We start from the raw sequence: 286,993 nt of genomic DNA, 5'->3' as shown, positions 1-286,993 counted from the left end.
CATATCACTCCCTCCCTCCTCCTCAGATGCCCTCCTGACCCCAGATACCTGGAAACACCTCTTCACCTTGGAACATTCAGCCTAAGCATCACTTCCTCTGTGCCTTTGCCGTGCTCCTCCAGGCAAAATTGACTGCTTCTTGTCTTGTCATTCACTGTCACCTTTCTCATCCCGCTTCTGTTCATGGTACTCTCTTTCCTTTGGGAAGATTCCCCCCCAACTCTCCATGTGGTGCTGATGACAGGCAAGGCTCATAGAGTGACCTCATGATCCTGGCCTAGAACCCCATATTCTAGCAATTGCAGTTGGTCCAACTATGTTACTTAACCCAAGCAGGGCCAATCACAGCCCATGAGCCTTTTGTGTTAAGATGCTGCATCTCTAAATGGTCCTGAACATACAGTCTCTAACTTTATATGCCCTTGTTTGTCTGTAGTCTGTCTCCTTCTACCACCCTGTAAATTCCTCAAGGCAGGGACTTTTCTTTGATTTAAATAATATGCGTGTATGAATTTGTGTGTATAAAAGTAGTATGTTCTCTTTGTAGGAAATTTGTAGGCAATTTCTCTATAGAAAATTTTAAAAACACACAAAAAGATTGTTAAACACTTGTAATCCTTCCTCTCCCAAACACACTTTAACACCAGTTTTACAATTCAGATACACACAAGACTCACACTTTAACACCATTTTTATAATGCAGATACACACAAAACTCACACTTTAACACCATTTTTATAATGCAGATACACACAAAACTCACCTTTTACACAATTAGGATATAATTGAACATACGATTTTATAACTCATTTTTTTCACTTAATTATATATTGTGGAAACTTTCCCATGTAATTAGCTATTTTTCCACGTGATTTTTATTGGCCATCTATTATTCTGTCAAGTGGATAAAATGTATCATGATCTATTCATCAAAAATCTATTAGAAATTTAGGTGGCTTCTACTTATTATTATAAAAAATGCTGTGTCTGATTTATGCCAGAGGTGACACTGCAAAGAATGGTATTTTCATTAAATGAGGCTGGTCAATGTGATATCCACATGGCGAGTGTATTAGTTACCTATTGCCATGTAACAATATTACCACAAACTTGCACTTTAACACAACACACACTTATTATCTTATTTTTTGCTTTTGTTTCTGGCTGTGCCACGTGGCACATGGGATCTTAGTTCCCTGACCAGGGATCGAACCCGTGCCCCATGCAGTGGAAGCTCAGAGTCTTAACCACTGGACTGCCAGGGAATTCCCAACACACATTTATTATCTTTTTAAAAAAATTAATTAATTTATTTATTTTGGCTGCATTGGGTCTTTGTTGCTGCGTGCGGGGTTTCTCTAGTTACAGAGAGCGGGGGCTACTCTTTGTTGTGGTGCAAAGGCTTCTCATTGCGGTGGCTTCTCTTGTTGCGAAGCATGGGCTCTAGGCACGCGGGCTTTAGTAGTTGTGGCTCACGGGCTTAGTTGCTCCTCGCTGTGTCGGATCTTCCTGCACTGGGGATTGAACCTGTGTCCCCTGCATTGGCAGGCAGATTCTTAACCATTGCGCCACCAGGGAAGTCCCCACACTTTTTTTTTTTTTTTTTTTTTTTAATTGGCTCTGTTGGGTCTTTGATGCCACGCGTGGGCTTTCTGTAGTTGCGGAGAGCGGGGGCTACTCTTCGTTGAGGTGTGCGGGCTTCTCATTGCAATGGCTTCTCTTGTTGCGGAGCACGGGCTCTAGGCACGCGGGCTTCGGTAGTTGTGGCATGCAGGCTATAGAGCGCAGGCTCAGTAGTTGTGTCCCATGGGGCTTAGTTGCTCCGCAGCATGTGGGATCTTCCCGGATCAGGAATCAAACCCATGTCCCCTGCACTGGCAGGAAGATTCTTATCCACTGCACCACCAGGGAAGCCCCCCCATACTTATTATCTTAAAGTTTCTGTAGACAGTAGTTTGGGCATGGCTTAACTAATCCCTCTGCTTCAGGGTCTCACAAAGTTGCAATCAGGATGTTGGCTAGGGCTGCAGTCTCATCAGAGGTTCAACTAGGGAAGGATCTACAAGCAAACTCATGTGGTTATAGGCAGAATTCGATTTCTTGCAGGCTGCCAAACTCAGGACCTGTTTTTTGCTGCTGAGAACCTGAGCCCGCCCTCACCTCCTTGCTGCATGGTTCTCTCTATGGAGTAGCCCACAAAATGACAGGTTGCTTCTTCAAAGCCAAGGAGGGAGAGAGAGAGAGAGAGAGAGAGAGAGAGAGAGAGACCTTTGAAGTTGAGTGTTACAATTTTAAGTAACATAATCACGTACACATAATCACATATATCTTATCACTTTTGCCATATTTTATTGGTTAGAAGCAAGTCACCAGTACCACGTACACTCATGAGGAGGGGATCACACAGAACATAAACACCAGGGTGGGAATCCTGGGACTGCTCTAGGCTCTGCCTCAGTGAGGGTCCCGAACTTTCTTGATGCATGGAACATTTAATGGCTTAGTCATTTTTTTCATGGCACCTCTAGGCCCAAATACAAATACCTAATAATTCTGTTTATTAAGTAGCTAGATCCAAACAACTTAGTATTTATATAATACACATAAATTAAAAGAAAAAATAACATTTTATTTTACTTTTAAGCAACCACAATATTTGCTAATGGACTTGTGCTCCTATTGGGCACTGCAGAGCTTATCATGTGTTAGAATCAGATTGAACACCATTACTCTCATCTCCTGATTTCACGTGATATTTATTTTATGTCACGGCAACTTTGAAAAATGCAGCTTTGCAAAAATATGATGTCATTGAAGGGAACATAGTACAATTTAATGATGAAACTGTGAACTACTTCAGGTTGATAGTTTATATGGTACCCAACAGATGTCACTGTGCTGCCTTCAAAAATGTAAAATATCCCATGACACCCCTGTGAATTCACTGTGGCACCCAAGGTACCACTGTGTACTTGGTACACAGTTTGAGAGCCATGGCCATATGGAAAAAATTTCCTTGACCTCTACTTCACACTATAAACAAAATGAATTTCAGATAAATTGTAGATCTAAATATAAAATAAAAACAGTAAAGTTTTAGAGGAGAACATTTTTCTGATCCTGGGGTAGGACACAGTTTCTTGAATAGGACTCAAAAAGTACTAACCATAAAAAAGATTGATAAATTTGGATATATTAGTATTATATTAAGAATTTCTTTTCACCAAAAGTGAGTGAAAAGGCACTTCATAAAGTGGAAGCAGATATCTGCATACATATATCCGACCAAGGGCTTATAGACGAGATGTTTAAAGAACTCCTGCAAACCAATAAGAAAAAGAAAGACTACTCAGTAGAAAAATGGGGAATAGACTTGAATAGACTTTTCAGAAAAGAGGATGTCCAGTGGCCAATAATCATATGAAGAAGTTTCAACCTTGTTAATCATTAGGGAAATGAAAATTGGAACCTCAATTCGATACCACTACCAGATGGCTACAGTTTTTTAAAAGGGGAACTATCAAGTGTTATCAAGGATCTGAAGAAACCCGAACTCTCTTACAAAACTGGTGGGAGTGTACATTGGTGGAATCATTTTGCTAAACTGTTTAGCAATATCTGCTAAAGTGTATCATATACTCTGACCCAACATTCTATGGCCCAGCAATGTCTCTCCTAAGCATATACCCCAAATAAATGCAGACATACATTAACTAAAAGAATGTTCACAACAGTATTATTTATAATAGTCTCAGTCTAGGAACTATCCATATGTCTATAAATTGCAGAATAGATAAATAATTTGTGGGACATTCCAGTAATGGAATATTATACAGAATGAGCAATCTATAACTACATGAACAATACAGTGAATCTGACAAACACAATGTTAAGCAAAAGAAGACAGGGCATCCCAACTACCCCAACCCCGCCACCCAACTGCAAATCACATACTGTGTTATTCCATTTATATAAAGTATAAACAGAGGCAAAATTAATCTATACTGTTAGAAGTCAGGCTAACATTTACCCTTGGTGGGAAGGGGACTTGTAACTAGAAGGGGGCAAAAGGGGGCTTCTGGAGTTCTGGTCTCATATTCTTTTTCTTGATTTGCATACGAATTATATAGGTGTATCTAGGTTGTGAAAATAGTTGAATTGTATATTTATGATATGTGCACTTAACACATGTATGTATGTTGTACTTCAACAAAAAGTTGAAAAAATAAGTAATTCTGTAATGAACATCCTTGTAACTATATCTTTTCAGACATTCCTGTTTTTTTTTTCTTTTGACTAAATTCCTAGAATTGAATGGTTTGAACATTTTTACATCTTTCAATGTATCTTGCCAACTTGTCAGGGACTGCTTTTATTTCCCTTTGTCTCCCAGTGCCTAGCACCATGTCACTGCCTACTAGATGTCTGTTGAATAGATGAACAGATGAACAAATGAAGACCTTCCTTCAGTCCTTGAATGAATCAAGCCCTTTGAAGCCTAAAAGCAGTTCCTGTTTGCTCTGCCCAGAAGTCTTTTCCCTCTGTTCTTCTTATTGCTGACTCTCAGCTTAAAATACACTCAACCGAGAGCCTTTCCCAACCATGCTAAGTAGTCCTCCTTTCTTATTCTCTTTCTTAGCTCCTTTTATTTACAAATCCCAGTGTGTAATTATTATATTTTATTTATTTGTGTAGTTGCTTGCTTATTGCCATTCTCCCACTGGACTCTAAGTACCACGAAGATAGGAATGACATGTGTCTTGTCCACTATTGTAATCCCAGCACCTTGCACAGTGCCTAGGATGGAGAAGGCCTTTATGTTAGTGAGACATTTTCAGCCACAAAGGACAGACTCCTAACTCAGACAAGCTTAAGAAAATTTTGGCTCAGTAATTGAGAAGTTCCGGGGGTAGGTTCACTTCAGACATGGTTGCATCCACAGGTTCAAATAATATTATTAACACCCCCACCCACCCTCTCTTTTTCTATCTTTTGCCACTATTTGGCTTAATTTTCAGACAGATTCTTTCCTGACGGGGTAGTAAAAGGACCACCCACAGCTCCAAATTTACTCTGCTCACCACCTCAGAAGAAAAGAAAGCAACTTTTTGGTAGGGTTGTCAAGAGTCTTGGGGAGGATGCTCATTGGTCCAGCTTAGAACCACATACCCATCAATGAGCCAAACACAGTGGGTCTGGGGATGGAGTTGTACATACCCAGGTCTCGGTTCCTTGACCATCTCTGAGAGGGTTAACGTTAAGTGTGGGGTGGCTGCAGAATCAGCCACATGATTTGCAGGTCCTTCTGCAAAATGAAATTGCAGTTTCCTTGGTCCAAGAATTATTAAGAATTTCAAGATAGCAAGAGCAAGGTATTAAGCCAAGTATGGGGACCTTTTGAGACAGGGGTCCTGTGCAGACTGCCTGAGTCATACTTCTGTGAAGCCAGCCCTGGGTGTCTGAATTAATCAGAGAGGATTAACCAGCTATGCTCATGCCCCTCCTCAGAAGTGGGCCTTATGTCTCTACCATGTTTTACAGGAATAGCAAAATCGAATGCCTATAACATAAATGAGTGATGTGGGCTAGGGGTGGTGGTGACCGTGGGAGAATGTAGGTTGACTATTGCCCAACCTTCTAACTTTTCAAGAGAAGCCAGGATCAAGACTCTAAAAAAAAAAAAAAAAAAAGCTAACTCCTGATTTTTTTTTTGTGGTTACAAAAAGTTTATTATCTTGTACACCCATACAAGTAATATGTACTCATTTATACCAAATTAACAACATGAACATATTGGTGGGTGACATGTGATCACACACAGGCACTGGGCAAAGTGCTTTATATACATTTTCTCGTGTATACTCACTGCACGTATCGATGGATGAGGAAACCAAGGCACAAAGAGATTGAATAACTTACCTAAGTTTGCACAACTTGGAGCTGAGATTTGGACTCAAGTCTGACACCAGAGCCTACGCTCTGAACTTCTACCCCATTTCGGCTGCCTGCATGCCAGCCAATCTGAACTCCTGCAGTTCCCTGATTGGTCCAGAGGCTGGCAGTTAGTGGGAACTCAGTAAAGGTTGGTTGCGTAAATTTTGTTTTAATGAAGAGGGATTCACACCACTATACTTTTATAAATACTGCTTTCTCTTCCTGAAACATTCTTCACTCACAACTATTTTGTCTACCTGGAAAATATCTACTAATTCTTCAAGATTTATCTTAGTCATTACATAGCATCATGAAAAGACTTTATAGAACAGTCCCCTTCCCGCATCCAGTGGACAGTCTTAATCATTTCCTTCACATTTTAAAATATCTTTTTAATGGCATGCTTCTTTATGTATCGACAACTTTTTTAATATAAAGAAATTTGCTCTGAAATAAAGTTTCAGGGGTACAACATAGTGTCACAATTTTAAAGGTTATACTCCATTTATAGTTATTATAAAATATTGGCTATATTCCCTGTGCTGTACAATATACCCTTGTAGCTTACTTATTTTATACATGGTAGTTTGTACCTCTTAATCCCCTACTCCTATCTTATCCCTCCCCTGCTTTCCACTCCCCACTGGTAACCACTAGTTTGTTCTCTATATCTGTGAGTCTGTTTCTGTTTTCTTATATTCACTAGTTTGTTTTGTTTTATAGATTCCACATATAAATTTTATTATACAGTATTTGTCTTTCTCTGTCTGACATATTTTACTGAGCATAATACCCTCTAAGTCCATCTATGCTGTTACAAATGGCAAAATTTCAGTCTTTTTCTGGACGAGTAGTATTCCATTGTACATATATATACCACATCTTCTTTACCCATTCATCTGTTGATGGACACTTAGGTTGTTTCCGTATCTTGGCTATTGTAAATAGTGCTGCTATGAACATTGGGGTGCATATATCTTTTAGAATAAATGTTTTTGTTTTCTTTGGGTATATACCCAAGAGTGGAATTGCTGGATCATATGGTAGTTCTATTTTTAGTTTTTTGAGGAACCTCCATACTGTTTTCCACAGTGGCTTCACCAATTTACATTCCCATCAACAGTATACAATGGTTCCCTTTCCTTCACATCCTCACCAACACTTGTTATTTGTGTTCTTTTTCATGATAGCTATTCTGACCAGTGAGAGGCGACAGCTTATTATGGTTTTGACTTGCATTTCTCTGATGATTAATGATGTTGAGCATCTTTTCATGTGCCTTTTGGCCATCTGTATATCCTCTTTGGGAAAATGTCTATTCAGGTCTTCTGCCCATTTTTAAATCAGGTTGTATTCTTGATGTTGTGTTATATGAGCTGTTTATATATTTTGGATATAAACCCCTTATCGGTCACGTCATTTGCAAATATTTTCTCCCATTCATTAGGTTGTCCTTTCATTTGTTGATGGTTTCCTTTCCTGTGCAAAAGTTTTTAAGTTTAATTATGTCCCATTTGTTTAGCTTTGCTTTTATTTTTTTTGCCTTAGGAGACAGATCCAAAAACATATTGCTATGATTTATGTCAGAGTGTTCTGCCTATTTTTAATGTTCTGATTTTTTAAATGTTGATAAAAATTATCCAAAAATTGGAAATGAGGGAAGAGGATTACTACAGTTTCTTTCAATGACATTCAAAAGCAGTGGCTCTCAAAATGTGCTCCTGTCAACAGCATCAGCATCACCTGAGAACAAAACATCAGAGCATATATATGTGTGTGTGTGTGTGTGTGTGTGTGTGTGTGTGTGTGTGTGTGTGAAATGAATGAAAGCAATGATACAAGGGAGGAATTAGGATTATTCTGTTATTTTAATGTACTCATACTACCTGTGAAGTGGTGGAGTGTTATTTGAAAGTAGACTTGGATTAGCTGTAAATGTGTGTTGTGAACTCTAGGGGGACCACTAAGAAAAGTAAAAAAAAAGTATAACTGATACGCTAAGAAAAGAGAGAAAATGGAATCATATATGGTGTTCAAGTAAAACCACAAAAGGCAGAAAAGAGTGGAAGACAAAAACAAAAATCACAAAAACAAAACAAAAAAAAACCCCAAAAGCAATGAACAAAGGCAACAGATAGAAAACAGTAGCAAATATGATAGGTATTAATCCAAGTATATCAATAACTACTTTGAATGTCAATGGTCTAAATGTACCAATTAAAAAAAAAGAGATCATCAGAGTGGATCAAAAAACAAGACCAATTACATGTGTACAAGAAACCCTATACGTATATACATATATATGTATGTATATATGTGTGTGTATATACATATATATGTGTATATATATGTATATAAATTAAATGGATGGAGAAAAATATACCATTCTAACACTATCCAAAAGAAATCAGGAGGGGCTTCCCTGGTGGTGCAGTGGTTGAGAGCCCGCCTGCCGATGCAGGGGACACGGGTTCGTGCCCCGGTCTGGGAGGATCCCACATGCCGCGGAGCGGCTGGGCCCGTGAGCCATGGCTGCTGAGCCTGCGCGTCCGGAGCCTGTGCTCCGCAACGGGAGAGGCCACAGCAGTGAGAGGCCCGCGTACTGCAAAAAAAAAAAAAAAAAAAAAAAAAAAAAAGAAATCAGGAGGAGCTATATTAATTTTAGATGGAGAAGACGTCAAAGCAAGGAAATTTCACGGATGAAGAAGCGGGGAGGTTGTGCATGTGTGGGGAAGTATAAGGAATTCTCTCTACCTTCTGTTAAATTTTGTGGCAAACCTAAATCTGCTCTAAAATAAATAAAGTTTGTTAAATAAAAAATATATTTCTTTTAGAGTCTAGTGAGAGCAAACAAATATCAATGCCTCTTTCCTGGCTATGGGGTCACTACCCTGATGGAAGTGCACCTGAGGATGGCCTGGATTCAGCCCAATTTCCAGAGTGACAAGCAGGTGATGAGGAAAAAAAGGCAGTTTGGCCAGGAATCTGAAGCTAGGATGCCCTACAAATTTGGGCATGGTAGATCCCACAGTCACCTCAGGCAACTTCACCTCTTCACTCAGTTTGCTCTTCTGTAATAATCCCAGAGTATACGTGGATACGTATGGATACGGACCACTATGGCTTCAGTGGCTCTGAAGTTCCCCACATTTCAGTTTGAATTCAGGCTTTGTCTCCAACTTAGCAGCTGCATGATTGTGCTTAAGTTACCCTTCCACCACCGCTTCCAGACTCAGCTGCATCATCTATAAAGTGGGAATATCAGTAGTACCCACCATAGAGGGTTATCCTGAGGATAAAATGAATAATGCACTGGGCACATTGTAAGCCTTGCGCAGTCAATTACAACTATTATTTATTAGGTTGAACCATATTACACTGACAAAGTTTGACTCTTTATGACCTATAAAATCAATAATTTCATATGGTTTGACCTAATATCTCTTATGGGACTGTTACGAGAACTACATGAGATAATATAGGCGTGGTGCTTAATTAAGCACCATTTGAGGTGCTTAATGGTGATGATGATGATGATAATGATGATGATGGTCCACAATCCTGGAGACATTACCTGGTGTTGGGAAATCAAGAGACCCAAGTCACACATCAAGAAACTTGATCACTGTCTGTAACTAGCCCTTTAATTTACTTGTCAGTTCTACCTCCTTCACTCTTTCCCCCACCTCCTCCTGCCCTAATTGTTATAGTGGAGATCTTATCTTAGAAATCTTTGTATTGATAGATTCTAGCAAAGGCCAGGCCTATAATAAATGCTGTTGGTTGAATGAGTGATTCCAAGAGCTTTATGGGTTTCCCATGGGTTAGGGAGATTTGCTTTTTCTGTGGGTAAAAACTCAAAATTAAAGACTAAAATCTTGAATATAACCAAGAGACTTGGGTAAAAGATCCTCTTTAGACTTTAATTCCTTCTGTCAAAATGGATCCAGTAATACTAACCTGCTACCTCAAGGAGTATTTGAAGAGCAAGAACATTGTTGGGGAGCTGCACATCTATTAGAATGGCTAAAATTAAAAGACTGACGGGATTGTGGCCGGGATGCAGAGCAGCTGGAACTCTGATACATTGCTGGTGGGAAAGCAAAATCATACAGCCACTTTGGAAAATATTTTTTGTAGTTTCTTATGAAGTTAAACATATATTTAACCACAAGACCTAGGAAGTCCATTCTGAATTATTTACCCTAGAGAAATGAAAATTTACATTCACATGAAACTTGAATATTTATAGTGACTTCATTCATAATCGTCAAAAACTGGAACCATCTAAATGCCCTTCAGCTGGTGAATGGGTAAACAACTAGGGTATAATCACACAATGGAATACTACTGAACAATAAAAAGGAAGAAGTATCGGGAGTTCCCTGGAGGTCCAGTGGTTAGGACTCAGCACTTTCACTGCCGGGGACAGTGGATACGGGTTCAATCCCTGGTCAGGGAACTAAGATCTCACAAGCCGCACGCGGCCAAAACAAAAAGGGAAAGAAGTATTGATACATGCAGCATCCTGGCTGAGTCTTAAATGCATTATGCTGAATGAAAGAAGCCAGACTCCAAAGGCTACATTCTGTATGGTTTCATTTATATGACATTCTAGAAAAGGCAGCACTATAGGGACATAAAACAGATAAGTGATTGCCAGGGGTTAGGAGTGACAGGAGACAGGAGGGTGATCTTGATTGTGGAAGTGGTTATTAGATTATATGCATTTGTCAAAACTAATAGCAATGTGTACTAAAAAAAATGGAGAATGTTAATGTATGTAAATCATACTCAAATAAACTGAACTTTAAAAAGAAAGAGCTAGTTGCTGGGAAAATGATTTACAAAGGAAAGCTATCACAGGGCCAACACTATTTTCACAGTAAGGGCCCATGAAGAAAATTCTCCCATGAGCAACTTGGAAGTCTGTGCTGAGCCAGAATGAAAGAATTATTATTAGTTATTTAATTTATAATTAATTTAATTAAACATTTATTGTGCCTTCCAGATGCAGGGGGTGGATGAGAGAAGAAAAAGGTCTAGCTCCTGTTCATGAGGGGCTCACAATGTCGTGAATGTGGGGTAAGAAAAAGACAGTTACAATATAATGTGATCATTATCTTTGATAATAATTAAGGAATCAGTATATAAGTAGACTCTTCACACATTACACAACTAAAAGCACAAGTTAAGCATTATGAATATGGTCCCCACCCCCATACTTATTAGCAGTAGAATGAGAATTATTACATTTAGCATGTGTTAACTGCTTACTAAGTGAGAGGTATTATTCTAAGCATCCGTTTAAGCCTCACAAAAACTCTATGATCTAGGAACTATCATTATTAGCATCTTTTATAGATGAGGCAACAAAGTCACAGAAAAGTTTATTTGCCTGTTGTCACACAGCTGGTAAAGGACAGAAAAGGGATTTAAACCTGGCAGGGTGGCCACCTCCTAACCATGATATTATACTGTAGCTAGAAGGAACAGTGACCTCGGTCACCTGGACTCCTGAAATTTGGAACTGGTTGCTCTAACTCTGCCTCAATTTCCCTAACATCAGAGGAGAGAATCAAGCTTGTGTAGAGAGGTCAAGTATGCAAAACTCTCTGCATAAGACACCAGGATAAACCATTATTCCTTTTGTGTTTCTTTCCTGTGTTTACCATTTGTCCACCCACCCCCATTACTAAAGTAACACGTAAGTAGAGAAGTATTGTAGAAAATGGAAGGGGCAAGACAAACAAACAAAAAATGATGAAGAAAAACCAAAAAAAAACAAACCAAACAAAAAACCTTCATCCATCCATAGTCTCACCATCCAGAGGTAACTGCCATTAACATTTTGGCACATTTCCTTCTAATGTTTTTTTTAGTCTTTTATTTACATAGCTGAGATCATACTTACATTTGTAATTTTGGACACTGATTTTTTCCCTTAACCTCAGAGCATAAACTCTTTGCAAACATTATTTTAAATAAATGGCCACATAATAATCCATCATATGAATATTCTATAATTTATTAACTGTTCCTTCACAGTTGGACATTTATGTTGTTTCTAATTTTTCACTATTATAAATAACACCACTATGAACATTGTAGTCCATAAATCTTTGTGTGCATTGCAGATTATTATTATTTTTTTAAAAATTATTTATTTATTTATGGCTGCGTTGGGTCCTCGTCGCGGTGCCTGGGCCTCTCATTGCCGTGGTCTCTCCTGCAGCGGATCACAGGCTCTAGGTGCACGAGCTTCAATAGTTGCGGGTCACGGGCTCCAGAGTGCAGGCGTAGTAGTTGTGGCACACGGGCTTAGGTGCTCCACTGCATGTGGGATCCCCCTGGACCAGGGCCTGAACCCACGTCCCCTACACTGGCAGGCGGATTCCCAACCACTGCGCCACCAGGGAAGCCCTGCAGATTATTTTTTTAGGCTAGTTTTCCAGAAATGTAATTAGTAGATTAAATGTCATGAATATTTTAAAGATTATGTAGAGATGTAGTATTCTTTATAAATAACAAATACATTCTTTACAAATAAATGGGAAGTCTTTTGGGGGTCAAAAGTTGTGTATATGTTTCTGTGTATAAGTGTGGAAGTGCATAGATGAGAGACAGAATTGGGAATCATTTTTTGGTCAGTGCGGAAACCACTGGACTTTTTCTCTTGTGAGCTACTTCCCAATTTTCAGGGGCACATGCTGATTAAATATTGTTCAGCTGAGTGCCAGCAATTGGGAGCAAATTTCAGATACGGAGCTTGGATGCCTTTTGCAAGTAGATTGTCCATAGAATGAGTTAGACTTGATACTTCAATATTTTTTAACTGGCACAGCACTTTCACCACCATTATCTCAACAGCTTCTCACAGCTCCTGAGTGAGATGGATTGGGGTAGCCATTACCATTCCCAGGCCATTGGGTCAGAAACTCAGGCCTAGAAAAGAGAAGTGACTTACCCAAAGTCACAGAGCTGGTTGGAGAGAGCTGGGACTAGAATTCTAGTCTCGTGGCTCTAGGGCTAGAGCCCCTGTTCTGTACTAAATTATGTCTTCCCTCCCACCCCAATTCATCTGCTGAAGCCCTAATCCCCAATGTGACTGTATTTGAAGATAGGGCCTATAAAGAGGTAATAAAGGTTAAATGAGGTTATAAGGGTGGAGCCCTGATCTGATAGGATTAGGGTCCTTAAAAGAAGAGGAAGACCAGGGTTTTCTCTCTCTGCATGCTCACACAGAGAAGAGGCCATGTGAGGACACAGCAAAAAGGCAGCTGTTTAGGAGCCAGGAAAAGAAGCCTTACCAGAAAACAACCCTGTCAACACCTTGATCTTGGACTTCCATCCTCCAGAGCTGAGGAAATACATTTCTGTTGTGTAAACCACCCAGTCTATGGTGTTCAGTTATGCAAAGCCCTAGAAGACTAATACAGATTTTGGTACCAAGAGGTGGGGTCCTGCTATAACAAATGCCTAAAAATGTAGAAGTGGCTTGGGGACTGGGTAATAGGTAGAAGCTGGATAAGCTTTTTTTTTTTTTTTTTAACATCTTTATTGGAATATAATTGCTTTACAATGGTGTGTTAGTTTCTGCTTTATAACAAAGTGAATCAGCTATACATACACATATATCCCCATATCCCCACCCTCTTGTGTCTCCCTCCCACCCTCCCTGTCCCACCCCTCTAGGTGGACACAAAGCATGGAGCTGATCTCCTTGTGCTATGTGGCTGCTTCCCATTAGCTATCTGTTTTACATTTGATAGTGTATATATGTCCATGCCACTCTCTCACTTCATCCCAGCTTACCCTTCCCCTTCCCCGTGTCCTCAAGTCCATTCTCTATGTCTGCATCTTTATTCCTGTCCTGCCCGTAGGTTCTTCAGAACCATTTTTATTTTTAGATTCCATATATATGTGTTAGCATACGGTATTTGTTTTTCTCTTTCTGACTTACTTCACTCTGTATGACAGACTCTAGGTCCATCCACCTCACTACAAATAACTCAATTTCTTTTCTTTTTATGGCTGAGTAATATTCCATTGTATATATGTGCCACATCTTCTTTATCCATTCATCTGTAGATGGACACTTAGGTTGCTTCCATGTCCTGGCTATTGTAAATAGTGAAGCTGGATAAGCTTTGAGGTCCATGCTACAAACAACCTAGATTGCCTTGAAGAGACTATTGGTAGAAATATGATGTTGAAGGCAATTCTGGTGAGGGTTCAGGAAAAAAGAGAAGCACTCTAAAGAAAGCGGCTGTCATTTTTGAGAAGACACATATTGTGAAGACAATGTTGGTAGAGCTGTGAATATTAAAGGTGATTTTGGTGAGGTCTCAGATGAAAAGGTAGAACATGTTACTGGAAACTAGAAGAAAGGTGATCCTTGTTATAAATTGACAAAGAATCTGGTTGAATTGTGTCCTAGTGTTTTGTGGAAAGTAGAAATTCCAAGTTTCGAACTTGGATATTTGGATGGGGAGATTCCTGAGCAAAATGTTAAAGGTGTGACCTGGTTTCTCCTTGTTGCTTATAGTAAAATACAAAAGGAGAGAGATAAATTGAAGGAATTCTAAGCGAAAAGGAACAAGAGCTTGAAGATTTGGAAACTTCTCAGCCCATCTACATTGCAAAAAATGAAAGCACATGTTCTAGAGAAGATGCTGAGGGTGTGGCTGGACAATCACCTGATAATGAGATGACTCAAACCGTTAATCAGCCATCTCTGCAGCTGCCAGAGATAGAGATGGGATTATGCTAGCAGAGACACTGCCAGTTCCAACGAAGCAGAACAGAGATAAGACAAAATAAAGGAAGGCTTTTGAACTGGGATTCTATAGGACAGGACAATAGAGCTATTTGGCTGTGAATGTGCTTTATCCTTTAAGAAAAGGGAAGAACGACCCTGAAGGTGATTCAGAGATCAGCAGGGCTGCCATTCCCACTGTATGCGTAGAGCATACAGGCCCAGAGGGCAAGGCTATTTCTTTCTTGGTTTCAGAGGGTAGGACCCCCTCTTGGTTTCAGGGAGCCAGGCTTCCCCTGCCCAGTGCCTCAGGAGCAGGACTGAAGCAAGAAGCCACAGGGTGGGGCTGCTGCCCAAAGCAGAGGGGGCAGTGCCACTGCCTAGGGATGTGGGGATGACACTACTGCCCCAGTGGGCTGGGAAGGCAGAACATCCAGCCAGAGGATTATTCTAGAGCTTGAAGATCTAATGGAATTTGGACTAGGTTTTGGACTTGCATGGGAAGTCACCCCTTTCTTCTTCCGGATTTCTCTCTTTTGGAATGAGAATGTCCCCCTAAACCTATATTTTGGAAGCATATAACTTGTCTGGTTTCACAGGTTCACAGATGGAGAGGAATTTTGTCTTAGAATGAATCATACCTTGAATCTCACCCATATCTGATTTAGATGAGACCTTGGGCTTGGAATTGATGCTGGCATGGGTTAAGTCTTCGGGGGCTGTTGGGGTGGGGTAATTGCACGCATCAGCTAAAACTTGGCACTTGCCATCTGCCTCTACAAGAAGGAAGTAAGTCACTAGCCACTGCAGTCGCTGACTTTCAACACCTCCTGAATGGAGTTCAGGGTGGAGATCAGGAATGAGGCACTCCGTGTTCTGGGAAAAACTGGCAGAACAGGCCTTTAGATAGTTAGATATCTTCAGGAGAAGATTTTATAAGCCCAAATTCTTGCATCTTCTCACGTCTAGAAAAGCACTAAAGTCATTAACAGTGACATCTGCTCCTCCTGACTAGCAAGCCTCTGCCAAAATGTGTGCTTGATGTATGTAACCCCTTCACTAAAGTCATATATAATTCTGACCTTCCCCCTTACTTCTTTGGAGCAGTTCCTCAGAACTACCTGAGATGCTGTCTCCCAGTCTATAGTCCTCATCTTGCCCGAAATAAACTTAACTCACAACTCTCGCATTGTGCATTTTTTTCAGTTGACACATGTGAGAAGGACATGAACTTTGGGGACCACAGGATAGAATGTTATGGACCGAACTGTGTCCCCACATTCATATGTTGAACCCCTAACCCCCAGTGACTGTATTTGGAGATCGAGCCTATAAAGAGGTAATAAAAATTAAATGAGATCATAAGAGTGGGGCTCTGTCTGATGGAATTAGTGTCCTTAAGAAGAGGAAGACAGCAGAGCTTGCTTTCTTCACACAAGCAGAGAAGAGGCCATGTGAGGCCACAGCAAGAATGCCTTCTACAAGCCAGGAAGAGAGGCCTTGTATGAAACCAACCAAGCCAACACCTTAATCTCAGAACTGTGAAAAAATAACTGTTGTTTGAGCCATCCAGTCTGTGTTTTTTGTTATGACAGCTTGAACAGAATAATACAGCCTCTAAATACATCAATGGCAAGAGCAGTGTCTTTTATGTATGTCCAGTGGTTTCAACAGACATACCTACTAATCTTCAGGAGTGCCTTTTCCTCCCCCCAAACACAGCATCTTGTTTAACTGTACCAACCTGGGTTTGAAGAAGGAGACTCAGTGAAAGGAATAGATGACAAGAGGTCTGAGGCTTTAGAAACAGGCTTTGCCAAAACTTGCTAAGGGATCTTAGGCAAGGCAGTTTTTTCTGATTATCAGTTTACCCATCTGTAAAATAAGGTGTGCTGTAACAGGCTCTGGAGTTATTCAGATGTGGACTTGAATCCAGACTCTGACTTTAGCTGTGTGACCTTGGGCAAATTACTTAGCCTCTCAGGTTTGGTTTTCTATCTCTAAACCAGGAAACTCTTAGTACTTACCCCAGGGGATCATTGGGCTAATGAAAAGAGATGATGTATAGAGAGTCCCCAGCACATATTAAAGGACAATAAAAGGTAGTTCTTTTCCTAGATTGATTAATTAAATAAGTTGACATGTAAAGTGCTGAAGACAGTGTCTGGCACTTAGGAAGCGCTCTATCAGTCTTAGTTATTATTTTCTTTTTCTAGCAAACAGTAAACCCTCAGTAAGTGACAGTCATTATTATTATTTTCAAGTCTCATCTCCCTCCGTTCCCTCCAAAGCCCTAAATCCTAACCATCCCAAATTCCAGTTTTTCCCCAGTACAGCCCATGGACTTTCCCGCCCTAGTCTGTTTGTCTCGCGTTTTCTGCCTGGTGCTCCATTTCGCCTCCTCCTGAACTCAGACGTCTTCTCCTCTGGGAATCCTCTCTTCACCACCCCATCCCTCCCAGTCAGAAGGAAAGGATCCCTGATTTGTGTCCTGCTAAGAAAACAATTCCATATAGCACTTAGTTCTCTGTGCCAGGTTAACTCTTTCAGAACCTGCGTCCAAGCGTGGCGGCCTCTAGAGGACGGTGCTGGGTGAGTAGCCTCTGAGTGTCACCCAAGGCGTCTAGCCCAGTGCGGGACAGAGGAAATGGGCCGCTGTCCCCAGAGGGGTCCAGCTTAATTCCTACAAACCCAAGCCCCCGACCCTCCTCAGGCCACGCCCACAGTGAATCCCTACCCTTCCTCCGGCTCGGACTTGCCCTCCCCTGATCGCCAGCACCTGAGCACCGCCGAACACCGCCCCCCGCCCCCACCTCGCCTGGCTCCCAGGGGTCGCGCTGGTTCCGCCCCGGTTCCGCCCCTGGCTCCTCCCGCCCCTCCTCCGCGGAGCCGGGGGCGGAGCGTCCCGGCCAATGGCTGGGAGCAGGGCTGGGAGCTGCGGGGCGACTGTGGGTTCCAGAAGCGCCGCGGCCTGGTTAGGGTGCTGGCATGGCCGCGTGCTGGTGAACGCAGAGTGCGCGAGGGGCCAGCTGCCACCATGCCCCGGGGCGTGGGCGCTGCCCAGCTCTGCCTGCTGGCGCTCGCCCTGCCGGGGTGGACCAGAAGTAAGTAGCGGGGCGGGGGACGGGGGGCTTTGGAGGTGGGTGGGTTGGGGGAGCTGGGCAGCTGGGAGTCGCCCCCCGCAACTCCTCGGGGCAGCGCCCCCGCCGGCCCCCAGGCCGGGAGCCCCGGCTTTGTTCCCACGTTGTGCGCCAGGGGAGGTGGTGGAGATGCGGGAGACCCGGAGCAGGCAGAAAACAGTCGGTCCCTCCCTGGCTTGCCTCCCTCTCTCTCCTTTTCCTCGGTTTTTCTGCTTTTGGCTTTTCTTTCCGCTGCTTTCCTAGTCTCTCCTCTTTTCTCCAGTCTTTGTGTGTGTGCCTATAAATATATTTTGGTAAAATTGGAGCCGTACCATAGGTACTGTTTTGTGTCTTGCATAAGCCACTTCACATTATGAGCATTTGCCACATCGTTACATTCTCCAAAAACATGGTTTTAATGACTATAAATTCCTTCAAGAAATCGCAGAAGTATAATTTTCAAAAAGTTAAAAACATGACTCTTATACAAATATAGGATGAAAGGTTGGCAAAGATTGATTTGATTCATTAATGAGGCAGTGAATAGAATGGTAAAGCTAGTTCAAAGCATTAGAGGAACAGGAGTGATACAAGCATTGGAGAAAGAATGTTGAAATCCTGTGCTGGGACAGATACACAAGTGGTCAGTGCTCCATGGGGCCAAACAACCATAATTCTTAGTTATCTTTCTACTATACTGAAGTCATTTGCATCTCTACCAGACTGAAAGCTACAGTTAACAGATAATTTCACAGAGTATAGCCTTTAATTAATAGGAAACAAAAAAGTCAAACAAAGGTACATTCCTCTAGATAATTCACTAATATGTGGGAAGGCCCATTAAACAATGCTCCAAATGTGACATTGAAAGGACATCCTGCTTGCTCTTTTTGCCTTATTTCCAAGGTTTGAATAGTTTTTCTTAAGATGTACTGTGTTCCTGTTATTGAGCCTAGCTTTCAATAATTTTTGCAATCATAAAGATCATTTCATTCCTTTGAATGTTCCATTGAATAGCATAATTCCTTTTTGTTGCAGAGAATCTAGATTGATCAGAGCCACTAGATCAGAAACTATGCCTGATTCCCCAGTGAATATCAAGCACCTAGCATAGTATTCGGCATACAGTTAAGCGCTCAGAAAATATGTAATGAGTAAATGAATGAATTGCTTCTCATTTTTACTAATATGATGAAACTAATTCTACTCTAATGAGGTTATTTTTTAGGTTCTATTTTGATTGAGAACACATCATATCAGTAATCTCAAAGGAAAGTTAATCACTCATAATTGGGCCAGTCTAACAGAACAACTATGGCCATCTTCTGTGTCACTCATTGTATGCTATGTGATTGATGTGGTTGGTTTAGAAAGAATAAATTTTGGAGTCCTCACTTCAACCCCAGGAGCCCTGTGGATTTGGCCTATTCTTACGGAGACTAATTTGCCTAGGTCTTGAGCAATTACCACTTTATTAAGATTGCCTGCGACCAATGTTTGAGGTCTGCCCTGCCTGGAACAAGTCTCCTCAAACAGATTTCAATTCACCTTTCTTGAAAAATAGGAATCCTCCTACCTAGCTCCCAGGGTTGTCTTGAGTACAGAGAACTGGGTGGTGAGAATCATTTGGAAAGTAGAAAGTGATATGAAAAAGCAAACTTGCCCTTAGGAAGCTCAGGTTAACGTGATGATGCTTTGCGGATTGGGAAGCACTTTCACAGTAACTCTCCCCAGTAATGCTGTGAGATGGGCAGGTGGGTATCATTGTCTTCATTTTACAGATGAGAAAACTGAAACTCAATGGAAATAATACCCAGGGGCTTGCCCTTCAGATATACCCAGAATCCAAACACTTCATTCCTCTTTACTGATGTCATTCTAGTCTGAGCCACCAGCAACTCTCACTAGGGCTCCTGCAAGTCTCCAGCCTTGCCTTCCTGCTTCTACTTGCACTCCTGCCTCCCTCCCCCACCTCCACCCTCTCCATCTCCACCCAGCGGCAGAAAGATCTTTTAAAAACCAAATACAGATCATATTGCTCTGTGTCTAAACCCTCCAGTGCCTTCCAAGTCTATTTATAATAAAATCCAGACACTTTCCATGCCCTCTGTGATATCAGACCCATGGCTGTCTTGCTGACCATATCTACCAATTTCCCCTCTCGTTTGCTACGTTCTAGCTACCCCTAACTTCTGCTTGTTCCTTAAACAGGCCAAGGCCATTTCTGCTCTTGCTGACCTGTCTCCCTGGGACACCCGTCCCCTAGATCTTTGCAACTTTCTGGTCCCTCAGGTCTCAATTAAATGCCATCCTTGCTGATCATCCTCTCTAAAATAGGTACCTCCTCTTCAGGGTCTCTTTATTTCATGACCCTCTGGTACCATTGGAGAATATTTGTGTTGTCTGCTTCCCATCTCTAGAAGATAAACTTTGTGAAGTATACACAGACCAACCACTATATTATCAGCACCTAGCAGAGTGCCTGACCCATAGTGAGTGCCAAGAGCCTGGAATCCATCAGGTCTCCTGACAACCCAATATGGGTCTTTCCGGTTGGCAGTGCATGCCTGGCTTAGCTAGGGTGCAGAGGTCTGGGATTCCAATGGTGTGCTTCCTGTGTTGGCAGGAGGAAGTGGGGAAGGCAGCCCCCAGCCACAGCATGAACTAATAATACCTCAGTGGAAGACTGCAGAAAGCCCCTTGAGGGAAAAGGTAAGACAAAGAATCTCATTTTCACAGGCAGAAGCTGACAACTCCGTTTTGTGAGGCTTGAGGTCACCTACTCAACTTTCCTGGAAGCCCAGTTATCACCACTAGTTCCGTTTCTGGCCCACTCTTTCTGCTCTGTGTTCCAGTTTTGGAAATCCCAGATGGGGCTTTCCTTCGTTGTGTGACAACCTACTAGAAACACTTCTAAATGCAAGTAGTTGAGGAAATGAAAATCCACGTTAATGCTGACATAAGCTAAGTGCGAATATGTGTCACAAAAGTCACCGACTCTCAGCTGGGATTGATTACATTTTGTCATTAGTTTTTGCTCTGCATAATATGTGTTTCACTTCATTTATTTATTTATTTATTGGCCACACTGTGAGGCATGCGGGATCTTAGTTCCCTGACCAGGGATCGAACCCGTGCCCCCTGCATTGGGAGTGCGGAGTCTTCACCACTGGACCGCCAGGGAAGTCCCTGCTTCACTTTATTGATGAGATAATATACTTGGAGAGAAAAATGATAACCCAAACTATTTTTAAAATAAGACGCAGGGTAGAGACCTTGTACTGAGGAATCTGTCTTCAAATCCAATAATCTTAAAATTCAGTAGGCTCCTTGGGCCATGACACCAGCAGAATGCACAGGCTTTATAAAGGGGATTGGGAATAAGACAGAAAACATTATCCTGTTCTTGCAGGAAGGATCTGTGCATCTAGGATAGTCTTTGGTTCTGGTTCTTATAGCTCCAGTGAGACAAGAAAGAACTGGAAAGGAAGATGTGATTGCTGCATGTCAGTAACCAGCTACTGGACCTTTCACTTTCTGAACTCAGTTTCCTCATTTATAAAATAGGGCTTAGATGGGATAAGAAGGAAGAGGGCTGGAGAGGAGGGGTAGTTAACAAGAGCCCTTTGGGTTCAAATGGTCAGTGATTTATTGGGCGACATATAAGAGCCAGATTACGGTAGCAGAGAGAGGAGAGAGCTGTGTCAGGAAAGATTTCAGACTTGTGGTCCTTGAGTCTGGAAAGGTAAATGGAGAGTAGAAATGCCCAGAATACATGAAGTTATGCCTAGAGTAATACAGACATGTCCAAAAATGCTCCAGTTTGGATTTAATAAGGGAATTTACAGCAAAAATACTAGGACAAATGAAAGCAAATAATGTTTTATCCTAAAGACAATAAATGTATGGCGTTCATTTCATCAAAAAGTAGGAGAGACTGAAAATAGCTTCAGGAAAAGTCTAGACAAATTAATGGATGGCCGTCCTAGAGAAGGTTATTTTTAAAAATTAAGATCTTGGATATTCCAACCTATCCATTATTGTCCGAGGAATGGATCTGATACTTTTATAGACGCCTCTCTGTTCCCTCCAGATGTGGGATGCTGGGCATCCTCAGGAAGGGCCTGAGAAACAAAGTGGAGCTCAGATCCTGTCTTTGTTCCCAGCCATTGTCTGCCCAGAATCTGGGTCATTGTATTTTGTAGGAATAGTTAGCACCGTGCCTGGCACCATAAATATTTGTTGAAGAACAAATGAATGAATGTCAAGAGAGGGAGAGGTAGGTCTCACTCAGGCATCTTATTCTCATTTTGTAATTACCTCATTCATCAAACGTTAGTTGAACACTATATGCTAAATATTGTACTATGTCTTAAGGGGGGTACAGATATATAGGACAGATTTCCAATACCCTGTGGAGCTGAAGATCTGTTTAATCTAGCTCAAAAGAGAAAGGCATTTAACCCTGCCCTGGGGAAGTATAAGCAGTGGGTCAGCTCCTACACTTCCTAGGAGGGGTGATGTTGCCCCTTCCTAGCACAGAGTAGAGTTGCAAGACAAAAACTCAGTGAATCTGGACAGGGAAGCTACATAAATCCTTACAGTGCTATTTCATTGTTTTGCTTGAAATGTCCCCTGGAAACATCATATCTTAAATATCAGTGTCTGAGCATCTTCCAGACTAGAGAAATATTTTTGGATTACCCACTTAAAAATAAATGTTCATACTCATGTTGCAGCTTGTGTCTCTTTGGGGGAGAAGTGAAAGTGCTTTGATCTGTGTCAACTTTCATTTTTTTGTGTGGACTCTTGGCCACCTACCTCTTGGATAAGGGATTGATACAGCTCTGTTGCTGTGCGCTTTTCCTCAAATGCCCACTTGGGACTGTGTCTCTGATGCTTAATGTGATTGGGCAGGGCCCTTGCTCCAGACCCCCCAGAGTGAAGTGGCAAAGGACCAGCGACCAGAAATAGGTATTGGTGGAGCTGAATCAGAAATAGGCATCAGAAACAGAGAAGTGAATTTCTTAGTGAAAGTTATTGGGTAAACATCCCCCTAGCTTCCTCTCCCCATGTTTTTGAAATGTCCCTTGTTAAGAGAAGTGAGTAGGATAAATTAGCAAAAAATAGCAAAGGACAGAGTTGCATAAGCATTCTAGATCACAATGTTCGGATCTCATCAGAGCCCTCAGTGGCACAAAAGTTTCAGGGATGCCCAGGACCCTAATGGGAAGTGGAGTTTGAAGTTGATAAGGAGAGAAACGTGCTTGGAAGAGGCAGGCGCCAACCAGAGGTGGCAAAGCAGGTGACCCACTTTCTCATACATGCCAGAACTAAGCTTTGAGGTCAACCTTAAAAGGGGTAGAAGCTTGGGCTTCCCTGCTGGGCAGTAGTTAAGAATCCGCCTTCCAGTGCGGCAGACACAGGTTCGAGCCCTGGTCCAGGAAGGTTCCACATGCTGTGGAGCAACTAAGCCTGTGCGCCACAACTACCAAGCCTACGCTCCAGAGCCCGCGAGCCACAACTACTGAGCCCTCACGCCACAGCTACTGAAGCCCGCGTGCCTAGAGCTCCACAACAAGAGAAGCCATTGCAGTGAGAAGCTCGTGCACTGCAACGAAGAGTAGCCCCCACTCACTGCAACTAGAGAAAGCCCGTGTGCAGCAGTGAAGACCCAACGCAGTCCAAAAAAAAAAATATATATATATATATATATATAAAGCCATTTTAAAGACATGGAAAAATGCACAAAATAGAATTAACTCATGTTCTCACTGCTGAGAAGTAACTATGGTAACCTTTTGGTTTATTTCTCTCTACTTTAGTCCCTTTACAAAAGTGTGAATGAATAAAACATACAATGTTATGTTTTAAACCTTTGTGCTTAATCATTATCATATGTACTTTCTTGATAATTTAAAAATTATTGAAAGTCATCATTTTTAGTGACTGTGTAATGTTTTGTCATGTGAATGGATTATCAGTTATTTAACCATTCTCCTATTTTTGGACATTTAGGTTCTATTTCATTAGTCATTATTGTAAGTAATGAGCATCCTTGTGTATAAAGCATTGCCTGTGTTTCCATTTGTTCCCTTCAGGTAGAATCTTCTATTTCTGAGTTAGAGGGCCTAAACATTTTTAAACTCTTGGTCCATACCGACAGATTATTTTCCGGTGAGCCAGTATTGATTGAAATTCTCACTGGTAGGGTGTGAGAGTGCCCATTCTATAGTATACTCCACTGCATTGTGATTTATGGTTTAAAAAAAATCTTTGTTGCTTTGGTTTTTTAAAAGATATCTTAAAAAAATCTTTTTGGGTGAGGGAAAGTTACCAGTGATGCTGAACATGTTTTTTATGCTTATTGGCCATTTGTATGATACTTTAAATGGTCTATTCTGGGTGTGTAGCTACTTCGGCCCTCAGCAAATTTTCTCCTGTGTGTAAAATGTATCTTTCAGACCTTTAAAACCTTAGTAGGAGGTTCTTCTAGTTGTCTCCTCTGAGATGATTGAGGGGTATCCAAACTGAGAGCCAATATAAAATAAAATACGAGACCATGATGAAGAGGCTTTCCCTGGTACTTTAGATAACAGCCAACATGTAACGGGCTTCCTGTATGCCAAGCACTGTAATAAATTCTTTACATTTACCATGTCACTTAGTCTTTACAAGATCCCCATAAAGTTGACTCTTACTCCTCTGTTTTATAAATGAGGAAACTGAGTTGTAGGGAGGTTCGGTAATGTGCCCAATTCACAACTATAGTGTCGGAGCCAGCACTTGAAGCCAGATCTAACTCCACTCAGAATTTGTCTTCCAAGATCGTGTTCTTCAGGGTTTGCCTTTACCAGGCCTGCATGCAGGCGCTTAAAACCACATTTCGGCTTGGAGTTTCTCTCCTTTGTCTTTGAGGAGAATGCAGATGGGGGAGGGGAATTGGGTCCTTCTGGGAGTGAAGATATTTCACGTTTGGGCTGGAAATGAGATTGAGCCTTTTTTGTCGATCCACTTCCTGTGGATCCAGGTCAGAGCCCTGTGCTAGATCGTGCGCCCCTTCCTGGTAGCCTCGTCCCCTGCTTTTAGGAACTGACATTCTTTTGTTGTTGCTTTTAGCATCCACTCAAAGCTGAGCTCAGGGTGATGGCTGAGGGGCGAGAACTGATCCTGGACCTGGAGAAGAATGAGTAAGTGGACTTCTCCTTTGTCTGAAATGAAACAACCCACTTGCATGTCAGTGCCGGACGCAGGTGCCGCTGTTTTGGAAGGAAACAGTTAGCGAAGTGACCCAAGCTCTCAAGCTAGGGTTCCTTTGTGGGGAGCATCTTACAGAGCCAGCATTTCCACAGTCTCTTGACTTGCTGTGAAATTAGTGGACTGTTTAACGTCTTCCTTGAATTTCCTCAGGCTGTATTTCTGGGGCCTCTTAGAATTCACTGCACGTGAGTGTGTGTGAGTGTGTGTATGTGGGAGACATGAAGGGAGGGATGGGCTGGAGGACTTTGGCAGCTGTCTTACTAGCTCCAGCACAGCGCACAGCAGGAAGTGAAGGAGATTAGAGGAAAACAGCAGAAAGGAGAGAGGCAAGGTGGAGTGTTCTGGGATTTGATGCTCACACCCTGGCTGCTCTGTCCATTCTGGGTCAGCTGCATCTGAGCTCCTGCCAATAAGGGCATATGATCAGCAGTATCCTGGCTTCATCGGGCTGGTTCCTCCATCTTCCTAACCTCACTCCTCTTGGGTGGCTGCCTGGCTCAGAAATATTTCCACATGGATTTGCCATCAAGTGCAGCTGTATCTTGATTCATGTTATCGAGCAGGTGAATAGACATAAGGCACGGCTGTGTCTTTTGCCCATTCTTTGGCCATTCCCAATCTGCTTTGGCCACTGGAGAGCTCTCCTTACTTGGCCGGGGTCCTCTGAGGGCTTCTGATATTTCCCCACCAACAGTCCCACTTACATTCTGCCGCACAGACCTTGCAGATAAGGCTGCGTGGCTCTCAGAACTGCCTGTCTCCTCTTGGCAGCCTCCGGAGTCCCTTGGAAGCAGATGAGTAATCACACGCATCCCTGCCAAGAAGGCGATGGATAGGGACCTTCCCATATCCAGGAGGATGGGAATGACTGCTAAGCTTGGGTGGAAGGCAAGAATATAAATTATTCCAAATTTGGGCTTTTTGGACACTCTCAGAGGAGGATGAGTGGTGTCGGAAGTGCAGTAAAAGTATGACTTAAGCAGCCTGTGCAGTAACGGGCTTCATCCGAGTCTTTCCTCTGCCTCCAGAATGTGGTGGCCTTCGGGAAGCCAGAAAGATGGGCATCTCAATCATTTTTGCTACTTTCCTCCTACGTTACTCCTGGAGTAAAACCAGCCCAAGAATGTGTTCCTTTTGTCCCATTTCCCTGGAATAGACCCAGCTGGCTGTGTCTGCAGAGGGTGCAGGCCCAGAAATCTGCCTGGGATTTCTCCTTGCATTGTCTTCCTTTGGTCTTGCAGGAAAGGCCCCCAGAGGGTCTGTTTTTAGTCTCTCTCAGGGGCCTTCTTCAGTTTCTCATGGCCCTAACCCTCTAGCTCTAGTCTGTTGTTCCCTATTGCCACCTCCGTCTAATCTGTCCTATTCTGCCACCAGCTGGGGCATTTGACCCCTCAGCTTCCTCTGGGCTGCCTACGTGATGGGGTTAGTGTCATGGGCAAATCCTTTGGAGTTGGACTGGCCAAGCAGGGATCCCAGGACTCATCCTTCCTTCGTATTTTGGACTCTTTGCAAGAGGTCATAGGAAGTTAGAGCGTGAAGATGCCATAGAAAACACTGAGTGCAGCAGTCTTATGCATGGAAGCAGAAACTTCAACTCAGGGAAGGATAGGCACTTGTCTAAGGCCACACAGCAAGTAAATGAGAGAGGTGAAATGAGGATCATTTGTGTTCTTGGATCTGGAGTCACAGAAACCCAGTTTCAACTCACTAGCCGAGTAACCTGGGGCATATTGCTGCGTCTTTTAGAATCTCAGTGTCCCCACTTATAAAATGAGACTAGTAACACCAGCCTCATATGGGTGGTTGTGAGGGCTGAGTACAGTGATGTACACAGAGTGCTTACAGAGAACACAGTAAGTAGTTGACTACTATTGTGATGTTTTACGGTCCCACACTGAGGTTCCAGGGGAGAGCCCGGAGATGGGGTTCTGTTGTCTGTTGCCTGGAGCTCTTTTGTTTCCCAAGGATCAGCAGTGGCCTGGATGTGATTCCTGGCGTCCTTGAATTGGCAGCAGGCAGGAGACTTGACAAAAGTGGAAGCAGCAGAGCCAAGCAATATGACCTCACCAGGTATCCCTGGGGATGGCTTCCTGCTATTTTCGTCTAAATTGGGCTTTTTGTTTTTGAACATGTGTTAGCAAGCGGAGCTCCAACTGCACATGACTTCCTAGTGTGTTTACTTCCCAAAAGCCCTCTCATTCATGGTGCGTGCAAGTCTGGATTCAAAACAGCTTGGGGGGTGGTGGTGCTGCTTTTCTGATTTTTCACATTTTATCAAAATTATAAAGTTTTTATAATCCCATGATATTTGAGGGGGAAACTAGGCCCTGTGCTAAGTGATCCTCAGGCTTTGGTTCTCAGCTTCCTCAGTTGGTTCATTTATCTTTTCCCTCTTGGATGCATCTGTAGCATTCCAGGCACCAGTGCAGGTACTGCAGATATAGTTGTGAATAAAACAGTTCTGCCTTCCTGGATCTTATATTTCGGTGGAGGGGAACAATAAATACACAAGTGAATGTGTAGTATGTCCAGTGACAACTGCTGTGGCAGAAACAAAAGGAACATAAGGGCTCTGGAGAGCAGGGGTTCAGGAGGGAGGTGCTGGGAACGGTGGCCAGAGCAGGCCTTGGTGGTGAATTGATATTTGAGTCCAGACCTGAAGGAGGCGAGGAAGTGAGCCACGTGGACAGCGGGGAGATGACAGTTCCAAGGAGCAAGAACAGCCGGGTTCAAAGGCCCTAATAGGTTATGGGGGTTTCCATTCCCTCCCCTTGCCCCCACGTACGTCTCCTCATATATTGGATTCTCAGGCCTCCTAGGAGCTGTGGACAAGGGCTTCTGGGACTCTGAGGGGAGGGAGAGGACATTTCTAATTTCTTTTTCATCATCCTGAAGTGTCTGGCCTTCTCTCGTCTAATCAAAGCCCATGTGTTAATGCATGGCCCAAAATAGCAGTGAGCAGGCCTCTAATGGAATTCACACATGGAGAGATAGCCAAGCATAGTGAGGATGGAGGAACATGGGGGTTAGGCCAGGAGAGAGGGGCACAGCAAATGGGCCTTCAGCTCAGGCAGCAGACACCCCAAGGTGCCTTAGTTCCATAGCACAGCAGCTGGCACCCTTTTTCTGCTGTGAAGCAACTCAGGATAAACGGATGAAATTCCCATGGGGGACACACACACTTTTCTCTGTTGAGTGCAGGTGGAATAGAGTGACATCGTAGGGCTAACCTCAATGCGGCTTTCATGTTGGAGGGTCCTGGTTCAGATCCTGACTCGCCATTTACTAACCGTACGTCCTCTTCAAGCCTCAGTTTCCCTATCTGGGGTATAATAAGAGTCCCACACCATAGAGCCGCTGGGAGGATGAAATGAGATGGTGCCCGTCAGGGGGTCAGCATAGTGCCTGGTTTGTACTCCATACCCAGTAAATGGCAGCCACTAGTTTTTTCTAGCTTGTGCTTTTTTAAATTGCAAAAGCAGTACGTGCTCATTGTAAAACATGTAGCAATACCAGAATATAATGAGTGAAAGAATGAAAGTCTCCCACCCACAAGGAGAGTCCCCTGTGAACAGTTGGTGAGCCTGCCATGGACCTTTTCTCTGCGTGTGAGAGCACGCACGTAGATACTCATCGGCACAATCACACAGAAGCACACCAGGCTGCTGTTTTTGTGCTGAGGGAGGAGCAGAAATGAGATTATACTCTACATGTTGCTCCACACGTGTTTTTATAGACTCACCTGTATGTGATGAAGGTAGTACTCTGCTCTGATATGTTCCCTAGTCTTACATTTACTCACACCTATCCATCATTTGCCACTGTTGGTACATAGCTGTCGTTAGGAGAACCTGACTTGTGATTAGGGCTGTGTGGTACAGTGGAGAGAGTACTGAGCTCAGAGACAGACAATGTGGAATTGGTCAACAAGCCAGTTGGCCCTCCTGGGCCTCAACTTTCTCATCTGTTGAATGAGGGTTTTGTCCCAGTTGGGTTCTAAAAGCCTTTCCTGTGCTACCTATTGAAAGGTTACCACATAAGTGGAAAATGGAAAAGAGGTCCCTGCCTCAGGGCATTTATTCTCCAGTTCTGTAGACATTCCTGGAAATAGGGGACAGTGGGATAAAGGCAAATACCCCCAAAACCACAGACCTTGAAGTTGGGGATGAACTGATAGCTCAGGACCCACCGTTTAGGCAACATAAGCACGAGAAGGGAAATTACAGGGAAGAAATTATAGGCTGCTATTTCCACAACCCACAATTTTGAGGTATAAATCCATAATATTTTTTTCTCCACGTAATTTCCCCCAGGCTCTGAGGACTGCCTCATCAATCCAGAAACCCTATTGGACAACAGTTTGTTTGCTGAAATCAAATGGAATCTTCCTTAGCTGTGGGCATCTGGGGAGTTGGTCGCCTCCAGGGAGATGTAGGCCCTGGCTCTCTCCCTTCTCCACTTTCTCCCAAGAGGAGGGCACACTGAACTGTTGAACCTGCTTGCAGGATGCTCACTGGCTCAATTACTACATTACAAGATCACCTTCAAAAGCAAATGAGCAGCTCAGCCAGTGGGCGCTGTGCCCAGAGGATCTCTGGCCATCTATATACTTCTCTCTGCTAGTCTCTGAAGCACATTCTGCAACTCTCATCTCTTCAGTAGACTTCCTTCCTTGAGTCCAAATGATGCCAGATTTAGGTTTTGGCTTGGGAAAAGGAGAGATGTCCTTTGGTCTCACCCCATTCATTGTGCTCCAGCTCAGCGAAAGAGAAATCCTGTTTGTATAAGTCTAGCTAATAAGAATGGATATTTGTTTTCTTTTGTGTGCATATCTACCTCCAGACCTCATGGGGAATAGTAATGGTCAAGGCAGAATTTAGGCATTTGGAGGTTTACTGATGATTGTACCTACCACTACTTCCGACTTTCATCTCACTTCATATCTCTAACTTCTTACCAGTCCCTCAGAGATATCTTAGGGGTGGAGACTGCTTTTGTTGTCTTGGAAATCAAGCAACAAAATTAATTGTCCTGGAAAATTAACATTCACTGCTAATGGAGTGATCTAGCTCCTGGGCTTTTTCCCCTTCATCCCTATTTGAGTTGTATAATACTGGAGGACCCAAGAAGGGGAGAAATAGGCAGAAGAGGAGTGTTTTCAGCCGTAGACGGGGTAGGTTACCACCGCTTGCTGCCGCACCTCTCTTCCAAGGAGGCCTGGTGGAATTGTGTAGCTGATCTGGAGCAAAACTCTGCATATCACCCAGGCTGTGGAGTTCTCCCCGGCTTCCTCCTGGGTGAGGAATAGATTTTAACATCTTATCTAGGATAAAGGACAGCTCTCTTAGCCCCTCTCTTGTCAGAGCTTCATTTGTCGTTGGCAGAATTCAATTTCCTGGATCAAAGAGAAGCTTAAGAAAGGCTTAGACATATCCCAGCGCTCTTGGTGAACCATGCTTCACTGAAGTGCATTTAAATGAGTCACAGACACATGGATTACATTTCACTTAAAATACACATGGCTTAAGAAATTAGAGGATATCGTTCTTTAACCAAGTATTTGGCAGAGCTAAAGTATTCAGAATGTTTCCTCCAAACTCTGCACACAGCTGGGCTCCCCATTCCCCGCAGCCGATGTTGTATAACCCGAGGAGACCGGTGCCGAGGAAACGGTTGGATGGATGGGTGGGGACATGAGAATTTGAAGAGAGCTCCCTGTGAGTGTCTGAAATTTTCTTCAAACATTTTTTTGAAGTATCAGGAACTGGAATTAACCCTGCTGCGTTGACTCTGAGGCAGCGAATGCCTAGGTGGATTTAAATTCTAAGTGCTGGGCTAGGCACCTTGCCCCAGAGAGACCTCATGGTCCTGTTTGAAATGCAGTTTCCAATTGTAGCTTTGTAGGTGGAGATGGATTTCGGTTATAATTCCCATATTGTCCAGAACCCCTGGAGTTGCAGACCAAATGGATTGCCAGCCAATCTGATGTGATTTTGTACAAGCCAAACTCTTAACCGCACCCCTGCATAAGCAGGGTCTCCAGTATTTCTAAATCATTGGAAACATGATATTGCTTTCTTAGGGTAGACTGTGTAAACTCAGTCCCAGTAACTAGAAGTGGTGATCTGAAGGGATGCAGCTGTACAGTAGCCGGAAGAGAGTATGAAGTAGCATCCACAATTGAAATAACCTAGATGTGTTGCCTCTTAAGGCTGTGAGCACATAAGCCCGAAATGCCTAATCCATAGGGTAGAACATGCTTGGGCTTTGGTGCCAGAGAGACCCAGATTCAGTTCCAGGCACTGACACTTTCTGGTTAGGTGGCCTTCGGCAAGTCACTTGCCTTCTGAATGTTGTTTATTCATTTGTGTTCACGATAACGCTCACTCCTTAGTGAGCATTTACTGAGAGCCAGGCACTGTGCAGAGGCACTTCACATGCCATCTTATTTAATCCGCATGGCAACTCTTTTTAGAAGATATTAGTATTCATATTTTATAAATGGGGAGACTCAAGTGTGAGGAATTTGAGTAATTCACTCAATGTCAGGCAGATCCAGGAGTCACACTCAGGTCTGTCTGTTTCTTACTATACTCTATGTCCTGCATAGAAAATAGGAAATAACTTCATTGCGGGATGAGGCAGGCTGAAAAATGTTCCCCACCCTCCCAGAGACCCACATTCTAATTCCTGGAACCTGAGACTATGCTGTCTTACGTGGCAGAAAAGAATCTTTGTAAGTGTGACTATATTAAGGATTTTGAGAAGGGGAGATCATTCTGGATTTTCTGGGTGGGCTGTAAATTCAATCACAAGTATATCTGTAAGAGGAAGGCAGAGGGAGATTTGCTGACAGACAGAAGAGGAGAAGGCAGTGTGACCACAGAGATGGGAGTAATGTAGCCACAAGCCGAGGAATACAGGCAGCCGCTGGAAGCTGGGAGAGGCCAGGAATGGAATCTCTTAGACTGAGTGCAGCCTTGCTAACACCTTAACTTCACTCTCTTGACCTCCAGAACCATGAAAGAATAGCTTTCTGTTGTTTTGAGCCACCTAGTTTGTGGTAATTTGTTACACATCAGGCACAGGAAACAAATACACCAGGTTTGTGAGCCTTAGCAATAATGTATTTAAAAATATATATTTATTTATTTACTTCTTTGGTTGGGCCGGGTCTTAGTGGCAGCAGGTGGGCCCCTTAGTTTTGGCTCACCAGCTCCTTAGTTGAGGCACAGGGGCTTCTTAGATGTGGCATGTGAACTCTTAGTTGTGGCATGCATGTGGGATCTAGTTCCCTGACCAGGGATCGAACCTAGGCTCCCTGCATTGGGAGCGTGGAGTCTTAACCACTGCACCACCAGGGAAGTCCCAGCGATAATGTATTACGCTGTGCGTAGTATCACTCGTGGCACGTAAATAAGCTGGTTTTCAGTACATGCTAAGTTTCATTAATGCAGAGTCAAGAACGGATGTTTTCTAAAGTGTCTTGGTGACGCAAAGCATTGCATGTGGCCCCTGTGACTGTCTTCAAGTAAGAGTAGCAAGAGAAAAACATATTGAGACATAGCATGTGTGGTTACCGTTCATCAGCGTTTCCTAAGTTCCAGCTCGTGTTGTCTGATGCACAGTCTGCCTTCAGGCGGCTTCTGGCTGAGGAATGATGGTCAGATAGGAAGAATGATATCGTCAACCGTAGTAATAGCTACAACATAGGAGATGCCTATGTAGCAGGCTCTGTTGTGCAATCTCTAATTGAATCATCCCAGCAACCCTGTGAGGTGTAGGTACCTGTGTTAGTCCTGTTTGGCAGATGGGGACCCTGAGGCATGGAGCCGTGTGACTTGTTCAAGGACATCTGGGTGGGAAGGGCACTCCAAGCCCGGGGTCTTAGCTGTGGCCTCATACTGCCTCTTGGATGCCCTGTCCTTACTTGGTATGCTCTTCTTCGATGAACACTGGTGTTACTTCTCTGTTACTCTGCCCTACTTCTTCCCTTTCCTCCTGCCTTCCCTAGGCCTAGGTTAGAATTTGGATTTCAGTGGACTGTAGTGCTGCAATCCAGGCACATAGGAGTCAGGCTGGCTCCTTGCACCTCCTGGAGGTGTAAGCTTTGGCAAGTTGCTTACCTATGCAAGTCTCAGTTTCCTCATCCACATCATGGGGCTCGTAATAGTGGCCACCTCATCAGGTGTCATGTGATATTCAGTAACACAGTTCTCTTAAAGGACACTGTGCCTGGTGCACTGTGAGAGCCCAATAAATAGTTGCTATTATTTGTATTTTGCAGGATGGGAAAAACATTTAAGAATGAAGTAAGAGGGAATTCCCCTGAGCTGGTTTCCAAATGTAATTAGGAAGATGACCTTAAAACCCATTGCCCCTGGGAGGAAACTCAATTCTGCTCCCCTGCCGTGCCCAGTTTGACCTAACTGTATCTCGAGAATACAGCTGTGCAGTGTTCTCCAGGCGGCCAAACTGTACCTCTTGTCTCTGCCTGCAGAATCAGTGCCTGGGCACTCCCTTGGCAAGGTTCTGAGCTGTCTGATAAGGAGGTTGGGATTTGTTCACCAGTTCCGGCTCTATCTCCTTTCAGGGACCCGCCGCCAGGGCTGCCTGTGTAGCCAGGAAGGATGTCCATGGTTTTCTTTTGTCTCAAGCTTATTTCTCCTGGCGGCCCTTCAGCAGGAGCACAGGGTAAAATGAATGGGAGGAAGCTGTCAGCTGCCCTGTTGGCCTTAGATGGACCCTTGTCAGAGCGAAGGGAAGCTGTGTACTTGGAGGAAGTCGAGAGTTGATTCTTGAGTTTGAGGAACCCTTGACCATCAGGCTGTTTACCTTAAGATAACAACGATAGCTGGCATCCAGTGAGTGAACATTTACCCTGAACATACTGTTTCATATGGATTTTTATTTTAACCCTGTATAAATTTCCATGTAAGTTTATCCAAATGGGGTTATACTATATCCTAAGTTTTATTACCTATTTTTTTTTTTCATTTGGAAATATAACATGGGCAATCATCAATTATTTTTAAAAATTTACAGAAGAACTTCTGGAGTGTTTGAAACTTTGATAATAAAATTCTAGCAAAAAATTACATAAGTAATAGAGTTTTAAAATAAATGAGATCATACTTTATGTACCATTCTATAATTTGCTTTTTTATTTTATCTCTTCAATATCTTTCCACATTAGCATAATTATAGACCTATTTCATTCTTCTTAATGATGACATAGGATTCCACTGAATGGATGAACCGGAATTTAAAAATTTGCCTATTAATAGACAGTTTTCTAATTTCTTGCTATTACAAATAATGCTGCAGTAATAGGTTTATACATAATCTTTGAGTACATTTGCAAGTATTTCTGTAGGATTAATACCTAGCAATAGAGTTGCAAGGTCATATAGCATATATGTCTAAAATGTTTTAAATTTTGACAAATTGTACCTCCCATTCCACAGATTCCTTCCCAAAGGCTGTACCATTTTACGTTCATACAGCACAGTATGGGAGTATATTTTGGATACATTTCCATGTAAATTTTTGAGATCATACGGCTATATGATGGTACATTGTATGCATATGCCATAATTAACTTTTAGAACTTCGTATAATGGAAAATTATCAAATGCACATAGAAGTAGAGAGAATGATATAATGAATCCCTTATACCCATCACTCAGATTCAGTAATAATCAAGATGCCATGATCAATTTAATCACCCCATATTGATGGGCATTCAAACTATTTTTTTTCTTTTCTTTTTTTTTTTCATTTTTACAAATAGTGCTGGAGTGGACACCTTCATGTTCTTTGAGAGGTACTTCTAGAGAATCACCTCCTAGATGTGAATCACTGGGTCACAGGGAATTTACACAGAACAGGTAGATAAAGGCACTTTGCCTTTGGCTTCTCTGTAAGTTAAATCCACCACCTGTGTTGAGAGAATTTGTTTCACACACTCTCACCAATGGGTTGGTTATTGAGCTTGGGCAGAATCTTTAAACCCAACTCTCCTGCTTTTTTTTTTTAACAGCTTTATTGAGATGTAACTTACATACCATACAGCTGATCCATTTATATAAATATGCCATTCAATGTTTTTTAGTATATTTACAGAGTTGTGCAACCATCATCATATTCTAATTTTTGAACATTTTCATCACCCCAAAAAGAAGCCATTAGCAGTGTTATGGATTGAATATGTCCCCCCCCCCCAAAATTCATATGTCAAAGTCCTAACCCCTTGTATTGATACCTCAGAGTGTCCTTATTTGGAGATAGTCATTGTGGATGTAGTTAGTTGGGATGAGGTCATCCTGGAGTAGGATTGCACCTAATCCAATATGACTGGTGTCCTTATAAATAGGGGAAATTTGGACACAGACATGCACAGAGGGAGAATGCCATATGAAGATTAGAGTTATGTGGCCACAAGCCAAGGAAATGCCAGAAGCTAGGAGAGAGGCCTGGAACAGATCCTTCCCTAGTACCTTCAAAGGGAGCATGGCCCTGCCAACACCTTAATCTTAGGCTTAACTTTTAGAACTGTGAGACAATAAATTCCTGTTTTTTAAACCTCTCAGTTTGTGGCACTTTGTTAAGGCAGCCTTAGCAAACTAATATGACTGGTTACCCACAACGTTCCCCCAACGCCATCAGCTCTAGGCAACCATTAATCTGCTATCTGTCACTATAGATTTGCTTATTCTGGGTATTTCATATAAATGGGATTATACAATATTGGTTTTTTGTGACTGGTTTCTTTCACTGTGTAATGTTTTTGAGATTTATCCAAGTTGTATAGCATGCATCTGTACCTCATTACTTTTTATTGCTTTATAATATTCCACTGTATAGATGTACCACATTGTGTTTATCTGTTCATCAGTTGATGGATCTCCTGCCTTATAAACCAGAGCTAACTTGACTCCACTCTACAAGTTTGATTTCAGCAGATTTTTTAAAAAATTGAAATATAGTTGATTTACAGTGTTGTATTAATTACTGCTGTACAGCAAAGTGGTTCAGTTATACATATATGCATTCTTTTTTTAATATTCCTTCCCATTGTGACTTATTATAGGATATTGAATATAGTTCTCTGTGCTATACAGTAGGACCTTGTTGTTTATCCATTCTATAAAAGCTTACATCTGCTAACCCCAACCTCCCACTCCATCCCTCCCCCGACCCCCCCCTCCCCTTGGCAGCCACCAGTCTGTTCTCTATGTCTGTGATTCTGTTTCTGTTTCATAGATAGGTTCATTTGTGTTATATTTTAGATTTCACATATAAGTGATATCATATGGCAGTTGTCTTTCTCTGTCTGACTTGCTTCACTTAGTATGATAATCTCTAGGTGCACCCATGTTGCTGCAAATGGCATTATTTTGTTCTTTTTTATGGCTGAGTAGTATTCCATTGTGTGTGTGTGTGTGTGTGTGTGTGTGTGTGTGTGTGTGTGTATGCCACATCTTTTTTTTAATGTTATTAACATTTACTGACATATAGTTCTTTTTAAATTTTTTTTTAATTTTTAATTTTTTTTACAGTAGGCCCTTGTTGGCTATCTATTTTAAAAATAGCAGTGTGTACCACATCTTCTTTATCCATTCATCTATCAGTGGACATTTAGGTTGTTTCCATGTCTTGGCTATTGTGAATAGCGCTACTATGAACATAGGGATGCATGTATCTTTCTGAATTATAGTTTTGTCTGGATATATGCCCAGGAGTGGAATTGCTGGATCATAGGATAATTCTATTTTTAGTTTTCTGAAGAACCTCCATACTGTTTTCCACAGTGGCTGCACCAACTTATATTCCTACCAACAGTGTAGGAGGGTTCCCTTTTTTCCACATTCTCTCCAGCATTTGTTATTTGTAGACTTTTTAATGATGGCCATTCTGACTGGTGTGAGGTGATACCTCCTTGTAGTTTTGATTTGCATTTCTCTAATAATTAGTGATGTTGAGCATCTTTTCATGTGCCTGTTGGCCATCTGTATGTCTTCTTAGGAGAAATGTCTGTTTAGGTCTTCTGTGCATTTTTGGATAGGGTTGTTTGGTTTTTTTGTTGTTGCGTTGTATGAGCTGTTTGTATATTTTGGAAATTAAGCCCTTGTCAGTTGCATCATTTGCAAATATTTTCTCCCATTTTGAAGGTTGTCTTTTCATTTTGTTTATGGTTTCCTTTGCTGTGCAAAAGCTTGTAAGTTTGATTAGGTCCCATTTGTTTATTTTTGCTTTTAATTTCTATTGCCTTGGGAGACTGACCTAAGAAAACATTGGTACAATTTATGACAGAGAATGTTTTGCCTATGTTCTCTTGTAGGAGTTTATAGTGTCAGGTCTTATGTTTAAGTCTTTAAGCCATTTTGAGTTTATTATTGTGTATGGTGAGAGGGTGTGTTATAACTTCATTGGTTTACATGTGGCTGTCCAAGTTTCCCAACACCACTTGCTGAAGAGACCGTCTTTTTCCCATTGTATATTCTTGCCTCCTTTGTCGAAGATTAATTAACCGTAGGTGTGTGGGTTTATTTCTGGGCTCTCTATTCTGTCCCATTGATCCATATGTCTGTTTTGTGCCAACACCATGCTATTTTGATTACTGTAGCTTTGTAGTGTTGATTTCAACAAATATTGATTGAGCACCTGTGTGTAAAGTCCTATGCTTGGTGCTGTAGGGAGCAGATGCAAAGACCATATCCTTGCCCTCTGGCCGTTTACTCTCTAAGGGAGAGAAAATGCTCAAACAGCATAATCCGAGGTTGGTTACAAATTTACTTAATACCGTTAAAAGTAAAGTGCTGAGGAGGCGATAAGGAAGGGGGAATTTCTCCCTGGGGGTTAGAGAAAACTTCCCTCAGGAGGGTACCTTGGAGCTCTGTCTTGTGGGAGCAAGGAGGGGAGGCTTCGGATGAGGGAGGGAAGAGAGATGAGTGGAAGAACGAGAAAGGAATTCAGACTGAGAAATTAATATATAAATATTTGGTCTGGATCTAGGGGAACCAAAACTGGAGTGCTAATAAGCTCTTAGGAATTCAGGATTCCAGCTAGCCAAATCATTGTAATTCAGAAGAGTGGTATGTGGCAGTGGGAAAGGGGTTTCTCTCCCTTCCACAGCTGGGCTACCTGAGGATTTGAGTGGCTTAGAGTTCAAATTTTTTTGTTCTCTTATTTTTGACTTTGAGTTGGGCTTTCTCTTGCCTCTGGTAAAACCATATTGTCAGAGAGGTAGATGGGGTATTTTTAGGAAAGAGGCTTGAGGTGCAACTTAAAGCTGAGCTGTGTTTTCTGCACCTCGGATGAGAAGAAGTTCTTCCCCAACCCCTCGCCGTCGAAGGGAAATTTGGGCTGAGCCCAGTGGGTGGAGGTGTACCTGGCGGATGGAGCCGTGGACTGCAAGGGGCTGAGCCCAAGGCAAAGATGGCTTCTTCATAACTCGGGGAGTTGGGAGAGTCTCCTGAGAAGCAGGGTCTGGTGGGCGGGACGGATCTACATTAGGACTTGGGAGATGTGCTGGAAGTCCCACCTTCCAGACCTCTGTTTTCACCTTCAAGGATGTGCCTAGGCTCTTCATGCAGACTCCCTGGAAGCTGGATTTCTGCTCTCCAACCTTGGTGCTTAGGACATGGGGCAGGATCATCCCCGGGGAAATGTCTACAGGAGGAGGCCAGTCCTGAGGCCTCTGGACTGGTTCTGTCCTGAGAATGAAGCCACGTTTACGTTTTGCCCAGGAGATACTCTGATTTTAAGAATGTAACTTTTACTCTTTCTCTATTTAGAACTCAGTGACATACACAGACCTTTGGCTGATACCTTGGATGCTAAATGAATAGGCTTTTGGGCTCCCTGGAGCAAGTTGCAGGTCTTGCTCAAACTCAACTGGGAGTAGGTATTGGGTCAGAGAACCCGTGGTTTTTCTGACGAGAGTCTCCAGTGTATTGAGTCTCCAGGGCTTGAGCTCTGGGTTACTCGTTGGGAATTCTTAACTTCCTTTCTCTCTTACCTTCTCTTCCTTCATTTAGCAAATATTGTGCGTGCCAGTTTGGTGGCTGGCATTGGGCTAGGTCCTGAGTATTCCTGGAAGAGTAACGGCAAGCAAACACAGCTTGCCATCATGAGGCTTAGAGCTTGGTGGAGGAGAGAGATAATCCAACCATTACTGAGCAGTCTGGGACAGGCTATGTTGGGGGAAGTAGAAGGTACCATGGGAGCATGGGGAAGGGGAACCTACCCTGGATTGAGGGCCTGCGAAGGCTTCTAGGAGGAAGCGAAGTAAAAGGAGAAGTAGGGTGGTGGTAGAGTTGTGGCTTATACGAGGGGGATGGGCTCCACGCAGGGCAAGTAGCAGGAACAAAGGCTCTAAGGCCTTTGTTGATGATGAAAAGATGTTCTTTGTGGTTAGAGCAGAGAGCAAGAGGGAGGAAGGAAACGGTGAGAGAAGAGGTTGTCCAGGTAGGCAGGGGCGAGTCCTCGAAGGGCCTTGTAGGCTCCTTAAAAGGATTGGGTGTGTATCTTGAGGACAATGGGGAGCCGATGAAGAAATTTTAAAAGCCAGATAGTGACAGCATCCAAAGTGCATGTGAGAAAAATTACTTAGACTACAGTGTGGAGGATGGATTGGAAAGGGCAAGACTGGCGATAGTAATAAGACCCATTCTAAAGCTTTATTTTAATCTGAGGGGGTAATTATGGTGATCTAATATAGGGAAGTGGTTGCAGATATGGAGAGAAGGGGACAGATTCCAGAGATACTTATAGGGTGGAATCATGGAGACTGGGAGATGGGTTGGATATGAGCTGAGGAAGGGGATGGATTCAAAGGCCAATCTGAGGTTCCGGGCTTGAGTAAGTAGCAGGACAGTGGTACAAGTCCCCGTGTTTGTCCTTAGTTTGTGGTGGGACCTCGGATAAGCCACTTCTCAGATCTTTAGTTTTCTCATTAGTTGAAGGTAATAATCTCCAGTCATCAGCTCTGGTGGTGGGGAATCCACTGATAAAATCTATGTGACAAGTAGCATCCTATAGTCTTTCCGTGACCCTAAAAGTCCTGGCAGAAGCGAAGTCTGTCCTTACCCTGGTTATCTCTGTAATTTGCACCCTTACATAGACTTCCCCCCTTATCTACAATTCTGAGCACTTGATTGATCTCCCAGGAACTGGTGAGGCCTCGCTGGGGGTCTCCCTTCGGGTTCTCAAACCAGCTTTTGTTGAAAACAATGATATCATTGAGTGGGTGGAGCTGGGCCAGGCTTTCCTGAGCCAGTTTAAGGAGAAATGGGTCTTTATGACTTCTGTACTTATGGCTCCCTTCCAGTCCTCTCCATGGCTCCCATGTGCCCCACTGCCCGCTTTTCCTCCTTCTTTTACCCCCGAGGTTACGGGTTTGCAGGAAACTGGCAGCCCCCACGTTTTCTCCTCTTGCATCAGTCTCCCTGGAGAGAGGTCTAGATGGGCCAAAGGGGCTATAATGACTGCATTATATCAGGCTTGGTTTCTTTTTCCAAGGCCGCCCCCCTGCCCCCCTTCCCAGGAAAGGAAGGACAAGTCGTGGAAAGGGATTCCTTTGGAGGAAGACTGGAGTGCTAGAGAAGGAGGAGATCTAAGTGTTGGGAAAGATGTCAGACCCCTTGTATTCTAGAAACTTGTGATCTCTTATCGATGCTGGCTTTGGGGCTTGGGTAAGAATGCGAAGGTTAAACTGGCCTTTCAGTTATGTGGTGATAGGAATATGGCTGTGGAAAAGGAGATCAGCAGTGTTGAGGATACTGAGTCCCTGATCCCTAGGCGGCCCTTTTTCTCTGTGCTCAACATACGCGCACACGCACACGCACACACACACACACACACACTCATACTCATGCACAGGCACCCCTCCTCCGAAGCTGTGTAGGCAGCTTGTTAGGGGAAATTGGAAGTTGATTGCAGCTGTGGTTTGCAGCAGTTCTAGGAAGGAAGGAAGATAGGTTGTAATATAGAGACTTGGTTTCTAGGGACCAAAGAGTAATACCTACCTTCTGTGTGGCCTGTGAGTGTTTGCAAAGTACTTTCACAGATGACTTTGGAAAGGAGGAAATAATTTTCTGTCTTCCTTTCTAAGTTCTCGGCTGGGTACCCTGTAACAAAAGAGAAACAAACAGAAGTTTATTAACATGTATACATGGGAGATACCCAGAGAAAAATGAGTGACACAGAATTGAGGCTTCTGTAGCATCTTTAACAAAGAACAATAAGTTTGTAGAGAAATGGTAGGAAAAAGGAAAGAGGTTTTAGGCTTCTAAAGGCCGTACACTGTGGGAAGGTAAATATTTGGGAAATGATAGATAAAGGCTAGTTTTTAAAGTTTGTTGTGTGGATTCCTCTGGTGCCATCTCCAGGCTGACGGGGTCTAAAGTTGTCTCTGGTGATTAATTTTTGTCCTTCCTGGTAGAGAGAGGAGGAGGGACACCTTTGAGAACTGATGACCCGCTTTTAGGCAAATAGGAGGGCAAGGAGCTTTTCTTGTATCTGCTTCTTCTCAGCTGCCTTCAGCTCAGAATGATCCTTATGCTAAAGTGGCATGTCTGGGGTGGCATAAGCTGCCGCCCTTCAGCCTCCTCTCATCTTCATGAACGAGATGCCATGCGCAGGGCAGGAAAGCTGTGCTTGCCTCCTTCACGTCCCCCAGCACAGTGCCTGGCACATGATTGGCCTCAATTAAATATTTGTGGAGTGGGTGTTCCGAAGAGGCACTGCAGCTTGGCCAAGAATCCAGAGCAAATACGTGATGAATTCAAGCCAGGAGGAACTTGGTCTTCCCGAGGCCACGTGCCCCACAGTTTGTACCATATTATGCTGCTTAAAAAGCGTTCATTGATGAGTTTGCATGAACATCCTTCCTCTCTGCCTTTTGGGAGTGTCTGGATGGCCTAAGTCTTGGCTTATCTACTGCTGATGCTGATGTTTAGGTAGCTTTCGTTCATTTAGACTGACGAGTTTAGAAGCCAAATATAATTCTGTGATGTTGGGAAGTTGCTTTTGCTCTTTTTCCAATTTTTCATCCATGAGAATGGAATGGGGGTAAGCACTGAACAGAGAGGGTGACATGTAAAGATCTTTTGTTGCAGTAGACTCTGCCATTTATTCAGCAGTCCCCCTCCCCTCCAGAAAAACTTTATGGGAAGCGTATGAGGCAACACATAGAGTGAGGGAAAAGTTGAAGGACTAGGGCTTGAAAAGGACAGGGTCTAGGAATTCATAGAGAGTCTCTTTGAAACCGAGCAGGACCCTGTGGGGCTCCCGGGCACGGAGGCCTTTTTGTTCCCCATTTCTTGTAGGCCAGACTCCAGCCTCCATGACCTTCCCTGAGTTCCAAAAGGCAGATTCGAACAGCTGCTAATCAAGGGAGGAGCAGCCCAGAAACTGCCTGAGGCGAGATTAAAGGGACCCGAGAAGCTCATCAAGATTAGGAGACCTGAGACCTGGGATTAAGGGAGTGCAGGCCTGTGTGTACACCCTGATCTTGTCAGCGACCCCACCCTTGAACCACTGTTATAAAACCCCTCATCAAATCCAGGTTGGGGACTTCTCTGGTGGCGCAGTGGTCAACAATCTGCCTGCCGATGCAGAGGACATGGGTTTGAGCCCTGGTCCGGGAAGATCCCACATGCCGTGGAGCAACTGAGCCCGTGTGCCACAACTACTGAGCCTGCGCTCTAGCGCCTGTGAGCCACAACTACTGAGCCCACGTGCCTAGAGCCCGTGCTCCGCAACAAGAGAAGCCACCGCAATGAGAAGCCTGCGCACCACAAGGAAGAGTAGCCCCCCACTAGCTGTAACTAGAGAAAGCCTGTGCGCAGCAACGAAGACCCAAAGCAGCCAAAAAAAAAAAAAAAAAAAAAAAAAAATCCATCCGGATTGGGATACATGGTTTGCAAGTGTAGGAGCCTGCTGTGGTCCCCTTTGCCTGGCACAGCAGTAACACTGTTCTTTCTACTTCACCCGAAACTCTGTCTCTGAGGTTCAATTCAGCATCAGTAAGCAGAGGCTGAGATTTCAACATCATCTTCAGGCACCACCAATGGTGTGTCTCAGCTCCAGCCATTTTTACCGGTGTCACTCATCTAGAAATTCAGTGAAATGAGACCTGATTGTCCTGACTTGTTATGACTGACTCCAGGTGGGCCCAGTCAGCATGCAGCAAGAGGGGAACATTTCTCTAAATGTAAATTTGGCACTGTTTTCCCAAGAAAGTGGCAGGGCTGCTGGGCAGTGCAGGACAACGTATGACCACTACGTTCTAGGAGGACTTTCCAAGTTCTAACCTTCCTGACTTGTGCATTCACTGTGATTTGTGCTTTAGGATGCTAAGAAACATTGGTCAAGGTTTATCAGAGTTACTGGGAGCCTAAAAGGGACCAAGAACCCACATTTAGGGCAGGTTGGTTTGTGGTCTTTGCTTTTTCTTTGTTTGCTTTTATTCATGGGATAGCCCACCTACTCCCCTTTTTCTAAGCATATTTTCATAAGTCCTGTGATCTTAGAGATTTCTTTTCTTCACTTTTCCTGTGTCTTATCCCCAAAGTTTATCTGTACAACTGAACCATTGCCTCTTGCATTGGCCCTTCCCTTCACGTTAATCTGATAACTGTGGTGATTTACCAGAAACTTGTTGCTATCGGAAATGGGTTTGGTTGCTCGTGGTAACTGGTTTCCACTTCTTTATTTTTCTCGGAAGTAGTAAACATAGTACCCCATTTCCCTGAACTGTTCTTATCCAATTCCAATAAGTGCCTGTAATGGGTACTTTACAGGACACTGCAAAACAAACCCGTAAACTCTTCTTGGGTGAGCCATTTGGAGGGCCTCTCGGGTCCCTGACAGTTAAGCATCTTGATCCCAAGAGGTCAGCCCTATTTGCACAGAGAGTTTACTCCATCTTCGTGGAGGCAGCCAAGAGCGAGGCCTGAAGAGGATTAAATAAAGACCCTGCTGGTCAAAGGAGTAAACAGTGCTCATCCAAACATCCTTTGGTCGACAACACAAAAGCAAAACACAGGACCAGGGCCTGGTCGGAAGGGTGCCAGGTCTCGTGGGGACTGGGAGAAGATGTAATGGGATGCGTTTGGTGACAAGGAGTGTTGATTTAATGCATTGTTTGGACACTTCCTTAATAGAAGATTAAAGACAACATGCTTCGACTTTATGCCAGGCTTGTGGGTGGCACCATCTTGCTTTGCGGCATTGCTTCTGGACCTGGGCCTCTAGCAGCGATGATGCTTGCTCAAGTGAGTCCTTGGAGTAGAAGGAGATCTCCTACTCTTTACATCAGGAGCAACCTTTAAAGTTCCCCCTTCCTTAAACTTTCTGTTCCCTCAAAAAGGAATGCCTCTGCCTGTGGGCCCCTTATTTGGCTTTAGGGCCATGCCTTTGGCATGTTGGTTTGTTTCCATTCCTTTGGAGTCAGAGGTGGAGTGAGCACTGCTTTGGAAATCTTGGTTCTGAGACAGCTTGAGCTGTCTCTTCTCCCCTTTTCTTTCTTGCTCTTTGAAAACAAAAGACAACAAAACACTACTTATTGAATTTGTTATTTTGTCCCAAATATGGGCAGGCACTAGCCATTACATTAGAATATCATTCTCTGCTTTTCAAAAGCTCTTCCCAATGTCTGCCTGTCCTGGGCATCACCATTTCCAACTGATAGAAAGGGAAACTGAGGTTGAATAGCTTGTGATGTGTATAGTATCACCTTGCTAGTTAAGAAATATGAATATTAAAATTTCTGAATATACCCAAAAGGAGAGAGACTAGTATTATGAACTCTCAGAAGCCCATTATCTTGGTTAACAATTACCGAGTTTTACCACATGTGCACATAGATAGTCCCGGAGAAAATGTTACCTGATATTTGTAGAAAGAAATACTTTATACTTTGCAAAGATTTCTTTCACATTTATTCATTTTATTTAGCAAATACTCATAGTCAGACACTCTCCTAACATTGTCTAGCAACCCTATGAAGTAGATTCTATTATTTCCCCCATTTTATAGATGAGAAAACTGAGGCACAGAGAGGCTAGCCGATTTGCCCAAGTTCACAGAACTCATAAACGTCCTAGCTAGTATTTGAATGTATTTTCTCATTTGATCCTCTCAGTGGGGCTGTGAGATCATAATTATCACCCTGTTCATTTTCAGTCTAGGAAAAAAAACAGAATTTATGTGGCTCAAGTGAAAACAGTTCTCATACAAATACAGATAGTGAGCGTTTGTCAAAGTTTTGTTTAATTAATGGGGAACCAACAAAATGATAAAACTGGTTTAAAAATTGGATAGATAAAGGAAACATATATATTTTTTCAATAGTGAGGAAGGAATGCTGAGATAACATTGCTAAATTACATACAAAACTGGTTAATATTCTATGGGCAATAAAATCATAACCTTGAGAGTTATCTTTTCTGCTAGATGGAAATCATTTGTATCTCTATTGTATCTTATTAGGGTTTTACAAGTTAACATCTGATTTTACAGAGTTTTACAAGAGCTGCCCTAATTAGTTGTAAATAGTCTTTCAAAGCTACATTTCCCCCCATGGAGTCCAAAGAACCTTAGAGCTCCCAGAGCCTGTGATTTGACGGTGCTCTTGTATGACATTGAAAGGCATTACGGTGATCTTTTGCCTCATTTGCAGGGTTTGAAATGACAGTCATGTAGAGAGTAATGCAGCTGGTGCTCGAACCAAACCTTTCTGAGCCCGGGACTTTCCCTCTAGGCTGTGCTGATATCATCTTTAGATTTTGACTGGGTGCTTAGGAGGCTAGAACTAAGAAAAAGAATTAAAAATGTTAAAATTGGTACAGCGGAGACTTCCCAGAGACTGAAAAAGTATCACCTGGAAAAACTATTAAAAATATAGATTTCTGAGTCCTTCTCTAGAGAATGTAATTCTCAGTGGGGCTGGGATGGGGCCTGGGATTTTATATTTTTTAACAGCATTTCCGGGTGTGGTGTTACTGGGCTGAGTCCCGTTATGACAGCATTGTAAGTATAAGTGAGAAATGAAAGAGCCTTATGTTATCACCTGCATGGATGGACAGGGTGAGGGTGAGGCTCCTCCAGAGAAGATAAGAGGGACCAGCAAGGCTGTACCTCCCAAGCATCACCAGTGTATAAGTGCCCCCAATACTCCTGAAAGAGCTAGATATGGAGCAAGACCTGGGAGAAGGAGGAGTCAGTAAACATAGCCGCTGGGATGAGCAGAGTGCTGTTTGTTTATGCTGAGCATATCTGGGTAGGGTTGTTTTTCAAGGTAGTTTGGAAATTTTGACTTTGTCTTCACCCATTTGCTTATCTGAAGCAGCATGCTGGATGGGGCGATTGGACTCCGGAAGATGTTTTGCAAATTTTAGTCCTGCTGCTTCTCTCTCCCTAGAGGGGGTTTTAGAGAAGCTTAGAGAAGCATTTGAAATTAGTCTGACAGTGCGTAGTCCTTAAAGGGACGGTTCTGGATTCGAAGGCTGTGAGCCTTAGGAAAGGTGGGTCAGGGCTGTTGGAGCTGCAGTGTGTTTTGGGGGGTGTGGCTGCGTGTACAGTTACCAGGCCACCAAGGGCAATTCTGTTGTCCCTCCCTGGAGAGTGAACTTATGTTTTATGTCCAATATTTGGGGGACAGCTTATTTTCCCAGCTGGGATGCAGAAGATACAAAGATTCAGAAGATTGCTCGAGGACTTTGGGGTCTGGGCAACCTGAGTTTCACCCAAAGGGAGCACTGCAGTGCCGGCTGCTATTAGCATTGGGATGATGTGTGATCTCTGCTTGCCTGTGGGCTTGTGAGCCTTGAGGGCACGGGTGGGAGGCACTTCTTCAGAAATTGCTTTTCCATCAAAGCCAGAAAAAGGAGGGGGCAGGGTGGGAAATCTTGGACAGTCCTTCTCTCTTCCTGGATGCACATCACTCACAACTCGTTTCCTGAAAATCCTAGCACACTCCAGTGGTGAGAGACAGCTTCCTGCAGATCTGCTGAGCCAGCCCCTTGTCAGAGAGGAGATGAGAACAAGATGTGGTTGGAGAAGGGGTGGCTGGGCTGAGCTGGGCTGCTCAGTGGCCCTGCAGCCCTGTCTCTGAGGGGATAGTGTCTTTGGTGCCGAGAGCAGCGCCAAGGCACCACCAGGGACTGGAGGCATAGATGGGCCTGGCTTGGGGCGATGGGGAGCGTGTGAAAGCAGTGTCTTGTGAATCGGTACAATTGCACAGATAGTGGTGATGGAACATGACCCTTCCTTTTGCTTTTAGAAGGAAGGATGACCCTCCTGGTCAACATCCGCAACCGCATTTGGGGAAAGGGTTGTTATTAAAAAAAAGAAACAACCCCCCCCCCAAAAAAAACGACCCCTGACGTCCTTACATGTCTATCCTCTTTATCTTGCCCTGTGCTTTGCTTACCCCTACGGCTCTTCTCTGCATGTATTCACATCTAAGACCCAGGAGCCTCCTTTTTGTGGCATCACATGTTCTCAAGGCTGCTGTCATCACCGTCAAATTGTGCTTTGGACTACTGCTGGCAGTGCTTGAGTTTTATGCTTCTACCTTCTAATAGAGACGGAGCAGAGAACTGCTTAAAAAGTATGGTCTGGCCCAACAGACTTGGCTTTGAAACCTGGCTCTGACACTGTGCCATGACAGCTTGGACAAGTTACAGTTCCGAGGTTGCAGTGTCCTCCTAGGCATGTTGTGAAGGTGAACTGCTTTCTCACTTAAAGGCATGTGAACTGTTTTGATGGCAACTTTTCAGGGTTTCTTAAGCTCAGAATGATCCAGGGTGTGGTGGAGGTAGAAGGGTGATGGAGGCTTGGGTAGTGAGACAAGTGGATATTTCTGAAGTTTGCCTGCTTTAAAAGTATGTTGAGAACTCGTGGTCTAGGGTGGTGGTTCTGCCCGAGACTCACTCAGAGAGTTATTACAACAACAGATGGTTGGGCTCCAACCACAGTTTCTGTGTGCAAGGATGTTTGCAGTGGGGCCTGGCAATCTGCATATATATATATATATATATATATATTTTTTTTTTTTACAATCTGCATTTTTAACTAGTTCCTAGGTGACGCTAATGCTGCTGGTCCTGAAAAGGGCAGTTAGGTGGAAGAGGGAGCAGACTGTTTCTTGTAGATTCAGCAGACAAGAATGAGGCCAGTGGGTGCAGGTTACAGAGAGAGGTAGTTTTTGGTTCAGTGTAAGAACTTTCTCTAACTATTTTATGTGGGTGCTCTCAGGAGCTCCCTGTCACTGGAGATGTCCAGTGCCGAATGGCCATCTGGCAGATTCCTACACAAGGTAGAAGATTCATTCATTCGTTCATTTATTCATTCATCCACTTTTTCCACAGAATAAACCTGCGTGGTACTAGGAGCTGGGGAGAAGCATTGAACAAGGCAGCCGTGCTCCCTGCTCTTAGGGAGTCCACAGTCTAGTGAGTTTGGCTTAATGATTCCTGAGGTCCCTCTCAGCACTGAGGCTCTGAGAGTCCTATGATGACAGTGGCAGAACTCCTGAATAAGAAGGTGCAGAAAGATGCTTGCCCTTCTGAGGATGTGTGGCCAAGAAACGACCAAGAATGTGGGCTCCTCTGAGGTTCAGTCTGGATTGCTCTCTTTGGAGCATCTTGGTGTCACTGGATGAATATTCCCCCCCCCACCACTAAGGCTCAGAAGAGGCTGGGAGTGTATTTTCCAGGAGTGCATTACTGTGGGAAAACTCACGTCTCCCTACTGTCATCCAGGATGGACTGTTAAATTCTGAACTCCTGACTCGCCGTCCATTATGCAGTCTGTGAAAGCAGACCAAGGAAATGGGCTGCAGGAATGAGCTCATTGTTTTTTCACCTCTCTCAAGTGATATACTGGGGAGTTAATGGCTGGGGGGAATTGAAAGGAAATAGGTAAATTCCACCAGTTTTTCTGGGTTCTTCCCATCATAATCCCTGTTGAAAGCAATAATGACAATCACTAACCTTTACTGAGCTCCACTCTGAGCCAGGACTGGTTTTAAGCTCTTTTCATGCATTATGTTATTTTACTCAGATGACAACCCTGTCAAGTAGAAGGGATTTTGCAGAAGAGGAAACAAAGGTTTGGAGAGGTAAAACAACTCGCTCATGGCCATAGAGACAGTACATGTCAGAACTGGCACTGAAACTTAGTCTCTCAGACTCCAGACCATGTTCTAAGCTCCTAGTATGCTCAACGACTCACTCATTCATTCATTCAGTAATTAGTTAACACATTCTTTCACTGAGTACATGTTAAACACCAGTATATACTGGTGAGCAAAACAGCTTGGCCTCTGTCCTCCTGGGGCTTACAGTTTATCTCGCTCAGACAAATGGGTGACTCTTCCCTTCGATCCCTGACTGGTTAGATGCTACGGAGGAAGAGAAAGGGAGACAGAATCTGGCAAGTTAGCTACTGACCCAAGCTTTCCATGTGAATTGGAGTTTCTCTACACAAGCTGGGATTTCTGTTTTGCTTTGTTTTTACATCTCCCTGTTGGATTTCTTTTCTTCTCGTCCAAGCCAGCACGTTGAAGGGCTTGACATAGTGCAAGAGACAACCCTTGTGGCATTTGCCTTCCGACTGCACTCTTTGGGTGGAGGGGAATCTGAGAGTCTGGGGTCCCGGAACTTAGAGCCGGAAGTGACTCCGAGAGACTCTGGAGATCCTCTTCAATGACCCTCTCTTGTGGGAAATGTCACCTCTTACAAAACCAGGGTGGTCCCTGCAGGTCCCTTTGGCTTTCTATGCTGGCCTCAGCTTGTATCTTCTTATTTAAAAAGCAGTTTCAAATTAGATTTTCTGTTTTCAGAATAAAAACATGATAATTATTCTTTAAGATCAACCAGTTTTTCAGAAATATTATACAGCTTACATTGTGAACATCTTCCGTAATTCCCTGAGATAACCACCATTAACGACGGGCGTGCCCTCCTCCAGCTGTTGTTGATGCATGCACTAGTGTGTACTGCTGTTACTTTTTCATTAAAAGGGATTTAAAAAGTACATACTTTCCTGAAATTTATTGTCTTTATCTAACTCCATTTTAGACATCTTTCCACATTAGTAGATATAGATCCACTTAATTCTTTTTTGTTAGATTTCAATTTTTACTGGTGCCTTCCATTACAAACTTTGCCCCCGACCACGATTTTCTTTAGATTCGTTCTGCTTTTAACGTGGCTGAGCTAGTTGAAGCGTCCATTTGGCTCTTTTGTCTTTTAACTTTCAGGGAAATTCTAAAAGCCTTATTTGAGCTCACCTTGCCTTTGGTGAGGGATTCATTTTTTTCTTTTCTTTTTCTTTTTTTTTTTTTTTTCTTTTTTGCGGTACGGGGGCCTCTCACTGCTGTGGCCTCTCCTGTTGCGGAGCACAGGCTCCGGACGCGCAGGCTCAGCGGCCATGGCTCACGGGCCCAGCCGCTCCATAGCACGTGGGATCTTCCCGGACCGGGGCAAGAACCAGTGTCCCCTGTATCGGCAGGTGGACTCTCAACTACTGCGCCACCAGGGAAGCCCTGGTGAGGGATTCTTAACCCCAGCTGCAAGAGGTCTGTGGCAAGAGAGAAACCAATGTCCAATTTTAGGAAAGAAAAAACAATATTGGAAGGGTAACACGTAAAACTACCAGGTCTCAGGGGATCTGAACCACTAGGTCTCAGAAAAGATGGGCAAAGGAAACTCCTGGAACCCATGCAGCAGGAACAGGAGCAGATGAATAGCTCCCATTTGTTAAGTTCTTGCAGCATTGCTCCATTGGCTTGGCTCGCGCCGAGGGCCACCCTTGGCCAAGGCCAGGTAGGATACCTTGACTGACAGTCTTACCAAAACATGCAACAGGGAATAGGGGTTCCCTTAAAGAAAAATTGGTGTGCTGATACCAAAAGTTGGTGGATACGTTGGAGAAATAATCAGTCAAGGTACACAATAGGGTCCATAGACCCTGGGAAATTTTGTGAATGTGTTTGCACATGTATTTTCCCAGGACCCAGAACGAGTTAAGATCTGAGATAACTGCTTTTGTGGTCAACTCTATCTGGTTGTGGCTGACTTAAGCGATGATCCCAATGAACACAAAGTTCATAACAAACTTCACTCTGTTTTTCTTTTTATTCCTTGAGCCGTTCCATAGGACTGCCTAGTTCCTTCTGTGTGGAGACGCTTGGGGTGGCTCTACCAAGTTTAGTTAGAATCACTGGCTGCTGTTCCCAGGACCGTGAAGTCCATCATCTAAGGAGACAAATGCCTGTTTTTATTCTTTTCAGGCACCTTTTTGCTCCAGCCTACACAGAAACCCAATATACTCCAAGTGGCAACCCTCGAACTACCACCCTGAAATCCGAGGTAAGTTCAGGTCAATATCTGTCAAGCAGATGCCCTATCCCAGACCCACCCCTAGGAAGTGAGGAGATGCTCAGTGGAGACAGTCCCTCCCCTGAAGAAATTGTTTCCCTGACTGAGACCCAGGGAGTGAGCAGGAGACACGAAATATGAATTTGTTGTTTCGTAAGCGTACCCTCCCGTTTGCTGGCTAAAATGGTGAAACAAACAATATTTTAAGCAAGTTGCATCTGATTAAAGTTGATATAAATCATCGTGAAGCATACATTTTCTTTGCTTTATGTTAATTACCCACATACTAACAAAAGTTTAAGTAAGAGAAATGATTTACTGGTAATCCTGTCATCTCACCCAGTCGGGTGTTTGTTTTTTTTTCATATGGACATGTAAGGTTTTGTACTCTGCCTTTTTTTTTTTAAGATGTTGGGGGTAGGAGTTTATTAATTATTTTTTATTATTTATTTTTGCTGTGTTGGGTCTTCGTTTCTGTGCGAGGGCTTTCTCTGGTTGTGGCAAGCGGGGGCCACTCTTCATCGCAGTGCGCGGGCCTCTCACTATCGCGGCCTCCCCCATTGCGGGGCACAGGCTCCAGTCACGCAGGCTCAGTAGTTGTGGCTCACAGGCTTAGTTGCTCCGCGGCATGTGTGATCCTCCCAGACCAGGGCTCGAACCCGTGTCCCCTGCATTAGCAGGCAGATTCTCAACCACTGCGCCACCAGGGAAGCCCTGTACTCTGCCTTTTTAATGTGGTTTTAGGATGTGAAGATTTTCTTATTTTGCTGCTATCTTCATATTGGGTATTTTTCCCCTCCAAGTTGAGTTTGGCTGTTTGCACAGAGATTTGTCATTTAAAAAATGGTGTTTCAGTTTTAGTCTTTTAGTTTGCTCCACCACACCATTTGGTCACTGGTGGACATTTAAGGTCATGAATCATACACATTTCATGGTTTGCTAGCTTTTCCTACAGGGCACCTTTTAGAATTTGTAGGATTAGAGTGGTGGTTCTCCACTAGGAGTGATTTTGGTTTAAATCATTTCTTTTCTTTAAATTTTTGTTAAATATGTTGGTAATGAACATAAAGCAAAGGAAATATGCTTCGTGATGATTTATACCAATTTTAATCAGGTGCAATTACCCTAAAATATTCTATTTGTCTCTTTGACTGTTTTAGCCAACAAAGGAGGGGACCCTTGGCAATTTGTAGGCACAGTTTGGGTTATCATGACTGGGAGGTGGATGCTACTGGCATCTGGTGGGTAGGGATGCTGCCAATTACCCTACAATGCACAGGCCAGTCCTCCACAGCAGAGAATTATCTGGCCTCAAATGTCAATAGTGCCCAAGCTGAGACATTCTGGACTTGAGTGACCCTTCTGAGACTCTGTGCCAAAGAGCAGGGGTGAAGGAGAAGGGAAGACAGACTCCAGCAGAAGGAGCAGTCTTTTGCCTTTGGGGCTGGATGTCATGGGCTTTTGTGGTGTGCGTATCTGGGGGGTGTGGTGTGTAGGCAGCACGATGGGCTCCTCCCACAGCTTCCCATGACCCTGAGGTTCCCACGTGATCCAGTCTCTACAGTAGCCCTGCCGGAATGCAAAAGCCTAGAAGACAATGACAGCCACTAACAGTTGTTAGCAGCACAGATGAGTTTATCAGATCACCCCTGAATGAGGAGAGGGACACAGGACAGTTAGGTTTCGATGGGTCTAAGAGGTCTGTAGTAACTCGGTAGCTGAGGGGTTATGTTGGACTGTTGGGTGTGAAGATCAGGGCTGCCTTCTTCACCAAGACCTTCCTGGGGTGGGGGGAGTGGCTGGTGCCCACGGGAGGCAAGTAGGCTCTGTCTTCTCATCTCTGGGAAGGCTGGCCAGCTGTGGCTCCACACCTTCTTCAAGGCCCCTTGGTTGAAACTTCTTCCTCCCTTGAGACTTCTGTTCTCTGTCTCCAGCTCGGTGGGGAAGGGACAGACATGCCTCAAAAGCCCCTCGCCATTATGACCTCACAAAGCACCCTCCTCTGGGCTTGGCTTCTGCACTTCTGTGCTGAAGAATGGGTCTCAGTGCTCTGAGTTTGCCATGAGCTCATGCTTCCTGCTACGAAAGCCCCCTCAGGGTGGCCCCCTCAGGCTGAGAAGCTGGGAAGGAATGCGATGACTTCATGGCTGTTGTGTACTTGTTCTTTGTGCTCTCAGGGTTAGGCAGAGATGTTGTGAGGGCCTTTGAGAAACAGAGGACAGTGAGAGAACTTCCCCTCCCTCCCAGAGAGCCCCTCCTTCCTGAAGGTCTCGTTGACTGAAGCACAGAAGCACATCTCGCCTGAAGCTTGGGATGCCTCTTTGTTTTCTTACATCCCCTGCTCCTGGGCTCTTGCAAAGCCCCCCACCCAGCCCCAGGGGGCTTCCAGTCAGCTTTCTTACTTGGGAGCTGAAGACTCCAAGAGAAATGGGAATGGAATAAACCACTTAGCCTCGCTTGACCCAAATGTTGCGGATCACACTCTCCTACCAAACTTGGCCAGGGGTAGTGGGATTTGTGGGAACCTTATCCAACCCATTGCTGGGCCTGTGGGCCCCAGCCCTGATCTAGGTCAGATCACTGGGGGAATGGTCTGTGAGTGTGTTCCAGTAGAACGAGTTGCAGAGTTTGGGGTCTGAAGCCAGGGTTTTAGTCTTGGCTTTAACTAGCTGTGTGACCTGAAAAACCCTTTTGACCACACTAGTGTTGAGTTTCCTCATCTGAAAATTGGATATACTAAGATCTGACTCTCAGGGCTGTGGAAGGGTAAGATGAATCACTGATTTTTATGGGAATTTATAAACATCTCTTCCAACGCCACATCTTACATATGAGGAAATTGAGGGGAGAAGAGAAAAAGGAACATGCCGAAGTCGAGATAACCAGTGAGAGGCAAGGCTTAGACTAGTACCTCAGTCTCCGTTGGTGCTGGAAGATAATAGAGCTTTGACAAACTAAGTTCCATGCACTTTGCTGGGTCTGCTTTTGCTAAGAGAGACAGAGCATGGAGTCTGAAGTCAGGCTGCTGGGGTTTGAATCTCCACTTTGCCGTGTGGCCCTGTGAATGACCTAAAACCTCTCCAACTTTTAGTTCCCCCTTTTAAAAAATGAGAATAAGAGTATCTACCTCATAAGGCTGTGGTCAGAATTAAAGGGGAAAAAATCATGTAAATTGTTTATCCAGGAGCAAGAGCTGGGTGGATGTTAGCTCTTACTGTTAATAACAGTAAATGGCAGGCATTATCATCACGTGCGGTGATGTGTGTGACAGCCCTTTGTAGAGTGTACTGCACTATACTCATGCCTAGAGCTGAGCAGAGGGTGGAACCAGAGAATGTAGCCGAATGGGTTAGCTGTCTCCTGGGTCACATGCTTGCCTGCTGGGGACCAAGGAACAACCACAATCAAGTGTGGTCCTGGTGATGGGTCACTCGGACTGTTGTTATGTAGGTGAATGCCAGAGATTCCCAATTGGCCCTGCTCAGGCCCAGGACGTTGGTGGGGAAAGAGAAAGCTTCTGTGTCTGCAACTACGCAGTTTACATCCTTCTTAAGCCCTTTTTAAGAACCTGGCTCTGCCCTGGAGACTTTACCTTCTTTCTCTTCGGACCAGCTTATCTCTTTTGACCTTTTGGGAAGAAGCTTGTAGGAATGTGTCCCTTGTTATCACCCGTTGGTGTGCTGGGAACAGTCCTGGTTTGTGTCCGTCTGTCTGGTTTAGCACTTTATCACTCTCAACGGGGTCCTGGTTTGCCTCATAAATGCTCTGGCTACCCTACTTATCAAACACTCTGCTGGCACCTCGAACTTTATTTCAAGCCCTTCTTCATGATTTGTAATTTATCTTTGTATGGCTTTTAAACTAATATTGGCTCTCACAAGACCCTAAGTCCTACGAAGGCTGGAGCTGTGTCTGTTGCTCGCTGTTGTGTCTCGGGGCCTAGTCCTGGGCCTAGCACAGAGTGGTTTGTAGCCATGAGGAATCCAGCCGGGTTCGGAAGACCAGATGGCCGTGAGATGCCCTGGCTAGAGAGCAGCAGCAGACCTGCAAGCGTCCATGGACACAGGTGCCAAATCAAGTCTGCTCCAGGCGGGTAGGGATTCAAGGGGAGCAGGGAGGATGGGGGATAGACCAGTGCCATCAACTTGGAGGTTTAAAACAACAGAAATGTGTTCTCTCGTAGTTCTGAAGGCTAGAAGCCCAAAATCAAGGTTATGCTCCCTCTGTCGTCTCTAGGGAAGGATCCTTCCTCGCCTCTTCCAGCTTCTAGTGGCTCCTGGCCACGCCTGGTGCTTCTTGGCTTCTAGTTTTGTCTAATCTCTGCCTCCGTCTGCACATGGCCTTTCTCTTTGTGTGTGTGTGTCTCTCTGTGTCCTCTCTTCTTTTTATAAGAATACTAGTTCAGTATTGCCTCATCTTAATTTAATTACATCTGCAAAGACCCTATTCCAAATAAGATCACATTCTGAGGTTCTGGGTAGACATGAATTTTGCGGGGGACAGTGTTCAGTCCTTACGGGGGGGTCAAAGATGTGAGTCTAGTGGGGAGGCAGGCTTTTGAGAAGCCAGTGTTTCCTGTGGCCAGCATCGTGTCATAGAAAGACATCTGAGGGACTTCCCTGGTGGTGCAGTGGTTAAGAATCTGCCTGCCAATGCAGGGGACAGGTTCGAGCCCTGCTCCGGGAAGATCCCACATGCCGCAGAGCAACTAAGCCCATGCACCACAACTACTGAGCCCGTGATCTAGAGCCTGCGAGCCACAACTACTGAGCCCACGTGCCACAACTACTGAAGCCCACGTGCCTAGAGCCTGTGCTCCACAACAAGAGAAACCAGCGCAATGAGAAGCCCGTGCAATGCAACGAAGAGTAGCCCTCGCTCGCTACAACTAGAGAAAGCCCGCGCGCAGCAACGAAGACCCAACGCAGCCAAAAATAAATAAATAAACTGTTTCTCTGAAAAAAAAAAAAGAGATCTGAAATCCTGGGTTCCGCAACTAGCAGTGAGACCTGCGACAAATCTCTTTGCTCCTCTGAGCCTTAGCTTCTTCATCTTTTCAGTGAGGATGATGGCATCCGCCCTGTCCCACCACCCAGGAACATTGCGAGGGTCAAACAAAACGGTGGCTTAGAAAGCTCTTTGCAGACTGTAAGCTTAGGGTAGGCATATAATCATCCCTGACTTTCACGAGACGCGAACATTGCCGTGCTTATCAGTATCCTGTGGTCTGACCACCCGCTTTCTCCACGCTAGGATCACTGCTTTTACCATGGGACAGTGAGGAAGGCAGAACAGTCCAGTGTCACGCTCAGCACCTGCCGGGGAATGAGGTAAGAGGCCCTGACAGTGCTGGGTGGGGCGCACCTGAGACTCTCCCCAGCAATGGAATTTTTTAAGCTAAGCGGGGCTGGCCTTGGGCAGGGACTTTGAGAAGCTGTCTATTGAGAATGTATGCAAGCCAGCTCTGAGAAGGGCTGAGCTTGGGAGGGACAAGGGAAGTAATCCTTTGATGATGGTGACGGTAAAAATAATAATGTTAATAATAGATAACCCACAGATTCACTGGGGATTGAGCATACTCTTTCCTGAGGAGCTTGAGGTTTTATTATTATTTAGGTATGGTGAAGCCCACAGAGCAGGAGACAACTGCCGTTGAAAAGACACTTTATTGTACTCAAGATCCCAGGAGGAGGGGCACGCCATGCTGGGGCTGGGGCACAGGGCAGCACAGGGGTCAGTCAGGAGGCAGACAGGGGAGAGGGAACGTGGGCAAGAGTCTTTATTGTGGTTTCTGTGGAAAGGAACAGGAAAGGCAGGGTAAGCAGGCTTAGGATTGGCTAGTTTGAATAATTTTGGTGGGATCTGGGGCATGGGGCTGTCCCTAGTTGTCTGGTACCTGGCCCTGGGGTGAACAGGCCCGGGGAGGTGGGCAGTCCAGAGAGTGAGAAGCCCATTGGAAAGGCATGCTGTGCTCACTGGTGAGTTACCATCTGTAGGAATTGGCTAACCCTGGGGGCAGGAGCAAGGTCCCAGTGTCAAAGCACCAGGATATAGGAAATAGAAGACATGGTTCATACACTTGAAATTGATGAATTTGAGCATTTATTCCCACTTCTCCTTTGTTCTTCTCTGGTAGAAGTGCTTATAGGCGGCAAAAAAGGAAATGGGCAGCTAGTGAAAAGAGCAGGAAGAGAAGGGAGAAGCAGGGATAATCTTCAAGACAGAAAATGAACTGAAAAGTTCCAACGAGGGGGCGTGTTGGAAAGAGAGTGACTTCATTCTCTGAGCCAGACGACCTGGCTTTGAGCAAGTAGCAGTTGACCAGAGGGGTGACCTTGGACCTTGATGGTCTCTTTTGTAAAATGTGGATAAGGGAAATATATATCTGTCGTGTTGTGAGGATTGCACGTGCTAATAGATATCTAACGTTTAGAACTGGCCAGTATATACAAGCACTCAGTCACCTCCCAGACCCGTGCTTCCTGGGCGGGGCCCGCAGCGGGGCACCATCAGTATCACCTGGGAGCTTGTTCGAACTGTAGTATCTTAGGTCCCACCCAGACCTACTGGATTGTAACCTGTATTTTTACCAAGATCCCCAGGTGATATGTGTGCACGTTATAGTTTATACCTGAGAATATGTGTTCCTTGAGAATGTGAATTCTATCTCAATATCTGTTTCTCTCCTCCAGCCTACCCTGGTGCTTTGCATATAGTAGGATCTATACATGTATGTTGGAGTAATAAAAATCATTTATTTAGACTCTTCCCACCCTCCCCTCCTTTTGGAAAAGAGATGATGATCTGAAAAACCTGCGTTCTAATTGCCTATACTAATTGCCTGGGTTTTAATTGCCTATACTATGTGGTACCTATACCCAGTGTGTTGATAACCTAGCTCTATGAAAACAAAAAGAAAAAAAAACCACTGATATGTAGCATCTGCCAGTATGCTGGTAAAAATATTCCCACCATGACCAATTCGAAGCTATCAACATGATGTTACTGAAGGCAGCATTGGGCAGATATGCACACGTTGGCCCTCATGAGCCAGTAGGAGGTGTTTCCACTGTGTACCCTTCCTCTCTCTTGATCGATTGAGCCAATGATTGTTTCTTTCATTCAGCAAATTAACAGTGGGTGTCTGCTCTATGCCCATGTCCTACACGGGTGGAGGGAAGACAGGCATATAAAAGTAATTTCCTGAGCCCTCAGTTTCTCATCTGTAAAGTGGGCATGGATGATAGGCATGGTAGAGAATGTTAAGTGCTGTGTTAACGCCACAGCATGCAGACAGGATTATTATCATCTTATAACAGTGAAACCATGCTAAGACTCACCCAGGCTCGCATGCCAACGTGAGGCCCATCATGCTGCCGATCCCACGTGTTTGTTTATAAATCGAGCCATGTCTCATCTGTAAGGCTTCATGGTGAGCTGGCCGGAGGGGATTAGGCAGGAAACAAGCTTTGGCTGGGAGGCCATAACAGAGACCCCAAATCCCCTGCTCAAGTGACCTGATTGAGCCTAGCCAACTGGCCTTCCAGTGGTGTTTACGGGCCCAGTCGTCTGCAGTCTGCAAGTGAACAGCATCTGTCCCAAGAAGGAGGAAAGGGAACATGCGGGTGTGACTTGCTTCTCTCTGCCTATTCCTCTGTCCTCTTGGTCTGGGGCAGTGGGAATTTGGCTTGGCCTCTTGTACATCGTTCCCACAGCTGTGCTGATAGGGGGGAACTGGGTGAGCCGTCCATGTGTTTCTATTTTGCACGCTTCCCTTTTATGGGGTCCACCCGCCTTATTTTCCCAGCCTTCTCACTACACACCTTAAGAAACCGAGGGTGTCTGTGGGCCCGACTGATTTAAGAGCTGGAGACGCCTGGCAGATGGCTCGATTCAGACTCTGGAGTAGGAGCAGCTGTAGCAGCAGCAGGCTTCAAACCCGCGGAACGCGGAACACTCCAGTCGCCCCCCACTAAGGCTCATAAAGCGATGCTGCAATGGAAAATCTCCATAGCGATTGTGCTTCTCTCCTGGAAACATGCTCTTTGTGATTGGAGAAAATAGGTAGGATTTATACCAAGTGGGCTCTTCTGGCTGATGATACAAATACAGAGGAATCCAGCTGAGTTTCTAGATTGTTGCTGGGCGTCCTCTTCTCTCCAAAGCAGTTCTTTAGGCTAATTTAATTGAAGAGGTAATACGGGATCATAGTAAAAATACATTCAAATAATACAAGAGCGTACAATGAAAGAGTACGCTTCCTGTTTCCCGAATCCCCCCTCCCCAGAGGCAGCCATTGTTACCAGTTTCTTGTGTATCCTTTTAGAAATCTTCCTTCCAAAAAGGAACAGGGGTATGTAATATAATGCTCTGTAATCTTGTTTAGGCCCCTGACCCCTTCGAGAATAGAGTGGCAGCTCTGGATATTTATAAGCTACACCAATGAAACGATGTGGCACACCATTTCCTAGGGGTGTTTAGTGTCCATACTCCCCAAGCCTGTCTCCTATGAAGGACTCATCTAAATGTCCTATACGATGTCTTGTGTGCACAAATGCTTTGCAAATTAACATAAAGTATAAATTTTAGGAGCAACGATTAGTTGTGAAGAAATCTAGACATTACTGGGTTGAGGTGTCCTTGACTGAACCTGTGGGATTTGGCAGACACTGGGCGTGCATGTACGTGTGTGTGTGTGTGCGCGTGCGCACATGTGTGTCCAACTCACTGTCTATCAGCAGGAGAGGTATTGATTGCAGTAAAAACATTTTTTAAACCTGATTGGTCACTTTGTTTGTAAAGAAAGTGCTTGAAGATTATCATTACGTAACTAATGAGTGTGCTAAACATCCAAATAATACTGGAGCATAAAACTAAAAGAAGTGAAAATTCTTTATCCTGTCCTGCCCTTTCAATCCATCTCATTCCCCATCTGTAATCTGTTGGGGAGTATACATAATTGAAATACAAAATTATGTGTATATATGATTTTTTAATCCAAGGGAGATTGGTTATAGAGTTATACATACCATTCTGTAATTTGTTTTTTTCTTTTTCCAGTTTAACATTATGTCATAGGCACACATAGATCTAGCTCATTCTTTTAATGGCTGTATAGTATCTTAAGTACTAATGTCTGGCAAGTTTAATTACATAGAAAGTCTTTCAAAGACATACAGTAGATCACCTGTAGTCATCTATTTGATGCATCACTCTTTTTTTTTTTTTTTTTTGTGGTATGCAGGCCTCTCACTGTTGTGGCCTCTCCCGTTGCGGAGCACAGGCTCCGGACGCGCAGGTTCAGCGGCCATGGCTCACGGGCCCGGCCGCTCCGCGGCATGTGGGATCTTCCCGGACCGGGGCACGAACCCGTGTCCCCTGCATCGGCAGGCGGACTCTCAACCACTGTGCCACCAGGGAAGCCCTGATGCATCACTCTTATAGCAGATCTGTCCTCAAAACCCTGGGGCCCATACTCACTGTGGTTATACCTTACCCCAGGTCCCTGGACTCAGACTTTGTGGGAGAGAGAGGGAGAGAGAGGATATGAAATTAAGAGTGTGCACAGGAGGATGTGTGTGAACGTTATGTGATGGCTTAGAAGGAGCTCACAATTTAGAGTCAAGCGACCTGAGTTTCAGATCTAGCTCCATACCTCCCGGCTGTGTGATCTCTGAGCTTTCCTCCCCGTTTCATTTCATTTCCTCCTTGTCTTTGCCTTGGCCAGCTCAGCTCTCTAGATGATGCCCACGGTGCAGGGGGCTGCTGAGTCCTGGGTGGGAGGCTGAGGGTCGTGTCATGGCTCCGCCCATGAGTAAGGAGCCTGGATGTCAGGAGACCTGGGATCTGCCCCCAGCTCTAACAGTAGGTCACTAGGTGACCTTGGGCAAGTTCCTACTTCTCTGGGCTTTGGTTCCTCTGATCTGAGAAAGCAGGGTAGACAAGACCATGGAAAGGACTCTTCAGTGTAGAAATGTCTGTGCTGCAGAGAGAGTGGGCAGAGTTTCCAGGAGGTGGGGCGCCTGGGACAGAAGGAGCCAGTCCATGCCTATCTGCCCTCTTGCCAAGGAGAGGCGTGGCCCTTTCCCATTTGAATACCTGGCCTTCGTTCTGCAGAACAGATAAGAAATGCTACCTCTGTGTCAAGCATAGAGTAAGCGCTCACAGGGCAGCATCAGGTTTTGTCAGGTGTAGATTCTGGGGCCAGGCAGTTCCTGGTATAAAACCTGACAGGTTGCTTCAGTTCCCTAGCATCAGTTTTCTCACCTGTAAAATGGGAGCAACAATAGTGACATCATTGGTGGATTTACATGAGGTGATGAGTGCAACTTCCTTGAGATCAGGGACTTTTTTTTGTTTTCCTATCACGCTGCATCCCCGGTGCCTAGAACTGTTCCTGTCACATGGTACGTGCTCAATACATATGTGCTGAATGGCTACTGAATAAGATGCCTTGTACCCTGCCTTGTGTATCATACATGCTCAATGACTATTAGCTATCCTTTTTAAATATTACCCTAATTATTAGTAAACATTGCCTCTTACTTCAGTCAACTGTCATAGCAGCCCTGTGAGAGGGGAAGCTTTGTTGAGTAACTTAGCCCAAAGCTAGCAGACAGCAGAGCCAGAATTTGAATCCAGGTGTGTCCCACTCCCGAGCCCATGCTCTCCACTTGTGGCTTGCCACCCCATCCCAGAGGGACCACATCACCCGTGTGACCACGTCACCTCTGTGCTGCCTTTGAAGCTCCCTGTAACTCCTTCTCACTTGCATGCAGATTTTGGGGGAAGGAAAGAAGTGTGACAGAGTGATTACCTCTTAGGGCAGCTCTGGATGGAGGCATGTAGGGTGTGTCCCCTTGGGTTCAGCTCTGAATGGACAAATTCCTAAGAAGCAGTTCTTGCCTAGTTCCTGGAAGGATGCATTTGAGCGAGTCTTGTAGTCATTCAGGGGTTAAACCTGCTGCCTGCCTGGCCTGCCCTGCCAGGGTTCCTCTGTACAATTTCATTTGTATCAAGCTCTCAACAATGAATAGCGTGTGAGGTCCTGGCCACCCAACCTCATGGGTCCCCCTCCCGCGCACCCCACCCCACCCCCAGCCCCCGCTAAGCTCTGCCAGTGCTTACATTTAGCAAATTAGATCAACTGAGACACTTAGAAGGAGAAATGGCTGGTGAGTTCAGGGGAGGGCAGCTAGCAGGGCTTGGGGTTGGTGACAGTGAAGGGCCCTGGGAAGTAGATTCTCACAAATCCCCCCACTTTCAAAGCTGGGCTTCGCTGTGACACGCTAGGGCTTGCGCCAGCCTGTTCTCCATCCCCTGGCAGTCGGGAAGGGGGCAACTGTGACACAGGCGTGTTACCAGCAGCCGCAGCAGGGGCAGGGGAGGGGAGCGGCTGCAGAGTCCTATTGCTGGAAGGACCTTCAATGTCCTTCTGAGCTTGTGTTTCTCCAGTTATAATCTGCCCACTCCCTGGAACAGAATTGCTTAGAGCTCTGTGAAAAGACAGGGCCCTGCCAGAGGCTGGGCTCCAGGTCAAGGTTCCTGAGTGTGGCTGTGCAGGACATTCCTATGGGACTTGTTCACTTGCTCAGGCCTACAGAACCTGCATCTCCTAGGTGGGGCCTGGACATCTCCATTTCTAATACACCCTGGAGAATATTCTAATGGATAGATCTGGGAGATGTGATCCTAAGATCTCTGACCCCTAGGTTTGGAACTCACTGATAGAGGCAGATAGCATAGAAGTTAAGGGCATGGGGTCCAGAGTCTGCCGGACCTTAAATCTTTGGCCCCAGAATACCCATGAGAGCTTGTTATTTAATCTCTCTGGAGCTCAGTTTCCTTATCTATCAAATGGGACCCATAATGGTGCTTTACAGCATTGATGTAAGAATGACAATTATAAGCACAGGGCCTGGCATATAGTTAACTCTCAAAAAATGGTGTCTAAAAATGAGAAGTGGACTGACTGCCTCTCCCAGCTGGGGTCTTACTTCAGACAGCCCAGTTGGGTAATGGCTGATCACGCCTCAGAGGAGAGTTGCTGATTCTTGTCACTTATAGCTACTCTACAGGGCTCTGGTGACAGAGGCAGTGTGAGGTCATGGTTAAGGTCTTGGGACCTAGAGCCAGACTACTTAGGTTTTTACTGCCTGTGTGACTTTGGTCAGTTGATTAACCTCGCTGAGCCTTAGTTTTCTCGTTTGTAAAATGAGGATAATATTTGTAAGGATCATAGAAGTTGATGTGAATAATAAAATACTCAGCACAGTGCCTGGTCCATAGTAAAGACTCAATAGTTTATAACCACCATGATTGTTGTTCACTGTGCACCAAACTTCTGTGTTGTCTCTGTCCTATTCGGCCTAGAGGCTTATTCAAGTGATGCCTGGTCAGCTACACTGGAACTTTCCACCCACTGGGTGTTATCTCCACAGCCACAACCCAGTGCACACAAAGCCATCGGCTGGTTTGTAGTGTTTGTAGCCATTGGGGGAAACTGAGGTGACGGGGAGGGGCCTTGGTCAGCCAAGATGAGAAGATAGCTTGAGAACAGGATGCCCACAGCAGCTCTGCCCTCTGCCCTTTCCCGTCCGGACTCAGGAGCGGATGTGACCCTTGCTGTTTGTTCCACTCTCACCCCCAGCTGCACAGGCAGCCCATTGGGCGTCCCGCTGGGGGGCTGGTCTGGGATTGCTGCGTCAGCCTGGATGAGGTAGCCGGGAAGTCGTCAGGCTCCCTGGCACAGGAATGAGGTCAACCAGGGATGGATTCCAGGAAGGACTGCTGCTGATCAGGGCCTGCCGCTGTCTCTCCTGAGAGCATCACAGGCTCTTCCCAAAGGGCAAAACCTGGGCGGGGATCCGGAGTTGTTAGGGGCAGGGATGGAAGCCGAGACAGCCGAAGAGAGGTCCTGCCAGTTTGGAGTGGCAAAGACTGACTTGGCTACACTTTACCTTTTGAAATTTCTGGATGGATAGAGCCTGAGGTTTCGGAGCACACGAAATGCTGTGGGGTCCCTGGGGTACATTGCTGGGACCTTCCTTCCCCAGGGCCCTGATAACATTCCCTTGCTCTAGTTTTCATCTCACGGTGTCAAGGATGGCAAATACCTGCTACGGGGGCCTCTGCTGTCCCTTCCATTGATTATTGGTGATAGCGATTGGTGATAAGCTGTGCACTCTTTCTCACCGAGTCCAGATAAAGCGCCCAGAAGCCTCATTGATGCAGCACCCCAGGCCGCAGCATCCAACATCAGTGTTAAGGGCGATGAAAGCTTTTTGCCTTTTCTGTTAACATACTGTAGTGATTTATTCCCATGTTCAGACTCTAAGCTCCGTGAGGGCAGGCATCTTGTCTGTCCTGTTCACTAGTCCGTCCTCAGCAACTAGCACGATGCCTGGCACATAGCAGCAGCTCAGGAAGTGTTTGTGGAATGAATGTCTGTCCTCCAATGGAATGTGAATTACACAAGGGCAGGGATTATGTCTAGATTACATCTAATACAGAGTAAGGGTTCAGTGAATGAAAAAATATAATGAATGAACACACATATTTATTCTGAGTTCAAGGCTAGTATCTGTAACCCAGAGAAAAGAGTAGTCACACATGCTTGGTTGTGGGTGTCACCTCACCGCAGAGCTGCCTTGCTGACACAGGGAAATTGGGGCTGGTAGGCATGCCATCAGTGATGTCTCTAGCTTTGGTTTCCAAGAGCAAGGACACTTGTCTTTCCATTTAATCATCCCAAGAGTCCTGTGAAGTTAGAAAATTATCATTTGCATTTACACTTGGGGAAACTGAGGCTTGGAGTGATTGAAGAGGTTTGTTGAAGAGCATTTGGCAATTTAATGTTGGAGCTAAGATTAGAACTTGGGTCTCCTCATCCTCAGGCCAGCATTCTTCCTCCAGTCACCAGACTGTCTTTTTCTCCGTCTATCAAGTTTTGACCTGTGATCTGTTGTATGCTATGTTTGGGTTTGGGAGGCTTTTTGGAATCCTAGTCCTGCCATCCTTTATGAGTATGAACTGTCCCTGGTCCAGCCCTTTTAGAACCTTCAAGCTTCTCTGTGATATGCTTTTGTACCCTGAAACCGTGCACCACATCTCACGTACATGTGCATTTCTCTGGAGAGGAAGTCTGAGTTTGCGTCAGATTCTCACCAAGGAGTGCACGACCCCATAATAAGATTAAGAAGCAATGATCAAAACCAACTGTGAAATTTTTTATAGGGGGAAACTGAGGCCTGAGCAAGGGACTTTTCCAGGACCATAATCTTTGACCAGAGATTCTATTTCTCCCGTCAACAGAGGACTGATTATGGTGAGCAGTAACCTCAGCTACATCATCGAGCCCCTCCCTGACAGCGAGGGCTACCACCTTATTTACAGATCCGAACATCTCAAGCTTCCCCCCAGGAACTGTGGGTTCGAGCACTCCAAGCCCACCGCCAGGGACTGGGTCCCTCAGTTTACAAACCAGACCAAGAAGCGACCTCGCAGGGTGAGTTTTTCTTAGCACAGGAGTTAGCCTGGGGATAGGCTTGTCCCTTCTGAGGACCCTTACCTTGGATCCAGGAGTATTTCTAAATTAAAGGGAGATGGCGAAGAAGGAGGAAATAGCTTTTTCCTCTTAGTCTAAGTCATTGTTGAGTGTGAGAAACCCTTGTTTTCGACAGAATAACAGCTTTGGGGGAAAACATTACTACCTTTAAAATAAGGTGCTGACTTCAGAAACTTTAAAATGTGAGAAAAAAATATACGCCTCCCTTTTTGGAATAGCCACTTAACCATGTGCACAAAATGCTTGTATTTATTTATACCGAAAATAGAGGTATGTGGTTTAAATGTCTTTTGGGAACTTGACTGTCAGCATGTTCCCTCACGGTATGTCAGCCTCTGTTCTGTCTGCACTAGGCAGCCAGCTCGTTATTTCTGGAGACTAAAGGACTGGACCCACTGTCCCAGAGCAGCCTCCCACGATAACCAAGATGGCGGGCGGAAGGTGTAGTGAGGGTGATGATGAAGCGACCATAGCTGGGGTTGTCTCTAGATCCCAGGTACAAATTTAGGAAGGAGGGCCGCTGCTTATTAACTGCACCATTTCTGAGCAGTTTTTTGAAATGAGGTCAAGTCCACCATTTCTATAGCTCTGATCTGCTTATGTCTCTTTCTTAGATGAAAAGGGAAGATTTACACTCCATGAAGTATGTGGAGCTTTACCTTGTGGCTGATTATGAAGAGGTAAGGGGGAGGCAATGGGTTTTAGCAGAAAAATTGCTCTCTTGATAGCTTCCATTCCAGCCTTCAAACTGCTTTGGGGAAATACTAAAGCATTCCTCTTTTTCCGGTTTGTCATGTGATTTTGACCTTAAATCTGACCAAGGGCTCTTTTTGCTATTTTAAACATAGTTGGGAAAAAAACAAGGAGAAGTCTCTTCCAGCTCAGTGCATTAATCAGAACATCAGGATAAAGGATGTTATTTGGGTTAACATTTCTTAGACTGGGTCTGAAGACCCTTAGGTTTTGGTGCTTATTCTTTGGGAGAATAGAGATAGACCTGCCCCTCACATCACAGGGTTTACAGTAGCAGCACAAAAACTCTCCAGTTCCAAGTGTGATGACTGCTATAGGATGGTTCATTGTAGAGGATTAGAGTGCAGATAATGAATTGGGAAAAGCTTCCCAAGGCAGTGGTGTTGAAGCTGACTCCTAAAGAATGGATTCAGGCCCTACGGCCCATATTTGCCTAAATTAGCCGTATTTTACCTCATTCTCACTTTATGTAGTGGCTCAACCACAGAACTGACATATCTTCTGGGCATGGAAGGTCAGATGAGCTGAGCACTCCCCACGTTCTCACACTGCACCTCGCCTGGGGCTCCCTTTCTGACAGAACTCATCACAGTTCCCATCTGTCACATACCATCCAAATGGGTTAGTGAGCGGCTCCCCCAGAGGAGCAATCCCACAGCACAGATCCTGGAGGCAGTGCAGGGAAGGGGGAAGAATACTAGACTTCGCGCTGGAAGAGCTGCCTTCCAGTGTTAGTGGCAGGAGGAGGTGGCCCTTGAGTGTCTGAAAGGACACGGAGTCGTTAACTGCGCAGAGACGCGGAGGTGAAGGGCTTTCCCAGGCCGAGGAAACATCTTTTTATATATATATATATATATATATATATATATATATATATTTCAATTTTATTTATTTATTTTTGGCTGCGTTGGGTCTTCGTTGCTGCGTGTGGGCTTTCTCTAGTTGCCATGAGTGGTGGCTACTCTTCGTTGTGGTGCGCGGGCTTCTCACTGCAGTGGCTTCTCTTGTTGCAGAGCACGGGCTCTAGAGTGCAGGCTTCAGTAGTTGTGGCGTGGGCTCAGTAGTTGTGGCCTGTGGGCTCTAGAGTGCAGGCTTCAGTAGTTGTGGTGCACGGGCTCAGTAGTTGTGGCTTGTGGGCCCTAGAGTGCAGGCTTCAGTAGTTGTGGCATGCAGGCTCAGTAGTTGTGGTTAGTGGGCTCTAGAGCACAGGCTCAGTCATTGTGGCACACGGGCTTAGTTGCTCCGTGGCATGTGGGTTCTTCCCGGACCAGGGCTCGAACCCGTGTGCCCTGCATTGGCAGGCGGATTCTTAACCACTGCGCCACCAGGGAAGCCCCGAGGAAACATCTTGTTCTGCTTTGAGAGGAGTTTTGCTTTTTAATTGGTGTCGGTATTGGTTTTTCCAGCAGCCTTTCTTTCTTTCTTTTTTTTTTTTCCTTTTGTTTTCCTTTCCAAAGACTGGTGTGTGTGTAGGATGGGGGAGTGGTGTGGGGAGCAAAATCCTAAGTGATTTAAAAGCCGCAGCTGCGCAGTCATGGGGGATGCTAATGGCGCTGGCCCCTGCCTAACAGAACTGCCATAGTGGGCGGGTTGCTGGAAGAGAGCTGAGCTTCCCCGGCTCTGGGACATCTTGAGATCCTCTAATACAGTGGTCTCGAACCTTTTTTTGTGTGTGCTGCAGAATCCTTTGTTCAGATGAAAGCTCCTGGGACCCCGATAGTTAAGCATATAGAAACACAGCTGCTCTAATGGAAAGGTGGGGTGATGCTCCCCCTCGGCCTTGCACTCTGACCAGAGGACTCCTGGTGTGGGGATTTAAAACCCACTGGGTGTGAGCCTGAAAGCTGGAGAAGCGGGGGTGGGGTGAGGATCGGACATCTTCAGTCTCCTGACCTCCAGGGTCACAGCAAACCCCCAGAAGGAAAAGTGTGCGCCCAAGGTGCCTCCAGAACTGTGCTGTGCATAGAGCCGTCTTCCTGTTCTAGAGGGAGGGTCTCCAGCAGCGCCCCATAGGTGCTGCCCACAGGCCATGATTCATGCAGCTCAGTGGATGGTGGATGGGGAATGTGCTCACTACTCAGGTCCTGGGCAGGGGTGGGTGGGGAAGTAATAGGCCAGGCCGGGCTCACAGGCTCACAGATCCCTGCCCCCCTCACCACCTCCTCCCCCACTCCCTCTCCAAGCGGCCTCTCATCCTCCGCGGGCAGAAATGTATGCCTGACAATTAATTAATCTGAGAGGACGGCAGACAGGGAAGAGGAGGGCGCCTTATCTGTGATTTATAACCTGGTGTTGAGACAGGCCAGGCTTCGCCTCTGATTTCTGGACTCAGCACAGGGAGCAGAGACGTGGATGGGGTTGCTGCCTGGAGAGAGGGTTTTCAGCAATAAAAATGACCATGCAGCTCCCTGGGCCTAGGTGGGAGCACCTGGGGGTGGTTCTCAGTTTATTCATTCCTTAGGTGAAATGGGAGATCCAGGTGGGGGAAGAGCAAGATGGGATTTGGAGGAGGAGACAGGGCAGCTGTGAGAACAGGTATGCCAAGGACTTTTCAAGATACAGACAGAATGTGGGGCAGCTGGGAAAGACCAGGTGATGCACCGTGTTTTAAGGCCTGTGTCAGCCCAGAAAGTGTAAGTGGGAGATGCTCTTTTCTTTACATCAGAGGTCTGTAAACTATAGCCCATGGTCAAATCCAGCCCACTCCGGGTTTTTATAAATAAAGTTTTACTGGAACGTATCCATGCCTACCGCTGCATGTGTTGTCCGTGGCTGCTTTTGAGCTACAATGGCAGAGTTGAGTAGTTGTGGTAGAGACTTTATGGCTGCAAAGCCTAAAATATTTACCGTCTGGCCATTTGCAGAAAGTTTGCTGACTCTTGCCTGAGGCTCTTCAGGATAGCATGGTACATTCCTTAAAACTATGGTGGTGGGTTTCCCTGGTGGCGCAGTGGTTGAGTGTCTGCCTGCCGATGCAGGGCACACGGGTTCGTGCCCTGGTCCGGGAGGATCCCACGTGCCGCGGAGCGACTGGTCCCGTGGGCCATGGCCGCTGAGCCTGCGCGTCCGGAGCCTGTGCTCCGCAGCCGGAGAGGCCACAACAGTGAGAGGCCCGCGTACCGCAAAAAAAAAAAAAAAACTATGGTGGTATTATCGGGCAGCTGTTTGAAGATAGGATTAATATATCTGAAAGACAATGAAGTCTGACTCTGATGTTCTAATAAATACGCCCTAAATGCTGCAGCACTTTCTGTGCCTGTGAGACGAGTTTAGAAATGGGATGACTGAGTAAAGAGAAACTTCAGGATTAACACCTTGGAAAGGTCTAAGTCCCAGGATCTTACAATGAATTTAACTCCGTAGAAAGCAATGGTGAAAGTGAGACGATTGCAGTTCTGATGAGTCACGGTTCCCAGGAGGCCCAGGAAGGTCCAGAAGCAGTGGGAGAATAGGAAACGGTGCGTTTCTCCCCCTATCGTGGCTGAGACACACCCCCATCTGGACAAATATCCCAGGGTGTTTTATTTGGCTGTTCTTTTCATTTCTTTCTTGTATATTCTTGTGGGATGCAGTGGAGGAAGGACGTGAAGGTTTGGACTGAAGTAACATATATCGTGTGTACACAAGGTAAATCAGTTAGGTACCCAGGTTCTGTGTAACAATGGCAGCATATAGGACGTACCCATCATTTTCAAATTTAGGTTTCAGTTGTAGCAAGTTTTATGTTTATGCTGTGAAGCTTTCCTTCATCATTGCAGCTGAAAGTGATCTACCCTTTTTTTTTTTTTTTGCGGTACGCGGGCCTCTCACTGTTGTGGCCTCTTCCGTTGCGGAGCACAGGCTCCGGACGCGCAGGCTCAGCGGCCATGGCTCACGGGCCCAGCTGCTCCGCGGCACGTGGGATCCTCCCGGACCGGGGCACGACCCCGTGTCCCCTTCATCAGCAGGCGGACTCTCAACCACTGCGCCACCAGGGAAGCCCGTGATCTACCCTTTTGAAGCAGGCGTGATTAAGTGAGGCTACCTACAGAAATGTGCCCCTCCTGCTGCCCACGGCAGATATTTCTGATGGAGCACAGCACTTTTTGCTGCCGAGCCCCTTGCAGTCTTAGAATTCTTCTCACTGTGGAAGGCATTGCTAGTTGATCTGAGTAGCGTGCCTAGATAAAGCCTATTTCCCAAGGTTTTATGATCCTCATCGCCAGCACTCATTTTGTGTCATTCACACAGCCTCCTGTTGCAGTTATTTCTGTGCAGGTTTTCTCAGCCCGTTTCTATTTCATACTCCTTAAATATAGTATCTGCATTGTTGTTATTTCTGGTCCGCTCTGTGTTTTAACTGAAGCTCCTTCAAGGCTAGGACCAGGACCACACACTTTGTATCCTACCCAGCACCAAGTGCAGTGCCTTGCACACTGCAGTTGTTCAGCAACAATTTGACCATGTTGACTGATCACGTGCACGGAGGCCTTGTGAGATCCCTGTGATGGCGGCTCCATGCTGGGGTGATGACCGAGGCAAGGATTGGATTGGTCCCTCTTCTAAGCCCCAGTGGAAGTTTGCAGGAGGCCTTGTAATTAGGAGGACAGGAGAACAAGGTTGACTTCACAGGCTGGAGGAAGACAATTCAGTTCACTGCACAACTGTTAACATGCCTACCGTGTGCCTGGAACTGAGCTAGTAGTTGGAGGTACCAAGATGGATGTGACCCACGTTCTGCCCTCCCAAGCTGACACTATGTGTCAGGGAGATAGTCGTCACAGAAGACGGAAGAAAATGAAAAGGAATTCAAAGACCAGTAATGGGGCACACGAGGGGTCCTGGGAAGGGTTCTGGGGTCTCACCTAGTTCTGCTTGCCCCATTTAGTTTCAGAAGAATCGACGAGACCAGGACGCCACCAAACACAAGCTCATGGAGATCGCCAATTACGTTGATAAGGTGAGACCAGGTGTGTCCTTGTGGGAAAGGTGCCAGCACCTTAGAGGAGCTGCAGGACAGGAGATCACACCTGACTTGCCTCTTGCTCGACTGGCCGCCCCACCAGCTTCTGGGAGGCAGTAGCGATGCAGCCGAAGCTCAGTGGTCACGACAAGACCGTCAACTGCATGGACCTAGCCAAGTAACTTGTCTTGTTTGGGTTGCTGTTTTGTTTTGTTTTTTAATTTACAAAATGAGGGGTTGATTTAAATCAAGAGCTTTGGATTGTTTTTGTTTTTCTGATGGAATCCTTTTTCCAATGTCTAATATAGAAGTCCGATGACAACAGGCTCCTCTAAGCTGAAGCAGGGGCGAGGACCCAGAGTGCTGTCCTCTGACCCCCTTCCCCTGCCTTAAAAGTTGAGGAGTGAGTGGTTTGGGGTCAATCTGTATAATCTCCGTCTGTAAAACAGTTCTAAAATCATTTGGTTTTGTCTCTTAGAAAAGCCATGCAGTTGGTTAACTTTCCTAGGTCAGGCTCTTTTAAACAAGCTCTTAGGAAATACCCAGATTCTTGAATTTTACTAGAATAGGCTGGTCTGGGACTTGGAAATACTTTGTTTATATGAAAGAGTGCAAAATGCAGAAGAGGTAACCTAGAATGACAGTGGCCTCTTGATAGGCGAGTGGTAAATAGTTTTAAAAAGTAGATTTTAATGTTTGGGATCACAGGTCTCTGAGAATCTGATCACATTTATTGTACAGTTTCAGGGCACTCACAAAACTTCTGAACCTTAACTCTGGGCCTGCTAGGGATTCCTGGATCCCAGGTCTCAAGGGGGAATATATATATATATTTTTTTAAAAAATATTAGAGGATAAGGAAGAGAACAAATATTTTTAGGGATTTACAAGCAAATTTGGTAGTGTACTGAAGTCATTGGATGGGCAGGTCTATGCCCTGTGTTTTTGCCATAGATGACTCTGGAAACGCTGGTCAGTGTTTGGTGCCTGGTGAAAGTCAAACACTGGCATTTCCTGGAAGGAAGGACTCCAGGGACACAGTCCAGTCCTCTCTCTAGCCTTCAGTTCACTCAGCAATAACATCTAAATGATCCCACAACCCAAACACTCAGCATCTGGGAAAACAAGAAAAGCTTGTTTCCCTGGGGGTAGACCATGTTATCCCCCATGTGACATCTATTGTTCTGGAGATGCTGCAGGTGGGAGACTTGGCTGGGTCTCCGCTATGTAGATTCTGCAGCTGGTCTGGGTGATCGAACCAGTGGTGCTGGTGAAAAGTGGAAGGAGAAGAGAGGCGTTAGCAAACCACATCCTTGCTGGAAGGCCCCCAGCCTTGCCAGCTGGTCTGCTCTGTGAAGCAGTCTCGGTTATCTCATCTGCAGCTGAGGTTAGTCACTCCCGGCTGGGGTTAGGGAAGGCAAACTCACTTCTCTGAGGCTTGCTGACCCACCTACTTGAACTGAACTATTATGGAACTAAAACTGGAATGCACTGCACTAATCAGCTGAATCATGAACCCAATCAAAAATGTTTTTCCTTAACTGTGAAAAAAGCCAAGTTTAAGTCCTCAAAAAGCTCCCTAGTGAAGCAAGTTCAACTTGAAATCCAAACCCTTTATTTTCTGTAATGATTGACCTAGCATAAAACAGGAAAATCAAAATTTCCATTGAAATCAACTGATACTCTGCTGAATCTGGAGCCCATTTACATCACAGTTTCTTGGGGGCAAGTTGATTCTCTGGATGTGTAAATATGGTAGCACTTCAGCAGTGTAGTGTCGTCATGATTAGACTCTGAGGTCTAGTAATCCGGGCCTTAACCCTGGCTCTGCCAGCTTCCTGCTGAGACTTTAGCAAGTTACTGAACTTCTCTAGGCCTCAGTGCTTAATACATAGAAAGCACTTGATAAGCATTGGTGCTATGATTGTTATAATTACCTTGGGGCAGTACCTGCCACTTTCGGATTAAGATGGCATCTCCTGCTCACATGACCTAGGTTTACCTGCAAATTTTTTTTTTTTAAGTTGCTGTCTCAGTATTCTCTAGGATAGGCCAGTCAAAGAATTCCTTGTACCTACGCCTTCCAGTACTTCGCTTTAAGGAAAACCCTCTTCTTGCTTGCTATGTGTGTGTGAGAGGAAATATACTGTGTCATGAAAGTTAGGCGTAGCTCTAGCCTTAAGGAGCCCAAGGATCAAGGCTCGTGTATAGAATTTCAGGATCTCTGGGTTGGACAAAATCCTGAAGATTATCTGGGACCTTTGCAACCTAAAGCTTGCAACCTGCTTATGGCATCCTTCACAAAACCCAAAAACCCCCAGTGATGGGGAAGGACATTTTCAAAGTAAGCACATCTATCTACCTGTATTTCATTTACACCCATTTACTTCCAAAATGAGTCGGAGACGTCTTCCAATAAATCCATTAATATATCCGCACAATGGACTACTAGTCAGCAATAAAAAGGAATGGCAGCCTGATACAGGCTACAAGATGGATGAATCTCAGAAACATGCTAAATGAAAGAAATAACAAAAGACTACATATTGTATAATTTCATTTATAGAATATGTCTGGAAAAGGCAAATCTGTGGAGACAGAAAGTGGATTAGTGATTGCCCAGGTCTGGGGGTGAAAATGGGCAATGATGGTAAGTGGACATAAGGGATCTTGGTGTGATGAAAATAGTCTAACATTGGATTATGGTGATCACTTTACAACTTGGTAAGTTTACTAAAAAATATTGAGCTGTACACCTAAAATGGGTGGATTCTGTGATATGTAAATTATACCTCAATAAAGTTGTTTTGAAAATGCATATACAAGAGAACTTTTTAGACATGTATAAAAATGATAAGGGCCGTAAAGGAATTGGGAGGGATAATTGTACCAGACACCTGGGCCAAAGGTCCTTATTATAGATGACAGTGTGGCTTAGCTCACTTTGAAAGCTTTTTTCCTGTTTGAAATGAAATGTCTTCCTGTCTTTTTTACCTATAGACTGAGCCCCGCTTTAGACTTATGTGCAAAAATGCTGATCCTTTCTCCACATGAGAACCCCGTGCATGTCTGAAAACAACTCTGTGTCCTATTTCAGTCTTCATTGCTCTAAGCTAAGTCACGCCAGCTCTGCCACCAGGGACAGAGCCTCTCTTAGGATGTCGTGCCTGTCTCAGGATGTCCCCCTTCTGAGAAGGTGAAGAGCAACACGTGTTCCCTCTTCCCCTTGGAGGCATGTATAGAAGGGAAATCTGGAATCTGTGCTCTGAGCGCTTGGGCTAGGAAGGGGCTCATAACCTCAAGTGGTGTTGACAGATGATGCTGTGACTCTCTTCTCTGTGTGTTTTCAGTTTTACCGATCCTTGAATATCCGGATTGCCCTCGTGGGCTTGGAAGTGTGGACTCATGGAAATATGTGTGAAGTTTCGGAGAACCCGTACTCTACCCTCTGGTCCTTTCTTAGCTGGAGGCGCAAGCTGCTCGCCTGGAAGAACCATGACAATGCACAGTTAATCACGTAAATAGCCTTTTCCGTATGTGTTGCCTTGGCCTTGGCTGCAAAGCCCCTGCCTGCAGTGCGTGTGCTGTTTGCCCTTTTCTCCCCAGTGCTGAAGGTTGGCAGGACTAAGCCATCCTTACTCTCCAGTCCAGGTAACGAAGTGTTCCTCAGGCGTGTGCTCCGTACCCAGTATATGCAGGAAAATATTAAAAAGCCTGAGTCATAGCAATCCCAAGAAGTGTTTACAGCCCAAATAAGACAATTAGCCTTAGACATATTTAGTTGAGTCTCTGAAACAGTTGGGTGTGTATTTGGGAAGTGAGTGACTGTTGGTCATGGCTGCTTTGAAATAGACTTTCTAAGGGGCTCACCTTGATCTTTGTGGCGCTTTGTTCTAGAACAGGTGTTAATCGCCCAAAGCAGGCACAGGAGAGGGGCCTCCTCTGCTTGTCGTTCACGTCATTCCCAGGGGCTCAGGGTCGACTGCGAGACAGTCAAGTGGCAGGTGGTGCAGGAATAGTGTGTTTGGGGGGAGGGAGACGCGGGGGGAGAGGGCGGATGTGTTGGAGTTTGTTCAATCCCCAGAGAGAAAAGAGCAGAAACTGATGGGGGTCGCGGTGGCCCGTGAGAGTCCCCCGTGGTGATTATCTAGTATTTATTAGTGTTGACTTCCAAAGGTATTCTCAGGAAGTTACAACAAAAGGCACATACATAATAAAACCAATTTCTTTTTCCTGTTTCCTAAATATCTCTGAAACAACAATCATTTAAACCTTTGTTTACTCTTTAAAAGAGACCGGGGAAATAGCCGTACCACAAACCCAAGTGCTTCCTTCATGATAGCACATTTACCTAGGAAGAGTCTTTGGTTACCAAAACTTTGGCCTGATCTTTGAAAGCCTGGAGTTCTGCTTTGGGCAAGACCTTGAATCCAATTTCCAGTAGGACTTCCTCGGAGCCCTGTGTGAGTTTATCAGATAACCAGTAGGGCGTCATAGAGCTTTGCATGTTTTTTTTGTTTGTTTGTTTGTTTTGTTTTTGCGGTACACGGGCCCTTCACCGTTGTGGCCTCTCCCGGCGCGCAGGCTCAGCGGCCGTGGCTCACGGGCCCAGCTGCTCCGCAGCAACGTGGGATCCTCCCGGACCAGGGCACGAACCCGTGTCCCCTGCATCGGCAGGCAGACTCTCAACCACTGCGCCACCAGGGAAGCCCTGCATGTATTTTTTTTGCAGAGTGTTTCTCTGAAGATAAGTGTGCCTTGAATTCAACAAGCATGTATTAAGCACCCACTACGTGTCTGATTCTTTGCTAAGTTCTAATGACCCCAAAATACATGAGATAGCCTTGACTCTCTAAGATATCATGGTCTAAGTAAGAAGACAAACACAGAGATACAAAAGCATGATGTAATGAACGTCTATGTAGATGCTTTAAATAAATTTCATGTTTGTGGTATGCACGAAAACACTGGTATTTTAGTCATTCCCTTGCCCCTGCCCTGGATGCGTACAGCTGAGAAAAGCGTGTATTAAACTGGGGGAATGTAGCTGGCTGTTGGCAGGTTAAGAGCACAGTTGCAAAACAAAGGCAGAAACAGTTCATCCTTGCACCCAGCTGCACTTTGTGAGGCTCCTGATGGGACACATCTGTTTCCTTGGCCCCAGAGTGATGCAGGAATGAAGCATCAGCCCCCACAGCTGCTGCCCTGACCCCCCCTCCCCATACACATACCACAGAGCCAGGGATATGGCAGGGCACCCTGGCAGCTGGCGGAAGTGGGCATGATTCACTTCAGCCTCAGAACCTGTGCCACCCTTCCCTCATCCCCACCCTCTGACCTTTTCCTCTGCAGCAGGAATGGGATGCAGCTTTGCAAGCCCTGCCCATTTCCTTCCAGGGAATGGGGCTACGGGCATATTGTGGGAAGAAGTGAACTTTTGCTCTCTCTTCTGTTTCTCTGGAGCAGTGAGAGAGTAGGTGAGAGGAAGTGAGAGGGGTGGTGACCTGGAAGTTGTCCAGCTGGCCTAGAGTAGTGGGATCTGTCCCCTTGGGAATGATCTGGGAATGTCAGCAGAGCCAGGGAATGCCGTGATGGCCACCCACTCCTGGGCACATGGAAACAGCCCTCTCGGTCCCCACTCCAGTCACCCTCTCTCCTTCCCTCTGCAGGGGCATGTCTTTCCACGGCACCACCATCGGCCTGGCCCCCCTCATGGCCATGTGCTCTGTGTACCAGTCTGGAGGGGTCAACATGGTGAGTCTCAGCCAATATATTGATGCTGCAGAAGGCGGAGGACTGCCCCACAAGACAGGAGGTCATCTTATAAAGAATAATTTTGTATTAATTGTTGCGGGAAAAAAGAGATTGAACATAAAGAAGGGCCGTTGTTTAAAATGAAGGCATTACGTTCTAAGAGGTGGAGGTACTCAGGGATGAATTTTCATTTATTGTAATTTATTCCCAATTTTCAAGCTCAGGAGACACCTTGAAGCAATTACGTTAATCATACATCACTAGATGTCTTATATGTTCCAGATCAGGGGTTGAGAAATTGTAAGATACAGAGATGAAATGTTTTTTTTTTTATCTGAAGTCTCGTGTTGTTCTGTATATCTTTATGGAGCAAGAGCCTGTCTCAGAGTCACAGGAAATTATTGCCCTCTTTTGAAGTGCTCTCTGACTTTGTGGGAGTGTTTGGACTACTCATGTCTGACCTGTGAAGTAGACAGCAAGGAGGCTGCTGTCCATTTATTTGTCCACCCCTCCATCCACCTGTATTTATTGACAGATGCAGCAGGGTAGTTAAGAGCACGGGCTTTAGTCACCGAGCCTGTACGCACAGCAATTGTACAATCAGTGGAGGACTGTGAGGCTTGGCTAAAGGAGAGGCAGGGCTGTAGTGGGGAGATGTCCTTGACCTGAACTGTCTCCCTGAGCAGGACCACTCTGAGAATGCCATTGGCGTGGCTGCCACGATGGCCCACGAGATGGGCCACAACTTCGGCATGAGCCATGATTCTGCGGATTGCTGCTCCGCCAGCGCGGCGGATGGTGGGTGCATCATGGCAGCCGCCACCGGGTGAGTCAAGCAGGAAGGTGAGGACGGGGAGGACGGCAGAGCACGAGAGGCCAGCATGGCCCCCGTGTTGCTCCCGGCCCAGGGAGCCTCTGTTATACTAACGGGGGCATTGAAGAAAAAGGGGGTTTTGACAACAAAAGCATTGGAAGAAGACCAAGAAAACAATCGTGTGGAAGGAGCACAGGTTTCTAGCAGGTGTGGTGTAACCTTAGATATACTTAGTTTCTGTCTTGGGGTTCTTTAGCTATAAAATTGGCATAACCACGTGTATCTTTTCCACTTCATGAATTTTTGCTGAGAACCCATTTATAACAGCCACAGTCCTTAATCCCTCCATGTGAACGAAGTGTGATCAGTGCTGTTATGCCTCGGGCCAGATTGAACGTGCTGAGGTGGCCTCCAGAACAAGGAAAGGGAAGGGGAGCATCCACACCCCCCCAGTGACTCCTCGGAATTTACAGGCTGTGTTTACCACAAGGAATAAGGACAAGGCAGCTCCATCTCCCTGTAGCTGTGAGGGGTCTTTAAACCAGAGCCTTTGAAGAGACTTCTGGAGTTGCTTAAAAGTCAGTGCCTGGACTCAGACAGAAGAACACTGGGTTCTTCTGGGACCCTAGTCACTCTTCAGAAGGCACCATGGTGGGAGCTTGTGTTCCTCCCACCCCAAACCATTAGGGTCTGCTTATGCTTCTTAGGGAATGGTGTGTCTCCAAGAGGAGATGCAGGGGCTTCCCTGGTGGCGCAGTGGTTAAGAATCCGTCTGCCAATGCGGGGGACACGGGTTTGAGCCCTGGTCCGGGAAGATCCCACATGCCACGGAGCAACTAAGTCCGTGCGCCACAACTACTGAAGCCCGTGCGCCTAGAGCCTGTGCTCTGCAACAAGAGAAGCCACCGCAGTGAGAAGCCTGCGTACTGCTACGAAGAGTAGCCCCCGCTTGCCGCAACTAGAGAAAGCCTGCACACAGCAGTGAAGATCCAACGCAGCCTAAATACATAAGTAGATTAGATAGATAGATAGGTAGATAGATAGATAGATAGATAGATAGATAGATAGATAGATAGGAGATGCAGCTTTCTTGGAGCTCCAGTGTCCATTGCTTTCTCCTCACTTCTCAGAGAAAGTGACACACAAAGGATGATGTTGACATGCAGGGGACAACTCCATGGGTCACGCTCAAATCCCTGTGAGCTCACCATTAAGTCCACCTCTTTCTCTCTCAATCTAAAAAGCATATCTGTAGACAAATGGTTGAGAGAGTTATATTTGTTTTTAAGCTGTTCACAAAATTTAGTAGTTTAACAGTTATTGTTAAACAATTGTTAAACAATAGTTTAACAATTATTAGTAACAAGTTCTTTGTGACATTCCTGACAACTGAAGAAAACCCTCCAGTGTTTAACCTTTAGTTGGTTTAGATTATTGGGATCAGGATAACTCTTCCCTTACAGACCCAAATTGTGGTACGGACCTGCCGCCAGAGAGTGTGCGGCTTTTGATTCTTTTTCCCAATAGCGGGATCCAGGACCTTTTATATTCTTGTGATTAAAGACCATGTGTTTGTGAGTTAGCTGGTTGAGTTTGGAGTGCTGCCTGCATCCTTAGAACAGAGATCAGATCACTGGCCCAACAAAGAAATTAAACCCTTGAACTTGGCCTTTTTTGGCCTGGTCTTCTGTTCTAAGAAAATCTCCATCTAATATCAGCTTCAGGAAGAGTTTGGGTTGGCTGGTATTTTATTCAGCTCTAAGGCTCAAGAGACCTATTGTGACACACTAGTTATCCTTTATTTATTGCAACTCCTTCATGAAAACGGCTGAAATTGTTGCTTCAAATTCTCAAGTAAATCCTCCATGGGGCGTGAGAAAAAAAAGCATTATGGGGTGGTTAATATTTCTTAATTCTTAGAATATTAATGTACAGGTGATGTTCTAGGGGGGCAGAATATATGTGCATATGGGACTATAGGGGTCTGAGTCCAGCTGGAATCAGCCTCATGGGCGGCAGGATTGATGCTGTTCTGGCTGCTTGATGCTCAGACTCCCAGCTAATTCCAACCTTGTTCTTCTCCCAGGCACCCCTTTCCCAGAGTGTTCAATAGATGCAACAGGAAGGAGCTGGACAGATATCTGCAGTCAGGCGGAGGGATGTGTCTCTCCAACATGCCGGACACCAGGACGCTGTATGGAGGCCAGAGATGTGGAAATGGGTACCTGGAAGATGGGGAAGAGTGTGACTGTGGAGAGGAGGAGGTAAGCTGTTGTGCTGGTGCTAGTGGGGGGGGAAGACTTTGCATTGGCTTCAAATCTCAAGGTTAAAGAGAATGCAAGCGAAAAATTAGTCATAGGCATTTCCTGCACACACGTGGCTATCAAAGACCCCGTCACAAATAAGATGTGGGGGGTAAGCCTTAAATATGGACCATGTCTATGGACTCTCCCGGTTTGAAGTTGACATTGTTTATGTTCAGATTGTGAGCATCAGGTCTACCCAGAAACCACAGTCTTTGCCAGTGAAGCCACAGGTGGCCTCCTTGGCCCTCCAGCTGCACTGAATTTATTCTGAGGCCATGCAGCCAGATATATGAACTTGAACCTGGGCCTTACAAGGATGCTTAAAGTAACAAGCTCATGCTGTTTGGCCTGGAGAAGAGATGATTGAAAGGAAGGGGATGTAGGAAGTACTGGCAAGTCTGAAAGGGGCTTCTAGGAGGAAGAAGGAGCAGAACTCTTGGTGTACAAGCTCTTTCCTTCCTTATAATCTTCAGAATGAGAGTGGTGGGCGTACAGCATAGCTCTCTCACTTTTAACAGATGCTCGCTGTTCTGCAGAAAGCAGAACTGAATAGTTTCATATCTGTTTTTTGAAGGATGAAAATATGTACGTTAACATGCAAAATAATTTGTGGGAGAATGCGTGAGTATTCTATGTATTCAGAATAAACTATGTGGGTGAGATTGAGGGTCTGTACATGTGGGATAAGACTCTTTGATTTTCTAATCCTCTCCATGGTTTGACTTTTTTTTAATGCCAGCACGTAACTTTCGTAATAAAACAAGGACTAGGTAAAGGCTCACCATCCACACCACGAGTTCAGAGAGATCAGCCCAGACCCTTCAGAAAGGAGAGAGTTGTATTATCACGGCGGGCCCGGTGGGGTTGAAGAGCAGACTGTGAGCGGGCTTGGCCAGTTGGCTTATATTCAGAGGAGCGTCTCATTCAACAAATATTTACTGAGTATGTGGTACTATGTCATGTGCCAGGGATAGGAAAATAGATAGGCAGAAAAAATAGACATGGTCCTTGTCCTTATGGAGGGTATAGTCCAGTGGGGGAAACACACATTGACCAAATAATTGCAAAAATGTATAAATACAACTGTGGTAAGTGCTAGGAAGGCCAATGGCATGATGCTAGGAGTATATGTAATGTGAGGGGAACTGCCCTACTCGGGTGGGAGTGTGACCTCTGACCCCATAGCCGAAGGCTGAGGGAGGCGTTAGCGAGGAGCGCAGGGAGTCCAAGGCACATTGCAGCTAGAGGAGGAACCGTGCCTTAGGGTGAGAAGAAACATGGTGTGCTAGAAGGGAAGGAACACAGGTCTACCTGCAGCCCAGGGTGGTAGGAGATTCATGGAAACAAAGTGCCCTTATTCCTTCTCTGAGGGGGAGACAGGTGGATGAGTATCTGTAGTCAGGCGGTGGCATGTGTCTCTCCAACAAGCCAGACCTGGACAGTGATGGTTATGATATGGTTAATAAGCACGAGGTGGGCCCCAGGCAGACATGGCTTGAATTCGGCTCCAACACTTGCCAGGTATGTGCCTTGAGCAGCCACTGGACTTGTCTGAGTTGCGGTTTCCCCTTTTGTGAAATGGGCATAATTGTGCCTCATAATCCTGCTGTGAGGGACCCATGGATGGGCCTGTGTCTATAGTAGGGGTGTGATAGGGACATTTGGAGTCACTGGGCATCTCATCATCTTTTTTTTTTTTTTTTCCTATTTTACTGGGGTACAGTTGATTTACGATGTTGTGTTAGTTTCAGGTGTACAGCAAAGTGAATCAGTTATATGTATACATATATCCAGTCTTTTTTAGATTCCTTTCCCATATAGGCTGTTACAGAGTATTGAGTAGAGTTCCCTGTGCTATACAGTAGGTTCTTATTAGTTATCTATTTTATATAGAGAGTAGTGTGTATATGTCAATCCCAATCTCCCTATTTATCCTACCCCTTACCTGCTGGTAACCATAAGTTTGTTTTCTACATCTGTAACTCTATTTCTGTTTTGTAGATAAAAGTCATCTTTTTTTAAAAATTAATTAATTAATTTTTTGGCTGCGTTGGGTCTTCATTGCAGCGTGCGGGCTTTCTCTAGTTGCAGCAAGTGGGCTCAGTCGTTGAGGTGCGTGGGCTTCTCATTGCGGTGTCTTCTCTTGTTGCAGAGCACAGGCTCTAGGCCCATAGGCATCAGTAGTTGCAGCATGCGGGCTCAGTAGTTGCAGCATGCAGGCCCTAGCATGTTTGGGCTTCAGTAGTTGCAGCGCATGGGCTCTGTTGTTGCGGCGCATGGGCTCTAGGGCACGTGGGCTTCAGTAGTTGTGGTGTGTGGGCTCAGTAGTTGTGGCTCACGGGCTCTAGAGCGCAGGCTCAGTAGTTGTGGTGCGTGGGCTTAGTTGCTCCATGGCATGTGGGGTCTTCCCAGACCAGGGCTTGAACCCACGTCCCCTGCATTGGCAGACGGATTCTTAACCACTGTGCCACCAGGGGAGTCCCGTCCTCTTTTTAAATCTCATTCTGTATGTCAGCAAATCAGGACCCGTAGGGCAGGAAGGAAGAGAGGATAGCATGGAACCCCTAGAGAAGGGTCCAGGCCAGTGAGGGTTGAGGAGGAGCAGCAGATGGCAAGAGAAGTCTGGGGAAGCAGGCCCGGGGGCTGACATAAATTGTTCAGGAGTTGTTCCAGCATGCCCTGACTCCTGATGGCCTCTTTTTATCAGATAGTAAGGTTTAGGAGTGTGGGGGGCACAGCAGTAGAAGACATGGTCTCTGGATGTTGTGTTGGGGATGAGAAAACCAAATCACAGAATTTCCATATAATGTAATACTATGCTAAAAACCATGTTTTAGAAGAATCCATGATTACAAGGAGAAATGGGCATATTATGTTAAAAGCAGTATGGGGCTTCCCTGGTGGCGCAGTGGTTGAGAGTCCGCCTGCCGATGCAGGGGACACGGGTTCGGGCCCCGGTCCGGGAAGATCCCAGGTGCCGCGGAGCGGCTGGGCCCGTGAGCCATGGCCGCTGAGCCTGCGCGTCTGGAGCCTGTGCTCTGCAACGGGAGAGGCCACAACAGTGAGAGGCCTGCTTACCAAAAAATAAAAAAATAAAATAAAAAATAAAAAAAGCAGTATGGATACTATGATTTTATAAAATGAGTATATGTCTGTGTGTATATAGGAAAGTGCTTAGAAAAATACAAAATGTAGTTGTGTCAAGTTGTGTGTTACTGATGATTATGCATATGTGTGTTTTTACGATGTATACGTATTACCTTAATGATAAAGCTATAAAGTGATTTTTTGGTGGAGACTTCCCAGGGGCCTGTGGGGCAGGGTAGGGGGTAAAGGCCCTCACCCTGCCTAGTCCCCTGTATCCCTGCCCTGCTGCCCCAGAGGCTCACGCCCCCTCCCACTGCCTCCCCAGGAATGTGATAACCCCTGCTGCAATGCCTCTAATTGCACCTTGAGAGAGGGGGCAGAGTGTGCCCATGGCTCCTGCTGTCACCGGTGTAAGGTAAGTGGCCCTTTCCTCCCTGCCCAGGGTTCTGACCTAACAGTCCAAGAGTCTGCTGGGGGGTAATGGCCAGGATTCAGCCTCTATCCTGGGGAAGTGGTGGCATCAAAGTTTCAGAAACATGGAGCTAGAAAGGGCCCTTGAACAAAGTTTACCTTTTTTCTATATTGGGCCTCACTGAGTTCAGATCGTCCCAGAGGGCTGTGTGTGCCTCCTGGAAGATGGGAGATTAAAAAAAGAAAAGTGTCCAGAAAGAGTAGGCTTGATTTTATTTGGAACTCATAATGGTCTTCATCACAGTTTTGATTAACATTAATGAATTGCTTATTAGGTGCCAGGCATGGTACAGAGAATTTTATATATGTCATCTCATTCAATCCTTATAAAAGCCCCATGAGATGTGTATTAATATCCTCAATTTAAGATGAGAAAACTGGGGCTCAGAAGGGATAAGTGGCTTCTCTGGGGTCACACAGCAGGAGGAGGCTGAACCAGGCTGACCTGACTCTGGAGCCCACTCTCTTAATATTGATGTGAAAGATCACATCATTTTTACCACTAATATTACTATAGGTCTACAGTCTCTTATCTATAATTCTGAAATTTAGGAAGTTCTGAAAACTCAAAAAAATTTTTTTAACTTATTGGTGGCAAAATTTGACCTGAATTGACATGAGTCTAATTATAGTCTTAAAAAAAATCATACTTAAAGTGAATATTATATTTCATTGCAGAAATATTAATGTGTGTGATTAAAAAGTATAATCCTAGGCCTTGCTGGTGGGTTATGTAACATACATATGTAATGTGTACGTGTGTGTGTGTATATATATATATACACACACACATACACACATATGTATGTACATCAGTGTAGTGTCTGCTTTCTAAAATCTGTAAAGTCTGAAGCCCATCTGATCCCAGGGTTTTGGATAGGATTGTGGACTGTGCTTCCACCTACCACTTGCTGAGGGCTCATGATGTTCTGCGTACTGTTCAAGTACTTTATTAGAACATTCCTTCTAGCATGACCTTCTAGCAATAACCACGAGAGGGTTATTACCCTCACGGGTGCATAAACATAAGGTCCTACTGCTGGTTAAGGAGCTGGGATTTGAACCCAGGCAGGCTGGCTCCATGGTGGGTCCTCTTCCCCTCCATCTTGCTCTCAGGTGGAGAGATGCATCCTGAGGCCACCCTTGAACTGAGACTGTCAGAAAGCTGCTCAGCTGGTCCATTCTTGCCTTCTGTCTTGGGAGGGCCTTGTGGGTGGCGTGGAGTCACCCGGGAGTGTGGAGGGGTGCTGTTCTCAGACGTAGCTCTCCTTGCCTGGCTCAGGGGAACTCCCACGCCATCTGGTTTGACTCTAGGATGCACCCGGCGTCCCCCAGGGAGGCTGTGCTAGCTGGGGTCAGGTCCTCAAGTCTCAGGCTGAGGCCTGAGAGTGAGTGTGGAGAGCGCCCATCTCCCAGTCCCAGGATATCAGCTTGGATCTTGAAAAGGAGTTCCTGGAGAGAAGTGTGTGGGAAAAGATGAGGCTTGGAGTCTGAGGCCTTCAATTCAAGCCCTCTGTGTGATTTGGGGCAGCCGATTACCCATCCAAGCCTAGGTTCTTTATCTGTAAGACGGGAAGAGTACTAATAACTCTGACCACCCTGGGAGGCTGGAAGACTCAAGTGGAAACTCAGTGTTTACCAGTTGCCCAAGGTGTGCTATTGATCAGGTTATTTCATCTGCAGAATGAGGCAAATAGCAGTATATGTAGCTCATGGATATTGTGAGGATCTCACGACTTGAATAGGTGTAACATACTTAGCCTGGCGCTTGGCTCAGTAACGGGGATGTATCATTGCCAGAGTGCTTTGTAAATTCAAAGATGTATGAATGAAAAAAAAAAAAGACGTATGAATGCTACTCTGTGTGTGTGTGTGTGTGTGTGTATCTCTACATATGTATTACTGGGCTTGGCTCTTCTGCCACTTACTAACCATGAGACTTTGGAGACATTATTTAACCTCTTTCGCCTCAGATTTCATAATCTGTGAAATAGGGATAATTATATTACATAGGACTATCATGAAAACTAAATGAAGTAATATTTGTACTGCACTTAAGTGGGAGCTCCATAAAGTAGCTGTGATTACTAAAGCACTTAGTAAACTGTAAATTGTTGCATAAATATTATTTTTTACCTACTTCTTAAGACTGCTATGCAGAGTTAGCATTTGTGAAAACACCTCGAAACCCTAAGTCACTATTCATATTAGATGAATGATGGTGATTTGAGCTAATGAGGTCATGTAAAAAGCACTCCGAAATAATGGTAATGGGAAATTCTGCTCCACGAGAGTGATGCTCATGAGCCCTTGCTGGGAGGGTTGAGGGCAGGTGGCAGATTGACCTTTTTTTCTGCTCTCGTTCCTCGGCTCAGCTGCTGGCCCCTGGCACACTGTGCCGTGAGCAGGCGCGGCAGTGTGACCTCCCGGAGTTCTGCACGGGCAAGTCCCCCCATTGCCCCACCAACTTCTACCAGATGGACGGCACCCCCTGCGAGGGTGGCCAGGCCTACTGCTACAATGGCATGTGCCTTACCTACCAGGAGCAGTGCCAGCAGCTGTGGGGTCCTGGTAAGGCTCTCCTGGGGGGAATGGCCCTCCTCCCACCCCACTGCTTCCTAGCCAGCCTCCCCCTTCAGGCACTCTGGGTAGCTTAGAATCCTTGGCTTTAAAACAACATTTCCAGATATTACCTTTTTTCAAACCCCTTGCCTCAGGGTAGACTTTCAGGGAGAGGCAGTAGGCAGTGTTCTTCCTTGTTCTTTGATGCTTTAAATTCTCAGAGTGGGTGAGTGGATAAGAATAATCCAACAGAAATGGCAGAGGATGGAGACAGAAAAGGAAATGCAAATGACCTTAAGCTATAAGCAAATTATAACAACTGAGGGATGGGATTTTTTTCATGTATCATATTGGCAAAGACTGAAGAATTAATATAATAAGGTAATAATACTGTAACAACAAGAACAATAATAATATAGTTGTGGAGGGTGTGGGAAAACAGGTAGGTACAAACCCAACGGAAAGCTGTTTGGAGATACCAGAATTTTAAGTGCACCTGTCACTGGGCTCATCCATACTGCTCCTTGGGGATGTATCCTACATTTGCACTTGCACGTTTATGTGAAGATAGATTTACAACGATATTCATTGCAACATTGTTAGTGATACCAATAACAACCTATAAATCCTTCAGTAGGGACCAATTAAAGTAATTCTGGTACCTCCACACTATACAGCTGAATAAAAGGAGGCAGCTCTGTATGTACTGAATTAAAAAAAAAATCTCTCGTGATAAATTAAGTGAAAAATGCAAGACGCAGACCAGTGAATAGACTATGCTGCCATTCTTTATTGGATAGATTATCTCTAGAAGATACACAAGAATTGTATCTAGACGGTAGAGATAAAATTACCTTTAGAAGATACACTGTTAATTAAGATTGCTTCACCAGGTTGTAGGAAAGTAGGAGCTGGAACGACTAGGTAGAAAAAACTGAAAGACATGCTTTATTCTTTAAAATGTTGTGCAGGTATTACCTTTAGTAAAAAACCTGAAGTGGGACAGGCCTTCTTCATTAGAGAGAAGGCTTAGCACACAAACCTCCCACAGATATAAAACCCCAATAAGGTATAAAGAACTGATGTAAAACCTTTTTCTATGAGTAGGTCTTGAGGAGGTGGGGGTCGAATAACTGATGGGGTAAAGAAAGAACAGGCTGAGAATTCCCTCCCCTAAAACTTTCTTAACCTTCTGATTTTGCCCTTTGGGGGCTTCTGGCTTCTGCTAACGTTGGCTAGTGTACTGATAAATGTTTCTTGCCCACCCAGGAGCCCGGCCCGCTCCAGATCTCTGCTTCGAGAAGGTTAATGTGGCAGGGGACACCTTTGGAAACTGTGGGAAGGACATGAATGGGAAACACAAGAAGTGCAACATGAGGTGATGACCATAGGGTAGACCCCATGAGATGAGGGTGACAGAGCAATTCCTGCTCCGTCCTCACTCCCGCCCTCTCAGCAGCTTGGCTGGCCCCAAACTGGGCCTTTACATAAATCTGTTCCAGGCCCTTTTGGCAATGTGCCATTCAGCCCCAAGGGAGTCCGAGGGAGGGCACAGATGGCAATGCTTCCTAGAAAGCTGGTCCAACCTCCTTCTGGGGCCTTCTTACAGTAGGGTGGGGCATCAGCCCTCTTGGGTCATTTCCACAGGGTACGAATTATACCCTCATCTGAACAGCCTGTTATTCACCCATTCATTCATTCATTTCAAACATCTATCCATCCACCCACCCACCCATCCACTATCTATTGTGGCTCTACCATGTGCCAGATACTGTGCTGAGTACATGGAACATAACAATACGGTGTAATAATGGAAGTGTTAGTGGGTTGAGGTGGTCTCCCAAAGGAAGTTATGCCTAAGCTGAGATTTGGAGAAATTATCCAGTTGAACAGGATGGGGAATGGCGCTGGTACCTGGGAGAGTGTACCAGGCAGAGAGATGAGTAGAGAAAAATCCTTGGTAGGAAGAACTGATAACAATTTGATATAGTTAAAGTATAATGTTGGGGTGCAGTGGGGAGGGGGCTTCTGAGAAATGAGCATAGCTAGTTAAGCAGGGACCAGATCATGAGAAGCCTCGAATGCATGGCTAGGGGAGTTTGGACTTTGGCTTGAGAGCAGTTTGGAAATTAGACTCTTATAGGGCAAGACTGGAGGCAGGGAGACAGATTCCTGGTGTCCAGGTGAGGAAGGATGGTGGTGTGAATTAGAGTAGGTATATAGGAGGGAGGGAGTATGGGAAGTCGGGGATGACACCAGGCTTCTGGCTGCAGCACTCGAGTGCATGGGGGTGCAAGGAGCATAAGGGGGCAGGTTGCTCAGGTCAGGCACTTGTCCTTGCAGTAAAGAGGACTTTCCAAGGCCAGCTCTCTGGCCTCGATCTGCTTGGGGATAAAGATCTAGCATCCTATCCTTGGTCTCAGTCCACATGGGGTCTTTCCTGCTGAGTCCCTACAGCACACTCATTGCCCTTTTGCCTCTCCCCCATCCAAGCCTGCTGTCCTGGTCAAGAAAGATTGAAGCTCTTTGGTGCCCCAGCTCTTCCCCTGCCTCTGATTCCATCTCCTTCCCTCCTTCTCTCTCGGGCCCAGAGATGCCAAGTGTGGGAAGATCCAGTGTCAGAGTTCTGAGGCCCGGCCCCTGGAGTCCAATGCAGTGCCCATCGACACCACCATCATCATGAACGGGAGGCAGATCCGATGTCGGGGCACCCACGTCTACCGAGGTCCCGAGGAGGAGGGTGACATGCTGGACCCAGGCCTGGTGATGACCGGGACCAAATGTGGCCATAACCACGTGAGTCCCTTTCTCCAGCCTCACTCAGTCGCTGGGTTGCAGTGACTAAAGTGTGAATCTGGAGCGAGGGTGCCTGGGCTCAAGTCCCGGCTTCCCCAACCTCTCTGGCCCTGTGGTTTGCTTCCTTTGTTAAATAAGCATGTTAGTAAGAGCAAGACCCACCTCATAGAATTGTTACAAGGGTTAAACGAGATAATCCCTGTAAACCATTTAGAAGGCTGGCTATTATCTCTTTTGTCCTTATCATTAATTATCTTATGAATTGAGAAGTGGACTAGACTAGGAGTCAGGGAAGCCTGGGGAAAATAATGGCCGCGTCTCAGAGTTTACTATGAGAATGATGTTGTAAAAAACATTTGAAGCACTTGGTATACTACCTGGCACAAAGCAGACAGCTGTCACCATGGTCATTATTTTTAAGTATAATATTTCAATTAGTGCATATTAATATACAGTTAAGTAATTAACATATCACCAACATATAGTAATATAGAGTGGAATAACACATATTTATTAAAAATATAATATTTGGTTTTTTCTCCCTAATCACACAAGTGATAGCAGAATTTAGTTAACTGCCATCCTGTCCTTGGCTCTTTAGGTTGTTTTTAATTTTTCACAGTAATACCCTGAAGTAGGCTGCCTTTTTGAGTCCTGTAAGTTCTGAGTGCAAAACCCCGGTCTCCTAATTGCCAACCAGTGTCCCTTCCGCTGTACTGAGTGGCTTCTTCCTCATTACAGATTTGCTTCGAGGGGCAGTGCAGGAACACCTCGTTCTTCGAAACAGAAGGCTGTGGGAAGAAGTGTCACGGCCACGGGGTATGCGTGCCTGGGGTTTTGGGGCTCCTCTGCCATGACTGAGGGGGCAGGCCCTATGGGAGGCCAGAGCTCTCCAGGGTGCTGACGCCTCTGCCCTGCCCTTGCTCCAGGTTTGCAACAACAATCAGAACTGCCATTGCTTCCGGGGCTGGGCCCCGCCCTTCTGCAACACACCGGGCCAAGGGGGCAGCATCGACAGCGGGCCCATGCCCCCCAAGAGTGAGTGCCTGGCCTGTGTGGGCCTCTGCCCACCTTTGTGAGGAGGGGTGGGTGCCATGGGGGCGGGTGGCATGATGCAGAGAGAGGACGAGTCAGCATCACTATCCTGATTTTGTAGATGAGAGAACAAGAGGCACCGAGTGGGAGGAGTGGCCCAGGCTAGCAGCCTGGTGTGGGGCTCAGCCTCAGTTGGTCTTCCTCTGTCCCTTCTATTGAGGGGCATGGTTCTGCTTAGAGAGAGATTCAGACAGACCACAGGTTACTGAATAATCACATTCTTTCTGGGGGGCGGTGGAGGCGACTACCCCTTCTCGGCCACTTAAAAATAATCACGAACCTAGGGCACGTTATAGTGGCTCAGATCTCCTTGGATGAACAAAGCTTCAAATGAGGAACCAGAAACTCAGAAAATGTTACAGTTTTTTTTAGTGGAAATCTAAGGGATTCTAGCTCTTTGGTTTCCAAGCTTTTAAAAAGTAATAGAGAACTTTTTTTTTTTTGTTAAGGAAGAAACCTCAACATGTAAAACATAAAAGTAGTGGGTCACTGGTCTATATATATTTTGTGCATTTAGATTTATCATTTGTGAGAACATTGAGGCAGTTTGGTGAAACCCAATGTGAAATTGTGGATTATGTGTGAAAGTTCTAATCTTACATCAATCTATGACTCTCAGTGTTTTGTGTTGGTTGCTTTGTGTCCAGGAACATCATGATTCAGGCTGAAAACTAGTGGTAAATAATAATAGAGCTGAAACTCCTTGCCTTAAAAGGCACTCTCTTCAATTAGGCAAAGTGGCCGGAGAAGCTTCATTATGAGATCTGTGCCAAGCAAGTTGACCTGGTTGTTTAAGCTAATAATAGTGGCTTCCCAGTGGGACATAATGTGTGTTTTTTTATTATAGTTTTTAAGTTAAAGTAAGTAATACAATGTAAATGAAGATCAAATATCTGAAGAGTGTCAGGAATACAGTATTTGAAATCCACAGCTAAAGCTCAGACCGCTTCTAAGTCTTTCACTTGGGTTCTATTTCTGGAAGGTGCTGGTCCTGTGGTAGCCGGTGTGTTTTCGGCCATCTTTGCGCTGGCGGTCCTCATGCTGATGTACCGCTGCTGTAAACAGAACAACAAACTGGGCTACCTCAAGCCCCTAGCCCTCCCTTCCAAGTTGAGGCAACAGTTCAGGTATGACGGGGTACCGTGAAGGATTTGGGGTCCACTTGGAGATCACAGAGCTTTCCATAAGCAGTACCTGGTGAAGAAGTTGGTGGTGGTGGGTCTAATTCGGGGAAGGCAAATGCCAGGTACACGCCGCTCTCTCCGCTGCTGCCATGCTCCTTGACCGTGGCAGACATTACTAGCTGATTTTTATTAATAAGTAAGCTTGGCTGAGCCTGGTCATCACTTCAGAATCCTTCTCAGCAGAATGCCCCCACCAATTCAAGTCGGAATAGAAATGAAACCTCTTTGCTAGCGTGTATCTATCTAATTGATTTGCTCCCCATTTTAAAGGGCAGGAAACTGAGGCAGGCAACAGAGAAAAACTGACTAGCTCGTCAATCACAGGGGTGGCTGGACATCAGCTCAAGACAGAGTAATTTTTTTTCCTAAGCAGTTCATTCCTTTGAATATTGAAGGTGTATAGTCTCTGAGTCCTCTATTAGATGACACTTTTTCCGGAGGGGATTTTAAATCCCAGGTCCTCCTGGCACGACGCCTGAGGGAGATTGGTTGATGGCTGGTGACATCCTCGTCTTCTTGGGGGAGAAAGGTCTTAAAAGGGTGAAGGAAAGGTGCTGAGGAACACTCTGCTTTGTATGAGGCCAATTGTCTTTCCTTGGGAGTTTTCCATTGGCCACCGTGTCCATGCCTAGGGAGCTGGGCTTCAGGAGGACCCATCCCACTTCCACCAGAGCAGACTTGGGATGACTGAGCTGCTCACTGCCATGCCTCGGTCAGAGGGATGTCAGGCACTGATCCTCAATGAACAACACCCCCTTTACTCTTCCTCTCTCCTTCCTTGTTACTAGTTGTCCCTTCAGGGTGTCTCAGAACAGTGGAACTGGCCACGCCAACCCAACGTTCAAGTTGCAGACACCCCAGGGCAAGCGAAAGGTAAGGGCTTTGCACCATGAACTTTGCCACTTTAACTTTGTCCCTCAGGACTCTGCTAGATTTTCCTAAGCGCCTCTGTGGGCCCACGGGATTGGTGATAAGACACTTTCTTGGCTTGAGAGATGGTCAGCTGGTTCTGCCATCCCCTAATGACTTTAAACGTTGCATCTGACCTCTGGGATCCTAGGCCTCTGTGCATGTCAGTGAGACACACAAGACCACCCCTGACTTTTTAAGTGCATTAAGGGTTCCTGTGTCTCAGGCATTCCTCGTCTTATGCATACAGGTGACCAACACCCCTGAAACCCTACGGAAGCCCTCCCAGCCTCCTCCCAGGCCCCCTGCGGACTATCTGCATGGTGGGTCCCCACCTGCGCCATTGCCAGCGCACCTCAGCAGGACTGCTAGGAACTCCCCAGGGGCCGGACCCCCAGTAGAGAGGAAAGAATCATCCAGGAGGCCTCCCCCAAGCCGGCCAGTGCCCCCCGCACCAAAGTGCATCCTCTCCCAGGTAAGTGGTTTCTCAGCAACCCTGGGCCGGAAGCATCACTTTTCAGGCCATCAGCCATGAGGAATGACAGAGGCTGGGAAGAGGGAGCTTGCTGACTCATGGGCTGGCTGCCTTTTCTGCATTCTGGTAGATACAGGGCACACAGAGCGTGAGGGTGATGAGCATGAGGAAATACACTACCGAGGACTTCCTTCCTGGTTGGCCTCTTCTGTGACAAGCCACTACCCACCTTCCACCCCAAATGTTAATGTTCAGTTAATGTTTCAGTTCCCCATGGTCTTTTTTCTCTCCTCTAGGCCTTTGCAAATGCTGTTTCTTCTGCCACATATACTTCCTTTTGCACGGCCAGCTCTTGTTCATCCTTAGGTCTCCTCTTAGATGCCACTTCCTCTAAGAAGCCTTCTCTGACCCCCAAGCCTGAGTTTGGTGCCTCTGTACTTCTCTCATCATAGTACTTATTCCACCAAATTGTGGCTCTTGGTATCTTGCACTAGTCGGGAAGTCTTACTGAGGGACATACGGTGGTGATGCCTCGCTCGTCTGGGAGGCTGGTCAAGGGGCCGGGCCTCTGGGAGGGCTGAGTAGGGGCTGGGCTATCCCCCCACCACTGGTGTTCTTTGGAAGCAGAGCTGCCTGCCCAGCAGTCTGTTCACCCGGTGTGTCTGATGGCTCCAGCTCTACCTTCTGGCAGAAGTTCCTGTAGCACAGACACAGATGTTTCCAGGACGGTGGCCAGGCGTGGTGCCTTCCAGAGCGGCCTGTGCTTTTTGGTGTGGAGCCCCTCAGGTGGGGTAGGGGACTTGCCCATTTTCCTCCTGGGACTGCTGTTCTTGGGCATGGTCCAGAGGGCTCCATGGGGCCCAGGCTGTCTCTGCCCCTAAGGACTGTGGTTGGCTCCGGGTCTTGGGGGGGTCCCTGGGACATGGCAGTGTCATGGTTTAGCAGAGCCGAGAGCATCAGTTTTGGTTCTCTGATGATGCGAAGCTGCTACTATCCCACTTTTCTCATCTGGGGCAGCGGGGGGATAGAAAATTCCATGCAGAAAGGGAAAGGAAAGACTGACAGGGAGAGAAGAGGGAAGGAGAAAGGGAAAAGAGCAAGAGGAGTAGAGGAGGGACGAGGAGACGGAGGGTGCGTTAGCCTCCTTGGGTGGCCAAAACAGCACAGACCGGGTGGTGTAAACAACAGGAAGTTATCTTCTGATGGTTCTGGAGGCTGGAAGTCCAGTAGGCTAGTTGCTTCTGAGGCCTGTCTCCTTGGCTTGCAGATGACTGCATTCTGCCGTGTCCTCATATGGTCCTTCCTTTGTGTACGTGCACCCTGATGTCTCTCTGTGTCTACATTTCCTCTTATAAGGACGCCAGTCAGACCGGATTAGGGCCCACTCTAACGGCCTCATTTCAACATAGTCACCTCTTTAAAGGCCCTGTCTCCAAATACAGTCACATTCTGAGGTACTGGGGGTTAGAGCGGAAACGTATGAATTTTGGCGGGGCACAGTTCAGCCCATAACAGAAGGAAAGAGGAGAGAAAGGGAGGAAGAGGGGAGAAAGCAGCCACGTGCAGACAGGGGTATGGGAAGAACAGAGGTGTAGGAGGAGGGAGCAGTCCATTGAAACCACTGGTCCTAAAAAACCCACACTGGAGGCCTGTTCAGTGGAGATGGTGTCAGCCTCACCCCAAGGTGCCGCGCAGTAGGTTGGGGGAGGGGTCTCCAGGGGCAGTGGACTCCAGCTGGGGGGACGGGAAGCCTGGAGGCTCCATGTCCTGCCCTGACTCCCACTTTCCCTGGTGGCTGCTGGCAGGAATCCAGAGCTCAGAGGGCCACCTGGCCGGTGGAAGTTATCCCAAAACACATGCCAAGCATGGCTTCTGCTGGGCCCGGGCCCAGATGGGGGTTTCTCAAGGGCAGGGAGTGGGAGGCAGCTTCTCTGAGCAGGCGGCGGGGATTAAATCGGGGCGCCGCCCCCTTCCTCAGAACCATTCCAAGAAGAGAGTTTCTGCTGCCCTCATTTTCGGTGTTGGGTAGCTGTGTCTCATGGAGTTGAAGGGGCTACCCCAAGGTGGCAGTTTGTAAGTGGAGTAGCCAGGACTTGCACCCAGGGCTGACTCCAAACCCTTCACCACCCTGTGGGTCAGGTCCTGGCTTAGGCCCTGGAGCCCAGAGCTGAGATACCACTTGCCCTGGGGGAATTCACGCTCTCCAGATCTCAGCTCCACCACCTCCTAGCTTGGTGACATGGACCACTCTGGAGAGGTGGAGGGTGAAGCTTCGTAACCTCTTCTATTCTGTCTACTAATGTGTATGAACTTCTACTCTGTACTAGGCAGTGGTTAGCAAAGCAGATGCCATCTCCACCTCACAGAGCTCACAGCTTGCTGGGGACGAGACTGGTATACATGTAGTGACAGTAGTGGTAAGTGCTATGAAGGAGAGGTTCAGCATTCTTACAAAGAGAGTTATGGGGGACTTGACTTAGCCTGGGAAATCTGGGAAGGCTTCCGTGAGGAGGTGACATTTGAGCTGAGACCTGCAGGGTGAGCAGGCTGTGAGGGGTGGGAGAGGTTCTTGGACCAGGGACCTGATGGTAGGGAAGCTTTGTGATGGAGAGAGCCCACAGATGGAAGGAACTTCAAGGCCCCTTTGCCTGGGGCCCATGGAGCTATGATGAAAGGCTGGAGAGCCAGGGGAAGCCAGACTGTGCCACAGGCACGGACTAGGAATTTGGTCTGCATTTGATGGGAACAGGGCAGTGGTGGAGCATGGGTGACATCTACAGGGATTTCCATCTACAGGGAAATTTCCCTACAGATTTGCCATCTACAGGGATCTCACTTTGGGCTACATTTAGGCAAGAGGGAGGCAGAGTGCCTGGGGGGGTGCCCAGAGATGCTTCTGAGACTATTAATCTTCCATTGTTTGACCTGGGTGAGGATTACATAGGTGTGTTCACTCTGATGATTCATCTGCTTGTATGACTCATTTCTTTTTATGTATATTATACTTTAATTAAAAAATTAGTTTTAAAGAATGAAAGGCTCACTGTAGCGGCATTGTGATCCGAGGGATGAGACTGGGTGCAGGGGTTACAAGTTTAAACAGCGTCCAGAGGAAAGGTGATGGTAGCTTGGAGCAGGGGGGGGGTGACAGCGGTGATGGGGTGAAGCTGATGAGGGATGTGTAGAAGAGAAAAGACAGGGGAACAGTTGCTGATGAGTGATGTGTAGAAGAGAAAAGACAGGGGAACAGTTGCTGATAAGGGTTGGGAGGGGATGACAACCCGCCCCCCACAAAAACCCCCCCACACACAACTGCCCAGTGTCTGGTTTGTGCAGCTTGACTGATGGAGGTGCCACCCGCTGAGGACAGGAGCAGTGGGCCAGAGCGGTTCAAGGACAGTTTCTGCCTCTAGAAAACAGTGCTGGGTGAGGCCCCTGGTAGAGCCGAGCTGGGTCAAAGCCGACGTGGCCAGTGCATGACCCTGCTCTGGGAGGCCCAGTGTTGCCATGCTGATGAGGCTTCTGCCCAGATGACCCGCCCTGCGTGTGCACTTGCACACACACAAATTGTTCGTTTGGCACAGAAAGCAGCCAAGGGAGCACAGCATTTCCCCACGGCATCCTGACATCTGCCCCCAGCTGTTGCTTCCCCCAGAAGGTCTCTGTCCTGGCCTCCAGCAGCCACTGATTTGACAGCTTTCTGGGCTGGAAGCGTGTGGGATCGCATTGTCCTTCCGGGAAGGGATGGCGCTGGACAACGGGGCGCTTTGGTCATGAGAATCTGCTGCTCTTTTTCATTTCTGCTCTCACTTTTCTGCTGGCTGAGAAGCTGCTTTCAGAAGATCTCTGATTTACTCCCATTCTCTCCTCATGCTTGCCTTTGAGCCATTTTTATGCTTGCTAGTGATCTTCTCAGGAAGGGGAGCGATCCAGGACAGTAGGCACTGGAACTCTCACCCGTGGAATCAGCTTCTCTCTTGCACCCCACCAGCTTGGGGATCTGTGGGTGGTGGCATGAGATCCATTCTTTGACCCTTAAAATTTTTTTTGGATCACAGAATAAATATAGTTATTTAAATTTTTTTGACGGGTGCAGAGTTTTATTATTTTTTCAGCTAATACGTGTTGAGTGCTTACTGTATAGTAGGCACTGTTCTAAAGCTTGAGCTGTGTCACTGAATCAAACAGAAAAGGACCCCTGCCCCTGTTTCTTATATAGTGGGGGATGGAGAGGCAGAAAATAAAAAATAAGTAAGTTGTATAGTATGGTGGAATGGGATAAGTGATATATACCAAAAAAGAAAAAGTAGATTAGGATAAACGGGTCTGGGAATGCTGACTGGGGGAGTGTTGCAATTTTTAAAAATTGAAGTATAGCTGGTTTACAGTGTTGTGTTAGATTCTGATGTGTAGGAAAATGATTCAGATATATATATATATATATATATATATATATATATATATTCTCTTTCACATTCTTTCTGTTATAGGTTATTACAAGATACTGAATGTAGTTCTCTGTGCTATAGAGTAGGTCCTTGTTGTTTATCTCTTTTATATATAGTAGTGTGTATCTATTAATTCCAAGCTCCTAATTTATCCCTCCTGCCTCTTCCCCTTTGGTAACCATAAGTTTGTTTTCTAAGTCTGTGAGTCTGTTTCTGTTTTGTAAATAAGTTCATTTGTATCATTTTTTAGATTCCACACATATAAGTGGGATCATGTGATAGTCGTCTTTCTCTGTCTGACTTACTTCACTTAGTGTAATAATCTCTAGGTCCATCCATGTTGCTGCAAATGGCACATTTGCTTGTATATATGTACCACACCTTCTTTATCCATTCATCTATCGATGGACACTTAGATTGCTTCCATGTCTTGGCTATTGTAAATAGTGCGACTATGAACATTGGGGTGCGTGTATCTTTTTGAATTAAGACATGACACCATAAAACTCTGGGTATATGCTCAGGAGTGGGATTGCTGGATCATACGGTAGCTCTATTTTTAGCTTTTTCAGGAACCTCCATACTGTTTTCCATAGTGGCTGCACCAATTTACATTCTCACCCACAGTATAGGAGGGTTCCCTCTTCTACACACCCTCTCCAGCATTTATTGTTTGCAGGCTTTTTGAAGATGGCCATACTGACCGGTGTGAGATGATACTTCATTGTAGTTTTGATTTGCGTTTCTCTAATAATTAGTGATGTTGAGCATCTTTTCATGTGCTTTTTGGCTGTCTGTATGTCTTCTTTGCAGAAATGTCTATTTAGGTCTTCTGCCCATTTTTTTGATTGGGTTGTTTGTTTTTTGATATTGAGCTGTTTGTTTGTATATTTGGGGAATTAAGCCCTTGTCAGTCACATTATTTGCAGATATTTTCTCCCATTTCATAGGTGTCTTTTCATTTTGTTTATGGTTTCGTTTGCTGTGCAATAGCTTGTAAGTTTGATTAGGCCCCATCTGTTTATTTTTACTTTTATTTCTTTTGCCTTAGGAGACTAACCTAAGAAAACATTGCTACGACTTATGTCAAAGCATGTTTTGCCTATGTTCTCTTTTAGGAGTGTTATGGTGTCATGTCTTACATTTAAGACTTTAAGACATTTCGAGTTTATTTTTGTGTATGGCGTGAGAGAGTGTTCTAAATATTGATTTACATGTGGCTGTCCAGCTTTCCAACACCACTTGCTGAAGAGACTGTCTTTTCTCCATTGTATATTTTGGCCTCCTTTGTTGAGATTAATTGACCATAGGTGTGTGGGTTTATTTCTGGGCTCTCTATTCTGTCCCATTGATCCATATGTCTGCTTTTGTGCCAATAACACACTGTTTGATAACTGTAGCTTTGTAGTATTGTCTGAAGTCTGGGAGGGTTATGCCTCCAGCTTTGTTCTTTTTCTTCAGGATCGTTTGGCAACTCTGGGTCTTTTGTGGTTCCATATAAATTTTATGATTATTTGCCCTAGTTCTGTGAAAAATGTCATGGGTAATTTGATAGGGGTTGCATTACATCTGTAGATTGCTCTGGTTAGTATGGCCATTTTAACAATATTAATTCTTCCAATCCAAGAGCATCTTTCCATTTCTTTGAATTATCTTCAGTTTCCTTTGCCAATGTTTTTTATAATTCTCAGCATATCAGTCTTTCACTTCCTTCATCAGATTTATTCCTAAGTATTTTTATTTTGGATACAATTTTTAAAGGGATTGTATTTTTACTTCTCTTTCTGATAATTTTATTATTAGTGTAAAGAAATGCAACAGATTTCTGTATGTTAATCTTGTATCCTGCTACCTTGCTGAATTCATTTATCAGTTTTAGTAGTTTTTTTTTTTTTGGCTGTGCTGCACAGAATGTGGGATCTTAGTTACCTGACCAGGGATCAAACCCACACCGCCTGCATTGGAAGCACGGAGTCTTAACCACTGGACTGCCAGGGAAGTCCCAGTTGTAGTAGTTTTTGTGTGAGTCTTTAGGGTTTTCTTTGTATAGTATGTCATCTGCATATAATGACAATTTTACCTCTTCCTTCCCAATTTCCTTTTATTTCTTTTTCTTGTCTGATTGCTTTGTCTAGGACTTCCAATACTATGTTGAATAGAAGTGATGAGAATGGGCATCCTTTTCTTGTTCCACATTTTAGCAGGAAGGCTTTCAGCTTTTCATTGTTGAGTATTATGTTGGCTGTGAGTTTGTCATAAATATCCTTTATTATGCTGAGATATGTTCCGTCTATACCCACTTTGGTGAGAGTTTTTATTATGAGTTGATGTTGAATTTTATCAAATGCTCTTTCTGCATCTGTTGAGGTGATCATGTGAGTTTTGTCTTTTGTTGATGTGGTGTTTCCCATTGACTGAGTTGCATATGTTGAACCATTCTCGTGACCCTAGGATGAATCCAACTTGGTCATGGTATATGGTCTTTTTTATACGTTGTTGGATTCAGTCTGCTAATATTTTGTTGAGGATTTTTGCATCTATATTCATCAAAGATATTGGTCTGTAGTTTTCTTTTTTGTTAGTGTCTTTGTCTAGTTTTAGTATCAGGGTGATGGTGGCTTCATAGCATGACTTAGGGAGTGTTCCCTCCACTTCAGTCTTTTGGAAGTGTTTGAGAAGGATTGGTGTAAGCTCTTCTTTGTATGTTTGGTAGAATTCCTCAGTGAAGCCATCCTGGAAGCCACTCCCTTTGGTTTGCAGGGAGTTTTGTTTTGTTTTGTTTTTTTAACAGATTCCACTTCACTTCTAGTGATCATTCTGTTCAAATTATCTGTTTCTTCTTGATTCAGTTACGGTGGGCTGTGTGTTTCTAGAAACTTGTCCATTTCTTCTAGGTTGTCCAATTCGTTGGCATGTAATGGTTCATAGTATTCTCTTATGATTTTTTATATTTCTGCAGTGTTAGTAGTTATTTCTTCTCTTTCATTTCTTATTTTATTTGGGTCCTCTTCCTTCTTCTTGGTGAGCCTGACCAGAGGTTTGTCGATTTTATTTATCCTTTCAGAAAACCAGCTCTTGGTTTTATTGATTATTTTTTTCTATTTTTTTAAATCTATTTTATTTATTTCCTCTCTGATCTTCCTTCTGCTGACTTTATGTTTTGTTTGTTCTGCTTTTTCTAATTCTTTTAGGTGGTAGGTTAGGTTGTTTATTTGAGATTTTCCTTGTTTTTTGAGGAAGGCCTGTATCGCTATGAACTTCTCTCTTAGGCTGCTTTTGCTGCATCCTGTTGATTGTGTATTGTTGTGTTTGGGGGTGTTATAGTTTTAAATAAGGTCATCAGGGAAGACCTTATTGAGAAGGGGGCAAAACATGAAGGTAATGTAAAAGCACAAAGGAAAGACTGTGCCACCCATAGACAAACAATACGGAAAATATGATTTCTTCTTTTTACAATTTTTATTTTTATTTGCACAAGTAATACACATATATGCTTTGTTTAAAAAACTGAATGTTCACTTGGACGACCCCTCTCCTTATGCACAGCCCACTCTGAACCTCTGACCTCTGTTATCAATTTGGTCTTCATCCTTCCTGACTTTCCTCTGTACCTCTGCATTTACATTGGTGGGGGGTAGTGGGGTGACTTATTTTCTCTAAACTATCCTGTATAGCTTGTACTGCAGCTTGCCATGACTCTTGACCATCTTTCCACCTCAGCACATTATCAATCTACTTCCTTCTTTTGAAATGCTGCTTTATATATCACTGTATAATTTTAGTAATTTGTTGATGGAAATTTTAGTTATTTATAGTTTATTTTAGCTGTCACATACAGTGCTGCAAGGAACATCCTTGCAATTTCATTTTTGTGCACCTGTGCAAATAGTTCTCAGAGGGAATGAAATTATGTATTAGGTCAGAGAATGATCATTTCTAATCTTAATAGATACTGCTAAATTGCTCTCCAAAAAGGCTTTTTCCTGAGCATGTAAACATGTATGTACACAATTTCTTTTTAAATGGGACCATTCTTTTTATTTTTTATTTTTATTTATTTATTTATTTATTTGCAGTACGCGGGCCTCTCACGGTTGTGGCCTCTCCCATTGCGGAGCACAGGCTCCGGAGGGACCATTCTTTTTAAATATTATATCCCTTTTCTCATCTGCTTTTGACCTGTAAAATATTGAGAACATTTTCTTTCGAACAGGCCCCTCTGGCCTTTGAGTGAGGCTTGTGGCTTTCTCCCCAGGATTTCTCCAGGCCTCGGCCGCCCCAGAAGGCACTCCCGGCTAACCCGGTGCCAGGCCGCAAGAGTCTCCCCAGGCCAGGTGGTGTCTCCATTCTGTGGCCCCCTGCCTCTAGACCTCAGCAGACCCGGCCCCTGGCTGTGCTTACCCCAAAGGTGAGTCTTCAGAAACACTCGAGGTGGAAGCTGGGGCAGAGGGATCCAGGGGACAAAAATAAGAGTTGAGAAAACAGACCAGTTCATGCTTCTTGATGTAGTGCTGAACTTCCAGAACAAAAGCAAAGGACAGAAGCTTAGCATTTCTTGGTGCCTGCATAACTGTCCCTTAAATTGGTGAGACCCTTGCACACCCCCTTTTTTGGTTTCATGTGAAAGGTGATGTTTAGGAGGCTGAGCTATGGTAGCTTCAAACCTGGGTCTGCAACTGATGAGCTGAGCTGAGCGGCCCTGAGCAAATCACTCTCTTGAGTCTCCGTTTCCTTATCTAGAAAGAGGTTTTACGAAGCAGAAATAGCCAACCCCATCGGGTTACTGTGAAGGTCAAGGCAGTTAATTTACATTAACCGCTGGCCTACGGTAGGCTGTGCACAAATGGCCCCTCTTAATACATCTTCCCTGGGACTTAGTCCTGGGACTTAGTCTTAGTCCTGGGAGTTGGGGCAGAGGGGAGCAGGTGAGGAAGCTGGCTCACTTCCCTGTGTTCCTACGAGGCCCTGGGAACTCTGCAGACTGAGCTGCAGCTTTGCTGGGAGGGAGGAGGGGAATGGCTTGTCAGCTGGGGGTTGGGGGCTGCCACCATGCCTCTTACTGCAGAGTTGATGGTCTGGACGAGCAGACATGTGGACAGACTTCTGCGGAAACCCTTCTTCTCAGGTGACAGTCTGCCACTCATGCCCACCTGTCACAAGCCAGAGGACAGCTCCCCGCTGATAGCACGGAGCTGATGTCTCTCTCCCTCTCTTTTTTCCCTGCAGTTTCCTGAATACAGGTCACAGAGGGCTGTGGGGATGGCTAGCTCGAAAATCTAGACCCGTCTGAAGGCGCTTCTCCCTTCCTGTGAGGACTCTGAACACCACAGAGGAGCCGTGGCCACGGAATCTGGAGGAAGCATGCCTGGCCACCTCTGAGCCCCCCCTCCCCCCCTCCCCTCCTCCTGGAACGACTGCATCTCTGAAAAATCTCCTCCTTGACTCAGTGCCACCTCGGCTTCCACAGAGGCCCAGAGTGCCTACCATCAACGGCATCCAAGTGTTGTTTTGTGCAATATTCAGCCCCAGGTAGGGAGGGCAGAGCCGAAGAGGTTGAATGGCTGCTCGTCCCCTATCCGCCCTTCAGCTGGCCCCTCACCCCAGAGGTGACAGTCGAGCTGGTGCAGGCTGTCCGAGCTGGCGAGCCCAGCTGGGAAAAGTCTGTTTAGCCCTTGAGGCCAGGACTCAGCTTGGAGAAGCCATCCATCCACGTCCTGTGGAGGAGGGTACGCATGAGAGCTTTCCTTTGCTTCCATCTTCCTCAGAGGTCCCAGGCTGGACAGAGGCTGGGCACTTACTGTCCCTTTTAGCTTTACTGATCAGGAGGGGTCACTCCAGCCAGGGCTTGGTTGAGGTCACAGCTCCTGGCTCTGTGGCCATATGTGAACACGTCAAGTTCCCTCCTCACGCTGCCCCCCTCCCCCCACCAAAGCCCCCGCATCCCCTTACTCCCAAGGGTCACTCTGACTCAGACAGGTACTATTTGCAGGCAGTGTAGACAGCAGGGGGAGCACAGCCCCGGCCCCCTCTGAGCCGTCAAGCCAAAGGTTTCGACTCCGCTCGCCACTGTTCTTGAGTGCTCCTTGTTTTCTGTTCTGCATTTTCCAAGTGCCTCACGCTTCTGAGTTCTCCTTCTCTGCTGGGACCCGCCTAATGTGTGGTGCTGTGAAGAGTGAATCCCCAGCAGTCCCGACTTCCTGGGACTTGGTGCTGTGACCTGCAAGTCAGGGTCCTGCCTGCAGGTTGGCCACGGGATCTCCTATGTTGGTTCTCAAGAGTGTTGACCCGGGTAGACTCAGGCCATGGCTGTGGGGTCGTAGCTTTACTTTCCATGGTGTGTGGTGACCTCAGCAGAGTGTGGGTCTTCCTTTTACTCCCTGACCTGAATCTGAGTAAGGTCCTCAGGGACAGTGGTGGGTGCAGGGAGGAGAGTGGACATCCTGGGAGCCCCAGCCTGTCTCCAGACCTGGTCACTGGCTTGAGGCAGGGCCGTTGTCTTCTGAGCAGAGAGCAGACCTGTCTCTAGAGATCCCTAGAGAAGCAGCAGCCAGCAGCCTTGACGGAACAGAGTCTGTGCCGGGACCAGCCAGACATTTTCTCATCCTCTTCCTTGTGTTCTTTCCTCTGGTCCTGTCCTCCCCGCAGCAGGGAATGGGGACTGTGTGGTGCTCTGCTAGCTGGGAGGATTTTCAGAGAACCATAGGAGATGTAGTCTGGGATGGTCTCCCACCCCAGAAAGGTGCCGGGCAGCTTGGGGCCTCCCCGCCTCCTGCAGTGAACAGACGTTTGCTCTTGAAAACCTCAGTGCAAGGAAGAGGCTTGAGTTTTCACTCCCAACCACTACCCCGGGGCCCCCTTATCGTTCTCTGTATACAATAGGTGCTCACTAGATATTCTTGGGTTTGTAGACAAGTGGGATATTCAGGCTGTGCACCTGCGGGGGGACACTTGGGATAGATTTAGAAAGAGCTCAGGAAAATGAAGTTCTCTTTCCTCAGGTAGTCAGGTTGTGTTATTGGTGATGTTCACACCCCTGTCTTGCTGACAAGGGCCCTGGTTGCTCCCCACAGCTGATGTCCACCATCCTTGCTGCCTCATGAGGTCAGGGGACGGCCTTCCATGTAAGTGTGCTACTCGAAACGCCCCAGGCCTCGAGGCTGGGCCCCAGAAAATTAACGGTGAAAACACCTCTCCACTGAAATCACCCTTAAACTCAACCCCCTGCCTCACTGACATTCCTGTGGCCTGTCCAGCTTTTCTCCCCAACGTCAGGAGGTTGAAGGCTCTGAAGTGAAAATGCCCCAGCCACTGTGGCTGCATGAGCCTTTTGAACCTGAAATCCACCCTCCCTGGAACCATACCAGAAAGAGACCTGGATTGTTGCTCTCCTGTTTGTTTCCGTTTTTGTTTTCAATTTTTTTAATACCACCTCCATCCCATAAACATTGTACTGTGAACTGGAAAATGGTTGAATTTTCTAAATTTGGTAAGACTTTCAGCAGCCGGTTCTATTTACTGTTTGACTCCTGGCTGTGTTCCGGCAGGCCGGCGGGGAGTCTGCCCAGGAGCAAGCCTGGCTGTCATAGCCCGTTCTTCCCCTCCTGTGTCCATGTGCTGCGTTGAGGTGATGGAAACCAATATGGACTTAGGGAAAGAGGCACTTTATTCTCAAGGATTACTGCAAGACTGGGGAAGGGAGTGTTGCGATAGGGGCAGGGGGCAGTTGCATTAGGAGAATGCTCAGGTGAGCTGAGCGGCTACAAGATCTGTGAGCATCCCACAGCTCAGACGGAAGGGGCCTTTTATAGGAAGGAGTGAGCATAGCTGGAAAAAACCACATTCAGGGACCATCTCTGTGGTCAGCCTTTGGGGGAGGGGCTGTATGCTGGCTCTGGCCAAGGGTGAGTCCATGCTCAGGGTCTGGGGGGTAGGAGGGGAGCCTAACTGAGGCTTGGTGGAGTGACTTAACCAGCCTTCTGTTCAGGTGGAGACTATGTAAATCTTTTTAGAAGCTAACTTAGCCTCCTGCCAGTTTTTCAACCCTAGGTGTGTTTTTTCGTTTGTTCGTTTGGTTTTTTTTTTTTTTTTTGGTAGGTGTGTTTTCCTTAAGAGCCTAGGAGGCATCTCTGAAATGTAAACCTCAAGGGACATCAAGGGGGACTGCACCCTCTTTCCCTGTCTCAGTGGGAGTTTTAGCCCAGGCACCAGGCTCCAGTGGTAACTGCCTGCTTGCCGTGGGTTCTTTTTAGCCTTATTGACTTCTCCCTATGAAAGAAAAGCTCCTTTCTGCCCCAGCTCTGAGGGGTTCGCAGATCTTAGGGTCTCACTGTAGACCTTACAGTACTGTCATAGCCCCATCCCCCTGTGGCCATGGCCCCTCGCCATCTCTTGCAATAATCCTTTTGAACAAAGCCTCCCCTTACCTATGTCAGAATTTGTTCTTATTTGGCCGAGGGTATGGAAAACTTGCGCGTTTTAAATTGGGGACCAGTTCTAAAGTCGGTGATGGCGTTAAATGTGTATGTAACAGCTCTGCTGGACACGCAAGAAAGTCAAGAGTATGCCAACTGGAAAGGTGCTCCACCCATCCTTAGGGAACCGTGCAAAGGAGAGGTTCTGCAGAACCCAAGCCAAGTGCCCCCAACGTCACCCTTCCATGCATCCTCTCTTACCATCCACTGTGTGTATGTACGTGTGCGTCTGGGATCCAGGGCAATGTGAATTTTCTTTTTATTTGGGAGATTGTTCACAGAAAACAGATCCTCTTTTCTCTCGTCCACCTATTAATTGTTTACAATATTTGTATATCTATGCAAAATACTTGAATGGGCTGTGGTGCCTTTTTTCCTTGTTTGTATTTAATTAAATTGTCATTTGAAATGTTGTCCGGTTTGGCAACTCTTGTTTGTTTCTTTGTTTTAACGTTGCACTGGCCAGCCTGGATAGGATCCATCACCGAGGACTCCTCAGAAGAGTTCCTACAGAGACCGTCTGTCCAGCCTGTGAGGCCACCACGGAAGATCTTGAGCCACAGAAAAGCCCTGGGTTTTCCCATGACCAGTCGAGGGAGCTGTTTGTCTTTGCACCTGGACACAGGCCAGTCTAGTTTTAATAGGTCTGGGGGTCACTCACGGCATGAATAATATAGATCGACTTGAGGATTTGTGAGAGCTTAAAAGTATTCACATGGGGCTTCCCTGGTGGCGCAGTGGTTGAGAGTCCGCCTGCCGATGCAGGGGACACAGGTTCGTGCCCTGGTCTGGGAGGATCCCACATGCCGCGGAGCGGCTGGGCCCGTGAGCCATGGCTGCTGAGCCTGCGCGTCCGGAGCCTGTGCTCCGCAACGGGCGAGGCCACAACAGTGAGAGGCCCGCGTACAGCAAAAAAAAAAAGTATTCACGTGAAGCTCTTAGCACTGTGGTTGGCTTCTCGTAAGGGCTCAGGCATGGGATGGGTGTCTTCCACTGACGCTATTCCCCAAACAAACAGCCTTTCCCTCTCTAGTGAAGGCGTGGCTGTAGAAGGCACTGGAGGGACTTCCTTGGCAGCCAGAACTCTCCAGAGATTGGGGACTGGCCCCCCGGCACTAGAGGAACCACTTTAATTGTTCCGTGTCCAAGGAAAGCCAAGATGTAAGTATCAAGTAAACACACTCAGAGGTCTTTATTCCTGACCCTGCAGACCACGCTCTCAGGGCCTTCAGATTACAGTCATTCTCAAGATCCAACATGTTGCATTGATTTTAGTTACAGAGAGAAATCCACATTCATTAAAAACTGTGGCTTTGAGGCTGGCGGTGCAGGAAGCCAGTCTGTTCCTTGGAGCTACCAGGCCAGCAACAGTTTGGCCTGGGCTTGGCTATGCTTAGGGCACAGGACGTAAACACAGGCACGGGTGTGGAGTTACACAGGGGAGGCTCTGCACCAGCTTGGGGGCTGAGGGCCAGGTCTTCCTTCTTTACAGATATACTGGCTCCCTTACCTCCCTGTCAATGGTCCTCATATCAACTCTCACATTCTTGCTGCTGGAGAGAAGACAGGAAGGGAGGGGATATTAATTATGTCTCTCTCCAGCTGCTCTTGTTTTTTGACTGCCTCTGGTCAAATGTGAGGGGACCAAAGGCAGTCCCCAAAGCAGGTGGTGGTGGAGCAGTCGTGACACACTGCTTCCCAGTGTGGGCAGCTCATCAGTGGAGCTGGGGACTTGGTGGTGATCTGGTCAACAGCCAGATTGCACCCCGTGCCGAGCTTACACCCCCCGACTTGGCCACTGAAGTTCAAAGCTGATCCCACTGGCCAAGCCTCTAAGGCTTCAGCCCAGAAGTTACCCAGAGGGGACTTCCCTGGCGGTCCAGTGGTTCAGAGTCTGCACTTCCACTTCAGGGGGTGCGGGTTCAGTCCCTGGTCAGGGAACTAATAAGATCCCACGTGCCGCGCAGTGTGTCCAAAAAAAAAAAACAAGTTACCCAGAGCCTTTTCCACCTGGGTTCTTGGTTCACCACCAGAGTAAACACAAAAGTTAGCCCCTGGTTTCCAGAGAGCCTGTGTCTGCTTTCCTGACTGCCCCTTACTCTTCTCCCCATCTCCCCAAATCATATTGGTTTACTCCTTGAGGAAAAGGAAAGTGCATTCTGCTCGACAGCCAGGCGACTTTTAAGAGCAGTGCAATCGCTGTTCTCTTTGGAGAGTGAGGCAAAATGAAACCCTGGGCTTGACCAGCAGAGCTTGGCTGGGAAGCAAGCACCTTTTGTTGTTGTTGTGTTGTTTTGAGTTCTCAGATAACTGCCTGAATGTCTCCATGACTGACTCCTTAGGATGTGTCTAGAGAGGGAAGGGTGGGGAAGGGGTCGGGCGGATGGAAACAGATGCTGACCTCCAGGCTGGCTGCTCCCGGGAACGGGGCTGGTGGAAGTGTTTCCCTGAGACGTCAGGTGGCTTTCACAGTAAGCAGGTCAGCTGAGGTCTCGCCTCTGTCTCCGAAGATGAGGTGGCAAATGCAACAAGACATTTTACAGTAATTGTGTGTCTGTTGGTTCCGGGTGGGAGGCACGGCGAGTTGCTCTCTGGGCCTCGGAGGGCCAGCTGCACTTCAGTCTTGGGCTCAGGAACGGTGAATCCGTCTCAGGAGGAGAACCAGTGCGAAGGATTTCCTGATGACCAACGTTTCAGGGAAGTTCTTGGCTTGTGCTACATTCAGCGGATCAAATCCTATCTTCTTCCCAACAGCACAGAGGTGGCACCGAGGAAACGAGGAGGACGGGAGGGCCGGGGACCTGCTGGCACCAACGTGTAGTAGGGTATTTGGTCACTGAGGCTGTGTTTCCAGGAGGTTCTGCCGCCACTGCTCACTGGGTAGGGACTTTTCTCCCGGAAACAGCGGTGAGGTATAAATGAACGTCTCAAGAAAAGAGAGCCCACTGGTAAGAGCTGTGTTGAAAATAACCAGGTGGCTCTGAAATTGAGCAGTCAGGCTGTACCACAGGGCTCACCCTCTCACTCATGTATTCCAAGCTTTACGAATGGATTATAAATACTTCAGGCTTCTTTGGTGATGGGGCGCTGGAGAGTTCTATGTTGTCTACAAGAACATTCTTGTCTTCGAGTCTAACGATGCTGGGCTCTGGGGCGGGAGGCGGGGTTGGGTTTTTGTGCATGTGGGGCAGGCTGGTCCGGCTGACGTCCAGGTCTTTGAAAGCGTGAAGCGTGAACACACCCAGGATGATGGTGACAAAGCCAGAGAGGGTGCCCACAATGTCCACGGCCGACATGCTGTGCCACTCCTTGAAGAGGATGACGGAGGAGGTCACCACCATCGAGGTGAAGAACACGTAGTAGATGGGGAACACCAGGGAGGTATTAAAGATGTCCAGCGCCTTGTTGAGGAAATTGACCTGAGTGCTGAGCGAAAGGGCCAGCACGAGGGACAGGATGTAGGGGAGAGGGTGCCGCACAACTGGCAGCCCCTGGAAGAAGTTCTTAATGGTGATGCCCAGACCCTTGACGGCGGTCACGGAGAAGGCCCCGATCACAGAGCAGATGACGATGTAGATGAGGATATTCCTTTGTCCATAACGTGGGGCGATGACGAAGATGAGGATGAGGCAGGACACCAGCAGAAGCACAGCAAACACGATGTACCCTTTGTGGGGGATGGAGACAGGTAACCTGACCTGGGAGGATGCCAGTAGCCTCTAGAGCCCTCCACTCATGGCAATGGGATGTCTCATTAAGAACCTAGGCTTGGGGCTTCCCTGGTGGCGCAGTGGTTAAAAATCCGCCTGCCGATGCAGGGGACACGGGTTCGTGCCCCGGTCTGGGAAGATCCCACATGCCGCGGAGCGGCTGGGCCCGTGAGCCATGGCCGCTGAGCCTGTGCTCCACAACGGGAGAGGCCACAACAGTGAGAGGCCCGTGTACCGCAAAAATAAATAAAGCAAGAACCTAGGCTTGGGACTTCCCTGGCGGTCCAGTGGTTAGGACTCCGTGCTTCCGACAGGGGGTGCTGGTTTGATCCCTGGTCAGGGAGCTAAGATCCCACATGCCACCACCTGGTGTGGCCAAAAAATTAAAAAAAAGAGAACGTGGGCTCTGGAGTCAAACATGGGTCCCAGTTCCAGCAACACAACTTTTTAATAACTTGTACAAGTTATTAAAGCCCCAAGACCTCAGTTTCCTCTTTGTAAAATAGGATTAATATTAGGACCTTCCTCATAGGAGCTTTTTTGTAGGATTAAATTAATACACGCAATTGACGGAATGCCACCCCCCCCCATTTACATGTTGAGTGCTAATCCCAAATGGGATGGTATTCGGAGGTGACGTCTTTGGGAGGTGATTCAGGCATGAGGGTAGAGCCCTCAGGAAGGGAATACTGCCCTTATAAAAGGGGCTCCACAGAGCTCCTTTGCCCTCTACACCAGATGAGGACACAGCGAGAAGCTGGCCATCTATGAACAAAATCTATCGGGCCTTGATCTAGGACTTGATCGTGATCCCCGGAACTGTGAAACGTAAGTGTCTGTTGGTTATAAGCCACCCGATCTATGATATTCTGTTAAAACAACCTGAACTAAGACAATGCAAACAAGGCATTTAGACCAGTACCTGGCACATAACAAATACATAATAATAGCATCCCTACCTATCAGACTGGGAACCTGTAAGCTAGCCTCAGTACCAGCCCATCAGCTTTCCTCCCTGAGCTTGCTGTCTCCTCCTCCACATGGCAGCACCTGAGATGGCCAGAACCCAGTCAGACCTCTAACATGGTTCACGCCCAGTGCCTTCCTGCTCACTGGGAGCCTGGAGCCTACCTGTGTCTTTCATCTTGGCAGCCATCTCCACGATGGTGGTGATCTTCTCTTCCTCGGGGGCGTGTATCACCATCACTGTGCTGCCGGCCACACAGATCACACAGCCCAGCTTCCCCAACAGGTTCAGACTCTCTCCCAGGAAATACGAGGAAAGGATGGTACTGCATGTGAAAGTGGAGAAAGGAATTACAGCAGCCAGCCCAGTCCCAGCATCCTGGAGAAAAGTGAGGGCTGAGCAAGGGCTCACTACTCTCACACGTGGAAGCTTTTCTAGACCCCCCCCTAGGAAATGTGTGAAATAGAAACTTATTTAGGGGAGGGTTACAGTGTGGGCTGGAGGAATCGACGACATACATGTGAATTTCTTTCATTTTAGAGACGGACAATATCCCCAAAGAGAAGAGTTGGAAGAGCCCTTCAAAGCACTCTTGTCTAACTTCCTACCCAATGAGCACATCTTCTCTTAACATTGCAAACAGAAGGCTTTCAGCCTTGGCTTGTATACCTCTGGTGGCAAGCAGCTCCCCCCTTCACAAGGCAAATGAATCCCTTGTAGGTTCATTCTGTTATTAACCCAAAATATGGTAGTTTCTACTCATCCCATATCTATTCCTTGAGCCATACAAAACAAATCCATTCCTTCTTCCATTTGTATATGCCAATATAAACCACCACAGTGACACTTGGGCACACTTTACATACTAGATATTGTGCTAAGAACTTCCCATTTATTATCTCACTAACATCTTGCAACTCTGAGAAGTAAAATATGTCCATTTTATAGAGGAGAAAACTGAGTCCCATAGAAGCTTAAATGATGGCAAGATCATACAACTGGTAAGACACGAGCCAGGATTTGAACTCAAGTTCTGTCTAATTATAAAGCCTATGGTTTTTCCTCTACACCTCACTGAGAAGAATTCTCCTGACTTCCTTGAGTCTTTTCTGGACAAAACACCTCCAGTTCCTTGCTGTTCCTTGGTGATGTGACTTTCATTCCCGTCACATCCTCCAAATGAGCCAGCAAAGGTGAAGGAAGAAGGGTGGTGAGACGAGACAGGTACAATCGCTGGGGCATGCTTCTGTTTCTTTAAACAGGTGGCATTAGTTTAGGGCAAAGACCTGTTGGCTGACCTAAGGTAACCCAATGAGCCTCATGAGTCCTGCTTAAAGGTATCAGGAAAGAGGGGATTGATGTCTAACCTCCTTTGAATGTCTCCCATCTCTCCTCTAAATCTCCCAAAACCATTTTACCCACAATGCCTGTTCATCAGCGCCCAGTAGCATTAGCAAAGGCAGAGGTCACACAGTGGAGGATCCCCTGCCGCTCCCAACTTCCTGGGATGGGAATCTGTAAACTAATCAGATACGCAATACTGGTATCTCAGCTACATCAGCCAACCGTGCCATGTGAGTCACGGCTCTATCTGGTTTTTGACTGCATAAATGCTGCAAAATTGTCATCAAGCTGGTAAAACAAAACAGGAAATTACAGGTACTGGGTGTGGTGGGCTAGGGACTTACCGGGGCTCCAAGGTTAGGGTGACAATCAGGGCCAGCTTCAAATGGGGCTCAGGACCCCCACAGGGGAACTGTGTTTGTAGCTTGGGAGGAACGGGGCAATGGGAAGCACACACATTTAATATCAGCTATCTTTAATACCATCAAACATCTTCCAGGCCATGGGGCCTAGTGGTGAAGCACCCAGACTCTGAAATTAGACTGCCTGGGAGGGAATCCTGGCCCAGCCTCCTGGGACCTGGGTGACCTCGGCCAAGATGCTTAACCCCTCTTGGCCTCAGGTCTCCCCTCCTTTCTAATTAGTAGGGATGCTGTGAGGATTAAATGAGGGAATACATTTAGAACATTTAGCGCAGAGTAAACCCTCAATCTATGTTAGCTGTGGTTATTCTTCAGCGCCTGTTCTGTACTAGGCACTTTCTGTGCGTCATCTCATTTAGTCCTTAAATCAGTGCCTTCAGGCAGGTATTATGAACATCCCCACTTAGCAGATGGGAAATTGAGGCTCAGAGTAGTTAAGTGACCTGCCATGTAACTACGAAGTGGCAGAGATAAGGTTAGATAGAACCCAGGGAGGGTTCATCTAGGGCTTGTACTTTCAACTTGTGTGCTTCTCCTATTGGGGCACCAAAACACTGACATGAGACATTCAGCCTTGCAGCAGGGGAAGCCCTTCCACCTGGTTTGGGCTTGGCCTGCCCCTTCACCGCCCAGGCAGCAAACCATCCAAGGGTGCGGAGCTCTGAACAGCACACTGCCTCCTTCTGGAAGCTGAGACTGACCCAGGTCCTTGACTGCAAGTAGCAATTGACCCCATGTGCAGTTCCGGACATCAACAAACTGAAAATAGGAAGAGACAGCAAGAGAGGTGACAACAACCTTATGAGGATACTCAGCGCTCCCAGTGGTGTGACGACTGTCGCAGGAGCAAACGCATAGGCCCCAAAGTTGGCAACTTCTCCGGCAGCCACTAGGAAATTAAGGGGGAAGAGAGGTCACAGTGGCTCTGATGCGCCATCTCCAGCCCAAATGAATCTGGGTGGAGACGGCTTCATTCAGTGTTCAATCACTCACAGAATCCCAGACCAGCATTCCTTAAAATCCCCACCCTTATGCTGTCTCCCTGCAGAATCTGATCTGAAGGTCAGGCCCAGATGATCCTGACCAAATCCTCCCATGTTAAAGATAGGGAGGTGGCCTGGAGTCCAGGGTCACATGGTGCTCTCTGGTTCTTGAGGTCCCTTGGCTTCTAGCCTAGGCACGGTTAAGTGTATCTCAGGGACTGCGAATGATTGGTCTGTATCTTCAAGGTAAGCTCTAGAAAGTGTTAATTATCAAATAAAGACACAGCTACAGTTACTGATTCTCCAGGTACCAAATGGTCCACGGAGCCGTCTTTCCCAGAGGAGTTATGGATGGTCTAGACTGACAGGCGGGTGGTTAGAAAGTCAGACATTCCCAAAGGGCCTACCTCTCCCCATATGAGTTTCCAGTTTGCAGACTCCTGCAAGTGCCTCTTCTGTCTCCCTGCTCGTAGGGAATGACCTGGGTCTGCCCTTTGAAAGCAGATGATGAATGTGATAACTCTGGCTAAGACAGGGATCAAAACCTGACTTAGGGGATTACAAATCGAAAGCTGGCTAATTTTCTGTCCCAAAGAATTAGGGTTTGAAAGCCAGAGAGGGTGGGTGGAAAGGAATGTGTGAATGTGAAAATGCGGGCAAACCTTAGGTGGCAGACCAGCCATGTTCTAAGTGAGCCAACAATTGCCTGTGGAATGGGGCAGCTGACTTAGGAGTCCCAGGCTGTGCCCTGCAGGAGTCCAGAAGATTCCAGCGGGCAGTCATAGCTCCCTGAATTTCAGGGGAAGTTGAGAAATTACACCTTATCACTACCAGCTCTGTACAAGCCTCTCTGGGGACAGATGCTTTATGGATGAAAGACTGACCTTGGATGGAGAGAGTGACCTGAGATGCAGGTAAAATGTTCTACCTGCAAAGACTGTTTAGATTCTCCCCCTAGAAATCTGGGCCTTGGATTCATATTTTGCACAAGAGAGACAGAAATGCCCCGTCCACCCCTCCTTTCATCTCTGCCTCTGTCATCAATAGGGCACTGTCCTTAGTAGCAAAGATCCCACTTACTGGTGAGAAATCCAGCCCACCACATTGCATCCTTCAGGTAGCCGTAGCCTCCGTCCACTGTAGAAAGGAATGGGCATGAAGTTAGAGGTTGGCCGTACTTTCTCAGGACCTCTCCTTCTCTACCTTCACTCGCCAGTCTCTAAGGGTTCAGTATATGTCAGCTGTGGTGAGTCCTCCAGGCCTGCTTCTGGGCCCTGTCCTGGGTGAGTTCATCCCTTCCAAAGTTTTAAATTCCATCTAGATACCCTATGTCATATATGCACCCTGATCCTTTCTTCTTAGCCCTGATGTATATCCAGTTGCTTACTTGACAACTCTTGGGTCTCGCACAGGCATCTCAAACTCTGTCCCGAATGGAACTCTTGATTTTTAAATGCTCCCTACCCACCAAATGAAGCTCAGTAAGCGGCACCTCCGTGTACCTAGTTGCTTAAGCCAGAAACCAGGGAATCACACCTGACCCTCCCACTACTCCACCTTCTGCATCCATTCCATCCTGCTGATTCTGTCTCCAAAATGCATTTCACGTGTGTCCACTCCACTGCCACCCCACCACCCAACTCCCAGGCACTATCACCTCTGGTCTGGGTTGAGGCAACTGCCTCCTAGGACTCCTCTGGTTCTTCTCTTGTCCCTTATAATCCATTCCTTTCATAGTACCCAGGAGTCTTTTTTTTTTTTTTTTGCGGTACGCGGGCCTCTCACTGTTGTGGCATCTCCCGTTGCGGAGCACAGGCTCCAGACGCACAGGCTCAGCGGCCATGGCTCACGGGCCCAGCCGCTCCGCGGCATGTGGGATCTTCCCGGACCGGGGCACGAACCCGTGTCTCCCGCATCGGCAGGCAGACTCTCAACCACTGCGCCACCAGGGAAGCCCAGCCAGGAGTCTTTTAAGAATTATGTCACACCTCAGCGTCTAGCTGGCCAGTGGCTTTGAAATGCTCTTAGGATAAAGACCAGAATCCCTAACAAGCCTGTTCATAGTGTTGACCCTGCTCACTTCTCCAAAGGCTTCTCCTGCCACACTTCCTACTACAGTCTAGCTGCTCAGGCTGTCTTTGAGTTCTTCAAAAATGATGAGCTCTTTTTGGCCTTAAGGGCTTTGCATGTGCTTTTCCCTGTTTGGAATAGTCTTCTTAACAATATTTGCCTATAACTACACTTACTCTACAGGTCTCTGCTTGAATGCTGCTTCCACTAAAATGCCCTCCCCGGTCCCCTTATCTTTATTGTTTCCTCGGGATTCTCTCTCGTCACACTCAGTTCTCCTTAATGACACTTGTCATTTATAATTTGATCTATTTATTTTCTGAAATTTCCCCCACTAAAATGGAAGCTCCATGTAGCCAAGAATTGTGTCTGCTTTGTTCACATGATGGACTCAGAGCCCGGCACATGGTCAATACTCGGTATTAGCAATGAGGATGATGATGATTAGGGTGGGTTTTAGACAGTTTTGTGAAAATCCCAAAGTTGTATGTTGCTTTTTGTGAATGCCCTTTTTTCTAAGATGGTCTTTAACTCTCCTCAGGTTCCGCAAGCAGTCAGAATCTCCCATAAAAGTGCTCTGAGAGCATTTTACTCTGAGTTGAAATCTCAGAGAAGACATTGAAAGAGCAGATGGGAGAAAAAATGGATTCTGGGGAAGCTGCCTTTCTGAATGGTCAGTGATACTTGCTCTGCTCTCTCCTGAGTGGAAGCAGCTATTTTTCTGGCACTCTGGGAGGTCTCTGGCCTTTCAAACCCTTGTCCAGAAGAAGAGATAGAGCAGCAATGACCACTGATCCTGACTTCATGCCCGCACCTCACATCTCTCCATTTTAGAGCACACCCGGCTCTAGTCCTGGGTGTCCAACTATCTGTCAGGCTCTCCCACTTAGATCACAGTAAAACTAATACTGGTGCTTACTCCATGCTAAGCATCTTTCTAAACATACTACATATCTTCACAACAAGATATAGCTGGAACTATTCCTATCCCCATTTTTTCAGATGAGGAAACCGAGGCAGAAAAACTAGTTTTCTTGCCCAGGATCATATCACCTGGAATTGAGGAGCTAGAATTGGAACACAAATAGTCTGCTTCCAAAGCTCAGTGTCCCATAGAACATTAAACTGAACACGTCCAAACCTGAACACATCATCTTACTATAAACCTGCTCCTCCTGCTTTCTTTGTCTCAGAAAATAGCACCATCATCTCCCCAGTTGCTCAAAGCAGAGCGCTCTGAGTCACCTTGACTCATTTTTTCATCCTCCCCTTGGGGCCAGGCAACACCAAACCCAAACCCAGTAAGTCCTACCTTCAAAATCTATCTCTGGACTTCGCCACTTGTCTCCATTCCCACTGCAATTTCCTGGCCCAAGTTCTGTTGTTTTTCTCCCCAAATTGGTCTCCCACCCTCCAGTCTTGTCTCCTAATCCACTCTGCACCCAGCAACCAAAATTTACGATTTTCAAATCGTAAATCGAACTATGTCACTCCCCTGCCTAAAACCTTTGTCACTTACAATTACACTCAAACTCTGGAGCCCGGTTTACAAGACATTTCATGAGCTGGCCCTCACCCCATCTCTTACCCCTCCATGCTCTAGCCATCCTGAGACAGTTTCAGCTTCTAATATCACTCATGCTCTCTCACCCCTGGGCCTTTGCACATGCTCTTCTTTCTGCCTGGAATACTACTTCTTTCTCTTTTCCCCTCACCTTGTTATCTCCACATCATGTAGGTCTCAGCTTCTAAATCAACTCTTACAGAAAACCTCCCCTACCCCTCAAGCCTGGCTTTACATGGCCCTCCAAAATATTGCCGTAACATTCTTCATTTTCCCCATGATAGCATTTAACATGCTACAGAACAACTGTTTATCGACTTGCCTGTCTCTTCCACTCAACTCAATGCCCCACAAGGGCACTGTGTCCCCAGGTCTAGCACGGCACCTGGCACACAGCTGGTACACAATGAATGATGATTAAATGAACACATTTTTTAACATAGGAGTCCTTTTCTCAACAATCGCTTCATGGATACACGTCTTATTTTTCAAACAAGCAAATCCCTGTGGACAGAGACTCAGTAATTCTTTTGTAGCCTATAAAGGAGCTCAGATTGATAGTACGTGAGGACGCACCAGTGTCTGACATTGTTCTGGGCAAAGGTATTATATTCCCATTTTGTAGGGAGATTGTGACTTGCCTGTGATGACACAACTGGTAAGAAATAAAACCAGGACTAGACCCGGGGTTTCTGATTCTTGGCCCTGAGACTTTTCCCTGTCTTCACCCCAATTAACTGATCATGTAGTTCTCAGGAACTACTGGATTACAAAGGAAGGTCTCCTGTTGTGGGTGGATCGGCCTCCCAACGGGACTGACAATGAGCCTTTTGTGCCTATCTAGGATAGGTTCTCAAGCCGCTACAGTGGATCCCGTGAAGGGAGGTTCACGGGGCTGGCCGAGGGCTCGCCACCCAGCGCCCCATCCAGCCCCGCCCCCCAGGAGCCTACCAGCCCGCGTGGCACCAGAGGCCACCAGTCGCTGGAGACCCTTCTTCTTGAGGATGACGCTGCTGCCGATGAGGAAGCTGGACAGGATGGCCAGCCCCAGGCCGACGTAGAAGCTGTAGTTCTGCCTGAACCCCTCCTGCCAGCTGCTGGAGATGACACTGCTGGGCACCTGGGGGCTGAGGTCGCCGACGATCTGGCACAGGACTTGTTGGGAGGAGCAGTACAGGCTGATCAGGGAACCTAGGGAAGACCACGGTAAGAGTCACGCTGGGGACATTTGCATGCAGGCTAGGGACCTTCGTGAACTCATCAAGTGCTTCCAACCATGTGTCAGATAAGTGCTGTCTTTGATTCCCACTTCATATATGTGGAAATGGAGGCCTTGCCTAAGAACACAGGCTGTCTGACTCCAGAACTCCAGCACCTCACCACTAAGTCAGACTGATGCCCCCCCCCCTCCCCACCACATAGGGCCCCACAGCTCTCAGGCCTCATCAAATCCAACCTCCCGGCCTCCACAGGAATCCCCTCCCAGCTTCTGGGCACATGGGCCTCCAACAGCTCAGGATCATACAGGGATTCTCCCCTCCCAGAGGCCTCTTCACTTACGTATCCCTAACTGCAGCCCTAGTGCAGAGTCCTGACAGGTAACAGGAGGGCGTGAGGCTGGAGTCCACAGCCCCTCCTAGGCCTGAAGATGATGAAATACGAGCGTCCTTGCTTGTCAGAACCGACCATCCCCAGGCCTTACTTCGAAGACCTCTGGTGCTGTGGTCAGGGCTGAGGCCTCCTTCAGGCCTCAGAGAGATCAGTGTCCCTGCCACCCCATGCAGGATCTGTCTTTAGCTCTCCTTCCAAGTCCTAGAGTCCATGAGAGTCAATCAGTTCTCACGCCCTTGAGCCAGCACACCCTTGCTGGCTCTTCTGGCACAAATACCAAGGACAACAGGACAAACTTGGGCATGCGGGGCAGACCCTCAGTCAGAAGAACTAAGCTGCCCAAGTTCAAGGAGACAGTACAAAGCACGGCAATAATCCTCTGGTACTCCCAGGGCCCACCACCCTGGGGCTTCTCAGGAGCATCCCTTATCATGGAAACGGCAGAGTGGTCATGCCCAGGGTTTTAGCTGAAGAAACTGGGGCCCTGATAAGCTTGGTAACCTGCCTAAGGCTACACTGGTGGTAAGTGGTAAAGCCAGAATTGCTTCCCTAGCCCATATCATACCGAAGTTCATGCTCTCAGTCACCAGCGCCCCCCGCCCCCACACACACAACACACACACACAGACACAGCAGGTGGCAAGGGGGATGGGGTGTCATTTAGCCTCTTGAAGGCTACCTTAAAACATGAGCTCCCTGATAACATTTAAAAATCAGGAGATTTCCCATGAAAGTCCAGCTTCAGGGCTGCCTTTGCTTACTCTGCTGGGCACACGGTCCCATAGGCAACAGTAAGCTGTGGCTCAGCAGTGGTTTTACCCCTAGACAGGATGTGCTCTTTGCGATTCCCCTGAGTCCACACGCGGCTCCCTTCAGTCATTTTTGTTATGTGCTCGGCCCCTATAAGCATCTGACTTTGTGACCTTTGGTAGTAGAAGGTCTTTTTCAAACTGTGGGTCACAAAGACCCAGGCTCGTGTGCCAAGGATGTAGGCCCGGGCCAGGCACTTCTCCTTGAACCAAGCTAGATCTCTAGGCCTGCACTAGAAGGGCCCAAAGTCCAAAAGGCCAGGCAGCTTTAGCTTTGGCATAGCTAGAGCACAGAGTGGCATTTTGGCGTAACGAAGGAAGGGCACTGTTGACCTTTCTTCCATGGCACAGGAGCATGGAACAGCAGAGCGGCAAGAGCCCTTAGAAGGCATCCTGTCTAACCCTCTTTCTTTTCAGCTGGGGAAACTGAGGCCCTGAGATGGGGAAGGATTTGCTTGAGTCTCATAAAAGCCTGGTGGCAGAGCTGGGTCTGGAACCCACCAGGGGACGCCCATGTGTCTTCTGCAGTGGGAGACCTCTCTTTCCAACACCTGTGTCACAATCCAGAGAAGATGAGACAAGAAACCATCTGGGTCCCTAATCAAACTTGTTCTGACTGCTCACTCCTGTTCCTCAGTTAGGGCAAGAGTCAAATCCTGGGAGTTCCCTGAGTTCAGGAAAAGAGCCAGAACCTGGGAGGATGTGGGCCAAGGAGGGCGACTCCCAAGAGGAAGGCCAAGCCCATTTCCACCCCCTTCCCCCGCCCTCCTGAAGGTTCACCTCCAGCAGGTGGAGCCAAAGGGTGGGCCTGGCTCTTTGGGGGAGGCTTGAGGCATCCAAGGGGCACAGTGCCCTCCATCGAGTCAAGTCCTCCCACAGGGGTAAAAAGAAAAGGAGAGAGGGCTGATGGCCAAAGGAAATCCAGTTCTGAGAAGCGTGCTCATCTTGGCAAATGGGTGTTGGGCCAGACGATTCCTGCTTCTCTTCCTGAATATGCTAAGACTGGGGAACATGTTTTTCCCCAGGGGAAGACGAGGCTGAAAATGGACCGCATCACTGTTCAGAAAACCAAGGCCAGCTAACACCCAACAGGCCCGCTTTGAAAGCTTCACTGGAGAGGAGAAGTTAGAAAAACAGGGATATCCCACAGGCTGCATACCAAGACCAGGTAGGAAAATGGAGAAATACCAAGAAAGGAGATGAGCACAGTACAGGTTTTAGAATCCAAGAGCCCTGGTTCTATATTCCATTTCCCCACTGTACTACCTTGAGCAAGTTCATCAGACTTTTCAGAGCCTCATTTTCCCTACTTCCAGAATGGTGACAGGAAGGTAATAGTATCTACCTGCCTTCTAGAGTTGTGTTAAGGATTAACTGGGATAATGCAGGTAAAGAGCCTAGTCCACTACCCAGGTTCATAATAAGAACTTGAGCATAAAGCCCAGAATCTTTCCTTATCCTTTCCTGGGTTGTTCTTTCCTTCCTTTTCCTAAAAGGTGGATGTGGGTTTGGGGGTGGTGAGTCTCTGCGCCCTCTACCCTGTCTTTGATGAGCCCCAGGGGGACAGACCTGGGCAGGTACTAAAATCTGAAGCAACTATACATAAAAGACACCCCCCCACACACACACACCTCTTGGTAGACCCGCTCCAATCGATAAATCCCGCCTCTTCCCTCCCACGCACGTCCCCCTTTCTCCCATTCCCCCCTCAGCTACCCAGCTCCAAAGAGGGGGAAAGTCAGCCAGAACCCTGCTCCCTCCCAAGACGGGCCTGAGAACTGGGTGGGGGACGACGCATGCGGACCCCCTCCCCGTTTCGGTCCCCCTGGCAGGAGAGGACGCAGAGGAAAGGAGCAGCAGGGAGGGAAGGCGAAGCGCAGAGCGCCCGGGGTCCCCGCTGGCCTCACGCACCGTTCTCGCAGCTGGTGTTGCTGGCCGGCAGCTCCATGGGGCGGACGGTGCCCCGGCTCCCCGGCTCCGGAGCAGGTGGCTGAGATTTGTCCCCCGCGTGGCCGGCGTGCGAGGAGCAGCCGGGGTCGGACCCGGGGGTGGGGAGAATGACGCGCCCCAGAGGGGGAGGGTCCCCGGGGAGGAGCCGCCCGGCCTCTTGGGCAACTCCGTGGGCCTGGGGCCCTGTGCTCGAGTTGCCCGCGGAGGGGCGCATGCCCTCCGGGGGCGCGGAGGCTGCCTGGATCCCGGAGCGGGCGTCAGAGGGGGCGGGTCCCCGGGCGCCGCCTCTCCTCGAGACGCCGGACCAGCACCTAGACAGCTGATGGGCTCCAGGGTGGCTGGAGAGGGTTCAATTTTCTGGCTGAGGTAGAAGTGGGAACGTGGGGACTAAAAGGGGGAACTGCTGCCAGTTGGGGCTCTCTCGGGCCATGGGCATCCAGGACATTCGGTTTTTTTCCCTTCCTGCCTACCTTCCTGGCTTCCTACCTCCCTGCCTTATTTATTCATTTAACGTAGGTCTGATCTGCACTGGGGCACTAATATGCAACAGGCACATAGTAGGTGCTCAATAAAGGGCGATACATATATGTGGAATGAATGGGTGATACAAGCTTGGTAAATTGAATGAAAGAAGGAAATGAAGTAACTGGAGACCAAAATGAATCAAACATATTCCCTGTCCCCCAAGAACCTTATATATTATTAATAGGGGAAACAAAATGGGATCAACTATCTAGAGACTGGTGTTTTCCAAATCACCATCAAAAAGAAAAATGGTGGTGGGGCTTCCCTGGTGGCGCAGTGGTTGAGAGTCCGCCTGCCGATGCAGGGGACACGGGTTCGTGCCCCGGTCCGGGAGGATCCCACGTGCCGCGGAGCGGCTGGGCCCGTGAGCCATGGCCGCTGAGCCTGCACGTCCGGAGCCTGTGGGAGAGGCTACAACAGTGAGAGGCCCACGTACCGCAAAAAAAAAAAAAAAATGGTGGTGATGGAAAGTATATTTGTTACTGTGGGTGCTAGTAAAACGAGTTCGAGAAACACTGAGCTGGACCTTAAAAACACTTGTGTATTGCTTGCTATAGGCCAGGCACAGCTGTTAGTGCTGAAAACTCCCAGTTCATTTAAACCTCATGACAAACTTACTTGTAGCTTTATGATTTATAGAAAGGAAACTGAGGCACAGAGTGATCTAGTAACTTGCCCCGGGGTCCTAGCTAGGAAGCAGAAGAGCCAAGATGAAATGCATGCTCCCAGCAACCACACCAAGCCTGGCATTTTAGGCTGAAATAACTCTGCTCCCAAGGAGTGAGGACTGCCAAGAAAGTAGTGGTGGGTGCCGAGAGGTCACTGGCCTTCTGGAGCAAGTAGCTTTTAAAAGTGGTTATTTACTGAGTCTTCACTCGGGGACAGATACTGTACTGAAGGCTTACAGGCATTATCTCATTTAAGCCTTCTGTGAGACAGATGAGGGAAAACGGTATTAAAATTTTTTTGATTACGAAGTAATTTTGAATTTACAGAGGAGTTACAAAAATATTTCACAGAGTTCCCATATACCTGTCACCAGCTTCCCCTAATAACATTTTGTATAGGAATAGAAAAAGCCATATTTTAAATACTGATAAACTACCCCCGCCCCATCCCCACAAGGTCCCATAGCCAATAACTGAGGGCGCCAGGAGTAAACAGAGCTGCTATATCCTCACCCTGTCTCCCAAGCCACCACCCTCCACCCTCTGCTGGTGGCCTTCTAGCTGGGCCTCAAAGGGAGGGTCCTCGCAGCATGTGGCTTCCCTTAACTTGCTGGATGACTTTAAAAAGTCACCTTCTCTCCAGAAGGATCAGTTTCCTTATCTGTCAAATAAGACAGCCCTTCCTGCTCCTGTGTGTGTGTGTGTGTGTGTGTGTGTGTGTGTGTGTGTGTGTGTGTGTGTGTGTGTGTGTGTGTGTGTGTGTGTGTGTCTGTGTGTGTCTGTGTGTGTCTGTGTGTGTCTGTGTGTGTCTGTGTCTGTGAACCACCATGGGGTCCAGGGCGGGGTGGGTAGGGCAGAGGTTAGAAAGGAAAGGGAAGCCACAGGTCTTGCCCACATACCAGATCCAAGTTCATGTACTTTACCCCTAACACCCAGGCCTGTCCCTAACCTTGGAGGGATGTGGCACCAGAGTTCAAATGGAGGTGAATACTTCCAAGACCAGCATGAGTTCTTTCAAGACACAAAGGAGCCAGAAACCGGAGACTGGCCCTACTGGGAAATGATACTTCATTAGAGAAAAGTGAATGTATCCATGCCACCAGGGAGGGACGACTTGACAAGGAATTTAGTTTGTCTTTTCTCTTACCTAAGCATTTCTGCTGCTCAGATCCCACTTGTGCTATAAAAGAGTGTCCACCTCTGAGGCTGGCCAAGGTACAACCCTCAAACTCTCACTGCATTCAAACTCCATCGCTTTTGTTCCAAGGACATAGGATGAGAGAGATGGAGCGCTTTGCTTTGGCCTGGGCTTTTTAAGTCACAAGAGAAGATGTTCGGTTATAGTTGCCTTGTGCCAGAGATGGGCCTGGATCTTGGGAGACTTTAATACATTAATTGTGTATGTGTTTGTGATCTGTGGAGCTGCTAAAGTTCAGGGTAGGGGGCAGGGGCCTCTTTGCCCCGGTTAAGGACAATACTGAGTTCACCCTGTGACTTGAGACAGGGCTTTTCAGAGTTAGGTGGATTTCATGTTTCAGGGCAGTGGGCTGAGGTGGAGGGAACTGGGATCTACTGGACGGCCTTCTACACCTTCTCTGGGCCTCAGGGTCCCCATTTGTTCTAGGAGGGGGCGGGGCCTCCCCAGGGCTGGCATCGAGCATCCCAGTATCCCGGGAGTGCAGACATAAAGGGCCCCATTGAACTGCAGGCTCCTCGGCTGCTGTCCTGACAAAGCCCTTTTCTCCCTGAGCCACAAAAGCCCTGTCAGGTAGGCAGCAGGGCCTGCAGCATTGTCTCCCCAGAAAAGAACAACAGGGTTCACTGTCCACCCCGGGCTCAGTCTCCCAGGGGAGGGCGGATAGCTTTGGAAGAGTCTAACTAGCCAGAGACAGATGGGATCTGTCCTTAGCCAGCCAGGGACGGGTGAACCAGCCACATCTCATTTGGTCACTTATTCAGGGATGAGCAGGAAAACAAATTTACCAAAACCCAAATTCCTCAAAATTTGGCTTTTAAGTGCATGTCCAAATGTTTTATGTTCTAGAGCTGCACTGTCCAATATGGTAGCCACCAGCTCCATGTGGCTACTGAGAACTTGGAAAGTGGCGAATCTGAACTGTGCCGTATGTGTAAAATAGGCACTGTTAACGTTTGGGGCCAGATAATCCTCTGTGGGGGGCTTTCCTGTGCACTGCAGGATGTTTAGCATCATCCCTGGTCTCTGCCCTCTAGACGCCGATAGTACACACATACCTCTACCTGCCATCCTCTACCCCTCTTGGGTGTGATGACCAAAAACATCCCAGACAATTGCCCGAATCACCCCAGATCAAGAATCATCCAGATTTCAAACCTTAATAAGAAAAAAGCCGTAAAATATCTCATTAAATAATTTTCTAGTTTTGATTACATGTTGACGTGATTATTTCTTGGATACACTGGGTTAAGTAAAATATATTATTAAAATTAATTTTCTCTACTTCTTTTTACTTTTTATAAAGTGGCTGCTGAACAACTTACAACTACATATAGACTGTGGCTCACATTCTATTTATATTGGACAGTGCTCTTATAGAGGAAGAGACTGAGGGCCAGAGAGGGAAGATGACCAGTGGCGGGTCACAGAGCAACAGAGAGGCAGAGTCAGGGTTCCAATCGGGTTTCCAGACTGGTACTCCAGACCAATGCTACTACTCTCACACACCTTCACAGCTGAAAAGAAATCCCAAAATCAGTGCACTGGGTGTTTCCAGGGTGGTATGGCCGAAAAGCACTGGGGGAGGAATATAGAGTAGAGACATGAGTAACAGGAATGCTATTTATAGAGGGCTTGCTATATATTATATGCATGCTTGTTTAATCTTTGCAACAACCCTAGAAAGCAAAGGTTTATTATTATCCCCTTTTCCAGTCCAGTGAGGACACAGCCTGTTCCGTGAGAAGCCAAGAATCAAATGCAGACACTCTCTTCAATACCACACAAACTGCTTAGAATCCCAAGTCTAGAAACATCCCATGAGACTTGGGTAGGCCACTTCTCCTGGCATCCTACACCAGGTAAAAGGGCTGAAAAAGACGTAGCTTATGGTCCTTTCCAGTCCTAGAGAGCTGGTCTTCTGGGCAGGGAGGGGAAGGACAGAGGGCTCTCTCCTCCTTCAAGCCAACCATGGGATCTGGTCAGTATGAAGAGGCCAGCCTACTCTTCTCTTCCATGTGGTTCCCCAGGATGGCTGCTGTCCTCAAAAAGAACTTTACTGTCTTATGCTCATAAAGAGCGTTAAGAAATAATGCTTGGAATGGACACAAGCGCACTCAGACTGGCCCTAAGAAGAGCACCGTGCCCAGAGATGAGGTCTACATGCAACTGGCATCAATCATGATTATTAAAACAGCACACTGAGTCCTTCCTCTGTATGCTAAGAACTTTGCAGGCATTGGCTCACCTGGTCATTACAATCCCTTACTCTGAGTACCATTTTAAGTCCCATTTTATAGATGAAGGAACTGAGGTTCAGAGAAGTGAAGTGACTTTACCAAGGTCACACACAGTGGTAGGGACAGAACTCCAAGCTGGGCTTGAGCATCCCCAGAGTAGTGCTCTTAACCAAGGCACTGGTTTGAGGAGGCCAGGGTCTTCTTCCCAGACCTGCTCCTCATCCTCCTCTGTATGGGGTAGCTGGGAAGACTGGGACCATCCAGAAACTACATGGAGCGGCCATACGATCTTCTCATCAGCCATCCTTCAGAGTTAGAGCTGGAAGGGCTCAAGGAATCCAACCCTCTTAGTTGGCAGATGGGGAAACTGAGGCACAGACAGGGGTGAGTTCATGCCCAACATCACTCTGCTAATTTGTGGCAGAATCGGTACTTCACTCAAAGTCACTGGAATCCCAATCCAGCACTTTTATCTACTACTATGCTTTCTTTCTAGGCAGAAAGGGGTGACCTTAGGGCAAATAATAAGAGGTATTACTCTTCGGTCACTTTTTAAGGCTGAGCCAGTGCACTGAGAATTTTACACACATTATCCCATTTACTCCTCACAGTAAGCCTATGAGTTAGGTACTGCTATGATTCCTATTTCACAGATGAGAAAACTGAGGCTCAGGAAGGTTAAGTAACTAGTCTGCAATTAAATAGTGGGACCATGATGAAATTCAGCAGCCTGATTCTGGGGCCATTTTTTGACCGCTCTTCTCAAGCTGATCATACCGTGTTTATGGGATCCTCCATCAGAATATCTGCCTACAGGTGGAAGGAGTTTCACATTACAACGGAGAGCAGAGCTCAATGAGGAATGTATGTGGAAGGGCAGCACTGCTTGGCCTTGGTGTGGGTGTGCAGAGAGCGTAAGGCACTTTGTGTATGGAAAAGAACTTCACATCTTATCTAAAACCAGCTGGAGTTAAAATAATAATACTGATATGAACTCTTACTTGCTGCACAACTTCTGTGCTGCAGGTTCTTTGTGCGTATGAACCTCTAATCCTTACAGCAATCTCATGAGGTACATGAAGTTATCCTAGTTTTACAACTGATGACAGTGACTCTGACAAGTCTGGTGACTTGCTCAAGGTCACTCAGATAAGAAGTGGCTAAGCTGGGACTTGAGCGGGTTCTCAAAGCACTGATGCAGTCTCATCCTCGTTCCTGTCTCTCGCTGGTCAGCAGCCGCAGGGTGGGGGACCGTGGGGATGCTGGTCCTCTACACCTCTTTGGATCTGCAGCATCTGGTATGTAGGAACAAGGAGGGGGCACAGTGAGCTTCACGGCCAGAGGGAAGACTGATCCTAAGATGGGAAGAGTCAACTAAAAAATGGAGGACAAATTTAGGCTGTTTTCCCTTTTGGATTTTAAAAAATAAGCCCATCTTGGACTCTGATGTCTGAGAGGCTGGTATTGAAAAGAGTCAGGCCTGACTTCCCTGGTGGTGCAGTGGTTAAGAATCAGCCTGCAAATGCAGGGGACATGGGTTCGAGCCCTGGTCCAGGAAGATCCCACATGCCGTGGAGCAATTAAGTCCATGAGCCACAACTACTGAGCCCACGTGCCACAACTACTGAAGCCCACGCACCTAATGCCGGTGCTCCACAACAAGAGAAGCCACTGCAATGAGAAGCCCGTGCACCTCAACTAGAGAAAGCCCGCACACAGCAATGAAGACCCAACGCGCAGTCAAAAAAAAAAAAAAAAAAAAAAGGAGAGTCAGGCCATGTGAGTTGTGGGCCCCATTCTATCACTAACACTCTGGACCTGAGGCAGGTCTTTCTCACATAGGTCTCAGTTTCCTCACTATGTGCTGTGAAAATGAAGGATTTTTAATGATTTTTTTTCTATTTGATGGTGGGGGGGGTAGGCATCAAAACCTTTTTTCCAAAGTTACATCAAAGGACAACACATAAACCTCTTTAAAAAGGAGCTTCTTTCATTGATTCAGGGAAAGAGCCTAGAAACTTGTGCCTCAGCCTCCACGCTGTCTCCCTGCTGGGGAGGGATGCCCGTGGGCTCAGGACCTTGTCAGTTCTCCAGGGCCAGCTGTCAGAGCCCTGGAACACAGGCATGATGCTGCCAAGTGGGTCTGAACACTTCTATGTAAGTGGACCCTCTGGGTCTCAGGGGCAGTGCCCACACACTCCGAAGTGGCATGCAATGAGCAGTGTGAGGTGGGAGAGGCATTTCACTTTCAAGCTTGGAACTAGCTCAGCCTCCTTTGGAGAGGAAGAGTAGGCTTGGGGTGGTGTATGGGCCTCACCTCAGCCACACACAGTAGCTGTGTGGCCTTAGGCAAGTGATTACCTTTCCTGGGCCTGAGTTGTCTTATCTGTAAAATAGAGATAATGATCAAGATAATGATAGTAATAAAGTTACCTCTTACTGAATACTTGCTCTATGCAAGTGCTTCTTAGGTATTATATCAGCAAACCCTCACAATACCCTTTTGAAGTAGGTGTCACATTATCCATTTTGTACATATGGAAACTGAGGCCCAGAGAAGTTAGGGGGCTTGCACAAGTTCACATAGTTCCAGCTATCAAATGGCAGAGCTAAGATGCAAACCAAACCCATTTTTGTTTGACTCCAAAGACAGCATTTTCACCTGCAGTATACCACCTTCTTAAATTAAACCTGCCCCAAAGGGCTGTTCTGAGAATCATGAAAGACAACCTAGGTCACAGTCACAGAACTGGCTTAGTAAATGTGTTTCCTTTCCTGTCTCCACACGAAATGCCCCAAAGATCCCCTACAGGCCGGAAGGGGGTCCACGAATGTCTACACGTTCCTCTCTTCCCACAAAATGAAAGTAAGGAAAGGGAAGAGAATTCTCTCTGATCTCAGGAAAAACTGCCTTTTCCTTTAAATAAGCATCTCTAATGAGTGCTTCCCAAATTGTATGCCATGAAACACTTCTCTACATTGTTCTGTGTTCAAAAAAGTTTGGGAAATGCTACATCCTCAAACTGCCTCTTAGAGATGCAAATTGCTTATTAGCATATTAAAGTCCCCGAGAAGTCCTGCTATAAAGTATTCTGCTTAACTTGGTTCAACCCAGAGTGTTCCAAATTCCACTGATCATGGAATCCACCCCTCACCCACACAGAACCCACATAATACTATTAACATCTGGTTCTAAGGAACACACTTGGGAAAGAAGCTGATTCTTGTCTGTTTATGCGGATAATACAACTAAGGGGCAGAGAGCTTGCATGGGTTGTCTAGGGTCACACAGCTACCTGGTGGTGGATTCTTTTGTAAATGAAGCCTTCTTCTCAAACTCACCACTGAGATGCAGGACGGAGTCGTGGTTAAAAGCAGGAACCTGGAGTTGGACAGGCTGGGCTTCTATCCTGCTCTACCATTCTCTAGCCAGGTGCTCTCGAGCAGGTTACTGAACCTCCTTGGGCCTTGATGATATGGGGACAATACGGCATATATCTCATCAGGCTAATTGGGGGTGTCAGTGAGTTAATACATGGAACAGCACCTGGCATTAAGAAGTCAGTTAATTACCACTGTCCCTGCTGGAGTTTGTGCAAAACGAAGTTCACCCGAATGACGATGGCACTGCAGGTGAGGTCTGCTCCTTGAGAGAGCCTGCTGCAGGGGGTGGGGGGCAGGGATTGGTTGGTGGCTCTGAGGAGCCCTTTCTCCAGCCAAAGGAGAGGGGTGTTCCTACCACCTGCCCCTGGGGCCAGGCCTCTTGATGCTGCCAGGCCAGACAGTGTCCACATGTCTGCCTCCCTGCCCTCTTGTCTAAGCTCAGAGAAAGTCTTGGAACCGTCAGTCTGTGACTCAGGAGCTGGAGTAAGCAGTAAGCTTCATACAAGAGGCACCAGCTTTGATCCAGACAGTCCTGGCCTCAGACCCAGGCTCTGGACTTCCTACTTGTAGGAGTTTGGCCAAGTCACTTAACTTCTCTGAGTCTCAGTTCCTTCATTTGTAACATGAGGATAATAGTAGGACCTACTGCCTAAGTTTGCTCTGAGGTACCAAATAATGATCACTAATGGTTTTTTTTTTTAAAGAAGATGTTGGGGGTAGGAGTTTATTAATTAATTAATTAATTTTTTTTTTTGCTGTGTTGGGTCTTCGTTTCTGTGCGAGGGCTTTCTCTAGTTGGGGCAAGCGGGGGCCACTCTTCATCGCGGTGCGCGGGCCTCTCACTATCGCGGCCTCTCTTGTTGCGGAGCACAGGCTCCAGATGCGCAGGCCCAGGAGTTGTGGCTCACGGGCCTAGTTGCTCCGCAGCATGTGGGATCTTCCCAGACCACGGCTCTAACCCGTGTCCCCTGCATTAGCAGGCAGATTCTCAACCACCACGCCACCAGGGAAGCCCGATCACTAATGTTTAATAGATGCTTACTGCATGTCAGGCACTGTTCAAGCAACCGGGGATAGCTAGTGTCATGGTGGACAAGATCCTACTCTTCCTGGAGCTTACCTTCTAGACACGATAGATGTCCTACAAATATGCAAATAAATTTAAAAGTATTAAATCAGAATGTAATAATAGGTACAAAGAAAATGAAATAGGGTAAGAGGCAGGGAATGACTGATAAAATGGTCTGGGAAGGGCTTACTGAGGTGGTGATGTTTAAAGTGAGATGTGACTGACAAGGAGTGAACCATGGGACTATCTGGGGGGAGAGCCTTCCAGACAGAGGGAATAGCTAATACAAAGGCCCTGAGGTACAAGCAAGCTTGGTTTGTTTGAGGGATAGAAGGAAGGCCCTTTTGACAAGGAGCAGGAGAGTGATACAGGATAAAATCATTCACTCCTAGCACATACCCAAGAGAAGTGAAAACATACGTGCACGTAAAAACTTGTACACAAATGTTCATAGCAGCATTATTCACAATAGCCCCAAAGTGGAAAGACCCTAAATGTTTATCAACTGATAAATGGATAAACAAGGTGTGGTACATCCATTCAGTGGAATATTATTTGGCCATAAAAAGGAATGAGGGCCTGATACCTCCTGGTACAACATGCATGAATCCTGAAAACATTATGCAAGAGGTCACACACTAAAGGCCACATATTACATGATTCCATTTATATGAAAGGTCCAGAAAAGGTCAATCCATAGAGACGAAAAGTAGATGAATGGCTTCCAGGGCTGGGGGCAGAGGGGGAGTCGGGAGTGACTGCCAATGTGTATGGGGTTTCTTTTTTGGGATGATGTAAATGTTTTGGAATTAGATATAGGCGATTGTTGCACAACTTTGTGAACATAAGAAAAACCACTGAATTGTACACTGGAAAAGATAAACTATGGTAAGTGGATTGTATCTCAATCAAAAAAAGGGGGAAAAAGTCAGAGGGCCAGGCGGGAGCCAGCCTAGAAGCTATGTGGAAAAGGTTAGGGTAGATACTCCTGTAACACCCATATTACAGAGGAGGGTCCAAGCACACAGACTGAGTAAGCGACTGGCCCTGGGGCCACACAGCTACAAAGTGACTGAGTTGGGATTCACCCCTAGGCTGTCAGGATCAGAGTCCATTCTTTTATGTAAAGTCTTTATATAGCACAGAGCCTGGCACTCATCCACTAAGCACTCAATACATTCAGTTTCTGCATTCCCACCCCATGCGGCTTTTACTCTCATTGCTGGCCTCCGTTCTCTGAGCTACACCCCTCCCATTTGCCTCTTACCACGGAGAGAGACAGAGGACCAGATGCCTTGCCCTGCCCCTTTGGATACATCCACTGAGGGGAGCACCCAGTCCTTGTGGGCTGCTTAATTAACGTACTGCCAACACAGTCACACTGGAAATTCTGGTTTGCAAGCTGGGCCTGGAAGAGAGGTTCCAACGGAATCCAGAGAGTGGGTTAAGGTTTCCTCATGGCTTGTCAGGTGGGGCAGGGGGCCAAGCCGCCATTCCACCTTGGAGGACCTCTGCCCTGATGGAGATGGGGATGCGAGGCAGTGGGGGGAAGGAGTGGGGACAGAGCTGTCCAACTCTGGATTGGCTGCAGCCTTTTTAAAATGGAGCTAAAAATCTACTGGAGATAATTATCTGCTTTTTGCTGCCCAAAGAAAAATGTCACTGTTTGTTTTGTGATAGGTCCAATAAATATATTTATGCCTCTCCAATTCCATCCTGCATTTCCAGAATGCCTGGTCTGTACAGAGTGGTCTGACCTTGAGTCAAACCCCAGCAGAGCCATGAGCGAGTGGTCCCCATCTTAGGGAAAGGCTTCACTGGTAATTTTTAACTTTTTAGGGGCCCCACATTGCTTTAAGAACCTAACACAAATTGTGCAACGCTTGACACAGAAAGATGCACACACCTACATACACACACCACTGTGCACTGAATTTCAGGGGGACTCAGGTTAACAATTCTTGGCTTTTGGCCACACAAAAAAAATCCTGAATTTTTAAATGTACATTTTTACTGAGGCAAGACTTCATAAAGAATAGTGCACAAATGTTAAAATGATGTGTGAAGATCGATGTAACTTTACATATGTATACGCCCTTGTAACTGCCATCCTCATAAGAATATAGAACATTTCCAGCCCTCACAATGACTCAAGGAAATTGTGACACCTTGATTTTAGCCTAGTGATTAAATCGGATGACTGGTGTTCTGACGTCCATAACTGTAAGAATAAACCTGTGCTGCTGTAAGCCACTAAATTCATGGTAGTTTTTTAAAGCAGCAATAACACAGGGCTATATACCCTCTTTCATTTGCACCGAGAGTAGGAAGGTGCTTGATTCCCCAAACCCTGTGCTAAGGTAACGCATGCATACTGTCATTTGATTATTGCAGTAACAGCAGAAATAGGTATTATCCCTACTATTACTCTTATCCATAAGGAACCTGACATGAAGAGAGATTAAGAATTTGCTAGTTCCTGGCAGAGCTGGGTTTTCAAGAACCCAACTTTTAATCAGTTACTCCTTTTTGCCCCCTTTCTTGGCTAAGGAGGATCCCAAGAGAGAGAAAACGAACACCACCATGAACTACTCCCAGCAGGCTCTGCCTCCATGCCTGCCCCCAGACTTCACGCCCATCCCTTACTCTGCTCCATTCTGGAGTTTGCCCCAGTCCCTCCAGCCTCTATCCCAACTCCAGGCCTCCCTACCACCCTATATAGTACAACCATCATGGCCGCAGTCAACGCCTGACAATTAGTCCTTTATTCTCTTCTCTTTTATGACAGCTGCTGTTTTAAGGCAGGCTAACTTGACACCAATTACATGGCAAACTTTTTCGAGGAGACAGGGAGATTGATGCCATCAGCAGACACAGATGGAACACTTTCGGTGTGTTACCTGCTGTGTAAGGCACAGGCTCTATGGTGGGTGAGCAAGACAGATGCAATCTCTATAGTCATGGACTGTATTCATGAAATAGTCACACAATGAACGTTGAATTATAATTCTGATAAACGGCAGGAAGGTCAAGTAGAGAATGCACAGAGAGTATTTGAACAGAGCAACTGGGACCTAGGTTTCCAGGAGGAAGGGTGTTTTAAGTGAAGCTTGAAGGATGATGGAAGGCCTGAGTCTGTGAAGGTGGGGAGGTGGAGGTGAGGTAGGGGCGCATTCCTGGCAGACAGGGGCAGGTGTGAGCATCTCGGAAGGGACAAGGGGGCCTGGGACCCCAGGATGAACTGAAAAGAGCCCTTGGTGTGGCTGTTTAACCTGTATTGCTTTCTGAGCCTGGATCTTTAAGTATAGGATGGGAATGTTGATGACAGGGGGAGCAAATTAAAGGAGACTACGTGGCAGCTGCGGATGGGCTGAACCCAGGAGATCAGTCCCTTCCCCACTGCAGCCCCGATGAGTCCAGCGAGCTTTCAGCAGCTCAGGGCTGGGCTCCTTGCCAGAAGTGTCTAAGAAATGCCCCAACCAGGGGCTCTTTGATTTCCCCCTTTCCTGTTGGTCTGAAACACCAGAAGGCAGAAATCCCTGGGTTTTATTCTAACTAATGAGGGTGGAGCTTAGGGACCGTATATTTTTAGCTCTGATAGCATCTCACAGCATATTTTCCCAGGGAAACCCTCTGCCTTCCCCATTCTGCCGGAAGCTCCGGGCTGCCCAGACGAGCAGCATCTGGGAACGTGGGGAACAGGCTGAGAGGGGAGCACAGACTGAGGAAATCAGAGTAAATCAAACCAGATGGGGAAGTGGGGACTGGCTTTGGGGGCTGGTTACTCTCCTCTCACCCAGAGGGAAGTGTGTCTTTGTCCCTTCCCACCTCTGGTTTATTCACTTCAGGGGAATTGAAGGCAGGATCTGAGCAGCCCCCTCCCAACGTCTGCAGGGTCAGGGGCAAAAGTACCACATACCAGATGTCTTTAAATAAGTAAGAGTTCTAAATCACACTATTAAACTGTTATGAAATACAATCTGTCTTCCTAAAGACAAAACACACTTTTAAAACACAAAATAAGGTATATATAAAGTCATGGGTTTTATATGGACTATAAGTTGGAAAAAATTCCAAAGATGACTGAATTTAATTACCATTGTGTATTTCTGGGTGTTCTGCTCTTGGGGCAGTGGTATTTGCTTGGCTAAAATAAAGAGATATATAATTCATACGTTAGTATGTATTTATTCTATAAAATTTATTTTTCTTGCCTTCATTTTAACATTATTATGGTTTTATAATCAAGATTCCCACACCCATGCACCTATGGTCAATTAATCTAAACAAAGGAGGTAAGAATACACAACGGAGAAAAGCCAGTCTCTTCAATAAGTGGTGCTGGGAAAACTGGACAATTCCATGTAAAACAGTGAGATTAGAACATTTCCTCACACCATATACAAAAATAAACTCAAAATGGATTAAAGACCTAAATATATATATTTAAGACCTGAAACCATAAAACCTCCTAGAAGAGAACATAGGCAGAACACTCTTTGACATAAGTTGTAGCAGTATCTTTTTGGATCAGCCTCCTAAGGCAAAAGAAACAAAACCAAAAATAAATAAATGGGGCCTAATTAAACTTAAAAGCTTTTGTATAGCACATAAAACTGTCGACAAAACGAAAATACAACCTATGGAACAGAGAAAATACGTGCAAACAATATGACCGACAAGGGGTTAATATCCAAAATATATAAACAGCTCATACAACTCAATATAAACAAACAACCCAATCAAAAAATGAGCAGAAGACCTGAATAGACATGTTTCCAAAGAAGACATAACAGGTGACTAACAGGCACATTAAAAGATGCTCAACATCAATAATTATTGGAGAAATGCAAATCAAAACCACAGTGAGATATCACCTCACACCTGTCAGAATGGCTATCATCAAAAAGTCTACAAATAACAAATGCTGGTGAGGATGTGGAGAAAAGGGAACGCTTGTACATTGTAGGTGGGAATGTACATTGGTGCAGCCACTACAGAAAACAGTATGCAGGTTCCTCAAAAAACTGAAAATAGAACTACCAGCAATTCCATTTCTGGGTATATATCCAGAAAAAAACGAAAACACTAATTCGAAAAGATACATGCACCCCAATGTTCACAGCAGCACTATTTACAATAGCCAAGATATGGAAGGAACACAAGTGTCCATCAACAGATGAATGGATAAAGATGTGGTACATACATACAATGGACCACTACTCAGCCATAAAAAAGAATGAAATTCTGCCATTTCCAGCAACATGGATAGACCTACAGAATATTATGCTTAGTGACGTAAGTCAGACAGAGAAAGACAGCACTGTATGATATCACTTATATGTGGAATCTAGTAATGAAAACAAACAAATGTATATAGCTAAACAGAAAGAGACTCACAGATACAGGAAAAAAAAACACAAAAAACGGTAGTTACCAATGGGGAGAAGGAAGCAAGGAAGGGCAAAATAGGGTATGGGATTAAGACATATAAAGTACTATGTATAAAATAGATAAGCAACAAGGATATATTGTATAGCACAGGGAATTACAGCCATTAACTTGTAACAACTTTTAATGGAGTATAATGTAAAAATACTGAATCACTATGCTGTAAACCTGAAACTAATATAATATTGTTAATCAACTATACTTCAATTAAAAAAAAAAGATTCCCTCTGCTCCTGCTTTTATTGAGGTACAACTGAAAATAAAATTTTACATATTCAAGGTGTACAAAATGTTTTGATATATGAGTGTACTGTGAAATGATCATCACAGTCAAGTTAATTAACACATCCATTACCTCACATAGTTACCTTTTTTGGGGGGGTGGGTGTGGTAAGAACACTTAAAATCTACTCTCTATCGTCAAGATTTTTATATAATTTGTATTCTATTGTCAGTAATGTCAAATTAGACAACCTTCCTTGAGTCATTAAAACTCAAACTTTTTAAATTGATTTCAATATGAAGAAATTCTGTTCTGATAAGGGGTAGCACCTGAAATTATCAATAAGGTTTTTAAAGCAACACTTAGATTCAGAAAACGAACTATGCATTTTATACAACTACTCTTGGGGTCATGTGTAATTATTATTACAGAAAATATTACACAACATTCGTATTTTATCAAATAAATTTATTATATAAATAATCCCTTACATTACAGTTTTCATTGCCTTTTAAAGCAGTATCTAGAGGGTACAGTATTTCCTGAATTGTTCTTTCAAATCTTTCAATTCTGGAATATTATGAGAAAACCTTCCTAAAAGCAGTACATGGCTCAGTTTGTTCCGACCTCCCTCAATCAAGACGATACTTTGACCTATAGTGGCCAAAAAGTAGTTTGTAAACAGGTTAGTTTGGAATTATTTGTATGTGAATCATCTTCTTCCTAGTCATGCAAAATATTTTTCTTTCATTGTTTGTGTATCTTTATATTTCATTGGAAGGCCATTCCTGTTGCATATTTCACATGCATTTTCATTTGGGAAAGCCAGTTTCTCTAAAATTTATAAAAATATGTTTTGACCCTCTTAGACAAATTTAGATGCCCTTGGTTTTTTGTGATGTTAATAATAGTAAGCAATAGTTCACAGTGAGTGTATAGTGACTGTAAATTCAAAGTTAATTTTATTTCCCCCCAAGACCACAGCTCACTCTTTGAGGACTTCTGTGATCTTACTGAACTCTTTTAGTGCATTTTTTTTTACCTTGTCTAAACTAAATCTAATTACTTTAACAGTATTTTGTCAGCAATTTCATCGAGTGTGTAAAAGCGGTTTTAATGAAAAATCTGATATGTGTTTCATCAAATGTTCTATCTCTGAACAGCTCCATAAAATATTGTACACGACCTTTTTTGTTCCCCCCAAAACTGACATTAGAGACACAGTTGTAACCAAGTTTCCTAGTCACAAATTCAAACTATGTGCTGGATGAGGCACAAAAAAAGGTTCATGGGTTTTCAGCTAAAAATGCCAATTCGGGGACTTCCCTGGTGGCGCAGTGGTTAAGCATCCGCCTGCCAACACAGGGGACACGGGTTTGAGCCCTGGCCTGGGGAGATCCCACATGCCGCAGAGCAACTAAGCCCGTGCGCCACAACTACTGAGCCTGCACTCTTGAGCCCGCGAGCCACAACTACTGAAGCCCACGCGCGGAGAGCCCGTGCTCCGCAACAAGAGAAGCCACCGCAATGCGAAGCCCGTGCACCACAGCAAAGAGTAGCCCCTGATCGCCGCAACTAAAAGAAAGCCTGTGCACAGCAACGAAGACCCAACACAGCCAAAAATAAATAAATAAATAAATACATAAATTTATTAAAAAAAAAAAAAGACAAATCGTAGGCTAGCCGTCTTTTCTCTTCCTACAAGCCTCTATGTGGAGGCTTGAAAATAGTTAGCATTCAAGAAGTGTTTCTCAAGCAATGGCATCCCAGCCTTCAAACAGTCCAGGGCCCCAGACACAGCACCTTTCCCAGATCTATTCTCTTCTCCATTGTTATGGGTTGAATTTCTCTCCCAACTCAACTCATATGTTGAAGCCCTAAATCCCAGTACCTCAGAATGGGATTCTATTTGGAGATAGAGTCTTTAATGAGGAAATTAAGGTAAAAGGAGGTCATATAAATGGGCCCCAATTCAATGTAACTGGTGTCCTTAGGAAATTATGACACAGACACAGAGGAAAGACCATGTAAAGACACAGGGAGAAGACAGCCATCTGTAAGCCAAGGAGAGAGATCTTAGAAGAGACTAACCCTGCTGACACCTTGATCTTGGACTTCTAGCCTCCAGAATGGTAAGAAAATAAATTTCTGTTGTTTCAGCCACCTGGTCTGTGGTATTTCGTTATGGCAACCCTAGCAAGCGAATCCACTCAACTACCCTATGCTCTCCTGTCATGAAAATGCTTCCTCTTTCCACCTGAATTCCTTCAGTACTTTGCCAAGTCCCTGCTTTCCCTAATTGTGCCCAAGGGTCAGGACTGCCCATGTGTAAGTGGTTCTTCTCCTGTGGGAATTTAAAAAACTATCTTAACATGGATTTCCACATCCTCAGTCCAAGAGTTTTCAAAGAATGTTTCATGAGGGAATCATTAGTGGTGCAGAGAAAGGAGTGTCCCAGGTCAGAGCCATCTGGGAGACGTGGTGTTAATCCAGGCTGATTAAGCTCTGCAGGACGTCACAGCACTGCTGACCTTCAAGAGGGGAGAGAGCACAATGCATTCCCCCAATTTATTTGAACGTGGAATCTTCTTTTCACTGTGCATTTCTCCAGACTCACAGTGCTCAATGGCACTAGATCAAATATACCAGCCCTAATGATGAGAACCCTTTGAGGTGGTGACACATGGCTGAGAAAGATTTTGAGCTTGTGAAGCAGTCAGCCTCTTCAAGGTACACCAGTAGGAAATGACCTAGAATTGGGAAACCAGAGCTTGAAGGGACCTTGGATTATTTTGTCCACCTTGAAGATGAGGAACCTGAGGCCCCAAGAGATTTGAGGGCTTCCCAGGCTGCAGCAGTGGGGGCCACTAATGCCCTAGAACTCATCTCTGTTGGCAGTCTTCAGGAAAGCAGGCGCTGTGTAACACAGGAGGCTCCAAGCACTGGTGCTGGTCTTAAACATATCCTTCTAGTGATCTTCTACTGCCATCCTTTCCGATGAGTGTGAGAGGTCTCCAGGTGCCTTCAGCCTGGGAACTTCCTTGCCACTATGCTGGGTCTCTCCTAATACCAGGCTTAGCTCAATCTTACTGACCCAAAGCCCCCCAGAAGTCCAGTAATCAAATTCCTAAGTCTAGTTTTGGGGTCCAGACTGGCGGATCAATTTACTATAGTGTAACAGCAAAAGCCCATCCTTTGGAACTGGGTTCATATTCCAGCTTTCACTTAGTAACTGTGTGAAAATAAACACACTGTATAGCCCCTTTGTCAAAGGTGGGATATAACACAAAAAGTGATGGTGGTTGATTCAAAGGAATGGATGGATGAATGGGATTTAGCATGGTGCCCACACACATTAGGCCTCATTAAATATTAGTTCCCATGCTTCCTCTTAAAACTAGGGATATATTGATAAATGATATATATGGAACAGGACAGAAAGCCCAGAAATAAACCCATGCACTTATGGTCAATTCATCTATGACAAAGGAGGCAAGAATATACAATGGAGAAAAGACAGTCTCTTCAGTAAGTGGTGCTGGGAAAACTGGACAGCTACAGGTAAAACGATGAAGTTAGAACATTCTCTAACACCATATACAGACATAAACTCAAAATGGATTAAAGACCTAAATGTAAGACCAATAAACTGCTAGAGGAAAACACAGGCAGAACACTCTTTGACATAAACTGCAGCAATATTTTTTTTGGCTCCGTCTCCTAAAGCAAAGGAAACAAAACCAAAAGTAGACAAATGGGACCTAATTAAACTTATAAGCTTTTGCACAGCAAAGGAAATCATCGACAAAACAAAAAGACAACGTACTGAATGGGAGAAGATATTTGCAAATGATACGACTCATAAGGGGTTAATATCCAACACACCTAAACAGCTCATACAACTCAACATCAAAAAAACAAACAACCCAATTAAAAAATGGGCAGAAGAACTGAACAGACATTTTTCCAAAGAGGACATGCCGATGGCCAACAGGCACATGAAGAGATGCTCAATATCGCTAATCATCAGGGAAATGCAAATCAAAGCCACAATGAGCTATCACCTCACACCTGTCAGAATGGTTATCATCAAAAAGAACACAAATAACATGTTGGCAAGGATGTGGAGAGAAGGGAACCCTCCTATCCTGTTGGTGGAAATGTAAATTGGTGCAGCCAATAAGGAAAACAGTATGGAGTTTCCTTAAAAAACTAAAAATAGAGCTACCATATGATCCAGCAATCCCACTTCTGGGCATATATCCGGAAAAGACAAAAACTCTAATTCGAAAAGACACATGCACCCCAATGTTCACAGCAGCACTATTTATAATCGCCAAGACATGGAAGCAACCTAAATGTCCATCAACAGATGAATGGATAAAAAAGATATTATATGTGTGTGTGTATATATATTGGGTTGGCCAAAAAGTTCGTTTGGGTTTTTCACATGACCTGATGGAAAAACCCGAATGAACTTTTTGCCCAACCTTACGCTCACCACCCCCCGCCCCCACACACAAAATGGAATATTACTCAACCGTAAAAAGAACAAAATAGTGCAATTTGCAGCAACATGGATGAACCAAGATATTTTCATACTAAGTGAAGTCAGACAGAGAAAGACAAATATCATATGATTTCACTTATATGTGAAATCTAAAAAAAAGATACAAATGAACTTATTTACAAAACAGAAACAGACTCATAGACATAGAAAACAAATTTATGATTACCAATGTGGGGAGGGAGGAAGGAATAAATTAGGAGTTTGGGATTAACAGATACACACTACCATATATAAAACAGAAAAATAACAAACACCTGTATAGCACAGGGAACTATATTCAATACCTTGTAACACTCTATAATGGAAAAGAATCTGAAAAAGGATATATATGTATAACTGAATCACTTTGCTGTACACCTAAAACTAACACATTGTAAATCAACTACACTTCAATTAAAAAAATAGAAAACAAATAACAACAACAACAACAAAAAACCCAAAAAACAAAACTAGGGATATAGTTTGTAGAGTTACACTGTCAGACTATGAATCCCCTAGGCTCAGGCACCATCTCCGATATCTTGCCCAGTGCAAGTCAATTTGTAAAGATTTAATTCCTCCAGTGAGAAAGGAAAACAAGCCATTAGTTTAGGGCGCAATGTGCTTTGTCTTCTTTATCTTTATCTTCCTCCATTCCCTTTCAGGTTGTATCCTTAGTCATCAGTTTTCATGTGGCCTTCCACAGATCAACGACGACTAGAATATGACCCGGAATCAAGACAAGATGCTCATTTCACTAGTTTGGAAGCAGTTTTAATGGAGATGGAAATGTTTATCAACTCAACACAGGTACCCCAAAATACAAAGCAAAATATCATCTTCAGCTGCATAGCAAATATGATTTAAGAATTTAACATCATTATTTGATCACAAGCGTAAATATAATTCACCATAAATAAATGTAAATTCATTGTACAAAAATCCCCAACAACTCTTAATACAAATATGGTACATTTGACAGTTTCTGAAACAGAATTTATTTTAACCTTTTAAAACCTAAGTTTTTGTTTTTCCTGGTTCTTAGATACACAAAAAATCAAAAGTGGGGGTGGGCAGTAACACCAGGAAGGAAAGAATTATTAAACCCTTTCGGTGTTCGTAAATCGATGCTGCTGGTGAGCCAGGGAAATGAACCGTCTCTCCTAAAGGTGAAGACCTCAATTTACTGGGATCAAACCTCTTGAGGATAATAGGATTCTACCCAGAGGGTCAAATTCAGGGCTATGGATGCAGGGTGGGAGGGGTGAACTGTTGAAATAGCAATCTCATCCAACCGGTGATCCAAATCTCCGCAAAGCAATGGTCAAGGATTTAGAATGATCTCCAGGACTTATAGCCAGACTTAATCTGAGAGAGTGAGCCAGCTACTGTTCCCAGATAGGAATGAAGACTCGGAAGGCTCTGGAGCTTAGAAATTTTATGTGGGTTTTGAAGGTGAGTTTTACCTGGTGGTTCTCCCATGTCGTGTAATGCCTCACTTTTGCCTTTGGGATACCTCTATGGTCATCAAGAAGAAAAAAATGAGAAATCAGAATAGGAAGTGGCAGCTCCAGACAGGAGGATCTGACAGCTTCCACCCTGACTCACTTTCCTTCCCAACAAATATTTTCTTTCATGGCTCAGAGGGAGCTCAAAGCCCAAGGGTAGCAGTGCAGGGGGCCTCTACAGCAGTGGTCCTCAGACTTTCATGTGCAACAGAACAATCCAGCTTGTGGCAAGTGCAGATTTCTTGACCCTGCTCCCAGAGCTGTAGAATCAATGGGTGTGAGATGGGGCCCAGGAATCTGCATTAAACGTGCTAATCTCAAGAGGTCCTGATGTATGTGGCCTTTGGACCATACTTTGGCGAGCCCCACCTCTCCTCCCTGGTGAGCATGAGTGGGTAACACAAACCTCTTGCTATGGACATTTCTTTGCTCTTGCCATGGGGTTGAAGTGGGCCATCTGGTTAATGGCAACCATTTCCATTCATCTGCCCTGAGGGAGGAGATCATTACTGTTCTATTTTCTCTCTTTCTTTTCCTTCCTGGGCCGGGGGAGAAATATCCAATGTCTCACTTTATATGTTCTTACAAGCTCAGGGTCACAGATTCCCTTTGATGATGAGGTGCTCTGCAATGAGAAATTCACTTCCCAAAGGCTTCCATCCTTCTAAACAGTCTCCCCATGCTTGGTAGGAGATTCTGCAGGGAATTTTGGTTCAGGGAAAAGGAAGTAGACACGTCCCTTTGAGATATACCCCATACCTCAAAATCTAAGTTAAGGAACATCAAGGAAGTTGACAGCCAAAGATAAAATGTCTCCGGAATCTTTCAGCTTCTAGGACAACAAAAGTCCTGATTCACTAGAACAGGATTCCTCTTTGGGGTATATTTTGGTATTAAAAGCTCGTTGACAAGTATTATTTATATTCCTTACCTCCTTGACCCCAAGATGTTTCTGGCTTCTATTAAAATAACCCTTTAATATTTTCTTTCTTGTGACAGTTTTCCTTGATGAGAGATTCTGTGCCAAGAAGTGGCCCCTAATTTGGTCGCTGGCTAATGCTGTGGGCAGTGCATGCCTGGCCTGTTCAAAGCTGTAGCCCCAGTGTCCATTACCCTGTGCAACTTGGTGCTCACTAAGCATTTGCTCAATGAATAAAGGACCCTCTCACCATCAAGCAGATGAGGTGGTCTAATAGCTTTCTGTTTTGAACTATGGAATCCCTGGCTGTGTTCTTAAATACTGCTTCTACATAGCGGTTCTGACCATCTTCTTACCCCAATTCTACTCACCCATTCCAGTTGTGAATGCATTTCTGAATTCTCTCTAGGAGTGCCCTGAGAGGGGAGTCAGAATGTGGTTTTGGGAGTCCATGGAAGGTCAAAGGCAACACCACAACACCATCTACCATGGTACCAATACCAGGAACCTCGTCTCCCATTCACCATGGCTCTCAGCGCCTGGTCCAGGAGTATTCTTGGTGGTAGAATCCCTGGCGTCCAGAGCAGAAGAAGATGCCATCTTGGGAAGTGGAGGGAGGGAACCAGAGGAGGTGAAGATGCTAGGAAGTGGAAGCATGGCCAGGCTGACATCTTGGGGCATCACCACACTCTTTTCTCCATCTCTAAGACTTCAGTCCTGGGGTGGCACGTGGGCATTGGGTTGGAGGTCTCCATCTGAGGAGGAGGTCTTGGGAAGCAACCACAGATGTAGGGGACCACGAGATGGAGAAAGGGTAAAACTAGGGCTCTTAACACAGCTGAGGGAAAAAAAAGTAAAAAAGAAAAAAGCATACACTGCCCTGTTTCTTTTCTTTTCTTTTCTTTTTTTCCATTTACACTATGGAGAAACCACCATGGAGATGTTGTGGGAGAGCATGCACAGGCCCAGCCCTCAGGAGGTGCAGATGTGTTTGGGGAGGTTCTTGTTTCCTTCCAGGTCCATCCCACACACTGTCCAGTCAGACCCTGTTGCAGGCTGGTTGTGGCTTTCTCTCTCCTGCTTCTCCTCCAGGTCGAGGGTTTGCAGGACCTTCCGCCTAGCAGGTGGTGGCCAGGGACTGGTGGATGGGTGGTTGGAAGCAGCGCACATGCTCCACAGTGGAACTGTCCGTCTCCACGGACTTCATGTACTTATTCAGGATGGCAAAAACCTCATTGTTCAAGATCTGGTACTTCCTGATCCTGTCTGCCATCTTCTTCAGGGGCTGTAGAAGGACAGGGACGTGCAGGTTAGGGATGGGAGGAGGGGACAGAGAAATCAAGAGAAAGGGAAGAATTCAGTTGAGGGTGGGGTCCAGGGTCCTGATGCTTCAATGATCATGTCACTCTCTTGCTTAAAGGCCTTCTATGGGTGCCCAGAGCTTGACAGTGAAATGTGAACTTGACCATAAAACGCTTTGAGTTTCAAAACTTACCACAAAGCTGCAGTAATCAAAACATGTGGTTCTAGCATGAAGACAGACAAATGGACCAATGAAACAGACAGCCCAGATATAAACCCTTTCATATATGGTCAAATGATTTCTGACAAGGGTGCCCACAACATTCAATGGAAAAAGAATGGTCTTCTCAATAGACGGTGCTGGGAAAACTGGATATCCACACACAGAAGAAGTTGGATTCTTACTTTACACCATATACAAAACATTAGCTCAAAATGGATTAAAGACCTAAACATGAGAGTGAAAACTTTAAAACTCTTAGAAGAAAACAGAGGAAAAGCGTTACGACATTGAGTTTGGCAATGATTTCTTGGATATGACACCAAAGCACAGGTAATAAATAATAAATTGGAATACATCAAAATTAAAAACTTATTTGCATTAAAGGACACTATCAACAGAGTGAAAAGGTGACCCAAAGAATGAAAGAAAACATTTTCAAATCATATATCTGATAAGGGATTAATACCCAGAATATAGAAAGAACACCTGCAATTAAATAACAGCAAAACAAACAAAAAAAAACAAGCCAAATGACCCAACTAAAAAGTGAGCAAAACACTTGAATAGACATTCCTCCAAAGAAGATAAACACATAGCCAATAAGCACATGAAAAGATGCTAATATCACTAATTGCTAAGGAAATGTGAATCAAAACCACAATGAGATACCACTTCACACACATTAAAATGGCTATTTCCAAAGATACACAGAAAATAACAAGTGCTGGGGAAGATACAGAGAAATTGGAACTCCTGTGCATTGCTGGTGGGAATGTAAAATGGTGTGGTCACTATGGAAAACAGTATGGTGGTCCTCAAAACATTAAAATCAGAATTACCACATGATCCAGCAATTCCAATTTTAGGTATATACCCCAAAGCAATGAAAGCAGGGTCTTGAACAGTTATTTGTACACTCATGATCACAGCAGCACGATTCACAACAGCCAAAATGCGGGAGCAACTCAAGCGTCCATCGACAGACGAATGGATAAACAAAATGCGGTGTATACATACAATGGAATATTATTCAGCCTTTAAAGGAAGGAAATACTGACATGCTACAACAGGGTGAGCCTTAAACACATTATGCCGAGTGAGAATTCCACTTATACGAAGTACCTCTAGAGCAGTCAAACTCACAGAGAAAGAAAGTGGAAGGGTGGTTACCAGAGGCTGAGGGGAGGGAGAATGGCGAGTTACTGTTTCCTAGGCACAGAGTTTCAGCTGGGGAAGATGAAAAGTTCTGAAGATGGAGGTGGTGATGGTTGCGTAACAAGGTGAGTGAATTTAATGCAGTAAACAGTTAAAGATAGCTAAAACAGCAAATTTTATGTTACGTATGTTCTACCTCAAAGCAAACAAAAAACCTTGGAGGTGGCTCCTGCCTCTTTTTCCTCTCAGCAGGTCCTGCAGACCCACCCTCTGTTCCAGCCATACATCTTCATGCCTCTGTGCCTTTGCTCTAGCTGTTCCCTCTGCCTAGAACATTCTCCCCATCCCGCACCCCATTTTCTGCCTGGCTATTTGCAGCGGGTCATTCTGGACTTTGCCCAAGCATCGCCTCTAGGGGGAGCCTTCTGAGGCCCCTGCCCAGCCCCTCAGCCTGCTTTAGACAGCCCTTCTTGATGCTCCCGCAGCAGCCTTGCCTACCCGACACACGACAGCGGCGCTCATCCCATCCCCGTGGCTGCACAACTTTCGTGTTCAGTCAGAGTTTGTGCAGATGACGAAGCAGCATTAGCAGAGTCTCACTGGCACAGGGAAGGTGTGTTTCAGGTCTGGAGGCTGGCCCTGCCCTGCGGGGTGACGTGATTCATCCCAGTGGGTTACGAGCCAGTGACTCACGGCTTCTTACGAGAAGGTCACCAGCTGCTGAATGTCTCCGTACCTACCTGCTGCGGTGTGGGGAGCTGGCCTCCATAAGCAGCTCCCCCTCCTCTGCCGATGAAAGACCTGCTGGTCAGGCCTGGCCCCCACTCCCAGGACCCAGCCACGAGCTGCTTACCACATTCTTAATGATTTCATCCTTCCCGTCCTGCCTCTGTACTTTCAGCAGGTGGTAGCAGAAGTCGAACAGGTCGAAGCGACGCTGCTGGCCCAGCAGGACGATGATGGAGCAGCCAGCCCAGTTCAGGCCATCTCCGAAACACTGCCTGGGAGTGGGAGAGGAAGCAGCTGGAGTGAGAAGCAGGAGGCAGAGGGGGAAGGGACCCTCATCTTGGACCAGCAGTACAGCTAGTGAGCTGGCTCACCTCTGGGCCAATTCTCTTAATCTGTAGAAGGGGTACAAGGGAAGCTGTGAGTGTAGACTCATTTGTTCCTGGGACTGTGGTTATATTATAAGCCCTGCTAGCCATAAAGAGGTGTCAGTCTGTCACCCCACTAATGTAAGAAAAATCAGCTTTGAAGAAGACAAATTTGCAAGAAAAAAAATCCAACCAGTCTTTGAGATTTATGTAGCCAGTTAGAATTCTGATGAAGCTCTGTCTTGGCTCTGGAAAGGAACCAGAGAACACCTGGGAGGGGAAGGGTGGTTTCAAACCAGGAGACCAGCTGGCCAGTGTAGGTGGAGAGGGCAGGGACTGGGGGTGGGGGAGGGACACGATGGGGCATGAACAGACGCTGCTGGTGTGCAGGGCTGCCAGTCCTCTTGGGTCTGGTGAAGCCCAGCCTGCACGCCCCCAACTCTCAACAGCCACCTGGGCAATCTGGGAGGCCGTGGGGCATCTCTTGGCTGGATCGCTCGCCCCTGAATGCAGCGCAGCCCACTGGGAAGGTTTCCCAGCTTCCCCACCGCTGTCGCGGAAAGTGCAGCTGCTCTGGAAACAGCCTTCCCGTCCCACTCCCAGCACCACTCTCTCGGGGAGGCCTCTCTGGCCCCTGTGCGTGTTTCCTCCAGAGCTCCTGGCTCCTGGAGGGCAGGCCTTGTCTGCCCTCTTCACCACTCTGCTCTTGCTGTGTAGCTGGGTGAGTGACGGGAGAATGGGGCTCTGCTTCTGTCTTCTCTGAGAACAGGACTGGGTTCCTCTCAAAGGCACCCCTGCTTTTTAGGAGCAGAGGCCTCATGAGCAAGGTGTGGCCCACCTTCTGCCAGGGGAGCCTGTCTCTGTTCTACGACCCCTGGAGCTCTGCTGGGGTGGGCGGTGAGATCTTAATACCAAGCCCTCGCCAGAGCTCCCCCCCCCCTCCGCCCCTTCCATAGGCCCAGCTTCTAGTCCCGTGAAGACAGGCCCTGAGAGGTCCAAGGCCCCGATGTGCACACACTCCATGTCTGTCTTCAACCACTTGGAGCCTTCCCTGTGGGGTCCCCTTCTCCCCTCTAAGAGCTGAATCCTAAGCAGTGTTCCAGCTCAGCTGTCGTCTGTGAATTAAATTCCTATAATCCACTTGTCTCTCTTCATGGGCATCTGTTGTCCTTCCTGCCCTCGCTGCCAAGGGACCTCATTCGATGCACCTTATATCTATTTTCTAGTCTTCTCTTGGCCCTGTCAACCCCACATACCAGGAACTGTCTACTTTTGCTCTGCACAGATGCATGTCCGGCACCTAGAACCCTGATCGACATACAGCACGTGCTCAACAAACCGTTGTTGGACAACCTCGCCCCTGCCCTCCTTTCTGGCTGAGCTCTGGCTGCCCGATGGCTCTTCGGGTGGGGGATGAGCAGGTTGGAGGGGCGACCCCACCTTCCCTGGGGCTACTCACTCAGCTGTGAACTCGTTGGTCCCCACGGGGATGCAGTAGACGAACTGCATGGCACTCCACAGCCGGTGGAACTCCACGCACTCGTCGACGTGCATGACGCCGTTGGTGGGCGGGGGGCCCCGCCAGATGGGGTCCTGCAGGTAGCTCCGGATGCGGGTCAGGATGACCTCGAACATGGACAGGCCGCAGCACAGCCGCTCCTTGGTCAGGAGGTCGCCCTCCCGAGCGATGGCGATTTGCTGGGAACGGGAGAGTACATACACCTGCCAGTCACACCTCAGACCCCATTTTCTACCTCTCATCCGATATTCCCAAACCCCAGAGCTGGCTGCATCTGTAATTCATTCACCAGAACTGAGGTCTTGCCCAGAGCAGGGCACTAACTTTATAAACCTGAGTTCAATCGCAGGGGGAAGTCTTGGGGTAAGTAAAATCGAGGAGCCATTGCTAGAGGAATAGTATAAAAAAATTTGAATCCACCTATATAATGAAATGCTAGGTAGCCTTTGAAAAGACTGAGATGATGCTACTACTAGTACTATTGCTACTACTGTACTGTTACGACTACTAGCACACACTCACTGTGTGTGTAATACACCAGGCCCTGTTCTATGCATTCGTTAAGTACTTACCTTATTTACTCCTTACATAAACCCCATGAAGAAGATGCCATTATTATCCCCATTTTATTGAAGAAGAAACTGAGGTTCAGAGAGGCAGTCAGTGAGTGGAAAAGTTGGGATTTGAATCCTAGTAGTCTAGAGCTGTGGATTAAATTGTTAAGTGAATAGAGCAAGTTGCAGAAGAGGACGTGTACTACAATCCTATTAAAAGACATCAGTAACACAATCCCACAGACAGACACACAAAACTGTACGCATGTATGTGTGTGGGGGGGTGAGAGTGTAAAACATTCTAGAAGGATTAAGTCCCATCAGTTGTGGGAACAGATGGGCTTGGAGAAGCAGGTGGGGTTTTCACTTTTTACTATAAATACTTCTGTACAGTTGAATGTGCTACAATAAGCATATGTTACTCTTAAAAATTTGTCGCTGATTTTACAGGTTATTCCTCCCATTACAAGTTCTCTGACCACTGTTAACAATCTTCCTTAATAATTTAAACTGGCTTCTCATATGGCATCTGGTTAGTACATCTCTAATAATCAGCCAGCTAGACTAGTACTTCAAAACACATTACCGTCTGCAGGAGCAGAAAATATCTAGGGGTAGAGGTCTCAAAGCCATGTGCAAGGATAACAGATATTAACATCTAAGGTCCAAGTACAATCTCCAAATCTAGGGACAAAGCTTAAGAGGGCCGGCTTCAGAGACAGAGAGGTTCACAGGGCACTCCTGGGATCAGTTCCCCAGAGGGCGGGCCCGCCCGAGAGCTCAGTGTACAGTGTGGCTGGGTGGAGTCTGCCTGCCTGCTCCCTGCACGCTCCCCACACCCTACAGCCCCTAGAAAGAGGGCGGCCTCAATTAAATTAATCCATGAAGGGAAGTAAATCAGGAAACACCAGCGCTGGAGCCCTTTAGGAATGTGGGTCAGGAGTGTAGCTGTCATGACAGCTATAAACTGAAAGAAGTCTAGGACGAAAAACGTGAATTGGGGAAGAAGAGCTTACGACCTGTGTTTCAAACACAAGAGGGAACCCTGATTCACGGTGACTCATCTTGATTCTGGTGGCAGAGAAAGATCGCTCCAGCGCAGAGAAGCTGCCACAGTTAGCTAGAGATACTTATTTTCAAAAACCCTGACCCCAGTGCTTGACTCTGTTCTCATCAGGCAACTCCCTGTGGTAGTATCTGGACCCTGACAGGGCTCTCCACTTTAGAAAGAGAGTGCCTGGTACAGCGAAGATGCTCAGTAAATAAAGAACCCACGTCTGTTCTCGAGTCATGATTATTCTCCTTCAGAAATTAATACAGAGAGTTCTGGCTTACTTGTTAACCTGTGCATTTAGTTAGTCTGTATCAGTCCTCAGGGCCTGACAACTGTGGGAGGACCTAAAGAATTAGCAACAATGTTTATAAACCTGCAGACAGATTTTGAACTCTAATGACCCCCCGTCAACCAGAGCCAACCAAAGGGCCTTGACTGAAATGGTTAGGGGCTTTGCCCCTTTCCTGAAAAACTGTTTACCTTTATGGGTTTTCCTATGAGCTACAAGAGTAAAATCTGGAAAAAAAATTGTAAAAATGTTATAAGAAAATAAAAATCTCCCATAAATCCCATCACCCACAGATGAGCTTTCTTAAAATACTTATGTATGATTTATTTGTGTTTATGTATGTGAGCGTGTATATGTATCTATTTTAACACAGTTTGGGTCACACTATCTACATTGTTTTTTTCTCTTAAGATATTGGTACTAAAAAAAAATTTCCTTTAGTATATTCAGTAATATGGTTTTTTAATGGCTACATAAAATGGCCATTGACATACGTCATTTATTTAGTTCTCTATTCCTGTTGGTTATTTTAAATTGCTCGCAAGTTTTCATCATTATAGACAACTCCTAAGTAATTATCCTTATATATTACACTTTTTGAGCTTCTCTCTGGTTATCTTCTTAGGATAAAATCCTAGAACTGTTCAGTCAAAGAGTATAAGCAGTTTTAAAAGGCTTTTGTTACATAGTGACAAATTAGTCCCAAGAAAAGCTGAACCACTGTACACCTGTCTGTGTCAAGGCTGTTCCTTGTGCCTTTAGCAGTTACTTCATTATCATGAAGAAAAGTTCTTAGCCAACTTGCGAAATGAAGAGCTATATCCTTCTCTTTCACGTTTCACTGATCACTGGTAAAGCGGAACACTTTTTCTCCTGTTTGTTGGCATTTATATTTCTTAGGCTGTGAGTTTTCTTTCATGCCCTTTTTCTTTCTTTTTGCTTTTAATTATTTATTTATTTATTTTTGGCTGCATTGGGTCTTCGTTGCTGCATGTGGGCTTTCTCTAGTTGCGGTGAGCGGGGGCTACTCTTCGTTGCGGTGCGTGGGCTTCTCATTGTGGTGGCTTCTCTTGTTGCAGAGCACGGGCTCTAGGCACTCAGGCTTCAGTAGCTGTGGCACGCGGACTCAGTAGTTGTGGCTTGCGGGCTCTAGAGCGCTGGGTCAGTAGTTGCGGCACGTGGGCTTAGTTGCTCCATGGCATATGGGATCTTCCTGGACCAGGGCTCAAACCCGTGTCCCCTGCACTAGCAGGCGTATACTTAACCACCGCGCCACCAGGGAAGCCCTCTTTTTTCTTTTGATATGAGTGTCCTTCTAATCTGAAAAAGTGCACTAAAGATTGTTTGTTGCAGATACCCTCAATCTGTGACTTTGTGTTTCATTCATACATATATATATATATATATATACACACACACACACTATGTGTGTATGTTTAACATAAATTTTAGCCATTTCTGTTCCAGTCAGTGGGGAATTTTTTTCTCTCTCTTTCTGCCATTCTTTTCTGAGTTAACAAGGGTATAGAAAAAGCATCTGTGAAATCATGTGGAAACATATTTCTGCATGGAGTACTTTGATTACATTTAGGTTACTTTGGAGAAAAATATCTCCATGCTCGCTCTTTCCTTTCTGTTTTTTAGAAGCTTTTTACTTATTTGTTTATCACAGTGATTGTGAAAGGCAGCTCAGCTAAAAAGACAAAACAGCTATTCGCCCATTTTATAGATGGGAAAACAAAGACCAAGATATTAAATGTCTAGCACTAGATTATACAACAATTCAGGGGTAAAGCTGGAAAGAGGAGTCCTTCAACTCCCTGACAGAACATTAATTCATGATAGCACTGGGCAACAAACCAGGTCACCTCAATTTTTCCTAGAAACAAATACAAGCAATGCAATACAGTTAAACTCTCCCAACATTAAACATGTAGCAGAATTTCCCTGTCACCGACCTAGAAGTTATGTGAGTTCCCTGAACCCCAGCAAGCTTGGACGTTAATATTTTAAAAATGTTTCTCTGGTCTACAGGAGGACTAAGTTTTGGACTATTTCTTAAGGGCTGGGAGACTTATAAAACTGGCATTTCCTCTCCAGCAGAATGTCTAAGGCTTTTGTTTGTTAAACATCAGCATTTGACAAATTGAGATTTCTATCAGTCCCAAGGAAATAGTGTTCATCAGAACAGGGAAGGAATTCACAGACTTCTAAGTGGAAACACATGCCGAAGCCTGGGTGTGAGAGGCCAGATTCTTGTAGGATGACACCAACAGTGGAGCAGACACATTTGTATGTCGCTGGCTTGGGGGATTTCTCCCTAGAAGGCAATCTTTAGAGGATCTCCTGTGTTCAGCCCCGGAAGGCCAAAAAAGAAAATGCATATTTCACAGTATCTACATTCTCTCTGTGGTGACGAAAGAACCCAAATGTCACTAAATGTTTAGTCACTGTTTTCAGTAGGAGGTGGGTGGCCTGCAGGGGGTGTGGCTGGGGCTGCTCATCAGTGTGACACCTGGGCAGATGGGGCCCTGTCATGGGCTCCAACACTTGCCACGTTTTGCGAGAGAAGAGGCCGCCTTCCGCCCTCTGCGGAGGATGAGAATTCTTCTGATTCATGAGCTTTTGTGATGATAGGAGAGAGGACCTTAGGGATGCTAGTCCAAGAGCGGATCTGAATCCTAAACCTTTTCAACAGTCGGTTTTGGGTTTTGTGGAACAGAACAAGCCATACTGGCTTGTCTCGCTGCAGTGCCCTGTCTTCTCTTCTTCCTGAATTCCTACCCTGATCCGTGCCCTGCCCCACCACCAAATGCTTGATTCAACTTGAATCAACTTGAAAGGAGACAGCACATGCTGTTTGTTTCATCCCTTTCCCCCTCCAAAGTGTCTTCCTTCCTGACTGCCTGCACGGTTTGTGAGTTCTCCAAAGGCAGGGGTCCTGTTTAACTCATCTCCATGTTCAGGTTTGTAAAAATGAGTTTTAATTACAGATTTAACACCTGAGCTCATTCACCTTCAAAAATATTAGAACATTACAGATAAAGCTGCCTTCTTTGATCTCCCCACCCATCTCTGTCCCTTTCATCTTTCTTCAGAGGTTGCCACCATTATGAACTGGGTGTTTTTCATTCCCTAGGAAAAGTTTTACTTAATATGGTTTTTCGATATGTGTTTAAAAAAATACAAATAGCATCACACTCCATGACCTGTAGTGCAACTTGCTTTATTCACCTAACCATGTGTTTATGGTCTGTCCACACTGATGCATCTAGATCTGATTTTTTTCTTTTCATTATTATGTAGCAGGTATTCATCATTTGAATGATTTTACCACATTTTATTTAGTCAACACTCTACTGATTGACATTTAGGTTGTCTCCAGTTTTTTGCTTTAACAAACAATGCCGTGGTAAACATCTTGTGTTCCTGTAAGAGTTTTTTTTTAGCAAAGATACCCAGAGATGAGCTGCCGGTTCACAGGGCGTACGGTTCTAATTCTGAGAGATAACTCAGCAGAATTCTTAATACCTAACGGGGAGTGACAGATACTTGTCTGACTTCCTTCTTTCTTGGCAGGATAGATGATACTGGGTGCAGGCCTGAGAGTCGACAAAACTCATTTGAGACCTGCCCTTGCCACTAACAGGCTGTGTGCTGTTAGACTTTCTGTTTCTCTCTCTGGGCCTCAGTTTCCCCATCTGTACAATGAGGAGTTTGGACCAAATGCTCTCTCTCCCTCTAAAGTTCCTTTTGGTTCTCCGAGTCCGTGATAGGAGGATTGTACCTGAGGGGTCCCCAGACGCTCTATCAGAGGGACCAGGTGAAGTGGCGCGTACTTGGCTTCCAGGCGTTTCATCCGGACCTCCAAACGCTCCCCCTCTGCAAAAGGAACAGTAGGCAGAAAATGAGATCCAGGTCACACCGGGGGAAATGGGGAAGGAAGAGCTCTCAGAGGACCTGGTGACGTATTTGTATTCCAGCACTTGGATGGAGCGTGTAGAACTGTTTTCCCTGGTTCTGGCAAGTGTGATCAGGACTCACTACAAGGAAAATGTTCTATTATCTGTGCCCAACAGTGGAATCATCTACCTCATGGGGTGGTGAGTTCCCCATCACTTGAAGGATTTAGACCAACCAAGCTAGACAGCAACTTACTAGGGATGTTCTAGAAGGACCAAGGCCTGGAGCATTATTTCCAATTCTGTGACTGCCCAATAGCTGTCCAAAGCTCTCACCTTCTCCATTTCTGACTGCACATCTGAGTTTATTGGGATTAAGTGAGCATGAGGTGCAAATTCAGACTGGCCATTCAGCTGCTGTCAGTGGTTTCTTACCTTTGATGTAGACTCTAGGCAAGATGTTTTGGAAGGGTGCAGCATGGAGCAAATCACAGACTTCCTCCTGAGACTGAAAACAGAGAAGGAGGGGAAGAAAGAGAAAACCAGTTTTATTTTAAACCAGAAAGAATTTTCATTACTAAAAGCTTGAACACTGGAGTCAGCCAGACCTCGGTTCAAATCCTAACACTTCTACTTAACTAGCTGTGGGATCTTAAGCACGTTGCTTAACCTCTCTGAGCCTATTCATTTATCTGCAAAATGAGGATGAGAACAGTACCTATTTTAATGGGTTACTGTGAGGATGAAGTGAGAGAACGTATAGCCTCATAGCACAGACCCTGGACATAATGAGTGTGCAGTACATTTTCATTACAATCTTATAAGGAATTTGTTGAAAGAATTCAAAGTGGCAGTGGGATCAAATAGAGATGATGGACCCAGACTATGTTCATCTGGCTGGCTGTGAGGCCTATGGGCTCAAAGCAGGTAGCTAGACCAATCCTCCAATCCAGTAATACAGGATGCCTCTGTGTGAAGGCCTGGGTCTGGTTGCTTTTCTCCACCCCAGACTCCAACTGGTGAGGGAAGAGGGACTAGGACCCAGACAGGCTTTGATGGGGACTCTTTATGCATAAAAGTAAAGGCTAAAAGCAAACGTGTACTACAAAGCCTGGAGGAGAAAGTTTGGGGGAGGACAGGCCTGGAAGATATGGTCAAATGGGCTTACTGTACCAGGACCAGCTCATGATCACTGGATTTCAGTGATGGGGAAGGGGACCTACACGAGCCACCCTCCACGGGTCTTGGTTTCTCTTCTTTAAACTGTGTGGGGATCTGGATTAGGTAAGATCCAGCCTTCATTCAACTCTGATATTCTTGGCTTCTAAAGAATCTTGAGAAAATCAGGATTGTGAGGGCCCTTAGCTGCCTTAACCAGGCATGGGTAGAACATGGCCATCCTGGAAATCTAGCAGGCCAGCTGCTCAAGAAAGAAACCCCTAAACTCCCTCAGTCTTTGAAGTGAGGATGACAGAAGGAGGACAACTGAACTCTCCAGAGAGACCTGCTTGATCTGACTGTCATTCTCAGTTTCTTAGCCAGAGGGGAAATTTCCTCACTTTCTTAATTAATCTGTTCCTCCCCAAACCAGTAAATTAAGTAACTTGGTCTTTACTGCTATGTCTAAGCTTAGATCCTCTGATTCATCATATAATCTGAAAACTTGCCTATTGATTATTCAGGCTACTCTTCATTCATTAACATGGTGAATTACATGGATTGATTTTTTTTTTAATTTTTTAAATTTATTTTTGGCTGCGTTGGGTCTTCATTGCTGCACGTGGGCTTGCTCTAGTTGCGGCGAGCAGGGGCTACTCTTCATTGTGGTGTGCAGGATTCTCATTGCCGTGGCTTCTCTTGTTGTGCAACACAGGCTCTAGGCACGCGGGCTTCAGTAGTTGTGGTGCACTGGCTCAGCAGTGTGGCACACAGGCTTAGTTGCTCCGCGGCATGTGGGATCTTCCCGGACCAGGGCTCGAACCTGTGTCCCCTGCATTGGCAGGTGGATTCTTAATCACTGCACCACCAGGGAAGTCCCTATATGGACTGATTTTTGAATGATGAACCAGCGTTGCATTCTTGGGGTAAACTTCACTTGGTTGTGATGCATTATCCTCCTTATGTATTGGTGGATTTTATTTGCTAATATTTTTGGGGGGATTTTTACTCTATATCCATTAGAGACACTGATTTGGAGTTTTCAAGTGTCGTCGGTGTTCGTATTAGGGGGTAATGCCGAACTCATAAGTTGGAAAGAGTTCTATTTTTTCTATTTTCTGGAATTGTTATTATTTCTTCCTTAAATTTTTGGTATTCTATTTTCTGGAATTTCTATATTCTGGAATTGTTATTATTTCTTCCTTAAATTTTTGGTAGAATTCACAAGTGAAACCAGCTGTATCTGGAGTTTTCTTTGTTGGAAGTCTTTTTTTTTTTTTTTTTAACTAGGTATACAATTTCTTTAGCACATATAGTACTGTTCAAGTTATCGATTTTTTTTTAAGTGAGTTTTGGGGTTTTCTGTGACTCAAAGACTTGATTCCTTTCATCTAAGTTTAATTTATGGGCTTAGGGTTGCTTGTAGTGTGCCTTTATTATCCTTGTGATGTCTGTGAGATCTATAGTGATATCCCTGTTTCATACCTGATACTGGTAATTTGTGTCTTCTCTTTTTTTTTCTTGGTCTGGCTAGAGGTTTATGAATTTTATCGATTTTTTTCCCCAAAGAATCAGCTTTTAGTTTCATTTATATTTCCCTATAGTGTTTCTGCTTTCAATGTTGCTGATTTCTGTTCTTATCTTTATTATGTCCATTCTTCTGATTGCTTTGGGTTTAATTTGCTTTTCTTTCTCCAGTTTCTTATGGTGGAAGCCTAGACTACTGATTGAACACCTTACTCTTTGTTAATATACCATAACATTTAGGCTATTCTTCGATACCTCTAGTAATCAAGAGCTCAGTACTTCTGGAGGCAGCCCAACCCATTTTTGAACAATTCTAATGGTTAGAAAGTTTTAAACCAAGGCAGCCTCCCAGTAGTTTCCATTCAAGATCCTTGTTCAGCTCTTTAGAGTATTACTGAATGTGTTTTTCTAGCCAGATTCTTCAGCTACCCTTCCATCTTTCTCCTCCTTTCAGGGCCGAGCACCTTACAGGAGCTTTCTACCTCTCTCTCCGTTTCCCAATCTTCACTTCCCTTCACAGCAAACAAAAATATCACGCCCAGCTATAACACGCCATGGCAATGGTTATGACAAAGATTACTGAAGGCTGCTCTGTCACCAAGTTCAATGGATACCTTTCAGTCCTCGTACTATGGCATCTCTAATGTATTAGGCACTGTCTTCCCTCAGTTACTATGACAATGAGTTCTGTGGTTTCCATTATTTTGATTTCTCCTTTTTAGATTCTTTTGCACGTTTGGCTTCTAACCACCCTTTAAATGTTGGTTTTCTCCAAGGTCCCTCTTTCTTTTTTTCTCCTCACTTCATTTTACCTACTTTGTCTCACCTACTCCCATGTCTACAAGCACTGCCTTTGATTCACCAGCTCTGTATTTCCAGCCAGGCTTCTCTTTCAAGCTCAAGACTTGGATATCTACCTCCTTACTGCATATTTCCACTGGATATTCCACAGCTCCACATTTCTAAAGCTGACCTTCTTCTCCCCTTCTTATCTGAGGTTCCTTTGCTCCCAGAATGGCACAATAATCTCCTCACCTGCCCAAGTCTAAAACCCGGGGTTCATTTTTCGTCTCTCTTCCTCACGTCCCATGACCAGTAAGTCCTCATGTCTTGGATTCTCTCCACATTTCTCCACGTTGACCACAACACTATGAGCTCCTTAAGGGTAGGGATGCCGCCTCTATTTTTACCTTTTATCCCCAGTGCCTAGGACATGATAGTCTCTCAATAATTATTTATTAATGAATGAATATTTGTTATTTCACGTTTCTTAGATGAATAAATGAATTTTTTTATCCACATGACTATCCTCCATATATGAGAATACTATTACATCCATTCATCCAACAAACATTTATTGAGTACCAGGCATTGTTCTAGACTTTGCAGATATGATGTTGAACGAGATCGCTGTACTCACGTAAATTACATTGTAGTTGAGAGAGATAAAAACAAGTAAAACACACCAGAAAATTTCAGATAGCGGTAAGACACAATAGGGTACCAGGCTAGAGTGACTGGGAGTGGGGAAGGGACTACTTCAGAGAGCGTGGTTAGGAGAAACCTTTTTGAGGGGGTAGATATTTAAGTAGAGAACAGAATAAAGAAGGAGCCAGCCATGCAGATAGGAGGTGAGTGCAATGGTGCTGAGGCAGAGAGTAAGCTGGAGTATAGTGACGCAGGTAGTCATAGTACAGTCTTAGTTCCTAACAGAAGGGAGGGACCAGATCATGCGAGGTCTCATAGTATGGTATGAAGTCTGGAATTTAAGTGCAGTGAGGAACTACACAAGTATTCCAAGAAGAGGATTGGTACACATAGCCCTACTGCCAAGTTTTCTTATCTTTCTTGTTTACTTTTCTTCCAAAATTTTCAGTTGCACCTAGAAATGTCTTCTTACTAGGAAAGTTGCCCCCTTGCATGAATATCAACTTTCTATTTTGTTAATAAAACTGACCTTAGAAGCCACCTTAGGGGATGGAGAAAGGGGAAGAAGGTTCTGGGCCCCCTACAACAAGACCAATGTTGTTGCTTTATTCATTTTACATGATGAGCTTCCACTTCAGATTTCCTTGGGGGAGACAGGAGTGTTCCATTTAGCCCCCCTCTGCACCCTGTGCCTCCCACTCGAGTTTGCAACCTGCAGGACCAGAGGTTCTTTGGGGGTGCTTCCTGTTGGCATGCTTCCTGTGTATTCTCTACCTTGTAATGCCATTTGTTACTGAAGGTGAAGAAAGAGAAGGATGTGGTTTCCTCATAGAGGTGGGAAAGCATTTGCCTGGAAGGTCCCCAAGGATGAGCTATGTGGCCATTTGCATGATGAGGTGTCTATATACCCTGCAACGCCTTTTGTGGAAGGTGCTTGTTTGGCATTCATGAGCTGAGGCCATGGCGGCTGATAAAAATGTGCAGTTCAGAGCACACAAAAGCCTGTGTCAGGGATCTGAACAGACTTCTCTGTGGGCACGCAGGCTAATGCACACCACCTTCTCATCCAACCTCTATCCTAAAGGATGGCATCTGGCCTTCCACTCTGCTAGGAACCCACCCAGCCCCTAGACTGTGAAGGCCACCTAGAGTGGGTTTCTTCCCCACTCCCTGCCAGCTCTTTCTGCTCCAGCCACAACAGCTTTCTGTTACTTGAATTCACCGTCTGCATATTCATCACTGAATTTCTGCCTTCTCTCTGGAATGCTCCCTAACCTATCTCTCCCACCCCGCCTCCTTTGCTTAGTAAATTCCCACTTTTTTAAAAAAATTAATTTATTTATTTTTGGCTGCATTGAGTCTTCGTTGCTGCACGTGGGCTTCTCTCTAGTTGCGGAGAGCGGGGGCTACTCTTTATTGTGGTGTGCGGTCTTCTCATTGCAGTGGCTTCTCTTGTTGCGGAGCATGGGCTTTAGGCGCACAGGCTTCAGTAATTGTGGCACGCGGGCTTCAGTAGTTGTGGCGCACGGGCTTAGTTGCTCCATGGCATGTGGGATCTTCCTGGACCAGGGCTTGAACCCATGTCCCCTGCATTAGCAGGCGGATTCTTAACCACTGCACCACCGAAGTCCTCCCACTCTTCTTTCAGATCTCAATTCAAGCATCATTCCTTCCAGGGAAACTTCCTGGACCACTGCAATACCTCCCTGTCCATGCGGTTCCTTTGTTATATGTCCTCAAAGAACCAAGCTCTTTTCCTTTCAGCATTTGAACTCAATTTGTATTATACATGCCCACATGTGACTATTTGATTAATATCTACCTCTCCCTACTGGAATGTAACCTTCAGGAAGGCAGGGACAATGATTATTTTTGACCATATTTTACTCACAAGAGTAAGCACAGTGCCTGGCAGATAGCAAATGCTCAATAAGTATGTGGAATAAAAGTTGAAAGTCTGTGGCACATAAGGGAATTTTGACTTAGGACAGAATCCTTCCTATTTTCGGTTTTCTTATGTAGGCATAGATGTTTCCCCTTATCAATAAAGGAAGTATTTTCTCTTCAATGTACTGATTACCCTGTATGAACACTATGTGAAGTATTTCTAGTAAATGCTCCATAAAGCTGGATTTTCAGGTGTCTTTTCATTTTCTATTCCTCTCCCTCTTCCTTCCTGTTTTTTCCTACTTGTATGTATTTACTACATTTTCTACATTAAATATATATTACTTCAAAAAATTAATCTGGGAAAAAAATCTGAAAGTAATTCTTCTTAACTTTAAAGTAAGGAGCTTTTGGGGTCTTGATGCTGGAATCAGAGGGAAGGAAACAAAATCCTTGGTCATGACACTTGGCCCAGCAAGGAACAATATTTGCATAGGATTAATAACATGAAAAATACTGTTGTCTTTTTTCTCTTTTTTTTTTAGGCTACACTTAAGGAACAAATCACAGATGCAGAACAAAATACAAATGTTACAAAAAATACAGCTGTGCCAGTATAAAGGTAAAAGGGTAGCTGACAGGAGGTCGGAGGTAAAAGTCTAGGAGTGGAAACTAGGACTGTTAATTTCGAGTCAAAATACTAAATAATGTTACTGAAAGAAGCAACAGAGGTGTAAGTAGATTATCTCTGATTACAAGGGAAAACAACAGAAGTAATAGAACGTAACATAATCAAATACTGAGAGGAAGAGAGGGAACAGATGTAAATGAGCTAAAAGTCTTATCTTTCCAACTAGGGAGAAAATAAGTATTGTTTAAAGTTGCTCATGAAGAAATAGAGGTTAGCCTCATATTACGAAGCGTTATGGAGATAACAACTAAAAGAACTAGAAACAGAAAGGATTAAAGCAGGTTGCCCTGGGGATTGAGATGCAGGCGGGGAGACGCCCAGCGGAGGCAAGAATGATCTTTTTCACCATAAGCTCATCTGTACTATTTGATTTATCGTGTGCAATTAAGAACAGTTTAAATGAAACAAAATGAAGAGGCTGGATTAAATGGTCAGTAAGGGTCCCTCCCCTAGACTCTGTGCCAGGTGCTTTGTACCCGTTGCCTGCTTCACAGCTCTGAGCACCCTGTGACATAGGTCTTACAATTCCCATCCTACCTGTGAGGACGCTGAGACTCTTGGAGAGATGGAGTGTCCCAACCAGGTCCACACAGTGATAAGGAAGCAGCAGGGCTGACACCGAGACCCAGGGCCACCTCACTTCCACACCCACTGCCTTCCCATAGTCACCTATGCAGCCAAAGCCTTGGGAAGCTTGAAATATACCCCCCGCCCCCATTATATATACACTTTATGAAAAACACATTCACTTATTAAAAATAGAGACAGGAGGAAATTACTTTAAAATCTCACTACATGTGAAACGTTTTAGCCTCACTCCTGTCTGATAGGATCACATCATTTGTTGCTTTATTTACTAGGCTTTTGGTCCTATCAACTAACATTCTTTAAACTGAAAAATTGTGACATACATATGCAGTTTGAAGAAGAAAGAAAAGAGTCTTGTGCCATCTTCTAGCTGAAAAACAGGCAATTACTGAAACCTCTGCTCCCCAAACTCCAGAGGTAATTTCTATCCTGAATTTGTGTAGACAATTTCTTCACAAGCAACTAATTTTTGAAGTTCTACTGGTGTGATTGCAAGGTAAATAACCAGACCGCTCATGTGGTCAACCTATCCCTATAAATTCCTTCTTCCTCAACCCTCCCAAACCACATCATTCTTGTCCATCCTGCAAAGCCCCATTCGAGATTCACCTTCTAGGACTCTTCCAAGACCCTTCAGTCTACAGTAGTTTTCTTTTAAAAAACTGATCAGAGCCCTTATTCATTCAGGTCCCTCACCAAGCTGGTTGAGCTCTCTAATCCAGCCCCAGCCCAGGGTGCTTCATCCCATGCAAACACTGATCAAGAGTCTTTTTGGAGGGACTAGCCATACTCAGGACCTGCATTTTACCTGCTATGAAAGGCCAATAAGAGGAATATAGAGAACGTGGGTATAATACTATGTAGAGACCAAACAAGGACGTCCCAAATTCTCAGCACTTTCATTCTGACTAGGATATAGCCGGAGCAGAAATTAAGCCATTCATTTATTCATTCAGCAAACAGTACGCATCTGTTATACCAAGTCTCTCTGCAAGGTGCTGGAGATACAGCAGTAAGTGAGGCAGACCTAATGCATGGTCCTTACCAAGATGAGGAGGAAAACAGGCAAAATGGGTAGTTCTAGTTAAGTGTTACAATTGGGGTACTACAGAAATATATAATAGGGGTAATCAATCCAGACTTCTGGGGAGAATGATAGGGAAGACTTTCTGGAGAAGGAAATGCTAAGCTGAGACCTGAACAAGGGCTAAGTGTTGGACAGGTGAGGGTGAACAGCACCTGTGAAAGCAGGAGGGACCACAGTGGGTGAGTGGGTGACAGCTGAATAAGACTGAAGCTTTCAGTGCTGAGGGAAGGTGGCATGAGGTGAGGAAGGAGGCGTGAACAGGAGGCAATAGCAGGATCGTGTAAGCCTTGCGCAGGTGTTTGGACGCTATCCTGATGGTTTTAATCAGGGAAGTGGCATGATCACACCTGCAGTTTCACCTTTTGGCTACAAGAGAGAAAGCACTGGGGGAGGGCAAAAGGGGTGTTGGAATAGGCCAAGCTAGAGTTCGCAGGGCCTGAAGCAGTGGCAAAGGAGACAGAGAGCTGGGAGCAGATATCAAAGACCCAACTACAGACTGGATATGACAGCAGAGGGAGGGAAAGGACACCCATGCTGAGCTGTTCACAGGGTCAGAAGACACAGTGAGTTTGCAGGCAGGAGGAAGCTGAGATCAGATCCTGGCAAGGTGAATTTCTGTGGACATTCAAGAGAAGATGTCTAAAAGGCAACGAGACATAAGGCCTAGGGCCCCCCAGGGTCCACAGAGTGGATCTGAACTTGGGAATCGTCAGCACGAGGATGGAAACTGACTCCAGGAAAAAGGAATACACAAGTGCAAGGGTAGATGTGAGTAGGTGCTTCTCCAGGTGACCAGACCTTTCCAGATATTTCAATTCCTCTGACTCTATGAGACCAAAAAAAGACAAGGTGCAAAGTGGTACCTGAGATGAAGGGGAGACTGATAAATTCTGGGCACGTCCATGTCTACCCATACACACCTGAACGGGGGTGGCAGGCCACCTTTCCAGCCAGGTGTGAGGCAGAATGCTACCCCTATGCACTTGATGCTCCCTCTTCCTTCCTTCCCTCAGCTCACCAAACATCCACTGAGTGCTTACTGTTTTCTGACTGGAGTGGGGCCTGGATGCTGCAGGAAACATGATGACAGATAAGACTGGAAAAACTAGATTTTAATGAAGTTTATAATACAGTAGGGGAAGAGGGTTAAAGATACCTGTGACTGGGAAATAAACGGAATCACTAGGTGCAAAAGAAGTCTGCAACCAAGGGCTCTAGAGACTTGTAGGAGGGAGAAATAGCACCAGGTGTCTTGCAGAGAACAGGCATTCGATAAAGTGTGTGCTGAACATGAGAACTGGGGGGAATGAGGTACTGATGGCCCTGAGATGGGCCTGGGAGGATGGGCAGGAAATGTGCAATCACAGACAGAGGGAAGATAAGATCGGAGATGAGATGGCTGGTGTGTAGAGAGCAGGAAATCATTTGCTCAGCGGGCGAGTAACAGAGGGGTGGGCTGACGGAGCTGCAGGCAGTCAGACCCCTCAGCTTTAGGCGACTTCCAGGGAAGGCGAGTCAAAGCATCCTTGCTGGGCTGTGGGAAGAGGAGGGAGGGGTCTCTGGTAACCTCATTTCACACAAAGGCTCTGGGAAGTAGGGACCTAGCCCCAGCATTTTGGGGCTGTAGAAACTAAGGCTCAGGGATTCAATCATTTCCCCAGAGGCTCACAGCTGTCAAGCACGGAGGTAAGACCTGAATCCAGGATTTCTGAGTCCAAAGATATATCCTTTCCAGGAGAGTACCTGGGAATCGACCTGAAATTGGGCTGAGGGAGCCTGATGTAACACACCCTGGCCTTCCTCTCTGCCTCTTGATGCCTTTTTGGTCTTATTCTGTGTCATCGTCCCTAGACTCAGCAAAACAATTTCTTTAAGTATGAGGCACTGCATATTCTTTTGGATATAGGCAGGGTATACGGTAATACTTATCTAATAAAGAAACGTGTGATAAGCTGTAGCTGAGACCTCTCAGAATTCTCTTGCTGATCTAGGTCTGGCTGACCTGCACTGGGGCTATAGGACAATCATCTTTTCTAAAACCAACCTTACCCTGTTCTTTCATCCTGCTCTGCTGAATGGACATAGGTCTTTCTTGAGAGGGACAAAAGCACGAGGACTTCCCTGTGCCTGTACCAAGTCTCAAGTTGGGAATGCTGATTTAAAAACTCTAAGTGACCAGTTAGAACCTGCTGGGTGGAAGATGTCCTCATCATCTGAGTTCCCCTTACTCGTCATGCAGCCCAGCGGACTGTGCCACCCAGAACACCTCTTCAGAACCACTGGACTGCACACCTCAAATGCTGGGTGTTGGGAGGGAGAGGCTGGGCCTGCCATACGGCCAATGCAACAGCAAAGGCCCCAGGGAACTATGTTCATTGCAAATCACTGGAATGTGAAATTAGCAAATTCATGGACTGGGAAAAACATGGAATTAAGTCTGAGTTTTAATTGGAACAAAGACCCCCAGTCTTCCTTCCATCTTACTGCCCTGAAACGGAAACAGCTGACTGGTTAATAATACCTCGTTAGCGTCCTATGTCTTGCCGTATTGCCTTGCTATATGGACTGTACATCTGACCAAGAGGAAGTGGGTACTTTAGTTGCCTCCCAGATACCAAAGTAGGACAAACTCCAGTGCTAGAACGTCAGGACAATGAAGCAGTCTCCAGGGGTCTCAGACCACTCTTTTTTTTTTGGGAGATAAGGATTTGTTTATTTTTTGGGGGGAGATAAGGATTTATTTTTTGGGGGGGGGAATCTCTAGCAGAGATGACAAAAAAGTATCACCCAAGGCTGCTGTGAATGGTTTATGCAGATAGTGTATTGTTCAAGGGTATCCCATCCTAGGGGGTGCCAAACATATCGTAGACATCAGAGATCGATTGTTTATAATGATTTTCCAGCAGATGTATTTTGTTCCATAAAAACATCAATATATTATGAAAATAATCAAAAGAAGGAGGTAGAAGATCTTGAGAAAGGATGATTTGCCTGAAGGCAACATATGTGCTAATGATGGCCCCGGGGTCATCTCACGTACCAACCATGACCAAGAGGCAGTGGCTGCTTCTGGAGAGGATTCTGACATCATACTTGGGCTCAGCAGGATGGATTATTAATATCTGCTTTGGGTATAATAGGGGCAATGGCACTCAAGCTACAAATTTGTTATCCCTGACTTCTAAGGTCCATCAACAACAACAACATTTTAATCACTTTACATGTGTTATTTGACTTGACATTTGTCATTTTCTTCTGGAAATGCACCCAATACTTAATTCACCCTCTAGGAAAAGACTATTCTTTGAAAAACTATTAATTTAGTGGACACAGCTTTTTTTCCCAGATATACTGAGATCACTGACATATAATATTGCCTAAGTTTAAGGTGTATGACGTGATGATTGATGCCCGTACATACTGCTAAATGACTGCCGCGATAGGTTAGTTGATACATTCTTCACCTCACATAGCTGCCATCTTTGTTCTTATTGTTGCGGTGAGAACATTGAAGATTTACTCTCTTAGCATCTTTCAAGTATATAATACAGTGCTGTTAAGTACAGTCACTGTGCAATGTGTTAGCTATATTTTTAAAACTGTCACTCTAGCCCCTTTCTTTCTGGCTATTTTTGAAAAAATAGAAGATGCAAATACATTTTTGTTTATAAAAGGAAAAATGTATAACCCCATCATCCAGGGGTCATCACTGATAACCTTTTGGGGTTTATCCTACCAGGTTTTTCCATGCATAAAACATTTAAGCATATATTTTAAATAAGAATGGAATATAAAATATTCTTCTTCTGTAATCTATTTCTATCACTTAGTGTATACTATCAACATCTCACCAAGCACAGTACAGAGTTTCTACTTCAGTGTTTTCCTTTGGTTTGTTTTTGTTTTTGCCTGGAGGTCTTTTAGTTCCCCCACACCTTTTCCTGAGTGATCTTCCTACTCCTCAAAACTATTTGACGGACTTCCCTGGTGGCGCAGTGGTTAAGAATCCGCCTGCTAGTGCAGGGGACATGGGTTCCAGCCCTGGTCCGGGAGGATCCCACGTGCCGCGGAGCAACTAAGCCCTTGCACCACAACTACTGAGCCTGCGCTCTAGAGTCCGTGAGCCACAACTACTGAGCCCGTGAGCCATAACTACTGAAGCCCGCGCGCCTAGAGCCCGTGCTCCGCAATGAGAAGCCACTGCAATGAGAAGACTGTGCACCACAACGGAGAGTAGCTTCCCACTTGCCACAACTAGAGAAAGCCCGCACGCAGCAATGAAGACCCAATGCAGCCAAATATAAATAAATAAAATAAATAAAAATTAAAAAAAACACAATTATTTGATAAATGAATACCCACCAATGAACTGGCTTGCACAGCATTATCTTTCTCCCAAACAGTCTCAGCAGACTTTGTATTTTAGCGGGGCTTCTAAAGATCAGATAATATTTCAAATCGACAAATTAAGTCTCTAATAGGAGAATTTCATGTACTGTGATAGAAAGCAGAAGAGATGCTTTTGTTTTGGGGGTGCTCTTGGTGCCCCTTGAATTATAATGCCAAGGGGGTAAATGTGAGCAAGCACTAGGGTAGAAGCCAAGGATAGTAAGATTCAGCCTTGGTCCTGGTGCAGATCTTCAGGGTACCGTGGATTCCTGATCTCTAGCCTGACCTTCAAAGTCGGCCGTGTGCTTGATGTGGTTGGAGCGTGCAGCCAGGGAGAGAGTGCTAATAGAAGATGAAGTCGGAGGAGAAGGTACAGCGGAATAATCTGGGCCTCACAGGCCAAAGCTGGGAGTTAGAATTTTAAGTACAATGACAGCAGAAATTAACAAAAGATTATACATCAACTATACTTGAATGAAATAAATTAAAAGAAAAGATTTTTAAGTACAGTGAGAGGCCACCTGTCAGTTTTAAGCTGGAGAGTTGCATGATCTGATTCACAATGGTACGAAGATCTTTTTTGCTGCTACATGGGCAAATCAGCTGTCTTTTATCCCCTAATGCTTTACCTACTAGTAAATTCCACCCAGAGCAAGAATGGAAAGGCAGTGACCCTCAGAGAAGCTCGATGGAAACATGTCTCTTAAGTTGAGCACAGGGAGAAGGCATTACTGTTTTCTTTTCTCTCAAAGACCTAGAAGCAGAGGGAAAGTCTCCCTACCACGGGCCCCTGGGAGGAGGGCAGCCGACAGTGGTGTCCTGCGTGCTCTCCCAGCAGTGCTCAGAAACCCGAGTGGCCTCCTTCTAATTTGGGCTGGCCAGCTTCCCCAGCTTTGGCTTTCTGTGATCTTGAACTGCTATTTCCTGCTCACAAATAAAACAGATGGGCAGCATGAGAGTCGTGGCTGAGTTCAGCACTAGCAGATGCCTCTATAAATTACAAAAATGAGGTCAGGGCTTCCCTGGTGGTGCACTGGTTGAGAGTCCACCTGCTGATGCAGGGGACACGGGTTCGTGCCCCGGTCCGGGAAGATCCCACATGCCGCGGAGTGGCTGGGCCCGTGAGCCATGGCCGCTGAGCCTGCGTGTCTGGAGCCTGTGCTCCGCAACGGGAGAGGCCACAATAGTGAGAGGCCCGCGTACCGCAAAAAAAAAAAAAAAAAAAAAATGAGGTCAGAAGTAGCTCTGGGGCATATGTTACCAAGAGTAAATCCCACCAACTAGCGCAAGTAGCTGAAAACAAACAAAAGCCCTCATAACTTTTCTTCCTCTTTATACATCATGTGACCCCTTTTCATCTTAACTTTCCAGATTCCATGATTCAGTTTCCTTCACACACCCCTCAAGTTTGTGTTATGAAAAATGTTAGACGTACAAAATATTTGAAAGAACAATACTCTCGATGTAGAGTCCCAATGAACATTTTGCCATATCTGCTTTGACTCTCTGATTTACTGAATCATCTGAAAGTAAGCTGAAGCCATTGTATCACTCAGCCTTAAACACTTCAGCATGCAATTCCTGAAAACAAGGACATCCTCCTACGTAACCTCAATATTATGATCACCTATATTAAAAAGTTCTTGATATCATATAACATACTAACATTTCCTGGTTGCTCTTAAGCTGTTTCTTTTATAGCCTTTTTTGGGGGATCTAGGATCCAACCACGATGAGTTTTCTAAAGTGTGAAGACGAAGCAATTTCTCTACCAAAAAAGTATTCCAGTGATTCCCTCCTTTGGGAACCGCTGTGTGTGTTCCTGCTTCAGTACAGGGTCCTCCCTGGGAGAAGCTAATGAGTGACAATTGCTACACTTACCAAGTGCCATTTACTATTACTATGGCTTAGGACAATCCCTAACATATTACAATTCTGAGAGTACTAGTTGTTAGAGGATTAGTAAGAGCTAAAATTGCTCTCTGTCAACAGAGCAGGTAAAAATGAAGAGATTTTTGAAGTCAGGATGCAAAAATACTGTATTGTAAGGAACCCACGTAAAAATTCAAGGGATGAGGATTTTATGTTTGTATTGCTTTCAGTCTTAACATTTTCCTTTTCTATCTTACTTAATTTAAAACTGATGAACTATTAGGGATTTCCATGAAATACCACAAAACTTCATGTTCCCAACTCACTCACTCTAGGGGGCTAACTGGGCATTTGACTTCTCTTGGTTAACAGATAGATTCAGGATACATATTTAAAAAAACAGGGTCGGTGTGATCCTACGCGTGTCAGATTCCTGTAGAACAGCATTAGACCCTACCTTTAGGCTCTGTTTCTGGGTGAATGACTACATACCAGTTTTAGCTGATTTCCTAAGGGGAATCATCAAACCATTCTCAAAAACAGTATTTTCTTAAATAACATTCTGAGTCTTGAGGCAACAAAGACAATAACACTAACACTTCTTTTTTTTTTCTTGTCTTTGTCGAGTGAGCGTGGAGAAATGAGCTGGAAAACTAGAGGTGGGGCACCCCACAGGAATCCCCACCCTGGCTTTCCTGCAGGAAGGGGGTGGCGGGGGACAGGGCCTGACCAGAGAGCCCAGCGGTCTAAACATTCCCTTATATGGACGCACATAGATGTCAGTGTCAGTGTTTCCTGCGTACTGATGTTAAGCCCCAAGGATACAGGGCGTGTGGAACAGCCATGAAATGAGGCTTCCCACATCCACCACGACCCTCCTTTGCACAGAGGGTACGAGCTGCAGCTTCCAGCCCCTCAGTGGGGACTCCAGGTGCAGTGGAAAGTTCACCCGAGGCATGCTGCATGTGGTCCTGCTCCGTGGGTCCCTCACTTCCAGGAGCTCTCTGTAGCCCTGGCTCAATAAATCAGTACTTTAATTTCGTGTGTGTGTGTGTGTGTGTGTGTGTGTGTGTGTGTGTGTGTGTGTGTGTGTGTGTGTGTGTGTGTGTGTGTGTGTGTGTGTGTGTGTGTGTATGTGTGTGTGTGTGTGTGTGTGTGTGTGTGTGTCTTTCCCCACCGATCTGTGCCTCACTTGAATAACGCTATATATTACTTACTATGTCTCACCTCCACCCCCCGAATTGTCAAGGGGAAAATGAATTATTATTCTGGATCAGAATCATGTCTGGTCAACTAGGAAAGATCTACAGCCAAGAAACTGACCTCGAAAGTAGCTTTTCCTTCCCTCAAATGCATGTCTATGTCAACCAAGGTGGGCATTTTCCAAAGGGTGGGAAATGCGGGTACAATGCAATGGAATTTCAGAATAGTGAGTCACAGCGAGAACGTTTTTTCCTTTTCAGTTTCCTATTAATCTTTCTCACAAGTTTAATGAGAAAGTCTCCACTTGGAACCAGCATGTCTTACTACTTCTGTAACATTTGCTGATCTCTGTTTTTAATAGACAGAGAGAGAGTGCAGGCCTCAAGCTCAGGGCCTAGGCACACAGCAACTGGAATTATATCATCGTGTTTTGTTTTCATGGAATTTATTATTCTGGTTGCTTTCTAATGACAGCAAGAGAATATTGTGTTTTAAATGGAAGTGATATGAAGTTTCCTCTTAAAATAAGTTTAAGGTAAAAAGTTACTTTAAATACAAATAGGACCAGTGGTCTGCAGATATGGCAAGAACTGTGACGACAACACGTCAACGACGAAGCTTTGGCAATACTAGTTAAGAAGACGCCTTCTAGAACAGGGGTTCTCCACCCTGGCTGCACATTACAGTCAAGTGTGGAGCTTTTAGGCATTTCAGCCAGGGCCCCACTGGCGAAAATTTTGTTTTCCTTGGAGTAGGATGGGGCTCAGACATCAGGATATTTTAGGAGTTTGAGTGATTTTAACGAGACCATTACACTACCTCCTGGGTGTTTGAAGATCTGTAACACTTAGTAGAGCAAACTGTACCAAACGACCCCCGAACTCTCAGCTTCTAGGCATTCTGTCCACTGGGGTCTCATCATAGAAAAGTCATCAATACAGAAGTGAGTAACCAAGGCCCTGATTTTGTGGCAACTACCGGCAAGGTTAATGACATCAGCATAGCATATTCCAAGGACAGAGGTGGCTTTGGACAAAGGTGACTGACCGCCTCTGTTGCCCATTGAATGGCGGTATCTTGAAGATTTTAGAGGACCAACAGGCATGTCTCTACTCATCATCTAGGACAGAGATGACGTGTTCCTGCCCCCATTCATTGAGACTATAATTCATGAGCTCTGTATTTGGGGCTGAGGATGCAAAAGGGACCCTCACCTGGGAAATCTTTCCTATCACCCCCACCCCTCCTCTGTGTTCCACAGATCAGTGCTTGTTTGATGCCACTTTTCACTCAGTTGTTCTGAAATAGGCTGGTCACTCTCCAAACGTTTTTGACCACACACTTTCATAAGTAAAATTTGAGCAAACACCTCAACTAGCACGTATTTATTTGATCAACTCTAGACAGCTGTCACTGTTGAGCGCTGTGTTAATAAACAGGAGGGCTGAATTTATTTCCTGTTTTTTTAGTAAGTCAATGGTTAAAGGCCCTGAGATCATCCTGCCCACCCCCCAGAGGGCTAGCCCTCCATATTGAAAGGCAGAGGGTGTAGACGGTGAACAGTGCCGTCCGGGAAGTGATGGTGTCCAGTGATCGGTGAGCCCCGGAGTCCCACACACTGCCTGGCCTGTTGGGGGGTCTCAGTCATGTCTGAAGAACCAAAGACTCTTACTGACAGACCATTTTTGCCAGGAATCTGATGAACCTAACAGGTGTGTTTCCCAGATTATGACAGGTCTGAAAGGATGTAAATATATTTAAAAACTGTAAAGCCACGGAAAGGAAAGGTATTACTGGGAGTCAAGATGCCTCCTTCCCACAAATCCTGGCTCGTCTCCAGTTGAGAAAAACACTGTGTTCTGGGTTTGGGCTGGAGGAACCACTCATACAGTCAGGCGGAGGGGAGCCACTTGATGGTGCCTGGGTATGGGGACAGAATTCGTGTTCTGCGTAACTGGGGGCATCTTTTCTCAGGGTGAGGAGCAAAATAACCCTGGATCAAGTATAGGTGGAATACGGAGTGACAGTCTGAGGTGGGTGGTAGAGGGTGGGCTTTTGCTTTAACTTCCCATGCATCAGGGAGCGTGAACATTTGTTCAGCGTGGGAGTATTTCCTCTTAAGGGAAAAAAAAAAAAAGCAATAAAGGCTTACTGCACTAAATTCAAACAATAATTGAGAGTGCAGAGTAAAAGTAGAAGATTCCTAACCCCTGTCTGTCCCTGTCTCCCTCAGACCCCACAGAGGTAATCATTCTTCTCAGCTTGGTGAATGTTACTTTTCCAACTAAACAAAGTAAAACACACACACACACATATGTATGTATACGTGGAAAATTAATATGTTGGAACGTAAACACACTGGAATGTGAACAGTGGTTATCTTGGTGCAGCACTGTGCTTTTTGTTTTCTTCTTTCTGCACCTCTCTGTCTTCTAGCGAAGAATTTATTCCAGTGATGCAATAAGAAAAGCAAAATGAAAGAAAAGGGACTATAAAGTGGAAGCAGGAGATAGAGGGGTCAGACATGGAGCTGGAACTAAAACAAAAATAGAAACAAAAGCCAACAGAGCAATCTGCAAAGCTCAGGAGAGCAGCTCTCTGGCCCTGAGTACGTGAACCGTGAGGATCTTGGGCTCTTGTCTCAACTCCTGTACTAGCTGAGTAGCTGTAGCTCTGAGAAGGTTATCTCCCTCGGCGGGACTCAGTTTCCTATCTGCTAAATGTGGAACTGGGATTGCACCAGATCAGTGGTACTCAACGGGGGAGGTTTTTATTAGGCAATATCTGGAGACATTTTTGGCTATCATAACTGGGGAGGTACTACTGGTATCTATGGGGCAGAGCCCAGAGATGCTGCTCAGCACCTTGCCACGCACACGACATGCCCCCCCCGCCCCCCCCCCCACTACGGAGCATCTGGCCCCAAATGTCAGTGGTGGTGATGTAGAGACACCTGCCCTGGATGGCCTCCGATAGCTCTCCCAAATCTGACCAGCATTCAGTTCTGTGAGTTTGGGCCTGAACTGTCCTCACGTCCTGTAAAGATAAGTAATTCTCTCATGACCGACCACTATAACCATGGCTCACTCTGCTGTACGGAGGAGAAAATAAATAAACAACAGGCCCAAAGGCAGGGAACACTCTCAAGCCCTGCGTGGGAGGCTCTGCAGACTGAAGGGCTGTCTCCACAGGGACTCAGGCCCTCCCTCGCTCCCATGAAAGAACAGGGCCCTCTCCTGGTGTGAGTTGGCATAACAAACAATGGGCTGATGGCTCGAAAACCACACAAAATTTGAACAAAAACCTGGTGATTGTGGAATAGTTCCCTTATGATTTCTCAGGGTAAAAGATACTAGAGGAAATTCTAGTCATTAGGAACAGAATTTCCTTTAAAAACACAACAGCCTTATAAATAGATACCTAACAAATATGGTCCATTTCAGATTCGATTCAACAAGTATCTATTAAAAGCCTGCCATGACCAGCCCTTTGTGGACACTTGATAAATGACAGACACAGCACTACCACTGTGCACAGTGGGGAGAAAGAGGGCTTTTCAATCAGACGTGTGGAGACAACTTGGAAAGTAATGAAACTGAATTTCTACCTCTCACTCAACACAAACATCAATTCCAGGTGAATAATAGACTTAAAGGTCTGTTACGCCTGGAAAGGCTGAACTCTAAAACTCTGAGAAGATAACACATCTTCATGACTTAAGAGTAGGGGACACTTGTTTGAACAAGTCACAAGAGCATCAATCATACAGGAAAAAGAAAAGGTAAATACAATAAACCTGAAGAACTTCTGCTCATCAGAAGACATGCCACAGAAATATATTTGTAATACATGTATCTATAATATATAAATCATGTCTACCAATCAATAAGGAAAAGATAACTCAGTAACAAATAGGCAAAAATACTGAACAACATTTCACAAGAGAGGCTGTCCAAAGGGGAATGCCACATGGAAAGAGGCTCAGCATTATTAGCCATCAGGGAAATCAAAACCAGAGTGAGATATCGCAACATATCCACCAGAACGGCTATGACTGAAAAGACACACAAATCCAACCGGTCATGAGCGTGTGAAGAAAAAACACTCTCATGCATTGCTGAACGGGAGTATGTACTGGTACAACCGCCTCGTATAGCTGTTTGGTGGTATCCACTGAAGCTAAACATATGTCTACACATTGATCCAACCATTCCACTACTAGGTATTGACCCAATAAAAATGAGAGCATACATCCACCAAAAGAAATGTGTAAGAACATTCATAGTATCTTTATTCATAATGGTATCAAGCTGTAAACAATCCAGACATACATCCACAGTAAGATGGATGATTCAACTAGTCTATGTAGTGGGAATACTCCATACGCAGTTGACCCTTGAACACATGGGTTTGAACTGTGTGGGTCCACTTATTCATGGATATTTTTCAGTAGTAAATGCTGCGGTACTACAAGACCCGTGGCTGGTTGAATCTGCAGATTGGAACCATGGATATGGAACGGCAGATATGGAGGGCCGACTGTAAAGTTACACACAGATTTTCAGCTATGCAGAGGGTAGGTACCTCTAACCCCCATGTTGTTCAAGGGTCAACTGTATTACTGTACGCTTGTTAGACCATCATTAAAAACACCAAGCAAACAAACAACCCATCCCATAGGGATATACATGTTTTTCTGTACTGCTATTGCACCCTGAATTTTTTATAAACACCGAACTTAAAGAAGAAAATATATCTTTGTCCAATCAATCTTTTCAATTTATATTCTCTCCATCCACAAATCAATGATATATTAATAATCTGTTAAAAAAAAGGCAAGCCACAGAGTAAGAGAAGGTATTTGTAGCATATATACTGATATGGAACCCACAACAGGACAGAACCCTGCAATCATTAGAAAAAGACAACACGAGTGGGCAAAAGGCTTCTTACTTTGTACTTTTCAGAGTCCTTCCAGTTTTTCTGAAACTATGATATACTACTCATATTTTTTAAATTAATTTTTAGTTCAATGATAATCAATCATGAATTTATTTCCCTTGTAAAAAATTCGACATTCCAGATAAGGCAAAAGTTCCTGTTGACCTCTAATCCTAGCTCCCTCCCTGATACCTAGAGAAAAATGACTGAATTATTTGGGATGATTTTCCTAGATTTTTTTTCCAATGCAGGGTTATTTTGTGAGCTTTATTTTGTTTATTTTACTTTATGGCATCATAATGTGCGCCTTGTGTTGGAACTCACTTTTTTTCCACTCGGTATTATGTCTTTCACCATTTTCTATGTTGTATGTGCAAAGCCACTTTCATTGACTGTTACACAGTCCTCCAGAGCACAGATGTTCCAGTTTAAATCGCCCTTCCTCTACAGACATATATTAAGAGTATCTCCTTCCTCCCTCCCTCCCCTCTTCCTATCGTTTTTTATTAGTCCTCCTATTTAATGAGATCAATATGTCATTTGAATATTTAATTCCAGCTTCATAAATTAAAAAGCTCCTGCCTCATTCTAATCTTGGAAAGCACTGTCTTAGCTTGGGGATTTCCCCAGATGTCTAAGTAGAAAGCAGAGCGCACAGCTTTGGGGAGCCCTGATTCTCTCTTTGTCCCCTCCCCACCCCCATCCCCCCAAGGACTGGGATCAGTACCAGAAACCTTCGCTTTTGTTCTTTCACCTCTGCTGCTGATGTGCTGTGTGACCTCAGGCAAGTTGCGCCCTCTCTGGTTCTCCACTTCCTCACTTATGCATAGAGGGGGTTGGGACACATATACTGTTGGAGTCTCTCTCAGCTCTGAAGGTCTTTGATGTGAGTGTCCTGTTGTCCTCCGCGGTATATGCAACTGACCACCTAGGCAGGGATCCCTGAGACAGAATTTTCCTTTCCTTATAGCCTCATCCACAGTCTGCCTCTTGGGGTCTATACAGGGGAAGCTAACTGATGCTCCGCATGAAAGGCGGCGCTGACGAGAGACACTAGGAAGTGAGGCCTCAGGGACCCGCCCTCCCCCACCTCCACGTCTCTTGGTGCTCCTCTTCCTGTGGCCTTGAGCGTTTTCGCCTATGTATCCTTTTTTTTTTTTTTTTTTTTTGCGGTACGCGGGCCTCTCACTGTTGTGGCTTCTCCCGTTGCGGAGCACAGGCTCCGGACGCACAGGCTCAGCGGCCATGGCTCACGGGCCCAGCCACTCCACGGCATGTGGGATCTTCCCGGACCGGGGCACGAACCCGTGTCCCCTGCATCGGCAGGCGGACTCTCAACCACTGTGCCACCAGGGAAGCCCTCGCCTATGTATCTTATCCCTGTGACTTCTGACTGGCTACGTACCATAGCAACCAGGCCCACTGAACCATGTTAAAAACCAGTTAGCGGGAAGAGGAACACTTAGCTGTCTCGAGAGTCCATCTAAAGGGGCACAGAGAGGCTATTACTCCCCACAGAAGAAAAGCAAATCAGGCTGTGTTTCAGAGACTGTCAGGTGGGAAGGGTCTGAGAGAGCAGCTGGTCCACATCCCTGGCTGCAGAGCTCACTCGGTTCGAGGCAGGAATCCTCTTGGAGTCTTATTCTAAGATCTTGCTCTTACTGCTTCCTTCCCACCTCTCTCTACCTTTGTTCCACCTCCTTCCGAATTCCTTCCTTCTCCTGCCCTTTCTCCCTGTGCCTCCTGCCTCCAAGACGACCCCTGGACAGAACAGCTACAAATAGCCTTGCCCTTCGCTCACCTTCCAGCTGCTTCTTCTCCCAACAGCCAAAGGGCCTTTAAGAAAGTAAATCAGACCCCCCCACTCTCCATCTCACAGCATCCTAAGGTTTCCCGCGGGGCCCACGCGGCCCAGGACTGAGGCCATCCACCTCTCTCACCTCAGCCCCCACCTGGGCGCCATTACCTCTTCACTCCAGCTCACTCCAGGGTTCTCTCCATTTCTGAAAGACCTCAAGCTCCATCCTCTCCAAAAACAACACAGCCTTCCTGGCACCTGTGACTCTCTGTCCTGTTTCTCTGTTTATTCTTTCACAGCACGTACCATCTGCATTCACATCTCTGGTTGTTTACTGCTTCAGTCGCCTCCCTCTCCAGAATAAAAATGGTAATAATTTGTCTCTCTCATTCATGGCCATTTACGCACCACTTAGCACTGCACCTGGCAACGAGCAGGCTCTCAATACCCTTCTGCTGAATGTGTGTGCGGACAGAGGAAGGCAGGAATGGATGCTGAAAGATGCTCCTGCTGCGTCCTGAGGATCAAGCAACACCCCTCTGCATTACCTTCCACTGCGCCGGCTGTACCAGTCACCCCGCGCCTGGAGGGCTGGGCCCACCTGTGGACGCCTCACGGGACCAGAGCCAAGTGGAGAGCGCTGGGAGTGTGTGGAGAACGCAGCCTCTGTGAATAAGCCATGAGGGCTGGCTCGGTGGAAGAGAGTGCGCTGGTTCCGTGTGGTCCCGAGAGGTGGAAGCACAGGGACTCGTGCTTTTTGCCCATTACGCTAACTCCGACCAATTATTTGCTTCTTACTGTACTCACTTTATATGCCTTATCTCCTTTCAGCCTTTAAACTGCGCTGCAGGGTAGAATCACTGTCTTCCACCACAACAAAAGGAGACAACACTACATGCCCTTCCCTTAGCCTGAAACAGCTGTCTCTAGTTCTCCACCAGGCCAATTCCTGGTCATTTTCCAGGTCATCTCCTCAGAGAAGTCCTCCCTCACCCTCAAGACCACACCAGGTTTTAGGTTCCCAGCGGACCGGACCTGGCACTCATCCCTCGCAGCACTTGCTGTGACAGTAAACACATTGTTTCTGTGTAAACACTTGTTCGGTGCAGGTCTGCCCTCCACCATCCAGGACACGAGGTGGGGCCAGCTACCGCTGCATCCCCCAGTGCAGTGCCCAGACTGTGGCAGCCAGGAGTTAACCATGTGTCTAGGGAGTGAATGGAAAACCCAGGCTCCGAAGGACTGCTGAGGCCCTGCCGCTAGCGGAGGGGGTCTGGGATGGAACCCAGGCCTGTCTGACTCCAGGGCCTGCTTCCCCTCAGTGTCCGAATGGTCGGAGTGGTCTGAATGGAATGGAGAGGAGCGTGTGCCCGCCCTGGAAGAGCACAGAACTAAGCTGCAGGGCTCCTGGGCGGGGTGGCTAGAGGGGCCTCGGGCATCTGTTGAGGCGGCGGGGGGGGGGGGGGGTCCCTTCCATCCTTAAGACATGCCAGTCCCTCGGGGTTCAGGACTCACCAGAGCTTGCTCGATAAGCAGGCAGAACAGGATGGCGTTTCCCACCTCCCTCAGACTCTGGAACACGTCGGTTTTGAGCTCTGCGTACTCGATGATGTCCTTCAGCTGGTGGTGGAAGAACTCCAGGATCCCTGGGAGATGCAGGGGGATGGTCAGCTGGAGGTTCGTGCTAATCACTATCTGCAGGATCTCACGTAATACTCATAACAATACCACGGACTAGGCACAGTTACCCCATTTTCAAATGCGGCTCAGAGAGGGTAAGTGGCGCGTCCACACTCACACAGCTAAGTGGCGCAGCTAGGAACGAAAACTAGAGCTTTCGGCCCCAGCCCTTTCCTACTCTGATTCACACTGACCCAGGGCCGGACATCTTGGTATTCAGAAAAAACCCCTGGGGCCAAACTCATAGTCTCCACCTTTCCCCACCCCTCAGGCCCTAAATTCAGTCCACATGCTTTCACTATTAGGAAAGGAAAGACTTATTTCTCTGCGCAGAGGTGGAGTGGCAAAAACTCCTATTTCCTGACTTACCTTAGAAATGTCACTTTATGCCACACCTGGGGCACCGGCCTCTTTCAAATAGACACATATGGAGGAAGGAATGTAGACGTGCTGAGCTAAGGAAGGCCTTTACAGCTATACCTCGCTATTCATGATTTAACTGTTCTCTCATTTGTGGACCTCTTCCAGCTTCCGGGCAGTGCTGTGAAGCAGGCCCAGTGGGCATCATTTACTTTCACTGATGGAAGATGATACTGTTACTCAGGGGGATTAAAAATGGTCCAAGGTGATTCAGTGGCAGAGGTAGGGTGCAAACCCAGTGCTCTGACAGCTTGCTGCCATGTTAGAGAAGCAAATACTTCAAGGTAGATGGCCAGACTCTCCTTCCACAGTGGGATGGGTCTGGACTATTTTCCTATCACCGCACCCGGCCCCTGGTTCCCCTGGTCACCAACCTGGGGAGCCGTACTCATGCCGGGGCAGGCGGCATATCTTGGGCATGACCTCGATCAGTGTTTTCACATATTGGAGAATGGTCCCTTGGAGCTGACAAAAGAAGAGGACAAGATGAGTGAAATAATCCACCGCTGCTGCATACGTGTATCTTGGGGCTGAACGCTGGGCTACTGGGGCATATGGAGGTTCTGTTGAGACCCGCGGGTAAGTGCTATGGACTGAATATTTGTATTCCCCCCAAATTCATATGTTGAAACCCTAATCCCCAGTGTGATGGTATTTGGAGATGGGGCCTTTGGGAAGTAATTAGGTCATGAGGGTGGAGTCCCCATGATGGGATTAATGCCCTTATAAGAAGAGAGGGGAGAGAGAGACATCTCTCTCCCTCTGCCATGTGAGGACACAGGAGAAGGCAGCTGGCTGTGAAGTAGGAGGACGGTCCTCACATGTTGCCACTGTGATCTTGGACTTCCAGCCTCCAGAACTGTGGACAATAAACATTTGTGGATGAAGCCAAATGGTATATTTGTCACAGCAGCCCGAGCTGCCTAAGACAGCAGGGCACTGCTCCCTGAGAGGAGAGGCAGGCTCTCTCCCAAAGGTGGGGGGCAGCCTCCTTGCCCTTTGTAAGGAAACATGGGCCTTTGTAAGACAGAAAAGGGAATGCTCTCAGTGTTACCTTGGGCTTATAGACTTCAAGGAGGGCAATTTCTAGGCATGGGGTCCCTTCTGGGGTTGGAGTACTTACATGAGATCCAAACTAAGATCTAAAATGAAATGGGGCCAGGGAGCTATGAAGACTGAGACAATATCTAATTTAAGCATGGAAAATTCATGGCACATTCATCCCTCCTGTGTCCCAGGCAGACATCGTTAATCAATTACCATATCTTCCTTCTTAAATTTAGCTTCACAACCTGGAACAACTCCTGGTTATACACAGCTGCTACCAGAGGACTGGAGTTAAGAGGTGAATCCTGTTTGCTATTCCTGACATGGATATGCATTAATCTGTTTCTCTTTTGTCATCTCAAAATTTTAAGAAAATTTGTTGAAATGTTTCAGCCTTGCTGCAGCAGTGTCCTGGGGAATTACATGAAAGTTCAGATGGCCATACTTGGGGTGGACATAGAATGGTGGCAAAGGTCTATGGAAGTCCCTCGAGGCCAGCGGAGTATTGGTAGCACCAGTCATCAAGAAATTCCAAGGGGGAGAAGCGTGGTGCTTTATTAGAGATGTCTGCCATGGGCATGGGAGGGAAAATGGCAGCACATGTGTCATGGATTTGTCAAGCTCAAATTAGATAATGCAGCACAGGAGATGGGTATGAGCAGTCATTAGTAGGCCTTCAAGTCAAAATCAAGATTGCTGAGTTCAGTTAGTAAGTACTGGGAGTGAGCTCAGCGTCAGAAAAGGAGAGGCAAAGCCACAGGTCAGAAGATGCACTGAAATGTTACAGAGTGATAGGTAAGAGGAATCAGGGGATAAGGGCAAAGGATTCCCTGGGTGATTCCTCTAGACAGAGCTGAAGAGCCTGTGACTTGATTTTCCAGGCCAGGTAAAAAGTGAAAGCAAGCCTCATTCCTCTCAACCCTAATGGCCCGTCCCAGGCCCCCTTCCTTACCAAGCTCTTGACGATCTTCAGCAGTTCCTCCATGACCACAGCGATGCCCTGGTAACCCAGGAGTCTGCAGATGGTCTTGAAATGAGGGGGTCCCACGAAGTTCCTATAGGAGCTGTAGATGTGGCTGTAGGCAATGTTGAGAGGCTGGAAAACAGAGGATGTGGCCAAGTCAGTGGCAGAGAACTGTGAGTCCTAGCAGGAGGTGTTTCAATCATAGCAAGGATAGAAACTTGATATCCTTGTTCTCTCACTGGGGACCCCTATGAATACATTTTGCAAGCTGCTCATAGAGAATGGTGGTCAGTGACCACAGGATCCAGCGAAGGTCATCAGATGGGGCAGCAGTTCCCTAACAGAAGAGGAGAAAAGGCCTCCAGGTAAATATCTTTTTAATAGGACTCATGCTACCCACAACCGTCCACACACAAACCAGGACTTTCACAATTGAGCTATGGGATGAGGGTGAAACAAATGACTTCCTTTCTCTAGGGGCATTTTCAGTACTAGGAACTGGCTGGAAAGACCATGTGAGAACTCAACAGCTGCTTCAACTTTGCCTTCTTTCTACTCTGAGGCGCCTCCACCTATCACAGGGAGGCATCTTGGGGACCAAGAGGCCTGGGAGGCAGGAGACCCCTGCTGAGTGCATGGGAAAATCACGTTGGCTTTTTGAGCCTCAGTTTCTTCATCTGCGAAATAAGGGGGTTGGATTACAACAGTGGTTCTGTAGCTTTTCGATTAGCAATTAAAACAAAAAAGATGCCACGGAAACAAGTACGTGAAACAGACAGAAGCAGAGTTGCTCTGATTGGGTGCTGGTTGGGGGCCACCTTCATTGTCCTCTGGACCCCATGAGACACCATTGCTGAATGAGTGGAATCTCTTTAAGGTCTTTCTGTCTGAGAATACAGGGCCAAAATAAAGGGCTCTGAATTGGTCTCACCCAGCTGGTGATGCACTAAGGTTATCACTGACTTTGTTTTGAAACGCTGCCACTTACGGAGCACCTCACGCCAGGCTTCGTGATGCCCTCCAAGTGCATTTTCATTTAATCCACACAACCAATGTATGTGATCCGTGATCCACACAATTCTTGGCCCTAATTCACAGATGAGGGAACTGAGGCTCAGGGTGGTACGTAGCTTGTGCAAGGTCACACAGTTCATAGGTAACGGAGCCCTGATCTGAACCCAGGTGGCTGTGATTCCAAAGGTCATGTTCTTATCCTCTACCTACAATGGTGAACTTTGGAAGCTGAATTATTACGTAAACCATAACCTTTTTTTTTTTAAGAAAAAAACTTCACTTCTAACCTTAGTTCTGAGTATAGTTTTCCTATCGGGAATTGTAAAAATCTTGTACCCAGAACATGCAAATATGGAAAGACCACATCTGATATTCTATTAGCTGAAATTCTCTATAAGCTGGCTAATTAGAAATCCTACATGAATTAAATAGGAACTGTAATGATGCTTTTGGAGTTCTGCAAGATTCTCAACTCTGGAGCCATCAAGGGAATATTTAATTACGTTCAGTCTAGGTTTTGCATTAAGTACGTTTTACTCTACACGAATTATTCTAAACTTTACGAAACAAGCATCACAATTATAGTACCCTTGAATAATGAGGATACACGAGGAACACAATTAGAGTGCCCACTAATAACAAGAATTCGTGAGGAATCAGAACACCCACTCATCCAGCAGGTTGAATAACAGCTCTCTTGGTAAGCTAATGCCTATATATGGGGAGGCCTGGAATGTGAGAAAGCAGCCTTCTGCACTCAACACTGGTGTGCTGTCACAGCAAAACTTTGCCTGAGCCTGGGGGAGGGATCCCTTGCAGGTAGTTACTAAAGATTTCTAAATGGTATGGGGCAGCAGTGGTTTATGTAAGGAGGGAAAATATAACTGATTACAAGCATGATGTTCACTGAGTTGATGGTCAGCAAATCCTGGAGTATATGAATTGTTGAGTTTGATTTAGTCAACCATGGGGCCAGCCCATGTCATTTTCTGTGTATGGAGCCAACCATTTTACTGTCTCTGTAACAGGCCACCCTGCCAAACAGGGCTGGGACCAGGGAGAGGTGAGTGAGGTGGCGCTAGGGCACACGTGGTACAAGGTGCTCACCCTCCCAAGTGAATGCATCTTAGTTCTGGCCCTGTAATCAAAGGCCCATTCTGTAGTCTCCTGTTTCCTCTCCAAGGATGAGGCGGGTATAAAACAAACACCAGATACACCATGGCTTACCTCTGGTCGGGGAAGGAGAGTGACTAGAAAGGGGCATGAGAGAACTTTCTAGATGATGGAAATGCCCTACATCTTGACTGGGTTCTTGACTACACACATGTATACATTTTTCAAAATTCATGAAAGTATATGTACACTTAAGATCTGTGCATGTTATTGACTGAATGGTTGTGTCCCTCCCAAATTCTTATGTTGAAATCTTAACCCCCTATTGTGATGGTATTAGGAGGTGGGACCTTTGGGAGGTAATTAAGTCATGAGGGTGGAGTACTCATCAATGGGATTAGTGCCCTTGTAGGAAGACACATGAGAGACCTCTACGTCTCTCTTTTCTCCATCACGTGGGCTACGATGGGAAGAAGGCTGTCTGCAAACCAGGAAGTAGGCTCTCAACAGACACTGGATCTGCTGGCACCTTGATCCTGGACTTCCCACCCTCTAGAACTGTGAGAGATCATTGCTGTTTAAGCCACCTAGTTGCTGTATTCTTGTTATAACAGCCTGAACTAGGACAGTGCATTTTATTGCTTGTGATTATACATCAATAACAAAAGTAAATTAAAAAGCCCACTGGGCTATATCATAGCCTAATTTACTTCCCAACATTTGCTTTCAAAGATAAAAAAACATGATTTGAGTTTCATCCCAAAGAGGGCTGCAGCTTAAGCCTGCGCAGGCATGTAAGAAGGATGACTGGGCTGTGCTCACAGCCCAAGGGGCCCCTCATGGACTCGTTCCCCCAAGAGAGCTGCCTCCTCACTCCCCACCCACACCAGGTGCTGCAGCCTCTCCTCTGAACCCAGTAAAGCTCTGGGCATGTTCAGTCTTCTTTCAAATATCCTGTGAAAGGAACTTTTGAGCAGCAGGGAGCTTTCAATGGATATCCCTGGAGGGGACGAAAAGCAATCAGCTACTTTTTTCCCCCTGTGTGACTCTCTGACTTATTTTCTTGCTTTGTCTGAGTCCAGAGTTATTTACTGGGGTGGGCACACCTGATTTCAAATTCCAGTTCCATCAGTTTACTAGCTAGATGAGCAAATTACTTAAACTCTCTTAGCCTTGGTCTTCCCTAAGTAAAGATAATAATAACGACTCCTGTGGGGTTGTTGCAGGTTTAAATGAGATGACATACATACAGCACTTGGCATGGTGCCTGGCACGCTGGAAGCACCCACTGAAATAACAGCCCTTCATATTCCTTCGTTTTGGTAATTTGGTAAGTAAAGACTACGAAAGTACAGCTTCCTGGTCAAATTTCCCCCAGCAGCTTTGGCTACAGTCATGATCCCCTGAATGTGGACAGTACATCTGTGGGGTACAATTTCATACAACACGGTGTATCCTACACAGTGATGTGACAGAGGGCAGAGCTGAGACCAGCTGACGGAACATACCCAAAAATGCAGATTTTGCTCAATATTTAGAACTTTATAAAAATAGGAGCTGTCCAACAACAGACTGTGCTGGGTAAGGACGGAGACATATGACATAGGGGTGTTAGAAGGGAGACCTGCCTGGAACAGAGGGTTGGAATAGTGTGTTATTAACTCCCCTCTGAAGTGCAAGCTCCCCGGGCGCTCATCTTTCTTAGCGGTCTTCTTAACCCCCCACTCCCACCCAAGGAGTTTCTAATATAAGTCTCCCTTAGCACTTCCTGGCAAGCACAAATAAAAATATATTTGGGTAGGTGGAAACTGTTCAGCAGCTCTCCCCAGTTCTAGGCAGAGAAGAATTGTGGAATTGTTGTATCATACACAGGGCTTAAAAAAAAATCCCCCTTACAGACCCGCTCAATGCACACAGGAGGCCTCTTGTTGACATTCCTCCATCAGTCTTGGATTCTGGTCTGGACCATTCAGGCCTCAGTTGATGGCCCAAGGACCAGCATGAAATGAGCAGAATTCAAATCCTCCTTCTAAGTGAGCAAGCTCCCCTTATTCCCAACTCCCCCCACCAAAAACACACCACACCCATGCAGGAGGAAACACATACACATGCTGGAAAGTACATGCACACACACCCACGCAGGGCACCCATCTGACCTGCTGGCTCAATAGGAGGCTGGGCCCTATTGAGAAAATGTGGGAATGTGGGAGCCGGGGCATTTTCTGAGGTTTGGCAAAGAAAAACAGGAATGTGACATGACTTCAGACATTGGACACTTGCTACAAATCTCTTATACTGAACCAATCCTGCTAGCTGACTCAGGCTACAATCAATGTCTGCCTTTCGAAACTAATTATGTACCCTCTTTAGGATGTCTCACTTAAAATCAAGCTTGGTTAAATCGATCCTGCACAAAATAGATACCTTTATGAGATCTCAAGAAATCATCCTGATTCAGGAATTGGAGCATATTATTAATGTGTGACACTGATGCACATTTTTTTAAAGGCAAAACAGTGTGTGTGTGTGTGTGTGTGTGTGTGTGTGTGTGTGTGTGTGTTTTGGGTTTTTTTCCTGGCTGCACCATGAGATGTGTGGGATCTTAGTTCCCTGACCAGGGATTGAACCCGTGCCCCTTGCATTGGAAGTGCAGAGTCTTAACCACTGGACACCAGGGAAGTGCTGGTGTGTATGATGAATACCCCTGAGGTCGAATCAAGGCTCATACTAGGGCAATGTTTAGATACCGATGATGACACTAAACAAAAGACCAAACCCACAATCTCTAAAGACCAAAACATTACTGGGAAGTTATTGGTAAAATTTAAGGAATGACTTGTGCCACAATCTATATCACTTGCAAGGCTGTTTTATGATAGACTCTCTACAAGTTAATTACTTAGAGATATTTTTAAAGTTTCCACTCATATACTAATTTCAGTTACTAGACCAGTTGCTAAAGGCTTTTTACATTTAATATTAACCCTAAGTGACAGAGCTCTTAGGCAGGGGTACTTGGACTCCAAACTCCGGAAGAGGAAACACTTGCTGACTGAATTTCTCCAAAGGTAGTTGATGTTTTCACTGCTTCTGCTGGCTACCTTCGGGTGGCTGGGTGTTTCCTCTGAGGTCAATTCCTTGCCTGTTCCTATCACCCTGGAACCCACCAAATTGCGAAGTCCTGCCTCTAGCTCTCTGACAAGTCAACCACAAGGCAAAGAGCTACTGCTGACCACCTATGACTGAAGGTCGACCCAGCAGCACGGCAGTGCATCGAAGAGGCTGGCCAGGAGGTTGGGCTCTGGACCGACAGACCTCAGCGTAGGGCCCTGCTCTGCCACAGCCTAGCTTTGTGATACTGGTCGAGTTACTTAATCCCTCTGAGCCTCAGTTTCTCCCTTTGTACAATGGTGATAAGACGGCCTACCTCGAAGAGCTCCCCCTGGGTAAAATGAGAAAACACATTTTCTCGTGCACTGAAATGTTCTCAGTCGTTATTTCTGAGTCATAGGATTTTGACTGCTGTCTTTGAACTTTCTGATACTCTTCATGTACAATAAGCGTGTACATTAAAAAAAAATAAAGCTGTTTTAAAGGGAGAGAAAAGGAAGGAAGCATCATGCAGAGTGCAAACCCTGTCCATTACAGCTTCTGGATGAAGCTATGACCAACTCAGGAAATGGCTCTGACCCACGGACATTTTCTTCTTAATAATAATGGCTACTATTCCTAAGCTCAGCACTACAGAGGTGGGTTCGTCTCACTGCTACAACATTATCAGGTGGGTAGTATTGATATTTGCCTTTTATGCAAGAATTAACCAAGGCCTAGGAAAGTCAGAAAATTTGTCCACAGAGTCAGGATTTGAACCTAGCCTGGGGACTTCAGCCCCTGGGTGCCAATCAGCTTTGGGACCAAGGTATGCTCTCTCACTGTCCCTTCACTGCCACCTTCAGGGAGGGAGCAGGGATCCCGCTCTTGGCCGGTTTCCTCTGGCAGTGATTTACTACTGGTGTAAACCAACCAGGGACCACCTGGGCTGACAGCTGAAGAGGCTGCCACTCAGGTGGCTGCAGAAGGGTCCTGCCTGAAGGTGAAGACACTGAGCCTGGCTGGGGTGCGAGCTCCTGAGCCAAGTGTCCCCAGATGATCCGTCTCATCCACAAGGGCTCACTGGCTTCTCTGGGTGCTGCTGGGGAACGGTGATGGCCCAAAGGAGCAGGATAAGCCCTGGACTTGGAGGCAGGGACCCGGGTTCCACTCCTGGCTCTGCCACTAATCAGTCACCCGGCCTGAGGAAAGACATCCCTTCTCTCCGGATCTGCGAACCAAGAGGACTTCTAGGCCTTACATCCTCCAAGTGTCTCAACTTCTCAAATAAAAGGCTCAGGGTGAAAAATGGCATCCAGGAGCATTAAAAATAAATTCTTGTTTTCAGTGGCAAAGGCTTGAACTCCATCTCGTCACTCCACAGGCCCCCTAGCGCTGGTATTTTTATTCCCCTCAAAATAACCTTTTCAAAAGGCATCTGCAAACTACTGCATTGGCCTTTCTGTGGAGAGGACGCTTTCATGCTCTGCAGGGAGTCGCCATTAGCATGCATTACAGCAGATTCTAGACAGACCTCTGGGAAAACTGAATGCCACGGGAGGGAAGCACAGGTCAAGTGTCTAATTGAGGGACACCGGGCATTCCGAGACCCCACGCCCTCACAGAGACCCTTGGCCCAGGGAGGGTCTGTGACTCACCGGGCAACTCTTTATAACTTTTTGATTATCACTGATGTGAATCAAAAGGAGACCTTCCTGGGTCCACTTGGATACTTTGGCCAAGAACCAAGAAGAAAAAAGATGACTTTTAAAAATGCCTAATTTGTGTTATATGATTCAGGTCTAAATCCATCGGAGCTAGAGCTGCTGTAACAAATTACCACAAACATGGTGGCTTCAAACATTCGAACCTCTCACAGTTCTGGAGGCCTGAAATCAAGGTGCTGGAAGGGCCACGCTCCCTCCAAAGGCTCTAGGAGAGAATCCTTCCTTGCATCTTCCAGCTCCTGCAGGTCCCTGGCAGTCCTTGGCTTATGGCAGCATCACTCCAATCTCTGCTTCTGTCTTCACATGGCTTCTACCCTTTGCATCTCTCTGTGTATGAACCTCCCTCTCCTTTCTCTTATAAAGACACCAGTCATTGGATTTAGGGCTCCCCCTAAATCCAGGATGATAACATTTCCAGACCCTTACCTAATTAAATTCACAAACTCCCTACCTCCAACTAAGGTCACATTCTGAGGTTCTGGGTGGACCTGAATTTGGTGAGGGGTAGGGGTGGGGAATGCTCAGACCAACTCAGTACGAGTGTCCTGGCGGTTCAGCAAGCCTCACATGGGTTCAGGCCTGGCCAGGGGGGTAGCACTCATGTTTTCTACCTGACATCCTGATCTAGCCCAAGCGATCAGCTTTACAGATGATGGAACTGAGGCCCAGAGAATAGAAGTGTCTTGACCAGTGGCATACAACTAGGTAATGCCACAGGAGGCAAGAATAAAGAAAGAAGAGGGTGTAGAGGTGGGTAAGGAGGTGCAGTGGCAGTGGGATGGGAGGGGATGAGGATGTAATTACTGTTTTACTTGTGGGAAAACAAGAACGGCAGCTTTGCATTTGCAACCATTGTCCAAAGAAGGTCTAGATGGGGAAAAAAATGATAACTAGCTTATTAGAGACACAATTTAGGAGACTTTGAAGAATTAGTACCACTCTGAGGATCAGTGTGCAGGGGACTGTTTGCCTCTTTTTCTGGCCCAAGGAATGAGAGCTCCTCTCACTGGGCAAAAGCCTTTCCAGACTGGTCCCTGAAACATCGTGCGTACAGATGCCTGCTGGTTGCCATGGTGAATGATACTGATCTGAAGAAATGAATAATGTGAGCGTTGGGGGCGACAGTGGAATTACTCACACAGTGGTGAGAGAGACATCAAGTAGAGCCCAGAGCAGAGGAGGGAGAAGGCAACATCCTTCAGCTTTGGTCCACTCTGCCTCTGAGGGCTGCGTTCTAACCGGATCCACTGTAAGCATCAGGTAAGGGACACAAATGGCTCTTCTTGGAAATGGAAATGGCTTTTCCTTTCACACTGCTTGGAGGAGGGCCAGGCAATGGTAATACGAACAGCTAAAAATAGGGGGGATTTAAAAACAGAAGCAGTGGAAGAAAAATAAATAATGGGAGACATTTAGTCGTAAAAGCTGTGAATGCTGCATCTTGACAGAAAGCTCTTCAAAATGTCTGCTGTAGAAAACTCAGTCTGCAAAGACAGACAGCACAGATGTGAGGCAAACAGAAGAGACTCATGACAAGAAACAGCATTCCTGATCACTCCTGATGGGTTTATGAGGGGTATTGCCTCTGTATCGTAAGTAATGAATTAAGCTCTTTTCATTGTAGTCCCTATTTATAGGGGTGTGGCGGGGTGGACGGGTGTGTGTGAGAAGGAGACCCATGGAGGGAGCGCAGATACTCAGTGTCTCTGCAAAGACTCTCGCTGGAGGGATCTGAGCACACCTGCCTTGTCCCTTTCATCCCCCATTTTTCTGGGAGAAAATTTCTAGCCAAACGGAAAGGAACTCCCCTTCCTGAGCATTTTAGTTCATTGTCATCCATAGAGAAGAAAAACAAGGCCTGAAAAATCATTCACTGCTGGGCATCTTCCTGCAGCTCACTTCCTCTAGGAGCACGGGCACGAACACAGGTGGTTGGAGGGAAGCAGGGAGGAGAGAAAGCAGCTCGTAATCTCAATCCATGTGGCTTAATGTCTAATTCAGGTTAAAATCTGATCGACTGTTTTTTACTCTGTCATTGCAATCTGAAATGAAACCTTCTGCATTTCGTGTGAGAGAGGAGGGGCAGAGAACTGAGCTGGGTGAGATCTATCCGTGAACATACGCAGGTTGACTATGGCTGTCTCTGAATTTTAGCTCAGGGGAAATTCAGTAGAGGAGAACAATATCTCTCAAACACATAGAATTAAAAAGAAACGAAAAAGCTTGAAGATGGCGCACTTTTAGCAAAGTGAGGGGGCTGGCAATCTGAAGAGGGCTCCTTTCACGTGTCAGGAAAAACGGCAACACGGTCTTGGTACCAGCACCTCATTTTGCAATAACCTTCTACGACTAAACCCGGCAGCCTTGTCTTTGTAAATCCAGCGGTTACGTGGCTTTGGGTCTTGTACCTGTTAGCTGATTGCTCCTCTCAGATTGCTCATCTGTAGAATGGGAATCTAGTTCAGAGGGTGTGATGAACAAAGGATATTTACTCTTATATGGTGAGCTTCTAGTGACCTGTGACATAGCAACTGCTCGCTATTGCTGGCTATTACCATCATTAACAGTCACAGGACCAGCAGTATCAAACAGCAGCAGTGATGCTCGTATTTGGAGCTGATTATCTTGACCTGTGAAATTAATTTTCTGGGTAGTTCGGCTTTGAAAAAAGCTAACGCATGGACAAAACATGAGCAGAGGCTTTGGGGAGAAATCAGCTGCCGCTGAGTGATGATGCAAATCTCCTCTGGCTACGGGCAACAGCACTTGGAGGCTAAAAACACAGTGGCCAGAATGTTCTAGATGAATGAGCTCACAGCACTTGGGGCAGAAACAGGAGTTCCAGAGGGAAATTTTAGGTGAAACAGCTGCCTGACCTGGAGGTCACAGACCCGTGGGGACTCACGTGGGGACTCTGAGGCTGTGCTGACTTGTCCTTTCACTGCCTTTTTTCCCCTTCTTTTTTTAAGGTTTGGGAACAGTGTTGTATTTAAAGACTCTGAGCCGCGGCAGGATGAGGCTGGGGGATGTGCGTGCATCTCTTTGGGGCCTGACGGCCCCCAGCTTTGGCATGAGGCAGCCCTGATTTGAACTGTGGTTCTGCCGTTTCTCGGCGCTGCCTAGCTGAGCACTGTCACCTCCTGGCCTCCATCTCTTTGTCTGTAAATCGGGGTCAATATTAGTCCCCATCTCGAACGCTCAATGGATGGTGGCTATGACTATCATAAATAAACACTTAAATGAGGAGATGACACTCTTCACTTTGATTCTGGTTTCAGAATCGAGATGAACATCGAGGTTGGGAACGTTTCTTATACGGGAGCCATCATTTCCTGGTCGTCCTCGGAGCCCTGCCTGGAGGACTATTACCATATTATGTATAGGCCCAATTGGAACAGCATCTTCTCTGGCTATCTTCGCTACAGCTTCCACCACGAGGAGAAGGTGCCTCGAACAATCAGCTCCGTGGTGCTGGAACACCTCACCCCTTCCACTCTCTACTTCCTGTGCATCAGATGCAAGAAGATCCTCTTCCCCTACAGGCACTACTGCACCATGTTCCACACCCTGGATAAGAGTCCACTGGCTGCGGGAAGTTCCCTGGTGGACCCCCAGATCTCCCTTTGGGTGCTGATGGCCATTCTGCTGGCCTGCTTCACAGCAGTCTTAGCCTTCATCTGCCTCCAGTTCTGGTGTATCCGTTGCCATGAGCCTCGATGGTCCTACAGAGCCGGCCTCATGGAGGAAGCCAATGGCCTGGTGAGATGGCCAGAGGAGGCCCCGGGTCTGGGTCAGGGGGAGGAAGACCTGCAGGGGCTCCCCCTGGTGGAAGTGCCACGCAAGAACTCCGGAGCTGACGCGGAACCAGAAGCCGCAGCCGCAGCGGCCGAACAGGATGCCCCCGACGTGGGTGCCCTGAAGAGGGAGGGCGGTGTTCATCCTGCCGCACTGCCTCATTTTGGGGAGTGAGAGGTGGAGGGGAGGCAGCCCACATCAGGTAGCTTAAAGCCCTCCACGCAGCAGGTCTCTGGTAAAAACGCATCTGTAGACTACCCATTCACCTCCCCTCAAATGTCAGAGCTCTGACACATGGACCACCTGGTTGGATGAATGCCCTTTGGCAAAGCTTCTCTAGCTGGAAAACATATAACCCCCTGGTGTGCAAAGGGAGGAACACGGCATCTCTTAGGAGTGTCCATTTAGGGTAGGGTGTCTCAGTTAGGAATTAAAAGCATTATTTCAATATTAAAACAACCATGAATATATTATGGTATAGAAAGTGAAATCTGCATGACTTAAATAAAATACAAAACTTCCAGGAAATTTTTGAGTTGAAGATGGGCTCTTGAGTTATGCTTTCAGTCAGCTGAGGCAAACGTCCAGTCTCCTCTGCTGTTGAGGGGGATTATTTTGAAAGATGTGAGAAGCCTTGCTCTAGAGTGTTTTCCAACTTTCAGCCAATCGCACACCACTTTGTACCCCATCTTCACCTTTTTTTAAACCACAGACTATCTTTACGATTATTAACAATACCTTTTCTTTAAATTGACTCATTTTTTAAACTTATTTTAAAACATAGGCTTATGCTACTCCCCAAATGAAAAACCAGCACCCTCCTACTATAAATAGAAGGGAAGATACATAATAAATAGAATGAAAACAAAACGATACTAAATTTGACTTGGATACTATTGCCTACTAAGGACTCTGAGCTCAGGGCCTGCTCTCTCATCTCTGATCAAAAGGGAGATTAGGGCTTCCCTGGTGGCTCAGTGGTTGAGAGTCCACCTGCCGATGCAGGGGATATGGGTTCATGCCCCGGTCCGGGAGGATCCCACGTGCCGCGGAGCGGCTGGGCCCGTGAGCCATGGCCGCTGAGCCTGCGCGTCCGGAGCCCGTGCTCCGCAACGGGAGAGGCCACAACAGTGAGAGGCCCGCGTACCGCAAAAAAAAAAAAAAAAAAAAAAGGGAGATTAGCAGTCGTTGGAAAGGTATTAAAGACATATTAGCACCAACATAAGACTTGCTCCTTGGTATAATCAGCAAGGTTTGAAAGAGTATTGCAAAGGGAGTTACTTTGTGAGTGACTGTTAATTCATGCCATGACTGTGACTGTCTACAGTGCTGTCTGTAAGGGTTCCCTGATTTGAGAGAGTTGCCTTGACCAGACTGGCTGCTCTGGAGAAGACACCTGTACTCTCTCAGCATCATCCTAAGACTTTCTAAGCCCCACATTCAGGCCCAAGTGAAGGGCACTCATCTTGGTTCCTCACACTTCCCAATCTAGGGCTCCCGACCTAGAGAAGCACCTTTTCTAACCATGCTATATTTATCCAGTCACTTCTTCTTCTAAGTCCCTCTGTGCTTACTTTGTGAAAATGGGGTCAAAGGTGGCCATTTTTCATGCATCACACACAAAAAACTCTTGGCTTTTTTGCCGTTGTTGTTGAGCTATTGCACCCTTTCTGTGGCGTTCTCCCACACAAACAAACCCGCAGGGTAAGAAACGATCTCCTACATATGTCATGGTGATGGTAAGACTTTGTGAAGGGTGTCCCCCAGTGCCCACCCCGGGTGTGGAAATGGAGCTGGAGGAGGGGGGAGGTGCGTCTGTTTCAACCTCTGCTAAATCCCCAGCATGGAGAACCTGCCCAGCATCTGGCCTACAGTGGGGGCTTAAGGAACGTCTGTTTAACGAATGGCAAAGGACTGAAAGTCCAGAACAGGCACCACCTGGGAAGCTTTGTTAGTGTCAGGACTGGCACTGTGAACAAAGCAGCAAAGAGACAGGAGGAGACCCCTCAGCGCTAACTCCGGCCATCTGGGATTTCCTTCAAAGCTCCACCTTCCCAACTGCTTCCTATCTGCAAATCCCTCATCTTCACGGAGCACAAAATCCCAGAATCGCAGGATGATACCACAATGAATCAACCGAGAACAGGAGGCGATGGGATGCCGAGACAAGGAGACCCACAGGCCTATTTCCCTGCTTGCCTCATAAAGTCCTCCCCAGACTGTTCCTGCCCAGAATCCAGCCCCACCAGGTCTGCACTCACCCTCACCCCTGCTAGTTGTGAACAAATAAAGATGAATATACTTGCAGTTGTTTCTGCCTGGATTTCACTGCTGCCTCTGTATCTCCATGCTTCTTGCTTTTCTGATTTGGGGAACACTCTTCTATCTGCTTTGGCTCACTAGTCCTCTCAGAAGTAGGACACAGGCAAGACCACTCACCTTGGACCCATAGAGGTAATAAGGCTGGACGTTGGCGGGTTTATCTCTTTGCGGCTCTTGGGTGAAAGGAATGGCAGTTCGGACAAAACTAGTAGAAGAAAAGAGATGGGGCAGGAGTTAACTGGGTCCTAATATTATTCTTCACGGGACTTGATATAGCGGGAGCCCTCCCTGGTCAGGCACACCCACACTGCTTCTTAGGCCGTGGCCTATACAGGTACTTCTGACAGACTCCTGTTTAACTCCTGTCTCCTTTTCATAGATGGGAACACTGTAATCCAGGTTCACAGGCTCAACTCTGGGCTTGCAGCTGCTCAGACAGTGGTCAAGAAAGTCGAGAACAGGGTGGGCCTGGAAACAGCCTTCTCCAGGGCTTGGACCCTCCACCCTCAGTTTGGTTTCCTCAAGAGTAGAGTGCTGCAAACTCTTTCTTTAAAGGCCCAGATAGCGAATATGTTCCGCTTTGCCAGCCAGATGGTCTCTGTCACAACTCCTCAACTCTGCTGTAGCATAGAAGCACCCATAAACAAGCTCATAAACCGTAAATGAGTGAGCACGGATGCCAGAGTTCCAGTAAAACTTCGTGAATTTCAAATAATTTCTACTTGTCACCAAGTTATAATTCTTTGGATTTTTTCCCTAGCCGTCTCAAAATATCAATACCATTCTTAGCTCACAGGCTGAACAAAAAGAGCTGGCAACTAGAGGTGCCTCGTGGGCTGGAGTGTGCAGATCTCTGCACAAGAGGATTGAAAGTCCCAAATCTTTAGAGAACCGGAAGTCCATCTTGCTAAGTGTGTGGATTCCTCCCAGACCCTTCCGTGACTCTGGCACCTACTTATTCTACGCTGGCCGTGAGCCAGGCCCTGATGACACTGACAGGGCTTGTCTGGAGGAGACAGCTGGCCGCTTCTACTGCCACCCCCACTCTGCTTTGCACAGAGACTCCCTTACCGGTTGGTGGACCCATTGTAGCAGTAGTTGGGGAGGAAGTCGAAGTTCAGCTCCCAGAAGACGTGCAGGGTGATGCGGCCGTAGGGGGCAGACACGTTGTGATTGGCCTCCCGGAACATGGCATCGAAGCTGTCCAGGGTCATGTGCTTACACAGCAGCCGGTGGGTGAGCCGATTGATCTCCAGCAGCCACTCCAGCTCCTGCCCAGAGAGAGAGCCCGCGGCTGCTGAGGACTCACACACGCGCCTTGCACGCAGACACCATTATCTGACAGATGCCTTTCATGCAGGTGAGGGCCCCTCAGACAACTTTATAACGGCCAGCATGGGACTAGGACTGCTTACAGTAGTATGCGACGTTCCCTTCTTCTGAGTGAAGGAAGTACCAGACCATGCCCAGGGAGGCTGCGTGCCTGCCCACAGAAGGGGACCACAGACCATGTGCAAATCCCTTGCCTGCAGCCCCCTGGGTAGAAAAGCATGACCACTTGCTCTCCAGTTTCTAGGTTAGTAAGGAAAAAGCTTGTCCCTCTGAGTTGCAAGTAAAGTAAAAGAAAGTTGTGGACATCTATCCATCACCAGAGGCTATCTCCACGCTGCGGAAAGCATTCAAAAGAGTTACCACCTACTAAGTACTTACAATTAGGTTGGACCATGTGAAACTACTGTTTTTTAGGTCAAACATCATTCAATGTTAGTAATTTTTTATGGTTCAGGCTGATACATGCCAAGCAGTATTCTAAGCACTTTACATGTGTTAACTCACTTCATGCTCAAAACCCCCTATAAGGTCAGCATGATGGCTGTTCTTACTGTATACATATAGAAACTAGGCTTTAAGAAGTGCAGTAACTTGGCTTCAAATCCAGGAAGCTGGGCTCCAAAGTTCACATTCTTAACAGTTGTATGTTATAGAAATTTTAAAAACAGCTGGGGGCAGAACATTCCCTCATCTGGACTCCTCCTGTGCCCCTCAGTCACACAGGGTTTGGTTACACATGTTGGCAAAGGTTTGGCTGCAAGCTATGGACGAAGGACGTGCATGAGCTGTGGGCCCTGGTCATTTGAAATCCAACCTTCAGGCAGAGAACAGGAGCAGAGTGGATAATATCTGGACAGAGCAGGTCACTGCACTTGCTAGGAAGTAAAAAGGATAAAATCCTTTGGGCTGGCTTTAGTTCCTTGCTGTATTGCTATCAGAGAGAATCAAAGCACAGTCCTGTGCAGAAAGCATCTCTGTGATGCTCTAGGACACTCCTATACTGTAGTGGTTAAGCCATCTTTTGAGATGGGTATGACTGCCCCTGTTTCATAGGGGGGAAAACCGAGGCTCAGAGGGTGAAGTAACTCGCTCAGGGTCATAGAGTGAAAACAGAACAGGGCTTAGGATGTGATCCCAGGTCTTAAGACCAAGTCACGTGTGTTTGGCCCCTGTGACACAGCTGTCTGGAATAAAGAAGCAATGACTGAGAAAGCCCTTTGAAAAGTAAAGATGGCTTTACAACATAAAAGCTAAAAGAACGTCGGCAAAGGCAGTTCCCCAGAGTGTGGCCAGGAGGTGGGATATCAGAGGGCCAGCTGTAAGAGCTGGGCCTTGGAGCCCAGGTGTCTACAGTCATAGGAGGTGGCCTCACACCAGAGATTAAATTTTATTCTCCTCAGCCACAAGAACCCTCTGACTCTGGTTGGGGTCCAGAGTGTGGTAGGCCCACACCACTCTTCCAATCTTGGAGCTTCGTCTCTCTGAAACTCAGATTCTGTGGCTGTAAATCGGGGGCAAAATACTGTATCAAAGCAACCTTAACTGGCTGCAGGTAAGTGAGACAAGCAGGGGGAGGAGGGAGCCCCGGGCTGAGCTGTCCGTGGCAAATTGGAGAGCCGCTGCCAGATAAAGGTGGAGCGGCTACTTCACGCCATCTGATTATTGGTTACTACGTCAGAATGGGGTTTAGTGACGGCAGATCTTGCCATCTCTTGAAAGAAGGCCAAAATCTGGATTGCAATTCTGGAATGGTAGCTGGAAGAATAAGTTTCCAGTCACTGTGCACCTTGAAGTAAATGAAGGGTGGAAATACAGAATCAGCTGTCTGCTTCCATCTCTTGGGGCCTAGCTAGCTGGATGGTATTTTTGTTCCTATTCACTTAGGGTGGGTAAGTAAGTAAGTAAAAGTAAGTAAGTAAGTAAATAAATAAAGGCAATGAATGTGCATGATTTTATTTCAAAGATCACTGAGTCCCTTAGCACATGGAGGTGCCCTGTTACCATGAAGAGAGCTACAGATGAGAAACTGGGATTGAACAATTTCTGTTCCAATGTTCTGTGATTTTAACGGTCTCACGGATGTGCATCAGAGACTGAAGGAGAGAGTGCTCAACTCCGCTGATATGGGGGTGCTGGAAATGTAGGTCCACGTCTTCCGCCATGCCCCAGGAGTTTTTATTATGTAATGCAAACTGTGTTTTGCATCAGCCGTGTACTTCCAGCCTTTCAATCAGAAGAGGGCACTTGCCTGAGGGATGCAGGGCTCAGTGCATCAAGGCACAGAGGTTTAGAAGGCCACAGGGGTGGTCCAGGTGCCTTCTGAGAGGATGTCAGCTCTCTATACTAAAGCCGGTTTACTGGGGGGCAACACAGAGAAGCAGCACTGGGGAAACAAAACACCCAAACGGGCAACTTCTGTGAAGTAGTGGAAAGGGCTTTTCCACGGGAACCGGAAAACTTGAGTGTCAGCCGCACTTGGCCGTTAAACCAGCTCTGTGGTCCAGGCGGGCCAGGAGAATAGGGGTCTCAAACTCAGGCACAGCAAGGCCTGGTAGGTCATCCCATGAATGAATCATGCCACAGGGCCTGCGGCAAACCCAGGAGAGCCCAGCCCAGCCGATGGGAAAGTCTAGTCATTTCTAGGCAATTGCTGCTATCTGGGAAGGCTGGTCTGAGGTTGCCAGAGCTTCTGCAGTTTTATTCGAATTCTTCCAAGTGTTAAGTGTTGCCTCCAAATTTCAAATATGCTTCACAGCCTAAACAAAACACAGCCTGCAGGCTGCCAGCTCTCAACTTTGGCATCAGATCCCTCCGAGAATCTACTTGCTCAGCTGCGTATGATTAGGGCCACCGACCGATGAAATCTCTGCAACCCTCCCAACTGTGCATCAAGCCACCCCCTCCCCTATCTCAGGACGGAGCTTCTAAGGTGGAGGGAAGGGCTGAGGGGAGCATATCCCTTGCTTTGTTTCTCAGAAGAGGCAGAAGGCTTCTCAGCCAAGGCAGTGGGGGCCTCCTGACCCTACAGGAGAGAGCATCCTTGGGCTCTCCTCTTCATGGGCTTCAGGGGAAGTGGCCACTCTCCTGGGGGATGCTGCCCTCACTTGACAAACACAGGCTTTCACTGTTTGTTCTGATTTTGTTCACAGCTAAAAGAACATTCAGTGCCTTTTAAGGGCTGGGAAGAGGCCATAGATACCCACACACAACCCAAAACCAGTTTTTCCATAAGATATGCTCATTCATTACTGGAAAACTAGAAGATACCGATAAACAAAGAAGATAAAAACAAAAATCCCACCTCTTGGAGATAACCACTGCTAACATGTGGCAAAGAAAAATATTTCTTAAAGTAGATCTCCCAGAAGAACTTGTGCTATATCATAGTCTCTCAAAGTCAGTGACCCAGTACTTTGGTGGGCAGTTGGGTCAAGTTCTCTTGGAAATGCTTCTGAGAATCTACCCTGAGAGCACCTCATTTGTAGCTCAAAATTTCTATGTTCCTCTCTTTTTTCATAAGCTATTTTCATTAAGGGCAAGGAACTATGCAAAGCTCTTTCCTGGCAGTATCTCATTTCACCCTTTCGACAAGTCTATGAGGTGGATTCTAATATTTCCTCCATTGTACTACAGGCTTGCAGTGTAAGATAAGCAACTCACCCAAGATCACCCAGCTAGTTAAGTGGTGGGGCCAGGACTGGGACCCCAAGGTCTTTCTGATGCTAGAGTCCTAGTTCTTAGTCCCTTTTTCTTTCTTTCTTTCTTCTTTTATTTAATTTATTTTAAACTTTTTTTTTGGCTGCATTGGGTCTTTGTTGCTGCACGGGCATTTTCTAGTTGGGGTGAGTAGGGGGGCTACATTTTGCTGTGGTGCACAGGCTTCCCATTGCGGTGGCTTCTCTTGTTGCAGTGGCTTCTCTTGTTACTAGGCATGAGGGCTTCAGTAGTTGCGGCGCACAGGCTTAGTTGCTCCGTGGCATGTGGGATCTTCCTGGAACAGGGATCGAACCCATGTCCCCTGCATTGGCAGGTGGATTCTTAACCACTGCACCACCAGGGAAGTTCCAGTTCCTTTTTAAAAAACCACTTTGTCCATTAAAAAAAAAAAAAAAAAAAAACCCTTTTTATTTTGAAATAATTTCTGACTTACAGAAAAGCTGTGAAAACTGCAGACTTCCTGCATATTCCTGACCCAGTTTCTCCAATGTTAACCTCTTACATAAGTTACCTAAAGTAGGAAACTAACATTGGTACAATTCTATGAACTAAATGACAGACCTTATTCAAATTTCACCATTTTTCTTTTTCCATTTTACGGTTCAATCCAGAATCCCACATTGCACTGAGTTGTCATGTCTCCTTAGCCTTTTCCAATCTCTAAGAGATTTCAGTATCTCTTTGTCTTTTATGATCTGGATGCTTTTGAAAAGCATTGTTCATTCTTTTTTTTTTCTTTTATGCGGTACGCGGGCCTCTCACTGTTGTGGCCTCTCCCATCGAGGAGCACAGGCTCCAGACGCGCAGGCTCAGTGGCCACGGCTCACGGGCCTAGCCGCTCTGCGGCATGTGGGATCTTCCCTGACCGGGGCACAAACCCGTGTCCCCTGCATCGGCAGGCGGACTCTCAACCACTGCGCCACCAGGGAAGCCTGCATTGTTCATTTTTGAATGCCATGTGATTTGGGTTTATCTGATATATTCTCATGGTTAGATTGAGATTATGCATTTTGCATTATGCATACATATCAGGGGATACATGAATATACCTTATTTCTGGTGATATTAACCTTTCATGCTTGGTTAAGATGGTGTCTGCTATGAATGGATAAAGAAGAGGTGGCATATATATACAATGGAATATTACTCAGCCATAAAAAGAAATGAAATTGAGTTATTTGTAGTGAGGTGGATGGACCTAGAGTCTGTCATAGAGAGTGAAGTAAGTCGGAAAGAGAAAAACAAATACCGTAGGCTAACACACATATATGGAATCTAAAAAAAAAAAAAGAAAAAAGTTCTGAAGAACCTAGGGGCAGAACAGGAATAAAGACACAGACGTAGAGAGTGGACTTAAGGACACGGGGAGGGGGAGGGGTAAGCTGGGACGAAGTGAGAGAGTGGCATGGACATATATACGCTACCAAATGTAAAATAGATAGCTAGTGGGAAGCAGCCGCATAGCATAGGGAGATCAGCTCAGTGCTTTGTGACCACCTAGAGGGGTGGGATAGGGAGGGTGGGAGGGAGACGCAAGAGGGAGGGGATATGGGGATATATGTATACCTATAGCTGATTCACTTTGTTATACAGCAGAAACTAACACAACATTGTAAAGCAATTATACTCCAATAAAGATGTTAAAAAAAAAAGAGAAAACATAAATATAATAACAAGTATTCTGCAAAAAAAGAAAAAAAAAGATGGTGTCTGCTAGATTTCCCCATTGTAAAATTAGTATTCTTCCCTTTGCAATTAATAAATATCTTGAAGGAGATAATTCGAGACTATGTAAGAATGCTTTTTCTTCTCTAAGTATTTTTAAAATTTTTGAGTAATCTGAGTAATTTTAAAACTTTGGTGAAATACAGATAACATAAAATTTACCATTTTAACCCTTTTTAAATTAGGGTTAGATACATTCATATTGTTGTGCCACCATCACTACCATCCACCTCCAGCACTTCTTAATCTCCCCAGCTGAACCTCTGTACCCATTAAGCACTAACTCCCTATTCCTGGCAAACACCACTGTACTTTCTGTCTCTATAAACCTCACTATTCTAGAAACCTCATAATAAGAAGAATCATAAAATACTCTTCGCAAAGTTCTGCCCGCTAATTTTAGCATCTGTTACTGGATCCTGCCTGCAACCATTACTACTGTGGTGTTCTAATGGTGATTTTCTACTTCTCTCATTCCTTCTACTCATCTGCTTTTGAAGCGTTAAAAGCTTCCTTTGATTCACCGAAAGACTGATCAATCAAGTTATTCTAATTCTTGGAAAGAACTGGCAGAGAGTAGTTCAAATTGCTGATTAATAAAAGAAGGTAGCAGGCCTGTCCCATGCTTGTGCATCAAGAACAACTATATAATTTGCACGTCCCAGCACAAAATGAAAATGTGGGGACCCTTGCTAGAAAATGATTAAGAATTCCAAGATGGTGACAGCAGAGCATTAAACCAGTGAAGAGCCTCTGGGCTCTATACTACTGCACACCCACGAAGCTGACGCTGCTGTGTAACCTCCCCTGGTTTGTTAGGACCACCCAGCTACTTTACAGAGCTGCAGGATCCTAAAGGACAAGCAGCTGTGCCCCAGGGCTGGCCATTTCTAGAGATCTCAAGACGCCCCCTCCACTCCCATTCTCTAGGCAACCACGAAGGTAAGATTATTCTTATTCTTTTTAAATCTTTTTTTTTTTTCCCGTCTCATTCAGATGAGAAAGAGACCCATTGCTTCTCTGTAACTAGCTCAGTACCAGGCTAACAACAACCCCCAATGAGGCTGCTAGTCTGAGGAGTCCCAGAGCAGAACTCACAAGGGCCCCCATCTCTTACCACGATGGAGGTCAGGTCCTCACTCTCAAAGCGGCTGATGGCCTGGTCCAAGGATTTATACATGGCGGCAGAGATGCGCTGGGTAATGAGTCTGTTCAAGTCAATTGATCTACCCAACAGCTGCATAGAAGACAGAGAGACAGAGGGAGAGAAAAAGGTTACTTATGGTTTGTTTGCACAGGCACATGACAACTAAATGCAATGCATTGATAGGAAATTGTACTAAAACTAAAAACAACATGGCCAGGACAAATAGGGACTCTATGAAGAAAACAGTATTATTAAACTTCCTGAGTATGATAATTCTATTTGGATGATGAAAGAATGTCCTTGTTCTTAGGAGATACACGCTGAGGTATCAGCGGTAAAGTGTCATATGTCTCCAACTTACTCTCAACTGGCTAAGAAAAAAGTATGTATATTAAAATATATATTTTATTATAGTAGGTTGGCCAAAAAGTTCATTTGGTATTTTTCCATAGGATGTTACAAACATTTTGGTCAATCTAATATTTATATATAAATATGTTTTTTAAATTATACATACTATAAATGTATATTTAAACCACACTTACTATATTTATGAGAGAGAAAAAACACATATATGAGAAAAAGAAAGTGAATCAAATGTGGTTAAAACATGAATAATCATGAATCTGGCTACAAAGTATATCTGTGTGTTTACTGTGTTATTCTTTGATAAACACAGATGTCAAAATCCTGAACAAAATACCAGCAAACAGAATCCAACAGCACATTAAAAGGCTCATACACCATGATCAACTGGGATTTATCCCAGGGATGCAAGGATTCTTCAATATACGCAAATCAATGTGATACACCTCATTAACAAATTAAGGAATAAAAAACATATGATCACCTCAATAGATGCAGAAAAAGTTTGACAAAATTCAACACCCATTTATGATAAAAACTCTCCAGAAAATGGGCATAGAGGGAACGTACCTCAACATAATAAAGGCCATATATGACAAACCCACAGCAAGCATCATACTCAATGGTGAAAAACTGAAAGCATTTCCACTAAGATCAGGAACAAGACAAGGATATCCACTCTCACCACCCTTTTTCAATATAGTTTTGAGCAGTCAGAGAAGAAAAAGAAATAAAAGGAATCCAAATTGGAAAAGAAGAAGTAAAACTGTCACTGTTTTCCGATGACATGATACTATACACAGAAAATCCTAAAGATGCCACCAGAAAACTACTAGTGCTAATCAACGAATCTGGTAAGGTTGCAGGATACAAAGTGTATGCACAGAAATCTCTGGCATTCCTATAGACCAACAATGAAAAATCAGAAAGAGAAATTAAGGAAACATTCCCATTTACCACTGCAACAAAAAGAGTAAAATACCTAGGAATAAACCTGCCTCAGGAGGCGAAAGACATGTACTCAGAAAACTATAAAACAGTGATGAAACAAATCAAAGATGACATAAACAGATGGAGAAATATACCATGTTCTTGGATTGGAAGAATCAATATGGTGAAAATGATTAGACTACCCAAAGCAATCTACAGATTCAATGCAATCCCTATCAAACTACCAATGGCATTCTTCACAGAATTAGAACAAAAAAATTTACAATTGAAATGGAAACACAAAAGACCCCAAATAGCCAAAGAAATCTTGAGAAAGAAAAACGGAGTTGGAGGAATCAGGCTCCCAACTTCCAACAGTACCACAAAGCTACAGTAATCAAGACAGTATGGTACTGGTACAAAAACAGAAAATTGGATCAATGCTACAAGATAAAATGCCCAGAGATAAACCCATGCACATAGGGGCACCTAATTTACAACAAAGGAGGCAAGAACATACAATGGAGAAAAGACAGCCTCTTCAATAAGTGGTGCTAGGCCACCAAACCAGCTTTACAACAAACGCTAAAAGAACTTCTCTAGGCAGAAAACACAAGAGAAGGAAAACACCTACAATAAAAAACCCAACACAGTTAAGAAAATGGTAACAGGAGCATACATATCGATAATATCCTAAAATGTAAATGGATTAAATGCTCCAACCAAAAGACATAGACTGGCTGAATGGATACAAAAACAAGACCCATATATATGCTGTCTACAAGAGACCCACTTCAGACCTAGGGAAACAAAGAGACTAAAAGTGAGGGGATGGAAACAGATATTCCATGCAAATGGAAATCAAAAGAAACCTGGAGTAGCAATTCTCATATCTGACAAAACAGACTTCAAAATAAAGACTATTACAAGAGACAAAGAAGGACACTACATAATGATCAAGGGATCAGTCCAAGAAGAAGGTATAACAACTGTAAATATTTATGCACCCAACATAGGAGCACCTCAATACATAAGGCAAATGCTAACAGCCATAAAAGGGGAAATCGACAGTAACACATTCATAGTAGGGGACTTAAACACCCCACTTTCACCCATGGACAGATCATCCAAAATGAAAATAAATAAGGAAACACAAGCTTTAAATGATACATTAAACAAGATGGACTTAATTGATATTTATAGGACACTCCATCCAAAAACAACAGAATACACTTTCTTCTCATGTGCTCATGGAACATTCTCCCGGTTAGATCATATCTTGGGTCACAAATCAAGCCTTGGTAAATTTAAGAAAATTGAAATCGTATCAAGTATCTCTTCCGGCCACAATGCTATGAGACTAAATATCAATTACAGGAAAAAAATCTGTGGAAAAATACAAACACATGGAGGCTAAACAATACACTACTAAATAACCAAGAGATCACAGAAGAAATTAAAGAGGAAATCAAAAAATACCGAGAAAGAAATGACAATCTAAACACGACGACCCAAAACCTATGGGATGCAGCAAAATCAGTTCTAAGAGGGAAGTTTATAGTAATACAATCCTACCTCAAGAAACAGGAAACATCTCAAATAAACAACCTAACCTTACAACTAAAGCAATTAGAGAAAGAAGAACAAAAAACCCCCAGTTAGCAGAAGGAAAGAGATCATAAAGATCAGATCAGAAATAAATGAAAAAGAAATGAAGGAAACAATAGCTAAGATCAATAAAACTAAAAGCTGGTTCTTTGAGAAGATAAACAAAATTGATAAACCAATAGCCAGACTCATCAAGAAAAAAAGGGAGAAGATTCAGATCAATAGAATCAGAAATGAAAAAGGAGAAGTAACAACTGACACTGCAGAAATACAAAGGATACGGAGGGATTACCACAAGCAACTATGCCAATAAAATGGACAACCTGGAAGAAATGGACAAATTCTTAGAAAAGCACAACCTCCTGAGAATGAATCAGGAAGAAACAGAAAATATAAACAGACCAATCACAAGCACTGAAGTTGAAACTGTGATTAAAAATCTTCCAAAAACAAAAGCCCAGGACCAGATGGATTCACAGGCAAATTCTATCAAACATTTAGAGAAGAGCTAACACCTATCCTTCTCAAACTCTTCCAAAATATAGCAGAGGGAGGAACACTCCCAAACTCATTCTACGAGACCACCATCACCCTGATACCAAAACCAGACAAAGATGTCACAAAAAAACTACAGACCAATATCACTGATGAACATAGATGCAAAGATCCTCGACAAAATACTAGCAAACAAAATCCAAAGCACATTAAAAGGATCATACACCATGATCAAGTGGGGTTTATCCCAGGAACGCAAGGATTCTTCAATATACGCAAATCAATCAATGTGATACACCATATTAACAAACTGAAGGATAAAAACCATATGATCATCTCAATAGATGCAGAAAAAGCTTTCAACAAAATTCAACACCCATTTATGATAAAAACCCTCCAGAAAGTAGCCATAGAGGGAACTTACCTCAACACAATAAAGGCCATATATGACAAACCCACAACCAACATCGTTCTCAATGGTGAAAAACTGAAACCATTTCCACTAAGATCAGGAATAAGACAAGGTTGCCCACTTTCAACACTATTATTCAACATAGTTTTGGAAGTTTTAGCAATCAGAGAAGAAAAAGAAATGAAAGGAATCCAAATCGGAAAAGAAGAAGTAAAACTGTCACTGTTTGCAGATGACATGATACCATACTTAGAGAATCCCAAAGGTGCTACCAGAAAACTACTAGAGCTAATCAATGAATTTGGTAAAGCAGAAGGATACAAAATTAATGAACAGAAATCTCTTGCATTCCTATACACTGATGATGAAAAATCAGAAAGAAAAATAAGGAAACACTCCCATTTACCACTGCAACCAAAAGAACAAAATACCTAGGAATAAACGTACCTAAGGGGACAAAAAACCTGTATGCAGAAAACTATAAGACACTGATGAAAGAAATTAAAGATGCTACAAACAGATGGAAAGATATACCATGTTCTTCAATTGGAAGAATCAACATTGTGAAAATCACTGTATACCCAAAGCAATCTACAGATTCAATGCAATCCCTATCAAACTACCACTGGCATTTTCCACAGAACTAGAACAAAGAATTTCACAGTTTGTGTGGAAACACAAAAGACCCTGAATAGCCAAAGCAATCTTGAGAAAGAAAAACAGAGCTGGAGGAATCAGGCTCCCTGACTTCAGACTATACTACCAAGCTACAGTAATCAAGACAGTATGGTACTGGCACAAAAACAGAAGTATAGATCAATGGAACAGGATAGAAAGCCCAGAGATAAACCCACACACATATGGTCACGTTATCTTTGATACAGAAGGCGAGAATATACAATGGAGAAAAGACAGCCTCTTCAATAAGTGGTGCTTGGAAAACTGGACAGCTACATGTAAAAGAATGAAATTAGAACACACCCTAACACCATACACAAAAATAAACTCAAAACTAATTAAAGGCCTTGGTGTAAGGCCAGACACTATAAAACTCTCCGAGGAAAACATAGGCAGAACACTAGATGACATACATCACAGCAAGATCCTTTTTGACCCACCTCCTAGAGAAATGGAAATAAAAACAAAAATAAACAAATGGGACCTAATGAAACTTAAAAAGCTTTTGCACAGCAAAGGAAACCATAAACAAGACAAAAAGACAACCCTCAGAATGGGAGAAAATATTTGCAAACGAAGCAACTGAGAAAGGATTAATCTCTAAAATATACAGGCAGCTCATGCAGCTCAATATCAAAAAAACAAACAACCCAATCCAAAAATGGGCAGAAGACCTAAATAGACATTTCTCCAAAGAAGGTATACAGATTGCCAACAAACACATGAAAGGATGCTCAACATCACTAATCATTAGAGAAATGCAAGTCAAAACTACAATTAGGTATCACTTCACGCAGGTCAGAATGGTCATTATTAAAAAATCCAGAACCAATAAATGCTGGCAAGAGTGTGGTGAAAAGGGAACCCTCCTGCACAGTTGGTGGGAATGTATATTGATACAACCACTATGGAAAACAGTATGGTGGTTCCTTAAAAAACTAAAAATAGAACTGCCATATGACCCAGCAATCCCACTACTGGGCATATACCCGGGAAAACCATAATTTAAATAGAGACATGTACCACGATGTTCATGGCAGCACTATTTACAATAGCCAGGACATGGAACCAACCTAAATGTCTATTGACAGATGAATGGATAAAGAAGATGTGGCACATATATACAATATAATATTACTCAGCCATAAAAAGAAACGAAACTGAGTTATTTGTAGTGAGGTGGATGGACCTAGAGTCTGTCATACAGAGTGAAGTAAGTCAGAAAGAGAAAAACAAATACTGTATGCTAACACATTTATATGGAATCTAAAAAAAAAAAAAAAAAGGTACTGATGAACCTACTTGCAGGGGCAGGAATAAAGAGGTAGACACAGAAAATTGACTTGAGGACATGGGGTGGGAGGGTGAAGCTGGGGTGAAGTGAGAGTAGCATGGACATATATACACTACTGAATGTAATACAGTTGGCTGGTGGGAAGCAGCAGCATAGCACACGGAGATTGGCTCGGTGCTTTGCAATGACCTAGAGGGGTGGGATAGGGAGGGTGGGAGGGAGGGGATATGGGGACATGTGTATGCATATGGCTGATTCGCCTTGTTGTGCAACAGGAACTAACACGGTATTGTGAAGCAATTATACTCCAATAAAGATATATTAAAAAAAAAAAGTTGAGGAAAAATACGATGCATTCAGACTGTAGAAAGAGGCTCAGGACACACTCTGGTACCCCATGCATTGCTGACATCCTGAATCTACCCTTGAAGTTCTTCCTGTATCCGTCCTGTGCCCCAGTTCAGAGTCACCAGGGAGTAGCAGTCCCCCCAGCAAGGGCCTACCATGTACCTTTATGGGGATGAATTTAAAAGCATGAGGAGAAAGGCTGACTACAGGCTGGAAAATATAGCTTAGGATAATTTCCACTGGGGTACACGTGGGCATTACTGCAGATGCTACATAGATAGCAATAAACATTTATTGAGTACCTGTTGTATGCACTGCACTTCGCTAGGTGCCCAAGGATTATTCTCAACTATTTTATTTTTTTCTGCTTCCCTTTTGGGAGAGATTTTCCACCAACTGACTAAGGCTCCTTATAGCACACACAGAGCCCTCAAGATTCATGTCCTGTGACTAATTCTAGCTGCACTGGTAACTGATAGCTGTAATCTTCTAAGAGGCTGAAGGAAAAACTCTCTTTGAGCCCTTACTGTTGGCAGAGGTGAAAATGTTTTTTTCCTCTTACGATTCTCCATTTCTCTTAGATTTCTCAGAGCAATGGGAATATCCAGGGCTTCCAGGGGAAATCCTCTCCTCTTTATCCAGGGCATCTTCTCAGTCTCAGCCCTGCTTCCCTTCACCCAAGTCTTCTCCACAAACACGTGAACCACAGGATAAGCACACAGAGGTCACAGCATGAAGGCCATTTCAACACTGTGTGGCTGACAGCAGGGCTTAGGAGTAGGATGCAAGGTCTGCTGGAGCATCTCTTATTTTTGTCTGCCAGGCTCACGTGAACATCTTTAAGCAGGGATATGTTTCTAGTTCCTGGCAGAATTTCCTCTACATCTGGGGTCAAATGTTAACAGAGACTAACTCCATAAAAACAAACCATAATGGGCCCTGTTCAGGGGTAGATTTACCCATTTCTGAACATTAGTCCCGACTGAAGGAGGTGGGCTGCAGCTTATGATGGGAGGACAAAGGTGGCCGCTACTCATCAGAGGTGAATGGCAGCTGGGCTGAGAAGCCTAGAACTTGAACCAAAGGAAGCCCAATGCCTCTTGACTATAAGATTCTGAGGAGGTGTTATATCCATGGTCAGCAGCCCACGTGGGGCAATACCCAGGGAAGATGGTAAGCAGTCCAGACTTCCAATCTCTAGGCTAACGTCACAGTTCCTCTCTCCTGCCCATTCCACCTCTGTCACCATACCTGGACGTGTCTCTGCTTCAGCAGCGTTTCGTAGCGGTTGGATGGTGGGTATGGAATGATGACTCCATAATTCTTACATTCAGCCCTAAAACGTTTATCCAACAGGACACTGGAAGGGATAAAAGTGAAATAAGGCCAGTAAACATGACGGTGAATGGTGATCAATCACCCAGCCACGTGCATTTCAAACGACAGAATCTACTCATGAAGTGCTATCTCATATTTTTTAAATATTTTTTTTCTGATCTAGAGCAAAGTTCTTCTAATTTTTTTCAGCCCCAAAAGCTCAATATGTGAAATAGAATTTCTGCGTTAAAGACAGGCAACACAGAAGTTGAGACGCTTTCTTGCTTTTATTCATTCACCATAAAAGCAATTGAGTCCCTCCTTAGTATATCCCAGGAAACATTCTAGGTACCGAGGATACAAAGTTCTTGTCCTTATGGAGCTTACGTTCTAGTAAAGAGACTGATACTAAATAAATAGGCAGAGGAATAAAATAATTTCAGATAATAGTAAATACCTGCATGGTATTTACTATTCACCAGGCATACACGTACATGCAGAGAGTCATTCTGAATCTCACAACAATCCTATGAATTAGATATTCTATTATGATCTTTTACACTGAGCCATGGATTGCAGAGTAATAAGTGCTCTGAAAATAATAAAACAGGATCATTTGGTGTTAGGAGGTCAGGGAAAGCCTCTCTAAAGAGGTTCTGTTGGGCAGAGACCTAAATGCTAAAAATGGAAAGATCTGGGGGAAGAATCTTTCAGGCATGATTAGCTTGGTACGTTGAGAAAAAGGAAAAATGGTCAGTGTAGATAAGGGGCAGGTGTGCTGGAGAGTATGGTGCAAAAATGAATTTATAAAGTTAGTCTAGGGGCCAGACCATGTGGGACGATATAAGCCACAGTAAGGAGGTCAGATGTTTTCTAGATGTAACTGAAGCCACGGAAAGTTTTTAAGCAGGAAAGCGACATCATCTAAATCTACACTGTCCAATACATCAGCCACCCACCAGGTGAGCCTACTAAGCACCTGAAACGTGGCGGGTCCAAGCTGAGATGTGCTATTAGTATAAAATACACACTAGATGTTGAAGACTTAGGAAAAAAACATTGAAAGCTATTTCCTTAATAACTTTTTATTGGTTACATGTTGAAATTATAATATTTTAGATATAATGGATTATATAAAATATAGTATTAAATTAATTTTTAAAATATGGCTACTAAAACATTTACAATTACATCTGTAACCCAACATTTGTGATTGCATTATATTTCTGATGGACACCAATAATCTAGATCACTCTGTCCCTCCTGTGCTCTCTGACTCTCCCAACTTCTCGCAATCTCCCCCAACTTCCCGTATCTTTGACAAACCACTGATCTTATAAGGAGGGATAGATTAAGATTCCTATTTCAGATAAGGATATTTTGTAAATTAAATATATAGAGGACCCAGGGTTTGACAAGTCTGAGTTTGTTTCCACAGACAATGGACCAGCATATTTGAAAATTATCTTAGAGAAGCTGGAAGCCCAGCTCACTGTTAGAACCCCATGCAATTCAATCCAGACACTTGTGAAGTGACTCCTTTGTGAAAGGCTGTGTTCTCTGCGCTTTCCCTGAAACCCTATGCATATGCTTTCTATAGTTTACATCCTTAAGCCCCATTCACTTCATTTAATGCACATTCTGTGTTAACAGACACTTGTGCATCTGTATACCACCTCCTGTCTGAACTCCATCAGAACAACTCAAGTTGTTGAAAGCAAAACAAAGCAAATTTTTATTGTAGGGAAAAAAGTAACAATCCTTGAAACTACTGGTTGGTACATTTGGATTTCCAATAAAAAGGGAAATATCTCTGTCTATCTATCTATCTATCTATCTATCTATCTATCTATCTATCTATCTATGTAGGCAGGGTTTTTTCGACCAGTACTATTATGGGTTCCTCGAACCCAGGAATTCTCAGTGGTCTAAATCAACCCATACTGACAATACCAATAAGCCTGTAAAACTTGGCATGCCCAGACCTCTCCTCTTCCTTGGCCTTCTGTCTGGCCTTCATACTCCCATTCTTGCTCACCTCCAACCCGTTCTCTACAGTTTAATGTTTTTAAAAGATCAAACTTCTAAAAATAAAAATCAAACTGGGTCACTGTCATACTGTGGAAACTATCCCGTGGTTCCACTCCTAGGACACATGCCTACAAGGCCGCAAGACCTGGGCCCTGCCTACCTGCCCAGCTTTACCATGCAGCCTGCCCACGCCGTGGTCCGTGAATGAGACATTTACGTGTCCTAATTCACATTAATCCTCTCAACAGCCCTACGAAGTAGGAGTAGGCATGCTCTTCATCTTATGCTTCAGCCACAGGGACTCTGCACAAGTAGTTTGTTTTGCCTGCAATTTCTAGCCCTACTCTTCACCCAGTTTTACTTAATCAAGTCCTATCAACTTCAGATGTGAACTCAAACGTTACTTTCTTGGGACAGCCCTTCCAGTTACCCATCCCAAAGACTAGTTCAGGTTTAACTGTCATATATTCCCATTAGCTTGTCCTTCGTAGGAACCTCCCTTGACACTGTGCATTCGGTAGTTTTTATTAATGTCTGTTTTCCTCACTAGACTGTAAGCTCCATGAGATCTAGCACCACATCTGCCTATTTTCCTTTCTCCTACATTCTAGCACCAAATCCAGGCCCACGGAATCACTCAGATTTCCTTAGGTCCTAAAGGAGAAGGGAGGTTTTGCAACAGAGAACCTTGCCTTCCAGGTGGCAAGCTTAGGAAGCTTTGCTGCACATAGCCCTGGGGCTCTCATACCTGCCAGCCATTGCTTTGTAGTAAGCAAAGATCTGGTCCGCCAGCTTGTAGACAAACTGATCAAAACACAGGTTCACCTGGTGAAGAAGAAGCAGGAAATGTCAATGGTGTCTGTCCGGCTTTATTAGAGAAATTTCAGCAACTGAAGGGGGCAGTGGTGCAGGACTGCCTGAAGTGTGAGGTGAAGCAAGATGCTTTGCAGGAAAAAAAAAGAAGATTCTGTGGCCAACTAAGTTTGGGAAGTCTGGTCTCTCGCTCTCAAGGTCCTCAACCAGGCACAAAGAAAGCAAAATTCAAAAAGCTGTTGAGGAACCACTGTCCCCACTGGTCCCCTCCTGGCTGTTACAAGGTGCCTGCCCAGGGGGAACGCCACAGATAGGGCTTCACATCCTGTAATTACATATATCAGTCCCCTCATCTCTCCCAATAGAATTTCTTGTCTTTTCCTTTTATTTTACTTTACCTTGCTTTGCAAATGAAGAAGTTGATGGTCATTAAAAATTTAAAAACCTTTTTAAAACCAGTTTGCTTAAAAATCTTTGGTTTTTAATGAATAAGAGACCGTCTTGCCTTTTCAGTGTTTCAACATGTCAGTGTAAGAATGTGATGCTGAGGTGAGAGGAAAGTTCACAGCAGACATAGAGGATCGAAAGCAAATCCTCCAATGACGGCAAGAGCAGGGAACGGGCAAACGTGGGGTGATAAAGAGATGGGCTCTGATAGTAGCAGGGTAACAGTATAACTTCAAAGGAAATAGACTGTATTTAGGTGATTAGTCTTCAATCCTTTTTGCACCAAACTCCCAGTTCCATAAGGTTAACTCTTTATTCAAAGAGCTTTCATATCTTTTATTTAACACACTAAATGTTATTCTGAACATAAAAACACAGTGTTGTCCTCACACACACGTAACCAAGGCCTCTGCCCTGGAGTCTGAGCTTCGAGGATCCCTAAGGGGGCCTCCTTCAGGCAAAGGACCCGTAGGATCCAGGGTGGGGTGCCCAACTCATGCCCCCCTTCTATAACCAGCTTTGAATATTCTTGCCCAAATAGCCCAAGTCCCTTCCAGGCCCTGTGTGCTCTTTTCCCTGGGTTCCTCCCTGAGGGTGCACTGCACTGCAGGTGTGTGTACCCCTAGGGCCTGGGGTTGGCCAAGGGGCCATCGTTTTGGGGCACAGGAGGAAGATAAAGCTTGGGTATCCACACATAGGCCCTTCCTGGTTCAGAACAGAGTCTGAAGATGGAAAGAGAAAGGGGGGCAGGCCATGAGCTCGGAGTCTCAATCTATACTTCTGCTCCATGGCCTCCAGTGTTATCCAGGGCTTATGTGTGTGCTTTCTTTACTTTTTTTTTTTTTTTTTTGGTGGTACGCGGGCCTCTCACTGTTGTGGCCTCTCCCGTTGCGGAGCACAGGCTGCGGACGCGCAGGCTCAGAGGCCATGGCTCACGGGCCCAGCCGTTCCGCGGCATGTGGGATCTTCCCAGACCGGGGCACGAACCTGTGTCCCCTGCATCGGCAGGCGGACTCTCAACCACTGTGCCACCAGGGAAGCCCCTACATTTATTTTTAAAATGTCACTTGGACATATGACACTCTAGATTTTTTGTTTTCAACCTGTTGGAGAACATGACTATCTAAAATCTTATTGGAAAATGGACCTGTCCAAGCTGCGATGCAACCAATTAACTTGTCTACTGGAATCTTTCTTTCCAAGTTTGTGTACTGCTCAGGAGACAAACAGGATAGATTTGCATTGGGGTCCATCAAGGTTTTCAACTCCCATAGCAACTGGAAGATTTAGAAAGAAAGCAGCATCTGTACTAGATTTTCTTTGAAATACATAAACTTTCAAACTAATTTGGTGGTAATGCTTGTCCTAAGACACTTACATCTTTCCTTTATAAATAAGAATGCCTTGTATTTGTGTGACAATTGGCCTCATTCTACATTTATATAATCCCATGTACTTAGGTGGAGCAGAGACTCTCATTCCAATTTCCAGATGACACAATTGAGATATTTCATAGTCCTTAGCCCTGCTGATCCCATTTCTGGTCCTTGCTGGCCCGTGGTAGGACTGTACTTCCTCGCTCCTCTTTGAAAGGAGGCACTGCCATGAGACTTGCTTTGACCAATGACATGTGTCACTTCCAGGTGGAAGCTTTAAGTATCAGAGTATGATTCACCCTGACACATCCCCCTGCCATGGCAACTAGTGAATATCACAGATGGGTCCCAGATTAAAGACTACATACAACAGAGCCTCCAGCCAACATGCAATGGAGAAATGAACTTTTGGCCCCAAGCTACTAAGAACGTGTGATTGTCTGTAACTGCAGCATATCCCAGCCTTTCCTGACGATTTCAGAAATAAAGCCCTTGAGCGACCATTCAACAGCTTCATAGGTGACAGGATGGCTATTTCCATCCTACCAGTGCTAGAATGAGACTCTATAAGCTGTGTGATGTGGAGGTAATGATACTTGAACACTCTAAGATTTATTATCTGTAAAATAGACAGTAGCATACACTTCTTAAATTACTGTAAAGACTATTTAAAATGTCCATAAAGTGCTTAGTACTATACCTGGCAAATGGTAAACATATAATAATTGATAGGTAGCATTACTGTTATTATTATTAGCCAATTAATCCAACTGTAAAAGACCCATTAGAAATTAATTTTACCCATGCAGTTCTAAAGTTTGCCATCCCTGAACATCTGAAAAAGAAAGACTAACATCTGTTCTAGGTCCCTTTTGATGATACTGATGTTTACAAAGGTCAGTGTCCAAAGCAAGTCACTGATCTCCCATGCTATGGTCTGAATGTTTGTGGCCCCCCAAAATTCATGTGTTGAAATCCTAACCCCCAAAGGTGATGGAATTAGGAGGTGGGGCCTTTGGGAGGTGATGAGGTCACGAGGATGGAGCCTTCGTGAATGGGATCAGTGCTCTTATAAAAGAGACCCAAAGAGCTCCCTGGCCCCGTCCACCATATAAGGACATGGCAAGAAGTCTGGGACCCAGAAGAGGGCCCTCCCCTGACCAGGTTGGCACCCTGACCTCAGACTTCTAGCCTCCAGAACTGTGAGAAATACATTCCTGTTGTTTATAGGCCCCGCAGTCTGTGGTATCTCATTACAGCAGCCCAAATGGACTAAGACACCCCACTTTGTGCCCAGCTAGAGACCTGAAGAGTCCAGACTCTTGGAACACGATTAGAAGAACAAAAGGAGAAACAATCACTTGCCTCAGCTTCGATCTCATCGTACAGGAACTGCTTTTTAAACTTAGTCAGAGCATAGTAGGCGCTGTCGTTGTACAGATCCAAAGGGTAGAGGACGTATCTGAAGAGGGAAAAACAACGGCCAGTAGCTCACTAATGATCTCTCTTAAGGCAGGCAGATTTAAACTTGCTTAGGAAATATGAACAGCTGGGTGAACAAATTCAGAGTTAGGAAAAAGAGACCCTTTCAGGGTCTAGGATGTTTCCAGCCTCCACTTAGGAATGACTTACTTTACTGTCTGCCCACAGAAAGCAAAGTCCATGATGTTAATAAATGCAAGGCCTGAAAAAAATCAGTCTGGGACTAAAAGAAATCTGGTGGCCGTTAAGGCCATTAGCTTCCCTATCCCCAGAGATGATAATTTTCCCAGCGTGGCTGTTATGAGCCTGGGAAGGGCAGCTGGGCTGGTAGATTTCTGAACCTTTCTGCAAGGCTGAGTCACATCTGGTGGTGATTTGATCCTGGGTGGGGCACACTGCCTCATCTGAAAAGTTCTGGAAAGAACAGGGCTCGCTGGCTGGCGAACTGCCTTCTACCTGCACCTCGGGAACCTCCTTGCTGGCCCAACCCTGCCTCTTACTCCATCATGGAAGGTTCTTTGGTTTCCAGGATATGGTCTGTTAGAATCCAGGGCATGGACATCTCAATAGGGAACTGGATTCGCCGGCCCATGGTTAACTCCAGGAAGAATTCTCGGAACCAGAGCTGGGAGAGGTCGCAACACTGCTGCAGGGCTTCTGGAAGCATAAGGGAGAGAGCCTTGGGTTACACATCAGAAGCACCTGAAGATCTTAGCTCTTACTGGGTTTTTTTAAACTTTTATTCTTCTTTCATTGTGCTAGGTACAGAGCAGGTACTGACGAAAATGACTCGATCAGTAGACCCTGCTCTCCTGTACCTGAAGGCCAGCCTAACGTCTATTTAGAAGACAGTGTTTGGGGAATTCCCTGGTGGTCCAGTGGTTAGGATCCCATGCTTTCATTGCCAAGGGCGTGGGTTCAATCCCTGGTCAGAGAACTAAGATCCCGCAAGCTGTGCAGTGTGGCCAAAAAAAAAAAAAAAAAAAGAAGACAATGTTTGTTCACCCAGCAGTGTGTGTGTGTGTGTGTGTGTCGGGGGGCAGTGATGTTTTAGAGCTTTAGATGCCCCTACAATTTCCATCGTGTCCTTACAAAGCCATCCTGAAAACATGCTAGCTAAGTGTCAAAGTGTGCTTGCTGTAAGTGTCAAGACAGATCCACGAGTGCCCGCTTTTAACTGGACTGCAGCCATGACCCTTGCTCGTGATAATTATGGGTCCCTTACAGAGGTCTTGAAGACCCTTCCTAGGCTGCTCCCTATGGAGAAGTTTGGGCTGTTTAAGATCACTCTTTTCAATACCAACAGACACATCGCCCCTCCCAGGACCCTGGGATGCTGCTCTCCCTCCACTCCCCACCCCTGTCCCACGTGCACATGCATCCCACCAACAGGAGAGGTGGAGCAGGGGACTTGGGATCCAGGTGCAGTCCGGGAGCCTCCTTTGCTAGGAGCAACGGGCACTAATCAGCTCAGCGCTGCTGCTTAAAAACAAAAGGCTGACCTGGTCCTTGCGTGTGTCTGAGGGTGTCACCTGTTTGTGATCCCGCTTTACTGGGAACTTCATAACAAATTAGCTACGAATATCTACCAGATTTAGCTGAGTCAGAATAGCTGGACTGAGCCTGGCCTTTCCCAGAGTCTACTGGAAAGTGTGCCTTTTTTCTTTGGTGGCAAAATGTGCCCCTTTGGGTAGATGATCACGTCTCTTTGCAACTTCTGGCCCGACAGCCTTAGACGCTCTAGTCCCTAGGAGCCCTCCCCCTGCCCCCGACAGGGTGGCTCACCACTGATGTTGAGCAGGTGGGTGAAGAAGAAGGACTGCTTGTGGAAGTCCTCTATGGCGAGGACGATGGGTCCATCCAGGCTGCTCCGCAGGGTCTTCTTGGAGCCACTTTTGTCTGCGATGAGCGATTCAAGCATGGTCCGCACCATGTACAGCTTGAAAAAGAAAGGAAGATGGGAAGGTCAGGGGCTGGCCTTCCATCCAGGGGAAAAGGTTGCTTTGTGCTGTGTTTCTATTCTTTTTTTCTGAAGATATCTGCCCTTAAAAAGCACTGTCTTAAGGAAGCACCAGTTTAGGGTTGGAGAAGTAAATTTGGAATGTGTAACCTTCAAGAGGGAGACTGGCCAGCCTGGCAGGATGTTCTGCCTGGGGCCGGCGGCCTCCCGGGTGGGAGGACCTGGTAATACCAGGTCTTTCAAGGCCCAGGGTCCTGCCTGCTCTGCTTGGCCCAGGCCGTGGGCATCAGAGGAGAACCTCATTCCATGTCACCCTGGAGTCGCTCCCTGCTTTACTGGACAGCCACGGTGGCACCAGGGGTAGAGCACTGAACTCAGAGTCAAAAGAATGGGGTTCAAGGCTAGGTACGCCCCTGACTTTCTGTGTGACCTTGGGCAACAAAGTCCCACTCTGGGCCTCAGTTTTCTTATCTGCTAACGTGAGGAGGTTGCACCAGATGCTTTCTCCAACCAGTCCCTTTCAGCTCTGACATTCCAAGGAACTGTGAAATGGGGTAGGATCAGAGCAAGCCCCCCACCACCTCAGGTTTCCGACCCTCAAGACCGAGGGACAGCGCCTCTGCAGGTATCAGCTGCATGGTACAGCTTGCCGAAATGCTGGGTGGATAGCAGGTGAAGATCGGTACTTACACAGGAGGCCTACTAGACAATTAACTCCTGCTTACAGAGAGCCTTAAGTGCAAAGGGCGCAAGTGCTAATCTACATCTTTCCACATCATGTGTCTTTGAATCTTAGGGCTGGAAGGGGCCGTGAACAGCCAGGCTAGTCCATTCCTGCTGCCTCCTGGAGAAGGGTACCCAACCAACCCAGCCAGGCGGTGTTATACCAGGGATCGGCAGCCTCTTCGGCCCTGTGTGCCACCAGTGGGGTGAAACAAAGCCCGCGGGGACCACTGGCAGGCCTAAGACATAGATAGGAGAGAGGAGGAGGGAATGGGAGGGCAGGAGAGACAGGGAAGAGGGAGAGAGAGAAGAGAGAGAGAGAGAGAGAAAAGCAAGAGGTATTGTATACGGTGGGAAAGCCGCCACGACTGCTAGAGGCCATCTGCCGACCACCTCTGAGATGCTCCAACCTCCCTCTGCCACCACGTCCATGCTGGCCGCCTCTGATCTTCTCTAGGACCACACCCACCACGCGCCTGGCCTGGGCTGGGCAGCACGGCCACAGAAAGGAGTGGCACGCCATCCCTGGCACAGCACTTTCCTTTGTGGTGAAGGAACTACGGGGCTGCTGGTTTATCAGGCAGCCCACCCTCTGCAACCCTGTCGGTGGGCACGGCTGACCATCCCTAAGACTCGAGAGGCACTGCTCTAATGACGGCCTTTGGAGGCCTCCAAGAGAGGAGTCTTCAATCCAGTCTGTGTGGGTGTCGACTGATTGGTACCAAATTCTAACGATTTGAAAAACCATTTCATCCCTAAGAGGGGAAACGTTTTCCCCACCTACTTTTACTAAACAAAGCATTTAATTCACCAGAACAGTAACCTCCCAGCTCTGCCAGATGCCACGTCTACTGTGCTCCCAAGGCCCTAACAGAGCCCCAGGGTGGGAGTCAGGAGACCTGGTTCTCGTCCCACCTCCATCTAAACTCACCTTGTGACTTGGACAAGTCACTTCCCCTCTCTGGACCTCAGTTTCCCCATCTGCAAAATAGGGGGAGGAACTAGTTTGCGACTAGTTTGTCTCTAAGGGCTCTTCCAAGCTGACTGTCTAGGAGTCTATGAAGTGTGTCTGTGCCACCCTAACATGACTTGGGGGTGTCGGGGGGCCTAACTGTTGGTGACACTCCTTCTCATATTATCTTTATAAATGCTCCGTTCTCCCTCCCTGCCCCCCACCCCTCTCTCATTCTCTGCCTGTTGGCCCCCTTTTGCAACCTCCTCCTTTCCAGTTTCTCTTTTGCCTCGCCTGGAAGCAACACCCAGAAGCCCTGCTCAGCCCCTCCAAGCCATTCTGGACTGGAAAGGTCTCTAGCCTTTGGCATGACACAGAACCGTCTGTAGAAGCTTCCTTGAGAAGTTCCATGTCTCTTGAGCAGGCAAGAAAAGTGCAAAGGGGTCTGTGAGCTGCGGGCCAAGGGAAGCTACGATGCCAGTGCTGAGAACCCAGCTGTCCCGGGTGCTGCCTCCTTGCCCCCACCCCGTGCCCAGACACAGACACACATACAGTGAGAAGCGTCAGGGGTGGGCCTCAGATGGCTCATCTCAGATGATTCAAGGAATCAGGATTTCAGAGATGAGAGAGGTTTAAAGGTCATGTGAAGCTGGAGTTCCCAGCCTGGGGCTTTGGGGGCCTGTAAGACCTTTAAAAGCTATAATGGGTCCATATGCTTTTTCTCAATAGCTCAAAAAGCCTACCAGAAACTATTTACCCTTAAGTAGGGGGCAAGGATTTAACTAAGATGACTAGGTTCTTTACTTTTTTTTTCTGTAATTCTACCGACTACTTTGGATAAGCCACAGACAACCTCTCGCTGTTGAAAAAGCTCCGGTTGGCAACTCTGAATATCTCTGATTATTAGACTTTCTCTAAGTGGTTGAGGGCTTTGGATACTTGTGATGTTGGTGGCGGGGGGTACGGGGAATAACAAAAGCGGTGTTTTGTCAGTAACGTGATCTCATCCAAAGTTTTCATTTAACGGAGAAGATAACCAGAGCTCAGAGAGGTCAAGGCACTTGCCCAAGATCCCGCAGCAAGTCAGAGGCAGAACTTAGGAATTCCCAAGCTAGGACATCACTACAGGGGAAGCGGGGGTCAGCGTTCATTAAACAGGGACAGGATAGATGCATACAGATTTCACTTTAAACTTCTCCTATACTTTGGAACCTGCACTTCACAGGGCTAGGACAGCCGGTCCTGGTATTACCCCCCTTTGCCAGATTAGACAACTGAGGCACAAAGAGATCTGTGTAACGTGCCCGAGGTCACACAGGTATCTAGGACTAGAATCCAGGTCTCCTGAATCTTAAGTCAGTGGTCCTTCCTCTTATATCAAAACAAGATGGCAGAATAAGACTAGAGCAGCCGCTTGACCCTGCCCCTCCTGCCTGAGGACCCCCAGCCCCACTGCCCCATGGTCCAGCCAGGATGACCTACCATAGCCTGGCTGGCCTCTGAGTCAGCAGAGCTGGCCTGTGCCTGGAGCCGCTTACCTGTGTGCTGGAGGGCCCCACGGCACGGCGGGGCACCTTGATGTCAAATCCACCTTTGGGGTCCTTCTCCCCTCTCAAGCACGGGTCATTGGGGGGCTCTCGGCCTCCCTCCCAGTCACAGATGGTTTTCCGAATTGCCTGTAGGACACTGGGGAAGGAAGAACCTGGATTCAGACCAGCTGGAAAGAGGCACTGCAAGCCTGTTTCTAGAGGCCATGGTGTTCCAGGACTACGTGCCTTAGAACTCCTGGCACGCTTGTGAAACATGCTCACTCCAGGGCCCCATCCCCAGGGATGCTGGCTTAACAGATTGGAGGTGCAGCCCAGACGTCTGCATTTTACAAGTGCCCCGGTGATTCTGAGGCCCACTGGCTGTCTGAGAACTCAGCTCTGAGGCCACACAGTGGGAGAGAACCTGAGTGAAGGATGGCTAGTTTTCTTTTTGCTTACAGGACAGTTTCATTAGTCCATTTAAATCTCTGTATATTTAAAACTTGAATAATAGCTTATATCTGTGGCACACTTGCTCCATGCTGCTGTGTGCTTAGGTCTATACACGGATTATCTCATTTCATCATCCCAACAGCCCAGGGAGTAGGTACCATCATCATCCACAGTTTACAAATGAGGGAAACTGGGGTGTAGAGAAGGTAAGTAACATGACTAAGTTCACACAGCTAGACAGTGGTGGATATGGGCTCCAAACCCAGAGATGGAGGCTTAATTCATCCCAAACGTCCAATCTCCTGAAAGGGCCTCATAGGACTTGCTGGAACTCACTGGAAGGTCCGTTTGTGTTCAGACACTTCCCTGGAAGCTGACTGATCTGGGAACGTCCTCTGTGGCCTGCACCCAGCACCCCCGATTTTGGATGTGGCCCCCTGAAAAAGGCCATCTGAAGACCCACCTGATGAGGACATTCTTCTTCTTCCGCACTGCCTGCCTGAGGGGTTCACGCAGGGTCACCTGGGCAAAGTCCTGCAGGGCTGCGTAGATGGTGTTCCTGATGGCCTGGTTGAAGACGCTCTCCATCCTGCCCATGAGCACCTGCAGGCCTTTGATCATGGCGATCACCTGGCCAGGCACAGATCGAGGTCAGGCTCACTGTGCCTTGGCATACCCGTCTGTCCGGTACCCTCACCACATCTCCGGGGGGGTGCTGGAGGAGACATCCTGAAGCACGAGGCCAGCGAGTGCTACTCAGAGTGTCAGTTCACGGCTGGGTGGAAACGTGTGCCAGAAGAGAAATCAGCACTCCGCCTCCCTCATCAAGGAAGCGCTGCTACAGAGCAGAGGCGTCAGCCACATGCTGCGCGTGTGCCTCACCATCAGCTGACTTTCATTCTGGCACCGGCCCCCATCTTGCCGCTGACTGGTGACGACTGGCAGCTGGTCCATGGACCATGTTTTGAGCAGCACTCTGACTTTGAGAGGTCTCTCCACATCCCATGTACCCACAGACAATATCAAATAGAACTTCTTTCTATAGAATTTTTACAATCTTTGCTTTTGAAGTGATTTGGCCAGTTGCTGCTTGAGTCCATAAAATAGGATTCCTATAGAAGTCTTGTGGGGAAAGGCTTCTGCCCTTCTATTTACCTCCTCCCTAGCCCCTTAACTCACTTATCTGTCTGCAGAGGTGGGGAAACAGGTAACTAGGATGCGTGTAGCGTCACTTTGACCTTGGCGCTCACTTGGGATCTGTCTGCCTGTGGGGTGTGTCCTCTCCTCTGGGTGCCTGTCTTGTCCTTGCGGTAATCACCCCTCTCCATCCCAAGGATGGGAGGTGTATATTTATGCAGCTGCTTTGCCTGTTTCCCAGTGCGAAGTTTCATGGGATGGGGGAGGAATAGGAAGCCTGGTGTGGCCTTGAGTGAAGTCACATTCTCTGGTCCAGCTTTACCAAACCTGATCCTTTGGCCCCCGTCAGCCTCAAGTGCTAACTTCTAGATTAGCTCAGAATTCAGAGGGGAGGGAGATCAGCTCGGTGTTTTGTGACCACCTAGAGGGGTGGGATAGGGAGGGTGGGAGGGAGATGTAAGAGGGAGGAGATATGGGGATATAAGTATATGTATAGCTGATTCACTTTGTTATAAAGCAGAAACTAACACACCATCGTAAAGCAATTATACTCCAATAAAGATGTTAAAAAAAAAAAAAGGAATTCAGAGGGAAAAGCCTTGTCAAATCAGCCTCCTGACAACTGCCACACTTGTCACACCCCTCATGACATGGTCGATTTCCTCCCTCTGCACCAGACTGTAAGCACTGCAGGGGTGAGGCCTGGCATGCTGTGTAGGCTCCATCCCTGGGGCCCGGGGCCCTGGTGGGCCCTCAAGAGATTTTTCTTGAAAAGCAATGAGTAAATGAATGAATGAGCTTAGATGCTAAGGCTTTATGTTCCTCCAAACTGTAAATGAAGAAATAGAACATTCGAGGCAGGAGAAATAGTGAGAATAGTTCAGAAGGTAAGAATTTTCACTAGAACCAACAGTCTAATGGTTTTGCTGAAGAGAACCTTTATAGTGCAGAAATGAGACAGAAGCTCTAAAGGAATGTTAATTCATAAAAGAATCTGGGCTCCTGGCTGGCAAAGAAACTAGGAAATAAGGGACAAAGGAAGGACAAAATAATGAAGACTTTTCAGAATAACTCCAAACACAGAAGAGTATGCAGATCTGTTAGACCTAAGGGAAAATCTTTGCAACTTTGGGCTAGGCCGAGATTCCTTAGCTAGAACACAAAAAATCACAAACCACAGAATAATAAATAAGTTGAACTTCCTCAAAATTAAAAACAGGTGCTCTTTGGAAGGCACCCCCCCCAAAAAAAATGAAAAGACAAAGTCACCGATTAGAAAAAATATTTGCAACGTATTTGTGAATAAGGACTTGTATCTAGAATATATAAAGATTCTCACAATTTAATAGTAAGAAGATGGAAAGCTAATTGTAAAAAATGGGCAAAAGATTTCAACAGACAACACTTCACAAAGGAAGATGTATGAATAGCCAATAAGCACATGAAAAGATGCTCAATATCATTAATCTTCAGGGAAATGCAAATTGAAACCTCAGTGAGATGTACTAAATATCCATTAGAATGGCTAAGATTAATAAGACTGACAGCACCAGCACTGTGAGGGTGTGTGCAACAGAACCCTCATATATAACTGGTGGGAATATAAAACGGTACACCCGCTTTGGAAAACTGTTTGGCAGTTTCTTAAAAAGTTAAACATACACCTCCAATATGACCATTCCAAGAGAAATAAAAACCTATGTCTACACAAACACTTATACTCAAATATTTAAAGCAACTTTGCTTACATTGGCCAAAAGCTGGAAATGGCCCAATGTTTATCAACAATTGAATAGATACACAAATTGTAGAATAGCCACGCAATGGAAAAATACTCAGCAATGAAACGAAACAAACTATTGATACAAGAAACAATGTGGATGAATCTCAAAATTATTATGCTGAGTGAAAAAGCCACACGCACAAAATACATACTATATGATTCCACTTAAATAAAATTGTAGAAAATGAAAACAAATCTATGGTGACAAAAGGTGTGATTGTTTAGGGCCAAGGATGGAGGGAAGGATGGATTGCAAATGGCATACGAAGCCTTAAAGGGAGATGAAAATGTTCTGCATCTTGTGTTTTTGGTTTCACAGGTATATATACAACTGTCAAAACTTTGTGAATTATACACTTTAAATGGATGCAGCTTACCAAATGTAAATTATACCTTAGTAAAGCTCATTGAAAAAAACAATAATATTCTCGTGGAGATAGCACATTCACGACACAAGGGTTGGGCGTGATTAAAAAAAAAGAAACATTCAGAGAACAAGATGGAGCTTTTGGACATTTAAAATATTATAGACAAAATAAAAAATACTAACAGAGTTGAAAACTGAAATTAAGGAAATATCCCATAAAGCAGAACAAAAATAAGTGATATGCAATAAGACAGAAAAGATAGGAAAATTAGACACTAACTCCTGGGCATCCAACATCTGACAGATAGAAAACCCAGAAAGACAGAACAGAGAAAACAGAGAGGAGGAAATTATCAAAATTAAAATTCAAGAAAATTTCCCAGACCTACGGAACTTGTATTTCCACACTGCAATGGCCTATTTAGTGTCCCAAACAATGAATGCAAAAGGCCCTTATCATGATGCCTTACAGTGAAACTTCAGAAAAACTGTGATAAAGAGATGAGACTATAAGATTCTACAGATGAAAACGAAAGAATAAAGTTAGACTCACATTTCCTAATTTCAAAACTTACTACAAAGTTACAGTAATCAAAATGGTATGGTATTGGCATATAGAAAGACATATAGATCAATGAAAGAGATCTGAAAGCCCAGAAATAAACCCTTACATTTACAGTCAATTGATTTTTGACAAGAGTACCAAGACAATTCAATGGAGAAAGAATACGCTTTCCAACAACTGGTGCTGGGACAACTGGACATCTGCACGCAAAAGAATGAAGTTTGACCCCTACTCACACCATATACAAAAATTAACTAAAAATGACCAAAGAACTAAATGTAAGAATTGAAACTATAAAAATCTCCGAAGAAAACATAGGAGTAAATCTTTGAGAACTTGGATTAGGCAATGGTTTCTTAGATATGACACCAAAAGCACAAGTGACAAAAGGAAAAATAAAAGGAACTTCATCAAAATTGAAAACTTTTGTGCTTCAAAGGATACCATATAGAAAGTAAAAAGACAATCCATGGAATGGAGGAAAATTTTTTCAAATTATATGTCTGATAAGGGACTTGTATCCAGAATATATAAAAACTCTTTCTTTTGGTGTTTGAATATTGATATATTTTTAAATATACCAGTTCTGGGAAACAAGATGCATAATAAAATTTTTTCCTCTTTTTCATTTTGGCTCATAAATGTGGCTGCATTTTAGAAAACAGTCCCTATTTTCCTGGTAACCATGGCAAATTAGTTAGCTTTTTCTGATACAGAATATATAAAAACTCTTATACTTCAAAAATAAAAAGACAAATAACCTAAAATAAAATGGGCAAAGAATCTGAACAGACATTTCTCCAAAGAAGCTATGCAGACAGCCAATAAGCACATGAAAAGGTGCTCAATATCATTAGTTATTAGGGATATGCAAGTCAAAACCACCATGAGAAACTACTTCACAACTAGGATGGCTAAAATAAAAAAGACCATAAGTGATGACAAGGATATGAAGAAATTGCAACTCTCGCACACTGCTGATGAAAATGTAAGATGGTGCAGCTGCTTTGGAAAACAGTTTTTACAGTTCCTCAAATTTTTAAACGTAGAGTTACCACGTGACCCAGTAATTCTGCTTCTAGGTATATACACAAGAGAATGAAACACATTTCCACACAAATACTTGTACACGAATGTACATATCAGCATATTCATGATAGCCAAAAAGTTGAAACAACCCAAATTTGTGAATATATAAACAAATATGATATATTCATACAATGGAATATTATTCAATCATAAAGGAATGAAGTACTGATATATACTAGAACATGGATGAACCCTGAAAACATCATGCTAAGTGAAAGAAGCCAGTCACAAAGGATCACATATTATATGGCTCCATTTAAATATAATCTCCAGAAGAGGCAAAACTATGCAGACAGAAAGTAGATTAGTGGTTGCCAGAGGCTGGTGGGGAAAGAGATGAATGGCAAATGACCACTAATGGGTATGGGTTTTTTTGGGGGGATAACAAAAATGTTATAAAATTAGGCAGTGGTAATGGTTTCACAGCTCTGAATATACTAAAAATAAGTGTACACTTTAAAGGGTGAATTTGTTTATATATAAATTATATCTCAATAATGCGATTATTAAAAAATTATACAGAGGAAAAAATAACAAGGAAACAGGGATTAGACTAGAATCCAACTTTTCAGCAGCAACACTAAAAGCTAGAGAACAATGGAATAATACCTTCAAAATTCTGGGAAAAAATTATTTACAATTTAAAACTCTCTAGCCACTCACTATGAGTGAATTTAGAAGTGAAACATTTTCAGATATTCAAGATCTCAGAAATACTTTCCTCCATAATCCCTTTCTTAGAAAGCTTTGGAGGATATACTCCACCAATATAAAGAGAGAGTCAGCCCTGGGGTCCAATACAGAAGAGGGACAAAGGGAATCCCAGGGTAATGATGATGAGATATCTCAGATCAGTAACTGAACAACAGATCTAGAGACAAATCAGTTCAGATTGGAGAGAAGGAAAAGGGGCTTCAGCGGGAATGGCTCCAAGGAAAAAAAAGAGTAATAAAATTCATAAAATAATGATTGTGATTAGCTCTTTCGTAGGAAGTTTTACATTGGTATGTTTGAGGGCTCCTTTTTTATTGGATCATAGAAAACTTATCAAACAAAAAGGCAAAAGCTGTGCCAGAAAAGAGATGTATTCATATTAGACCACATGACTCAGCAATGAACAGTTACTCAGTTATAGTAATACAGAGCAACTGTTAATTTAACCAAAAAGTGTTAAATTGCCACTTTGGGAAGATAGGAGAAAGGAATTGGGTGTATTGGGGGTGGAAATGGGAGGTAGAGATGAAAGAACTAAACTGTTTTCTCCCAAAGTACGAAATCAATAGAAAATGCCATAAATTGAAAAACCAGGGAACAGCCCCATCAGGCTGTTAGTGGAAGTACAGAGATAAATACCAGAAGAAATAGCTTGACAAGGTGAAAAGATGTTTCCTATTTTGGGACTCAGGGAGGAGTGAGGTGGTGCAGGTTACTGTAATATTTTTGCCTTGTTTTAGTGTTGTTTAATGCCACGTAAAATTACTTTTCTTTCTTTCTTTACAATTTAATTTAATTAATTATTTTTATACAGCAGGTTCTTATTACTTATCTATTTTATACATATTAGTGTATATATGTCAATCCCAATCTCCCAATTCATCCCACCACCACCACCGCACCCCCCAGAATTACTTTTCTTAAATTTATTTTTACATGGTTTACTAACAAAATAAAAATTATAAAACCTCTCAATGTAAAGTAAGGACTAGAAGGAAATACAGAAAATGCCACTGGTGGTTGTAGTTGGATGATTTTCTGAGACTGTGGGAAGGTGAGTGTAGGAGTGGGGTTGAGAGGAGCATTTCCTAAACTACCTATGGTGCCTACGTATTGCTTTTATTAAAGAAAGAAAGGTATAAACAGTTTTACAAAGTTGTATGTCCTCTTCGACTGAAAGTCTCATTTTATATAAATAGGCTTGAGGAGGACTTTCTCGCCCAGTGATGACTGGGCAACTGTCTTCCAGGCTGACTATTTGCAATGGAAGTGCTAGGAGGTCAGGACCACTCAGCTCAATGCCAAGTGTGATTACAATCTGTCTGGGGAGAGAGGAGAGACCCACACGACCATCAGCGGGTGAACACATCAACCAAATGGGGTGAGTCCACGCAACGGACTATCACTCAGTCATAAAAGGGAATGCAGGCTTCCCTGGTGGCGCAGTGGTTGGGAGTCCGCCTGCCGATGCAGGGGATGCGGGTTCGTGCCCCGGTCCGGGAAGATCCCACATGCCACAGAGTGGCTGGGCCCGTGAGCCATGGCCACTAAGCCTGCGTGTCCAGAGCCTGTGCTCCGCAACGGGAAAGGCCACAGCAGTGAGAGGCCCGCGTACCGCAAAAAAAAAAAAAAAAAAAAAAGGGAATGCAGTACTGATTTGTGCTACAATGGAGGGACCTTGAAAACATGAAGTAAAAGAAGCCAGACACAAAAACCACATATGATACGATTCTCCTTATAGGAAACAGCCAAAATAGGGAACTCCATAGAGACAGAAGGAGACTGCTTAGGGCTGCAGGGATAGGGAATAGGGGGTGACTGTACCGGGTTCTTCTTGAGGTGATGAAAATGTTCTAAATTTGACTGCAGCTGCCCAGCACTGGCGATATACTAAAACTTAATGAATTTACATTTTAAACTCACGGTACTCCTCATCCGACTTCTGGCTGTGCAGCCTGGAGCCCGTCACCACCTGGGGAACATCAGCTGTCACCCTCATTGTCGACGCACCTGGCACTTTTCTACCTTATTTCACTGATTCCCCCAAGAACACTGCAAGGGAGGTGCTATTATTATACCCCTTGACAGATACACTGAGGCTCAGACAAGTGCCTTCCTAAAGGCCACATGCCTTGTAATAGATCGAGGGTTCAAATTCAGGTGGTGTGACGCCCGGGGCCCACTCACAACGACCCTGGTTGACTGCAGCACAGCACCTTTCAGAGTTTTGGGTCTGTGATTTACAGTAGGAATTGTATACTGTCTACTAACTCAGGAACACGTACCTGCCTGAAATGACCCCACTGAGCCTCAGTTCTTTAAAGTACAGCCTGGAGATCAGCTAAAGAGCAACTCTAACCCCTAATGTGTATGACGCTTTATAGCCTTCACTGCTCATCTACATCATTATCTCTGGTAATGACTCTTTGATTTTCAACAATAATGCTGGGATGGAAGTGGGTAAAGATAATCAGCTCCATCTTATAGATAAAGAGGCTGAGGCTCAGAGAGATGAAGGGTCCGGGGGCAGCATCCAGGTCTCTGACTTCTAGGTTTCAGAGAGTCATGAAAGAGGAAGCTGTCACTCATAACCCAGCAAGAATGAGCTCCGTCACCCTCACAGACATATCTTTTTGTAATCAGACAAACAAAAAAACCAAATCAGAAGGTTACAAAGCAGGAAGTAGAATCCTCCCTTTAGAAATTACTACTGTTAATGGTTTGGTATATATAAACATATACACTTATGTCCTTCCATTTTGAGCAAATGTGCAAAAGTATATTAATTTTGGTAGAAATGGCATCATTTTACATGCTGCCCTTTAACCTGTTTCTTTTTTAACTTAACAATATACGGTGTATATCTTTTCATGTCAGTACATCCATTTTAGTAGCTGCATAGTATTCAATGATATAGCTGTACCTTTATTTATTTTACCTGGTCCGTACTGAAGGACATTTCAGTTGTTTCACATATTTTGGCATTATAAACAATACGGCAATAAATGTCTGTTATATATGTCTCGGCACCGTTGGCTTATTTCCCTGAGATATATATGTGCCAAACGGTATGCCCGTTAAAAATCCGAATACAGATGATCAGCTTGCCCTCATAGAAAGCCTGTAAAATGTGGACTGGCCTGAGAAGGTCTACATCCCACTTCAACCAGCAACAGACATCACCAATCTACTAGATCTTTACTATCCTGACTGGTCAGCATTCTACCTCATCTTAGTTTCGATCTGAAGTTCTCCAACCACTCCTCAGTCTGGGCATTTGTTATATCTCTTTTGGCCACGTGTTTTGTCCCTGCTGTTTGGTCTAATAGAGTGCCTCTTTCTTTGGGATTCTAAGAACAGAATGCATTTCTCACCGCTTCTGAAAGAACAACTTGGGGCAGAGATGAATTCGGGTGGGAGGAGGGGGCAGGGAAGTGCATGCACAGGAGGTCCATGGCTGCCGCCCGGCCCAGCACCCCTCCAGGAAGCCCTACGGCTGCTGACACGGAGCAGCCTCGGGGGTGGGGGGGGTGAGGAGAAGCAGGGAGTCAGCACCCACCTCGACGAAGGCAAACTTCTCCTCACTGGTGTAGTTGTAGCGGGTGGCTCGCTCATACTCCTCGGCCGTGCCCGGGCAGTCCTTGTTGCAGAACTTGTCCGTGGGGTGAACGAGCTTCCAGGAGTACTGGGGTGAGAGGAGAGACCCACGCGTCCATCAGCAGGTGAATGAATCAACCAAATTGGGTGAGTCCACACAACGGACTATCACTCAGTCATAAAAGGCAATGCAGTACTGATTTGTGCTACAATGGAGGGACCTTGAACATGTGAAGTAAAAGAAGCCAGACACAAAAACCACATATGATACGATTCTACTCATAGGAAACAGCCAAAATAGGGAACTCCATAGAGACAGAAGGAGACTGCTTAGGGCTGCAGGGATAGGGAATAGGGGGTGATTGTACCGGGTTCTTCTTGAGGTGATGAAAATGTTCTAAATTTGACTGCGGCTGCCCGGCACTGGCAATATACTAAAAATTAACAAATTTACATTTTAAATGGGTGAATGGTGTGGTGTGTGAATTATATCTTGATAAAGCTGTTTAAAAAATAGAGTGCCAGAGAGAGGCAGGCGCAGACAGATTCCAAGTGAACAGAGAGTTCAGGATGGAGGGGGCCGGGAAGGGGCAGACCCTCTGCCCTGCGACACCTACCACCTCCATGACGTGGGCGCTCCACTTGGACAAGAGCTGCAGGCCCCGCAGGGCCAGGTCAAAGAGTTCGCGGTACTCCTCGTCCGACTTCTGGCTGTCCAGCCCGGAGCCCGTCACCACCTGGGGAACATCAGCTGTCACCCTCACTGTCGACGCACCTGGCACTTTTCTACCTTATTTCACTGATTCCCCCAAGAACACTGCAAGGGAGGTGCTGTTATTATACCCCTTGACAGATAAACTGAGGCTCAGACAAATGCCTTGCTAAAGGCCACATGCCTTGTAAATGATTGAGGGTTCAAATTCAGGTGGTGTGACGCCAGGTGCCCACTCACAACGACCCTGGTTGACTGCAGCACAGCACCTTTCAGACTTTTGGGTCTGCGATATACAGTAGGAAGTGCATACTGTCTACTAACTCAGGAACACGTCCCTACTTAGAGGTATTCAATATAGGCATGAACAGTTTTCACGAAACAACTTTATGCTCAATACTTGAGATTTCCTCTGATTTTTTATTCCATTTCATAACAAAATGCTAATTAGAAAGCAACTAAATTGATTTCACAACTCAATTAGAAATGACTCACGGACTGAAAAGCACTGGTGAAGATAAACATCTATTTCAACATGTAATATTCCACCGTGAAATACTGTATGTATGTATACTGTGCGTATGCATAGATATATGTGTATATATGTGTATGTGTATAGATATACATATAGAGCCAGTCCTCATTATTTGTGGATTCTGTATCTGTGAATTTCCCTATTCACTAAAATTTATCTGTAACCTCAAGATCAATCCTTGCAGTGCTTTCATGGTCAGATTCAGACGTGTGCAGAGTGGGAAAAAATTTGAGTCATGTTCCCAGCTGAGGCTGAACAAGGCAACTCTCTGCTCTTGTTTCGGCTCCTACTGTACACAAGTGTCCCGTTCCTGGTCTATTTAGTGCCCCATTTTCCTCATTCTTATACTTTTTAATGGTGATTTCATTATTTTAAATGGCCCCCAAGCACAGGGCTGATGCTCTGTCTATGCCCCTATGAGAAAGGAGGCTGGGATGGGCATTATGGAGAAAATATGTATTTTAGATAAGCTTTGCTCAGGCATGAATTATAGTGTTGTTGGCTGTGATTTAACGCCAACAAATCAACAATATATATTACATAAGGCGTCTTTAAGCAGAAGCACATGTAAAATAAGGTTATATATTAAAAACCAGCTGATGGAAACACTGTGATCGGAAGCTCACAGGAACCTACCCCTGTATTTTCTCAAAGAGTGATGGTTCAGTACTTGCTGATTTAGTGTTGACGGCCACTTTATAGAATATAACTGCTGTGAATACTGAGAGTGGTCTGTACATACACATGTATAAGCTGTATAATTCTAAAAATAGCTTTGAGCCAGACTCATTCTTAGATCATACCAAAACTGGACAAGGAATGAAGGGGTCCCCAGCACTTAAATTATTCCCATAGCTTATGTTCAGTTCATTGTCACATACAGTTAAGGAAGTCAAAGGTTTGGGCTTCACCCTGGTCCATGTCCACCAGAAGCCCTCTTGAGAATGTGGGCCACTCATCTAATGACCACACCACCTGCATTTATCTGGCTGTTCTCATTTCAAATATGATGCCCTTGGATCAAAGACATTTCCCTAGTTTGGGTTTTGGAAAGCGTAACTATGGCCATCGGCCACATGGTGGAGCCAGTGGGCACATGCGTGGTAGTGCAGAGTCTTCCAGGAGCTCCAGGTACTAAGGGAATTCAAATCTGGAGACCTATATTTATTAAACCAACATATATATTCATTAGAAGCGTTTATACAGAAAGAGATCCAGAAGGATATATACATCCAAATGTTAATCATAGTTGGTTCTGGGTGGAAGGATTTTACATGACTGATTTTCCCTCCTTCTGCCTATCTGTATTTTTCCTGAGGTTTGTGCACCGATCATGCTTCCCTACAAAAAAAAAAAGGAAGAAAAGAAAAATCCAGTGCCAGTAAAAATGTAATTAGTGGGATCATCACAGGAGATTTTTATGACCTTATTTTGCTGCTAACTGTATTTTCTGGCCTATTACAATGATTATTTATAATTGTAGTTTAAAAATATTTAGATGGTGTTATCACCATGATTGTTCAGAACTTTGTTTCTCTTGCCATCCAGGGTGGAGATGGTTTAGATCATACACAGACTAACGATTACTGGGCTGTTACTAGTTGCTAGGCACAATGCATTTTCCATGCATCATATTGTTTAATCCTCTCAATGAACCTTTCCAGATACTATTAGCTCCATTTTGCAGATGAGGAAACTGAGGCTCAGGGACGTTGAATAACTTGTGAAGGTCAGCAGCAGAACCAGAATCACACCCAGTTCCATCTGGCTCTAAAATCCATGCCACCAGTGTGTATTCCCTTACTCCTCCACTCTCCATGATCTCACCTCTTTTCTGGCCGGTCCTCACCCCTCCCCACCCTGGGCCCACACGGGCCTCCATCCCAGCAGCCAGAGCGAACTCACCTCACTGTTGCTGTAGCGAGCGAGTTCGGAGATAAAGCGGATGTGGTCATCCCGGATCTGAACCATCTGCTCGCAGATATTGTACTGCGGGCTGATGCTGCTCTGGGTGCACGTCCACCTGGGCAGAAAATCAGGGGGGTCAGAGTGGGTCCTGGCCTTAGGCACCTGGGTGGGGCAGGCTCCTTCCATTCACTAGTTGCTCCTGGTGCTTGGCCAACGTGGCCGGCTCCCCTGGGTGGACCAAGAGGTGTCCCAGCTACCAGCAAGAGTGCCTGCTAAATCCCGCTGTGGGGACTGCAGGCTGAACGGAACAGCCTTTTCTCCTCCTGCTTGGGGCTGGCCTCCTCTAAGACCCAATCGCATGCTTTTCCAGATAACGGGTGTCCACAGTACTTACCAGTCACGTGAGCGGGGAGGGACTTGCAGCCTCTCTAGGGCTGCAAAGGACTGGAATCCAAGCAAAGAAAAAGCAAGGTGGGCAACCTCCCAAACCTATCTACTGACCCCGGCAGCACTACGTCCTGTGGTTGAAGCTGTCGTTGGAGGGGGCCTATGGGCGGGACTGGGGAAAACTAAAGGGATTGTGCCTCTTTTTCAACAGCGAGCTCTCTATGGAGAGGAAACACGGAAGCTCTCTATGGAGAGGAAAACCACAGCCATTCTGAAAGTCTCTTTCTCATCTTCTCCCCCTTCCTCTCTTCTTTCTCCTCAAGTCTTTCCTCAACTTTTTTGAAAGAGATCTTTGGGAGAACATCCTAAATTGGGGAGGAAATGAATGAATAAGAATCTTCACTCTCCTTCCCCAAGAGAAAAAAAGACAACCCCGTTCACTGTCCTCTGCCATCCGGTGCCGGGTGACCCAGTGGACAGATTAGCATGGACACCAAACAAAGCAGATATGCGTTGTAGAGAGAATTTACTATTTCAAAAGGAGCTCTGAAAGGGTGCTCCAGAGAATACTCAGAATGGTGACAGACTTCCTCATGCCTGTACTTTGGCATGACTTTCCTTTTGAGGTCCTTGTGTAGGGATGGGGACACCATCACTTGAACCTCTGACCACCATCCTGGTCACATCACCACTCCCAACCAACCTCAGGTGGCCGAGAATTCACGCAGGGAAAAGTGAAGAAATGAGTTCAGCATTCGGGACTCCATGCTTTTCCTGAAAGACCTCCTCGTACACCAGCAGCCACCGGGTTATGAAAAGACTTAAACCGGCTTTCCCTGGCAAGACTCACCTGCTGTGGCTCAAAGCTGGTGGAGTTCAAGGACACTCTATTTACATACTTTTAAGGCCCTAATACCCTCACCCCTGACTAAAGGATGGTCGGCTCCACTCTGTATGGAAATGCAGGCAGAAACCTCCTTAAGGCCAGAGATCAAAGGGGTGGCCAAGACTGTAGCCGAATGTCCCCCAACTTCCATGAGGCGCTGACACCCCAGATCTTAGCTCAGATCACCTAGAGTGGTGGTTTATAAAACAACATAAGGAGAGCTCGTCAACCCGCTTCACAGTTGGAACCGTTGGAACAATACCCTCCACGGCATACTTACTGCATGGACACAAAACCTGAAGAGAGAACCAGTGTGATGAAGAACAAGGCCATCTCGCTCGGCCTGACCACTGAGGGCTGGTCACTCCTCCCCCTTCGCAGGGGAAGGAGGACTCCTGCCCTTCCCCTGCAGGCGGTGTGGGCTACCACGGGAACAGAGAAGGGGCGGGGCTGTGCTCTGAGCACTTTTGAACCCTGGCAGCAAAGGGCAGGTGCAAAAGGGCTCAGAGCACCATCCACTGCTCCCCTCTGCCAGGCGCCAGTGATTGGACAGAATCCACCTGCCCAGGGCTCTGGGGAGGGGGGAGGGGCTGAAGTGGCCCCTCGGCCCCCTGCCCGGGCTGGGCATCCTCGGGGGAGCCGAGAGACATTACGGCAGGCACTCACTTGGACTTGTTCTCTTCATAGTGAGCACTGGTCTTAATGTATCTGGCCAGCTCTATCTGCATGTCGCCGAAAAGGGGCACCACCTGCAGCTGCTGCAAAGGAAGCAAATACAGTGCGTGAGACACGGAGGGAGGGGCCAGGTGGCTGCCTTCCGCCGGGGGAGACAGGCCTCCGTGTGTGCCTCTGGGATGACCCCCAGTTTCTGCTTCCAAAGATGCTACTATGTGACCCTGGAACCACAAAGAGCCCCAGCCAGAGTAGAGGTCCTCCCGTGCCTCCAACCATCCCTATGTTCCAGCAACTGAGCCCAGAGAGGCAAAGTGACTTGTCTAAGGTTACCCAGCAGGCAGAACAGATGAAGAATGAGGACCAGATGGTCTGCCTCCCAGGGCAGGGTCTTTTCTGCTCTAATTTTCCTTGGATTCGAGGATCCTCGCTGCTTTGAGCTCTGCGAGTGGGTGCCCAGATGCCACTGGCTGGGCATGACCTTCTTGAGAAACTCCACAACGGGAAGTGATTGAAACCTTTAACACCTAACACCAAAGGGCAGACGATTCCCATCCGAAGACCAGGAGTAATGGCGAGGAGGCTGGTATTTTCTGTCTGCTTCTTAGGCACTAGGCACTGTGCCAAGCCCTTCAAAACCAGAGGGTTTCTAGGGCAGTGAAACTATTCTGTATGATACCATAATAGTGGATATAGATCATTATACATTTGTCAAAACTTACAGAATGCACAATGCCAAGAGTTACCCCTACTGCAAACCACGGACTTTGGGTGATAATGATGTGCCAACAATGTAGGTTCATGGACTATAACAAACGTACCCCTCTGCTGGGGAGTTTGGACAATGGGGGAGGTTGTGTATGAGTGGAGGCAGGGGGTATATGGGAAATCCCTGTTCATTCTGCTCAATTTTGCTGTGAACCTAAAACTGCTCTAAAAAATAGTCTATTAAGCAAATCAGAAAACAGTATTTCAATCCACAGAATAACTGGGTGAGGTCAGTACTAGTATCATTCCCATTTAACAGATGGACAAACTGAAGCTTTGCCAGCTGAAGTGACTGTTTTCAATCACTCCTAGAAGCTAAGGAGCTGGGATTATAACCCAGGGCTTTGACTGACCTATGTGATCCCACTGAATCCTCAAGGGAACCCCATAAAGTAGACACCCTTAGCATTGCTGTTTTTCGAGCCAGGGAACTCAGTTTCAGAGAAGTTCTGTGACTTTCCCAAAGTCACCCAGCTATGAAATGGCAGAGCGAGACTAAAACCCAGGTCTTTGTGAGGCGAGATTGCGGTCTTCCACTCTACCCCCATCTCATTCATGCGGATCTAAGGCAGAGGCAGATTTGGCCAGTTCTCCCAAGATGAGCTCTGTTTTCACTACGGGCAGTTCCAGAGAAAAGTCAAAGTTTCAGCTTCAAAAAGAAGCCAAGCCCAGCCACAGGATGCCTTCTGGTGACTTATTTCCCTCTTAACCTCCAAGAGTCGGTGGGACGCAGGCTTGGCCACACCTTTGAGGGATTCCACTTTTAATTGAAGCCTGGTTTTCCCGTGTCTGACCTCAGAGGCTCCACTCCAGGCCTGAAATGCCTGATGCTAGAATACACCGACATCATGCAATTCACTTCCAAAGGAGAAAACCCCTTTGCGAAAACCTCAAAGGCAAACCACAAGGTTTTATTGTTAAAGACTTGGGGCAGAAGATCAAATCTCTGAGGCACTGGGATGGACTGACTGTGGGCTGGACGCTGATGAGGCATTCTGCCCAAAGGCACGGAGAGTGAGGGGCCTCTGGTGGGCCAGGAGAGGCTGTGCGTTTGCGAATGTGAATCAATGTAAAATCCAGTCTTTATTCCTCCTGCTTCTGTGGGCTCTAATATATACTGAAAATTAAAGCGGGCTCTGTCTTCTGGGATGCACCTCTTTCTTTAGATGGCAAGGGATTTCAGAAAAGGGAAAAAGCAGTATGCGGAAAGAATCACAAGGCCTCCCGGCCGAATCCCAGCTGAATCCTGAGACTCAGGCACATGCCTTCTATAGTGTAGCTTCCTCTACCCAGGGCAGCTGGAGGCCCTAACATTCTATTCTCCTCCTCTTGGGGTCTTTAAAGCTACAGTTCAGTCAACAAGCCCCACTACTTGCTGGTTCATTTCATTCCTTTCCCCAGAGAGACCACCCCTTGGCCCCCTGCCCAACCCCAGCCCCAGGTGCTGACCTTAAAGAACTTATCGATTTTGCTGAGGTTGATCCTCTTCTTGGCATCCAGTTTGTAAATGTTACTGACATTTCCATCCATCAGGTAGAGACCAAAACCCATGACCTAGAGTGAGAAGAGGCAGAGCCAGAAGCCAGTCACATCCACTGGAAAAGTTTCAAAAAACCAAAAAAAGCAGATCTGTGTCTGTGTTCACATCCCCTGTAGGGACACACTGTGTGACAAAAACCCATGTGTCTTCAAAAAAAAAAAAGGTGGGGGGGGGAAGAGACCCATAGGTCTACTTTCAACCAGAAATTTGATTTCTGTGAAGAAATGCAGAGGACTCTTTCATATATTACCATGGCGGCCACTTCTTGAGTCCTCCCCCATGGGCCAGAGTCTGTGCTTTGGGATTTAGCAGGCGTCATCCTTCATTCTCACAACAATCTTGAGTCAAGTTCTACACAATAACCTTATTCTACGGACGAGGAATTGGAGACACAGAGAGGTTAGACAGCTTGCCAAGGTCACACAGCTAGTAAGCTGCAGAGACAGGATCTGAACCGGGATCTGACAACAACATGTCGGCACTTAGATCCTTCTTGAGAGAAAGGACTGAGTGGTGCTGTCGCTGCATCCCTGGGCCCCAGCACATCGCAGGCACTTGACGAATACTCACTAGATGGTAAATGGATGTGAAACTATTCACCCCTTTCTCCAAGGAAACTACAACAAAGATTCCCAAGGAATCTCATTGGTGACTTCATTAACAAAAAGACCACATTTTTGCCTGACAATGCCCTATAAGCAGGTCGACAGGCTGATTCTTGATATTCCAGTCCATATAATACTTTCCTGAATGCTGGCTTCTTTTGCTCTTTTTGTCAAATGTACAGCAAGCCTGAGGAGGCCTGAACAGCTAGGTTGAAAGCAGCTTCCCTCAGCACACAGTTGCTATGTGACTGGGGATAAGTCACGTCTGACACCTACGGGAGTGGACTAGAGGATGGGCGTTTGCATTTTGCAGTTCCGCAGGGTGTGCACCAGACTTTTCCATTTAAGGCAGAAGGCGCTCCCTGGTGGCATCTGAGTTCACTAACAAACTGCAGAGACGAGCAGTGCAGGAGTCCAGGTTGAGGAGGCAGAGAACTGAGAGGGAAGAAGGTTGGGAAGCTGAGGCGTGGGAGGATTAAAAGCAGGCAAGAGAAAAGAAGGGCCTGAGAATCTGATGGCAGCATCTAAGGATGCTTGGTGGACTGGGGTTTAGCAACCTACTTAGTGGAAGCAGCAATTCTGGGCAGAGCTATGGTAATTGCCCAGGCATAGCACTGGGGGTGAGAGAGACTGCTGAGCTCTGGGTGACTTCTCTGGATTTCTGACTGTGCAGAGCAAGCCAGAGTGAACAAGACACAAAGCCACACTGTCCTGCAAGCTTCTTCGAGATGTTATGGAAATGTTAAGAAGGGAACACCAACAGGGCTGGGATTCTTGAAATAGCAGGAGGCGACAGGGAGAGGAAAAAAAAGTCAAACCAGCATTGGAATTTTGAAAGGGGAGGTTCTGGGGAAAAACGAATCAAAAGGGGTGATGCATATGAATATGGAGAAGATTATTCATTTCCGGGCTATTGTTGTCAGAGGGAAATTAGAAATAATCTAAGCAGCTAACGATAGAATAATGGCTAAAGAAATTAAAGCTCATCCATATAACATTATTTAAGGGCTGCATAATCTTCCAAATGCATTTAATGAAGTGGGATAAAAATTACACGTGCACAAAATTTATGTAAATTGCATATGTAAATTACATACATATGAAAATATATCAGCACAGAAAAAACGAAAAAGATATACATCAAAATGCTAAAAGTGTTATCTCTGGATGGAAAGATTGTAAGAGATTTAATTTTTTAATGCTTTTCTGTATAGTCCAGATTTTCTACAATAATAAAAATTACTTGGCAATTAAAAAATGAAACTTGTAAACTGATGAAACAAATGTGACCCATTTGGGAAAATACAGCAAAAGTTTGAAGATTCTGCCTTCCCCTTGAGTTGGCAGTTTTCTCCTCCAGGATGTCTGGCTTAACAAGAGTATGGACACGAAGGTGTTCTACAGAGTTTCAATGCAGTTTAGCAAACAAATATCCAACCACAGGGGATCTGTTAAATAACAATGTCCCCATACAATGGAATACTTGGCAGCCATTAAAAAATCACATTGTACTGGCTTCCCTGGTGGCACAGTGGTTGAGAGTCCGCCTGCCGATGCAGGGGACACAGGTTCGTGCCCAGGTCCGGGAAGATCCCACATGCCGCGGAGCGGCTGGGCCCATGAGCCATGGCCGCTGAGTCTGCACGTCCGGAGCCTGTGCTCCGCAACGGGAGAGGCCACAGCAGTGAGAGGCCCGCGTACCGAAAGAAAAAAAAAAAGAAAAGAAAGGAAAAAAAATCACATTGTAGAAAGAGCCTTAATGATGTCTGGAAAGGTGTATATGACATATTCAAGGCAAATAACAGGTTACAAAACACTATATGCAGTAAGATCTGTATCAGTGCTTAAGTAAGAAGAAAGAAATATTAAAAACAAATGATTTTAAATAAGAAGGAGGTGACAGGGCAAGCCCAGGCCCTGGGGTGTGTGACCAAGGGAGCTGTACCTTGAGGAGCATGTGCTTCTCACTGGGGGTCAGATACATCTTGTTCTCGTAGTAATCCACACAGATGTTGACAATGTCGGCCAGCAGCTCCTCATAGCCTGGGATCACTTCCAGTTGCTGGTGGAGACACTAAACAGCAGTGCCCCCCCCCCACCCGGTTAGCCACTGTCCTGCATCCTCACACACACACCACCCAGGATGGGCCACCGCTGGGCCCTGGGACAGTGCCCGGCCTCACTGACTGCCCCAAGTGGAGGGGAGCCTGCAGCCTCTCCTCAACGTGCCCACAGTGGTTGGTCAGAGTTCCTGCACATCCCCCATGGCAGGGACCTGCTCCCCTTGGGGCCTTCCATTGTATTTCCCGGCAGTTCTGATGGTTAGAAAGTGCTTTATTGGGCTGAGCTGAAAGCAGTTCAGCTAGGCCCGTGGTAATCTCAGCTTAGTTTTGACAGTGTGGACTGAGCCCAAGACGTCTTCTCAGATGATGGTGGGAAGACCAAGCCCAGTGGAGGAGAGCTGGGCCAGCAGGTGTCTCCCTCCTGGCAGGACACAGCAGTACAAAGACATTTCCTGTACAAGAAGGCCTGAGGTCTCCACCCCAGGCCCCTTGTCTCCAAAGGGACACGCTGGCCCACGGCAGGGTGTGCATGGGGCTCAGGCGTGGGGCTGGGTCCCCGGGAAAAAACCTGAAGCCTCAACACTGAGGAGCCTTCTGCAGGTAACACAGAGCAGGGAAGGCCCAGTGAAGCCCTGAGAAAGATTTTAGCCCGGAAACCCTTTGAAGATTGAAGGCCCCTCTCAAGTTCAGGCCTGGGTCCTGCTGACATTCCTGCTGGTGCCTGTTTAGGTTGAATTGACAGATGCACAAGACAGGTTATTTTAAGTCAGGCAGAGCGTGACAGCCACAGCTGCGTGGGAATACCCTGGCAAAGCGGCGGCAGCAACTATGACTACGCCTTTTTATGTCCTTGCTGTCTATCAGGCTCTACACGTTAAGGGCTTTTTACATAGTATCTCATTTATTTCTCACCACTGTCCTATGAGTGGCAAAACAACAGCCCCGTTTTACAGTCGAGGAAACTGAGGCTTAGACCTTGCCCGAGGCCTCACAGTGGGTCAGTGGAGCGTCTAGGATGAGAAAACAAGGCGGTCTAACTCCAGAACCCAAGCTCTCAATCTACACCGATGCAGAGGCAGAACACTGGCTAGAAGGTTTTCAGAGAACAAACTCCGGAGAGGGTGAAAAGGGCCATCTGTGGTTGGGAGGGGAGACTTAAGTCTGCAGCTTAAAGCCTGAGTAGGGCAAAGGGGACGGATGACCTGGACAGAGCTCCTCTGCTCGTGGGCCCCCCGCCCCAACCTCCAGGCCCTGGCCTGCGTCACGGGATGCCAGGCCAGGACTAACATGGGTTTGCCATCACCTGGGTGATCCTGTTGTGGTTGGCCAGGAACATGGACAGGTTCTGTGACTCCTGGATAGACTGGGGGTCCGCCATCTTCCTCAGGAACTGCGCCGCCCTGGGACGGGGTGTTGCAGAGAGGGACGCTCAAGCACAGCCGGCCTCAGCCGGGCCTCATGGGCCCCATTTCTCAGCCAACCCGGATACACTGTCCCTGAGGTTAAGGGGCTCTGAACATCACAAGTGACTCTAACATCAAAGGAGAGTGTGTTCTGGAGTCATTTCATTAGGAGGTGTCTGCACCCTTGTAATAAGGGTATCTGAAACTAGGAGGCAAGAATGCACTGAAGCTCAAAGACCAGGAAAGTTTAAGGGCAGCTAGCATCCCGTCAACCAGCTTGTGGTAGGACAGAGCGAAACGGGCATCCCTGTGCCTCACAGTGACCTCCAGTGAAACTGCACGGTAAGTCATGGAGAAGAATCGCAGGCAGCAGGATGTTTTGTTTTCATTGCGTATTATGTTATTTGTAGGAAAACCTCAATGTTTCTAAACATTGTATGGAAAACCAAAGTCTATTTAACCTGACGGGATTACAGGTGAAGGGATGATGGGTGTGGGGAACACAGCGGGACTTAAAGGGAGAAAACCACAGCACTGGGACTTCTCTAGCCTGACCTGGAGGTGGAGGTGATGCAGCCAGTGTCACGATGGACCATGGAACACAGACAAGACACCTGTCTTGCTCGTGACCCTAGCCGGTCCACAGAGCATGTCGGCTGTGACCATGATGGAAGTAGTTGGCCATATCTGGGGAGAATTTGTGGGGAAGATACTGTACCATGAGCTAGCTGCCTATGGAATCTTTGTAAAATTGCCATTTCTGAATGGGGCTCTGTCTTCTGGGTACTCCCAGGTTTCAATTCACTCAGGAGGATAAAACGGTGAGGTATGTTGTCTGTTTTCTCCAGTTGCCATGGAGCCCTGGGAGGTTGTGGCTCCGGAGGGGGGCCCTCCTCAGCAGTGACACAGAAAATCCTTCCCAAGAGATGTGTACAGACACGTTGGAGCATATCTGAGCCTCAACCAACACAAAGTACATTGGCTGCTTTCGCCTGCCCTCCCCCACTTTTGGGTGGCTGTATCCAAATTTCTGGAGAGGACGGACCCCTCCGCCTCCCTCAGTCCTTTTTTCTTGTGAGCTGACACTGACCTCCAACTGACCCCAAGGACGAGCACCCCTCCCATCAGCACCGCCCCAACATACACATACATAGTACAGCGTCTGATGGAGGGATCAGCACATGACCCAAGCTGGAGCAATGACAATCCTCCTTGGGGCTTCTGCAAAAGTATTTGCAAGGAGGAGCATTCTTTCTGTCCTTAGGAGCTGGGGTCGCTACATTGGCTGGCGGGACGCTTACAGCTGCTGGAGGCCACACAGGGCATGAGCCTGCCTGAGAATGAAGCTGATACTGAGGAAAGCTGAGCTGAGAGGTAGAGGGAACCAGACCAACAATATCACCTGAGTACCTGGATCAAGCTGACCAGGACTTTTCTGTGCTGGGAGCCAACGCAGTTTCTTCTTCTACATAAGCAGTTTGAACTAGCTTTCTGATCCTTGCAGAGAATGACTCCTGTGACCATTTGATGATTATATTAATCACAATATAATCTCAGACTGCATGGGACACAGAAAATGCTGCTGCTCCACAGGTGGGGCAAATGAGGATTTGATTCCACCTTGAGACAGAAAATCCTGCCAAGACCCAGCTCTCCAAAACTCAGCTCTGCACCTTATTCCTTAAACTGCAGGAACAGAGGCAGGCCCCCAACCCCACTGTGTCTGTGGACTGGCTAGCTTAGTTCCGAGAAGGAGACTCTTAGAAGGGCTCTGTCCTATTCCTCCCACTGGCCACTGGCCAGCGGCCCAGGAAGATGGGGGGGGGGGAGGGGCCCTGACCTCTTGTAGGCAGAGTGATCGTTCTTGACGCTGCACTTCATATTCTTCAGCTCGTCCAAGACTGCGAACATGTTGATGAACTTGCCCAGGGTCAGGAGGTAGGCCTCAGAGACAAAGTCTTTCCTCCGCTCAGCGTGGCACAGCCGTTTCACCTCACTGCAGAAGCGTTCGATGGCCTTGCGCTGCACGCAGAGGGGCAGCGGGTCAGGATGCGGCGGCCTGGTGGGGTGCCTCACTGCACTCTCTGGTGAGGTCGAGCCTCCCCTGGGGCCCTAGTCAGAGCCTGGACATTTAGAGAAAGGCAAATCTGCCCAGAGGTCTTTCTCAGAGGTGTGCTGAAATACTAAGCTGATTTCTAGAGGGAAGCCCAGAACCTGCCCCCAAGTGAGTCAAACCAATGAATTCATTCACCACGCCCTTGCTAGGAAAACACTGTCTTGTTCATGTGTGTATCCCAAGACCTAGGACAGTGCAGGCACCAGACAATAAGGGGGCAGAGATGGAGAGTGAGAAGGATGCTCAGAGAAAGAGGTCCATTCATCCAATCAACGGGTGTTTACTGAGCATCTTCCACGTGCCAGGCACCATTCTTGGCCCTGGTGTAAAGCAGGGAACAAAACGGAAGAAAAAGTCTCTACCAGAAGGAGCTTATATTCTAGTGATGGCTGACAGAAAACAAAATAAACAAATCCTCTCTATTAGAATGTGATAGGTGCTATGGGGAAAAATAAAGCAAGGAAAGGAGATAGGGAGGCCTTCAAAGACCAGATCAAGCCACGCTTTCTCCTTCCAGAGTCTAACACAGCTTTCTGGGATGACGGAAATGTTCCATACCTGCTCTGTCCAATACAACAGCCACTCATCATATGCGGATACTGAATACTTGAAAAGGCGAGTGCAATGGAGGATCTGCATTTTAAATTTTATTTAACTTTAATTCATGTAGATAGCCGTATGGGGGTACTGGACAGCACAGTTCTAGATTGTCTCAGCTCCTCCCTTCTCTAAATACCTCCTGTCAGGAGGCCCTCAGTTTAGCACATACTTAGTTTTGGGGTAGCTGTTCTCTCTTGAACCTGCCTTCCCGAAGAGATTTTAGGTTCCTCGAGAGCAGGTGCATGATGCTAATAACAGCAGCTGCCCTTTGTTAAACCTGCTCTGTAATGAGGGCTCTACAAACGGGGCACTTTACAAGCAGACCTTATTTATCCCTAGAGAAAACCTGTGAAATAGGCATTCTTTCCAAGGTAAGAAAACTGAAGTTGTCAGAGGTCTGAAATAACTAACAGAACACAGTCAGAATGAGACAGAACCCTGGGCTTCTCTGCCTGCGAGGCTCTCTCTGCACCTTCCCCAGATGCTCCCATCTCCCTCCCCCAGAAGGCCAGCACAGAGCTGGGCACAGGGCAGACCCTGGGCCAGTGCTTGCAGGCCTACTTACGAGGCTCATAAATACACGTGGAGGGCACAGAGTGTGTGGCAGGACCCCCACCCGGGCAGAGGGTGGTCTTAAAGCCATCAGCCTGCATTCCTGAATGGCTTCCAAATAAGCATAATAACCAGCTTGCCCTCTTACCTTTCATTCAGAGGAGGCTTTGGCTGTCTTTTGTCTTTTCCTCCCTTAAATGCTCATTCTTCTTGGCTTCCCAACGGGTCTCCCTGCTGCCACCCTTCTGCCCTCCTGCCCCTGACACCTGTGCTGCCCCCCACTTCCCATCCATCAACCACAGAGCAGCCAGAACACCTCGATCAGATCATGTCACCGGAAATCTCCAGCGGCTTCCCGTGGTGCTCGAAGAAAATCCAGGTGTTCTTCCCCTGGCCTGCAGTGCCCTGTATGAGTAGGTCCCTGCCTACCCTGCTCACTATGCAGCCTCCCTGGCTTCGTTCCACTTCTTAAACATGTCACGCTCCTTGAGGCTTCAGGGCCTTTGCCTTTGCAGTTCCTTCTGCCTGAAACCCTCTGCCCCTGGATCATCATCTGCCAGCCTCTTTCACATCATACAGATCTCAGTTCAAACACCACCTCCGTGGAGGCCGTCCCTAAAGCTGCATCCATGTCGAAGATACCCTCCATGCCAGAGTTTCTTTAATTGTATTTCATTCACAGCACTTGTTCTGTTGTGTATTGTTAATTGTCAGCCTCTCCTCCCACCCAGAACACATTCGTCTGCCCACTAGAATGTGAATTATATGGAGGGAGAGGCTTGTCTGTCTTGCTCACCCCAGGGTGGGTCAGGGGCACTACAAAGTGTTTGCCGAATGAATAAATAACATGGCACAGAAATCCAGTACCAGTGTCTAGAAGCGTGGGGACCTACTCGGGTGTCCTGGTCCAGACCCACCCTGACCCCTCACCTGAAAGTACATGAACTTCATGAGCTTAGTGACCTCCGGCTCCAGCACCTCCACTGTCTTCTCATAGATCTCCACTCGGTTGGGCTGCTCGTTGCATTTCACCTGTGGGGAGACAGGGGGTTTCGCACACCCTGGTTTGCCCAGGTGGTCCTGGTTCACACCTGCTGTCTTATTAACAGGGCCCGTTTTCTCTGTTGAATGCACCTCATTTAGGATGATCAGTGGTATGGTTACCTAGTGAGAGGAGGCTGGGGTAGCCCTGTCTGACATTCTGATGGGGGCAGAACTGCTCCCCAGACACTGGCTGCAAGAAAGAAACCAGCTGGTCCCCAGAACAGAACCCTCCTCCCCTTCAGTCTGTTCTGTGCCCCGCCCATGAGCTGTACACACGACTACGTTGAGCTGCACAGTCTCCCTCCTGCCGCCTTTGCCCCACTCCTACCCCAGTACCCCCTACTCCTATGTGGGGGCCGCTGCCTGATCCTAAGCAGAGAAAAACGTTCTGTCCATGGCTCTCGATGCACTTGGGACAAAGTCCCCTGGCCATACTTGGGCCCACTAAGAAGCCCGTTTTCTCTGCCTGGTGGTTTTCAGCACATCAGAATCCCGTGGCAGATGTGTTCACAGCCTGCACACCCAAGGCTGCTAACAGGTCACTGAAACTGGAGAGTGAGCAAAGGGTAGTAACCACAAGGACATTCTTCACACTGTTGTATAGAAATTCTTAAAATGGAAGCACCTAGCTAAACATCCAGAAGTCGATGATTAAATGGATAAAGTATGATGCATTCATACACTATCATTATGTAACTGTTCGGGGCAATGAGATACATCTCTGACCTGAGGTGGAAAGATTGCTACCATAAACTGATGGCTGGAAACAGCTGCAGGACAGGAAGGGTAATTTAATCCCGTTTTTATTCAACAAAACACAGAACAGTGTGTGTGTTTGTGTATCCATATATAATACAGGTATAGAGAATCTGAAAGGGTGCGAAAACCAAGCTGTTAATAAGTAGTGAGCTCTTGGGGTTAGGATTGGGAGCAAGGTAGAGGAATGGTTTCTGTTTACACACCTGTGGCCTGTTGATTTGCTTACAGTGGGACCTAAGAATAATATGATAACTATGATAATGGTAAAAATAATATCTGTGTGTGTCAACATGAAAAATGTCAGTGATAAACAATACTGTGTAGGGCTTCCCTGGTGGCGCAGTGGTTGAGAGTCCACCTGCCGATGCAGGGGACGCGGGTTCGTGCCCCGGTCTGGGAAGATCCCACGTGCTGCGGAGCGGCTGGGCCTGTGAGCCATGGCCGCTGAGCCTGTGCGTCCGGAGCCTGTGCTCCGCAACGGGAGACGCCACAACAGTGAGAGGCCCGCGTACCGCAAAAAAAAAAAAAAGAATACAGTGTAAAAAATTCAAGCGGCAGAACCGTATAAATAGGAAACTACACACTTTTGTAAATGACAATAATTTACAAAATAATAATCACAGAAATATTCATGATGTTTGAGGAAAGAGAGCCAGATGAATATGCAGCAAAGCGTCCACAGTGATTATGCTTTGGTGGGAGGTGGGGGGTTTGGGTGGTAGAGCGAGGGGTGAGGATGTCTTGCTTTTTACTTTCTACCTTTCTGCGGTGGTTTGGGTGTTGTACAGTTAGCATATACTGCTTTCAAAAGAAAATAATACTGAGCAATTTTTAAAAGCTGGTGTCAGTTTTACGGGATGCTCTCTGAATGTTTTCAGCGCACCCCCTTGGGTAAGAGGCCCTGGAGAAGGTCAGTAATCTGGACGGGGGTGGGGTGCAGGGTGGAGGCACCCCCTGAAGGGGCAGGACTGTCTCACCTGGGGGATGGCCCGGGAACAGCTGCGCCAGGTGTATAGCATGACCGCGTACTCGTGCCCTTCCTCCAGCATTTCATTCTGAAAAGCACAACATGCTCAGCAGGGAGAAACTGCTCCGGCGCCACAAGACTTTTCAACAGCCCCCCACTCCCAGTCGTCGCAACTCACAGTGTGGTCTATGGACCAGCAGTGTCAGCATCACCCGGTGGGGTGGGGGTGGGGGGTGGGGCTTATTAGAAATGCAGAGTCTCAGGCCCCTCCCTGGGCCTATGGAATCTGAATCTGCATTTCAATAAAATTCCCAGGGGACTCACACTCCCAGGTGCACAATAAGTTTGAGAAGCAATGGCCTAACTTATCCCCATCAGACACTCAAGGGCTCTACAAGCAGGACACATTTTTCAAAGACAGATGGCTACCTCAGAAAGGAGGGGCAGATCCACTAGCTCCAACAGCAAAAGCTGTCCCAGATAAACAGTTAGCAAGAAAATAAGCAAAACAGTTTGTACAACAGATAGGTTAAAAAACACAGAGTAATAATTATGAAAGTATATTATTGTGTATGGAAAAATATTTTGGTGGAATACATACCACAACTATGAATAGTAAGCTCTCTGTGGGGATGGATAAACAGGGGCTTTCGCTTTTCACATCACACGGTACTACAATGTCTGCTCTTTTATAAGAGCCCACTTTACTATTTCATAAGCAGGAAGACGGTTAAGATTAAGATTTTTAAAAATAATACAGAGCAGATGGCAAAACTAACAACAGCACGAAAAACAAATCTGATGACTCACCTCACCTAGTAAGTGCTTCACTGGAAAGAGCCCTAATCTCAGTGTCCAAATATCTGGGCTGAAATCCCAGCTTCATCACTTAGCCCTTTGGCCTTCAGGAAGTCACTTAACCTAAAATTCTCCATTTAGTCATCTGTTTAATAATAATGTTGTAAATAACAACCTCAGAGAATTTTATGAGAATTAAATACAATACAAACATACATACACACTAGGTAATCTGTAAAGGGAGTTAAGAGTATTACTAGGGAAAAGATAGTCTGGCAGCTCCTCAAAAAGTTAAACACACAGTTACCATATAACCCAGCAATTCTGCTCTGAGGTATGTATCCAAGAGAAATGAAAGCATATGTGCTCACAGAAACTTCCACACTTGTTCACAGCAACATTATTCTAATAGTCAAAAAAACAGAAACAACCCAACGGGTGAATGGATAAATAAAATGTGGTATAGCCATGCAATAGAATAGCACCCTTCTGTAAAAAGGAATGAAGTACTGATCCATGCTACAACATGGACGAACTTTGAAAACATTATGCTAAGTGAAAGAAGCCAGACACAAAAGGCCACCTATTATATGATCCATTTAGATGAACTGTTCAGAGTAGACAAATCCATAGAAACAGAAAGTAGATTAGCGGTTGGGGGAGAGCAGAACTGGGAGGGACTGCTAAAGGTTTGAGGGTTTCTTTTTGTGGTGATGGAAATTAGATAGTAGTGATAATTGTATAACACTGTGAATCTGCTATTAAAACACTGAATTGTACACTTTAAGTGGTGAATTTTGTTATATGAAGGACGTCTCAAAAAATACAATAAAAAGAGTATTACTAGACCATCTCTTTTGTGAATGTTTGTATAGATACAAAAATGAACCTTTACTGATTTATCTTTTATCCCACACATCATATCTATTTCATAATATCTTCCTAGCACAAGATCAGATTTAATTTGGAGCTTATTACTTTTTAAAGTTTTGTTTTCAACAGCAGACGTCACTGACGAGTCACACATTCAATTCTTAATTTACAGAACTCTTTAAATCAGTAACATGTTGTGCTTGAGACCACAGAGAACCAAGAATCAAGCCTGTGGGTCTCCTGCTGCCGTTGCTTCAGAACACGTGTCAGAAAAGGGAAGTGACAGTAATGCATAGGGAACGGGTGTCTACTTATCAGCACTAAACTGCCCACTGGCAGGTATATTCCCATTCACTCATCCAGTGAACCTTTCACTGAGCGCTCACGGGTCCCTGGCTTGGTGCTACGTGCTGAAAACAGGCCAGTGAACAAGAATGATGTGGACTCTGCCTTGTGGACAGTTCAGCTGACCATCAGTCAGATTTGTTGTATAATCATGCCTGAAATGTAGAGGTCAGGATGGTGTGTTGGATGGAGCTTCAGGAAACTTGAGGTCTGGTCCTGGCTCTGCTTGGACCCAACTTTTATCTGCACAATGTCATGGTTTTCTCATTTAGAGGCAAAGAGTTGGCTTAAATCACTGGTTCTGAGTCCTGGCTGCACGTTAGTCACCTGGGCAACTTTGAAAACGCCTGATGCCCAGGCTGGGCTCCACTGGAACGAAATCGTTATCTCTGGGGGAGGGGCCCAGGCATAAGTGTTTTTTAATGCTCTCCAGGTGATTCCAACGTGCAGCCTAGGTTGACAGCTGTAGGACTAAGGATCTCTCAGGTCCTTTACCTTGATAAGATTCTGTAAGTTCAGGATTTAAACCCAATGTGAGCGCAGATCAAATTTCAGATAGTGACAGACTGTACCTCTCAGCACTTATTTGGACACTCAGCCCCCATCTCACCACCCAGCAAAGAACCCTTGACTGTTCCTCATAGGTGGTCAATTACACGGTGGTCAATTACTCCTCTTTTCTCTGGCTATCCTGCCTTTTGAGAAATTCACCTTGCCCCAAAGTGGGCAGGAGAAATACAAGAAGATGAACATCTAATGAAGCCTCTTGCTGCTGATAAAGCTACTCTACAGAAAGATTTAGCAAGGTACAAGGAGGAAATTGTTGAGGAAGTGAAGTTTTGGCATTATCCACGAACATCATCGGTACACCCTATCTGAGACCCTGCCTAAAACCATATCAACACTATCCCTGTGTTGGTAGAATAGTGGCTGCAGAAAGATGTCTGCATCCTAATCCCCAGAACCTGTGAAAACAATACCTTACACAGCAAAAGGGACTTTGCAGATGTTATTAAGTTAGCAGCCTTGAGATGGGGAGGTCATCCTGGGGTATCTGGTGGACCCAGTGTAATGGCAAGGGTCCTAATAAGTGAGAGGGAGGTGAGAGAGTCAGACCAGGAGTCGTGAGGATGGAAGCAGAGATTGGAGTGGTGTGACTGCTGGATGCAAGGGGGCTGAGTCAAGGAATGGGGGCAGCCTCTAGAAGCTGGAAAAACAAGGCAACAGATTCTCCTCTAGAGCCTTCAGAAACGAATGCAGGCCTGCCCACACCTTGATTTTAACCCTGTAAGATCCCATGCCAGGCTTCTGACCAAAACAACGGTAAGCAAATAACTTTGTGTTGTTTTAGGTCACCGAATCTGTGATAATCTTCTGTTCCAGCAGCCACAGAAAACGAATACAATCTGCCTGCAAACCGGCCCTTCCTCTGACTTCCCTATTGCTGTCCCTGACCTGGTATTTCCAGGAAACCTCAGTCAGCATCGTTGTCACTCCCATGGGCCCCAGCACCCAGCACACTGTGAAGCCAGGTGGAGTCAACCTCCAGCGCCTCTCGTATCCATGTCCCCTTAGCCATCCCTCACACCATTGCCCTCATCCGGCCCTTGACGCCTCCAGTGTAGATAACTTTAACTATCGCCTCACTCATGCCTCCTTACCACTTGTTCTGCACAAAACTGATAAATGAAACTTATTCCTCAAGTGTATTTCTGTTCACATTTCTCCCATCAATGAAAAATTCCCATTGCTACTGATTTTTGATTAAATGAATTAAAGCCCTCTATTATGGGCTGACTTGTGATCCCCCCGCGAAATTCATATGTTGAAGTCCTAACCTCAGGACCTCTGAATGTGACTATATTTGGAGACAGGGCCTTTAAAGAGATGATTAAGTTAACATGAGGCCATTAAGGACCCTCATCCAATCTGACAGAATTTGGACACACAGAGAGACACCTTACATGTGCCTGCACAGACAAAAGACCGTGTGAGGACATCGCCAGAAGGCGGCCGTCTGTAAGCCACGGAGTGGCCTGAGGAGAAAGCAACCCTGCTGACACCTTGATACTGGACTTCTGTCTCCAGAACTGGGAGAAAATAAATTTGTTATGTAAGCCACCCAGTCTGTGGTATTTTGTTATGGCAGCTCTATCAAACGAAGACAGCCTCTATGCACTGACGCTTATCTAATTTTTGATAAATACCACCAAGAATTTCCCTATATGTACTTCACAGTCCAAACCCAGGCAGTCTCTGTGCCTTTTGCCTCTGTGCCTTTCCTCATGCTGCTTCCACCAGCCAGATGCTCTCCATCTCATCCCTGACAGATAAAATTCTAATTGTGTGAGACAGCAGAGGTCAGTGGAAAGAGATCAGGGCTGGGAATCTTAAGTCCTGGATTCTAGGTTCAACCCTGTGATTTACTAATTGTGGGATCATGAGCAACCTGCTTATTAACTTCTCTAGGTCTCAGTTTTCTCATCCCTAAAATGGGAATAATGATCTCTTTCCAAGTCACAGGGCTATTATAAGGTTCCAATGATACCACGTATAAGAAAACCTTATATAGTTTAAAGTACCATTTATATATGGTGTATATATATATATATATATAAAACATATATATTATGTATATATAATAACCATATATTATATATGTATGTGTGTGTGTGTATATATATATATATAATATGTGGTTATAATGTGTGTGTATGTACAGTATACAAGCCTCTACTCAAAACCCACTTCCTTCATCAAGCTTTCTCTGAGCCTCTCAGGGCCCCTTAAAGACTTTGAACTTTCACCATGCCTTTTACCTTTAACTTTGTATATTTTTATTTGTTTGCAAAGAGCCATCTAGAGCACAGGTTTTGTAGCCAAACAGATTTAGGTTTAGCTCTGCCATTTGTCAGTGGCAGGACCCTGAGTAAGTTACTTAACTTTTCTGGACCTCAGTTTTCCCCACCCATAAAATGAGTATTGTAATAGAACCTTCTTCAAAGGGTTGAGGTGAGGATTAATTAAGACAATGCATTTAAAATATCTGCACATAAAATGTTCAATAAATGGTAAGCCTGTCTATTTCTACTTGACTCATTGAGAACCAAGACCAGCCCTATCTGTCCTTGCATATCCCCCTCTCCAGCATTTAGCAGGGTCTCTCCAGGTACCAGGTACACAACATTTATTGAATGAATGGGCAGGGTGTGGTGAGACAGGCTTTAGGCTATCGCTGATATAGTGAGAAAGGTCCACTGAGCCACAGGCAGAACCAGTGAATGAGAAATTTGGAATTCTTTAAATGTCAGCGATGCATGAGGATGAAATCAATGAAAGCCCAAGAAGGAAGCGTACCCTCACAGATGGGTCAGACCAAGACCCATCAAACAACGGGTCCCCCTTTGTGAATGATTTAGGCCACCAGTAATGTGTTACTCCAAACCTTTTTTGAGAAACTTTGTGCTTTGGTCAAGGGCCAAAATTCCACACAGCCAGTAATCTATCTATAAAGCATAAAAAAAGGCAGGATCTAATCAACTGTTAACCCCCAAAGCTAGAGAAGCTCAGGGAAGTGAACAGTGGGAATAGAGTTCCGCCCCAAAGGTGAGCAGGATCTGCAAGGCTGGAAGATAGGAACAGTGTGCCTCCAGGCGCTGAGAGGGGATGGGTGGGGCATGAGGATGGGCTTGAGGAGACGGATCTGAGGCAGAGTGTTCTTGGAACAGCTGAGCACATGCCCCTGGCCAGAGAAGCTGCCCACAGCCCCGCCCCCACCAGCAGGGGGCACGTCTGTCCCTGAAGGTCACAGAGACTTACCATGCTGGAGTGGACTGTAGCCTGCTCAATGTACCTTGCAATGCCTGTGACAAACGCATTCCTGTCCTCGAAGTTTGTGTCAAAGTTAGCCTGCAGGAATTAGAGAACAGGAATACTTGGTGGTTGGAAAACAGGTTCAAGGTGGCTGGGTGTCCAGGGAGTAAACTGCTGCCAACAAATGCCCGAGTTCCCTGTGGAAATCTATCCCCACATCACCCTCTCATCTTCCGCCAAGAAATCCCACCCTGAATCCCACTGGGCAGGAGCTGGCTACAGCCAGGGCCTGCATCTGCTTCCCATGGGTCATCAGGTTTACCCAGGGAGCCTCGGAAGTAAAGGCTTAAACCAGACAAGCCTAAATAGCTCTTAAAAGTGAAGACGTGTTTTTTTTCTTTTTCTTTTTTTAGAAAGAAGCAGACTCACAGATATAGAGGAAAAACTAGCGGTTACCAGTGGTGGGCAAAGGGAGGTACAAACTAGTGGATGTAAAGTAGGCTCAAGGTTGTACTGTACAACACTGGGAATGTAGCCAATATTTTGTAATAACTTTAAAAATTGTGTAAAAAAAATTTTTTGAAAGATGAAGATATTAAAACAGAAGGTGAAGAGGTACACTGCTTTGATCCAGCAGTTGCAAAAATACTTGCCTGAGGTGCAGATGCATCTGTACAAGAATAATAACCGCAGTATTTTCTTTTAATAAAAATACTGGAAGCCATCCAAATATCCATTAACAGCAAAAAGCTAAATAAATAATAGTATATCCATACAATGGGCTCATCTTATAAGTACTATGTGGTGGTTAAATACAGTGTGGTAGCATAGCAGTATTGTCAGGAAAAATACCCATAATAAATTTTAAGTTAAAAAAGCCAAATCATAGAGCAACATAATACAGTATCATTCTCTTTTGGTTAAAAAAAAAAAAATTATATATATACGTGGTAAAAAGGTGTGTGGGTATATATATGTGTATATATATAGACACAGTTACAGGGAAATTTTTATTTGTTATAAATACTTTGCTGCATTGCTAATAATAAAAAAGATATTTACATAATTAAAATTTAATCTGGGTTAGAAAATGTGAATAAACCAAGTGGATGAGTTGAACCTTCAGGCATGTGCATAATAAATCTAGCCATTGAATGAAATTTAAAATAGACTATGCGCTTATATTCGGTCTCATTTAGCAGTCCAAGAACTTTCAAAAGGTCAAATACAGCTAAAAAGCTAAAAATTTCCAATTAACTAATTCTTTCATAACATGGTATACTTGCCCAGCACACCCAGACAGGGTCTATTTGCAGGGATGACTACAGCTGCACGGATGCCCTTCCCACCACACCCAGGTGGGATCTCGGTTTTGAGCAATCCGATCACAGTTTGTCACAAGCTTGCCTCTCAGGCAAAAAAAAACAACTGTGACTGGCTTCCCGGAGTCATTATCAGCTGTGGGGAGTTGAAGACCTCTTGTCACATACATGAAGGAAAAGTAATTACCCAGGCAGGCTCTAGGGGTTTCTAAATTGCGATATTTAATTCATGAGGTCAGAGCTGCCAAAACCTTGGTTGGTGCTGCAGCAAGAACAGCCGGGAAGGTATTTGGGGTCAGAACGGATCAACAAGCCTTCCCCGAGGGAAGAGAAACAGCCCTGGTGTACATTTACTAGCTTGTCTATTGCTTACACTCAGCTCCACCAGCGCAGCAGGGACTCCATCAGCTGACGACCTTTCACCTTCTAGATGCAGGCACCCCACTTCCCTCTGCCTTCAGGGCAAACCCTCTCAGGGGATCCCCAGAATTCCTGATCCCACCCCCCACCATCTGGCCCTGGTGCTCTGGGAGGACTTAACCTGGTACATGATGGAGGAAGGCGGGGGTTCGATGCATGGCTGCTGGTCAGGGAGGGGCAGCTCTTCCAGCAGGTCCACGTTGGACAGGGCATCTTCCAGGGTGACGTGGGTGGTCATGGCGGCAGTTTCTGTTGTCCGCACTGGGGGGGATGGAAGAGAAGGAAACGGAGAGTTTCAGGGGCCTTCAAACACTTCTCCCAAGCTCACCCTGTCCAGGCTCCTTCCAGAGAACCCGGGGAGTTAAGAAACACACACCGAGACCGCTTCCACTTGCTACTTCTTCCCATGGTGCCCTCAACCCGTGCCTGACATCTGAGGATCTCTGTACAGTTTACGAAGTACTTTTTTATGTCTACTGCCTTGACTGAGCCTCACCACAACCTTCTGATGGCAGGTGGTCTCATATCCACATAACTGATGGAAAAACAAGGCTCAGAGAAGTTATGTTGACACTCATACAACCACAGTGACCAGGAGCAAAGGACCTCAAATTATGCTTGACGCTAGAACACGGGCCAAAGTCAGCCTCCAGTTTTTGTTATTCAAGAAGATATTTATCAGTTCCACTCTTAAATTATTGCATAACACAAACATCCATGATTGAGAGAGCCAAAGATTATCAGCTTGAAACCAGAGTGTGAAATTAAGCTGGGAGTCAAAGAATTCAGACTCCAGCAAATTTAACCTTATTTGCAAAAACATTAGAGTCACTGTCTTCCTTGGCCTGGACATATGGTATGTTTTGTGAGCCACACCAAACAAATCAGCCCAAAATGGACATTTTTGTGTCTCAGGCCCTGGCAGACTACAGCGGGTGTGATGAGAACTTTGCCAGGCAGTGAAGCTGAAGAGGTTCTAAACAGCACCTACCTAACAGGAGCTAACTGCTATTTTAAGAACTCAGCACTCAGCAAACAGAATACTCATTTTTTAAGGCATACGTGAAACATTAATTAAAAATCATGATTTAGAGCATAAAACAAGTTCTCACAAGTTCCCCTAAATATGACCTTCTAGAAGTCACATTCACTGACTACAGTGCAATAAACTTAGAAATCAATAATGTAAATTATAGCAAAGAAAAAACTCCGTATCTATGAAAATTTGTAAAAAACATACTGCTAGGTTATTCATAGCTGAAGAGGAATTCAAATAGAAATTGTAAAATATTTAGAACTGAATGCATTTCATAGGAAATAAGAAAGCAGAATTAAATGAACTGAATTTTCCACTCAAAAACCTAAAAAAGGATAAAAATCAACCCCCAAAAATGAGAATGCAGGGATTACTAATTACAAAAACAGAAATAAATGAAGCAAAAAACAGCAAAACAAAACAAACAGTAGACTAGGTGAACAAAAATCTGAAAACTGAGTTTTAAAAAAAGGTTAATAACATAATAATAAGGAGTGCAGCAACTTCTAACCCTTCAGCATATTCGAATGAGGAAACACGGAGAAGGCTGCCTGTGCTCTGGAGAGCGCCCTCCCTCCCTCCCCATCCCTAATCCCAGGGAAGCCTGAGACCTGCTTCAGGGCTGGAGTCTCAGAGTGTCAGAGAATTTGCCTCACTCATTAGGAAATGTGTCAGAGGCCACGGCAGAAAAGGACCAGCGACGGCAGAGCTGGGCCCAGGCTGTGAAGGGCTGACACAGTTGCAGAGTGCACCCCACGCAGGCTGCCCCTGTGTCTCCTTTAGGCCCGGCTGGGAGGGCAGATGGGGCTGAGCTGCTGACTACCGCTTCACACTTCACTGAGTTCTCAACTCACCTCCCTGTCACACGCTATGGCAACAGTGAAGGCCACATCCAATGAGGGCACGGGGGGGGGGGGGGGGGCGGGGGCTCAGAGGTGACTGCCTCCTCTGCCCTCTGCAGGTGCCTGGCCTCACGGAGGTGGTTTCAGGCCCTCTCCACACCTATGCTGCTTCCTCTGCTCTCTTCTCTGCCCTGAATTCTAAGTGTGGCATTCAGTTCTACAGCAAAACCATTTGCCAATCCACAGAAAAGATTGTCTTCTTTAGTACATTAATGTTAAGTCCATTTTGCAGGAAGGGTTAATGACTGTCCAGGGCATAATGATCTGTAAGCTCCAAAGCCCTAATAATTCTCTTCGTTAATTCAAATAATAATAAACCTAACATTTTAAAGCCATTACTCTGTGTCACTCTGCCAAGCACTCAGCTATTTTAATCTTGCATCAACCTTATAAAGGTAAGTACTATGATTATTCCCATTTTACAGATGAGCAAACAGAAGCTCAGAATTTAGGTCACTTTACAAGGTCAAGGGCTGGCAAGTGCTGGAGCTGGGCTTGGAACCTAGGTTTGAAAGGCCTGGAGGAGGGAGGGAGACGCAAGAGGGAAGAGATATGGGAACGTGTGTATGTGTATATCTGATTCACTTTGTTATAGAGCAGAAACTAACACACCATTGTAAAGCAATTATACTCCAATAAAGATGTTAAAAATAAATAAATAAAATTAAAAAAAAAAAAAGGCCTAGAAGCGACTCTTTATCTATGACTACCAGGGCTGTGTCAAAGGGACCCAAGGGCCAAATTGAGGCAGCCTCCATTGGCCAAAGATGGGGTGATCTGAGCACCAGTTAGCACAACTCAAGGGACTTGAAACAATATCAAATATATGTGAATCCATGAGATCGTAAAGACACTTAACAAAAACTTGGTTTTATGCCTTTGTTACTGCTGGAGGATGCCTGTGAACCAACTTTTACGTTGAAAATCAATAAATAAAAGGAAAGAAGCAAACATTGAACCAGTCTTTCCTATACCAACTGTACAACTGGATAAATGAATTGCAGGAGAGAGAGATGCTTCTCTTTATAAAGGTATTTCTTTTTTTCCCCCAGAAATATTCACAGAATTAAAATATCCCTAGCTTCCAACCCCTAGTGAACAAATGGATGTAGGCACTGATCACCAACTGCTGCTAACATCACTACATGAGGGACAACCAGATATTATGTGCCTCCTGATGGAAAAACACACCATCACCTTACAAAGAGTGCTGAACTCAAAACAAAATATCTGAATCTAATCAAGCCTTTGATACAATCTGACAGGAAATATAGAGGACAGAACATGTTAAAACATACCACGGTGAGGTACTCAGTAAAATACAATCTATGGGAAAGTCTGCTGGACAAATGGCTGAGTATCTTTAACAAATAAAGTGCAAGGGAAAAAAAAAAGAGATGGAGGGGGAAGTTATAGATGATAAGAGACTTAGACTATCACATGGTTTTACTTCATTTGGATCTTATTTCAAACAAACCACCATAAAGATGAAATTGTAACATATATGAGAAAACAGGAAAATTTCTCTGGCTAGTTACTGACTCAATATTTGACAATATTAAGGAAACTGTTACTATTTTTTAGATGTGACAACAATATTGATGTTATATTTTAAAATAGTCCTTATCTTCGACAAATACCTACTAAAATATGGATAAAAGGATACAGGGGTTTGCTTCCAAATCATATTAGATGGGGGAAGAGTGAGAAATAAATGAGACAAAATCAGCCAAAGTTAATAACTGTTGGGCTTCCCTGGTGGCGCAGTGGTTGAGAGTCCGCCTGCTGATGCAGGGGACACGAGTTCGTGCCCCGGTCCGGGAGGATCCCACGTGCCGCGGAGCGGCTGGGCCCGTGAGCTATGGCCATTGAGCCTGCGCGTCCGGAGCCTGTGATCCGCAACGGGAGAGGCCACAACAGTGAGAGGCCCGCGTACCGCAAAAAAAAAAAAAAATCAATCCTGTGTGATGCTTACACACAGAGATTTATGATAATTTTTTATCCAATTTTATGTTACTTTTATCTTTGGCCATGCCACGCAGCATGTGGGATCTTAGTTCCCTGACCAGGGCTTGAACCTGGGCCCCCTGCAATGGAAGCTCGGAGTCTTAACCACTGAACCTCCAGGGAAGTCCCTCCAATTTTAAATATGTCAGAAATGTTCCATAAAAACTCCCAGCTCAATGTATACAATCCCAGTTCTAATCTGTCTTCCCTTCCTTCATCTTCCCTGACTCCTACTTATGATCTTTACCTTCTCCTTCCTCCTATAACCTGGGTTTCTTCTAAGCTTCTCAGATTCTAAAATACTCATTTACCAGAATAACCCTTAAGATTTTCCCCTTTAACACAATAATACTCCCGTCCTTCCCTTGATCAGAATCAATAAGCGAACGACCTACAGAGCCAATAAATTAGAAGTCTTTATTTCCATTACAAATACAGCTTCTCTAATGGATTTCTCTGTTTCTTTGTAGATCATTCACTGCCTAAGGGAGAAGGAAATCAGACATTTTTAGCCCAAGTGCTAGAAGTCACTGCCAACTCCACATCAGTCAGAAAGAAAAAACATTCCGGAAATTTTATCAGAGGTATACATGAAAAGAAGTACTTCTTTTCCAGCGCAAATGTCCTGCCTGTTATGCAATCTTCCAAAGGAGGAGAATTCTTAATATTGAGTCTACCACCACGTGGTCATTTTGTCACTTTGCAAGAGAAATTAATAAAATATTAAAAAAACTAACACTGTTCTGGGAGCACAATTTACCAGACACAGCTGCAACCTGCAATGTGGGGCATTCATGGCAGATTTAAATTCAGCATCTTCATAACAAACGGAAACTCAGGGGCCTGGTTTCACCGAGTAGTAATAACACCGGGCTATCGGGCAATCTGCTTCTGAGAAGGTCCTGTAGGCCCCGTGCCCGACCCTCTCCACCCCTCCACCCCTCCACCCCTCCACGCCCCCACTGAGATGACTGACAGATCCTGAACAAGAAGCAAGGGGCCTCACAGACGCAGGATGGGCACTAAGAGAGCCTGGCTTTGGGAATGCAGGTTGCTATTCTCTAAGCAAAAGATCTGCATTGTTATTTTCTGACTGACTTTCTGGAAGAAAAACGAAAAAAGTCAGAAGGTTTAATGACATGGAAAACTAGGCTAAGTATGGTGGGTAAGCTCGAGTTCTGTGTTCATATCCACCATCTGTTACTTCCTAGCTGCATAACCATAAGTATGTTCCTTAACCTCTCTGAGCCTCCGTTTCCTTATCTGTAAAAGGGCGATGATTAATAATAGTCCCTGCCCTCAGTGATTTATTATGAGGATTATATAACATTACAGCACGTGAAATGCTCAGCCCAACAGCAGGCACACAGCAAGCACTCGGGAAATATTAGCTAGTCGGATGGCCTCTTTTTAAGAGAGCGAATGGATGAATTAAACATTGCAACAACTCTCCTACACAAAAGCAAGGCATCAGAAATATTACACTAATTCTTAACTCTACAGATCTTTCATTTTGATTTCCTCAATCATAACACCCTTGCAGGTTCGAGGGGACAGGTGTTATGTTTGCTGTTTTTCTAGGGAGGACACACTGTTGCTAAGAAATGAAAACGTTCATTCACGGTCACATGGTCACTACTAGTGACTGAGTTAGGGCAGAAATGGGATATCTCGACTCCCAATTCTAAGCCCTTTCTTCTAGACTGCACCACTTTTGTACCTTTTTGAAAGGTACCAAGCACTTTACTTTCTTTTTTTTTCCAACTTGGCTGCCTTTTCCTTCCTCTGAAGAGTAAGACTCTGTCAAGCCTAAAGATTAGGTAACTGTCACCTTTGGGTTTCATGAGAGCCCAAGAAATATTCTCCTTGTCTGTAAATCTCTCCAGCTAGAAAGCAACTAAAACAAATAAATAAAAATAAAGTTTAAAAAAATAAATGCATATGTATATTTATATCTGCAAATAAAAAATATATAAGTAAATAAATATATAAAAATAAATATATAAAAATAAATATAAGGGAGGCTTAGACTGTCCCCCTCAAAAAAAACATTTGGAGCAGCATTTGACTGAGCAAGGAAAAAATTCCAAAGTACTGCTACTTCTTCTTCCCATACCAGGGCAAATGCTGCTCATTGATAACGTCTCTATTTCTCAATGAGTCCACGGGTAGCCTCAGAATCCTTCTTGTGAAATACAAAACTGCAAGTGGCCACTAGCACTCAATCTGAGTTTGCCCACGAAATAAAATATATGTTGCCCCCGAACCAGAGCAGAACGACGTGTGCATGTGCAAGCTCCCTGAAGCCAGAGACCATTTCTTACCCATCACTGAAAACCCTGGAGACCTTAGTAGGGTGCCAAGGAAAGATGAGGCACCGGGGAAGTACTGGATGGATGAAAGAATGCATGAACATACCTGAATTCCCCGACAACACGGGAGGAAAGAGATGACTTAGCATGTCCTCATTTCTAGTTTCCATTCCTTCTCCTTCATTATTAATAACATAATTTAAATCAATACAGAATATGCAGTCACATCCATAAACTGCCTGTACAATTATTTACTTAGTATTTTTTCTAAATAGACTTTTTGTTTCCACTTTATAAATATATTTTAGAAGAAAGCTTTATATCATAATCACTAATAGAGAAGCAGAGGGAAACTACAAAAAATAAAAAACAATGAAAACAAACACAGGTCTGAGTGTCATGTGAAAATCATCTCACGTCCACCATTGATATGCTCACTAGAGGTGGTTTAGTGTGGTAGTGAACTAGAGTCCTGACTCTGCCGCTACCTGGCTGTGTGACCTTGGGAAGACAGCATAATGTTTCTGAGCCTCACGTGCTTCATTTTGATATGAAGAATAATAATAGTTCCTACCTCATATGCTTTGAAAACTGAGTTATCCCATGTAAAAACAGTAGTTGGTAGGTAGAAAGTGCATCATAAATGTTAGTCCCCCCAACAAAATCTAAATCCAGCAACACATAAAAGGATTATACACCAAGACCGAGTGAAATTCACCCTGGAATGTAAGACTGGTTTAACATTAACATCCAAAAATCAATGAACGTGATAAGCCATATCAATGCAATAAACGACAAATCCCACAGGATCATCTCAACACATACAGAAAAAGCATTTTACAAAACTCACACTCCTTCATAATAAAAGCACTCAACCAACTAGGAACAGAAGGTAACTTTCTCAACCTGATAAAGGGCAGCTACAAAAACAGCTACAGCCAACATCAGACTTAATGATGAAAGATTAAATGCTTTCCCCCAGGATTAGGAAGAAGACGAAGAGCTCCACTCTCTCCATTTCTATTCAACATTGTGCTGGAGGCTCTAGCCAGGATATCAGAATTAGGAAAGGCAATGAAATAAATGATGTCCACATTAGAAAGGAAGAAGTAAAATTATCTCTATTTGAAGATGATATGACCTTGTATGTAGAAAATCCAAAAATATCCACTAGAAAACTATTAGAATGAATAAACATGTCCAGCAAAGTTGCAGGATATAAGAATATAAGGAAAATCAATTCTATCTCTATTTATTAGCAATGCTCAATATAAAAATGAAATTAGGAAAGCAACTCTATATACCATAGCATCAAAAATAATACAATACTTAGGAATAAATATAGCAAAAAGAATTGTAAAATGTATACCCTGAAAACTGTAGAAGACTGTTGAAAAAATGAAAAACAACCCAAATAAATGAAAAGATATCCCATTTTCATAGATTGGACTTACACTGTTAAAATGGCAATGCTTCCCAAACTGATATAAATCCAACGTAATCCCTATTCAAATCCCAGCTGGCTTCTGTGCAGAAATTGACAAACTGATCCTAAAATTCATATGGAAATTCAAGGGACCCACCTAGAATAGCCAAAACAATCTTGAAAAAGAACAAAATTGGACAATGCACAGTTCTTGTTGTAAAAATTTACTACAAAGCTATAGTAATCAAACAGTGTGGTGCTGGCATAAGGACAGAAATATAGATCAATGGAACAGAATTGAGAATCCAAAGATAACAGTTATGGTCAACTGATTTTTTGACAAGGTTGCCAAGACAATTCAATGGGGAAAAAATACTCTTTTCAACAAATGGTTGTGGGACAGCTGGACATCCACATGCAAAAGAATGAAGTTTAACCTCTACCTCACACCACATAACAAATTAACTCAAAATGGATCAAAGACCTAAATGTAATACCTAAAACTATAAAACTCTTAGGAGAAAAACACAGGAGTAAACACTTGTGACTTTGGAATATGTAATGACACCAAAAGCACAAACAATGAAATAAAAAATAGATAAAACTACACATCATCAAAATTAAATTTAAAACTTTTGTACTTCAAGAGACATCATCAAAAAAGTGAAAAGAGGGAATTCCCTGGAGGTCCAGTGGTTAGGACTTAACCGCTTTCACTGCTGGGGACTAGGTTCGATCCCAGGTTGGGAAGCTAAGATCCCACAAGCTGTGCAGTATGGCCAAAAAAAAAAAAAAAAGTGAAAAGACAATCCACAGAATGGGAGAAAATATTTGGAAATCATATATCTGCTAAACATGGAGAATATATAAAGAACTCTTAAAATCAATAATAAAAAGACAACCCAATTTTAAAAATAGGCAAAGGATCTGAACAGACTTTTCTCCAAAGAAGTTATACAAATGGCCGATAATCACATTAAAAGATGATTATTATTCCTAGTTATTAGGGAAATGCAAATCAAAACCACAATGAGATATTACTTCACATCTATTAAAATGGCTATAAGCAAAAAGACAGGTAAGTACAAGTGGTGAGGGTGTGAAATTGGAACCGCCATTCATTGCTGGTAGGAATGTAAAATAGTACAGCCACTTTGATAAACAGTACGGCAGTTCCTCACGTTTAAAAAAAAATTTTTTTTTAATTTTATTTATTTTTGGCTGCGTTGGGTCTTCGTGGCTGCACTCAGGCTTTCTCTAGTTGCAGTGAGTGGGGGCTACTCTTCGTTGCAGTGCACGGGCTTCTCATTGCAGTAGCTTCTCTTGTTGCGGAGCACGGGCTCTAGGCACATGGGCTTCAGTAGGTCTGGCACACAGGCTCAGTAGTTGTGGCTCGCAGGCTCTAGAGCACAGGCTCAGTAGTTACGGCGCATGGGCTTAGTTGCTCTGCGGCATGTGGGATCTTCCTGGACCAGGGATCGAACCTGTGTCCCCGGCACTGGCAAGCTGATTCCTAACCACTGTGCCACCAGGGAAGTCCCTCCTCACCTTTTTTTTTTTGTTTTTTTTTTTGCGGTACGCGGGCCTCTCACTGTTGTGGCCTCTCCCGTTGCAGAGCACAGGCTCTGGACGCGCAGGCTCAGAGGCCATGGCTCACGGGCCCAGCTGCTCCGCGGCATGTGGGATCTTCCCGGACCAGGGCACGAACCCATGTCCCCTGCATCGGCAGGCGGACTCTCAACCACTGCGCCACCAGGGAAGCCCCCTCCTCACGTTTTTAAACACAGAGTTACCATAAGACCCAGCAATTCCACTCCTAGGTATATTCCTAAGAAAACTAAAAATATATATTCACAAAAAAACTTGTACATGAATGCTCATAGTAGCATTATTTGTAATAGACAAAAAGGGGAAACAACTCAAATATCCATCAACGGATGAACAGATGAATAAAATATGGTATATCCATACCATGGACTATGACTCAGCCACAAAAAGGAATGAATTATGGATACATGCTACAATGTAGATGAACTCTGGAAACAATAAATTATATTAAGTGAAAGAAGCATAACATACCTTTTAAAGGAAATGCCCCAAATCGGCAAATCTATAGAGATATAAGGTTGATTAGTAATTGCCTAGCCTCAGGGTAGAGATTGAGGGAAATAGGTGGTGTTGCTAAAGGGTATGAGGTTTCTTTCTGAGGCGATGAAAATGTGATGGAAATTAACCATGATGATGGTTGCACAACTCTGAATATACTGGAAGTCACTGAGCTGTATGCTTTAAATGGGTGAATTGTACAATATGTGAACTATACCTCAATAAAGCTTTTACCAAAAAATGTTAGTATTTGTATGACCACTTTTGGGGAACTTTGCGTATATGTAACATAAGCGGGAGTGGGGCAAAGAGAGCTGGAGCTGGGGCAGGAGCTTGGGGAGTCTGGGGAGTATGATGCTGCCCCTACATGCAGAGACTGTGCTGAATGAAAATGAACAGGGAAGAGAAAGCAAGAGACGCAGCCGCACTACCCCAGGGAGCAGCCCCTAGACCAGGGTGAGCGAACCACCATGAGGCAGGGCCTGAAGCAGGCCCATCCCCGGCCTGTTTCTGTGGCACTGCCACCTGCCAGCGCCTGGGGTTGCCCCGCCCAGGAGGAGAGACTCCTCAGACATACAAATCTCTGAGGTGGGCTGATGGGCTTTGAGGTTTAGAATGAGGACAAGATGGGTCTCTAGCCTCCTGCCTGAGCTCTCTTTTTACTATAAGGACACTGAGGTCGAGACACGAGAGGACTTGGGCAGGGTCCCTTGGCTAGTTCGGGGCTGAGCTGGGCTAACACTGCAACTTCCTGGGAAGACAAGGGGACCTGACACAACTGATATGACAGTGCCGCAAAAGAAAAAGAGGAATATTAGAAAGAAGGAAGGGAGGGAGGGAAGGAGGGAGGAAGAATTCTGCAGTAAAACAAAAATCCATGTAAGAAAGGAAATACTACAATCGAAGGACATTACTTGGTTCTCTCGTGGTCATCACTTACACGTCTCAATAAGGTAGATGTTTTAAACATGATTTGGGTTAAAACAGAGCTCTTACTATATTGGGAGATGAGGGCAGAGGAGAGAGGGGGATGGTGTCAGAAGGCGAAATCTTCATCCATCACAGCAGGAAGTGAACAGATGACACACAGAATAGATAAATCAAGAAGTAGCAGCATAAGCATATCATTTAGAGATCTGGAGGCAACTACTGGAAGAAATGGTGAGTTAAAAGCAGCAGCCTCTGGGGGAGGTGGGCACTGGATGCTTGTTTTTCACGGTGAGTCTTTCAATACTATTTGATTCTTTGAAGCATGTGCGGGTATTGCTTTGATCAAGAATTTAAAATTTACTTTAAAAGACAACAACTCAAGGCTTCCTTGCTGGCAGTCAGACAGCTGGCCAGTCCACTGCTCTGTCTCAGGCAGCCTTTGCTATGTAAGTCCCTCCCTGTGGGGCTCCTAGGCCCAGAGGCCCCGTCACTTGCAGCTTCTCTCCACACAGGGGGCCTGAGGTCACAGCAGAGAAGTCCAAGTCAGCCTCGACTTGGGTCTCTGGAGAAGGCCTACCCTCCTGTTTGTTTACAGCAAAGAAGAAGATCCTGGCGGGGCTAAAGGGCTTGCCACTCCATTCGCCGTTTCACTCAGCTGCTTCCTGTGTTGCCAGGGTCGAGGAGGCCTTTGCGTTGACGACCCAACCCAGCAGATCCCACCCTCTTGGGAGGGGAGGTCATGCCACAGAAGGCAGCTTGCTGATTTGCTCCCGCTGGGGCCTGTGACAGGGCACCACAGGAGGGGCAGCAACGTGACTTGTATCTGGGGAGAGAAGCTGCCTTTCAGAGGCACCTGCTAAAACTCAGAAAGGGAAGCCATTCCATCTGCTGTGGAAACAAAGAGCAAGACTTCAGTTCGACCACCAGCTCGGGGCATGCAAACCTCAGCTTCATGGATGTGAAGTTGCAACTCGAATGTGGCTCAGCCTGCAGACTGACATAGACCCTCAAACCACACTTTCCCTCACTCTAAAAGGGCAATTTCTCTGTCTGTAAAATATGAAGGCTGGTCTAGTAGTGCTTCTCAACCGTGACGGCAAAACCTCTGTTGCGAAGGTTATTGCGGCAACTTGTCCCAGTAACAGTTTGACTAGTGAGGTTTGCAAACAAGGTGCTTTTTATTATGTGTGAGGGGGGGTTCAAAGTCCTCCCATGGTATCATTGTTTGCATGTTCATCTCTTTTCTTGAGTGGGAGAAAATGGGGTAGAGCTGGGGAGGGGAATGGCTGCTGGGTGTGATGTACTGAGTATGTAGACACTGTCCATCAAATGTACTTAGGAAAAAACAAAAGCAAACCCAAAAACAACTAGTTAGGAATCACTGAACTTGAACCTCTCTCAGAGTCATTCCAACTCAAAAGCAAATGACTGTGACTATAAATGGGACACTCCATCCAAAGGACGTCCTTCAAGACTATGCTTCCCAACACGACATGTCCACTGTGGCAAGAGTACTTACGGTGCCATAAACCTGCCCATGGACATTCTTGCCTTGTGCCTTTGCTCAAACTCTCTCTGCTCCCTAGTGGACTGTCCTCTCCCCTTCTCATGTCCTACCTTTGACCACTGTCAAGGCCCAAGTCAAGACAGGCCCCCTCCATGAAGGTCTGACCAGCCAAACTCCACCACAACCTTCATTTCTTGGATTCCCATAGCACTCACAGTCTGGAGTCCATAATTTCCTATTGCATTATAAACTGCTTTATATTTTACTAATTCTTTGCACCACCAAAAATGACAAGGATAACTGTCATCTTTTGTGGGGGTCTGACCCATAGCAACTAGCACAGAGCTGGGCACATCCTAGGCATTACTTGCTTAATTAACACTTCATGAACTATTTGTTGAATACAAGAGCCAATGGCCAAAATTCATTATCTTCTGATTAAAAAAAAAAAATTTTAAACATCATGGTCCCCTAAGGTACCATATCTAAGTCAGCCTTATTACTGTAAGAATCTGAAGAGATATATTTAGAAAATTCTCCTGTCATACAGTTTCCACCTCAAAAAATAAAAAACAGAACTTCATTTCTCTTTCTCATATGAAGGTATAGCATACTTGGAGGTTGATGGCTGACCCTGAGTTTTGAATTCTTGTCTCACCATTCATACCTTGCCTGAATCGGTCTTAAGCCATCACAATTTAAAAGCACAAATAGAAAGTCATTCTCAGGTATCCCTTCACTTAACACTGAGTTACTGAGTGTCTTCTATGAGGGTCAGCCCTGCAGATTCTCTTTGATCTCAGCTGGGCCTTGAGTAAAGTTAGACAATGCTCTCATTCATCCCCATTTGATTTCTTATTCCACCCACAAAGACAGCTGTTCCAAATCTCCAGACATCTCCCGCACTTTCCTAACCAGTCCACCACCTTTAACTTCTGCAGAGGACCTCATCTCCTGCCTCATTTAGAAGACAGAGACCACACACCACGGACACACTAAACGTCTCTCTGTTCCACGGAGAGATGAACGTCTGAGAACCACTACCCTAAGATGGCCTAATGATAATGGAAACACAAAATCAAAAGACCTATTGATAAGTCATCGTTGGGTCTTTATCGCGCAGCTCTCCGGGTCACGTTTACTTTCCTCTCTGCTTGTACTGTTCCTGAGTTGCTGCAAGTCTATCAAAATGCCACTCAGCCAGAATGATCCCTGCAAGAAATTCTGCCTGAACCCAACCTCTGCCTTCTCAAAACAATTTCTTTCAAGAATTTGTACCCAATTTGTTTTTGCCTCTGTTGCCAGGGTCCAAGAAGTATGGCTTGAATGGTGGTCCTTTGAGGCACATCACACACAGTGCTTAGCATAGTGGCCATGGCTAGGCAGCCAGTACCCAACATCTTTGCATCCTGGGAAGCGTCCCACACGCACTGACCGAATTCTGAAGTGTCTTTGTACAGACAAGACCATCCAGGGTCCTTGACAGAATCTGTGAATCACAAAGTGCCTTTCAGTGTCCCTTTCAGTTGGCTCAGTGGTGCAGAGAGACCACAGATTTGTCTTCTTAAGTTGACACACAGTATATAATTAATAAATTGTTCCTTTAGGAATGGAGGGCAGCCATCCAAAGGAGCCATACATTCAGGAACCTCCTTCTCCCCTGTTTCCAGGGCCTTTTCTTCTCAGCCTGAAGTTTACAAACATTATCTCATCCACAGGCTCCCGTGGCCAACAGGTAGGTAACAAGCTGCGCAGGCTGCTTTCGGTTCCCCAATTTTCAAAGTCAGAGAGGTAGTGGCTGATTTAACGGCACACAGCAAGTCAGGAATAAATCTTGTGTCCAAAGACCACAGTACTGCTTTGTCCGCAGGGGGAAGCAAAGCATGCCTTCAACATTTTTGGTTGGGTTGCAAAATGCTGAATGTACACAGAGGAAGAGGTCCTTCCCGATCTGTGTTGAAATGTGAGAACTACCTCTGGGCTTCCGCTGGGCATATTCCCTCCCCCTTCTCTCTTCCTACTGCAGCTGTACCCACCTTCAGTGTGCTACTCAGGAGCACTTCCCAGCTGAGGCCCTTGCTGACACCACAGCTTACCACGCTTTCTTTGGCTACCTTCTGCAGGTCAACCTGGGGCTGGGTTCCTTGGTCACAGAGACCAACTCCCCTGGGAAAAGCAAAATCCAGGAAGGCTCTGGAGGTAGAAGAGTTGGTAAGAACTTGGGGTTGATGACACCTCCTTCCCCCAACTGGGACTCCTCTTAGCAGGGATCAAACTATCCCTCCTCATCCCCAGCAATGAAGACTTACACCAGCCAACTCGCAGGTGTGCTGTTCTTGGACATGGCCACCAGCAATGAGGTGTCTGCTGAGTGACCAGGGCGGAACCTTCACTGTGGGAGGCCTTCTAAGGTCACTGAATCCTTTAGCAGAGTCAACAATGACAACAATAAAAGATCTGTGTTTTTAGATTGACACACAATATATAATGTGGCATGAGCCATATTCTTAATGATTATGTAATTAATACATTATAATGATAAACATATAAACATAATAGTACTATGTGCTAGACACTCTACAGACCATTTGCGTGCATCCCTTGTTTACCAGAGCATCCAATTAAGTACCAGCTCCTCCCCCACCACTGCGGGCGCACCGTGTCACTGCCCCAGGTGACAGTATGCTCTACCCTCTTGCCCCACCTCCGCTACTAATGCAGGGTCCATCCTCTGGACCCTAGGCTTAGCTTTGCTCCTCAGAACAATAAGACCAAAGGCCTTTTACAAAGGCTCCAATGAGGTGACTGATGCCTGGTTTCATCAACTACAAGTGAATAATTAATACTTGCCAGTAAAGAAATAGACACATTGTTACAGTGGCCACATGGAGGCTATAAAAGGCCATTTTGTGCAGCTCTTGGTGGAACCCTGGGGCCAACAGCGGCCAAAAGAAACCTCTTTGAGAGTGTAGGCTGATCCTCAAACATGGAGACTGCTCGGCACTGTTTTCCAGGAGTGCGGTTCCCAATGTCAATTAGCTTGTTGCCTATTCATCACCTAATTCGGCTTGCTGATCAATGACGGCAGCGGAGGCCCACTGAATGTCTGAGAGGGCGTGATATATCACAGGGGACATGTACTGTTCCCCCGAGACCCTTTTCCAGTTTTTAAATTCTTGCCTACTGCCTTCTCTGGGCCAGCCTCTGATTTGATTGGAGTAAAACTCTCCGATCCTGGTGGATTTTACACCCTACTATTGGCCTAATACCTAAAATGAGTTTTTCCTTTTCCATTACTAGCAGGGACTGAATAAGGCAGGCTTGGGTGCCTGCAGAACCAGTCAGAACTGGCCAGGAAATATAATAAAGAAGCTTAGTGAGCAGAGCGCTAATGCCCCCAGCCAGAGGCTCAGCCTGCAGAGCTAGCCAGAGGGACTGGCTTTGTGAGCAATAACACACTCTCCTTGTGGCCTCGGAGCTGCCCTGGCAGATGGTAGCCAGTGCCAACAAGTAACTCTCTATAGGAAAGTTTCACCTCCTCCAAGTGTACACTGGGCACTCCACAATACCCTCTAGTGACAGTAACCCCTGACCAGTTACACACACACACACACACACACACACACACACACACACACACACACACACACACACACACACACACACACACACACACACACTACTCCTATGGTATTTTTGCCCTTAGGGCTGAAGCTGCCCCTGCAGCCAGCAAACAGAGCTGACAGCTGCTAAATGTTGTCATTTCATCAAGCTGTTCCCCAAAATTGCTACCCAGCTCCCCACTCCCACTTCCAGCTCACTACCTGAAATTCCACCATTAGAGATATCAAATATTATTTACTTAAAGCGTTGTTTCCCATTAAAATGCCTCTAAGCCTCTGTTTCCTTTCTGGTCAGATGACTTCTAAAACACCTCCTGGGTCTAATGGGAAGTTCTTGTGTATTTAGCTCTTGAGGATAAATGTGTTCACTGGCTCCTTTCTTGAAAACAATTTTTGACACAGGAGAATGGGTGGGGGGATGGTGGAGCACAGGACAGTGTATGGAACTGGAGGTGGGCAGTCTCAGGGAGGGTCACAGAGAAGGAAGGTCTGATGGTGGAGAAAACAACCTTCAAGGCCTTCACCATCCTGCCAGGGATGTGAACCTAGATTTTTGCCCTCCAACATCTGTGATCTCATGGTTGCCAGAATGGCTTGCAACAGGGCCTGTGTCCCCCTAAAGGGGACACAGGTAGGGGGTGCCCAGGACCTGGCAAGAAAAGATACTTGTCCCCTTCTTGGCCTGGCTGTAAGAGCCCATCAGCCCTTGGTGAGTCTTTCTGCTGTGCTGGGGAAACTAGGCAAGCAGAGGTCAAATTCCCTGGGCTGGGGAGGGCACCTAGGCAGTCCCAGCGTCCTTCTCTGCCAGGTTCTCAATACAACCATACTCCTCTCGGACCATACTTCCCGCCGCCGTCCCCACTGGCACACGGAGAGCAGGCCTTCTCTTCCTTTTTAGACGGTGTATACCCATGGAGGGGGAGGGCTGCCCTGAAAAGCAGAAGCCTACTACTGACAGGTAGGCATCTTCCCGATTGTTCAGAGCTCATGAAAACCCAACCTTTTCCCCAGGAGTCAGCCCACTCATCTCCTTTCCCCTACCTCCTCCCCCGCCCCCAGAAGCCGGGAGGGAGGGCGAGCTAGGCCGGAAGGTTTCAAAGCAGGTCAGGCGTGCCTCCTCTCTCATTAAAGCCCTCACCCCCAAACGCCGCCTCTTCGCCCCTCGCCCCACCCATCTCACGTTCACTGAAGGGCTCTGTGTGCCCGAGGCGGCTGCCAGGCGGGCCCAGGCGGTTCTTGCTGGCCCTGCGGGAGGCGATGGTGGCCGGAGCGGCAGAGGCGGCGGCCGGCGCTCTGCAGTACCTGAGCGCGGGGAGACCGCCGCCGCCGCCGCCAGGCTCGCGGCCGCTGCAGGTGTCTCCGATGCTCGTGATGAGCGCCGCTTCCTCCCCGGCCGGCGGCTCCGGCCCAGGCCGCGCACCTGCTGCTGCTGCCACAGCCGCCGCGCCCCAGCTCCGCCGTGCGTCGGCGCCTCCCGCAGGGGGTACGCGCCGCGGGGCCCAGGGTGGGCCGGAGGGGGCAGGGAGCTGTTCCGGGCCGGAGGCCCAGCCTCCGGGGGCTTCGAGGGCCCCCAGGCCGCGCCAGCCCAGCCGCCGTGCTGAGCACACCCCCGGGGCTGGGAGAAGAGGTGCCGGCCCCTCGAGCATTCTTACGGCCGCGTCGCCATCCCCAGCAGCATCCCAGTCCCCACGCCGGCCCCAAGGCCTGCCAGCACCGCTTACCTGGGTCTGCGGCAGGTCTAGGGGAGCGGCCCGAGGCTACTGCGGTGGCCCGCGCCGGGGCGCAGGATGCTCTGCCCGGCTCCGCTCCGCTGCGGCCGCGCTGGGCCCCGCCCTCGGCCCCGCCCCTCCACCCGCCGCGGCTCCTCCTCCGCCCCCGGTATCCCGCCCCTTCGCCGTTGCGGCTGTCACACAAAGAGCAGGAAATGGCTGCGGCCAGGGTCTCTGGGCGCGCCCCTCTGCGCGGCCGGCGCATCCCGGACCTGCAACCCGGGCTCCCGCCCCGGGAGAGACAGCCGCGCCGCTTAGGGAGAACTTGTCCCCAGGACCCCTCAGGCCTGGGAACCACACCTGCAGCAGTAGGAGGACTGAAGATTTGGGCTCCTTTCGGACCTCATTGATCTCACATTATTTCCAAGTGCTCATTTATCTCCCTAATATTTATCGAGCACCTATTTTGTTCCAAGCACCGTGCCAGGAGTTGAGTAGGTACTGGTGTACAAAAGACAGGCCCCGGCACTTTTGGAGCTTATCATCTATTAGGAGAGATGGAGAATAAATGTACCTAGCAAATGTCCAGTTCCAACTGAGAGACGTTCTGTGAAGAAGAAGAACAGGGTGAAGTGATAGAAAATAAACCTGAGGGTTGGGGAGACGGGGCTTCCACCAATGGAGTCTGATCCCAAATGCTGTTCCTCTGTTCAAAATTACCTTCTCACCCTCCGTTTCACTTCCCTGGGGCCAAATCTCTGAAGCTGCCCTCTTTGAAGCAGGGATCTCCCTCAGCTTCATTCAGGAAGAATTAATTGCCTCATGGACAAAAAGGCAAATACATGGTGACAGGAAGTATTTACCGGCAAAGCCCGGGAAAGAACTGAGAGGACAGGCACCTTTCTCCTCAAGACTTATCTGCTCTAAGTCTCCAAAGAAACGGTTCTCATGGAGATGCAGCCTGGTGAGCCCTCAAACCAGGTGAAAGTCAGGCAGCACCGAATTCCAACCTTGGGACCCCTGAGCAAGTCATTTCACCACTCTGTTCCTGAGGTGCCACCTTATCTACAATGTGGGGAATAAGAGTTGCCTTTCCTACTTCACAAGGTAAATAATTTGAAAGCATTTGAGACTTTTTAAAGTTAAGGGGTAAAAGTCTTGCTACAGGAGAACCTTTCTGAAATATTTCCAAAGGGCGCACAAATTTCTAGTTAATCACTCAGCTCTTCCCATCAGGGGCTATTTATAGAGGAGCCACATTACTCAACACTCAGCAAAGAACTTGTGGAAGTCTTTGCCCTCCCTGATCTCACATCATTTCCCTAGCACTCAGGATTCATGATCCTTTGTGGTTTGATGTTACCTCACTCATACTAATTTAAATTGCTATTTCAGAAAGGATGACATATATATATATATATATATATATATACATTCTGTCCCTGGTGCCATGTGAGAAAGCTGTGGGTGTGTTTGTGGAGGATGGCTTTAAAAACAGAAGTGAGGTTTCTTTCTTTTTTTTAATTTTTAATTTTGTGCTGTGATCCTTGGGATTTTGGGTGTCAGTGATTACAAATATCTAACAATGAGAGATTGGATTTTCATTCTATACGGCGTATTATTTTAGATGCTGTAGATTTCTGGAAGACATATTTCTCCCTGTGGTTCCTTCCTTGTCTTTTCACCTTGCAGGAACACGTTGCTTAAAAACAAAAAAGACAATTATGTATATGTTTGGTTAGATCTTGGGCAAAAATAATTCCCTGGCCCCTGAATTCTATTTGCTTGTAAGGGGAAGCGATATGGTTTTGTTGAAACCACTGTTTTGGAAATCCAGAGGCTTGCCTTTTGGTCCTGGTTTTGCAACTAAGTGATCTTAGATAAGTCACTTGACCTATGTTTCCCCATGTGTAGAGTGAAGTAGGTCGGATATACTCCAAGGTCCCCCTGCATGTGGAATACTGCATGAGTTAAAACAAAGGACATGCCCCTGCCATGCTTAAAGCATTCACTAGTTCCTCACTTCTCACATGATGGAGCCAAACCTCCTTACTGTGGCCTCCATGATCTGGAGTCTACCTGTCCAGTCTCTTCTTCTGTGAACAAGCTTGCTGTGCTTCAGCTAAGAGGAATCTTTTAGTTCCCCAAACTTGCTGTGTTCTCTCTTGCATTTGGCCTTTGCACAAGCTAGGCTTTTTTGCTTGGACTGATCCCTCCTCCTTTCCCTACCCTTTCCACACTCTGCCCCTACAATGGTGCCTACCTTCTAGTCATCCTTCTGGTATCCACTCAGTTGTTGCTTCCTCCATGACCCCTCCACGTTTGGGTTGGGTTAGGGTCAGCTGTCCATGCTCCTATAACTCCCTGGACTTCCTCTACCTTACCACTTGTTACGCTGTGTTGTAATTGTTGGCATACTTGCCTGAATACCACCATTTGAACATAAAATCTAACAGAGCAGAGATGTGTCTTGCTCTCCATTGCATCCTCAGTGCCTAGTACATAACAGGCATTCTATTATGTAAAATAATAGAGATAATAGTAAAAGTGGGTTGAATGAATAATCGAAAGCGAAAGCTTACACGTTGCCATTGAAATTTGGAGCCATCTGTCTACTGCCTTCAGATATCCTTCCGGTCCATCCCCAGGCTGCACCATCAGCAATGAGAGGACCACAGCTATAAGGTGAGAATCGCTTCGCCCCTGGCAAAGTTGTGGGCCACGCATTGCAGTTGTCTGTGTGGCAACATTGCCTTGTTTTTAGAAAAGCCCCAAGTCAGGACATCTACGTTTCCTTTTAAAATCCATTGGCAGACCCTGTTTCATAGAAACCGATAGTAGAGCATCTGAAATGGGCATAAGAACTGGTTCTGGAGAGAGAAAACATAAATATTAATAATAATGGCTAACATTTATCAAGTGCATTATCTCATTTAATATTTAAAATTAAAAAAATATATATTTAAAATTATCCTATGAGGAAACTATAGCTGTTAGTCCCATTTTATAATTGAGGAAACTAAGGCAGGTTAAATAACTTGCTCAAGGTAGTGAAACCAAAACTTACGCTTTTAACTTTTAACCAAAATTATATATAGCCTCATTTCCCCCTCCCAAACAGAATCCATGTTTTCATTACTGTGTCACCTTATCCTAAAACCACATTTAATGCAAGTTATAGAGACACATTGTATTAAAATGTTTTTAAATCAGTAATAATTTCTTTTGAAAGGAAAAGGGATATGAGATGGAGAGAAAATGTGAATGATACAAAAACTATCTCCATGTGCTTTGGGTTTGCTACAGTAGGCTCACACATTTGGTTTGTGTAGTTAAACATTCATGTAGTTAGCAGGAAAAGGGAAATTTGATGGTCAGTTACACAATTTACATTGTCCATTAGATAAAACCTGACCACTTGCTCAAAACTGCCTTATTTTACAGACGAAAGAACTGGGGCCCAGAGAGGGGAAGGGTTGCCCAAGGCTGGCTGGACCCACACCCAGGTCTTTCCATAGGAAACAGAGTTGCCTGTTTCCTTCTTTGAAAATTTGTTAAAGCAGATATTCTACACTAACATTTATTGGATGTTTATTTGGGATTAGTCTCTGTGCCAAGTACTGTGTATGGATGGGCAAATTTTATCTTCACAAAATCCTCAGAAGTAGCTCTGTTGTTTTATAGATGAAATATTGGGGGCTTTTTTGCTATTGAAATATTGCAGATCTGTCCTGGGTCATTTGGAAATGCATTCCCTCTCTTCTCTGCTGTCTTTTTCTCACTTTGCTCACTTCTGCGACTTCTAGAGAACTGGCCTCCCCTGAAGGTCAGATATTTTACATAGAACTTGACAGCAAAGGACCTTTCATCTTTATTTAAACAAATACTATTTACCATAATTTTGGATGAGAATGGATGAGGAGAGTTTGAGCATATTCCAAACCAGGTTTGGAATGCAATGCAACAACATAGCCGAGGTACAATGAGGTTGGTGCTGTGCTGCTGTATTCTCAGAGGCTGGCATAGTGGCCCTATAATCCACCCCACAGAATGGTTGGGAGCATGGAATTTCGGAAAGACAGGTCTAGCTTCAAGCCCGAATTCTGCCTGTTACTAATTATGGGACCATGAATGGTTTTCCTAAGTTACTGAGCACCGTACTCCTCATCTACAAAATTGAGATGATCATAATTGTTTCTATCCCTTGGGTTCTCGGAAGATTAAATGAAACAGTCAATTTAACACAGTAAGCAGAGCCATCATAGATGCTCAAAAATGGGCGCTTTGGGAGGCATTCAAGATGGCGGAGGAGTAAGATGTGGAGATCACCCTCCTCCCCACAAATACATCAGAGATACATCTACATGTGGAACAACTCCTACAGAACACCTGAACGCTGGCAGAAGACCTCAGACTTCCCAAAATGCAAGAAACTCTCCACGTACCTGGGTAGGGCATAAGGAAAAAGAAAAAACAGAGACAAAAGAATAGGGACATGACCTGAATCTCTGGCACTAGGAAGCCCCTTCACTGGAGGAGACGGGGGGAGGTGGGGGGAAGCTTCGGAACCACGGAGGAGAGCACAGCAACAGGGGTGCGGAGGGCAAAGCAGAGAGATTCCCACACAGAGGATCAGTGCCGACCAGCCCTCACCAGCCCGAGAGGCTTGACTGCTCACCCGCCGGGGAGGGCGGGGCTGGGAGCAGAGGCTCGGGCTTCGAAGGTCGGATTCCAGGGAGAGGACTGGGGTTGGCTGCGTGAACACAGCGCGAAGGGGGCTAGTGCGCCACAGCTAGCCGGGAGGGAGTCCGGAAAAAGGTCTGGAGCTGCCGAAGAGGCAAGAGACCATTGTTTCAGGGTGCACGAGGAGAGGGGATTCACAGCACCGCCTAAACGAGCTCCAGAGACAGGCGCGAGCCGCGGCTATCAGCACGGACCCCAGAGATGGGCATGAGACGCTAAGGCTGCTGCTGCAGCCACCAAGAAGCCTGTGTGCGAGCACAGGTCACTACCCACACCTCCCCTCCCGAGAGCCTGTGCAGCCCACCACTGCCAGGGTCCCGTGATCCAGGGACAACTTCCCAGGAAGAACGCACGGCGCGCCTCAGGCTGGTGCAACGTCCCCGTCGGCCTCTGCCGCCGCAGGCTCGCCCCGCACTCCGTACCCCTCCCTCCCCTGGCCTGAGTGAGCCAGAGACCCCTAATCAGCCCTCCTTTGACCCAGTCATGTCTGAGCGAAGAACAGACGCCCTCAGCCGACCTACACGCAGAGGCGGGGCCGAATCCAAAGCTGAACCCCGGGAGCTGTGCGAACAAAGAAGAGAAAGGGAAATTTCTCCCAGCAGCCTCAGGAGCAGCGGATTACTCCTCCACAATCAACTTGATGTACCCTGCATCTCTGGAATACCTGAATAGACAACGAATCATCCCAAAACTGAGGCAGTGGACTTTGGGAGCAGCTGTAGACTTGGGGTTTGCTGTATGGAACTGACTGGTTTCTGGTTTTATGTTTATCTTAGTTTAGTATTTAGAGTTTATTATCATTGGTAGATTTGTTTACTGATTTGGTTGCTCTCTTCCTTTTTTTTTTATATGTATATATATATATATTTTTTTTCCTTTTACTCTTTCTGTGAGAGTGTATATGTATGCTTCATTGTGTGATTTTGTCTGTATAGCTTTGCTTTTACCATTTCTCCTAGGGTTCTGTCTCTCCTTTCTTTTTTAGTATAGTTTTTAGCACTTGTTATCATTGGTGGATTAGTTTTTTGGTTTGGTTGCTCTCTTCTTTCTTTTATTACTTTTTAATTTTTAAAATTTTTAATAATTTTCTTTTAGTTTTTATTTTAATAACTTTATTTCTTTTTATTTCTTTCTTTCTTTTTTTCTCCTGAGCCATGTGGCTGACAGGGTCTTGGTGCTCTGGCCAGGTGTCAGGCCTGTGCCTCTGAGGTGGGAGAGCTGAGTTCAGGACATTGGTCCACCAGAGACCTCCCAGCTCCATGTAATATCAAACGGCGAAAGCTCTCCCAGAGATCTCTATCTCAACGCTAAGACCCAGCTCCACTCAACAACCAGCAAGCTACGGTGCTGGACACCTTATGCCAAACAACTAGCAAGACAGGAACACAACCGCACCCATTAGCAGAGAGGCTACCTAACATAATAATAAGGTCACAGACACCCCAAAAACACACCACCGGTTGCGGTCCTGCCCACCAGAAAGACAAGATCCAGCCTCATCCACCAGAACACAGGCACTAGTCCCCTTCACTAGGAAGCCTACCCTACCCACTGAACCAACCTTAGCCATTGGGGGCAGACACCAAAAAAAATGGGAACAACGAACCTGCAGCCTGCGAAAAGGACACCCCAAACACAGTAAGTTAAGCAAAATGAGAAGACAGAGAAACAGACAGCAGTTGAAAGAGCAAGGTAAAAACCCACCAGTCCAAACAAATGAAGAAGAAATAGGCAGTCTACCTGAAAAAGAATTCAGAGTAATAATAGTAAAGATGATCCAAAATCTGGGAAATAGAATGGAGAAAATACAAGAAACGTTTAACAAGGACCTAGAAGAACTAAAGAGCAAACAAACAATGATGAACAACACAATAAATGAAAGTAAAAATTCTCTAGAAGGAATCAAAAGCAGAATAACTGAGGCAGAAGAACGGATAAGTGACCTGGAAGATAAAATAGTTGAAATAACTACTGCAGAGCAGAATAAAGAAAAAGGAATGAAAAGAGTTGAGGACAGTCTTAGAGACCTCTGGGACAGCATTAAACGCATCAATCTTCAAATTATAGGGGTCCCAGAAGAAGAAGAGAAAAAAAAAGGGACTGAGAAAATATTTGAAGAGATTATAGTTGAAAATTTCCCTGACATGGGAAAAGAAAGAGTCAGTCAAGTCCAGGAATTGCAGAGAATCCCATACAGGATAAATCCAAGGAGAAACATGCCAAGACACATATTAATCAAACTATCAAAAATTAAATACAAAGAAAAAATATTAAAAGCAACAAGGGAAAAACAACAAATAACACAAAAGGGAATCCCCATAAGGTTAACAGCTGATCTTTCAGCAGAAACGCTGCAAGCCAGAAGGGAGTGGCAAGACATATTTAAAGTGATGAAAGGGAAAAACCTACAACCAAGATTACTCTACTCAGCAAGGATCTCATTCACATTTGATGGAGAAATTAAAATATTTACAGACAAGCAAAAGATAAGAGAATTCAGCACCACCAAACCAGCTTTACAACAAATGCTAAAGGCACTTCTCTAGGCAGGAAACACAAGAAAAGGAAAAGACCTACAATAACAAACCCAAAACACTTAAGAAAATCGTAATAGGAGGATACATATCGATAATATCCTTAAATGTAAATGGATTAAATGCTCCAACCAAAAGACATAGACTGGCTGAATGGATACAAAAACAAGACCCATATATATGCTGTCTACAAGAGACCCACTTCAGACCTATGGACACATAAAGACTGAAAGTGAGGGGATGGAAAAAGATATTCCATGCAAATGGAAATCTAAAGAAAGCTGGAGTAGCAATTCTCATATCTGACAAAATAGACTTTAAAATAAAGACTACTACAGGAGACTAGGAAACTACATAATGATCAAGGGATCAGTCCAAGAAGAACATATAACAATTGTAAATATTTATGTACTCAACATAGGAGCACTTCAATTCATAAGGCAAATGCTAACAGCCATAAAAGGGGAAATCGACAGTAACAAAATCATAGAAGGGGATGTTAACACCCCACTTTCACCAATGGACAGATCATCCAAAATGAAAATAAATAAGGAAACACAGGCTTTAAATGATACATTAAACAAGATGGACTTGATTGATATTTATAGGACATTCCATCCAAAAACAACAGAATGCACTTTCTTCTCAAGTGCTCATGGAACATTCTCCAGGATAGATCATATCCTGGGTCACAAATCAAGCCTTGGTAAATTTAAGAAAATTAAAGTTATATCAAGTATTGTTTCCAACCACGATGCTATGAGACTAGATATCAATTACAGGAAATATCTGTAAAAAATACAAACACATGGAGGCTAAACAATACACTACTAAATAACCAAGAGATCACAGAAGAAATCAAAGAGGAAATCAAAAAATACATAGAAACAAATGACAATGAAAACACGATGACCCAAAACCTATGTGATGCAGCAAAAGCAGTTCTAAGAGGGAAGTTTATAGCAATAGAATCCTACCTCAAGAAACAAGAAACATCTCAAATAAACACCTAACCTTACACCTAAAGCAATTAGAGAAAGAAGAACAAAAAAACCCCAAAGTTAGCAGAAGGAAAGAGATCATAAAGATCAGATCAGAAATAAATGAAAAAGAAATGAAGGAAACAATAGCAAAGATCAATAAACCTAAAAGCTGGTTCTTTGAGAAGATAAACAAAATTGATAGACCATTAGCCAGACTCATCAAGAAAAAAAGGGAGGAGACTCAAATCAATAGAATTAGAAATGAAAAAGGAGAAGTAACAACTGACACTGCAGAAATACAAAGGATCATGAGAGATTACTACAAGCAACTATATGCCAATAAAATGGACAACCTGGAAGAAATGGACAAATTCTTAGAAGAGCACAACCTTCTGAGACTGAACCAGGAAGAAATAGAAAATATGAACAGACCAATCACAAGCACTGAAATTGAAACTGTGATTAAAAATCTTCCAGCAAACAAAAGCCCAGGACCAGATGGATTCACAGGTGAATTCTATCAAATGTTTAGAGAAGAGCTCACACCTATCCTTCGCAAACTCTTCCAAAATATAGCAGAGGGAGGAACACTCCTAAACTCATTCTACCAGGCCACCATCACCCTGATACCAAAAGCAGACAAAGATGTCACAAAAAAAGAAAACTACAGACCAATATCACTGATGAACATAGATGCAAAGATCCTCGACAAAATACTAGCAAACAAAATCCAAAGCACATTAAAAGGATCATACACCATGATCAAGTGGGGTTTATCCCAGGAATGCAAGGATTCTTCAATATACGCAAATCAATCAATGTGATACACCATATTAACAAATTGAAGGATAAAAACCATGTGATCATCTCAATAGATGCAGAAAAAGCTTTTGACAAAATTCAACACCCATTTATGATAAAAACCCTCCAGAAAGTAGGCATAGAGGGAACTTACCTCAACATAATGAAGGCCATATTTGACAAATCCACAGTCAACATCGTTCTTGATGGTGAAAACCTGAAACCATTTCCACTAAGATCAAGAACAAGACAAGGTTGCCCACTTTCAACACTACTATTCAACATAGTTTTGGAAGTTTTAGCCACAGCAATCAGAGAAGAAACAGAAATGAAAGGAATCCAAATCAGAAGAGAAAAAGTAAAACTGTCACTGTTTGCAGATGACATGATACTATACATAGAAAATCCTAAAGATGCCACCAGAAAACTACTAGAGCTAATCAATGAATTTGGTAAAGTAGCAGGATACAAAATTAATGCTCAGAAATCTCTTTAATTCCTATATACTGATGATGAAAAATCAGAAAGAGAAATTAAGGAAACACTCCCATTTACCATTGCAAGCAAAAGAATAAAATACCTAGGAATAAACATACCTAAGGAGACAAAAGACCTATATGCACAAAACTATAAGACACTGATGAAAGCAATTAAAGATGATACAAACAGATGGAGAGATATACTGTGTTCCTAGATTGGAAGAATCAACATTGTGAAAATGACTATACTACCCAAAGCAATCTACAGATTCAATGCAATCCCTATCAAACTACCACTGGCATTTTTCACAGAACTAGAACAAAAAATTTCACAATTTGTGTGGAAACACAAAAGACCCCAAATAACTAAAGCAATCTTTAGAGAGAAAAACGGGCCTGGAGGACTCAGGCTCCCTGACTTCAGACTATACTACAAAGCTACAGTAATCAAGACAGTATGGTACTGGCACAAAAACAGAAACATAGCTCAATGGAACAGGATAGAAAGCCCAGAGATAAACCCACGCACATATGGTCGCCTTATTTTTGATATAGGAGGCAAGAATATACACGAGAAAGGACAACCTTTTCAATAAGTGGTGCTGGGGAAACTGGACAACTACGTGTAAAAGAATGAAATTAGAACACTCCCTAACACCATACACAAAAATAAACTCAAAATGGATTAAAGACCTAAATGTAAGGCCAGATACTATAAAACTCTTAGAGGAAAACATAGGCAGAACCCTCTATGACACACATCACAGCAAGATCCTTTTTGACCCAACTCCTAGAGAAATGACAATAGAAACAAAAATAAACAAATGGGACCTAATGAAACTTAAAAGCTTTTGCACAGCAAAGGAAACCATAAACAAGATGAAAAGACAACCCTCAGAATGGGAGAAAATATTTACAAAAGAAGCAACTGACAAAGGATTAATCTCCAAAATTTACAAACAGCTCATGCAGGTCAATATCAAAAAAAAACCAAACAACCCAATCCAAAAATGGGCAGAAGACCTAAATAGACATTTCTCCAAAGAAGATATACAGATGGCCAACAAACACATGAAAGGTTGTTCAACATCACTAATTAGAGAAATGCAAATCAAAACTACAATGTGGTATCACCTCACACCAGTCAGAATGACCATTGTCAAAAAATCTACAAACAATAAATGCTGAAGAGGGTGTGGAGAAAAGGAGCCCTCTTGCACTGTTGGTGGGAATGTAAATTGATACAACCACTATGGAGAACAGTATGGAGGTTCTTTACAAAACTAAAAACAGGACTACCATACAACCCAGCAATCCCACTACTGGGCATATACCTGGAGAAAACCATAATTCAAAAAGAGTCATGTACCACGATGTTCATGGCAGCACTATTTACTATTTACAATAGCCAGGACATGTAAGCAACGTAACTGTCCATTGACAGACGAATAGATAAAGAAGATGTGACACATATATACAATGGAATATTACTCAGCCATAAAAAGAAACGAAATTGAGTTATTTGTAGTGAGGGGGATGGACCTAGAATCTGTTATACAGAGTGAAGTAAGTCAGAAAGAGAAAAACAAATACCATATGCTAACACATATATATGGAATCTAAAAAAAGAAAAGAAAAAAGGTTCTGAAGAACCTAGGGGCAGACTAGGAATAAAGATGCAGACATAGAGAATGGACTTGAGGACACAGGGATAGGGAAGGGTAAGCTGGGACGAAGTGAGATAATGGCATGGACATATATACACTACCAAATGTAAAATAGATAGCTAGTGGGAAGCAGTCACATAGCTCAGGGAGATCAGCTCGGTGCTTTGTGACCACCTAGAGGGGTGGGGTAGGGAGGATGGGAGGGAGACGCAAAAGGGAGGGGATATGGTGATACATGTATATGTATAGCTGATTCACTTTGTTATAAAGCAGAAACTAACACACCATTGTAAAACAATTTTACTCCAATAAAGATGTTTAAAAAAATGGGAGCTTTTATTGTTTTTATTATTATTACCATGGTTTGAATTTGGGCGTGGTCTTTAGGAAGAATGCAGAACTTGGAATAATATCTGAGTTCTATTCTCACTTGTGTTGTGTTGCTCTACAACCTCAGCATGCTGTGTTTCACTTCCCTTTTCTGTCAAGTGAGACCCTGTCACCCACCCTTCCATGTCAAAGCTGCTGGAGAGGTCAAACATCATCTTAAATGGGAAAGAGCTTTGAGATATACACAACAGAAAAACAAGTAAATGTTTCTATAGCTTGTCTCAGCTTATAGACATTTGTAGTCAAAATGAATCTGAGAAAATGAAAAGGGGATCAGGAACTCCTTGTTAGCTCTAGATGGTAGAGCGGGGTGTGGGTAGATGTGAACCTGGAGGGTGAGGAACCATAATCTACTAGGTTCCTTTAACTGATTCTCCAGCACCTGCTGGCTTTGGGCCCCAAGGTTCCCACTCCTAACATCCAATTAATGCAAGGGAAGAAGGTGGAATAAAATGTGTTTTTATGCATGCTGGTTTCTCTGGCCTGAAACGTTCTTCCAGACCTTCCCTTCCTTAGGAACTCCCATTTACCCTTTAAGACACAGCTCAAATATCATTTCCTCTGTGAAGCCCTCCCTGCTTCCTTGCGTATTTTCACTCTCTGTGGTCTCACTGGATCGTGACCATTGCTCCATCAGATGACCTACAGCAGTGCTCTGCAATCACAGTTGATTCTCATCATTCAGTGGTTATGTTTAATAAAGTCACCTGATTTACACATAACCTTGTCTTATGCACATTTCTGTTCAAAAACACCTTGTTTTGTATGTATTGTGGCTTCATTAACATTGAACTCACCGTCAACAGAACTATAACTCGTGCTGAGTGAAACTCATCTAACACATGTTTTCTTTGTAAGCTACATCACAGCCTTCTTTCACTTACACGAGACAGCATCTCAGCTCTATGCTTGAGGGTCACTTTAAAGAGCAAAATGACCAATAAAATGTACACAAGTGCAAAAAATTTGGCACTAAATAGACCTCAAGAAGGACACTAGTTTATGGTATGAGCTGAAACGAGAAGGCAGGGCCTCGCCTTGTTCGACCTCAGCTGGGAATGTGCCTGTAGAGTGACAAATTTTTCTCTGCTCTGGGCATGGGCGTGTCATAAATGACTGTGAAAGGGCTGCAAGAATTGACTTTGGGGTTACAGATAGATTTTAGTGAGCAGGCAGTTTGCAAGTATAAAGTCTGCAAAGCATAAATCAACTGTATTTATTTATGTGTTGGACTTTTTTACTAGCCTGAGGCTTCTTACAGAAAGGTTGGCATGTGTACTGGATATCTTCTCTCTCTTTTTTTTTTACATTTATTTATTTTATTTTTGGCTACATTGGTCTTTGTTGCTGTGCATGGGCTTTTCTCTAGTTGTGGCGAGCCAGGGATACTCTTCGTTGTGGTGCGCGGGCTTCTCATTGCGGTGGCTTCTCTTTGTTGCGGAGCACGGGCTCTAGGCGCCCAGGCTTCAGTAGTCATGGCTCGCGGGCTCTAGAGCGCAGGCTCAGTAGTTGTGGCACACAGGCTTAGTGGCTCCACGGCATGTGGGATCTTCTCGGACCAGGGCTCGAACCGGTGTCCCCTGCATCGGCAGGCGGATTCTTAACCACTGTGCCATCAGGGAAGCCCTGGATATCTTCTCTTGCTCCTCCAGACCTACTTCACTCTTCTCACCCTGCCCCTGCCCCTGCAGACTGACCTCTGTGGACTACTCTACTAGGATTTCTTCATCCTCTGGCTTCCAGCTGGGTTTGGCCAACAAGAAACCCCAGCAGTTGATGGGGGGAAGGGAGGAGAGTGGGGCCAGCATATTTATTCCACAGCCTCCTCCTTGTGTTGCTGCCTTGGGCTTCCTCTGTTTCTCACTAAATGTGCTGTCCTCTCGAGGCACCTTTCTCCAGCTGACTCTCTGCTTCCACAAGCAAGTGACCACTCCCGTTCCTCATTTCTTTGGGCCTAGGCGTGGTAACTGTTCCTTGGCTGTTCTTTCCCTCTGTACTACTTACTATGGTTCTTCTAAACCCACACTGTGTTAAGCAGCCCTTTTGAAATAGGCTTGCCTTGAATTATCATAATTTGACTGTGATGTGTTTGGTCCTCAACTGATATCTTATTCATCGTATACACCTGACACAGTGCCAAGTAATAGCAGGTGAATGGTAACAATGATCTCTAAAACTCCTCCTAACAGTATCTGTATGATTCAATTATCCCAGAAACCAACTACTCATGATGACTTGGGAAGAAATGCAAAGTCACTGAAGACACACT

General features: G+C 45.5%; 4 protein-coding genes across 9 annotated transcripts; 2 read left to right on the top strand and 2 right to left on the bottom strand.

Moving 5' to 3' along the window:
- Positions 1-17,584: 17,584 nt before the first annotated feature.
- Positions 17,585-106,513, top strand: ADAM19 (ADAM metallopeptidase domain 19). 3 transcript variants are annotated; one of them, XM_030834245.2, is made up of 23 exons: positions 17,585-17,796; positions 20,438-20,523; positions 24,931-25,001; positions 51,380-51,458; positions 56,721-56,797; positions 65,781-65,973; positions 66,648-66,713; positions 71,654-71,725; positions 75,079-75,245; positions 77,398-77,482; positions 78,169-78,308; positions 80,383-80,560; positions 84,015-84,104; positions 86,536-86,731; positions 87,992-88,100; positions 89,314-89,518; positions 90,260-90,337; positions 90,448-90,556; positions 91,596-91,740; positions 92,586-92,670; positions 92,957-93,181; positions 101,885-102,037; positions 102,856-106,513. In XM_030834245.2, exons 1-23 carry the CDS (start codon positions 17,730-17,732, stop codon positions 102,907-102,909), a joined length of 2,730 nt encoding a protein of 909 aa, XP_030690105.1. In that variant the 5' UTR covers positions 17,585-17,729; the 3' UTR covers positions 102,910-106,513. The 3 variants fall into 3 exon arrangements, with proteins under 3 accessions (XP_030690105.1, XP_030690104.1, XP_060152530.1); XM_030834244.2 differs by lacking the exon at positions 102,856-106,513 and having other exon boundaries at positions 101,885-102,121; XM_060296547.1 differs by lacking the exons at positions 77,398-77,482; positions 78,169-78,308.
- Positions 105,689-121,716, bottom strand: NIPAL4 (NIPA like domain containing 4). The gene is made up of 6 exons (XM_030834250.2): positions 121,492-121,716; positions 118,112-118,351; positions 114,607-114,663; positions 113,342-113,432; positions 110,942-111,102; positions 105,689-109,767 (listed from the first exon to the last, which is right to left on the bottom strand). The coding sequence occupies exons 1-6, from the start codon at positions 121,526-121,528 to the stop codon at positions 109,142-109,144; spliced, it is 1,212 nt and encodes a 403-aa protein (XP_030690110.2). The 5' UTR covers positions 121,529-121,716; the 3' UTR covers positions 105,689-109,141.
- A 19,870-nt stretch (positions 121,717-141,586) lies between these two features.
- On the bottom strand, positions 141,587-273,269 carry CYFIP2 (cytoplasmic FMR1 interacting protein 2). 3 transcript variants are annotated; one of them, XM_060296541.1, is made up of 32 exons: positions 273,140-273,269; positions 255,691-255,830; positions 253,834-253,923; positions 248,009-248,086; positions 246,159-246,260; positions 243,801-243,982; positions 241,861-241,957; positions 240,440-240,568; positions 237,799-237,903; positions 235,576-235,667; positions 233,634-233,751; positions 231,099-231,218; positions 230,444-230,569; positions 221,693-221,859; positions 220,786-220,933; positions 218,460-218,534; positions 217,398-217,551; positions 216,113-216,269; positions 215,496-215,592; positions 212,243-212,319; positions 209,398-209,506; positions 201,986-202,105; positions 195,166-195,365; positions 194,212-194,299; positions 181,022-181,165; positions 179,397-179,487; positions 178,438-178,568; positions 154,789-154,861; positions 154,239-154,333; positions 148,495-148,733; positions 146,795-146,942; positions 141,587-144,546 (listed from the first exon to the last, which is right to left on the bottom strand). In XM_060296541.1, the coding sequence occupies exons 2-32, from the start codon at positions 255,805-255,807 to the stop codon at positions 144,379-144,381; spliced, it is 3,837 nt and encodes a 1,278-aa protein (XP_060152524.1). In that variant the 5' UTR covers positions 255,808-255,830; positions 273,140-273,269; the 3' UTR covers positions 141,587-144,378. The 3 variants fall into 3 exon arrangements, with proteins under 3 accessions (XP_060152524.1, XP_060152525.1, XP_060152526.1); XM_060296542.1 differs by lacking the exon at positions 273,140-273,269 and adding an exon at positions 272,721-272,741; XM_060296543.1 differs by lacking the exon at positions 218,460-218,534.
- On the top strand, positions 189,086-194,071 carry FNDC9 (fibronectin type III domain containing 9). Of its 2 annotated transcripts, none has more exons than XM_060296544.1 (2): positions 189,086-189,237; positions 191,256-194,071. In XM_060296544.1, the coding sequence occupies exon 2, from the start codon at positions 191,263-191,265 to the stop codon at positions 191,944-191,946; it is 684 nt and encodes a 227-aa protein (XP_060152527.1). In that variant the 5' UTR covers positions 189,086-189,237; positions 191,256-191,262; the 3' UTR covers positions 191,947-194,071. The 2 variants fall into 2 exon arrangements, with proteins under 2 accessions (XP_060152527.1, XP_060152528.1); XM_060296545.1 differs by having other exon boundaries at positions 189,132-189,237; positions 190,947-194,071.
- Positions 273,270-286,993: the final 13,724 nt, after the last annotated feature.

This window comes from Globicephala melas, chromosome 3, assembly GCF_963455315.2.
Source record: "Globicephala melas chromosome 3, mGloMel1.2, whole genome shotgun sequence".
NCBI classification, from domain to species: Eukaryota; Metazoa; Chordata; class Mammalia; order Artiodactyla; family Delphinidae; genus Globicephala; species Globicephala melas.
This window is presented reverse-complemented; position numbering and strand designations above follow the sequence as displayed.

Coding starts and splice junctions, on each gene's coding strand:
- CYFIP2 (XM_060296541.1), bottom strand. CDS start 255,807: ATGACCACCCACGTCACCCTGGAAGATGCCCTGTCCAACGTGGACCTG. Junction 179,488..181,021: donor TGAAGATCGTCAAGAGCTTG/GTAAGGAAGGGG, acceptor TTCTTTTGTCAG/CTCCAAGGGACCATTCTCCA. Junction 154,334..154,788: donor GCCTAGAGTCTACATCAAAG/GTAAGAAACCAC, acceptor TTCCTTTTGCAG/AGGGGGAGCGTTTGGAGGTC.
- NIPAL4 (XM_030834250.2), bottom strand. CDS start 121,528: ATGGAGCTGCCGGCCAGCAACACCAGCTGCGAGAACG. Junction 113,433..114,606: donor GTGGGCTGGATTTCTCACCA/GTAAGTGGGATC, acceptor TTAATTTCCTAG/TGGCTGCCGGAGAAGTTGCC. Junction 111,103..113,341: donor GCGCTGAGTATCCTCATAAG/GTTGTTGTCACC, acceptor TTTCACATGCAG/TACCATCCTTTCCTCGTATT.
- ADAM19 (XM_030834244.2), top strand. CDS start 17,730: ATGCCCCGGGGCGTGGGCGCTGCCCAGCTCTGCCTGCTGGCGCTCGCC. Junction 20,524..24,930: donor AAAGCCCCTTGAGGGAAAAG/GTAAGACAAAGA, acceptor TGTTGCTTTTAG/CATCCACTCAAAGCTGAGCT. Junction 89,519..90,259: donor CCAAATGTGGCCATAACCAC/GTGAGTCCCTTT, acceptor TCCTCATTACAG/ATTTGCTTCGAGGGGCAGTG.
- FNDC9 (XM_060296544.1), top strand. CDS start 191,263: ATGAACATCGAGGTTGGGAACGTTTCTTATACGGGAGCCATCATTTCC.